The sequence below is a fragment of the Manis javanica genome, chromosome 4, assembly GCF_040802235.1.
Source record: "Manis javanica isolate MJ-LG chromosome 4, MJ_LKY, whole genome shotgun sequence".
NCBI classification, from domain to species: domain Eukaryota; kingdom Metazoa; phylum Chordata; class Mammalia; order Pholidota; family Manidae; genus Manis; species Manis javanica.
This window is the reverse complement of record NC_133159.1, coordinates 132,076,786-132,319,964: the sequence shown is the minus strand read 5'-3', so window position 1 is coordinate 132,319,964 and position 243,179 is coordinate 132,076,786. Positions and strand designations below refer to the sequence as shown.

At 41.7% G+C, this 243,179-nt stretch overlaps 3 protein-coding genes across 7 annotated transcripts; 1 reads left to right on the top strand and 2 right to left on the bottom strand.

Moving 5' to 3' along the window:
- Positions 1-4,017: 4,017 nt before the first annotated feature.
- Positions 4,018-141,578, bottom strand: ZZEF1 (zinc finger ZZ-type and EF-hand domain containing 1). 3 transcript variants are annotated; one of them, XM_073234989.1, is made up of 55 exons: positions 141,077-141,578; positions 126,338-126,482; positions 123,617-123,811; positions 121,924-122,095; positions 120,060-120,259; positions 118,444-118,654; positions 115,844-115,960; positions 114,784-114,962; positions 113,160-113,258; positions 98,150-98,241; positions 97,628-97,776; positions 77,254-77,368; positions 76,233-76,451; positions 75,043-75,143; positions 74,353-74,522; positions 73,605-73,738; positions 69,740-69,810; positions 68,657-68,771; positions 65,035-65,194; positions 63,989-64,110; positions 63,760-63,882; positions 62,765-62,931; positions 62,602-62,683; positions 61,605-61,806; positions 58,424-58,572; positions 56,484-56,724; positions 54,048-54,127; positions 50,681-50,774; positions 49,467-49,935; positions 48,632-48,796; positions 45,592-45,711; positions 44,713-44,874; positions 43,096-43,225; positions 41,280-41,418; positions 39,489-39,654; positions 38,654-38,916; positions 37,570-37,739; positions 34,748-34,898; positions 33,214-33,353; positions 30,718-30,995; positions 29,878-30,052; positions 29,162-29,294; positions 24,977-25,176; positions 23,369-23,488; positions 21,842-22,033; positions 20,888-20,988; positions 19,465-19,600; positions 18,995-19,354; positions 17,669-17,812; positions 15,963-16,131; positions 15,686-15,784; positions 15,103-15,268; positions 9,283-9,436; positions 8,591-8,662; positions 4,018-6,799 (listed from the first exon to the last, which is right to left on the bottom strand). In XM_073234989.1, exons 1-55 carry the CDS (start codon positions 141,428-141,430, stop codon positions 6,719-6,721), a joined length of 8,913 nt encoding a protein of 2,970 aa, XP_073091090.1. In that variant the 5' UTR covers positions 141,431-141,578; the 3' UTR covers positions 4,018-6,718. The 3 variants fall into 3 exon arrangements, 2 of the variants coding, with proteins under 2 accessions (XP_073091090.1, XP_073091091.1); XM_073234990.1 differs by having other exon boundaries at positions 69,740-69,807; XR_012130534.1 differs by lacking the exons at positions 4,018-6,799; positions 8,591-8,662; positions 9,283-9,436 and having other exon boundaries at positions 15,206-15,268; positions 15,686-15,852.
- A 25-nt stretch (positions 141,579-141,603) lies between these two features.
- CYB5D2 (cytochrome b5 domain containing 2) lies at positions 141,604-151,631 on the top strand. The gene is given in 6 exon segments (XM_037022721.2): positions 141,604-141,637; positions 141,895-142,305; positions 146,041-146,181; positions 147,850-147,966; positions 149,401-149,587; positions 151,371-151,631. Coding segments are annotated over 3 exon segments (456 nt in total). The 5' UTR covers positions 141,604-141,637; positions 141,895-142,034; the 3' UTR covers positions 147,894-147,966; positions 149,401-149,587; positions 151,371-151,631.
- Positions 151,632-155,939: 4,308 nt separating this feature from the next.
- On the bottom strand, positions 155,940-242,667 carry ANKFY1 (ankyrin repeat and FYVE domain containing 1). 3 transcript variants are annotated; one of them, XR_012130535.1, is made up of 26 exons: positions 242,586-242,667; positions 217,509-217,701; positions 213,785-213,903; positions 202,249-202,384; positions 195,803-195,926; positions 194,576-194,725; positions 193,106-193,271; positions 184,607-184,811; positions 183,106-183,174; positions 182,687-182,886; positions 179,612-179,709; positions 176,367-176,595; positions 175,312-175,410; positions 174,906-175,059; positions 174,001-174,169; positions 173,067-173,185; positions 172,214-172,370; positions 171,317-171,517; positions 169,391-169,567; positions 165,147-165,294; positions 164,615-164,705; positions 164,198-164,322; positions 162,097-162,243; positions 160,650-160,740; positions 159,808-160,072; positions 155,940-156,940 (listed from the first exon to the last, which is right to left on the bottom strand). XR_012130535.1 is itself a non-coding variant. In XM_073234992.1 (25 exons), exons 1-25 carry the CDS (start codon positions 242,593-242,595, stop codon positions 159,940-159,942), a joined length of 3,510 nt encoding a protein of 1,169 aa, XP_073091093.1. In that variant the 5' UTR covers positions 242,596-242,667; the 3' UTR covers positions 155,940-159,939. The 3 variants fall into 3 exon arrangements, 2 of the variants coding, with proteins under 2 accessions (XP_073091093.1, XP_073091094.1); XM_073234992.1 differs by having other exon boundaries at positions 155,940-160,072; XM_073234993.1 differs by lacking the exons at positions 213,785-213,903; positions 217,509-217,701; positions 242,586-242,667 and having other exon boundaries at positions 155,940-160,072; positions 202,157-202,326.
- Between the last annotated feature and the right edge of the window lie 512 nt (positions 242,668-243,179).

Here is a 243,179-nt window from a genome sequence, read left to right as displayed (position 1 = left end):
TTCGTCTTGCATTCATTTCTTTGATCACTCATGGAGGTGAACATCCGTCATTTGCTGATTGGTCACTTGGGTTTTTTCTCTGGGGAATGGTCAGTTCGTGCCCATTTTTTATTGGCAGGTTGGTCTTTATTTTTACTGGGTTGTGAGGGCCCCTTTCAACAGATTATGGGAGACCACCCTTTGTTGTGGCTGTTTTCCCGCTTGCCATTGGTCTGTATGCTGTCTTTACGCTGGTATCACACGGCCTGAAGTTCTGTTGCTTCGTACGAAGTTTTGAGGTGAGAGTGTGGGTGCTTCGGTGGAAGGGATAAACGTCCTCGCCTTTGGCGAAACCCAGCCAGATTGTCCTCCATAAATGTTGCCCAGTTTGCACACTCATCATCACTGTGGGAGAGAAGATCTGGGTATGGTGCATTTTCTAGTTTTTGCTGAGTTCATGGATAAAACAACTGTTTTGAGTTACATTTCAATTACAGATGAAACGGCACATCTTTTCAGTTGTTACCGGCCAGCTGTATTTCTTTCTCTGAAATTTACATTGACAGACAGGTTGAAGTGGGAGGCAACATTTATTATTTTGTTTTTCGAATATGATCCAACATGCTTATAAGCTTTCCTCCCCTTTGCAATGGTTCTAACTTTTGTGAGGCAAAGTCGTCCCTCACCTCCCATCTTAGCCCCTGTCCTCCGAGCTCTTTCTGCCTGGCTACCCGTGGGCCTCCCTTGGTCAGGGGCTCACTCACGTCCTTATCAGGCCCCCCCCTTGTTTTAAGGAGCGGCCCAGCACTGGCTCCCTCAGCAGAGAGACAGGGACAGGATGGTATTTATGGGAAGGATGGAAACTGTCAGCATTGTGACCCATGTGTCAAGGATGTCTGCCTTCTTTTTTTAAAATTATTTTTCTTTACTTTTCCTTTTCTCTAATTCACTATTTTTGATCTTCATTCATTCCGGTTATCTTGCCTCGGTGTGTTTTGTGTTTTGATTTCTAGTTTTTGACATGAATACTTGGTTCATTTAATTTTCCTTTCTTTATATTAATAAATATGTACTCAGTTACGGTTTTCCTTGGATAAAACTTTGACCACCCCCCACCACACACAATTTTTATATTTTTGCACTACCATTAACTTCAAAATAGTAACTGCAGCTTGGATTCTCTTCTTTTCACCCAACCGTAAGCTAGGACAGTTTCCCTCCCTTCTTTTCCTTGTTCTGATGCTTGGATTTCTGACTCTTTTGTTAATAACATCTGGTTTTATGGTTGTAATTTCTGCTTTAAATTCTTTATTGTGATATAATTTATGTAACATAAAATCCACCATTTAAAAGTGAAGCTCAATTCAGTAGTTTTTTGTGTAATCGCCGTGTTGTGCAACCATTCCCACTACCGAATTTCAGAATATTTCTATCACCCAATTTCTGCTTTAAAAATATTTGAGAAACCCACTCACATGAACTCAAGTATAAAGGGGAACTCTCACAGAAATGAAGTACAGGAACAACAGTTGAACTTCAACGGAAAGAGAGAGTCCCAGGAGGCTCCTGTAGGGGTGAGACGCTCTTGGACCTCTTTTCATCTACTCCAGTATCTACTCTGTTGAGCAGCTTCCTTTGCTTGAGCATGGCTCAACGTGACCACCGGCCCCAATTTTATGTATCTATTAAGATCTAGGATTTGCCACGGTACTTGTGTCCTAAAATCCCAGTTTCTAGAAGGATCTGATAGCCAGCCATAGTTTGGGCCAGGGGTTCCTTCCTGGTCCCATCACCTCTGTGGCTATATAAGGATGGTTATTTGCTCGCCCTTCCAACTGTGCTAGGAATGGGGTCAGGTTCCCTTAAGGAGATGCTCTGGCAATATTTGCAAAGGCTGGCATATCTAATACAACGGCCTGAAATAGGATCCATTTTTAGAAATCTTCCATGGCCCCTGGAAAAGAAGGCCATCTCTGTGGGTACAGCATATACATCATACACACCCACAAGCACAGACACACACCCACACTTAGAAACAGATCAGCATAATTATTGTTGCAGGACTCGCTTGTACAGATGGATGGCGGGTGACAGTGCTGTGGTTTGGTGCCATGAACTGTGGAGGGTGTCCCTGTAAGAAATGGACATTCCCACTGCCCATTCAGCCTGGGAAGAATCAGATCTGGGAGAGAAAGTGAGAACTCGCAACAGGGACTGGTGGGAGATGCTTTAGACGATGGGAAAGACAATTCCTTCCCCTTTTGAATCCTGAAGGTCCCCCCTGTGCTAGAGGGTACTTCTCCCAGGTGGAGCCCTGTGATGGACGACAGAGCCAGCTAGTACCCTGCAGCAGACGGGGCTGTGCTGTGCCCTTCCCTGCTCTGCTTTGACCTTCTACGAGCCTTACCAGGCTTCCCAGCCCGGACTTGGCTGTGCTGTGCGGAGTAGGGAAAAGTCCATGGCCAAGCCCAGCCCAAAGACAGAGGCACACGGGGCCCCTGGGCCAGCAGGACGTGGCCTTCTTACCAGGGAGGGGACCTTCAGGGTCAGAAGGCAGCCTGAGAGGGTCAGTCGCCCCTCTTGTCAGGAGATTTTCCCTCCACAGCCAGCCTCAGAGAAGAAGAGCTTTGTCATGGAGGCTTCCTTATAATTCTGCTGCTCATTTTTTCAAATAATCTGCTTAGTAATTGAGAAAGATGTTGCTGCTCATCACAACTGAGCTTGCCCAATTCTCCACACACTTCTAGTGATTTTTGCCTTTTGCAACTTCTTGTGGGAACTGGTGCAGGAAAGGTGTTATTTTTAAACTGCAAGTTACTCTTTATCCACAGAAAATAATGACACATAAAAAGACTTTGGTCCTGTTTCTTTTTGGTCTTGACTCCCACTGCCCAGCAGTAAATCACCCTGGTTTTCTGACTGCATCTGCTTGATATACTTGGGCTCATGTTTTTCTGTCTGGCCCGTCTTTACATCAGTTGTTTGTGGATAGTTGTTTACTGTATGATAAATGTTGACACTCAGTGAGGGCGAAGCTGCCCACCACGTTCTGGGCATCTCACCTGGCACAGTGGTTGAGAAGCAGAGATGTGTGGGTGACTGACAGCAGTAGGTGGGGCTCTCCCAGGCACATCTGCCGCCCAGCTGTCACAGATGGCATGTTGCTCAGCAGTTCTGGGATGACAACCTGCAAACTCATGGGTCTCTGTGGGGAAAATTGAAGTTCCCATGGCCAGGATCCTCACCTGACCCTAAACTACTTGATGATGAAATTGGCCTGCTGCTAGGCTACTGCTTCCACACCCGTAGGTAGGCAATAAGCTATTACTGACTGAGTCACTCTACAAAGAGCTCTGCCCAGGGCTCTGGGTGGAGGCAGAGACAGAGGATTACAGACCTGCAGACTGTTGGATGCATACGTGATTCTAGTGCTCTACCCACCCCACTGGGAGAACAAGCCAGATAATAAACCCTTTTGCCCCAAGAACATTCCATCCATTGGCAAGACAAGGCCCGACGTCAGGTACATGGTAGCTCTGTGTTTAGCAGCGGGGCCCAGAGGCAGGCAAAGGGCCAGTCCCCAGAAGCAGCAGGCACCGTGACTGGACCCGCCTTCCTCCTCTCCGCAGGCTGCCCATGGTGTTGGGTGAGCGACCAGAGGTACAGCATGGGCAGGGTGGGGCCTGGAGAGGAGCCGAGTCGGCAGGGTCAGGGGGACAGGATGCGTGTGTGCAAACCTCCGAGCAGCCGTGTGTGGAGGGGGCAGCTGAGCTGAGCTCTCTGGAGGCCCAGGAAGCCGGGGTGAATGGGAGCCCTGGGACTGCCCGAGGGGAGGTGCATCTCCTGCAGGGCTGTGGTCCAGGCTCCAGCAGATGCGGAAGAAGATGTCGCGGGGCCTGGGAGCTAAAAACCCTTCTGATTCCTTTTATCCCAGAAGCCCTGAGATTCCAGAAATTCCATCCATTTGGGCTTGGTAGAAATTCCAAGTATAATCTTCACAAGAGAGACAGGAGGAGGGGGAAAAAAGCCAGCACACAATTTTAACTTTTTATATATAATTTGTACAATATATTTCTCTTCATCTGCATATTTTACCCACAACTTAACATTCTTTTTACAGGCTGAACTCACTCAGCTGATATAATCAAAATTCTTTCCTTCAACCAAATAAGAAAAATTCAAAATTGTAAACCCGTAAGAAAACAAATTAAAAACGATGATGAAAATAAGTCACTCCTCTCATTAGGAACAGTGTATCATATATATGTTTTGGAACAGAATTGCTTTATAATTAGGCACATGTTTCCACAATACTTCTATTCTGACGGTTTTATCTCACTGCAGGCAGTCCCGCCTCCTAAGAGGGATCAGACAGATGTTGGTCTGGATGGAAATCCATTCTGTTGGGCACTGATGGTTTCGGCTGGGGACCAGGAGCTGTGGGAGCCTCTGGCCTTGCTCAGGGTTGCTCTAGGGCCAGGGGAGTGGGGCCTGGCTTGGCAGTGCCACCCAGCAGTTGGAAGAGAGGGGGTGGGGTGCAAGGATGCCAGGCTGGCAGTGCCAGGTGCTGCCACGAGAAAGCAGCAGTTGTGTGAAGGAAAAACTTAGGCTTGTTCTATGCAAAGTGAAGTACAGAGAGACCAGAATAGCAAGGGCCACGGACAGGGAGAAGCTATCAAGAGTCCAGCGTTTATTTACAATTTATCTTCCTGATGGGAGGATGGGAAGCAAAGCTGGTGGCAACTGCCACAGGGGCAACTGCCCTGCCCGTCCCAGCTGTACTGAGTCAATCCGAGGTATGGAGGGGCGTGGGTGGCATGGTGAGGTTAAGCAGTGAATCGCACAGTCTTGTCTCCTTGCCCATCTTCTGGGCAGTCCTTCAGCAAGTCTGCCCCATGGTGGGGTCCTTGTCTCCCAAACCCCAACAGTTGTCCTCTGGGATCCTCTCACCACCAGCCCTACTTGGGTCAGGTGGAAAGGAACATGGGGCCTTCTCTGAGGGTGCTGGCAGAGTAAACTATGACAAGGGGTTTCTACCAAGCTGACAGTGCCTGTCTACTCGCATCCCAACACCACAGGAGATCAGGCCAGGCCCAGGGCCGTGGGCCTTGTTGACGTCAGGGCGTTGGGCGTTAGGTCACCAGATTTCAGAATCCATCCCATCTGTTTCCATCTCCTCCGACATCTCCCTTCCATGACAGCTGTACGTGCAGCTTGAGGCTTGGCTGGGAATCTCACTGTAGGGCTACAGGTCTCTGCGCCTCAGCCTCCTGACCCAGAGGCAGAAGTGCTCCTGCAGTAAAGTCCTCCCTGAGCCTGCAGGCTTGGGCTCCTCCAGCCCAGACCCTGCAGACTCTGCACGGGGGGCTCCCGAGGCCAGGGGGGTGCTGACCTGCTCAACTCGGCCCCGGCTAAGAGGAGCCTTTCTTGAGTTTAGCTCCATGGGATGTGCTTGGGCCCAGAACCCACTCTTACATGGTGGCTGCCTCAGGCATTCTTCACACCACAAGCCCTGTGGAGGTTTGGACATGGCCTGTGTGCCACACCAGCATTGCACTCCAAAGTGCGGCTTTGGACAGAGAATAATAATCAGCACTTCAGGGCAAGACTACAGCCATGTAAGAGAAATGGAAAGCAGCATCCATTAGAATGGACGCAGTTATTGCTAGACAAGTGACAGCCAAATGCCCATGTGGAGCCCCAGAGCTGGATGGGATGGGTTTCTGTGACTGTGAAGCAGAAATAAAGTCAGAGAGAGAGAGAGAGAGAGAGAGAGAGAGAGAGAGAGAGAGAGAGAGAGAGAGAGAGAGAGAGAGAGAGTGAGTGTGTGTGTGTGTGTTTTCTTACTTCTAAAATAAGATCTCTTCTGCTAACACTTGAAGCCTTTCGGACCAGAAGCTAGAGCATTCCTCAAGTTCTCCTTTCACACACACCAGCTGGTCCCCAGATGACCTTACCTCTGCTCATTCCTTTGAGGCCTTCTCAAGGAAGTCAGTGTGGTTCTGTTCTAAAGGGCGAGGTGGAAACTGAAATGTGTTACAACTGAATAAACGCAGATGTGCCGGGAGCCGGTACACAAGCGAACGCCCTGGGCGGCCTGCTGGCTGTTCCCAAGGGCACGTGTTCTCACCAGGGGTTCCTTGGGGACAACCGCGGCTGCACAGGGAAGCTAGCATGGCACCCAGTCCTTGCTGACTGCCTGGGGACCAGGTGGTAGCCAGGAGAGGCCCACACTGGTTTGGTCTGGATCACCTGGTCTCAAGAAACAAAAGCAAAAGAAGAGCTCCCAGGCTGTTGCTGCCACTGGGGTCCTGGCTGAAAAAAGAGGCACTGGGGGGACTGTCTTCACCTGAAAGGCAAGGGCAGGCAGTTCCAGCTCAACTGGGACAGAACGCTTTCCGCAGGGACTGCTTCCAGGTCCTCCCGGGGCTGTGGTTTCCACGGGGGCAGACCCTGGAGAAGGCTGCCTCTGCACAAGCTTGTCAAGGACCTGCCGCCTGCCCTCTGAGTAACTACACTGCTCTGTCCATTCTCACATGCTACCGTACATGCGGGCGGCCAGCTCGTGACACGGGGAAGTTCTGGAGACACGGCTGCTTGGCATTCTAATCGGAGTGGAAGTGGGAGCTCAGGGAGAGCCGGGTGCTGATGTCACAGGAATCTTCCTGAATGAGTTTAGATATCTGCTCTAAAATTCCTGTGGACAGATTAGCCGGTTCCATGCATGCCATACCAAGGGCTAACACTCGACATTCCAGAGGTGGGTTGCCTTGTTTGGGTAGTTGATGGCCAGGCTGATAGCAGCAATGTTCTGCAGAGCCTGTGGAGGAAGAAAGAGTCATGGCCAATGTCAAGAACCATTCACTTGCTCATTCATTAAGTGCTGCTGAACAAGACCCCCAGCTGAGTACTTAAGGAGGCAAAGGGGGAGGCAGATACCAGCAGAGGTGGCTCCCCTCATCTGGAGGCCCAGTCTACTTAGAGAGACAAAAGCTACTGAGACCACATGAAAACTCCAAATGTAAGGAAGAAATCCTCACTGCACCGAGAGAAGGGATGGTGAAATGCTGGGGTTCAGTGGAGACAGAAGACACCATCTTTGAGGGCTGTGGGAAAGCTCTTGAGGGAGAAAGAAGAGCAGCAACGTGCAGACGGAACAAACAGCCAGTGCTGGGGACCACGAGGTCCCGCTGGGAAGGTGCCTGGAAGGCAGATGGCCTGCACCTGCCTTTGAGTCTGGGGCAGCAGGAGTGGAGGGTGATTGGGGGAGGAAGAGGTGGTAGACAACCCGTCCAGCAAAATGGACAAGACCCCAGTGCCAAATGGTCAAATCTCAACATTTTGTGGTAGGTCATGAAATCAGGGGTGGTGGTGGTGGTGCTGGTAGGTATCTGCTAGGAGGGGAGGGACTTTTTATTCTGCCTCTAGGTCTCAGGAGAGTTTGCACTATCTTCTGCAGTAGATGAGGGTCTTCCCGCTCCTAAGCAGGCCCTCTGACCCTTTCTTGCTGGAGAGCCGTGTGTTCACTGAGACAACTTGCCAGGAATGGAGAGCAGGGCACTGGGCAGGGGGCCCAGCTGGATGCCCACACAAGTGCGACCCTGGACAAAGGCCTCCCTTCCCTGAGCCCCAGTGCCCCCATCTGTCGGCTGCAGGGGTTGGGACACATGCTGTATGATATTCAAGGAGTCTGTGGTTCTCAGAATGTAGTCTGGGATCTGGGGCTTTACAAGACCCCTTCAGGGGTTCTGCATGGTAAAAAAAACATTTTCACAGTAACACTAAGACACAAAATTGGCCTTTTTCACTTTGATACTCTCCTGAGTATACAGTGGAGTCTTCCAGAGGCTAAGGTGTAATAATAACAACAACTGAATGAAGAAGCAGACACGCAAATCCTGGTGTCTTCCATTAAGGCAGGCATTAAAGAGATCTGCAAACACGGAACACAATGCCACCCTTCTCAAGAACTGATTTGTTTAGAAAATTTCAACTGTTTTTCTCAAAACATGTTACTCATATTAACATGGAATGGGTCTATTATTTTAAAAAATGAATTGATACATGTTTAAAGTTTTTGTCTAACTTAATTTCTAAATTCAAAATCGAATCTAATTTCTAATGGTATATATCAATACACACAACACACACATAACACAAGGTTTTGGAATCCTCAATAATTTAAAAGTATAAAAGCATCCTAAGGCCAAACAGCTGTCAGAAGAGGAAAGAAAGTTCAGAAAGTCAGAACTTTCTCCTACCAGGGAAGAAAGTTATATCCAAAAATATCTGAAATCTAACTCTATGGAAACTTCAGGGTTCTGCCAAACTGCAAATTTAAGGCATTGGTTGTTTTGGTTTAAAAGACACAAATTCTTGTGAGTGTCTTCTGTCCTCACAATTTAGTGTGAATGTCACAGAGAAATGGAGGTTGACTGCTCTCCCTGACAGCACCAGGAAGTAACTGAATTGGAACAGAGCTCCAGGTCAATGCAGGGTGGATCCCGTGCTTGAGCCCCAAGCACAGAAGCTCTGTCCTGCCATGGTGATGGGGGGTGGCCTGCCACAGGGAGGCAGCCGCAGCAGGCTGGCACTGCGTCGGGGGGAGTACCTGGGCCGCACAGCGGAGCAGGTGGTCATCAGTGGTTAAGGCCAGCAGGTAATCCTGCAGCAAACCAAGCTCCTGTGGAGAGAGCAGGGGTACAGCTTGAACACACCACCCCAGAGGGGACACCTGCCCACGACTGCAGAACTCTGAGTGGGTGATTGGTGCTCACTCTGCTAGGCAGCTCACAGCACCTCACTCAGGAGCCACAGAAGGAGCTGCAATGACAGAACCAGGTGCCTGGTTCCAGGGGGCTCTGCCTTGACCTACCCATAGGCTGACTGGGCAGGGGACACCCCTGGTTGGGTCAGCTTCCTCATGCATAAAATGAGGAGGATAAGCTGGAGGACTCTGAAAGGTCCTTTTATCTCTCACGTTCAATGAATCTATTGTGCTCAGGGGAGGAAAGAAAGGAGGATGAAGAAAGAACCCAGCTGGTTTATTTTCCAAAACTAACTCTTGTCAGGGCTGATCCAAGGCAGCTCTTCCCCGCTTTGGCTTTAAGCCTGACAAAATAGGCCATGTTGGGGCTGAGCCGAGGGCTTCCCAGGGCTGGGGAGAGGGAGGACCTCAGATTCAGGGCCACGCCTGCCTCCTGGTGCAGGTCTGCTGAGACCCCAAGGACACCCCAGGGCTCCGGACGAGGCTGCGATCCGAGTCCTGCCCTCCTGCCCAGAACCCCAGGGCTGGGCCCTCACCTGGGCACGGTTCTCGGTGACGAAGAAGAGCTCGGTGAGGGCACGGTGCAGTGGCAGGAGGATGCCAGGTTGTGTCACATCCTCAAACAGGCTGTACTCCATGTGGATGAAGAGCTGCCACAGGGGCTTTAACAGCGCAAGGTCACAGAGGTCACTGCGGGAGGGGGAGTGGGGTGGGGTGGTTCACCAAGGACCACGCCATGTCAGATGTCACACAGATGGCAGCTGAGGGGGACTGCAGCTCCGGCTCCCCCTCCCCCACATCTAGGAAAGTCATTATGAAATAGACCCACTCAAAATAGCCAAAAATATTCACCAACAGCAAATAAGGAAAGGGGGCAGAATCTGAATTTTAAAACAGGACTCCAAGGAAACAGGAGATCCTGAAGCACATTCATGAAATCAGCTGCACATCTTTAAAAACAGTTGTAAGGAACTTCCAGTGGCCGTGGAAAACTCCCAAGATAAATATTAAGCAGAAAAAGGCAAGATACGAAACTCCATATACAAAAGAAAATTAAAAAATTAAAAAAATGTATATATAGTATTATGTAACCATATTAAAACAACGGTAAACAAATACACCAAAAAACGTTATCAGTAGTTGTCCCTCTCAGTTTTCTAGATTTTCCACAACACTCACTGCTTTAATAATGAGGAAAAAGAATGATTTAAAAGACAACCACAATTATTATGATCCTAGGGCTCATAAAATACAAGAAATATGCTTATAAGGTTGCCCAGGCCAGAAATCTCTCTCAGTAAAGCAGGATCCCTTTTAGTTGGACAGACCAGTGAGACAATGAGAGGCTGCATGGGTATTTTTTTGCTCAGAGGGAGATTATGCTTTGATTCTAGTTCAACAGCCTTCAGAGGAGAAAAACTATGAAGTAAACAATATTCTGGGACTTACTACATGATTTTATACATTTACAATCTTAAATTTTGTTTTTTCTCATATTGTATGACTTTAGAAAGAATTCTGTAGATTTAAGTGTAATCTTGGAGCCAGTCGCCTTCTCCCAGAGGAATGTCTTCATATGGGAAAATGTGGTTTGAGTTTAAAAGATAGCTTTACAGCTGCGTTCTCAGGAAATCACTGTAGAGTATGGAGTAAAGTGCACTGCCAGGCTCATGCCTGTGGCAGAACTTGCCTGCCACCCTTCCCCTGCAGGCTGCCTTTCCCTCAGCCCCCTGGGACAGAGGGGTACGGGAGTGTCCTTACTGGAAGGAAGGTCAGCGATGGTCAGCAAACCACAGGAAAGCACTCACGGTGCGCAAGGAAAGGCATTCCCGTCTACAGACACTAGAGGTGTGACATGATTCATACACACCACTTGGCCAGATAGTTCTCATGGAAGCCACTCTCCAACAGAACAGAACTAAGCCCCTGGGCAGAGTGACCCCTGATGCTTGCATAGGAGGGTATACGGTGGTACCAGCAATCTTGCCCAGCTCTCTCCCTACCTACCTTCTGCCAGCCTATGCACAGACTACACATGCCATCAATTTTTCTTCCCCAACTTGGAGAGTCCTTTATTTTTAAAACAACAGCTCCATATTACACAAGAAGACAACCCTTACTTTGAATATCATCACTCCACTCTGACTAGCATTCTGTATGTAGCCTTAAAAATGCTGCGAAGTGGGGCACTGAACTGCTAACAGGTGAGGGTCTGAGGACTGAGTATAATGATGCAAGTGGCACAATCACCAACACCCTCCCTTTGAGATGGGGAACAAGACAATTACATCTTCAATCCCCATATTTGTGTTTCGCACTCATGGAGGTCCTGGCTAGTGCAAAAAGGCAAAAACAAACAGTTTCTCAGGACTGAAAGAAAGAAATAAAACTCATTATTTGCAGAAAACATATGCTGAATAATCTACAAATATATTGCAAGGTCACTGGACAGAAGGGCAATGCACAAAAATTATATATCAGCAGAAGAAACAAACATAAAATATTTAAAATGCCAATTATAATAGCATGAAAAACCTTAAATATGTAGGAATAAATCTAGCAAAATTTTGTGCAAGTTCTCTAGATAGAAAACTAAAAAACATTATTAAAACCTAAATGATGGAGGATTGTAGATCATAGAATTCAATGTTCTAAAGACCTTGATTCTTCCCAAATTGATCTAGAGTCGGTCAAAATCCCATCAGGTGAGAGGGGTATGTGTGCGTATACACGTTTGTGTGTACAGAAATAAACTAATCAGGAAGAAGATAAGGATGCCGACTCTTGCTACCTCTCTTCAACAAACTGTACTGGAAGTCCTAGCCAGAACAATTTGGCAAGAAAAAGAAATGACATCTAAATTGGAAAGGAAGGAGTAAAATTGTCTCTATAAATGACACACTATATATAGAAAACACTAAAGACTCCACTGAAAAAACCTGTTAGAAATAAATTAATTCAGTAAAGTTACAGGATACAGCATCAATACAGAAAAATCAGTTGCATTTCCATATACTAACAATGAACTATCAGAAAGATAAGTCAAGAAAACAATCCCCTATACAGTAGGATCAAAAAGAATAAAATACGAACAAAGGAGGTGAGGTGAAAGATCTGTACACTGAAAACTTCAAAACACTGACAAGAAAAACTGAAGAAGGCACAAATAAATGGAAGGATATTCAGTGTTCATGGATTGGAAAAATTAATATTGTTAAAATGTTCATACTATTCAAAGCAATCTACATATTCCATGCAATCCCTATCAAAATTCCAATGCTACTCTTCACAGAAACGGTAAAAACAATCCTAAAATTCATAGGAACTACAAAAGACACATTATTTACAAAGCAATCTTGAAAACAAAGAACAAAGCTGGAGGCATTATACTTCCTGATTTTAAGTTATATTACAAAACTACAGTAATCAAAACAGTATTGTCATTGGCATAAAAATGACATACAAATCAATGGAACAGAATAGAAAGCCCAAAAATGAATCCATGCACACACACAAGGCACCAAGACTATTCAATGAGGAAAGGATAGTCTCTTCAAAAAATGGTGATGGCAAAGCTGGGTACCTGCATACAGAAGAATGAAACTGGACTCTATCTTACATACACAAACTCAAGTCAAAATGGACCAACAACATGAATGTAAGACTTGAAACTGTGAAACTCCCCATTGGTCTTGGCAATAATTTTTTAGATTTGACACAAAAATCAAAAATAAACAGGTGGGACTACATCAAACTAAAAAGCTTCTGCACAGCAAAAGAAACCAGCAACAAAATGAAAAGGCAACTTATGGAACAGGACAAAATATATGCAAACCACATATATGATAAGAGGTTAATATCCAAAACATACAAAGAACTCATATAACTCATAGTAAAAACATAAAACAAAAAACAAGACACAATTAAAAAATGGGCAAAGGACTTGAATAGACATTTCTCCAAAAAAGACATACAAATGGCCAACAGGTACATGAAAAGGTGCTCAACATCACTAATTATCAGGGAAATGCAAATCAAAACCACAGTGAGGTATCCTGCACATGTGTTAGGATGGCTATTATAAAAAAGATAGTAACAAATGCTGGCAAGGATGTGGATAAAGAGAACCCTTGTACGCTGTTGGCGGAAATGTAAACTGGTGCAGCCACTGTGGAAAACAGTATGAAGGTTCCTCAAGAAATTAAAACTAGACAAACAAATGTTGGTGAGGTTATGGAGAAAGGTGAACCTTTTCCTACACTGCTGGTGGGCATGTAAATTAGTTCAACCATTGTGGAAAGCTGTATGAAGGTTCCTCCGAAAGCTCAAAATAGAAATACCATTTGACCCAGGAATTCCACTCCTAGGAATTTACCCTAAGAATGCAGCATCCCAGTTTGAAAAAGACAGATGTACCCCTATGTTTATCACAGCACTATTTACAATAGCAAAGAATTGGAAGCAACCTAAGTGTCCATCAGTAGATGAATGGATAAAGAAGATGTGATACATATACACAATGGAATATTATTCAGCCATAAGAAGAAAACAAATTTGCAACAACATGGATGGAGCTAGAGGGTATTATGCTCAGAAAAATAAGCCAGGCGGAAAAAGACAAGTATCAAATGATTTCACTCATATGTGGACTATAAGAACAAAGAAAAAACTGAAGAAGCAAAACAGCAGCAGAACCACAGAACCCAAGAATGGACTAACAGTTACCAAAGGGAAAGGGACTGGGGAGGATGGGTGGGAAGGGAGGGATGGGGGGGAAAAGAAAGAGGGCATTATGATTAGCATGTATATGAGGGGGGGGCACAGGGAGTGCTGTACAACACAGAGAAGAAAGTAGTTACTCTATAGCATCTCACTACGCTGATGGACAGAGACTAATGGGGTATGTGGGGGGGACTTGGTGATGGGGGTAGTCTAGTAAACATAATGTTCCTCATGTAATTGTAGATTAATGATACCAAAAAAAAAAAGAAATTAAAACTAGAACTATCATATGATCCAGGAATTCCACTTCTGGGGACATATCCAAAGGAAATGAAATCATAATCTCAAAGAGATATCCATACTTCCATGTTTGCTACAGCATTATTCATAATAGTCAAGGTATGGAAACAGCCTAAGTGTCTGTCAATGGATAAATGAATAAAGAAGATGTGATGTGTAGAATATTATTTAGGCATGAGAAATAAGAAAATCCTGTCATTTCTGACAACATGGATGAACCTGGAGGGCATTATGCTAAGTGAAATAAGCTGGAGAGACAGAGAAAGAAAAATATTGCATGGTATCAGAAACATGTGGAATCTAAAAGCAAAAGTCAAACTCACAGAAACAGAGAGTAGAATGGTAGTTGCTGGGGTTGGGAAATGAGGGAAATAGAGGTTGGTTTTTAAAAGGGTACAAACTTTCAGCTGTTAGATGAATAAGTTCTGAGCATCTAATATGTAATAAGGTGATGATATTTGGTAAGAGTATACAAGACTGTACTGCATAACAGCAATATTCTGAAAAGCAAATTTCAGCAAGAGAGTGGAATTAAGTGTTGCCACACTCACCAAAAAGGTAAATAAGTGAGGTGGTGGATGTATTAACTCAACTGTGGGAATCCCTTCACATACCAAATGTATACACGTATCAAATCGGCACTTCCTATACTTTAAATATATTATAATTTTGTCAGTTAAACCTTAATAAAGCTGGGAAAAAATAGAAACACATTAATTCTAAAATTTATATGGACATTCTTTATATAATAATTTATATTAAAATAGCCAAGAAAACCTGAAGAATTTATACTACCAGATACATAAATTTGCGATAAATCTACAATATTTAAGACAGTGTGATACTGGCACAAGTGCAAGCGAAAATACCAATGGAACCAAAGAGATCAGAAATAGACCCAAGCATATATGACCCTCTCTGGGACAAAAATGATGGTGGAGTGGGTGAGGGAAAGGCGGTCTTTGAAGACACTTGGAGATCCATGTCAGAGGAAGCCAATCTGGACCCCCACACTTCATGTCATGCACGGAAGTTCATTCCATGTGGACTATAGATCCAAGACTATACATCCAAAATGTGAAAGGAAAAATAATCTAGAAGCTAACGTAGGAAATACCTTCATGCCCCCAAGGTCAAGTAAGGGAAAGATTCCCTGCCCAGGACAACAAAAGCAGTGCCACAGAGGCCACAGAAAATTCACTGGAAGCCATGACAGCTAGAACTTTCTTTTCATCCAGGACACCACTGAACGAGTGAAGCGGGAAGCCCCAAAGCGGGAGGGGCACTGGCAGTACAAACACTTGGCAAAGGAGTCACACCCGGGGGCAGCTTACTTGCGGGCACAGCATCGCACGATCCTCAGAAGTAGGTGGATGGCCTTTAATCGCTGATGACCAGTCTGGCGACAGGCCACGCCCACCAGCCATTCCCAAATTTTGGCCAATGGGAGGTGCGGCACGACTCTTTCTTCTGACAACATCTGCTTCAAAATCTCGAATCCTGGTCAACCCCCAAAAAACACAGATGTTTTAAAAATATAAACCACTCAGCTTTAATAAAGAGGATGCAACAACTGAGGCCATTTAAATTTTGTCTGAAATGGAGCCTTTTGTAAAAGCAACATAGGAACAACATTTTCAGTTGCCCCTTTGTGCAAAATGCCCTGGCAAATTCCAAGAGAACAAGTGTCTTTTTTTAGTCCCGATAGATGGCTCTTGTATCTGGCCCTTCAAGTTTACAACTGGCTAACTACAGCACATTCAAGAGTGCTACGTGTGGGGCTGGAGTCAGATTTGTGGAAGTCTTGTGGAAAAGAACCTGCTTTGATTTTAACAAAGATCAGTGACATAAAGACACCTCCCCCCACAGAGTATCCCTGGCAGGCAGATCATGCAGATGGAAGACTAGAGCACACACCTGTCTGGAATCGCCCCAGGTGTCCAGCTGTGACAGTGAATCTGTAGCCCCACTCAGTGTTGCTCATGTCAGAGGTGAAGCGGTAATACAGAGTGTCTCCTGGGTCACACAAGAATCAGAAACAGGTCAGGACACTGCAGCAGCAGGGAATGGCAAGTGAGGTGTTTCTGATGAAATATATTAGACCTGGGTTTAAATCCTCCAACCATTTCCCTTCTTGGTATTATGTTTAAACACTTAATGTTAGAGTCTATATAACCAAGTACTGATTTACTACCTGGAAGCTCAAAATCTTTCCATTTCTGTTGAGACCCACTGAAATTGTGTCGATCCTGCTGAAAGTCGCTACTGCTGGACATGGCTAATTCGTCACAGCCTTCTTCCGTATTGCACTGAGAATCAAATTTGATGGAGAGGTAGATTGCACCAGGAATGTGAACTTTATCCTAGGGAAGGGAAACAAGAATGCTTCTGTAAATACTGGTCACTGTATAAGCAAGTTCTGGAGGGCTTGCTTCCTGCCAAGTCCTGCAAAGGAAACTGGGGATGCAAGAAGGATAAGTCACAGCCCCTGTCCTCCAGGAGCTACTGGACTAACCGGGACATGGAGTGTGACCCGGGGCTGCAAACTTGGTAGGAAGCACACTAGTGTAGACTGACTGGGGCACAGTGGGGCAGGCTTCACCTGGAGGAGGAGGGGAGGGTAGAAAAGGTCCCACCAAAGGGATGCTCGGGTTGTCGTAAAGCATGAAAAGGACAGGAGGTGCCAGTCAGGGAGGAAGAGCGGCAGTGGGCAAGGTGAGAGGGGGATGGGAGTGCATGTGAGCACATTTCAGGCAACGCAAACAGCGCCAGAAAGTCTGATGTGTTCAGGGAACGGCAAAGAGCTTGATGTGTCTGGGGTAGAAGGTGAACTTTGTGGGCACATACGGTTGGGAGGTGGGGACAAGGGTGACCTGTGATGGACAGGTTATCAGGGATAGACAGTGATGGCTTCAAGTGTTAAAATGAGGCATTTACACATTGTCTGGACAGTAGGGAGAGCCCGGAAAGGCTGTACGCAGGAGGAAGCCCAGGCTGGGTCTGTGTGGTGCCAGGATCATTCTGACGGTTTCTGTTGCAGCAAGGCCCAGGCTGGGGCAAGGCCAGCAGTGAGAGGTCAGAAAGGAGCCGCCGGAGGGACCCACGGAGGGGAGGAGAGTCCGGGCAGTGGGAAAGACAAAGTAATTGCCTTGGAGGTAGAACTCTGTGGCTCACTGGATGTGTCTGCATGGGGCTGGGGGAATGGGGATGGAGCCCGGAAACACCAGAAGAGAGGAGGCTTCAAAGGAAGAGAGTGAGGAGGTTTGCACTGCTGTAAAACAACACCTCAGCCAAGCCACAACCACATTCGAGATTAGTTCCTCTATCAACCACCACTGTTGCTATAGGGTGCCATCTACTCGGAAGCTCAAGCCTGGCCAGCTCCAGCACTCTGAAAAGGGCTAAGGAAATGCAAGCGGCATTAAGTCAACAAGAATAATTGAGGCCACCACACTCCTACCTCATCCCAACTCACTCCTGCCTCTCTCCATCCAGGTACAAAGTTAAGTTTGGAAAAGATGAGGCTTTTCAGTTCTCATAATTAAACAAAGGGGCCGGACTCTCCATGGTGTGGCCAGGTCATTAGGAGATGGATAGATTGCTGACCCTAGACCCACACAGTCACTGCCAGGAGATGCCAAGGAGCAAGTCTGAGGAGCTTGCTGCAAGAAAGGTAAAGTCTCCTCCAGGGCCAGGCTGTGCTCTACCGGAACAAGCTCAGGAGAAGAGACCCGGCCGTACAGGACCCCTGGCTTCGGCAAGGCAAACTGAAGCTAGATTAAAGCAGCGCTTTGTCAGCCAGCACTGTCAAGAGGGCATAAGCTGCTGTGGGCCCTGATGTGATTCCTGCTGCTCAGCAGCCCTCCACGCTCCCTGAGGCCAGGCCACCCAGGATCATACCTCAAAGTTGGTGTTGTTGTTATATGGGTGTTTCGATTCCCTCACTTGCACCTCCATTCCTGGCTCCTCCATGAACTGGCAGGCAGCCAGGGCCATGCTCCCCAGCATGTTCTCTTGGCAGCCTTGGAGCACCTTCTGCAGGATCTGGTGGGACACAGCACAGGAATGTGAGGGCCAGCAGCTGGGCCACGGAGCTGCCCCTCAGGGAGAAGGGAGAGACTAAGTCTCTATCAGCCCAAGGCCCACCCACGGGCTGGCTTCATCCTGGACATCTCCACGGCTCTGAGGCTTGGAAAGGATCTAGGGCACTTAGCCAGGCAAATTAAGGATAAGAGGATAGATTCAGCTCCTGATGAATCCTCACGTACTGCATACGTGTGGGTGAGGGTGGGAGGTTAGAGTGTGCCAGGGCGGCAAGGGGATAAGGATGAGGCAGCAAATGTGACTCCAGATTTTTACACTTGGAAACTGGGAAGATGGAGGCAAACTTTTTAGTTCAGTTAGAGATAGGGCCCTGGGCTCCTGAAGTGTGGTCTGGCCAGAGAGAGCCCAGGTGGCTGTCCGCTGCATGGCTCCTCCAGTTCTATCCAGCAGGAAGAGGAAGAGATGTTTCTAGCCCTGGGAAGGTCTCCTAATGCAGCACTACTTTAAAAGACTATATTAAAGATTTGATTTAAAAACAAAAAATGGCCTCCACCTGTCAACCTGAAACTTAAAATTAGAGCACTGGACTGCAGAGAATGCACAGACCTGGGAGAGACCCCACGCTACCACCCAGAAGCTGAGTGCCTTGGACAAGCCGCGTGCATTTGATTTCTTCACTGATAAACTCTCCTGGTCACAATGAAAAACAGGGGTAAGTGCTGGCAGAGTGTCTCACTTGGGGTGGACATTCTAGAAACAATGTTTTAAAACAGAAGACAGAAACCTTTCTGGACGGCTTCCTGTGCTGTGGGAACAGGCTATGAACGTCATAATGAACCCTGTCTCCGGGACTTGTACTACCTGAGAACCTAAAGGGCCATGGGAAGAGAGGCTAGCAAGGTGATTTAGACCTGCACGTGTGAGAACAAAAAGGAAAACCACAGTGCAGGCTTTGGGGGTCGTCACCTTAAACACTCTGTGGACACCACGTCTGTCCTGGGCTGACAGTGACCCTACCCTGCCTTTGTTGCCTTCACACCTGTCAGGGAGCCATACAGCCACACAGGTAACCTTACTCCAGGGACGCATTCACTAGAGGAAGCCTGTTCCAACACCTGGTGGTGGGGAGGACAGAGTAGGAGCGAGATGGGTGAGTGCCCAGTGTGCCTGCTTAACAACTACCTTTTCCCACTGATGCTTTTCTTCCAGCTGCATGAACATATCCAAAATGTAGGTCATATGGGCAGGTCCACTTAGCTCCAGGATGTCCTCGCTCACTGGAACATGGCCTGGCCACTCGGCGAGCAGGGACGCGAGCACATGGCGGGCATACAGGACAGCTGTGGCCTCATTCACTCGGAAAAGGTAGTCCCGCACCGCCCTCTTGTTCTTGCAGTTCAGCTCCTTGTGCAGGAGGGCAGCGCTCTTGCTACGCCGCTGCTTAGCGTAGCTCTGCTGCAGTTCACTCTCTGTGCTGGAGATCAACTTCTGGGTCACAGGGTTTGACTCGGCTGTGGCCTGGTTGCAGCGTGCGGGCCTGGACTGCAGATCCAAAGACCACTGTTACAGAGACCCGCCCTTCTCACAATGGTGGGATGTGGGTGGTGGGGGGTCAGGGGCAGACATTTGTTTCCCAGGCAGAGGCAACATACCAAGCAGGGTAAGATAATCATGTCTGTATCCACAGCTTTGGCACTCTGCTCGTCCAACCTCAGACTCCTGCTGGGCTGCCACTTCTGAGCCAGCGTCCGTATCCTTTCATCCGTGGTGAGCTCATCTCCATCAAACCTGAACAGAAAGAGCACAGTTTGAAACACACGTTATAGAAAGGCAAGAGTTTAACTGAGAATGAAACTTGTTAGAAATGTTGATCAGTTATTTTCCTGTAATTTTGCAACTACATTAATATTTTCCATATTTCGCAAACTATATTCACAGCATTCACTCACTCACACACACAGATGTACACGTACGTATGCCCCTGTGGCATGCAAACTGTCCCTCAGGGTCCATTCTCCCTTTCTATTAGAAACAAAGTTCCCTGAAGTTTTAGCAAGATACACAACCACCATCTAGAGACACGGTTCCCAGCCCTTGCTGCAACTGGGTTCTTGCCAACAAGAGGCCAGTGAGGTAATGTGTGCCCCTTCTGGAGCCCACCCTCAGAGTGGATTAAAGATGCGCTCCTTTCTCTGCCTTCCCCCTTTCCTCTGGGCTGGAACAGAGAGCTGGTGTGGGCAAGGCAGCTTTGACTACACAGACGAGAGCAGCACCCTTGGGTGTAGGATCACTCTGTGGAGCAGAGCTGCCCACCCACCTTAGACTACTGCCTATGTCGGGACTGTGTCTGACAGGAAAACTGATTGTATCAGCCTTGACCCATGGTATTTCTGGGTTTCTCAGTCACAGCAGCATAGACTGTGCCCTCACTGAGGCAAGCCTGCTTTATTTCACAAAGGATTTGAGGCTTTATATAGAAGAAATACACATGGAAAAACAGAAATTTGAAATAAAAACAAAAATTAAATTGGAATTGGATCTAAATTGGAATAGATGTGGGGGGTGGAGATGTTGCAAATAGGTAAAGTTTTACACAAAGTTAAGAGCTCGGCCCAAGAACTAGCTCTGAACTTCCCAGCCAAGAGAAAAGGAATATTACTAATTTTATAATAATCCTTGAGGAAAAAACATGAAAACAATATGCAGCAGTGAAAAAACAAACAAAACAATACTTTGGACCAGAAGGCCCTGCTTGGCGGTATCTGCTCCCTGGGATGACATATGGGAGAACCTTGGTGTCTGTCTCAGTTTCTGCATCCACAATGAGTTTACTCTAAGAGGCAGACTGCAAATGTCAAGTTTTTCCAAAAGGGACATACAGCACAACTCAAAGAAGATCTGTGCAATGCTGCACAGTCAGCTTTCATGTCACTTTATGAAGAACGAAAAAACAGTTCCACATCTGCGTCCTGGCTGTTCAGGGGTTTTTACCCAGGTCTCATCAGCAGGAGGTAAGCACAGCCTGCCCTCGCTTGTTCTCTCACTGCACTGCAGCTGCATCTAAACGCCCCGTACCTCTTCTGAACCTCCAGGAAGAAAGAATCGGTCCTTTTCATCTGCAGTTCGTATATGGCCCGAAGAATGTGCAGAGGGGCGTTGAGGGCATCATGAGCCATCTGAAGGCCATGGGGAGCAAGTAGAAGAGGGACAGTTTAAAGTGCTTCAACATTTTATTGATAATCTGAACCCAAAAGTGATAAAACAATGAATTTCTAAAGTTACTACAGGATATAACTGAAGAACATCATATTGGTACTTAAAGCATATGAAATTACAAGCCCTAAAACACAGATTGTAAAATCTGCATTACTGTTATAAATTCAAAGGAATATATGAAACAGGAAACAAAAAAACATTATGCCAACAAAATGCAATGCTTTTCGCACTAGTCAGACATTATGCACCACATGTGCCCATGGCTAGCTAGCTGTGTGCTCTTGCACTCAAGCTCGACAAGTGGCACGTAAATTATATACTTTCAATTTCTTAAAAAACTGTACTTGCTTTTTTGACACCCACCCCATATTCTCTGTTTACTGTTCATATAGTTAGGCCCTTTGAAGTCTAAGCCCTCACCATTTTCACATCATCCTGAGGAAGAGGATTGTCCAGGGAAAGTAAGAGAGTGAGTCTGAGAACTCTAGGGAAGGAGTCTCATGTGGGGGCTTATGTACGGGCCTGGAAATTACATGCAAAATTTTACATGCGTGCTTGAATGTGTTACTGAATGCAGGTAACAATCTAAAGCATTTGGGTCTGTGACCCCAGAAACATTAAGAACTCCTGTTGATAGGGCTTTTCCATTCTTCTGGCCCAGTTCTGCACAATACAGATTGAGCTGTCAGGAAGCAAATTCCCAGTACATCAGATTGAAGCATTTTCATGTGGACGCTAACACACAGGCCAAGCCAAAGAGAATCCATCCCTTGGAGGCCCTTTCTCCACTCACACCATGGCCCCAGAACATACCAAGAAACAAATTCTGGTGGGCTCATCCAGGCTTTCAAGAGGGTCTGACTTTCTCTGCTCTGGTTCACTAGGGCTGCGGACCGGCCGTCCCACCTCCTCCTCCAGAGCCCCTCGTTCATCCAGCTCCAGGTCGCCCTGCTCTGCCAAAGCGCTGATCTCCTTCTTTGAGGAGTACAGCATGATTGACAAAATCTACACAGAAAGAACATCAGGCAGGGCAAGAATATGAGTGTTTGGTGGGTGAGGAGATTACACAGGTCTTATATCCTCAAAGGGTAGAAAATATTTGATTTAACTTTTTAAAAGATATCAGAATTCACAAAAAGAAGTAAAATGAGTAAAGAAACATGAAAACGTGTTCAAAGAAATGTTAACTAAAACTATGAGTGGTCTTTGTGATTATTAACTTTCCACTGATAGCATCCTTTTAGAATGAATTTTGGTGAAATGTGAAGAACTATGAAAATGTTCATAACCTTTAGCTCAGTAACTCATCTTTTTAGGAATAATGTAAAAAAGGTAAAAAGTTATATTCACGATATGGTTGATAAAGTAATAATGGCAAAAAATTGAAATCCACCTTCATGTACCATATATAGCCATTAAAAATGGTGATTATGCAAATGAGCAACTTAGAAAAATGGCCATTATATGATTTCAATTTATTTGAACACCATTCTTACTGTGCAACCTAAATCTATATATGTAATACAGACACAGAACGAAAAAATTAGAATAAGGAAATAAATGAAACGAATGGTAGCTGCGCTGCAGGGGATGAAATATGGAGTTTTTCTTTATTTTCTATTTTCCAATTTTTCTGCAATGTAGTTCTATTATTTGAATAACAAAAGCAATTGAATTTGAAATATTACCTCAGAACAAGAGCTCAAATGCTCCCCCTTTTTATGTTTCATACCCATTAGTATGTTTCAGTATATTTTCCTAAAACCTAACCAAATCCTCTTATGGCAACAGAGAGCTATTTCTTCATGGCCAGGCCTCTGTGTGTGTGACTGTGAATGGCTGGATGCCTACCCCCCACATATCAGCAGCGTTTCCTGGACCTGAGGGTGGCACCTGGTACAGAAACCCTACAGGGAAACACAGTAATTTCATTAAGGAAAATCTAAAGCCTACAGGGAATAAAATAAAATGAAAATTACTGACTTAAGTCCTACATGAAATTATTATTAAGTGAGGACAAATTCTGAAACTCATTTTAGTTCAAAGAACTTTAAAGGGAAATAATTGTTCAAGGGCACACTTCATTATATGATATAATAGTCAACCATGTGTTTCCATAAACTACTTTTTTCTTCCAATGTTCTTTGAACAATCATCAAATTCATTTTCCCTGACAGGGGAGGACAGCTATTATAATCTCTATTTCCAAAAGGGGAGACACATTTAAGGCACAGTTTTAATGACTGTGCAGAATGGCAGTGCACAGGGCAGAACCAGTCATAGGAGCTGCTGAGTCTGACTCCCCAGGCAGCAGGAGCAGGAGACGCCCTCATCCCTTACTTCCAGGTCCCGGAGGAGCCATGTTTTACTGAAGCCCGTCCCTTTGCTGCACTTTTTCACCAGCAGTTTCAGCAAATCAGTCTGAAGGAAGGTAGCATGGGTCTCCTCAAAACCATGAGCCTGCCAAAGAGAAAAAGAACGATTTGCAACTGCTGTAGAGTGAAGAAGGTAAGGGTCACTTGGGGAGAAGCAAGCCTCTTTCAGAGTCCAGCTTACCTTCTGGTGAAAATTCCAGAGTCCGCAGGAAGGATGAAACTCTGAACCTTAGCTATAACCTAAGTCCGTTCATTCACGAATTCATTCATTCAACAGATATTTCTGAAGCCTAATATATTCTATGTGCTAAATCCTATGTTAAGAACAGAAGTTTTATGTCCCTCTCCTGATCTCTATGTTTCAACAGCTTCCCGCTGCTCTTTAGGCTAAACTCAAAGTCCCTGACCATGGCTGAGAGGGCCTGGGCTCCGCCTGCTCCTGCGGTCTCATCTCCCTCTTTTGCACTGTCTGGAAGCCCTGGAGTTTGTTCCTTTTGCTCCCTGACCCCATGCCTGTTCCTGGGCCTGGAGTTTGCTACCCTCCTGGTATGTGATGCTCTGCCCAGAGTCCTTATCTATCACCTTAAATTTCACCTTCTCAGAAAGGCTTTTTCTGACTCACGGCTCTTTGTTGTCTCTTGCAATTTATAGACTTGTAAGCCCCATGAAAGCAGGGACCTTCTTTCTAGATCAATGACATACTCAGTCCATCTGGTACTTGGTGCTCAACAAATATTTCTGAAATGAAGGATTCAAAGACAAAAATGGTCTCTGCCCTCAGGGAGATTATTTTCTCCTTCCTACTATAATGCAAACAACTAAAATGACAGCACATTGTATTAAATTTCATGAAATCAACAAACAGCAGATATATGGTCTTAATCCTAAAATTACAGACTCGCAGGGCTGGACCAGAGCTGAAATGTCAGCTAGTCCAATCACCCCGTGGTGCTTGAGTCCTTCTGTGGCGTTCTCACCAGTGCTGCCAAAGTCAAGGAGCTTATAAACCTTTCACATGAAGTCCTTCTTTCATGGCTAGTGCTGTTGGGAAGAGCATCTTAAAAGTGGTCCCTTCCTCCCCATCAAAGCCCCTCAGGGAGCAGAAGAACCACGTGCCTCTCAAGTCAAGGCTTCTCATCTCCATGCCAATTATCACCCAGCTCTTGTCTGCTTCTTCCTACCCCCAGCTGTCAAACCTATTCCTCAAAGATCCCATAAGATGCCAGCCCCCTTTATTCTTCCTTTCATCTTATCCTACGATGAACCAGAAGGAGCTGTGGTTCAAAGTGTTCAGTCTATTTTTCTTCTCATCTTCCAAGGTTATGTGCCCATTAGGCAGTAGTACCTGGTTCCATGAAACAGTACTGAAAAAATACACAAAACCAACTATTGAGAAAATTCTGGTTTTTCCTTAAAGTTACTCTAGTGCAAGACCCCAACCATTTCTAAAAATAATCAAGAACCTATTGTTAACCAGCCATTGAAATTAGATGGCATTTCCTCCTAGTTAATGCCCTGCATGTGTTAAAACCGCAGCTAAATTTATTAGCAAATGGAAGATACCCAACATTACCTTTAGAGTTTTATATAATCCTTTGAGGGCCAGGGACAGGACCCAAGTTGCTTCCACTGCCTCAGAACACTGGCTGTCCATACTGGTTTTCAGGAGGTGACTGGCAATAAAGGCAAAGTGCTGGGAGTACTGACTCAGCTGGGCTTGAGAGTCACTGCATTCCTGCCCTCCTCCTTTCTGGATCAGCTGGTAGTCCTTCACTGCAGGGTGATGTCAAGCAGGAAAAGAAAGGCACAAAAAGTACAGTTAATTCTTCCTGCAGTTAAATTTCTTCCCTAGTAATGTGCCTTACGGAAGCAAACACTGCAGACCTAAAACACAAATCTCCCTGGCTTCAAATAGCCATTATATTTAAGGCCAGCTTGCAGGTGAGCACAAAAATGGTACTGGATGGAACATCTATCCACTAAACAACTGTGAGAGGTAATTAATTTTCCTACTACTATGTACAAACAGGCTGTCTCCAGAGTTGTTAAAGGAAGCTGTTAGATATAACACACAGGAGAGACTTCCGCTTCCAAACAAAACTGAGTAAGAGGGATTGGATTTACCCTTGCCTACTTTAAACAAGTAAAACACTGAAAAAATATGTGAGACAATGGTTTTCAGACAATGGGTAATAGGTGGTACAGGACCTCTGCTCCCTGAGAGAAAGGCCATAGCCATGGGACTCCTCCAATGGACCTGGCCAGCCTGGACATTTCCAAGCTGCAGAGCAGGGAGTGGAAATGGTTGAGCAGAGTCCCGCAATTTCAATGAACTGAGAAGGCAGAGGCCAGAGTTCAGGAAAGTCAAGGCAACTGGAATTTATGGAGCAGAATATCACTGAGAAGGGAGATGCATGGAGAAAGAGAGGGTGTGGGAGACCTTTCAAGATATCCACAGAGGCTTCTCATGAGTGTTTGGCTGAGGATTGATCTGTATAAACATGAAAGGAAACTATCTAGATAGGAAACCACCTATTTCTGGGAGAGAACTACCAAAAAAACAGCAGGCAGAACAATTCTTGGAGCTCACACAGTGCTGGAAATATTTTGTCTTCTTGCCAGTTAGAGTGCAAGTTTCTCAGTGGGGAGCAAAAAAACTATATGAAGACACGACGGTCAAAATTTTTCCAAATTTGATGAAAACTATAAACCCACAGATGCAGGAGCTCAATAAATCCCCAAGAAGACACATAAAGAAAATCATGCCAAGGGACATCATTACCAAAATGCTAAAAACCAGTGATTATGAGAACAATCTTAAAAACAGCCAGAGAAAAAAGACATTATGAAGAGTAACAGAAAATGACAGCAGACTTCATGGCAGAAACTATGCAAGCCAAAGGAAAATGCATCAGTATCTTTAAACTATTCAAAGAAAAAACTCTTTTAACCTACTCAGAATTTTTTACTCAGAAAAATTACCTCTCAAAGAGATAGTCAAAATAAATATTTCTTTGCTTTGTTAGGACAAACCAAAATGGAGATTTTGTAGCAGCAAAGCTGTACTACAAGAAAAGTTAAGGGAAGTTTTTCAGGCCAAAGAAAAATTATACTAGACAGAGATCTGAACATTCACAAAGGAATGAAGAGCCATAGAAATGTATTGGTACATGTGTGGCCAAACATAAAAGGTATCGTTTTCTCTTTTTTAAGTTTCTTTTAAAATATATGACTCTTTAAAACAATCATGAAATAATGTATTATGTGGTTCATATTATATAACAGTAAAATGTATGACAACAAGAGCACAAAGGATGTGGGAATAGAAATACAAAACTATAATGTTTTTTCACTATATGTGAAGTGGTATAATATTATTTGAGGATAGACTGTGATACATTGAAGGTGTCTATTATAAACCCTAAGGCAACCACTAAAAAATTATTTGAAGGTAAACTATTGTTAACCCTAGAGCAACCACTAAAAAATCAAAGAGATACAGTTTAAATGCCAATAGTGGAGATAAAATGGAATCATTAAAAACAAAATCAAAAAACAATTCAATCTAAAACAAGGCAGGGGAAGAAGGGGGAAAAAAAAAGAACAGATGAGATAGGTAAAAAACAAGCAAGAAGACAGTAGATGTAAATTCAACCACTGTATTAAATGTAAATTGCCTAAACACCTCAATTAAAAGGCAGGGATTGTCAGATTGGATTTAAAAGAAGACTTTACTATGTGCTTTTATATGAAATCCACTTTAAATGTAAAAGCACATGCAGGTTAAAGTGTTTTCAGGGGAAAACACATACCATGCAAATGTGAGTAATAAAAAAAGAAAGAGCTAGAGAGGCTACATAAATATTAGAGTAGATTTTAGAACAAGGATATTGCCAGATATATAGAAAGGGACATTTCCTAATGAAATGAGAAACAGACATACACAATTACAGTTGGAGATCTCAACATTCCTCCCTTAGTAATTGTTAGAACAAATAGAAAATCAGCAAGAGCATAAAAGACTTGAACAACACTTGACCTAAATGATACCTACAGGACACTTTAACACCACAGTGTAGCATCCTCTTCGAGTGCACATGGAACTGTATTCAAAACAGACCAAATTTTGGAAAAAAACAAGTTGCCATAACCTTAATAGGATTGAAGCCATCCAAAGTATGTTCTCTACCACAAGGATAAACTTAAAATCAGTAACAGGAAGATATCTGGAATACCCTCAAATATTTGGAATTAAACTATAAAACTTTAAAATAATCTACAGAACAATGAAAAAATATCAGAAGATAAATAGAAAATATTCTGACCTGAATAAAAACAATAATGTAACATATAAAAAAATTATAGATGTAGTTAAAGTCAAACCTAGGGAGAAATTCATAGTATTAAAATGCTTCTATCAACAAAGATGATCTCAAATCAGTGATTTAGACTTCCACCTTAAACTAGAAAAAGAAAAAAGATGAAATCAAACCCAAAGCAAGAAGAAATAAGAAGTTAATAATGATAAAGATATCAACCAATGGAGCAGAAAACAGAAATAACAGAAAAAAATCAATGAAACCAAAAGCTAGTCCTTCAAAAAGATAAGTAAATTGATAAATCTCTGGCTAGACAGTCTAGGAACCAAAAAAGGAAAGTGACAAATTACCAAAATCAGGAATGAGAGAAGGCAGCTAATACCCCATTAAAGACCTAAATTTTATAAGACCTAAATTTATTCCCTACATAAATGGAGAGATATACCATGCTCATGGGTCAAAAGACTCAATACGGTAAGATGTCAGTTCTCCCTAAATACATCCATATATTCAATGTGATGCCAATGAAAACCCCAGCAGGTTCTTTAATAGAAACTGACAAGCTTATCCTAAAATTTATACAGGAAGGCAAAAGAACTAGACTAGCCAAAATAATTCTGGCAAAGAGTAACAAAGTCGGAGGATCTGATTTCAAGACTTAGTATAAATCTATAATAGTCAAGACAATGTGGTATTTGAATAAGGACAGATACATAGCTTAATGGAACATAACGGAATCCATACAAGACACACATATACATGGGTGAAGTAATTTTCAACAAAGGTGCCAAGATAATTTAATGGAGGAAAAATGGTCTGTTCAACAAATAGTCCTGGAACAACTGGATATTCATATGAATAAAAAAGAACCTGACTTTTACCTCACACCATATATAAAAATAGCACAATGTCTAATGCTGAAGTGAATGACAGAGCAAATTATTTCAGGAGCAGAACTGGGCACATAATTGTTAGGTACTACAGATTGTTTGGGATTGAGCAAATCAAGTCAAAAGGGCACTTACGATGGACTTTTTCACTGTTTTATTTGATTAAACAAAATGGAAAGTGACATGAACGCCAATGCAATTATTCAAAGTTATTTTACATTCACGTAGCCATCTGACTCCATAATATGTCATTCTAATTACCCATTAGAAAACAAATGATACTGGCAAATTGAAAAATTAAATGTTCAAAAACTAAACATCTGGCCAACCAAAAACCAAGACATTTATAAAGTAACAGCATGGAAAGGGCCTTCAAATTTATCCCAATTCAACCACACCATTTCAGAGATTAGGGTAAAGAACCTATGACTTGTTTTTTTAAAAAAATCACATGCAGGGGCAAGAACCAAGTTATCTTCATTGATTCTAGGGTAACAGAGATTAAGACAACTTTTTTCCATTTTTAGAAAAAATAACTATGCTTGGGACCTGTTTTCCTTTTCCGGGTTTTAACATCGACGATCACAGCCCTGTTCTTCTCAGTGAAGTGCTTCAAGATGATCACATTATGTGGTTCGTTGGCATTATCCATATAAACACAGCGGGTGCCCACACAGAGGACCTAGAACATGATTAGGAGAGACAGAAAAGGCCACTCAACAGTACATAGAGACAGGAAAGCGCTCTTAATTAGACACAAGCCCAGTCCCTTTTGCTCATGCCCCTGACTGCAAAGAGCACTCAAAGATAAGGATCTTCTCATCTCTTAAGTTCAACGCTTGGGAGAGGCCTGGTGCAGAACGAGCTAAAGGGCTTGATGGTTGAAGCCATGTTTTTACAGTTCTCTTTGTCCCAACCAGCGGAGAGAAATGAAGATTACAAAAGAGATGAAGAGGAATGCCAAAGTGAAAAAAAAATTGGGTTTTGAAGTTCCTTGTAATTTTATATATTATAGTTATCAATTATTCAAAGCCAATTAAAAAAATGAATCAAATTTTATTAGTAATAAATAAGATGAATTAAATGGCTATATTATTGAAAATGCAAGTTGAAACAAAGCATCTCATAATCTTGAAAATACACAAATACTATAAATACAAATTACATAAGCAAAGAAAAAAAACCTTCCAGAGACATATGCTATTAACACTTTGACATGTGTGATAAGAATCAGAAGAGGTGGCCAGGCCTTGAAAGTGAGGTACCTGGGGGAAGCCGACCAGCACGAGTAGGGTGAAAATGTTGGTGTGCTTCAGCTGGAAAGGCAACTGCTTGATGCAGTGGTCTGTGAAGGAAGCCATGACATCACGCCACAGGGGGGCACTATTGAGGGACCGCAGGATCTCCGCCATGGAGCACGCCCAGTCCAGGCCCACGCGGCTGGAAGGCAAGAGCTCCATTAGTGCAGTACACAGGCTCCAAACTCAGTTCATCAGAGCAGACCCAAGGCACACCCAAAAGCATGCCCAAAAGCCATTCATTTATGAGTTTACAAGCTACTAGGATGCTTTCCATATAATGGTAAGTGGGAAAACAAAATCAAGATCTGTTACTTACATACTCTCTCTACAGCTGTTTTTAAAAATCTCTATAAAAAGTCACATATGGGTGTGCATTGTGCATACTCACATTCACACACAGAAAAAAAGCTTAGAAGTAAATATATTAAGATAGCACTCAACACATTAATACAGTATAAGCCAGGGTGACTTTTTCCTTCATTTCTGTTTTCTAAATTTGTTATTGTGATGATGTTACTTTAATAATAAAAGTGGATCTATTTTCTTCAACCCCAAAGCCTACACTTACTGCTCTCAGGAAAAAACAAACCAGAATATACATCATCAGAAAGATGAATCAACAGACAGCACCTAGACTACACAGCTGTTTTAAGCACATGTCAGTTGACAGTATTGCTAATGAAACTAATTCTAGTCTCACAAAAGATTCCTCAACAACAGCACTGAAGCACACTGATACTAATCAACAGACAGACCACTGACTAAAGAAAAGAACACCAAGGCAGGGTAGGGCAGAATGGCTACCTGTCCAGACACACAGCTCCCAGGCTAAAGAGCAGATGGGTGGTCTTCCAGCCATCTGGCACAACGGAGCTGTCCCCTGCCGCAAACAGGTTGTGTTTGGCTGAGAGGACCTTGATCACTGCAGCATCTACCTCTGCTGGTAAAAGGCGGACGATTAACTGGCCGAGAAGACCCAGGGTGAGGTGGTAGGTTTCATTCAGGTGGCCTGCGTTTGAGATGACAACCTGAAACATGAGTGGGAGGACATGCTCCTGGTCTATCAGGGGAACTGTGGGATCCTGCCAAGAGAGGGAGAAAAATCTATTCAATATAAATCCATGTACTCAGACCAACTCTACACTCCAGTTCCTCCATAAATTATTTACAACTGACCTGGAGTCAAAGGAATTATGCAGTGCCTTTCATAAATGGCTTATGTGTGATCAACTGTAAAATAAACATTTTCAGGTATCATTTTATAATCCTACTTGTAATTTATAATCCTGTCCTCAAAGACATACAGATGACTGCTACTAATAGTTGTTTTCAGTATATGGCTTTCCCAAATTTTTTTCTATGCATACCATCATCCCTCTTTCAATTTTTTATATTTTTTCAATAAATTTTGTTCAACCTGCATGAAGCATATTGTCATAATTCGTAATGATGCTGTACTTGAGCTCTTCTGAAAAAAAGGGCTTGCCCTTAAAGAATTTATGTTATTGAAGTATAATTGACATACAATATTACACTGGTTTCAGGTGTACAACATAGTGATTCAACAACTTATGCCTTACAAAATGCTTACCATCCCAGTGTAGCTACCATCTGTCACCATACAAAGGTACTAAAGAATTAATGACTATATTCCCTATGCTGTACTTTTCATCCCTGTGACTTACTTATTTTATAACTGGAAGTACCTCTTTATCCCCTTCAACTATTTTACTCATCCCCAACCTATTTTACTTCCCCAATGGCAACCACCAGTTCTCTGTATTTATGAATCTTCATCTGTTTATTTGTTCATTTATTTTGTTTTTTTAGATTCCACATGTAAGTGGAATCATGGTATTTGGCTTTCTGTGTGACTTATTTCATTTAGCATAATACCCTCTAAGTCCATCCATGTTGTTGCAAATGGCAAGACTTCATTCTTTTTTTATGTCTAAGTAATATTCCACTGTGTGTGTATATATATACATATGTGTATATACATATACACACACATACACATATATATATATACCATGTCTTCTTTATCCATTCATCTATCAATGGACACTTAGGTTGCTTCCATATTTTGGCAATTGTAAATAATGCTGCAGTGAATGTAGGGGTGCATATATCTTTTTGAATTAATATTTTCATTTTCTTTGAGTAAATATTCAGAATAGAATTACTAGGTCCTATCATTATTTCTGTTTTTTATTTTTGAAAAACCTCCATTCTGCTTTCCATAGTGGCTATACCAATTTACATTTCTTACAGTAGTGCCTGAAGGTTCCCTGTTCTCCACATCCTCACTAACACTTGTCATTTTTGTCTTTTTGATACTAGTCATTTTGACTGGGATGAGGTGGTATCTCACTGTGGTTTTGATTTGCATTTTACTGATGATAAGTGATGTTGACCCTTTTCATGTGCCTGTTGGCCATCTGTACGTCTTTGGAAAAATATTCAGTTTCTCTGCCTATTTTTAAACAGGATTTTTTTTGGTGTTGAGTTATATAAGTCTATATATATTTTGGATATTAGCCCCTTATCAAATATATCATTTGCAGATATATTCTCCCATTCAGAACGTTGCCTTTTCATTTTGTTGATGGTTTCTTCACGGTGCAGAAGCATTTAAGTCTGATGTACTCCCACTTTTTATTTTGCGTTTCTTTCCCTAGCATGGGGAGACATATCCCCCAAAAAACTATAAATGCTGATGTTCAAGAGTTAACTGTTTAAAAGATTATATAGCAAAACCCATACTTCAAAAAAATATTAAAAATAGAATATTTGCATCTGCAAAAAAATTAATCATGTTGGTATATTCACAATGAATACTATCCTAATAAAATTTGTAAAAATTGAAAAAAAGTGAGTTTACTGCTTATGTTTTTTTTCAGGAGTTTTATGGTTTCAAATTCTGAGTTTATTTTTGGGTATGATATAATAAAGAGATCAATTTTTCCCAGCACCATTTATTAAAGAGACTGTCCTTTCTACATTGTGTGAGCTTGCCTTCTTTGTCATAGATAAACTGACCATATGTGCATGGGTTTACTTCTGGGCTCTCTGTTCTGTTCCATCAATTGATGTGTTCTATTTTTTGTGCCAGTACCATACTGTTTTGATCACTATAACTTTGTAGTATAGTTTTAAATCAGGGTGTGTGATACTGCCAGCTTTGTTCTTCTCAAAGTTGCTTGGCTATTCAGTTTTTTGGGTCCCTGCAAATTTTAGGATTATTCATTCTAGTAACATCATCCCTCTTTAAAAAAGAAAATGACATTTGTCTCTTACCGACATTAAGGGAGGTAGCATGGCTGCTAGTAATCCCAAAATCCTCTTTTGGGAGCACTCAGCAAACACTTGCTCAGGGCTTGGAATAACTGCTTTTTCCTCAATGGGCTTCTGAGATGATGCTTTTGAACTCTCAGCATCTGAGTTGTAAAACACCAAATTTTCAGATTTTACCAGGTTCTACATATGTACAAAGAAACAAGTAAAACACTGTACTGTCCCTGTGCCACTACAGAATAATCCTATGACTTTAAAAGCCTATTGCTGAACACACCTTGCTCAAGGGGCCTACCCTAATTACCTATTTAAATGTACGGCCTGCCCTCCCATCTCTCCCACTCCCTCTGCACTCCCCAATCCCCTGACCCTGCTCTTTTGTACTCATGACATTTAGTGACCTTCTATCATTGTTATTTATTGTTTATTGTCTGTCTTCCCTTCTACATTTTTGTTTTTTTCAGTGATATATCACAAGCACCTAGAAATGTTTCTGGAGCATAATTGGGTAACCAATATACACTTGATGAATGAGTAAACTGTATGTTAACCAGGATGCTGATCCTCAGTGCAGACAGACCAGAGTGGATTTTGGTGATCTGGACTGACACAGACTGTCGGACTGTTTTCTGGAACTTAGAATTATATGCATTGCAGAGATGGTCATCAAACCCTTCGGAGAGCTGGCTCCACAGCACAGGGTGCCCAATGCTTACCCTAACCTCCACCACAGAGTGGACACATGGGAAAGAGCCTGCCTTCCTGGGCTGCCTAAGGAAGAGGCTGAGATTTGCTCCAGTCTCTTCAGCCCATAGTACCTCCATCTCCTGGCCCACCAATCTTCCTAAACCCAGCTCTGACCTTGGCTGCTGCTATCCCCAAGCGGGCATCTGGGCCCTCCACAGCAGTGCCAGAGCACCCCTCCAGTTCTACCATCCAGCACTCCATGCCATGCCTACACACCCACCAAAGGGACTTCTTCCTGTATTCACCTGGGGGTTTCCCACTCTGGGGCCTCTGCTCATGTTGTTTTGTCTTGAATGCCCTTCTCCACAGCAGGCCCTAACACCTACAAGGTCCCCTGCAGCGCTTCCTTTATAAGGCTTTCTGTAGATACAATCTATTCTAGTTAGACACTAATCACTTTTAACCCCTTCTTACACCTCTCTTCTGGACAGAATCACTTTCCACCTCAAATTAGTTACCTGTACCTTTGTCTTAAATCCTCCCAGACTGTAAGCTCCATGAAAGTGGGATCTTTGGGTCTGTCTATCTGATGTGGTCCCTGTTTCATCTGCAGACTCTAGCACAGTGCTTGGCACATAGAAGGCACTCAGTAAATTAGGGAATAAGCAAGGCAGGAAAGCACGCAAAGTGAAGGGAAGATGACTTTCAAAGTGTTATCAACACCATCTGCTACAGAACTGAGAAACCATGCACCCTTGGCAGGCAGCTGACTTCAGTGTGCAACAGACATCTCAAGATGGGTAGGTGTGCATTTAAAAATGCAAGACACCAACAGTCAGTCAGTTTTTACCTGGAAGTCCTGTAGGTGTGCTAGCATCTGCAGGTGAGTCTGAAATCTGAGTCTGACATAAAGGATCCTTCATTAATGATACACCTTCAGCTGCCTTATTTCTCTGCTTGCAATCAAAAGTTCTGACTTCCTTATGAACATCTCTCTTTCCCTGAAAACAAAGTGGTGAGTGTGAAGGAATTAAGGTTTCTTATAACAAAAGTTTACTCATTAATACTATCATTTTTTAAATTAGCCAGTCTTCACAGATTAAAATACTTCTGAATTCCATTAGAAAATGTCCCTCATTTCTGATCAATATATCCTCTAATTAAGGCAGTAATAATTGCATCACATTCCCCAAACATCTTCCAGATCCCTGGCAGAGCCTGCAGTCACATAAGCAATGGCTCCATTACAAACCTCTAGTACATTCTACATAGTGTTCAGAAGCCAAGCATGGAAAGCTCTTCTCATGGAAAAAATTAAAAAAGTGTGCATTTCCTTCTAGCACACTAAGCTGATCTTTTTGAGAATTCCATTTTGGCATGGAGACTTGGTAAAGGGGTTCCCACTGGAACTAGGAGGGTTTTCTGGGCTCAGGAGTCCGGTGAACTGCCCAGACTGGCAAGGGGACAGACCTCAGCCTGAGTTTCCCTAGGAGTTACTCAAAAACCTGCACTGTTGTCACAGAGGAGCCACAGAAACTTTGGAAGTCACGTTGGAAGTCTTCTGTGCATGGTGGAGGCACCCCAGCTCCAGGAAGTCTGGGAAAGCCAGGACACCCTGCAGCCAAGGTGGAATACCATACAACCTCACATACTCACAAGGAGATCCCAGGGGCAACTGACTCACCCTCCCCTGCCTGGATACTATAACATCAACAACAATCCTACCTCATCGTTTCCCAAGGAAGGGACCTGGACTGGGAGAGCTACTTACCTTGTTAGAAATGCAGCCTCTGAAAACACCTCTGATACCATACTCTCTGACCATGAGGCCCTTAGTGGAAACAATGTAATTCCAAAGTTCTGGCTAATAACTTTAGTCTTGGTCTTCTTCCCTGTTAGCACAGGGCTCCAGAGGGCCATTGCGGTTGCACTGCAGGGCACCCAAGGGGGTCTCATTACTGGCCTGAGGCTGCTGTAGACAGAAGCCCCTGGATGGGGCTTCTGGTTGGAGGTTGTTTCTTGGTTGTTTAAAATAAAAGGTATCTCTAGTCACTAGAGGGAGGGAAGGAGGGAAGATACCCTTAATAGGGCCTGGGATTGACTAGAAACATGTGGGAGTTAAAAAAACAAGTGATTTTCACTCAGGGTCCAAATGGGATATGGTCCTCAGGGCCAGCACAGTGGGGACATTCACGTTCTGTTCTGGGGACAGTGCTGGAAACTGCAGCTTTGTTAGATGAAGTGACTGAGCCAGAGGTAGGAAGCCCTGGGTGCATCCAGCTGCTGAAGGAAAAGAAACCCAAAAAGTGGGAACACCTCAGGAATTAACATAGTGCCCTGGGAGCCCCTGGGAAAAAGGCTCAGTCTTGTCCCTAGGCAGGGAAGGCCTAAGATAAGCCTGAAGTATCTTTCTAAGCCAAAAATTAAGGAAGTGCTCAAAAAACAGTGGACACATACCAAAAGGACCCAAAAGTCAGCTAGAAGAAACTTTCACAGGCCAAACATAGGACAATTTGAGCATCAAAATAAGGAATGAAACATAATAGATTTCAATCCACTGAATAAAAAAAAATCATCAGGTCCATTCTGATAAAAATAAATGAATAATAAATGACTAAGTAGTACCATCCACAGTGCTTATAGATGGCATAGTATAATGTGCTGGAAACTCACAGGAAGATAACAATTATTCCCAGACTCAAAGCTGGAGACTGCTGATTTATCCTGCCTCTGGTGATAACGTTCTGTCTCACCATAATCTGTGGTGGTTAAGATGCTTGCGAGAGAAGGGGTTTTGTGGTAAAAAATGTCAGCACTTCAGAGAGAGGCTTGAAGATTATGTCGCCTGCCTTGTGCTGGCTCTCTGGGTGAATGAAACTAACAGAATTTCCAAGTTTCTGCCAGCCATCTTTGCTTTTGTCTTCCTCTAAATGACAATTTAAAAAAGGTGTAACCACCAAATGGGATCCTTGAACTAGTTAACATGACAGAGACAGAGGACAGAAACATCAGCAGTTCCTGAGGCAAAGTCAGGGGCAACTTCAGCATCAACTCAAGGTTTGGAGGCGGCGTCACAGAAGCTATGTTGCACTCTTCCACAAAACCATCTTTAATTACTTAATATTGCTATCACAGCTTATGACTGGATCCAGAAAAACTTCTCTTCTACTTCTAAAAGTATATGTAAACTACTGTGTCTACTTGCTAAATAATAAGCCCTTAGTGTCACCTATTTGTTGGCTGAATATAAAAACAGCTTCACATAGACAGTATTCACCATGGGCCAGGAACTAATCTCTGAAGGTACATCATCTTGTTCAGTCCTTAGAAAAATCACCAGAAGGCAGGTCACAGGAGTAGTTAACACTGATATGGAACTTACTATGAACACTGTTTTAAGCCTTTACATACATTAACTTAATATGCACAATGTATGTAAATCCTCACAGCAACCCTATGGAATAGGCATTATTATTATCACCCCATTTTACAGATGAGAAAAGTGAAGTGAAGAGGCTGTGATAAGGCGCCCAAGTCTGAGAGAGCAGGGGTCTGAACCCAGGCACTCTGGGTCAAGAGTCTGTACCCTTAACCTCTTGGCTCTTCTCCCTGGCGTGGATGGCTCTCTCTGAGTTCAACCTGTGATGGGCATTGTAAAGAACTGTTATTTACATTGCAGTGCACAAAAGGGCTGGTGTCTGCTGGCTCCTCAGCAACCTGGACAGTTTTCTTCTCTTGCTGCTCCTCTGATGGTCTGGTCGGTACAGTAACTGGTGGGGCCTGATTTTCTGAAGTAGAGTCACCATCTGGCAACATACCAAGAAGAGCTAGAGCTTTAAGACCTACATGGGAAGCAAATAAGAGAATGGTTAATAGTTTTATAACAAAGGTTCTTTCCTACAAATGCCATAAATCACTTTTCTACTGAATGGAAACAGATGGCTGAATTCTCTCCAAACCAAACCAAAGAGTACTCAGTACAAACCTCCCTGGCTAACCAAATCTATTGAACTCTTGATTGCAGACACCAAAGTTTGGATAGTGAGGGATACCTGTACTGTATTAAAACAGAAGACAAAAGAAACAGTACCATTGTCTAGAAAATCATGAACATTAACATTTTATAGTAGCCCACAGAACTATATTTCTAAATCTGACTGGCAAATAGATAACCAAAGAGCTCTGAAACACTGCTATTACCTGCCTGCTACCTAATAGCAGTCTGATTTCCCTAATGTTTACTAGAATGGAGAGTCCACTATTCTGAAAGGAATTTAAATGTCTCAGAAGTTTAACATTCATGTTTTTTTCTCCACAGCACCCCTCAGTAAAGTTAAAATCATTTAGATATTTATTAGTCAAACTACTTTAGTTATAAAAAGCTCTCATCTAGAACACTGTTGCGTGGAAGCAGATTTGTACTCTAGGTTAAAAAATGACTGTACCACTTTGGCAAAGTTAAGACTGATAGATTCAAATAGTAAAATACTTCATTCCACAGAATTCAAGAGTTTAAATTATTTTTTTTTTACACCTTCATAAACTTATTTTAGAGAAATTATATGATACTTTAATGCCACCATTTCTTTCAAATGCATTGGGAATTTACAATGAAGCTCCATACCATACATGGGTAGCACCCCTTATGGACACCTGGATGTTGTTGTACGCAAACTGAACACAGTCGCGGACTTCTGCTGGGGCTTTTCCTTCACACATAGCTGGGGGTTGGGTTTCACTCATGAGGAACAATTACCTTTTCCCTGGTGAGCCTGCATCAGACAGTCCCCCACAAGTTGCATGCACTGGCTTCGCAGAGTGATGGCACTGCCACAGGCCTGGGCATCCAGCTTTTCGCCATCCACATCCTCTGCGCTGGCCAGGTGGGCGCTATAGAGAGCCAGGGCAGCAAAGAGCAGCCAGGCGTAGTTGTGGATGTAGGGCTGGATGAGCCTCTGCCGGTCACTGATCCGGATGGTCACCATTGGATGGGCTGTGATACTGTGGGTAGGCAAATGGCTGCAAAGGCAAGACATTTTTAAGGACTACAAGCCTTTGAGGGGCTCCCAAAAGGAGACCAGGGCCTTAGGGGAGTGAGTGCAAGGTCACAACTAGGCATTAGTTACTCCTCAGGCTGTGGTTGTTAAAAACTTAAAGACAGGTATGGGCCCTCTCCCCAGAAATATGAACATACCAATTCAGGACTTCACAACCCACACCCCCAACAGAAGTCTATCCAGGTGAAACAAAAAACCCTTACTGTGAAATTTTGCAGGGTGTGGTAATGGCAATTTTGATAATGCAAGAAAATGCCCATAATTTTTAGAGATGGATATGACATATGTAGGAAGGAAATGATTTAAGGCCTGTAATTTGCTTTAAAATACTTTAACAAAGAAGAAAAAAAGGAATAAGCTAACAGCACATAGCAAAATCTTCCCAATTGCTGAACCTGGGTATGTGGGGATTCACTGCACTAGTCTCTTTACTGTGTTTGAAATTTCTTTATAATGAAAAGCATTTTATTATTTTAGAATATCAAAAGACTACAGGAAGAAAACATTGTAAGTGAGAGGTCATCTGAGACATACCCATAGGAATATTTCTTTGCCGCATAACATCCATAGCAAAGATCAAAGTCATCACACACATTGCAATTCATCCTCCGGCCTATGATCAAACCCTGGCAGTGGTCACAGGTAAACTCCATGTTGACCATTTCATGGTCATCTCCGTGGCCCTCCGGCTTTACCCCACCTGGGGAAAAACAGCCGCATGAAGTGAATTGGGCAAAGGGCTCTTAGAGGGCAGGTTTCCAAACCCAGACCAACCAACCCTAGGAGCTGGGCTGTTTCCAATTTATTGCTCAGGACATCAGGGGCCGCAGGCATCTTCTGGACACCAAGCTATTCTGCCCAGAGGCTCTGAGCACATAAACGACCCTCTTGGCACAGGACTTCTCAGTGATGGTTTTGTGGATCGCAGCACCCCCTACCCCCCACTCCACCAGCCCAGCCTTTTCAAGCAAAGTCTGATCATATTCTCATTAAGACCAATGTATGGCAGCAACAACTCCACCTGCCAATTTGTGAGCTGCCTCCTGTGACCCCTCCTCTGTCAACTATAAACCATCTATTGTGTGTTCCTGTTAAGAAGCACCGAGGAGTGATCATGTTTTTGCTCTTATTTCTTTATTCCAGGATCACAGATGAAAACAGACCACAAGCCCAGCCCCAGTGAGTGAGAAAGGATGTTAGTTCTGAAAAAGACTTACTGCTCTGGTTTGCTTCCCACTAAAGACCAGTGGGTCTCCTGTCATATACCCTGCTCATTACTCCTCCCCTCGGACCCACTCTGCTCCCACTGCTACAAACCCAGTGCAAGCACTAATCCCCTTGTCACTGCTGTGAACAATTTCCTAAGGAAAGTCATACCAACAGAACCACCTTCCTCTAGCCTGGCTCTGATCATGTTGATACACTGCTTGAAAAACCTTTCCCATCATCTGTAGGCTCATTTAAATTCCTTAGCCTAGTAGCTCAGGGTCCCAAAGCCTGGGGCCCACCTGTCTCAATCCACCATTGAGCTGGACGAACACTTACGAGCATCCATCTAAACATACTATAGACTCTTGCTCCTCTGTCCCTGGATTTTGCTCTGCTTCGATGGGTGATGCATTCTCCAATATTAACGTCACATTATCCAATTCTCACTTTATTCAAATACCAAATCACACCCTACCTCCTCCATAAGCCTTGCCTGCAACAGTGATTGCTACTACTTCTGCACTGTTCCAGAATGATCTGAACCGCTCATCTATAACTCAGCCTCAACACTCTTGTCCTGAAACACACATTTTTGTGGTTTTGTCAAGTCTCCTGCTGAGACTATAAAGGCACCTGGGGCAGGCGTTGTGTCTTCTTCTACTGGGCTATGCACAGAAAGAGCACTTAACTGCTCACTACCATTGATCTGCTTCACTTCAGCCCCTACAAGTTAAGAATATTATTTAAGAATTTTTTGAAGTCTGCTTTTGTGTGCGTGTGTGTATGTGTGTATTTTATTACTTGGAAACATGGCATGAATCAGAGGGAAAAATTATTTCCTGGAAACTCAACAGAATGTACACTCATTGATCCTGAGTGTTTATCAAGAGCATACACCCAGCATGATGAAAGGTAAAAGCATGTCAGATAACAGAGCTCTAGGGGTTATCATTTGGTTGGGGAGATAAGTCGCATATCTGCTAACAAGTCAGAGACTACCACTGGCTGGTATTTTTTTTTTTAGTACAATGGGAATTTTAAGAATGATGAGGTCACAGAAAATAGAAAAAAATGATTATGACTTTTGGAATGGCATACTAAGGCCCAGAACTTTACCTAGGAAGCAAGTTTTGCAGAGATCCATATCACTGCACTGCAGACACCGGTAGCGGTGCCAGGGGGCAATCTCATCACACCCATCACAGGAGATGTCCACATTTAACAGGTCACAATAGCGAGCAATAAACATGTGCATCTGTAAGGTGAAATAGATGCAATTAACCAACAGACTTTCTGGTATGGCCACAATTCATTAATCTATCCATCCTTCAATAGCTACTTAAGATAGATCAGGCATTGTACCAAGTGCTAAGATTAGAAAATGAAGGAGCTTAGTGTTTACTTGGAAATTCCCTCATGACAAGTCTTTGATAGGCAAATTCAGAAGGCTTACAGAACACAGAGAGGGATATCAATGGGTGTTAGGAAGGTCATTAATTTTTTGAATGAGATAATTCCTTAGCTGAGATCTGAGGGGCACATAGGTATTAGTTAGGTGGGAGTAAGGGCTGTGGATGTGCCAGATAAAAGCAATAGCAAGTTCTACAGAAGGCAAAGAGAGACCAAGATGATGGCATGAAACCGGCAATAATTCAATATGTAGAATACAGTACAGAAGAGGGGTAACCAGATAAAGTTAGAAAGGTTATACCACAAAAGCATCTCAAATGCTAGCTTAAGGAGTCATGGACAGTTTTTAACTAAAAGAGTAATGGGATTAGATTTGAGCATTCTAAAAGTTCTTCTGGTTATTGAGTGAAGAATGGATGAAGGAGGGCAAGATTAGAGTCGGGAGAATGACAGTGACAGAAGCTGTAGAGGTTACCCCCTGGCAGATGATAAGGGCTGGACTGAGCAGTAATCACCATGGAGAAAGGTGGGCAGATCTGAGAGGTCTCGAGGAGACAGAGCAAGGAACCCCGGGGACTGACTTCCAGATTTCTGGCCTGCATACTTGGACAAGGGTAGTGTCACAGATACAGGAAACCCTGCCAAACATGCAGTGGTTGCTGGCACTTAAAAATACTTTCTGGGGAGATAGTTAGGGCACCATTTTATGAGCAAACAAATTGTTTTACTGGATAGTACCTGCAGGCTACAGTACAGTTTATTTTTACAGCCTGGAAATAAGGGAAATAATTCACTAAGTCAACATATAGTGGTAGATTCAAGCAAGGATGCCAAGTCACCTTAGAACTACAGAATGGCTCCCAGGAAGGTATTAACACATGAGAGAAAAATCACAAAGGCCAAGTCGGTGTGCTCCATCCAAGCACCACGAAAGTGCTATAGGAGAGTAACTGGCACATAGTAGGCACACAGTACTAAGAACATTAATGAACCTGAGGCTGCAGGTGCCTGGCACAATGTGATGGTGACAGAGATACAACATGAAGATGGACACAGCAGGCCATCTAAGCCTGATGCCTTTACACAGTTGAATCACGTAACTCTGATTCCGAGTATACAGCTGCTTCCATCTCACCAGGCAACCTTCTGAAAGAAACATGGCTTCCCACACTGCTTGCCTACAGGAAGAGAATGTGCTATACCCAAGACACTGGGCCCAGGGCCTGCAGCAATTCCATTTCTCACTGTAAATTAATAAACTGGCACCTTTCATTATACTTCAGCCTCATGAGCAAATTTTCTGTGAGTCTAGTTCTCTGGGCGGGAGCCACTCTCTGAGTGTGGTCAAGGAAGCACTCGGGGCCCTTCGTGTTAAGGACCAGATTCAGTGGCAGCCCACTCGCTAGGTACTGCTGCCAGCCAGGGCCCTCTCAGGACACAGCCTGCTGGCATGCCACCAGGTGGACTCTCCTCTCCAAACTCTACCAAATCACTTCAGATTACTCTAGTTGAGAGGTCTTACTTTCCTCTGCTTCTCTGGATCTTCCTGGGCTATTTTTTCATACCAGGCCTCAAACATGCCGTCCTGACACTCATCCATCCATTCTGAATTTTGCTTGGCATCAGCAAGCTCATCTTCTTCACTCCATTGGCTGAAAGAAGGACAAAAAGAGAGAAAAGCATGCCTCTCCCAATAATCAAGGGAAGTGCTTGTTAGCAGACTCTGTGCCCTATGGGTCTACTAAATGGGGCATATTTAACTTAAGAGGAAGAAGTTGATTTGGTTTCCAAAGCCCCAGATGCTTGATAGATATATACCAATAAAAAGGCAAATGCAGGGTAGACTACAATGGGTGAGGAGTTCAGAGTTTGAAAGGCTGTACCTACACAGCATAATTCCACTCAAAAACCATTTGTGGTGAACCTACTATGTGTTAGGCATTGGAGCCAAATAAAAGGAATTTTTTAAATGTCTGATTTGGACACACTCAGCACACCCTAATGGTATCGACATGAGAAGGTAGTTGGGCGACCCTGGGGCTTCGGCTCTCCCACTGGCTGCTGCAGACCTTGACACAGCACTCAGCCTGGTCCTCAGTTTTCTCATTTCAAATAAAGCATTTCATTTAGCTAATCTCACTAGCTCCTTATAGATGTAAAATTACAATTTCCATAATTTCAGTTTACAGTTTGCCTTAGCAACCACAAATTTAAATACAAAAGGATTTTCTCAATAGCAGATGTAAAATATTTATCAACCAACAAATACACTTTTGTTTATTCATGCATTCCAGCAAATTGGCTTTGGGCCACTCATCCTCAGTTGTGGACTAGGTGCTTGGAGGGACCGGCAGTTCTACCCCCGGGACTCTACCAGCAGGCAAAGCCTGGAACGACAGGCGTGCTCCTTGCTTTGTCCCCTCTCCCCGCCAAGAGTGCCCACTGACAGCAGGGCAATGGCTGAGGCCTGGTCAACAAGTTGACACTTTTAGTTCTCTCTCCTTTTCCCAGAATCTCTCTTTTGAGGGAAAGTTGTCATTTATTTATTTCCTCTTAATTCTCTCCTCTTGCTTTTCTTCTCCCTCTTTTCTCTTTTCCACAAACATGAGTGGTTAATAGGAAAGTGGACTTGATCAGGGTGAAGAGACACTCATTAAAAGTGGAAAGAAAAAAAAAGCTTCCCATACTACTTTTTTCTCATACCTTAAATCCTTATAATGTACAAGAGGTTATAGAGGCTAAAATCACACACACATATAACAAAAAATATAGAAGAGGATTCATCAATTCAACAAGGTATATCAGGATCTCCCAAAATGCAGAAGACACAATATCACAACGACCAACTTTCACACACTACCATGCACCAGACACTGTTCTAAACATTGAGTAGAATTCACTTAGTCTTCACTACAATCCTATGATGTAGGTACCACTATTACCTCCAGCTCTAAAGATGAGGAAATGAGGCACAGAGGGGCTAAATAAATTGTCTAAGGCCATTCAGCTAGTAAGTGGCAAAGCCAGGACACTGCACAGAGAGTGTAGCTCCAGAGTCTGTGTTCTGAACCCCTACGCTATGATCCCTGTATTCCCTAATCTACTTTAGGAACTGCAGAATGCAGGACTGTGTCCTCACCTGATCACACTGTCATGGACACTTATATTTTCTTGCGACATTTTCATGAGGAGGTCTGGTAACTGAATGTCGACAAAGAAGGCAAGGTCACTGGGTTCCCAGCCCATATCCAAAAGGTGGAGCAGGGCTGTCTGAACACAGGACAGGGCTGGCAGAAAGGACCTGAAAGAGACCATGAAGGGGTAAGTGATTAGAGCTGCTCGCCACTAGAGGGGACAACAGAAACGATGTAAGTCAGAGACCTGGTTTGCTTGTCGGTGGACAGCAGAGGGGAGCTCCAGGTGACAGTTCTTATAATCTCTGGTCAAATTTCTTATACTCTATACAAACCCTCTTTAAAGGACAACTTAAGTAAAAGACTTCTGAAAGCATAAATGTTTCCACCCGGCTAGGACTACCTAGGGGACATTTTATGGTAAAGGATTGAGTAGTAAAAAAAATCTCCTCCTGATAAACAGCAAAATAAGGGCTTACCCCAAGTTAACCAAGGGTATGCGATTTAGATGTAGAGAAGAACCACCTGATGTGAGGGTTATATCTAAACCACTTTCTCTGGAGGAGACCAGGGAATGGCTTTACACTCAAGTTTTAAAACTGCACATAGTACATCAAAAACTGGAAATAACAGGTTACGAATTCTTAGATAAACTAAGACAAATCCCCTTTTAAAAGCTGTACACACTATATAGAAAAAAGGCTGGGAGAAAATATGCTAGTAAGTTAACATTAGCGATTAGCTCTAGATGGTAAGATTAGAGGTTATTTTTATTTTACTTTGTGCTTGTCTATATTTTCAAACATTTGAACATGTATTTCTTTTAAAATCAGAAAAAAACAGAAATAATTTTGTTCCCTAGAAATTATGAAGTTATCCAGTACCTGTCATTTATGCTATTATATCCTTTAATTGCTTTGACCAAAAACAGAACAAATTGATAGTAAGTATCTCGAATTTCTTTGTGTAGATCTGCACCACAGCCCTCCAAGTGTCCGAAATAACTGGAAACAGAGGAAATCACTGATCATTTAATTGCTATAATGTCATTTACTTAATAATCATTTTTCTTTACATGAAAAAAAGCCAAACAGCAGCAAGCTAAACGAAGTGGTGCATGAAGTTAAAACCACCATAATAACTCCAGAAAGTAACAGACAAAATAGTAAGTGAATCCATCCACCTGGCAGAAGTGGGGAGATTGATTATTTATCTTTGTTAATATAAAAACCACCCCTCCCACCACTACGTGAGTGCCAGATACCATGTAAGGTATTTTTCACAAATCACCACCTTATTTAATCCTCTCCACCCAGCCATGCCTCCACCCCCACCGCCTCCCTTCCTTGATGGCTTTGGCACCACACTCGTTTTTTTCTACCTTGATCCTCACCACCTTAGAGACTTCAAACCCTGTGGGAATGATGCCCCAGTCCCTCTGTCTGTCCCTGGACTCTCTTCCATCCCTGCAGCCATCCCAGTCTGAGGGTCACTGCTTTGACCTTGTCACCCTAGGAACAGCATTATATCTGAAATCCTGACTTCTGAGCATCCTACTCTGACCACACCTCTCATGCTGCTCGCCTGTGACTCCCACCTGGCCTTTTCGATCCCAAAGAGCCCTGACCCACAACGCTGCCTCCTGCTCCCGATCTACTCCCGCTGCCATGCTTTCACTCTCTGCACTCAGCTTAAGATTCCATGGCCCATCACCATAATCACACCTCAGCAATCACTAATTCCTCTGATGTTTTCTCCCTCCACATACTAGCCTGCGAAATCTTATACCTATCAAAACAGCAATGAGTTGCTGGAGGAAACACCATACAATCACGCTGACTAGTATTATTTTAAATTAAAAACCATCACCCTCTCAAATAAGTACTCAAAATTGTCAGGGAATCAGACTGGCTTTCTTAATTTTCATTACTATTTCAAAACTTTCTGCCTCTCCTTAAACTGCCACTACCTCCTCCAAACCTTCATTTTTAGCTGACAACTCTCCTCGTATCTGACTTTTTAAAAACAGAAGTGATCACAGAAACTCCCCCATCTTTGCACCCCAAAACCTACCAACCAGCTTGCATCTCGATCCTGCTCCCACTGATAGAGTCCCCCTGGCTGTCAGAGGCTGACTTCTCTGCTTTTACAACTGCCACCTCTCTTCTTGCATCAAGTTCTCATAGCTGACTCATTCCCACCAGGAGACAAATGTACTCTTAACAGCTCTCAATAACCCTCAGCTGATCCCACATGTACTCCAATCACTGCCCTATTCCTCTGCTCCCCGGTAAGGCCAGATTTCTTAAATTACTTGTCTATAGTCTCTCTCTCCATTTTATCACTCCACCCTACCCTGACCTCCATTCTCTTCTCAACCCAGTTCAAGTAGGCTCCAGCAAGACTGTGGTCAGATCTGGGGTGTTACTGCTCAAAACCTCTCACATCAGCTTTGACAAAACTAACCATTCCTGTCTCTTGAGATACATTCTGCTTGTCATGGTCGCCCCCTGGTTTTCACTCCTGATGGCCACTCCTTCTGATCTCCTTAGCTGACTCTACTTCCTCTGCCTGACTTCTAAAGAGAAGTGCCCCTAAAGCCCAGTCCTGAGCCCCCTTCTGTGCACCTCTGCCCTTTTCCCAGGGGTCTCATCTGGTCTGGCTTTAAATACCATCTCTCTATGCTGACAGCATCCAAATTCCATCCCTAGCTCTGGTTTTCTTTCCAGTATTTCAGACTCATCTCTATTTTCTTTGTCCTTACTTGGATATGAAAGAAGCAGCTCAAACTTAATGTGGCCAGAACGAAACTTTTGATTTCACCCCAATCTGTTTTTTCTATATTCTTTCCCTCAGTGAAATGCATCACATCCACCCAACTGCTCAAGCCAAAACCCTACGACTGTCTTTCCCCATGACTCCTTCCACTCACCCTGTACATCTGACTCATCAATAAGCCCTGACAATTCTGTCACCAAAATACCCCCTGAACCTCACTCTTTCTCCCCATCTCTAGTACTATTCTTGGTCCAAACCACCACCATCTCTTGCCTGGCCTACTGTGACAGTCTCCTAACTGCTTTTCTTACTTCCACTATTTTTCACATAGTAGCCAGAAGTATCTTTTATAAATATAAGTCACAGTATGCTCCTCCTGTGCTTAAAATTCTCCAGGGGTTTCCCATCTACAACTCAGCATAAAACCAAACACCTAAAATCATATCCTACAAAGCTTTATGTGATGTGGTCCCTGACTAATTTTTCTGTCTTACCTCTTCCCATTTCTCCTACCTCACTCAGGCCCAAAGGCTTTCTTTCTGTTCTCTGGGCCAATCCCCGGCCCTACGAACCTTTGCCCTGTTCCTTCTGCCTTTAGTTCTCTTTGCTCAATCTCATCTAGACGTTCATCTGTTTTACATATCAGCTCCTCAGCCTGCCTTTCCTGACCATCTAAACTAGGTCACTCGGTATGAAATCACCACATCTGAGATATATATGTATATATATACACACATATATGTATATGCAACACCTAGTACAGTATATAGTCAATACTCAGAAAATATTTATTGAATGACTGTTAGAATAACCTTGTGAGGTACTTTGATTATATCATTACTGTAAATGAGCATTAAATTTAGCTCACAGCTTCCAGGAGCAAATGATGAATATAGGTTATATGGGGAATATAATTCTTGCCATAAAATAAAGCTGTAAACACATCAGGAGGAAAAAAACATATTCATGGTATTTACTTACAAAAAGGATAGAACCCATTTTTCCCTAGGGTGGGAGAATGAATTGACCAAAATCATAGATTTGCATCCTACATGGGAATGATGGTTATTGACTAGAGCTGACAATTAGGATTTCTTTAAAATGACCCTGGCCTGCTTTCCTTGCAGACTTGCAATTTGCACTTACTTGGTAAACTCTTTCTGGCAGGTCAGAAGTTCCAACAGGAAAAGTATATAAGGTGGATGGAAGCAATGGGGCTGCCCGAGGGATTCTGCACAATACTGAATTATCCTCAGGACTTCGAGGATGCTCTGGGCTTGGGCTTTCCTCAAGGAAAGAACCTTTATAACACTGGAGACAGAACTCAAGTCAGTAACACCAAGAAAACCCTTGGGTTGGGGCAGAAAGAAAACTCACAACCACCCAAGTTCTGATGCCACATTAATAAAAAGAAAATACTATCATGAGGGATCAGAAATATCACTCCAGAAGGACAGTAATTCCAGTTTGCTCCTTTTAGTCATTACTCAGTAGCATTACAAATCAGTTCACACCAATTGTCTGGAAACCCAGCAACCCATATTAAAAAATTAACTGATCAGAAAGGAACTTAGGTAGCTTTACATCCCCCCACTGAGACAAAGCCTTAATTCTTAGGAAAGGAAATTTAACATGCATTACTTGCAGAGATGTAGGCCACAAATAATTTTTTTTCAGAGATGTAGGCCACAGAAAATATCAAAGCCTAAACTCCCAGGGTTAAAATAAGATAAATTTATAAATGGCAGGTACTGAAAGAAATGTTTCTTTTTTTATCCTAACAGTACATTGAGATAGAATAATGTACAATAATGTACAAATCTAAGTGAAAAAATACTTCTTTAAAAGAAAAAAAAATCATCAAATTTTTCTAAAACAAATCTTTATCTATCTTTCAACTATTATTTGCTAATTTTTAGCATGAACTTGCCTTTGACTAGACTGGTTGTCTATAGCTTGAAAAAAGCCAGTGCCGGCTCACCTCTCATGGGAGAGTGACTGATCTTTGATGAAGTCCAGGACGTCCTTCAGTACAGGGTATTTCTCTTTCACCGTGGGAATTGGCCTAGCTTCCTCCATTGATCGGAAGGAGAGCAGCCGGAGTCGCCCTCGGGTGAAGGGAGGCCGCCGGGTGGGAGTGCAAGGGGACGAGGGCTCTTCGGCTGTAGCAGAGGGCATTTCTGAGGCAGCAGGGCCACCGCTGGGCGGCAGCTTTGGCTGGACGTCCGAGCTGGGACTCCTGTCTCCCACAGCAGGAAGAGCTGCGTCAGTGGGAGATGCTGAGGCTTGGAAATACTCTTCCACCACGGAGCTCGTCCTCTGGCGCTTGTCAAGGGGTTGCAGATGATCAGTCTCAGCTCCAGTCACCAACCTGTCACAGCTTCCTTTCAAACTTACACCCACGGGCAAGAATTTTAGTAAGAGAAGACTCTTCTGAATACACTCTTTTGCTAAATGCAAAAGCCAAGACAGATAATGAAAAAAAAGTCAAAGTTGGGCTTATCGTCTACTATTCTATTTAAGCTCAAAAATTTGGGACAAGAAATATCTCCATTAATACAGTGATATACACATCTACTGACAGAAGAGAATTATTTTAACCTCATTATGCAAATCAAAATCTCCTTAGCATTTACCAGCACACTTAGAAACAGGTTTTACTGTGGATACTTGCAAACATACAGAGAAAAGACAGGATCAGGACTCCTTCGTGTCGCCCTCACCCAGCTCCGGGAGTCACCAATCCATGGCTAGTTCTGCCTCACCTCCCCTCACCCCCATTCCCCTGATGACTGCCATGCAGATCCCAGACATCATACTATTTCAACTATAAAGACTTCAGGATATGTCTCTAAAAAAATATAACGTAATCATGATTATCATTAAAAAAGTAACTAATTCCTTAATTTCACTGAAAAAAGTGGAGTACGCTTTAAAAACATAACAAGGGGTAGCTCCAAAAGCACCTGATGCCTCCTTGGAGAAGAAATTAGGAAGATACTCCTATTTGGATCAATTACTCCTCTCTGAGATTTTTCTATTTGTGATACATCCTTGGAAATTACACTTAGCAGCTGTGTTACTTTCCCTGGGTCAACACAGCTTCAACTGAAATATTTCCTCAGGTGGGTCACTGGCTTTCTAAATAATGGAAACAGAAGACCCAGTAAGGAGAGTGGGAGTCAGCGCACTCACCCAGGCTCTCAGGGTTGGCCTCAGCAGCCTCTGACCCGCGCTTGTCTTCGGCCTCGTTCCCCAGGCTCATCAGGGACTTCTGCTTCACCTCTAACTAGGGGAGGATTTGAGCCACATGATCATACTATCCAGGCAGGGCAGCAAACCAGCCCTAGCACACTGCTTCCAAAGCACACAGCACTGAGGTCATGAAGAGCATTATAGTTGTTGCTCAGCTGTTGAGTTCACAGGGCTGAGCTGTTTCTGTCTGTCCAAAAAGTAACTCAGGCTTTGAAGATGTCTAAAGATATATCTGCAAAACTACCTTCTTTTCACTATACATTATTTGGGAAGGGTTTGTACCCATGCATCTATTGTTTTAAAAATTCTAGAACACTGGAGCTGCAGGGGCCCTTATCTGAAGCCGACCTCCTACACATGCAGAAGTGATCTAGAGAAGTGAAGGGTCATGATAGGGCAACATACCCAGTTTGTTGCAGAGGTTGTAAAGACTTGATCTCTACTGTACCATGAGTTCGGAGATACCTCTAAGTGATGCTAAGCCTGCTAGGCAGAGAAGGGTGCTCCTGTACCAGCACAGGCAAGGTCACAGTGTGGGCCACAGTGCTGACAGTCCAGGCAGAAGGCCATGTGTGGTAAATGAGAGGTCATAAGTCTTGGAAAGAAGGCTGGCATCTGTCTGTTGGCAATATGTCCTATGCTAAACCAGAAGCATAATTTACAATGTGTCTTGTCAATCACCAAGTCCTTTTTACTTGAACTGTCTGTGTTAACTGCCTTTATCAGACACACATTTTTTTTCTTTTTTCTTTCTATTTTGATATCATTAATATACAATCACATGAGCAACATTGTGGTTACTAGATTTCCCCCCATTATTAAGTCCCCCTCCCCATATCCCATTACAGTCACTGTCCATCAGCGTAGTAAGATACTACAGAATCACTACTTGTCTTCTCTGTGCTATACTTCCTTCCCCATGCCCCCGCTTACATTATGTGTGCTAATGGTAATGCCCCTTATTTCCCTTCTCCCTCCCTTCCCACCCACCCTCCATAGTCCCTTTCCCTTTAGTAACTGTTAGTTCATTCTTGTGTTCTGTGAGTCTGCTGCTGTTTTGTTCCTTCAGTTTTTGCTTTGTTCTTATACTTCACAGATGAGCGAAATCATTTGGTACTTGTCTATCTCCACCTGGCTTATTTCACTGAGCATAATACCCTCTAGCTCCATCTATGTTGTTGCAAATGATAGGATTTGTTTTCTTCTTATGGCTGAATAATATTCCATTGTGTATATGTACCACATCTTCTTTATCCATTCATCTACTGATGAACACTAGGCTGCTTCCATTTCTTGGCCATTGTAAATAGTGCTGTGATAAAATAGGGGTGCATATGTCTTTTTCAAACTGGGCTCCTGCACTCTTAGGGTAAATTCCTAGGAGTGGAATTCCTGGGTCAAATGGTATTTCTATTTTGAGATTTTTGAGGAACCTCCATACTGCCTTCCACAATGGTTGAACTAGCTTACATTCCCACCAGCAGTGTGGGAGGGTTCCCCTTTCTCCACATCCTCATCAGCATTTGTTGTTCCTACTCTTTTCTATGTTGGCCATCCTAACTTGTGTGAGGTGATATCTCATTGTGGTTTTAATTTGCATTAATCTATATGTGGTTTTAAATTGCATCGCTGATAATTGGTGATATGGAGCATTTTTTCATGTGCCTTTTGGCCATCTGAATTTCTTCTTTGGAGAAGTGCCTGTTTATATCCTCCGCCCATTTTTTAATAGGGTTATTTGCTTTTTGGGTGTTGAGGTATGTGAGTTCTTTATATATTTTGGATGTTAACCCCTTGTCGAATATGTCATTTGCAAATATATTCTCCCATAATGTAGGATGCCTTTTTGTTCTGCTGATGGTCAGACACTCCTTTCCTTAAACTGTCTCTTCTACTGACTTGGTTTCTATGTCAACACACTTCTGATTCTCCTCCTACTATTCTGATGATGATACCTGTTAGTATCTTTTGAGAGATCTTGTTCTATTTACCTCCATCTATTTACGCAATATATGCTGGGTACCAACTATGTTTTAATCATTGTGGATTCTGTCCAAGGCTATATGTTCCTGGATAAATGCATACACTTAAAAAAAAAGTATTACCAATGATTTGAAGTTAACTTTTACTTTGCTTTGACATTTCTATGAAGCAATCGCCATTTAGATTCTTTCACATTTACTAAATTCTCCTGCTAGATGTCTTAATAACCTAGGTGTCCTCCTACTTGACATGTCTTAAAATGAACCTACCTGCCCACTGCTAGATCCAAAACCATTTCTCCTGCTCTGGTCAGTGCCCCTACCATCTGCCAGGTCACCCAAACCAGGATCATGGGGATAGTCCTCAATTCCATTCTTCTGTGCACCACTCATGCCAATCACAAAGTCTAAGTATTTCATCTCCTAAGTAGCAGAAGACATACTCATCTAATTACCACAATTAGTCTCCTGCTTTTGATCTCATTATCCATCCTCCATTCAGTTATTTAAAGATGTTTTTCCCTAATTACCATATATTTAATTATTGTAAATATATTTAAAAATATATATATATATATCTCATCTCCATGCCTAAGAGATAAAAAACAATCTTCTGAATTCAGTGTTATGATTTCCATTCATTTGTATAATTTTACTAACATTTATGTTCATAACATATAGATTTGGTTTGTATTTAAATTATATAAGGAATATCTTAGGCATTCTTGTACAACTTGTTTTTGCTTTTTTTTGCTCATCATCATGGTTATGAGCGCCATCCATGCTGACACATGTAGCTCTATTTAATTCACTTTCATTGTAGTATAATACTATATTATTATTTCACATTGTAATACAGTATTATAAAGTGACATAATTCTTTTGTCCATTCTACAAATGACCTTTTGTTCTTCCAGTTTATTGCTATCACAAACAATGCTGCAGAAACACTTTTCTAAAACACAGAAATCCCTCTCCTTTGAGAGTGGCCTCTATCCTGCATAGAACTGTCATTGGGTTTCCTGTATCTAAAGCAATGCTCTTCCTCTTGGTCTGAGAGGTTCCACAGAGTGGCCTTCAGGGTTACTGAAGGATGTACAGGGGGGCTCTACTGAAACCTGTTTACTCTGAACATTCTCAACACTCACCAAATTGATTCCAAGGGTTCTACATTATTTTATATCCATTCATGTCACTGTACTTCAGTTTTTTTTTTTAATTCCTAAAGTTATATTCTTTAGAAGAGAGTTACTTACCTTAATTCCATGATAGCATGGTGGGAAAACTCGAAATACATAAAAATCGTAAGCAAAGGAAAATCTTACCATCCATATTCGAATCCCATCTGCCAGGGAATACACCTGTGCAAACTCCTCGCTCAGGGCTACCTTGCCCCCACTGTTTACTGGGGAAAGGAGAGATGACGAGATGATACTCAGTTAACACAATCCACTACAACAACAGTAATTAAGCACCAAGTAGCTTCTAAATCTCCTAACATATAGAGAAAGTCCTGTCCCTGACACTTACACATTGAGTGTGGTAAGAAAGGCTTAAGGAAAAAATGACAACAAATACCTGCAGTGGGTTCTGTGTTACTTCAAACTAACTTTTTTCAAATGAACAACATCTGAAGTGGGCACACTATTCAAGTGAGTAAAATATTAAAAGTAAAAATATAAAAGTAAGATATAAAAAAATAATAAAAGTAAAATTTTAAAAATTAAAAGTAAGTAAAAAATAATTGACACAGAAAAAAGTTCATGATATATATATATATATGTATTAAGTATAAAGGCCGGTTATGAAACAGTATAAACAAATTATCTTACTTAAAAAGTATACATATTAAAAACATAATGTATATGTATATACATATATACACATATAAATATATCCAGATAAAAGGCCAGGTATACATATACAAAAATGTTACTAGAGCTGTTTTCAAAGTGGTGAGATTATAGTTGAGAATTCTTCCAACATTTTCTTTACTTTGTAAGTTTCTACATGAATGTATATTATTTTTATGGTTAGAAAAAGAACAAAAAGAAACACTGATAAGGCCCGCCCCCTCTCTTTATCTAATAACCAAAGAATAATATACTAGAACAGTATGCTCTCTGTTGAACCAATGAATTCAATGAATATTTTTTGAATCTAGAATGTGCTAGACCCTACACCAGGCACTGGGAACATAATGCTGAGAAAACCAGACATGGTCCTTCAGCTCATAGTGTAGTTGAAAAACTTCTCCCATACATTTCTAACCCAAAAGGGTGACCAATTTTTAGACAAAGATGAGCAAATCTGCTAGAGAAGGACCACTCTCAAAGCAGCTGAGTCTTGAAGAATCCATGGATAGTCCTTATAGGCAGGGACAGACAGAACCAAGACCAACTGGGTCTCCTTCAAAGCAACAGTGGTAGGTATTCTAGAAACAGCCTGTATTCAGCAGAGTATTTCTAGTTCCTACATTTGAGTGTGTTTCTTTACTGCAAATAGATACGTGATATCTGAACATGGTTTGAAAAGTTGCTGGGGGAACACTTCTGCTGGAAGCCTTCTGTTTCTCAGCTTTTAACTTTCACAAGGCTTTTATCCCTCTATGGAAAGTTCCCGTAGGCAACAAAGACTGTCCAGCTCTCTTACTACAATTTCATATGGAAACTGTACACTGAATTTTTTTTTCTCAAAATCATACAGGTCAACTCCATCCCCACCCCCCAGAAGAGATATACTCTTCCATATGAAAGTTGTTTACATAAATCATTCATGCCTCAAGGTAGTTTTATTTATTTGAGCAGCTTCTTAAAGGAAATGTTAGGATTTGAGAGTATAATTAAGATGTTTTAGAAATTAGGAAATAAACTCTGTAATGTGAGATCCAAAGGACTCAGCAATAAAGGCAGCCAGGGATAATAATACCAATGATAACAGTAATAGTAATATGAGTAGCAGTCAATTACCCATGCTGATGGAAGGAAGCATTTGTTCCTGCTTATTTCATCTGCACATGGGAAGACACAGACCCTGTCACAGTGCTTAAGAACACGCATTCCTCATCTTTAGGTGGGGTCTGAAATGTTCTCCCCCTGAAAGATTATGATTAGAGAGAGACTCTCCCTCCTTGTGGGTCCCGCAGGCTATAGGCATGGTAAATTAACAGAGATGGTATCCCTGGGGAACATGAGGAAAAGAAATGGTGAGCAGCAGGCTATCAGCAAATGAAGCCATGGGGGGATGATGCTACAAAGAAGCTGCGAGTCTAAATAAGAGTTAATACCTACATTTCCTCCTTGTTTGTTAACATATTTGAGTGCCTGAACACCTCTGGTTTTAACTGGCATTTCTTAGAATGTCAGAGTTAATCAACTCTGAACTTTTACAGATAAGGATTCCAAGGTACAGAAACGTTGTCTGATTAGACTGAAGCTGCACAACTTCTGGTTTTGAGGCTGGGACTACAACCCAAGTTAAAGTTTCTTTCTATTAAACTTCTTCACAGTTTTCCATAAGAGTTTTGGATAAAGACAAATTATGTGCAAATTAGGAAACTCAAGGCTACTTGCCATATATTATAATCTGCTCACTATAAATTGGTCACAGATCTTTTGACTGGCAAAGTAGGACTAACGAGATAAAGTCTAGAGTTGTAGAAGTATGTTTATATTTCAAATATTTAAAATTTTTCACTTAAGCTTTCTTAAAACTTAATGATTGGCCGTCAGATCAAAAATATTCCCTGTAATATAAGTTACCATATTTTTGCAGCTTCTCATATAAATCTGGAGTGCGATACACCAGAGCAGCAAAGGTGGCGTTCACAGCTTGATCAATAGTGGAACCAGCAACTATATCTGTCTTTGGGGCCTGTTTTCTACATGCCTGTATGAATCCTTTGATAAGTTCTGAATATGGCCCACAGAAGTTCTGGGCAGGATCTGACTGTGCAAAATCAAGAAGAAAATGGTGGCAAGGATCATCAGGGATGTTCTTAACCTGGGAACAAAAAGAAAAGAAAAGAAAAAGAAGAAAGAAACCCATAATGTTTAACACAGTCATTCAAAAATGAAAGTTTACTGAACACCTATTAAGTCAAAGCAGAAGAATAAAACACAGTATCTACTCTCAGCAAGTTTACATCTATTTGGGGAGAAACCAGACAGATATATGGGTTAAAAAAAAAAAGGGTAAATGTAAATAAAACATCAAAAGCATTAAAACTAGCACTACCATAAAGCAAAACATTATCAAGTGCTAAATGCCTAGAAGGGACATGCAGTGCTGAGAATTCACAGGAGAGAACTCCCGGCAGGTTAAAGTAATTAAGAAAAGCCTCCTGGAGGTATGGGCTTTGGACTGGACCCTGAAGACTGGGCCTTCCTTAGGTCTGGCCCTGGGGAACATAACCGTCATAAGAAATTAAGAGTCAGTGGGGAGACTAACCTGGCCTGAAGTCTCAGCGGGGGAGTGGTGGGAACTAGAGTCAGATAGGTAAGGTGAAAGGAGACTGTAGAGAGCCTTGACTGTCACACTGAGGAGCTTAGACTTCACCCTGTGGGCAATGGGGAGCCATTAATGGGGCTTGGCAGTGGAATGACAAGATAATGCAGTGTTTAAAAATCTTGGTAGGCACCAATGTAACAATGCAAGTGCAAGGTGAGGGCCTGGATAAAGATGGAGACAGAGGAAATGGAAGGAAGTGACCATCACTGAGAAGAACCCACAGGGCTTGCCACTGGCTGGATAGGAAAGGTGAGGACAAGGTGGGGATAAAGGTGATGCTAGGGAGCAGGGGCTCAATGCCCAGGAAAACAAAAAGGACGCAATGAGAAGTCAGGGAGACACCTGGTTTTATACCTCTGAGTTAGAGGGAGTCAGAACCATGAAATGGAAACACCTAACCGGAAGCTGGAGATACATGACTAGAGAAGAACCAGGGCTGGAAATTGGAAATACTCAGGAATTATTCACACAGATGTGGGGAGAGAAGAGAGGATAAAGTCTTGGTGGGTTGTGGGTAAGAGGAGAAAGCCTGAATAAAGCCTACTCTTTAGAGGAGGAGGATAAGAGAGGTCAACGTAGGAGGCAGATGGGTGGTTAGATGTAAGAGAAGACAGTGGACTATCATGGAATCAAAAGAGAGCATCTGAAGGAACCAAATTTAATGGACATAAAGGAGAAGACAAGCTGAGAAAGAGCTCTTGGATTCAGCAATTACTAGTGAATAAGGTGGGGGAGAGGAGAGGAGGGAAGGAAGAAGAAGGAGGAGGAGGAAAAGTACAGCAGAAATAAAGGGAAGGAGAGGTGAAAAAGTGACAGCAAGCAAAGCCTAAATCATGTGTTACCCATCCCACAGAGAACAAAAAGTACAGATTAATCATTCACTCTGAAGTCTGACTCAGTGGGCACTGGAAATAGACTCGACTTGTTTAATAACTTCATCAGGAGACATTTACTGAGTACCTACTATGTCTCCCTGAAGAGTCATTCATTCAGTATTGTTGAACACCCATTACACACTGGATCCTGTGGTACACAGTGGGGACACTAAATGAACAGGAGATAGTTTCTGCTCTCAAACAGCTAACAGCTTAGTGGGGGTGATAAGATATAAACACAGATGTTTATAATTTAAAGTAATAAATATTAGTAAACATTTTCCATTCCAAATAAAAAGTATTAGAAACATAAATACCTCTTTACTATCCTGGTGTGGGTGAGTGGGCCAGCTTGCTTCTTCTCCCAACTCTGGGCACATTTGATGTCTGAAGACAGGTTTCCACAGGGGAGAGTTTAGGACCAATGCCATCTTTGCCTGAGGTAATGCCATGTTACCTCCTAATTCTGGAAAGAGAAGACAGCTTAGGAGGGTTCCATTTTTTCCTTAATACACTAAGAATCTTCAAAACAGATGAAGAAAAGTCTTAAAAAAAAACCCCATTATTAAGATTAGCATGCATGGGGGGGAGGGAGAAAGGGGAGGGTGGGCTGCACAACACAGAGAGGACAAGTAGTGACTCTACAACATTTTGCTAAGCTGATGGACAGTAATCGTAATGTGGTTGTTAGGGGGGACCTGATATAGGGGAGAGCATAGTAAACATAGTATTCTTCATGTAGGTATAGATTAAAAATTTAAAAAAAGAGAGAAAGAAAGAAAGAAAAGGGGGATTACTCCTTGATAGGATAAAACTATTGGTAAATCAAAGATCAATGCATGCTTTAAATATCCTTAATGTTGATCACTTAAAAGGTGTCAGATGATCAGCTATGGAGGTACTCTTTTCTGATAATATTCCTTTCTCTTAAAAAAAAAAAAAAGCAGTTACTGTGTGCTGACCTCCAACGAGGGCATGTCAAAGTGTGGGCAAAGGGTCTGTTTGTTTCTACGCAGAAGATCAAGGCCTAGCTTGGATACCCAGAAAATGAACTAAGATACGATATGAGGAGGAGCTTCCGGCATCAGCACTCTCTGGAGGACTTGTGCCAGGGGATGATCATCAAAAAGCCTCCACAGGGATCCGGACGATGCTACGGTTATGGCTGCATCCAGCCCACCGTCTCCTGGACTTGCCATAGGAATGAGGAGGGAGATGTCTAGGCTGGCATGTGCATACAGTGAGACAACGAATTTGACCGGATCTGTACTGTTGGAACTCAACCAGGAGTTGGGAGGGGTGCAAGGTGTAGCACTCCAAAATCTTATGACTATAGACTATCTACGGTTAAAAGAACATATGGGATGTGAAAAGATCCCAGAAATGGGCTGCTTTAATTTGTCTGATTTCTCTCAGACGGTTCAAGTACAGTTGGACAATATCCATCATATCATAGACAAATTTTCACAAATGCCTAGGGTGCCTAAATGGTTTTCTTGGCTTCACTGGAGATGGATGGTAATTATAGATTTGCTTTGTTTATGTCACTGTATTTCTATTATGTTAATATGTGTGTGCAAATTAGTTAGTAGTTTAAAACCTATACATACTTAAGGTACTCTACAAGAAGATATGTCAAAGAAATAATCAATCCTCCCATGTTTCCTTCCATATGCTACATCTGTAGCTTTTCTTCTTTCTTCCTAATTACAACCCTTAAATAGAATTCGTGCCTCATATCGAATTTACCGAGTATCATAATTCCTCCAGGTGGTAAAGATACCTTGAGACAAGTGCTGGGCATAGAACCCACAGGGCATAAATCTGCAAAGAAGTAAAAAGCTAACCTTTTCAAACAATGTGGCTTCTCTCTCACTTACCAACTTTACATTTCCCTGTATGGCCCCGGAAGAGGACTGGTTAGCCAGAGACAGGTAAGATTCCTCAAGGGAGGAACAACCTAAGACAGGCACAGTCGCAGGGGGGCCATCAGGTGAGAATTTGGGGATCAACAGAGGTGAGGCTCAGAACCTCACCCCCCCTGCTTTGAGAGAAATCTTCTGCATCCGTGGATGTCTTGCTGCCCTTGTCTAGCCTGGATTAATACTTAGTCCATAGGCACACACCTGATCATCTGATCATGTACATTTGCCCTCTTACAGCACTAAACTATGTTTTCTACCTTTATCCTGCATCTACCTACCACTTCAGCATTTTACTAAAAATAAAAATAATAATAATAATAAAGGGAGAAATGTGGGATCAACATATAAATCAAGTACAAAAATCAAACGAATATTCATATTTGACCTGATTGTTTATAGGTCATAATGAGTGATCAAAATGAAAGTTTCTGTGATGAATGCCCTTGTACTGTTCACCATGTAAGAATTTATTCACTATGTAAGAATTCGTTCACCATGTTAGAACTTGTTCGTTATGCTTCAGAAGATTGGAGACTGACGAGAATTAGACTTGAGATGGATTAATGATTGTACATTGAGCATTGACCCCCCTATACTGAATTTTATTGTTGTTAACAACCATTTGATCAATAAATATGAGAGATGCCCTCTCAAAAAAAAAAAAAAAAACCCAAAATTTGGGCGTTATTAAGAGGTGGAGGAAATTCACCCACATTGACCAGAATGTAATTCTGCCACTTCATAAACACATACCGCAGATGAACCCAAACCATAAGAAGTCCTGAAATGCTTTCTGATGAACAGCTTCAGTTATAAAGTACCTCTGAAATGATTCTTCTCTAGGGTATAACGGGAGAGCCTTTAAGAATGCTTAATAATGGGGAAAGGTTCATAATTTGTAAATTTTAAGTTTGTAAAAAATTAATAATTAAATAACCATGATATTTGTGTTTATGACTAGACATAGGAAAAAGACTAGGGGGAAATAAATTAAAATGTTAATAACATTTATCTGGGTGTGAGGATTAAAGATGGCTTTTCTCCATTATGCAATTTTTCTATGATATTTTACTTCTCTAATCAGAAAAACTCAAGAAATGATGTAGAAATAAAATATACTACGAAGTTCCATTTAAAAATTTTTATTTCTTGGATGAATTTAATAACTAAGTTGAAGAAATTACTTCAAGACAGGATCCACATTCATATATTTACATAAATATTCACAAAGTTAAAGGATATACAACTGGTTTATTCTGAATCTCTGTCTTCTTGTTGGAATGTACCAAAATTCACTTACAAAAAAAGATGGCTCTTCCCTGACCTGTCCTCTATCGACAGGGGAGTCCACGGCACCCTTTGTGAGGTACACTAAAGTCTGAGTACAGAAACTTCATGAAGTGCTGGCAGGTGGACATTTTATTCTGATTTGGTTGGAAGGAGACTGAAAGGGGATTTTATCAACACCGTTGCTCTACTGTTATGTGGAGACAGCTTGGATGAGAGAGAGAGAACCACCTTGCTCTTCAACACGGCTGTAGTAAGAAGGAAAGGGACGGGCACGTGGACTTACGGTGCACAGACTTGAGCGCCATGCACTGGGAAGCAAGGCGTCCCATCAGTCGGGAAACAAGGAGCTGCAAATCCAACCCCCAAGACACAGCCACATCAGGCAGGCCATAGGCAGTGACAGTGAACTTGTAGCCCCACTCGTTGTTACTGCTGTCAGAGTGAAAGAGAAACTGCAGCCGAGGACCAGCCTTAAAGGTCACTTTCTAGAGACAAACAAAAAAGTCTATGGTCAAACAGATTTGAGAAGGCAGTATTTCAGTAATAATCATGTTCTTCATGACTCAAAAAATCTCAGTTTAAAACTGGTTATTCTTACCATTAGATCTCATTACCCCCACCAAAGCTACTAAGGGAGGAATCTATGCCATTGTGAGTTAAACAAAATTCACAACCGCACCTCAAGAAGAAATTAAGCTGGCAGGAAATTGCTGGTCAGTTTCCCAAACCTCAGATGCCTATCTGCCCACTGCCTATTCAACCAGCGATCATGCTCATCCATTCCTTCACTCCCAACCAAGAGCCACGATGGCAGAAAGGCAGTCACAGCCTGAAACAGTACTTAACCTTCCCGCCCCAGGGATCACGCAGACCTCACTGTGAGGTGGACTCCTGGCTTCCACTACCACGGTCTGGGCCCTCCTGGGCCCATCAGCCCCTTCTTGCCAAGGATTACAACTCCCCATTTACTCTGAACAATGTGGTATAAAGGAGGGGTTGGCAAACTTTTCCTATGAAGAACCAGGTAGTGAATTATTAGACTTCCTGGGCCAAGCGCTGTCACTGCAGTGCCCAGGCAGCTACGCATGACGCATGACAAAGGGGCGCCACTGTGCTCTGGAGCCCCTTTCCTCATGGAACAGGAAATGAGTTTAGTTTGTTGGACTTTGACACAAACTCTTCCTTCCCTTAAAGACCACACCCCGTTCCCCCCGAGGGCCGATAAAAGAGAAGCTGGTGCCTTGGCAGGCATTTCATCTCCTTCTGGGAATGCCACTCACCTTGGGCCATTTGTCAGTGCCAACTTTTGTGTCATAGCGCGTTTTTCCACCTCTAGCATCAGTAAATTCCAGATAATCATACCTGTGAAAGGATAATCTCTATCACTTTCCTTCTCTCATTTTTGATCCATTATTGCTTGGGAAAAGAACACGTGCATCTTACCTTTTTTCAGTTTCACACCGCTCATCAAATTCCACCTCAAAATATGTTGCCCCTGGGCTAACAAAGACAGACACCTCATGGCAGTTGTTTTCATAGTTGTGGGCAGACTCCTTAGTCCATGTATGTAACACCACAGGACGTTCCTGTTGCCAAGTCTCAACGTCCATCTGTGCAAACAAACAAGTCAAGAAAGGTTTTCATTAGCCTACAACCAGCCACATGTAGCGAACAGTGTTTCTACATCCAAACAGGAGAGTTTTTGACATCCCTACACAAATTACCACAGGCTAAAACATGCCCACCCTTCCCAGCTGTCTATACAGAGGAACATACCTGTATCACTCAGCAGAGTAGACATGAGGCTTCTGTTGCACTCTAGTAATCTTGCGATTATCTCTTATTTTCTAACTATGGAAGAACTGTCTCTTACAAATTGCTACTAGCATGAATTTCCAGCAGAAAAAACACTAACTTTGGGACTCTGGCAAACCTGAGCGCATCCTCTTTTCTCCTTCCCCATTTTTTAGTCTTTGCTTTGTTAGGTTTAAAAAAGACTGTTTAATATGTGCTCTTTCTACTTCCACAAACGTGTTGTGAGGTTCAAACAAGAGAGTGAAAAAACTGTGTCCTGTAACGTTCAGTAAGGGAGAAAATTCTTTGAAATACCAAATCTCCTAATTTGTCTTTCACATACATTTTCTCTTCTAGACTTTAATCTGGTTATTCACTTACATGGTTTTTATATAACTTCATGTGTTATAAAATTAAATTAAATCTATGTACAGTTGCCTGTGTATCTCCTTTCTAAAGTGACTACGCCAAATCAACTCGGACTGGCATTTATCCTTATTGGCAAAACCAGTGATAAAATACAGGGGGGTCTTCTAGAGGCAATTTGTTTGTGTAGATCTGTCTTAATGGCATATTTCATTAAGTATGGTCACATCACTCCTGAGAGGGGACAGCAAGCAGGTTCAAATGCCAGCTGGAGTTACCTTATTCAGTCCTCCCTCGGGATCGCTGCAGAGCTTCTTGAGAAGCTCTGTGAGGGCACTGAACTCTCTTAGGAGTGTGCAGTGGGAAATGTCTAACGCGCAGAAGTCCAGTAGGAAGACTACCTAAAGGGAGACAAATGAAGCACTTTGAGTCCACCTCAGACTCTGCTTGCAGGTGCAGGTCATCAGCCCCTCCCGCCCTTTACCAGTGGCTGCCGCTTGGTCTTACCAGTTGACGAGCTGCCATGGAAAACACTGAATTACATAATTTTTCTACTATGGTTTTTCCACTATACTGAGACAAAAGGGATTCCAAAATCACTCTCATGCTGGCCAGAAACTGTCCCACATCTACCAAAACACAAAGAAAATAATTACTGTTTTATATGGTGGAAATATCACTTGCCTGGTCATCATCAAAGAAAAAGCTGGAGAGGGTGCAGAAGCGGTGGAGGGAATTTCACATCAGAAGAACCACGAGACCATTAAGTATCATATGGATGTTTTCCTCTGAGAGCGAAAAGCAGTGCAAATCTCAAAGTGAGGGATTTTTTTTCCTTGCTACTTTTCGATGAGGTGGAGATGCCCTTTTATAAAGTGAAGTCACCTGGCTGACCACCTGAGTAGCAAGGTGGCCTTTCCCTTTGTTGACAACAGATCCACCGCCAGGCGCACCATCCAATGGCCAAGCTCCAGGGGCCAGGACACAGCTCTGCAGGCATTTTTGTCAGAACTGCTGAAACCAAGTCCAATGGAACTGAATTTTCCCCAGACAAATTCTCAGAACCTGTTGAATTTCATTTTATTTTCTCTGGGCTTCTGGGACATGAACCTGAGCATTTTCAGCATCATGAGCATTTTCAGCATCAGCAAAGGTCACTGCAAGTGCTCTCAGATGCTCCTTAAGATTTTTTAAAGTTCAGGGCTTTCTTTTTTGGGTGACTTAACAGGCATGACAGACTCTACTAAAGAGTGTGACACATCTAAGAGAGCTGTCTGACTGCAGAGGCAATGTGTAGGTTGTGAAATGACCAAACCTCACACCAGAAATACTCAGGCATCCTACCATGGTCAGACAGGAAACTCTGGGCAAAAAGACATGCTACAGAATTCTATTTTAAGAAGGAAAAACAACCCAAAGACAGATCTTATTTGTAATAAAGAAAAGAAAATCATACATATACTCTGTGCATGAGGTACTGAAGATGAAAACACACACACAGAGTTAAAAGCCAAACACTCAGCTGTTTTCAGGGATTTTGCACTGAAACTCACATTTTTCAATAAGGTCAACGGCAAGATCTTTGGCTGCAGAGTCCATGCTCTTCAGCTGCAGGTAGCACCAGGAAAGCAGGCTGCCTTGGACGGACCAGAACAGGGAGAAGAGCACAGAGCCAACCTCCCCTTGGGCCCCATTGAGCATCAACAGCTCACACTACAAGGGAGGAGACAAATGGAAAGTGTTTACAAGGCCATTCACAGAACACAGCCAAGGACATTCTCTAAGGGAGCAGCTGTCACTGACAAGAACATTCTAGGGTAAAGGGGAAATGTTATGAAAGAGCTTTCAATCCAAAAGTGATCAAGGAAGACGATATTATGAAAACTCCTCTCTTGCCCTCCTGCTCCTCAGAACTCTTGTGAATGGTCTTTACTCTGTGTGTCATCTCCGGCCCCTCAGGATCCTGACCTACCAGCTATCTCTTCTCTCTCACATCTTCAAGTCCCTTTTGTCTCTGGCTTCTTCCCCTGAACCTTCAATCAAATATCTCTCACCATAAACAGTTCTTCATCTCTCTATGGCTCTTTAGCCATCATCTTTTCTCTTCAGAGTGTCTTTGAAGAGTCACCTGACCTTTAGGGATAAAAGTCCTGCATGTTAAGAACCACAAGGTAGGCTCACATCACAATTTGTTTCATTGCCCCAAACAGCAAACAATGTAACTACTCCTCCAAAGTAAAATACATAAATAAATGTGGCAGATTCATATGGAAACTTTGAGCACCAGTGAAAACAACTACAGCACATACATCAACACGGATAATCCCCAAAATGCTGCTGAGTGAAAAAACATGTCCCGAAAGATTGTACACTATATGATGGCATTAAAGATCTAAACCAGGCAAAACAAACCTGTTGTGTAGGGATAACTAGAAAGAAAAACAAAGCAATGATGAATATAAACTTCAGAATGGTGGTTACCTATGGTGAGGAAGGAGGAAGGGGAGCTGTGGAAGGGTAGGTGTGGGGACTTCAAAAATACGGGTAATGTTCTAGTTCTTAAAACAGACAGCTGTTTATTTAACTGTCCATCAACACATACTCTTTTGTATGTGTATTTCATTTTTAAAAGCTGCCTACACATGCTCTGTTTCTGCCTTTCTCCTCCCTGCCGTTCTACTACTTCTGTTTCCACCACTCACTGACACCATTCCCCAAAGGCATCAGTTACCACCTAGAGGGCAGAGCCTCTCACTTGACCTTAACCTTACTGGCTTTACTGATCACTGCCCTTCTTGAAACTCTCTCCTCCCTCAGCTCCTGTCTCCCCTGAATTTCTTCCTGCCACTCCTTCTTACTCTCCTGGCTGCCCTTTCTGTGTAGCTATTCCTTAAGATGCCCTTAAGTGATGAGAGCACACCTACAGTCATGGCTTCAACTATCACCTGTTTGTTAATGATTGCAGAATCTCTATTTCTAGCACTCAGCTTCTGAGTGTCCAACCAGGTCACATCACCGAAGTCCTACCAGAACCATAAGTGCAAAATGTTCAGTCTACCCCTTATCATTCTCCTCTTCAAATACCTGCTCCTTCCTGTCTTGTCACTGGCTCTTCCCGAACACCCCCTTCCTCTTTGCTTGGTTAGACTCTATTGGTGGTTTCACAATGACCTCCAGGTCTACCTGCTCCAGAAAGTCTTTTGCAAGCTCCACTACCTACCTCCACCTGACATGCTTAGGTGTCCTCGTCTGTACCTCCCAAGACCCTATGCTTTTATGACCCTCAGTGTACTGCTATAACTGTCCAAGTACAAGTTTGTCTGCTCCTCAAGAACTGCTTTTTCAAGTTGTAGCCCCTATGCCTAGCACAGGACCTGGCACACAGCAGGCATTCAGTAGATATTGAAATAATAAATATATAAGAAAAATTAAAGACTAGATACATTTTTAATGAGTATAAAAATATTTTTTTGATCTAACTCTTCCTTTTTAGCAAAACAGTAAATGTTTTTTACTGTAAGATAATTCATTGAAATGTCTCAAGAGCTGCAGTGATCCCCAGTCTGGGAGGTTCAATGAAGCCTCTAAGTTCCTTTGTATCCCAGGCAAGTGAACAGAAAGAAAGGACAAATATTTAATTTCCAAGTGGCAAAAATTATGGGGAATTCCCTTGGACCAAGGTTACCTCATTTCTCTACCTATATCTTACAGTATGTCTGCTCTAACGGAAAGAGGACAAGACTAAGAGTCGCATGGCCTGGGCTTCAGTCCTGGTGCCAGCACACAGGAGGCAGGATTAACACCTAGAAAACCAGGAGAGAGCAGTAGAGTCTTCTGCCCAATGGCACTGATGACGTGACTGCAGAACTTGAATAAGACGTTAGGGGTCTGAGAAACAGGCAGAATTTAGATAAGTTCCAGGTGAAAGAGCAGGTGTGGGAAGTGGCAGAAATAAGGACAGCGCTTAAGAGTGAGGCATGGCTACAGGGGCAGAGAGCAAATACTGGTAAGCAGTAGGCTGAAAGTTTTTAAGAGATGGGCCAGAGAGCCTGGAAATGAGACAGAAAACAGAGAGTAACCAAAGAGAACATTAATGTGACAGCAGAAAATAGAGCACTGATTAAAAATAGTTAAGGCTTATAAAGTCAATACGTTACCTTAAAGAACATAGGCATCACAGTGAAATAAAACAACCCTGGATTTAAAGTAGTACTAGGTCCACACAAGGGCAGGCCTCAGTGTGACCTCGGCAAATAACGTAGCACACTGCAGGCTCTCTATGGTCCCTACGAGCAAATGGGGGGACCTCTGCTAACTGGCCTATTACTGCATACAGCTGAGAAGGAAGGAAATCATGGCTCCAGCAGCAACCTGAAAACAGCAAAGTACTAACAAGAATGTAAGAGACTCAAAGACCCTGAGTTCAGCCACATAATATGTGTTAGCCTGAAGTCCATGTCATTAAATACTCCAATGTAACATCCCCTCTAATTCCCTCATTCCCATATTTAGTCTAACGAGGCTGCTCTTGTCTCCCAGTTACAGGGATTCCATCACTGCAGACTTTCTGGGGAGCCTGATGCAAGGAGATTCTTAGCTTGGGTTGGGACCTAGAAATCCAAATTTCTGTCAGAATATATCCAGTAATTCCGATCTAGTTGATGTAGGGACTACATTCTGAGAAACAAAATGCTTCATATTAAAAAATAAATAAATAAAGCAAAAATGATAAAATATCATTAGCACAGAAAAAAGAGACTATCTTTTCTGATTTGATTAGTCTATGGATTTGCTAAGTAATCTGAAATTTTAAAAAAGTAAAAGCAGTTTTCCATAGAATTCATGGCACAAATGTGACTATTTGCTAGGCTCACTGACTGACACTTCAAGGGAACTGGGTAAAAATCCATTCCTCTTTTTTCAAAGGAAGTGTTAGTGAGCACTTTCATGTATTAATTGCTCGTTGTCTACCAAGGGACAGGTGAGTGTCCCCTCATTTGCAGGACTGGCTGTTGCAAGGCAGGCTGGGGAAGCTTTGTGCTCATCTGTACTGGTCACAGAAACAAAGTTACATTCATGCCACCAATGGTGGCTAAAGAGGAAGGAAAAGTGACTGCCATACCACGTGCTCCCAAAGGCATGAGGCAAAGAGAACAGGGAGTGGCCATCAGTTACCTCTCGAGCAGCAACGGTGACGAGAGTGCTCATGACTCCAAGTACTTCGCTGATGTTCATGTCGGCCAGCTCGCCTTTCTCAGGTAACAGCAGGAGGCCGCCTGGATCCTTATCACTAAAAGGAAAAAGTTAGTCATGACATCTTTTTTTCAGCAAGGGTGTTTTCATACTTTCTATCATAAAAGGTCTCAAAACAGAACCTAGCAAGATTTCATCATCAGTTCCACAGGATGTGAGCAGTTTGCTCAGGAAAGAGGCCATGGTCCGTCCCAGCTGGATCTGTGCCATTGTCTGTTCACATATCCTCATGTTAGCACAGGCCTGTAACTTCTCAAGTCCTTAAAGGAGATTCTGAAGAATAAATCTGATAAATAAACCATCTTGACCACCAGTCAGAAATGCACCTCATCTCATGACTGCTAACTTGATGATCTAAGCACTCCCAGTGTCTTCAAATGTTCTTCATGTGACAGCTCCAGGCTCTTTCATCATCCTTATAGTCGATTCTGAGCACATTTTATACAGCCCTCTAAGACGAGCATCTATACCAGGTATCGGCTGACATAAGACAACAGCTCAGGCTACGAGTTCCCTCCCTCCTTCAAGACTCTATGCATCCAATAAAGTGACCTCTGGGCCCATTAGCTTCCTTGGTAGTCAAAGCCGGTTAAAATCTCCAAGTCAGCCCCTCCTAGCACACTTCTTTTGCTAAACAACCATTCTGGGCTTCTGCCGTTGAGTTCTAACGCAACTGTTTTTAGACTTGAGTACAGGACCCCAAATTCCTTTGGCTTCAGTTTTTGTTCAAAAGTCACTTAGAGACTTAGGTGCTCAAAAGATCTTCAAAGGGTTCAACTCTAAATTTCCTTACAGTGACTGGGACTTGGATTGTGCTCTTGACGAGAGGATTATTCTACCATTATTTTAGTCAATCCTGTGATTGGTGACATCTCCCTCTAGAAACCTGGCTGAGCAGAGGGAAGTACCTCGTTACTCTGAAAGTACATGATAGGAGAAGACAGCTAAAAACACAACTTTGCAAAGATATAAAATGTCGGCAACTGAGAAGAATTATAAGCGTACCTAAAATATGTGCACAGTGAGCGGAAAGTGAGCTGCAGGGACTGCTTGTGTTCCTGCTCGGTGACATTCTTCTAGAAAACAAGAAAGCACTCATTTAGAAAATTCTACAACATTCCAGAGACATAGAGCAGCATGTAATGCCACTGCCCACTGCTCCCAAGACTGAGGAAAACTAGGGTCGGCACACCACCTCATGGTGCCCAACTAAGACCTGGGCTAGCGTGAAGGAGCAGAACCACCTGCCTAAATGAAAGATGGCAGGTTTACTTGCGTTCACTGCTGAGTGAAGCTGCTGTTTTCAAGCTTTCCTGCAGGGAAACTTGACACAAATGCTTAGGAAGATAACCTCCAAAAGGTGCATACTTTTCATCACTGGCCATACCACCACAAGAGAAAAGGGTAGGGACAGAGAACACTTCTTGTGAGCACTCTATTTTTAAACAAGGTCTCAGCCTTCTCTATATAAGCCAGAACCACCCACAGAGACAGCTATAGGAATCACACCTCCTGAAAAGGCTACTGGGCTACTTCAGGGGCACTTTTTCCCCCTTAGTTCAATAAATGTATTGAACACCTACTGCTATGCAAGGCACCAAGGGAGATTTCCAGAGGATTTAGGACCCAGAGCCCTGCCTGGTACAGGCAGGGGGAGATAAGATATGATCACAACAGACAACAGTGCTGTTTAATTCATCCACATGAGGAAGGAAAGTAAAATCCTTCCCACTGCCATCAGACAAGATGGGTAAAGAAAGGGAAGGTGACTGGGCTGCTCTGCTAATAGTCAGTAATGTCATTCCAGAGGTCACATGTTCTCTTTATTTTTCTGTGCAGAACACATACTAGCAAAAAACCCATTTCCTTAGCCACCTGGTAAACGCTTCTGGCAAACAAGTACGATGAAGCCTCACCGGACAGTCCTTAGTCCCTTGGGTCAGGTCAGCTGAGGAGGTCAAAGGTTATAACTCACAAAATGAAAACTGATCCCTCTAGCTGATACACAAATTTTTCAGACAGCTGGAAATAATCAAAGATCCTTCCTCCTCTCTGACACCTTCCTCGTTCACTTGGCATCTCCTTTGAACACCTATTGTATATGGTATCAGTTCTTCCTACGGCAGGTGTCCCCAACTGGACTGCAGTCCTTTGTCATTAGGGACCACACTTTTGTTCCTTCCTTGATTTTAATGGAGCTTTACCCATCCCACAGAGCACTTTTATTACATTTGCTAATTAGTTGTTTCATACAGAAATGCCTTTTTATGCTGTCTAGTTTTCTTTGTTGAATCTTATTAGTAGTTACTTGTCTACACAGACAGTAAATAATAATCTATAACCATATCATCTAAAAATAATTATTATTTGCTTTTCTTTCCAATGGGTATCTTTAAATATTCTTTTCCTGGTCTTACAGCACTGGTTAGGCCCTGTAATACAATATAAATGAGAAGCAGGGACAGTAAGCATCCTTGTCTTATTCCTCAATTTGAAAGCAAAGCTTACAATGACTCCAGCATACTGTCTATTATAGGTTTTAAATACATGCTCTCCATCAGATTAAGGGAGTTCCCTACCATTTCAAGTTTGTTAATGGTTTTGTTGTTTTAATCATAATCAGAATTTAGTCTGCATTTACCGATTTTTTTTCTCTAATTTCATTTACTGTTTTTTTTTGTTGTTGTTGTTAAGCCATCCTTCTATTCCAGAGTATATCTAACTCAGTTATAATTTTGTTTATATTTTGTTCGACTGGTTTACTAACATTTTGTTAAGATTTTTTCTGTGTTAAGATTGGTCTATAATTTTACTTTCTTGTACACCGTTAGTTTACTTTTGTTTTCCTGAATTTTACCATCACTACAACACTGGAAACTTTGAAGTTCCCTTTACCAAGATGTTCTTAGTATGGCTTAGAGAACTTTTTTATGTATCATTAATATTTTTTTCATGTATCACACTCATTTTCATGTAGAAATACTTACTTCAGAATTAAAAACCTGGATCTTTGTATAGGATATTCCATCTGGTAACATAATGCTTGTTAAATACTGAAAGCATTTTTTCACCCCCAGTACTAATGTCTGAGTAACAAGGAGTCTGGGAAGGTTAGAACAACCAGCTGAGGATTAAAACTGGGTTACATTTGCTTTACAGATACAAACTGAAATATTTATAAGTAAAATATGTTAGGGATTTACTTTGAAGTAATATCAGAGGGGGGTAGAGTGGGTGAGGTATATTATAGATGAAATAAGATTAGCTGATGAAATAAATCAGATGAGTTTATAATTGTTGAATCTAGGTGATGGGTACATTTGGGGGCTGGAGAGATTCATCATACTATTTCATCCAATTCTGTACTTATTTTAGATTTTCCCATAATAAAAAGTTAAAATGTAAAAAGACCACCTGGTTGTAGGCAAGTCATAAAGATGAAGCCGACTCTACTCTCCCTTGTGAGACCTCAGGTTATGAAATGGAGGTGAGGATGACCTCACCTCCACCTTGAGTACAGTTACTATGTCCTTGTGAAGCAGGGTAGGGCCATGGGACAAGCATCATGATTAATTTTTCCTGCCTATGATGAAAAATGCCAAGATATAAATAGCATAGTAAGAAGAGGAGGGACCCCACCTTAAGGCTAAGATTTCATTTTAAAAACCAGGGAGTGAGGAGGTCAGATTCCTAACATACCTTACGGTAATCAGCTAACAAACACCCCAACCTAAGGCAGGGCGAGCAGTCCTAAATGATACATTCCCAGCACTCAAAAGCCACCAATGAGAGCGCTTGGAGAACAGGATCAAGAAATTCCTTGTGTTAAGTTTGTCTGACTGAATACCTAGAGGACTGACTATGGATGGTGGCATAATGTTTCTCACTACAGACAGACATTGTGAGACCACGTGTCAGGCCAAGTCTAGACCTCCCAACCCCCGCCCTTTGCCCCATTCTTGAAAGCCTTAAAAGACAGAATCCTAAGCTCTTAAGTGCGCCTCCTCTCTGAGGTTGCCTGCACTCCCCTTTCTTCGTGTGTGTACTTTTTGCTTTAAATAAAAGACTTCTCACTGCTCAACTTACTGCATTTTGTCTCTGTGCTCTTCCAGTGGTAAGCATCTGTTACTTTGCTATTTCACTCAGTTTTCTAGACTTAAGCACAAGTCTTCACTCTCTCTGTTCTACTTCAGACTAAGGTCTCTGATTTGGGCTTGCAAGTTCCCATCACCTGGGTGACCTGGACAGGACTGCAGCTGTACAATCGTGTTCTTTAGTAACCTGCCCAAAAATCTCCTTTCTTTGCCTTTGGGAAGTTCTCACTTCCCATAATCTCACTCCATCTTGTGCTCTGCGGCTCCCCTGAGTCCTGGGGTGGTGGGGGCTTAGTTCCCACGCTGTGCAGATTCAAGTGGAGACTGGATGCCAGGTGATTCTGGCTTCAGGAGTTGGCAAGGGATTTGCCCTATGCTGAGCAGGGGTTCAGTGAAATTCTCTTTTCTCCCTCTGCTCTTCCTTGCTCTCTGCTGTCTGCATGGTTATTGCCATTTGCTGCTACTCTCACTTTAATGAATTCCTTCCTTACTTAACGCTCATCTGACCTGTTCGAGAATTCTTTCTTATTCAGGGTCAAGAAACCTCTGCCATCCAGTTTGAGGTTTCTCCTAGTGGGCATGGAGAGACTTCCCTGGATGCAGCTGCCCGACAACACTTGGATGTCTGTGTCCCAAGCAAACCTATGCATATAGTAAGTATTAAATACAATTTGGGCAATTGAAATTGAGAAGATATTCGTAGAAAACAAAGACTAATAAATTTCATCTCAACAGACTTCAGGGATGGGATACATGCTTTTAATATAAGTAATTACCATCATGGTGAAGAGCTGGTTCCTCCGGGTCTGTCGATCAGGAAAGAAGATGGCAGCCCCATTAAGAAGAGTATTCCTGACTTCTTGTTTTAATATTTCCACAGGCACAGAGTTTCCATCCACCCTATCCACCACTGATAAAAATAAATAATGGAACTGACTTTAATATACTTTATCTACTTGCTTCCTATATATATATATATGTATCTGTTTTAACTAGCTTATAAACTCACGATTTCCACTTTGTAGTTAATAGCAGAGCAAGGAAATACTCTGTACAGGTTAGGTAGTATAAGAAAATCATTTTTTTGTTTACACTTAACTAAAATAATGATAATATGTACCAGTTTTTACCTCATTATTTCCCTGTCCTTTTGAGACACAACTTGGCAAAGGCTTAAAAATAACTTCAGATGGTTACATGTGTTTTATTCTCAATTTATCATTATTGTCTCTTGCCCTCAATCTGTCAGCCTCATCACAGTGTCTTAGCTGAAGTAAAGACTGAATAGTTTGGTAATAATTACTCTTAATATAACATAACTGTGTACCAGAAACCAAAAGGAAGTCAATGATGAGGCAATAAATCCTGAACTCAAAATAATGATTAAGAAGAGAATCAAAGAAATATTCATTTTCCAAAGCTTTTTCCTGGGCTTGTATGATCACAGGACCCCCATAGCCTAAAGTAAGAGGCCCTGCATGCTACCAGCTCAGGGTCACATTAAAGAAAAACCCCAATCCCTACCATCACATAAGTGTGTGTAGAGCTCCTTGGCAGCCTCCACCCCTCTAGGGCTCTGTCTTAGAGCCTTTGACTCCTTGGGGGCAGCTGGTGTGTCTCCCCGCAGCACCCAGAAGCAGCTTTGCAGGAGCTGTAGAAGCAGGGTCTGGGCGCAGATGCATTCTTCCCTTGGGCTACAGAAGGACAAACATCGTCAGAGAGCAAAGAAGCAAGGTGCTTTTACACTCCAAAGCCAAACAGCTGTCTACAAAGGACTCTTCTCTGGGCATCAGGCTGGTAAAAAGAATGCCAGCCAACCAAGAGGAAGAACAGTGGAACAGGAAGAACACTGTACTGGGCAGAGCCTGAAAATGCAGACCTTATCTGACCCTGCCCATTGTGTGGTGAGGAAATGCATTTCTGATCTTGTTTCTTCATCTGTAAAATGAGGATACTATTATAATGCCTGACCTGTTTATCCCATAAGGTTGTAATGATAATCAAGTGATAAAATGTTGGCAAAAACATTGTCCAATTATTTTATAGAAATGTGAGGTTTTAGTTTCAATAAAAACCAAATCTTTCAAATTAGAACAAGATGAACTAGTGGGAAATAAAAAATCTCAAAAGAAAAAAATTGTCCATTTAGGACAGCCAGACAGTGTTTTCAGTTGTGTTTGTGTGATTATCACTTTATAACAATTTCTGACCTACTTTTGCTTTAATTTATTGTAAAAATTCCAGAAGATCTCCAGATCAAGACCAGCAAAGTCCAGAAAAGATCTATATTTCAAGCCACTTTCCTTCTGCTGTACCTGAAAAATTATAAAGACCAGAAAAAATAAAATTGAAAAATACATTTAGAAAAATATTATAATGGCCCATTTATTCTTCATTGTTAAGGGATGAGGTAGCTCCACATGGGTAAAATTCCCATGCAACTGATGCTTATTCTTAACTACTAAAATGTCTGTGAACAACTGTTTCTGGTGCAAGACTTTCTAAAATGTGTGCATGTATATATGCAAATGTATGTATACTCATCTCTCTCTCTCTCTCACACACACACTGATGAAGGCTCGCTGACTCCATGAACACCACACTAGAATGTAAGCAATACTTCACTTGACAGTGATTACTATCCAGGAGTATACTGCAGGGTGCTTTGGCCCTTCCCTGTGTGTAGGCTGAAAGATCAATCTTGCTGTAAAGGCTTCTGCTACGCCTAAGCATCTCCCTCTCACGTGTTATTTTCTGCTATGATAGAAGAGCCTGAATAACAAAGACCAAACAAACCAGACAGAAACTGAATCACCGGCCTCTGAGCGTGCCCTAAAGCTGAATGAGGATCAAGAGTGGACACTGCTGCACACCACATGGGAGAAGGCTCCGCGGGATTCCCCAGATAAGCCTCGTTCTGTGGTGATGGCTTCAAGAATCTTCCTCAGAGTTGCCACTGCGTTTTCATTAATGACTGTAGAGTCAGTATCAAAACACAAATGATTTGAAACCCTGACATTATTTTGATACTTTTAGTAAACAAGCAGAATTCACTTGCACTTCAGGAATAATTCTCTTATGACCTAAAGAAGACATAAACTCCATAACCATGCTCTGTCTCCCTAGTTTACTTCCGGCAACAACTGTTAGGGGCTCTTTAAGATTCGTCTGTAGGTCTATTTCAGGAAGTGGTTCCTACACCACTTAGTCTTCACTGACTGATGCCATCGACGCCCATGTCACCCCCTTGGCCTTCCAGTGTCCCCACAGCAGCAGGACGCTGCCATACTCATTCACACTACACGGCTCCATCAGGGCTGGGTTACACTGGTGTGTTCATTGGCCCAAACACTGTCACTTATTTTTCCCAAAGGAACAAGGCTTCACAACTGAGGAAACACTACCAGGTCATGGGCGAGCTGCTGAATGAACTGCAGGGTCCTGAGGAGCAGTGCGGCCCCGCAGACACTCTCCTCCGTGTCCTTTCTGCAGTGAGCACAGACGATGCTCTGTTGTTGCGCTTCTGCTCTCGCAGGTCGGAGGTACCCACTGATGCTCAAGCCTTGAACTCCCAAGCGCTCTGCTGACTCCTGACGGGGGCAGAGGAACTTCACCATCAAATACTAGAAAGGACAAGAGAGATTTAAGGAGAGGGACTCAGAAGCCCTGCATGGAGAAAGCAGTCAATGAATGCCCTAAAGAATCACCTCAAAGCCCCCAATGGATATATGCAACCCATGTGCCAGAAGCCCAGGACACAGCCTTGTCTGCTCAAAGCTAAAGCCATTTTCAAAGCCCAACTTCTGTGCAAGTTATATGCTTCTCACAGTGGAAGCTCCTTTGTGGAGGGCCTTTCAGAATCCACTGCTTGACTGCATAAATATTTACTAAGCACCTACTATGCATAGCCCTAAAGATAGTTCCTCCTTCTCTGAAGCTTCCTACTAAGATTTACATGAGATGTCAAAAAAAATTAAGTAACCAGATAACCACTGTTTCTTTCATAGCTGTGGACACACTTTTCTTTTGCATTTATGCCTCAGTACTTTTCTCTCAGCCTGAAACGACCTTCTCTATACATCTTAGCCTGACTAAAGATAACAGCTTAATCAACTTCCAACACTTAGCATCATACCACCTTTCCTGGGGCACCTTCCCTACTGAGTTCTTGGCTGGGTTAAATACTTCTCCTCTGGGCTGCCCAAGCCCCCTGCATACTACTTTATCACACCCCACATCACACTGTCTCATATATCTGTGCCTCCTGCCAAACTATGAACTCCTTAAGGGTCAATCTTGTCTGATTTGCCTCCAGGGTTTCAGAGCTGGCATGGGGCTGGTACAGAATAACTACTCAGTAAACACTTACAGACTAAAAGGAGAGGAGAGGGCAAATACAGGAAGGCCACACTCACTAATGCTTACTTTGGCAACTCTGCACTGTTGCAATTTGACATCTGCTTCATCCCACTCTTCTTCCAGCTCAAACCAGCCAATAGGATCATCCTCTCCCAGGTCATCAGATGAACGACCAATCCTCCTGTAAACACAAGCATAATCACAAACATTTTCCTATTCCCAAACTTCTCCCGGGTCTAATGAATAAGGCACCAGCTAAGTGGTATTGAACTTGTAGATATGCTCTATCAATTAACAGAGCACTGGGAGTGGCACTTGGTCTCTTCGAACACATGAGGCAGTTGGTGGTAATTTCCTTCCCAAATCTTAGCCTGCTCATCTGTGAATAAGAACCATTACCAGTCCTAAATATAAGCTGGGAACTGAGGAGAAAATCTGTTTCTCTAGATAATTGGCTTATCTGATGAATGAGACATGAAGTCAAGGCATCTCGGAACTGCTACTCGGGAGTAAGGTACAAGGCAACAGCTGCTCTACACTCTCCGTAGAGACTCCAAAGAAGAGTCAGGTTGTTTTCTTCCCCTAGGCCTGGCCAATGTACGTACAACCAGACTGCGGTTTGGACCACTTGCAACAACTGAAAGGTAAAAGCCAAGGAGCTTTCAGATCCTGGAGCTCCAACAAAGGAAAACTTCACAGGTCTTGGTGTTTTTTTCCTATTCTGTAAGAAGTCCTTTCAGGAAAGCTCTATGGCCTTGAGGGCCAATAAGCTCAACCATGTGCCACTTCTTTTAAAAAGCTGGATACTTCAATCTTCAGTGGTACTCCCTTTTCAGGAGTTCGGTAACTAAGAAGGAGAAAAAGCAGTCTTTTCAAGTAACAGTCCTAAAGCCTTATACTATTTAGTCCATGATTCAGCTGACAAGCTAGTAACACATGAGTATTCTGTATGGATAAGATAAGCAGGCAGGGATTTACGGTGAGAAGAGGAAGGTAAGACCCAAAGTAGGTTCTGTGAGAGGAAAAAAAAAATGTTCTCTTCTAACATAAGTCTGCCTTTACATAAACCTTTCATGATGTAGTTAACCCTAAAAGTAATGAACACGTAGTATTCTGCCTCAGCCTAAAACTGTGTCAATGAGTTTCATCAGCATGGTGTATTTGAGGATTTTTAATTCATTCTTCAGAAGTCATCAAACAAATCTTTGAGCTATAGAGAGCTGGCAGGTGTCAGCAGAGAGGAGAAACCTCATTCATTATACCACACAGCAGGCAGGGTGGAGTAAAGAAAGCTGAGTACGAGACCTCCTAAGTATGCACAGTGACCAAACAGCTGGCCCCAGAGCTGGCTGATTTGACCAATGTCTGACCAGAGGGACAGAAAAAGAAAAAGGCAAGAAGATAGATGCATATATATTAACATTTTAATTTCCAAACTGGAGAGGGACTGATAACATGTAGGCCAAGCAAATGGTCCCAGAGTAGTTCAGGCTGGAACCAGAAGCTAAATTCAGCAAGGGAGTAGTGAATAGGCCTGCAATTAGGTTAAAAAAAAAAATCATCCTGGCAGAGCCAGGATGGCGGCGTGAGTAGAGCAGTGGAAATCTCCTCCCAAAACACATAGAGCTATGAAAATATACCAAAGAAAAATCTTCCTAAAATTGAGACCACAGGACACAGGACAACATCCAGACCACATCCACACCTGCAAGAACCCAGCGCCTTGCGAAGGGGGTAAGATACAAGCCCCGGCCCGGCGGGACCCGAGCGCCCCTCCCCCCGGCTCCCAGCGGGTGGAAAGAAACCGGAGCGGTTTTTTTTTGGCAAGTGCTTTTTGGAAGCCTTAAAGGGACGGGCCCCCGTTGCTAGGGAGGCAGGGTGGCAGGACCCGTGAGCAGGTGCCTGGGACCGGCGCCTGAGGACAAAGAATATCCCACGTTTCTCCCTGCGGGACCGGCGGGCAGGTGCCTGAGACCGGCGCTTGAGGACGGAGGAAATCGCGCGTTTTTCCCCCTTTTTTTTCCTCTTTTTGGAGAGCGCTTTTTGGAAGCCTAAAAGGGACAGGGACCCCGGTGCTAGGGAGGCAGGGCGGCGGGACTGGTGAGCGGGTGCCTGGGACCGGTGCCTGAGGACAAAGAATATCGCGCGTTTTTCCCTGTGGGACTGGTGGGCGGGTGCCTGAGACCGGCACCTGAGGACAGAGGAAATCACGCGTTTTTCCCCTTTTTTTCTCTCTTTTTGGTGAGTGCTTTTTGGAAGCCTTAAAGGGACAGGGACCCCGGTGCTAGGGAGGCAGGGCGGCGGGACTGGTGAGCGGGTGCCTGGGACCAGCGCCTGAGGACAAAGAATATCGAGCGTTCCTTCCCTGCGGGACCGGTGGGTGGGTGCTTTTTGGAAGCCTTGAAAGGACAGGGACCCTGGTGCTAGGGAGACAGGGCTGCAGGACCAGTGAGCGGGTGCCAGGGACCGGCACCTGAGGACAAAAAAAAAAAAAAAAAAATCACGTGTTTTTTCCTTTTTTTTTCCCTTTCTGTTCCCTCTCTCATTGCTGCTGTTGTTGTTTTGGTTTGGAGAGTGCTTTTTGGAAGTCTTAAAGGGGCAGGACAGGTCACTTAGACCAGAGGCAGGGAATCTGGGGATCTCTGGGCACTCTAACCCCCTGGGCAGCAGGGAGCACAGAGGCCCCTTATGGAGATAAATAGCCTCCCGGCCGCTCCCCGTCCAACGGGGCTCCACCATTTTGGAGGAACAGCCCCAGCCAGGCCAAGCCCACAGCAACAGCGGAGATAAACCCCAAAGCAACTGGGCAGGAAGCAGAAGCCCTGTCTGCGCACAGCTGCCCAGCACAAGCCACTAGAGGTCGCTATTCTCCCAGGAGAAGGCCACAAACCAACAAGAAGGGAAGCTCTTCCAGCGGTCACTTGTACCAGGTCTGCAAACTATCTCTATCACCATGAAAAGGCAAAACTACAGGCAGACAAAGATCACAGAGACAACACCTGAGAGGGAGACAGACCTAAATAGTCCTCCTGAAAAAGAATTCAAAATAAAAGTCATGAACATGCTGACGGAGATGCAGAGAAAAATGCAAGAGCAATGGGATGAGATGCAGAGAAAAATGCAAGAGCAGTGGGATGAGATGCAGAGAAAAATGCAAGAGCAGTGGGATGAAGTCTGGAAGGAGATCACAGATGTCAAGAAGGAGATCACAGAAGTGAAACAATCCCTGGAAGGATTTATAAGCAGAATGGATAAGATGCAAGAGGCCATGGAAGGAATAGAAGCCAGAGAACAGGAACGTATAGAAGCTGACATAGAGAGAGATAAAAGGATCTCCAGGAATGAAACAACACTAAGAGAAATATGTGACCAATACAAAAGGAATAATATTTGTATTATAGGGATACCAGAAGAAGAAGAAAGAGGAAAAGGGATAGAAAGTCTCTTTGAAGAAATAATTGCTGAAAACTTCCCCAAACTGGGGGAGGAAATAATCGAACAGACCATGGAATTACACAGAACTCCCAACAGAAAGGATCCAAGGAGGACAACACCAAGACACATAGTAATTAAAATGGCAAGGATCAAGGATAAGGAAAGAGTTTTAAAGGCAGCTAGAGAGAAAAAGGTCACCTATAAAGGAAAACCCGTCAGGCTAACATCAGACTTCTAAACAGAAACCCTACAGGCCAGAAGAGAATGGCATGATATACTTAATGCAATGAAACAGAAGGGCCTTGAACCAAGGATACTGTATCCAGCACGACTATCATTTACATATGATGGCGGGATTAAACAATTCCCAGACAAGCAAAAGCTGAGGGAATTTGCTTCCCACAAACCACCTCTACAGGGCATCCTACAGGGACTGCTCTAGATGGGAGCACCCCTAAAAAGAGCACAGAACAAAACACACAACATATGAAGAATGGAGGAGGAGGAATAAGAAGGGAGACAAGAAAAGAATCTCCAGACAGTGTATATAACAGCTCAATAAGCGAGCTAAGTTAGGCAGTAAGATACTAAAGAAGCTAACCTTGAACCTTTGGTAACCAGGAATCTAAAGCCTGCAATGGCAATAAGTACATATCTCTCAATAGTCACCCTAAATGTAAATGGACTTAATGCACCAATCAAAAGACATAGAGTAATAGAATGGATAAAAAAGCAAGACCCATCTATATGCTGCTTACAAGAAACTCACCTTAAACCCAAAGATAAGCATAGACTAAAAGTCAAGGGATGGAAAAACATATTTCAGGCAAACAACAGTGAGAAGAAAGCAGGGGTTGCAGTACTAATATCAGACAAAATAGACTTCAAAACAAGGAAAGTAACAAGAGATAAAGAAGGATACTGCATAATGATAAAGGGCTCAGTCCAACAAGAGGATATAACCATTCTAAATATATATGCACCCAATACAGGAGCACCAGCATATGTGAAGCAAATACTAACAGAACTAAAGACGGAAATAGACTGCAATGCATTCATTGTAGGAGACTTCAACACACCACTCACCCCAAAGGATAGATCCACCGGGCAGAAAATAAGTAAAGACACACAGGCACTGAACAACACACTAGAACAGATGGACCTAATAGACATCTATAGAACTCTACATCCAAAAGCAACAGGATATACATTCTTCTCAAGTGCACATGGAACATTCTCCAGAATAGACCACATACTAGCTCACAAAAAGAGCCTCAGTAAATTCCAAAATATTGAAATTCTACCAACCAATTTTTCAGACCACAAACGTATGAAAGTAGAAATAAATTCTACAAAGAAAACAAAAAGGCTCACAAACACATGGAGGCTTAACAACATGCTACTAAATAATCAATGGATCAATGAACAAATCAAAATAGAGATCAAGGAATATATAGAAACAAATGACAACAACAACACTAAGCCCCAACTTCTGTGGGATGCAGCGAAAGCAGTCTTAAGAGGAAAGTATATAGCAATCCAGGCACACTTGAAGAAGGAAGAACAATCCCAAATGAATAGTCTAACATCACAATTATCAAAACTGGAAAAAGAAGAACAAATGAGGCCTAACGTCAGCAGAAGGAGGGACATAATAAAGATCAGAGAAGAAATAAACAAAATTGAGAAGAATAAAACAATAGCAAAAATCAACGAAACCAAGAGCTGGTTCTTTGAGAAAATAAACAAAATAGATAAGCCTCTAGCCCAACTTATTAAGAGAAAAAGAGAGTCAACACAAATCAAAACAATCAGAAATGAGAATGGAAAAATCACGATAGACTCCACAGAAATACAAAGAATTATTAAAGACTACTATGAAAACCTATATGCCAACAAGCTGGAAAACCTAGAAGAAATGGACAACTTCCTAGAAAAATACAACCTCCCAAGACTGACCAAGGAATAAACACAAAAGTTAAACAAACCAATTACAAGCAAAGAAATTGAAATGGTAATCAAAAAACTACCCAAGAACAAAACCCCGGGGCCGGACAGATTTACCTCGGAATTTTATCAGACACACAGAGAAGACATAATACCCATTCTCCTTAAAGTGTTCCACAAAATAGAAGAAGAGGGAATACTCCCAAACTCATTCTATGAGGCCAACATCACCCTAATACCAAAACCAGGCAAAGACCCCACCAAAAAAGAAAATTACAGACCAATATCCCTGATGAATGTAGATGCAAAAATACTCAATAAAATATTAGCAAACAGAATTCAACAGTATATCAAAAGGATCATACACCATGACCAAGTGGGGTTCATCCCAGGGATGCAAGGATGGTACAACATTCGAAAATCCATCAATATCATCCACCACATCAACAAAAAGAAAGACAAAAACCACATGATCATCTCCATAGATGCTGAAAAAGCATTTGACAAAATTCAACATCCATTCATGATAAAACTCTCAGCAAAATGGGAATAGAGGGCAAGTACCTCAACATAATAAAGGCCATATATGATAAACCCACAGCCAGCATTATACTGAACAGCGAGAAGCTGAAAGCATTTCCTCTGAGATCGGGAACAAGACAGGGATGCCCACTCTCCCCACTGTTATTTAACATAGTACTGGAGGTCCTAGCCACGGCAATCAGACAAAACAAAGAAATACAAGGAATCCAGATTGGTAAAGAAGAAGTTAAACTGTCACTATTTGCAGATGATATGATACTGTACATAAAAAACCCTAAAGACTCCACTCCAAAACTACTAGAACTGATATTGGAATACAGCAAAGTTGCAGGATACAAAATTAACACACAGAAATCTGTAGCTTTCCTATACACTAACAACGAATCAATAGAAAGAGAAATCAGGAAAACAATTCCATTCACCATTGCATCAAAAAGAATAAAATACCTAGGAATAAACCTAACCAAAGAAGTGAAAGACTTATACTCTGAAAACTACAAGTCACTCTTAAGAGAAATTAAAGGGGACACTAATAAATGGAAACTCATCCCATGCTCATGGCTAGGAAGAATTAATATCGTCAAAATGGCCATCCTGCCCAAAGCAATATACAGATTTGATGCAATCCCTCTCAAATTACCAGCAACATTCTTCAATGAATTGGAACAAATAATTCAAAAATTCATATGGAAACACCAAAGACCCCAAATAGCCAAAGCAATCCTGAAAAAGAAGAATAAAGTAGGGGGGATCTCACTCCCCAACTTCAAGCTCTACTACAAAGCCATAGTAATCAAGACAATTTGGTACTGGCACAAGAACAGAGCCACAGACCAGTGGAACAGATTAGAGACCCCAGACATTAACCCAAACATATATGGTCAGTTAGTATTTGATAAAGGAGCCATGGACATACAATGGGGAAATGACAGTCTCTTCAACAGATGGTGCTGGCAAAACTGGACAGCTACATGTAGGAGAATGAAACTGGACCACTGTCTAACCCCATACACAAAAGTAAATTCAAAATGGGTCAAAGACCTGAATGTAAGTCATGAAACCATTAAACTCTTGGAAAAAAACATAGGCAAAAACCTCTTAGACATAAACATGAGTGATCTCTTCTTGAACATATCTCCCCGGGCAAGGAAAACAACAGCAAAAATGAGCAAGTGGGACTACATTAAGCTGAAAAGCTTCTGTACAGCGAAAGACACCATCAATAGAACAAAAAGGAACCCTACAGTATGGGAGAATATATTTGAAAATGACAGATCCGATAAAGGCTTGACGTCCAGAATATATAAAGAGCTCACACGCCTCAACAAACAAAAAACAAATAACCCAATTAAAAAATGGGCAGAGGAACTGAACAGACAGTTCTCCAAAAAAGAAATACAGATGGCCAACAGACACATGAAAAGATGCTCCACATCACTAATTATCAGAGAAATGCAAATTAAAACTACAATGAGGTATCACCTCACACCAGTAAGGATAGCTGCCATCCAAAAGACAAACAACAACAAATGTTGGCGAGGCTGTGGAGAAAGGGGAACCCTCCTACACTGCTGGTGGGAATGTAAATTAGTTCAACCATTGTGGAAAGCAGTATGGAGGTGCGTCAAAATGCTCAAAACAGACCTACCATTTGACCCAGGAATTCCACTCCTAGGAATTTACCCTAAGAACGCAGCAATCAAGTTTGAGAAAGACAGATGCACTCCTATGTTTATCGCAGCACTATTTACAATAGCCAAGAATTGGAAGCAACCTAAATGTCCATCGGTAGATGAATGGATAAAGAAGATGTGGTACATATACACAATGGAATACTACTCAGCCATAAGAAGTGGAAAAATCCAACCATTTGCAGCAACATGGATGGAGCTGGAGAGTATTATGCTCAGTGAAATAAGCCAAGCGGAGAAAGAGAAATACCAAATGATTTCACTCATCTGAGGAGTATAAGAACAAAGGGAAAACTGAAGGAACAAAACAGCAGTGGAATTACAGAACCCAAAAATGGACTAACAGGTACCAAAGGGAAAGGAACTGGGGAGGATGGGTGGGCAGGGAGGGATAAGAGGGGGGAAGAAGAAGAGGGGTATTAAGATTAGCATGCATGGGGGGGAGGGAGAAAGGGGAGGGTGGGCTGCACAACACAGAGAGGACAAGTAGTGACTCTACAACATTTTGCTAAGCTGATGGACAGTAACCGTAATGTGGTTGTTAGGGGGGACCTGATATAGGGGAGAGCATAGTAAACATAGTATTCTTCATGTAAGTGTAGATTAAAAATTAAAAAAAAAAAAAAAAAGAAAGAAAGAAAGAAAGAAAAGGGGGATTACTCCTTAACAGGATAAAACTATTGGTAAATCAAAGATCAACGCATGCTTTAAATATCCTTAATGTTGATCACTTAAAGGGTGTCAGATGATCAGCTATGGAGGTACTTTTTTCTGATAATATTCCTTTCTCTTAATTAAAAAAAAAAAAAAAAAAGCAGTTATTGTGTGCTGACCTCCAATGAGTTCTGCACAGTGGTATAGAGGGCATGTCAAAGTGTGGGCAAAGGGTCTGTTTGTTTCTATGCAGAAGATCAAGGCCTAGCTTGGATACCCAGAAAATGAACTAAGATACGATATGAGGAGGAGTTTCCGGCATCAGCACTCTCTGGAGGACTTGTGCCAGGGGATGATCATCAAAAAGCCTCCACAGGGATCCGGACGATGCTGCGGTTGTGGCTGCATCCAGCCCACCGTCTCCTGGACTTGCCATAGGAATGAGGAGGGAGATGTCTAGGCTGGCATATGCATACAGTGAGACAACGAATTTGACCGGATCTGTACTGTTGGAACTCAACCAGGAGTTGGGAGGGGTGCAAGTTGTAGCATTTCAAAATCTCATGACTATAGACTATCTATGGTTAAAAGAACATATGGGGAGGAGGGCGGAGCCAAGATGGCGGCGTGAGTAGAGCAGTGGAAATCTCCTCCCAAAAACACATAGAGCTATGAAAATATAACAAAGAAAAATCTTCCTAAAATAGAGACCACAGGACACAGGACAACATCCAGACCACATCCACACCTGCAAGAACCCAGCGCCTTGTGAAGGGGGTAAGATACAAGCCCCAGCCCGGCGGGACCCGAGCGCCCCTCCCCCCGGCTCCCGGCGGGTGGAGAGAAACCTGAGCGGTTTTTTTTTTGGCGAGCACTTTTTGGAAGCCTTAGAGGGACGGGCCCCCGTTGCTGGGGAGGCAGGGTGGCGGGACCGGTGAGGAGGTGCCTGGGAACGGCGCCGGAGGACAAAGAATATCGCGCGTTTCTCCCTGCGAGACCTGGGGGCGGGTGCCTGAGACCGGTGCCTGAGGACGGAGGAGGTCGCGCGTTTTTCCCCTTTTTTTTTTTTTCTCTTTTGGGCGAGCGCTTTTTGGAAGCCTTGAAGGGACGGGGACCCCAGTGCTAGGGAGGCACGGTGGCGGGACTGGTGAGCGGGTGGCTGGGACCGGCGCCTGAGGACAAAGAATATCCCCCGTTTTTCCCTGCGGGACCGGGGGGCGGGTGCCTGAGACCGGCACTTGAGGACAGAGGAAATCGCGCGTTTTTCCCCTTTTTTTTTCTCTTTTCTGCGAGTGCTTTTTGGAAGCCTAAAAGGGACAGGGACCCCGGTGCTAGGGAGGCAGGGCGGCGGGACTGGTGAGCGGGTGCCTGGGACCGGCACCTGAGGACAAAGAATATCCCGCATTTTTCCCTGTGGGACCGGTGGGTGGGTGCCTGAGACCAGCACCTGAGGACGGAAGAAATCGCGCGTTTTTCCCCTTTTTTTTCTCTCTTTTTGCCGAGTGCTTTTTGGAAGCCTTGAAGGGACAGGGACCCCGGTGCTAGGGAGGCAGGGCGGCGGGACTGGTGAGCGGGTGCGTGGGACCAGTGCCTGAGGACAAAGAATATTGAGCATTCCTTCCCTGCGGGACCGGTGGGTGGGTGCTTTTTGGAAGCCTTGAAAGGACAGGGACCCTGGTGCTAGGGAGACAGGGCAGCAGGACCAGTGAGCGGGTGCCTGGGACCGGCACCTGAGGACAAAAAAAAAAAAAAAAAAAAAAACAATCGCTTGTTTTTTCCTTTTTTTTTTTTCTCTTTCTTTCTGTTCCCTCTCTCATTGTTGCTGTTGTTGTTTTGGTTTGGAGAGTGCTTTTTGGAAATCTTAAAGGGGCAGGACAGGTCACTTAGACCAGAAGCAGGAAATCTGGGGATCTCTGAGCACTCTAACCCCCTGGGCAGCAGGGAGCACAGAGGCCCCTTACGGAGATAAATAGTCTCCTGGCTGCTCCCCCTCCAACGGGGCTTCACCATTTTGGAGGAACAGCCCCAGCCAGGCCAAGCCCACAGCAACAGCGGAGATAAACCCCAAAGCAACTGGGCAGGAAGCAGAAGCCCTGTCTGCGCACAGCTGCCCAGCACAAGCCACTAGAGGTCGCTATTCTCCCAGAAAAAGGCTACAAACCAACAAGAAGGGAAGCTCTTCCAGCGGTCACTTGTACCAGCTCTGCAAACTATCTCTATCACCATGAAAAGGCAAAACTACAGGCAGACAAAGATCACAGAGACAACACCTGAGAAGGAGACAGACCTAACTAGTCCTCCTGAAAAAGAATTCAAAATAAAAATCATGAACATGCTGACAGAGATGCAGAAAAAAATGCAAGAGCAATGGGATGAGATGCAGAGAAAAATGCAAGAGCAGTGGGATGAGATGCAGAGAAAAATGCAAGAGCAGTGGGATGAAGTCCGGAAGGAGATCACAGATGTCAGGAAAGAGATCACAGAAGTGAAACAATCCCTGGAAGGATTTATAAGCAGAATGGATAAGATGCAAGAGGCCATGGAAGGAATAGAAGCCAGAGAACAGGAACGTATAGAAGCTGACAGAGAGAGAGATAAAAGGATCTCCAGGAATGAAACAACACTAAGAGAAATATGTGACCAATACAAAAGGAAAAACATTCGTATTATAGGGATACCAGAAGAGGAAGAAAGAGGAAAAGGGATAGAAAGTGTCTTTGAAGAAATAATTGCTGAAAACTTCCCCAAACTGGGGGAGGAAATAATCGAACAGAGCATGGAATTATACAGAACCCCCAACAGAAAGGATCCAAGGAGGACAACACCAAGACACATAATAATTAAAATGGCAAGGATCAAGGACAAGGAAAGAGTTTTAAAGGCAGCTAGAGAGAAAAAGGTCACCTATAAAGGAAAACCAATCAGGCTAACATCAGACTTCTCAACAGAAACCCTACAGGCCAGAAGAGAATGGCATGATATACTTAATGCAATGAAACAGAAGGGCCTTGAACCAAGGATACTGTATCCAGCACGACTATCATTTAAATATGATGGTGGGATCAAACAATTCCCAGACAAGCAAAAGCTGAGGGAATTTGCTTCCCACAAACCACCTCTACAGGGCATCCTACAGGGACTGCTCTAGATGGGAGCACCCCTAAAAAGAGCACAGAACAAAACACACAACATATGGAGAATGGAGGAGGAGGAATAAGAAGGGAGAGAAGAAAAGACTCTCCAGACAGTGTATATAACAGCTCAATAAGCGAGCTAAGTTAGGCAGTAAGATACTAAAGAAGCTAACCTTGAACCTTTGGTAACCACGAATCTAAAGCCTGCAATGGCAATAAGTACATATCTTTCAATAGTCACCCTAAATGTAAATGGACTTAATGCACCAATCAAAAGACATAGAGTAATAGAATGGATAAAAAAGCAAGACCCATCTATATGCTGCTTACAAGAAACTCACCTTAAACCCAAAGATAAGCATAGACTAAAAGTCAAGGGATGGAAAAACATATTTCAGGCAAACAACAGTGAGAAGAAAGCAGGGGTTGCAGTACTAATATCAGACAAAATAGACTTCAAAACAAAGAAAGTAACAAGAGATAAAGAAGGCCACTACATAATGATAAAGGGCTTAGTCCAACAAGAGGATATAACCATTCTAAATATATATGCACCCAATACAGGAGCACCAGCATATGTGAAGCAAATACTAACAGAACTAAAGAGGGAAATAGACTGCAATGCATTCATTGTAGGAGACTTCAACACACCACTCACCCCAAAGGATAGATCCACCGGGCAGAAAATAAGTAAAGACACACAGGCACTGAACAACACACTAGAACAGATGGACCTAATAGACATCTATAGAACTTTACATCCAAAAGCAACAGGATATACATTCTTCTCAAGTGCACATGGAACATTCTCCAGAATAGACCACATACTAGCTCACAAAAAGAGCCTCAGTAAATTCCACAATATTGAAATTCTACCAACCAATTTTTCAGACCACAAAGGTATGAAAGTAGAAATAAATTCTACAAAGAAAACAAAAAGGCTCACAAACACATGGAGGCTTAACAACATGCTACTAAATAATCAATGGATCAATGAACAAATCAAAATAGAGATCAAGGAATATATAGAAACAAATGACAACAACAACACTAAGCCCCAACTTCTGTGGGATGCAGCGAAAGCAGTCTTAAGAGGAAAGTATATAGCAATCCAGGCACACTTGAAGAAGGAAGAACAATCCCAAATGAATAGTCTAACATCACAATTATTAAAACTGGAAAAAGAAGAACAAATGAGGCCTAAAGTCAGCAGAAGGAGGGACATAATAAAGATCAGAGAAGAAATAAACAAAATTGAGAAGAATAAAACAATAGCAAAAATCAACGAAACCAAGAGCTGGTTCTTTGAGAAAATAAACAAAATAGATAAGCCTCTAGCCCAACTTATTAAGAGAAAAAGAGAGTCAACACAAATCAACATAATCAGAAATGAGAATGGAAAAATCACGACAGACTCCACAGAAATACAAAGAATTATTAAAGACTACTATGAAAACCTATATGCCAACAAGCTGGAAAACCTAGAAGAAATGGACAACTTCCTAGAAAAATACAACCTCCCAAGACTGACCAAGGAAGAAACACAAAAGTTCAACAAACCAATTACGAGCAAAGAAATTGAAACAGTAATCAAAAAACTACCCAAGAACAAAACCCCGGGGCCGGACGGATTTACCTCGGAATTTTATCAGACACACAGAGAAGACATAATACCCATTCTCCTTAAAGTGTTCCACAAAATAGAAGAAGAGGGAATACTCCCAAACTCATTCTATGAAGCCAACATCACCCTAATACCAAAACCAGGAAAAGACCCCACCAAAAAAGAAAATTACAGACCAATATCCCTGATGAATGTAGATGCAAAAATACTCAATAAAATATTAGCAAACAGAATTCAACAGTATATCAAAAGGATCATACACCATGACCAAGTGGGGTTCATCCCAGGGATGCAAGGATGGTACAACATTCGAAAATCCATCAACATCATCCACCACATCAACAAAAAGAAAGACAAAAACCACATGATCATCTCCATAGATGCTGAAAAAGCATTTGACAAAATTCAACATCCATTCATGATAAAAACTCTCCGCAAAATGGGAATAGAGGGCAAGTACCTCAACATAATAAAGGCCATATATGATAAACCCACAGCCAGCATTATACTGAACAGCGAGAAGCTGAAAGCATTTCCACTGAGATCGGGAACCAGACAGGGATGCCCACTCTCCCCACTGTTATTCAACATAGTACTGGAGGTCCTAGCCACGGCAATCAGACAAAACAAAGAAATACAAGGAATCCAGATTGGTAAAGAAGAAGTTAAACTGTCACTATTTGCAGATGATATGATACTGTACATAAAAAACCCTAAAGACTCCACTCCAAAACTACTAGAACTGATATCGGAATACAGCAAAGTTGCAGGATACAAAATCAACACACAGAAATCTGTAGCTTTCCTATACACTAACAACGAATCAATAGAAAGAGAAATCAGGAAAACAATTCCATTCACCATTGCATCAAAAAGAATAAAATACCTAGGAATAAACCTAACCAAGGAAGTGAAAGACTTATACTCTGAAAACTACAAGTCACTCTTAAGAGAAATTAAAGGGGACACTAATAAATGGAAACTCATCCCATGCTCATGGCTAGGAAGAATTAATATCGTCAAAATGGCCATCCTGCCGAAAGCAATATACAAATTTGATGCAATCCCTCTCAAATTACCAGCAACATTCTTCAATGAATTGGAACAAATAATTCAAAAATTCATATGGAAACACCAAAGACCCCGAATAGCCAAAGCAATCCTGAAAAAGAAGAATAAAGTAGGGGGGATCTCACTCCCCAACTTCAAGCTCTACTACAAAGCCATAGTAATCAAGACAATTTGGTACTGGCACAAGAACAGAGCCACAGACCAGTGGAACAGATTAGAGACCCCAGACATTAACCCAAACATATATGGTCAGTTAGTATTTGATAAAGGAGCCATGGACATACAATGGGGAAATGACAGTCTCTTCAACAGATGGTGCTGGCAAAACTGGACAGCTACATGTAGGAGAATGAAACTGGACCATTGTCTAACCCCATATACAAAGGTAAACTCAAAATGGATCAAAGACCTGAATGTAAGTCACGAAACCATTAAACTCTTGGAAAAAAACATAGGCAAAAACCTCTTAGACATAAACATGAGTGATCTCTTCTTGAACATATCTCCCCGGGCAAGGAAAACAACAGCAAAAATGAGCAAGTGGGACTACATTAAGCTGAAAAGCTTCTGTACAGCGAAAGACACCATCAATAGAACAAAAAGGAACCCTACAGTATGGGAGAATATATTTGAAAATGACAGATCTGATAAAGGCTTGACGTCCAGAATATATAAAGAGCTCACACGCCTCAACAAACAAAAAACAAATAACCCAATTAAAAAATGGGCAGAGGAACTGAACAGACAGTTCTCCAAAAAAGAAATACAGATGGCCAACAGACACATGAAAAGATGCTCCACATCGCTAATTATCAGAGAAATGCAAATTAAAACTACAATGAGGTATCACCTCACACCAGTAAGGATAGCTGCCATCCAAAAGACAAACAACAACAAATGTTGGCGAGGCTGTGGAGAAAGGGGAACCCTCCTACACTGCTGGTGGGAATGTAAATTAGTTCAACCATTGTGGAAAGCAGTATGGAGGTGCATCAAAATGCTCAAAACAGACCTACCATTTGACCCAGGAATTCCACTCCTAGGAATTTACCCTAAGAACGCAGCAATCAAGTTTGAGAAAGACAGATGCACTCCTATGTTTATCGCAGCACTATTTACAATAGCCAAGAATTGGAAGCAACCTAAATGTCCATCTGTAGATGAATGGATAAAGAAGATGTGGTACATATACACAATGGAATACTACTCAGCCATAAGAAGTGGAAAAATCCAACCATTTGCAGCAACATGGATGGAGCTGGAGAGTATTATGCTCAGTGAAATAAGCCAAGCAGAGAAAGAGAAATACCAAATGATTTCACTCATCTGAGGAGTATAGGAACAAAGGAAAAACTGAAGGAACAAAACAGCAGCAGAATTACAGAACCCAAAAATGGACTAACAGGTACCAAAGGGAAAGGAACTGGGGAGGATGGGTGGGCAGGGAGGGAAAAGGGGGGGGAAGAAGAAGGGGGGTATTAAGATTAGCATGCATGCGGGGAGGGAGAAAGGGGAGGGTGGGCTGCACAACACAGAGAGGACAAGTAGTGACTCTACCACATTTTGCTAAGCTGATGGACAGTAACCGTAATGGGGTTGTTAGGGGGGACCTGATATAGGGGAGAGCATAGTAAACATAGTATTCTTCATGTAAGGGTAGATTAAAAATTAAATAAAAAAAAAAAAAAAGAAAGAAAGAAAGAAAGAAAAGGGGATTACTCGTTAACAGGATAAAACTATTGGTAAATCAAAGATCAACGCATGCTTTAAATATCCTTAATGTTGATCACTTAAAGGGTGTCAGATGATCAGCTATGGAGGTACTCTTTTCTGATAATATTCCTTTCTCTTAATTAAAAAAAAAAAAAAAAAAAAAGCAGTTACTGTGTGCTGACCTCCAATGAGTTCTGCACAGTGGTATAGAGGGCATGTCAAAGTGTGGGCAAAGGGTCTGTTTGTTTCTACGCAGAAGATCAAGGCCTAGCTTGGATACACAGAAAATGAAATAAGATACGATATGAGGAGGAGCTTCCGGCATCAGCACTCTCTGGAGGACTCGTGCCGGGGGATGATCATCAAAAAGCCTCCCCAGGGATCCGGACGATGCTGCGGTTGTGGCTGCATCCAGCCCACCGTCTCCTGGACTTGCCATAAGAAGGAGGAGGGAGATGTCTAGGCTGGCATGTGCATACAGTGAGACAACGAATTTGACTGGATCTGTACTGTTGGAACTCAACCAGGAGTTGGGAGGGGTGCAAGTTGTAGCACCCCAAAATCTCATGACTATAGACTATCTATGGTTAAAAGAACATATGGGATGTGAACAGATCCCAGAAATGGGCTGCTTTAATTTGTCTGATGGTTCAAGTACAGTTGGAAAATATCCATCATATTATAGATAAATTTTCACAAATGCCTAGGGTGCCTAAATGGTTTTCTTGGCTTCACTGGAGATGGCTGGTAATTATAGATTTGCTTTGTTTATGTCACCGTATTCCTATAATGTTAATATGTGTGTGCAAATTAGTTAGTAGTTTAAAACCTATACATACTTAAGGTACTATACAAGAAGATATGTCAAAGAAATAATCAATCCTCCCAAGTTTCCTTCATATGCTACATCTATAGCTTTTCTTCTTCCTTCCTAATTACAAACCTTAAATAGAATTCGTGCCTCATATCGAATTTACCGAGTATCATAATTCCTCCAGGTGGTAAAGATACCTCGAGACAAGTGCTGGGCATAGAAGCCAGAGGGCATAAATCTGCAAAGAAGTAAAAAGCTAACCTTTGCAAACAATATGGCTTCTCTCTCACTTACCAACTTTACATTTCCCTGTATGGCCCCGGAAGATGACTGGTTAGCCAGAGACGGGTAAGATTCCTCAAGGGAGGAACAACCTAAGACAGGCACAGTCGCAGGGGGGCCATCAGGTGAGAATTTGGGGATCAACAGAGGTGAGGCTCAGAACCTCACCCCCCTTGCTTTGAGAGAAATCTTCTGCATCCGTGGATGTCTTGCTGCCCTTGTCTAGCCTGGATTAATACTTAGTCCATAGGCACACACCTGATCATCTGATCATCTACATTTGCCTTCTTACAGCACTAAACTATGTTTTCTACCTTTATCTTGCATCTACCTACCATTTCAGCATTTTATTAAAAATAAAAATAATAATAATAATAGGAGAAATGTGGGATCAACATATAAATCAAGTACAAAAATCAAATGAATATTCATATTTGACCTGATGGTTTATAGGTCATATTGCATGATCAAAACCGAAAGTTTCTGTGATGAATGCCCTTGTACTGTTCACCATGTAAGAATTTATTCACTCTGTAAGAATTCGTTCACCATGTAAGAACTTGTTCGTTATGCTTCAGAAGATTGGAGACTGACGAGAATTAGGCTTGAGATGGATTAATGATTGTACATTGAGCATTGACCCCCCTATACTGAATTTTATTGTTGTTAACAACCATTTGATCAATAAATATGAGAGATGCCCTCTCAAAAAAAAAAAAAAAAAAAAAAAAAGAACATATGGGATGTGAACAGATCCCAGAAATGGGCTGCTTTAATTTGTCTGATGGGTCAAGTACAGTTGGACAATATCCATCATATCATAGATAAATTTTCACAAATGCCTAGGGTGCCTAAATGGTTTTCTTGGCTTCACTGGAGATGGATGGTAATTATAGATTTGCTTTGTTTATGTCACCGTATTCCTATTATGTTAATATGTGTGTGCAAATTAGTTAGTAGTTTAAAACCTATACATACTTAAGGTACTCTACAAGAAGATATGTCAAATAAATAATCAATCCTCCCATGTTTCCTTCATATGCTACATCTATAGCTTTTCTTCTTCCTTCCTAATTACAACCCTTAAATAGAATTCATGCCTCATATCGAATTTACCGAGTATCATAATTCCTCCAGGTGGTAAAGATACCTCGAGACAAGTGCTGGGCATAGAAGCCACAGGGCATAAATCTGCAAAGAAGTAAAAAGCTAACCTTTGCAAACAATATGGCTTCTCTCTCACTTACCAACTTTACATTTCCCTGTATGGCCCCGGAAGATGACTGGTTAGCCAGAGACGGGTAAGATTCCTCAAGGGAGGAACAACCTAAGACAGGCACAGTCGCAGGGGGGCCATCAGGTGAGAATTTGGGGATCAACAGAGGTGAGGCTCAGAACCTCACACCCCCCTGCTTTGAGAGAAATCTTCTGCATCCGTGGATGTCTTGCTGCCCTTGTCTAGCCTGGATTAATACTTGGTCCATAGGCACACACCTGATCATCTGATTATGTACATTTGCCCTCTTACAGCACTAAACTATGTTTTCTACCTTTATCTTGCATCTACCTACCACTTCAGCATTTTACTAAAAATAAAAATAATAATAATAATAGGAGAAATGTGGGATCAACATATAAATCAAGTACAAAAATCAAACGAATATTCATATTTGACCTGATTGTTTATAGGTCATAATGCACGATCAAAACCGAAAGTTTCTGTGATGAATGCCCTTGTACTGTTCACCATGTAAGAATTTATTCACTGTGCAAGAATTCGTTCACCATGTAAGAACTTGTTTGTTATGCTTCAGAAGATTGGAGACTGACGAGAATTAGGCTTGAGATGGATTAATGATTGTACATTGAGCATTGACCCCCCTATACTGAATTTTATTGTTGTTAACAACCATTTGATCAATAAATATGAGAGATGCCCTCTCAAAAAAAAAAAAATCATCCTATATAAGATGTGAAAGACTTTGAAAGAAGATTTAGGGAAAAAGACCTATTTTATTTTAATGTGTCCCAAGGGTGTGACATAACTGCTAAAAAACAAGTATAATCTCAAGTTTTTATTAAGAAAGAAAAGCCTTTTAAAAAGGCACGTAGGTGTAATGGGAGGGAGATTTTAGGAGGGAGATCTGTTCCAATTCATATTGAAGGTTGGAATGAAGACCACTGAGTTGAAATTACAAAAGCAAATTTCAACTGAACATATTCTAATTATTGAAGTGCAGTATATTCTTCATCATTAAGAGTATTCTAGGAAGAATTGAATGAACATTTGTCAGGAATGCTACTAAAGGAAGTCCAGCAAAGAGAGGGAATTATTCTAGATCCTTGCTATTCAAACAGGGAGCATCAGAGTCACCTGTGAGCTCATTAGAATGTTAAAGTCTCAGGCCCCACTCAAAACTACCAAGTTAGAATACTCATTTTTAACACAATCCTGGGTGATTCATCCTTTGTACTACATTAAGGCTTAGTAGTACAGTACTAATGATAGTGGAAGGCTTCTGTTAACTCCGGCACCCCATGACCTGTGAAATACAGCAGCAAAAATAGCAAGCCTAGGGTTCAGCCTCATTCGTTTTAACTTGAAACTAGTAAGGGAGACAACAGTGTCCAAGGGGTCACCAATGACCTCTGTGGCTAAATCCAACAAATCCACGTCTACACTTTATCTTACTGACTCCTGGATAACTCATGACACTGCCGCCCACCCCCCTACTTCTTTAAACATGATTTTCCCTTGGCTTCAGGATGACACACCCCTGGCTTTCCTGCTACTTCTCTGGCCATTTTTTGCCACCTCCTTTTCTCTGCTGCCCTTAATGCTGGTGCCTCTCAGTATGCTGACCTAAGTCCTCTTCTTTTCCCAACTCACACACTCTTCCAGAATGATCTCTTCTAATTCATTTCAAATTATCACTTAAATGTCTGTCATATCTGTACTCTTCTTGGACATGTTGATCCAAACTAGCTCTCGGATGTCTCAAAGGCTTCCTGGAACCTTAAATTCAACAGGATTAAAACTGAGCCCCCATCACCTTCCCCAAAAACCTGTTTTACCCAAGGTAGTTTCTGTCTCAGACAAAGGCAGTAGAGCATACTACCCCTGACCCTGAGCCCAAGCCAAAAACCAGTGCCTAGCATCAGGCCTAGCACATAGTAGGTGCTTAATAAATATTTCCAAAGAAAGCATAAGTAGAAGGAGGGAGGTTGGGATGGGTAACTTTCCCAGCGGTGAGGTAAGACTGAGTCCCTAGGCTGTCCACAATTGAGGCATGTATCATTACCCAGCCATTCTAAAGATGTGCATGACTGGTCATAGAAGGGGCCAAGTAAGGGTCTATGAACAGATTAAAATACATGTCTTCACATTTGCTGCTAGAAAGCAGTGAATGCTCATGGCCTCGGAGGATGGGGCAGTGGCCCCTTTTCTATAAAGACAAGAAAGCATATTCTACCAATTAGAGAATGTATAAAATCTTATTAAAAATAGAAAGATTTTTATTCTGTTCCTTACCTGCTTTTTACAAATTGTCTGAATTCCTGAAGCTTCCATTTGTCATATTTTTCAAACCTTTTGAAGTGTTCTTCTGCATTAAATTTATCAGAAGATGAGTTATAGGCAAACACCAGCCCACACTGGGCACCAATACCACCACGCCGAACCTGGAAACAGACATCTAGATAAAGTCCACCAAAGGGCCAAAAGTGCTGTGGCTGTTTTATTTCTAAATGATATGGCTACATTCAAGAAGCTGAAATCAAAATCAAACCAAAAACTTATATTTCAAATACATTAGGTCTTGCAAAAGAAGGCTGCTTCCCAAGAAAAGATTCCTTATCCTTATCAATCCTTACATTCACACCATTCACAGACATAATAATCTTTTCATCCCTGTGTCTCTGCCCTCTCCTGGAGGCCTGACAAAGAATCATCATTAAATATTCAATGAAAAACCAATGACATAGACCTCTCAAATGTAATCCTCTTTTTAAAAACAGCAGTAATATTGCTTAAAGAAAGTAGCATGAGAGGTACCATAATCCGGATCAGTGTAACTTGGAAGGCAGATTCAGTTCCTGTAGAAAAAATTGTACTTGCTCTGGTTTTTCCAGTCTCTGTAAGAAAACCTGCAGAAGAAAAAGTTGAAGTCAGGATGAATGATTCATTGTTATAATCCTAAGAACTAAAACCAGTGAAAACAAGCTGTATGTTTTGAGGCAGGGGGAACTAGTTTCTCTGGTACTCTCATGAAAATCAGAGTAAGTTCTTCCTCTGGACAGTTGCAACCCCACTGAAAAGCCCCTGGGTGACAGAACACTGGCCAGGCACAACTGCCTCAGGGCACAGTCTTCTCAACCACACAGCAGCCCTGCTCTGAGATAACAAAGGATTAAAAGTGTATAAAGACTGTGATTTTAATTCAGTGGACAAAAGATAGGATAATCAATCACCTTTCTGAGCCATTCCTAAAACCATGACTGATGTTTGACTGGGCTGATAAAGGTCAGCAAATTTAAAGAGGCTGAGAGAGGAATTAGATAGCTTCTAGAATACTCTTTCAGGAAAGACTGTGAAAAACTTTGGAAGGGTTAAAAAAAGATTGCTGGATGTTCTGCTGAGCACACTCTTTGGGTTATCTCCATCTTTCATTGTCTCTCAGCTATTTTACAACTCTACAAATTGTAGAGTAATGACAGTAATTACAATGATTCTTGTCGACAGAGACAAAAACTGTGTTCTCTGGAAAAGTAGCTGATGATTTCTTATGCATACTGACCAATTTTATATCTATCTGTAGATTCATGTCAGCATTCTTACTGGTCTATGTGTGTTCTATGAATTCTCCTTTGAACTGTTTCTAATATCTTACTGGCTCCCTCACTAATTAATGAAATAGATAAAACATGTATTCATTTTATATTTGTCTTAGAGCCATGGTTTACCTTTTGTGTTGCTGTTAATTATTCTTTAATAATTCACAAAAAGGTCTGGGGCTAGGCCCAAGTCTGCCTTTCTCTTTCATACCTCTGTGAATGATGTAATTCACACATCTGCTTGTGTCAACACTAAGGAACCATCCTTCCTGGGACTATGATTTGCTCCCAACCATCCTGCCTTATCAAATTTCATGCTTATTTCATTACACTGGGTTAAAAAAAAACAAAAATTTGTGGAGCTGACTCTACCTAAGGCAACATGCAAAATTTGTCACCAAAACCAAGAAAATCAAATTCAAAGGATCCTTTACTAGTTCAGGGAGACGCTAATATATGATCCAGTTCTATCAAACAGTAATTCTGCAGAAAATTATAAGGAACCATACAGCCAGAAATTCATATAATTCCACTAGTACTAATGCTTAAAAAATGTCTTAATTACTGAATTGTTACCTTCTCCCAGAGGTCTGGATGCCTCTATCTAGTCAAATCTATTGCAAAGGCTGAAATACTACCAAGAAGCTAACTAATTAGTCAGCACTTTTAAATTAATCTCAAAGTAGCTGAAGCAATAATTTAAGTCAAAACAATCAGATTCTTTTTAAATAACATTGCCACCAAATACAAATTTAAGGATTTTTTAAAGGCCAAAATTAATTATTTAATTAAATTAAGGCTTAAAAAGCAACTAAATAAAACCATCATGCTTCCTTTTCTTAGTAAAAAAAAAAAACCTAACATGTCTAATTGCTAAAATTAGTGCTTTGTCTGTTTTGACACAATGCCGTCCTGGCCCAATTTATTCTCTTAAAACAACATGAAAAAAGTAAATAGTCCCAGATTTGAAGAATGTGATAAATCTGCCCCTTCAGTACTATTGGGAGCATCCCATGCTCCTTTAGGACAGCAGAGCAGTGGCCACAGCCCGCAGGAAGGTTGGCCCTCCGCAGTGCCCGAGTTCAGTTCTCTGGGAGCTCTGTGCAGCAAGTGGCCCTTGTCCAGACCGGTGCCTCCCTGCCGTCGGGGAGCCTGAAGTGTGCCAGTGAAAAGAGCCTTTCCCCTGTACAGAAGGAAGCAAACCACTTCTCAGAAACTGCCAGTTCTGGCTCTGAGGACTTTCCCCTGCCCTACCTATCTCCTCAGGCTCATTTTTGTAGTGGAGCAAGAGACCAAAACCTAACCTGAGCTACAAGGCACAGACAGCGATGGTTGTGGAGGGAGCGACAGGAGAAACCAAGTCTCCTCCCTACACTCACTCACATGCCACAATGTGCTTATCAGAAACACAGAATAACTTTTAAAATCCACAAACTACAACTAGCTTACAAAATCCATCCATCCAATGGAGGTGGAAGGCAGGGAGGAAAGGGAGGTAGATAAGACACAAGAAGAATAACAAAGTATTCCAAGCAGACCAGGCATAGGAGCTGGCAAATTCTTCCAATAGCTACAGAAAAATCTGTCATCCCTTCAGACTTAGAATAGTGTTAAAAAACCATAAACTGATGTTTAAGACAGTGAAAATATTCTGTGTGATATTATAATGATGGGCAGATGTCATGATAACTTGTTCAAATCCATAGAAAGTACCCTATGAGTGATCCCTACAGCAAACTGTGGGCTTCAGGCAGTTATGTCTCTCTAGGTTCATCCTTTGGTCACAGATATACCACCCCAGGGAGTGATGTGGATAATGGGGTGGCTATGCATGTGTGAGGGCGGGAGGTGGAGGGGTGATCTCTGTGCCTTCCTCCCATTTTGTTGTAAGTGTAAGACTGCTCTAAAAAACCGACTTTAAAAAAAAAGAATAGATGGAGACATGAATTGAAATGGCTATAAAAGTGAAAAAGATAAGGGTGGAGCCAAGATGGTGGCGTGAGTAGAGCAGCAGAAATCTCCTCCCAAAACCACATATATTTATGAAAATATAACAAAGACAACTCTTCCTAGAATAGAGACCAGAGGACACAGGACAACATCCAGACCACATCCACACCTGCGAGAACCCAGTGCCTCGCGAAGGGGGTAAGATAAAAGCCCCAACCTGGCGGGACCCGAGCGCCCCTCACCCCAGCTCCCGGTGGGAGGAGAGGAGTTGGAGCCCGGAGGGAGAGGGAGCCCAGGACTGCTAAACAACCAGCCCCAGGCATCTGGACCAGAGCACAGTCACGGTGCATGCGTGGGGCCCTGGATACTAGGGAAACAGGGCAGCAAGAACGGTGAGCGGGTCCCTGAGGCTGGCGTCCAGGACAAAGAAGAGCGAGTGGCTTTTTTTTTTTTTTTTGCGAGTGCTTTTTGGAAGTCTTAAAGGGACAGGGACCCAAAAACCGGACGGAAGCGTCCTGGGACACTTAGTCCAGCAGCAGGGAATCTGGGGATCTATGGGCACTCTAACCCCCTGGGCAGCAGGGAGCATGGAGGCCCCTCACGGAGATAAATAGCCTCCCGGCCGCTCCCCCTCAAACATGGCACCACCATATTGGAGCAGCAGCCCAAGGCAAGCACGCGCACAGCTACAGTGGAGATAAACTCCACAGCAGCCAGGCAGGAATCAGAAGCCCCATCTGCGCGCAGCTGCCCAGCACAAGCCACTAGAGGTCGCTGTTCTCCCAGGAGAGGGAGGCCACAAACCAACAAGAAGGAAACTTCTTCCAGCCGTCACTCGTGCAGGCTCTGCAAACTATCTCTATCACCATGAAAAGGCAAAATTACAGGCAGACAAAGATCACAGAGTCAACACCTGAGAAGGAGAAAGACCTAACCAGTCTTCCTGAAAAAGAATTCAAAGTAAAAATCATAAACATGCTGACGGAGATGCAGAGAAATATACAAGAGCTAAGGGATGAAGTCCAGAGGGAGATTACAGATGCCCGGAAGGAGATCACAGAAGTGAAACAAACTCTGGAAGGATTTATGAGCAGAATGGATAAGATGCAAGAGGCCATTGAAGGAATAGAAACCAGAGAACAGGAATGCATAGAAGCTGACAGAGAGAGAGATAAAAGGATCTCCAGGATCAGAGAACTGTGTGACAAATCCAAAAGGAACAATATCCGTATTATAGGGGTACCAGAAGAAGAAGAGAGAGAAAAAGGGATAGAAAGTGTCTTTGAAGAAATAATAGCTGAAAACTTCCCCAAACTGGGGGAGGAAATAATTGAACAGACCACGGAAATACACAGAACTCCCAACAGAAAGGACCCAAGCAGGACAACACCAAGACACATAATAATTAAAATGGCAAAGATCAAGGACAAGGAAAGAGTTTTAAAGGCAGCTAGAGAGAAAAAGGTCACCTATAAAGGAAAACCCATGAGGCTATCATCAGACTTCTCAACAGAAACCTTACAGGCCAGAAGAGAATGGCATGATATATTTACTGCAATGAAACAGAAGGGCTTTGAACCAAGGATACTGTATCCAGCACGATTATCATTTAAATATGATGGAGGGATTAACCAATTCCCAGAGAAGCAAAAGTTGAGGGAATTTGCCTTCCACAAACCACCTCTGCAGGGTATTTTACAGGGACTGTTCTAGACGGGAGCACTCCTAAAACTAAACAGATGTCACCAGAGAAAATAAAATCACAGCAAAGAAAGCAGACCAACCAAATACTAACTAAAGGCAAAAAAATAAAATCAACTACCCACTAAAAGCAGTTAAAGGAAACATGAAAGAGCACAGAATAAAACAACCAATATGTAAAGAATGGAGGAGGAGGAATAAGAAGGGTGAGAAGAAAAGAATCTCCAGACACTGTATATAACAGCTCAATAAGCAAGCTAAGTTAGGCAGTAAGATACTAAAGAGGCTAACCTTGAACCTTTGGTAACCATGAATCTAAAGCCTGCAGTGGCAATAAGTACATATGTTTCAATAGTCACCCTAAATGTAAATGGACTGAATGCACCAATCAAAAGACACAGAGTAACAGAATAGATAAAAAAGCAAGACCACCTATATGCTACTTGTAAGAAACTCACCTCAAACCCAAAGACATGCACAGACTAAAAGTCAAGGGATGGAAAAACATATTTCAGGCAAACAAAAGAGAGAAGAAAGCAGAGGTTGCAGTACTAATATCAGACAAAATAGACTTCAAAACAAAGGAAGTAACAAGAGATAAAGAAGGACACTACATAATGATAAAGGGCTCAGTTCAACAAGAGGATATAACCATTCTAAATATATATGCACCCAACACAGGAGCACCAGCATATGTGAAACAAAACAAATACTAACAGAACTAAAGAGGGAAATAGAATGCAATGCATTCATTTTAGGAGACTTCAACATGCCACTCACCCCAAAGGACAGATCCACTGGGCAGAAAATAAGTAAGGACACGGAGGCACTGAACAACACAGTAGAACAGAAGGACCTAATAGACATCTATAGAACTCTACATCGAAAAGCAACAGGATATACATTATTCTCAACTGCACATGGAACATTCTCCAGAATAGACCACATATTAGCTCACAAAAAGAGCCTCAGTAAATTCCAAAATATTGAAATTCTACCAACCAACTTTTCAGACCACAAAGGTATAAAACTAGAAATAAATTCTACAAAGAAAACAAAAAGGCTCACAAACACATGGAGGCTTAACAACATGCTACTAAATAATCAATGGCTCAATGAACAAATTAAAATAGAGATCAAGGAATATATGGAAAGAAATGACAAAAACAACACAAAGCCCCAAATTCTGTGGGACGCAGTGAAAGCAGTCCTAAGAGGAAAGTATATAGTGATCCAGGCACACTTGAAGACGGAAGAACAATCCCAAATGAATAGTCTAATATCACAATTATCGAAACTGGAAAAAGAAGAACAAATGAGGCCTAAAGTCAGCAGAAGGAGGGACATAATAAAGATCAGAGAAGAAATAAACAAAATTGAGAAGAATAAAACAATAGCAAAAATCAATGAAACCAGGAGCTGGTTCTTTGAGAAAATAAACAAAATAGATAAGCCTCTAGCCAAACATATTAAGAGAAAAAGAGAATCAACACAAATCAACAGAATCAGAAATGAGAATGGAAAAATCATGACAGGCTCCACAGAAATACAAAGAATTATTAAAGACTACTATGAAAACCTATATGCCAAAAAGCTGGAAAACCTAGAAGAAATGGACAACTTCCTAGAAAAATACAACCTTCCAAGACTGACCAAGGGAGAAACACAAAAGTTAAACAAACCAATTATGAGCAAAGAAATTGAAACGGTAATAAAAAAACTACCCAGGAACAAAACCCCCGGGCCGGATGGATTTACCTCGAAATTTTATCAGACACACAGAGAAGACATAATACCCATTCTCCTTAAAGTTTACCAAAAAATAGAAGAGGAGGGAATACTCCCAAACTCATTCTATGAAGCCAACATCACCCTAATACCAAAACCAGGCAAAGACCCCACCAAAAAAGAAAATTACAGACCGATATCCCTGATGAGTGTAGATGCAAAAATACTCAATAAAATATTAGCAAACAGAATTCAAAAATATATCAACAGGATCATACACCATGACCAAGTGGGATTCATCCCAGGGATGCAAAGATGGTACAACATTCGAAAAGCCATCAACATCATCCACCACATCAACAAAAAGAAAGACAAAAACCACATGATCATCTCCATAGATACTGAAAAAGCATTTGACAAAATTCAACATCCATTCATGATAAAAACTCTCAGCAAAATGGGTATAGAGGGCAAGTACCTCAACATAATAAAGGCCATATATGATAAACCCACAGCCAACATTATACTGAACAGCGAGAAGCTGAAAGCATTTCCTCTGAGATCGGGAACCAGACAGGGATGCCCACTCTCCCCACTGTTATTTAACATAGTACTGGAGGTCCTAGCCACGGCAATCAGACAAAACAAAGAAATACAAGGAATCCAGATTGGTAAAGAAGAAGTTAAACTGTCACTATTTGCAGATGATATGATACTGTACATAAAAAATCCTAAAGACTCCACTCCAAAACTACTAGAACTGATATCGGAATACAGCAAAGTTGCAGGACACAAAATTAACACACAGAAGTCTGTGACTTTCCTATACACTAACAATGAACCAATAGAAAGAGAAATCAGGAGAACAACTCCATTCACAATTGCATCAAAAAGAATAAAATACCTAGGAATAAACCTAACCAAAGAAGTGAAACCTATACCCTGAAAACTACAAGTCACTCTTAAGAGAAATTAAAGGGGACACTAACAAATGGAAACTCATCCCATGCTCTTGGCTAGGAAGAATTAATATTGTCAAAATGGCCATCCTGCCCAAAGCAATATACAGATTTGATGCAACCCCTATCAAATTACCAGCAACGTTCTTCAACGAACTGGAACAAATAGTTCAAAAATTCATATGGAAACACCAAAGACCCCGAATAGCCAAAGCAATCCTGAGAAAGAAGAATAAAGTAGGGGGGATCTCACTCCCCAACTTCAAGCTCTACTACAAAGCCATAGTAATCAAGACAATTTGGTACTGGCACAAGAACAGAGCCACAGACCAGTGGAACAGATTAGAGACTCCAGACATTAACCCAAACATATATGGTCATTAGTATTTGATAAAGGAGCCATGGACATACAATGGGGAAATGACAGTCTCTTCAACAGATGGTGCTGGCAAAACTGGACAGCTACATGTAGGAGAATGAAACTGGACCACTGTCTAACCCCATACACAAAAGTAAATTCAAAATGGGTCAAAGACCTGAATGTAAGTCATGAAACCATAAAACTCTTAGAAAAAAACATAGGCAAAAATCTCTTAGACATAAACATGAGTGACCTCTTCTTGAACATATCTCCCCGGGCAAGGAAAACAATAGCAAAAATGAACAAGTGGGACTATATTAAGCTGAAAAGCTTCTGTACAGCAAAAGAAACCATCAGTACAACAAAAAGGTACCCTACAGTATGGGAGAATATATTTTTAAATGACAGATCCGATAAAGGCTTGACGTCCAAAATATATAAAGTGCTCACCCACCTCAACAAACAAAAACCAAATAATCCAATTAAAAAATTGGCAGGGGAACTGAACAGACGGTTCTCCAAAGAAGAAATACAGATGGCCAACAGACACATGAAAAGATGCTCCACATCACTAATTATCAGAGAAATGCAAATTAAAACCACAATGAGGTATCACCTCACACCAGTAAGGATGGCTACCATCCAAAAGACAAACAACAACAAATGTTGGCAAGGTTGTGGAGAAAGGGGAACCCTCCTACACTGCTGGTGGGAATGTAAGCTAGTTCAACCATTGTGGAAAGTAGTATGGAGGTTCCTCAAAATGCTCAAAATAGACTTACCATTTGACCCAGGAATTCCACTCCTAGGAATTTACCCTAAGAATGTAGCACTCAAGTTTGAAAAAGACATATGCACCCCTATATTTATCACAGCACAATTTACAATAGCCAGGAATTGGAAGCAACCTAAGTGTCCATCAGTAGATGAATGAATAAGGAAGAGGTGGTACATATATACAATGGAATATTATTCAGCCATAAGAAGAAAACAAATCCTACCATTTGCAACAACATGGATGGAGCTAGAGGGTATTATGCTCAGTGAAATAAGCCAAGCGGAGAAAGAAAAATACCAAATGATTTCGCTCATCTATGGAGTATAAGAACAAAGGAAAAACTGAAGGAACAAAACAGCAGCAGAATCACAGAACCCAAGAATGGACTAACAGGTACCAAAGGGAAAGGGACTGGGGAGAATGGGTGGGAAGGGAGGGACAAGAGGGGTGAAGAAGAAAGGGGGTATTATGATTAGCATGCATAATGGGTGGGGTGGGAGAAAAGGAAGGGCTGTAAACACAGAGAAGACAAGTAGTGATTCTACAACATTTTGCTATGCTTATGGACAGTGACTGTAAAGGGTTTGTGGTTGGGACCTGGTATAAGGGAGAGCCTAATAAACATAATATTCTTCATGTAATTGTAGATTAATGATAACAAAAAAAAAAAAGAAAAGAAAGAAAAGGGGGATTACTCCCTGATAGGATAAAACTAACTGCAAATCACTGATTAATGCATGCTTTAAATATCCTTAATTTTGACCATTTAAAGGGTGTCAGATGATCAGCTATGGAAGTACATTTTTCTGATAATATTCCTTTCTCTTAAAAAAAAAAAAAAAAGAAGCAGTTCTTGTGTGGTGATCTCCAATAAGTTCTTCACAATGGTATAAAGGACATATCAAAGGGTGGGAAAAGGGTTTGTTTGTGTTTATACAGAGGATCAAAGCCTAATTTGGCTACCCAGAAAATGAATTAAGATATGATATGAAGAACTTCCAACATCATCATTCTCTGGAAGAGTCATTCCAGAAGATGATCATCAAAAAACTTCAACAAAGATCCTGGTGCTGTTGCAGTTGTAGCTGCATTCATCCCACCGGTTCCTGGACTTGCCATTGGAATGAAGAAGGAGATATCTAAGCTGGCCTGTGCATACAGTAAAACAACAAATTTGACTGGATCTATACTGTCGGAACTCAACCAAGAATTAGGAGAAGTGCAAGTTGCAGCGTTCTAAAATCTTGCGACTATAGACTATCTACTGTTAAAAGAACATATGGGATGTGAACAGTTCCCTGGAATGTGTTGTTTTAATATGTCTGATTTTTCTCAAACTATTCAAATTCAGTTAGACAATATCCATCATATCACTGATAAGTTTTCACAAATGCCTAGGGTGCCTAACTGGTTTTCTTGGTTTCACTGGATATGGCTGGTAATTGTAGGTCTGCTTTGGTTATGTAGCTGTATTCCTATTATGTTAATGTGTGCACACAATTTAATTAGTAGTTTAAAGCCTATACATGCTTATGTTACACTACAAGAAGATATGTCAAAAAATAATCCATCTTCCCATGTTTTCTTCCATCTCCTACTTCTATAGCTTTTCTTCTTCCTTCCTAATTACTGCCCTTAAGTAGAATTCGTGCCTCATATCGAAATTATCGAGTATCATAATTCTTCCAAGTGGTAAAGATACCTCAAGACAAATGCTGGGTATAGAAGCCCCAGGGCATAAATCTGCAAAGAAGTAAAAAGCTAACCCTTTCAAACAATAATGCTTGTCTCTCACTTACCAACTTTACATTTCCCTGTATGGCCCCGGAAGATGACTGGTTAGCCAGAGACGGGTAAGATTCCTCAAGGGAGGAACAACCTAAGACAGGCACAGTCGCAGGGGGGCCATCAGGTGAGAAATTGGGGATCAACAGAGGTGAGGCTTAGAACCTCACCCCCCCTGTTTTGAGAGAAATCTTCTGCATCCATGGATGTTTTGTTGCCCTTGTCTAGCTTGGATTAATACTTAGTCTATAGGCACACACCTGATCATCTACATTTGCCCTCTTACAGCACTAAACTATGTTTCCTACCTTTATCTTGCATCTACCTACCACTTCAGCATTTGATTAAAATAATAATAATAATAATAATAAGGGAGAAATGTGGGATTCACATATAAATCAAGTATAAAAATCAAATGAATAATCATATTTGACCTGATCGTTTATAGTTCATGATGCGTGATCAAAACCAAAAGTTTCTGTGATGCTGCCTTGCACTGTTCACCATGTAAGAACTTATTCACTATGTAAGAACTTGTTCACCATGTAAGAATTTGTTTGTTATGCTTCAGAAGATTGGAGACTGTTGAGAATTAGGCTTGGGGTTGATTAATGATTGTGCATTGAGTCCCCTATACAGAATTTTATTGTTGTTAACAACCATATGATCAATAAATATGAGAGATGCCCTCTCAAAAAATAAAAGTAAAAAAGATAAAATAAAAAAGAGGCCTTTCAGTAGATGATGATACAAGTATAAGAAAAAATCCATTTATTGGTTTCAGGAAGATTCTGCTTTACAGGTTCAAAGATAAAAATCCCAATTCTTCAGAGAGTGAAGGAGGATGCAGAGAGCCTGGCAGAGTGGCCTGCCTTTCCTGGGTCGGGGGAGGGGAAAAGGGCAAAGAGTTGCCACCACCTCTTCCCAACCCCACTTTGGATGCAGGTGACTCAGCAGCCAGTGGTGGCCTTCAGTGTGGCAGGGATGATGGATACAGTGAAGGAAACGCCTCTGCAGAGGCTGAGCTACTCAGGGAGGACTGCAGGAAGCCTGTCTTGTGCAAGAGCCTACTGCTTATGAAGACCTCCAAGGACAGGAGATGCAACTGAGAAAAGCACACTTTCCAGAGGTCTTCACTACGCTGGTGCTAAGAACGAACATAGGAAACAGGATAGAGGAAAGTGACACTGAGAATGCGTGAGGCCTGCAGTGCTGAGAAGCAAGTTAAAGGGAAACTAAATCCAAAGCAGTAAGGCCAGTTCCTTCCAATGTTAGTAATTGCTGGAACATTCCAATTTCCTCAGTGAGTTGGCAACATCTAAAGCAGTACAGTGAGCAGAGAGGGATGTATGCCAGAGACTAACTGGCTGGCCAGCACGACAGATGAGAAAGAGACTCACAAGCACTCCCCTGGATGAGGAAAACAGCCCACCCGCCATACTGCTGAAGAATACAGCAACAAGTATCACACTGACACTAGAAAAGGTGTGAGGCTTCCAGACACTTCCAATGCCAGATCAGCCATACTGAGAAATACCCTTCTTAAATTATGTTTTCAGCAGTACAGTGCTACTGATCCACTGAGATTTTTTTAAAATTTTGGTATCATAAGTATACAATCACATGAGCAACATTGTGGTTACTAGATTCCCCCCATTATCAAGTCCCCACCACATACCCCATTACAGTCACTGTCTATCAGCGTAGTAAGATGCTACAGAGTCACTACTTGTCTTCTCGGTGCTATATCACCTTCCCTATACCACCCCTCCCCCAGTTTTGTGTGCCTATCATAATGCCCCTTATTCCCCTTCTCTCTTCCTTCCCACCCACCATCCCCAGTCCCTTTCCCTTTGGTAACTCTTAATCCATTCGTTCTGTGAGTATGCTGCTATTTTGTTCCTTCAGTTTTTGCTTTGTTCTTTTGCACCACAGATGAGTGAAATCATTTGGTACTTGTCTTTCTCCACTTGGCTTATTTCACTGAGCTCCATCCATGCTGTTGCAAATGACAGGATTTGTTTTCTTCTTATGGCTGAATAATATTCCATTGTGTATATGTACCACCTCTTCTTTATCCATTCATCAACTGATGGACACTTAGGTTGCTTCCATTTCTTGGCTATTGCAAATAGTGCTGCAGTAAACATAGGGGTGCATATATCTTTTTCAAACTGGGCTGTTGCATTCTTAGGGTAAATCCCTAGGAGTGGAATTCCTGGGTCAAATAGTATTTCTATTTTGAGATTTTTGAGGAACCTCCGTAATGCTTCCCACAATGGTTGAACTAGTTTACATTCTCACCAGCAGTGTAGGAGGGTTCCCCTTTCTCCACATCCTCACCAGCTTTTGCTATTCCTAGTCTTTTCTATGTTGGCCATCCTAACTGGTGTGAGGTGATATCTCATTGTGGTTTTAGTTTGTATTTCTGTGATAATTAGTGATGTTGAGCATCTTTTCATGTGCCTGTTTGCCATGTGAATTTCTTCTTTGGAGACATGTCTGTTCATATCCTCTGCCCATTTTTTAATAGGGTTATTAGCTTTTTGGGTGTTGAGGTGTGTGAGTTCTGTATATATTTTGGATGTTAACCCCTTGTCAGATATGTCATTTACAAATATATTCCCCCATACTGTAGGATGCCTTTTTGTTCTGCTGATGGTGTCCTTTGCTGTACTGAAGCTTTTTAGCATGATGTAGTCCCACTTGTTCAATTTTTTATTTTGTTTCCCTTGCCCAAGGAGATGCATTCAGGAAAAAGTTGCTCATGCTTATATTCAAGAGATTTTTGCCTATGTTTTCTTCTAAGAGTTTTATGGTTTCATGACTTACATTCAAGTCTTTGATTCTGAGTTTACTTTTGTGTATGGGGCTAGACAATAATCCAGTTTCATTCTTTTACATGTAGCTGTCCAGTTTTGCCAACACCAGTTGTTGAAGAGGCTGTCATTTCTTCATTGTATATCCATGACTCCTTTATTGTATATTAATTGACCATATATGGTTGGGTTTATATCTGGGCTCTCTAGTCTGCTCCATTGGTCTATGGGTCTATTCTTGTGCCAGTACCAAATTGTCTTGATTACTATGGCTTTGCTGTAGAGCTTGAAGTTGGGGAGTGTAATCCCCCTGCTTTATTCTTCCTTCTCAGGATTGCTTTGGCTATTCGGGGTCTTTTGTGGTTTCATATGAATTTTAGAACTATTTGCTCTAGTTCATTGAAGAATGTTGTTGGTATTTTGATATGAATTGCATTGAATTTGTAGATTGCTTTAGGCAGGATGGCCATTTTGACAATATTAATTCTTACTATCCATTAGCATTGGATGTGTTTTCATTTATCAGTATCTTCTTTAATTTCTCTCATGAGTGTCTTGTAGTTTTCAGGGTATAGGTCTTTCACTTCCTTGTTTAGCTTTATTCCTAGGTATTTTATTCTTTTTGATGTAATTGTGAATGGAATTATTTATCTGATTTCTCTTTCTGCTAGTTCATCATTAGTGTATAGGAATGCAACAGATTTCTGTGTATTAATTTTGTATCCTGCAACTTTACTGAATTCAGATATTAGGTCCAGTAGTTTTGGAGTGGATTCTTTAGGGTTTTTTTATGTACAATATCATGTCATCTGCAAACAGGGACAGTTTAACTTCTTCCTTGCCAATGTGGATGTCTTTTATTTCTTTGTGTTGTCTGATTGCCATGGCTAGGACCTCCAGAACTATGTTGAATAAAGTGGGGAGAGTGGGCATCCTTGTCTTGTTCCTGATCTTAAAGGAAAAGCTTTCAGCTTCTCCCTTTAAGTATGATGTTGGATGTGGGTTTGTCATATATGGCCTTTATTATGTTGAGGTACTTGCCCTCTATGCCCATTTTGTTGAGAGTTTTTATCATGAATGGATGTTGAATTTTGTCAAATGCTTTTTCAGCATCTACGGAGATGATCATGTGGTTTTTGCCCTTCTTTTTGTTCATGTGGTGGATGATGCTGATGGATTTTTGAATGTTGTACCATCCTTGCATCCCTGGGATGAATCCTACTTGATCATGATAGATGATGATCTTTTTGATGGATTTTTGAATTCTGTTCACTAATACTTTGTTGAGTATTTTTGCATCTATGTTCATCAGGGATATTGGTCTGTAATTTTCTTTTTTTGTGGTGTCTTTGCCTGGTTTTGGTATTAAAGTGATGCTGGCCTCGTATGATGAGTGTGGGAGTATTCCCTTCTCTTCTACTTTTTGGAAAACTTTAAGGAGGATGGGTGTTAGGTCTTCACTAAATGTTTGATAAAATTCAGCAGTGAAACCATCTGGTCAAGGACTTTTGTTCTTAGTTTTTTGATTACCAATTCAATTTCCTTGCTGGTAATTGGTCTATTCAGATTTTCTGTTTCTTCCTGGGTCAGTCTTGGAAGGTCGATTTTTCTAGACAGTTGTCCATTTCTTTAAGGTTATCCAGTTTGTTAGCGTATAATTTTTCATAGTGTTCTCTCATAATTCTTTGTATTTCTGTGGTGTCCGCAGTGATTTGTCCTCTCTCATTTCTGATTCTGTTTATGTATGTAGATTCTCTTTTTTTTCTTGGTAAGTCTGGCTAGGGGTTTATCTATTTTTTTTATTTTCTCACAGAGCCAGTTCCTGCTTTCATCACTGAGATTCTTAATATGTTAAGATGACACCCAGTTAGTCAATCTGAACTTAAAAAACAGTAACCTTTCATATTCCAAGGAGTTGTCCTTGCTTTTCAAAACTGAAGGCTCTTAAAGACTTTTACATTATTACAGGTCACTGACACTTTGCAGATTACAAGGCTATAATAAAGAAACCACACTGTCAACCAAAAGACAGCCTGAAGGGAAGACTGCATATCCTGAAAATTTCAAAGACCAGCATGTGATTGCACACAGCTGCCTGGTGAGCACACTGTGTTCCCCATTCCCTAAAAACACACAGGTCCACCACTCACCATCCCTTGTCCATGGTTCAACAAGGAGGTTTTCAGGTCCTGACTTCTCTTCTTTTCCTTTGACATCACAGGCCTGAAGAGTCAACTGGAGAGGTTTACCTGATCACAGAAGAGAGAGAGAGAGCACCTTAAGCTAGTGGTGATAAAATGAAAACCAGCCTGCACATCACTAGAAAAGGAGTGCCTATGGCCATCCAGATTGTTGACTAAAAATTTACCCACTCAAAAGCTAAAACAGAGACATAGTATTAGACCAAAGCTGACATCAAAGAGATAAAGTATAGCTTAAGCTCTTAAGTGTCTCCAAGAAGTGTCCAGAATAACCACTATTCAGAAAGAAAGCATATTATGCAATACAGATTAATACCACAGATTCAGCATATTTCAGGGAGAGATTCCTAAAATACTGTTTTGGAGCCAATAATTAATCTTACTGTATATAAATAACAGCTTCAGGTTTGGCGTACTGTTTCTTTAAAACACCTTTTGGCAAATTTTGAGTTTTAAGAACTATAAAAATCAACTTTGTTATGATGATCTGAAAACTTTTCTTTTTTCTTTTGTTTTAATTAATACTATAATGAAGACCCATTTACCTATAACCCAACCCTGAACTAGAACATTAACAAAAACAACATTTCCCCTATGCATTCTTCCACTATCCAGTGCTCCCTGTTTAAAAAACTGCTAATTTAATTGAGAACTTCTGTGAAGAATATTTTGCAGACACTATGTATCCCTCCCATCCAGCCATGACTGCTATAGGACCCCCACCCCTCAAAAAATGATCTTCACTAATTTATAAGGGAAACTGGATTTATAAGACACCAATTGCCTGACTTTAAAAATTAAACATAAAATAAATTAAGCCATTATCAAATCAAAGGTACAAATATCATGACAGGAATATCACAGTAATGCCTCTATTACTAATGAGGAAGGGATCCAATACTGTACTGTTTGGACAGAAACTTCAACACTAGAGGCTGGGATGGCAAATAATTTGTTTTTCACACGCCAACTGCAGTCATCTGGGAGTAACTGTATAGGCTCCCACACAGAGAAGGATTAGGGCCCTAGGTATCTAGATAAGTTCTACTTCTAGGTCAGAAGAGAAGTATTAAGAAGGATTGCTGTTGGGCACACAATGGGAAAGAGGTGGGTGGCAGGCATGTAGGTACATCCACGTATGTCCTTCCAACCAGCTCTCATGGGGATGCAGAGCGATGCATTCTAAGATAAGGATCCTCTGCGCTGTGTCTAGGCTAGTTCCCACCCCTCTCCAGATGAGTGATACTCCAACTTCCCAACCTTTTAGGAAGAAGACATTCCTGTATTTCACCAAAGATGGCTGTGATCAAATAGCCACCAAACCTAAATAATTAGGCCAGTGAGTCCTGGTTGTACAGCCTAGTGGACACTCAGGACCTGTTCTGTTGATGCTGCCATAAATGAAGTGACAGCCGCTTCTCCCTCACCAGCCCTAGTCAAGGACATGGTCCATCCAGGAATCACAGTGTAGCTACAACAATGCAGTCCACAAACTACATGAAAAGATAAGAAGTCAGAAAGTTGCATGCTGACGATGGTTTTATGGCTTGTCCATCAAACCTAGGTCATTTACCATATCTAAGGAGAAGGTTCTGCCTGACTGAGGCCATGGATGAGATGAGGGATGAGGCATCATAGAGTGTGTCCAGGTGGTCAGTGACGGTACACAGAGAGCTCAGCACTTTGGCAACACTTCCTCTCGCTAGCGCAAAAGCCAGAAGAGTCAGCTCCACCTCTGGAGTGGAACAGCAGCTGCAAAGAGCAAAAAACTTTTTTACTTCTCAAAAACATGAGAAAACCCAGGGAGCTCAAACCCATGTAAATTGATCACCATTAGTAAAATCCACCTGTCATATGATTTCTGTATGTTTACCAGGAACATAATCTAAAGAAAAACTAAGTAATTTCAGAGGACCAGGAAATGAAATCCTCATTTCCATAAGCTTGGTCTGTAAGTATTATACAATGCTGATAATATCAATTTTAATTAAGTCAAACTTTACAAACCCCAAATAAATCAGCTGTTGCAGTAAGGCTCTGCTATGAAAAAGGTAGTTTCTCGGTCAGAGAGTTATGGGTTTATTCCTTTAAGTACTGAAAATGTGTTTTAGATTGACTCCACATCACACATCTCTGCATCTTTAAACACACTGCACAGAAAGTTTTAAAACCATGTGGACGGCTCAGGGCGTTTTGTACAATACGGTAACGTCCTCAGGGCTGTGCTGGCAGTATTCCCACATTACTCAACACCTCTATCAAGCTATCGAAGTGCCCTTTCCCGGTTCTAGGGACAATCAGGCTTGTTAGACTTAGGTGTAGAGGTAAGCAGGTGCTGAGTAAGGCCACGGGCTGGGGATATCAGTGAACTGGGAGGTTTTGCATTTTGGACTTTGAGACATCTATTCTAGCTGAATCAGAGGCCAACACCCACTGGCCCCCAATTTCCAAGGTCAGGTGATATTGTGAGATAATGGAGCTCAGAGGCAAACTATCATTTCACTTTGTCTCTAGTCTTTAAAAATGAACTATTTTTAGTGGTGATCGTTAAAAGATTAAAACATTTTTAAAATACTTAACAGCATATATACCCTCTATTCCCACAAACCCCACCTCATCAACCTTGATTCTACCTAGTTATCCTTAAGAGGAAGCTGTCCACTTCTTCCAGAACATTAGGGGACAGGAAAGTTGAGAAATCAGTAGATCCTGGTGAGAGGGAGAGTGGGGGCATGTGCCGCAGGGCCTTCCTAGAAATGTAAAATGCAAGATCAGAACAAGTCCAGGCAAAAAACAGATTTAATAATATAATATTCAACAACAAATTGCTAGAAGCTTGTCTTGATGAATCCCTTATAAACAGTGTTCCTACAGAGACTCCAGTATGCAATATAAACCAGCCTTTTTTCCCAGGAATCATGGTGCAAAGTGTTTTAGTGGGGTTTCTTTCTTTTTTTCCCCTTTCTTTTAAAATTCCATTTTCCTCTGTAAAAGCTTATTCAAATTCCTAGAATCAAGTATTCATTTTAAGTTGTGTGACTAAAAGACATATATACTCTAAGGAAAATCCCTGCAATTCTTAGAAAATTTGACCCCAGAGGCAGGGCAGTTTGTGGCACAGTAAAAAAAACTATCCTTATACATAAGATCTTAGGATGTATCTAGAGATACATCATGCATTTTATTTTCTCCAAATATATCAGCACCTATCACCTTCTATATTCCTGCCTGTGTTTCTTGGCTTTTCTACCTTAACGTCTGCAAAATGTTTCTCTTTTCTCATCTCATCTTAGGTTTATCTTTCTGAATCCCTCAATAGCTTTACCTCCTTGGTCTAGCAGTCATCTAACAAATTTATGCAACTAGAAGTTACTGAGTCCATCTAACAAATTTATGCAACTAGAAGCAACTGTGCTAGGTGAGTGAGTGTACCATGAACCTGAAGGTATGTAAAAATAACTAGAAATTCTACAATTAATAGTCACTTTATATAATAACTGTAATAAGTTCCCTAAACCAATTTTATTTCTACATTTTAAAATAGAGACAATATAGCAAGACTAACACCATGTCAGCTTCCACTCTGCTCTCATTTCTTCCCCCCTCTATACTGAGCTGCAACAGTATGGCACTTAACACTAAAATGCAATTGATCAGTGAGGTCTCATGTACATGAATGGCATGCAAGGATTTATTGAATTTATTTCCACTAATACAACTAAACACTTTTGTTTCATAACATTCTTTTTGTTACTTATTTTTCCTCATTGATCTTTTTTTCAATAATTAAAAATTTTTTTAATGTTTTGGACCACTGATATTTAAAGTTAGGAGTGAAAATACCACTGCAGATTAACTATTACAACTGCTTAGGGATATAAAGGGAAAATAATTTTTATGGTGGAAAAGTCTGGCAGACACCACTTTCATCAATGTATCAAAGTTAACATCACTAGTACCAGTAATAGGACAATGTGAAGTTGTGTGTGTCACCTGATGGGACACACATCATTGCTTCTATGATATTCCTGCTAAAGATAGAAGTTTAATCATGATGAAACATAAACCAAAATTGAAGGACACTCCTCAAAATAATTGACCTACAAGTTGCAAAAGTGTCAAAGTCATCAAAGTCTAGGAAAGACTGAGGAACTGCTCCATACTGAAGGAAACTGAAGAGACACGACAATAAAATGCACTGTATGATTCTGGGTTGCATCTTTTTGCTACACCAGACATTACTGGGACAACTTGCAAAACTTGAATGGGATCTGAGCACTAGATGATACCAATGTACATCAGTGTTAATTTTCTGACTTTGATGGTTGCAGTGAAACCTTCTTGTTAGCAGGAAATATACACTGAAGCACTCAGGGTTAGTGGGGCAGCATGTTGACAAATTATCCTAAAATGGCTCAGAAAGAAATAAAAGTTCTTTGTTCTGTACTCACAATATTTCTCTAAGTTTGAAATCATTTTTTTTTTTAAACAGGAAGGAAGAAAGAAGTATGGCCAAGTACTACCCTTCAGATCTAGTACTGCCAGCAGTGCTATCTGCTGATAAGTTTTATTTAATAGCAATAACAAATCTCAAAAGATATCTAGGAAACAAAATATTCACAATCTCTTTTTATGTGATACCTTGACAGCCTATACTAATAATGCCTATTGTCAGTGAAATTAGATGTAACATTAATACTTAATGGCTACTGAAGCTGGTTGCTTTTGCCTCAAATGGTACTACTGGGTCTTATTGCCTCACCAAGTTTTTAAAAGAGAATTTTCAAAGATGCTCTACATTTAAAAATAATTAGTATCCTTGAGGCAATATCACTCAATTGTAAAAAAGCCCTCAACTTAGATTCAAAGACCTAGATCAAACTGATCCATCACTGTCTGATCACATACCTCAGGGAAGGTCACAATATCCTCATCTATAAAAAGGGGATAGTTTTTAATAGGTACATTTCACAGTATATGTAGGTAAACAGATTACTGCACGTGAAAGCACTTTATCCGATATAAAGTGCTATATAAAGGCAAGCAATGGTTCCCCAACAGATAAGGAACAGAAAATGTGTGACTCATTCACAAGACTACAGCTGAAGATGCAAACAGGAAACAACAGGGTACCTGGGGCTGAGCTGCTGATTGAGTCTGGAAGACTGAAGGCTGCCGAGTGACATGCCCTGAAGGTCACATTAACAGGACTGGAAAGCAGAGAGGGACTTACTGTGTATTGTGTAGCACTGTCTGGACAAAGGCGGGATTTGTCTCCATGGAAGCTGTCACCAGAGATGTCAGCAGAGACCAATACCATATTGCAGAGGCATCTGAGACTGAGACCCCAGACTTCTTAATTCTCTGAAAGCCAACAGCCCTCAGACCATGAATTCTAGTGTCACATCCATCGCTAAGACAACGCTTTATGTTAATCTGGACATCTGTCAAGCATAAACAACAAATTCAGTATTGGATTAACTTCTCCAGTTCAGCAAATGCTAGGCTCCCAATTAAATACAAAATAGTAATTCATATTTTGAAAAGAAAATTCTGAAGATATACTTTGATACCAGAAATAAATAACTTTAGCAATGGAGCTCATATATAATAAACGTGTCCAAAAAAGCAATGACAAATCTAAGGAGTTATAAGAATAACGTGTAAAGTTAGGGGTAGCATAAATCTTTATATCACAAGTCTTCTTGGGAATTTATGAGTCTTGAAAATTAACACAAAGGAAGTTCTTAAAATTCTGATTAAATATACAGTAAGACAATTTCTAGAATTCTTCCCAGAGTTCTGAAATTGGGATTTAATTATAAAATGGTAGCTGGCTCATAGCGGTTGTGAGAATTTCTTTTTAATAATCAAGTCCAAATAGATGACATAGGCATGACTCCTAAGAGCTGTCATCATTTCTTATTTGGGAGGTGAAAAGTTACAAAGGACAGAACTTAGAGAAAAAACCACCCCAGGGTAAGACAGGAAGCTTCTGCTCTACAATCTTAACTACTTCTTTGCCTAAGGGTAAGACACAAAGACTCTACCTCCCTAGGCCTCAGTTCCTTTGACCAAAGTAAGAACACTTCTTTTGGCCCAGGAGAGCATTAGAAGAAATGAGACAAAACATGAAGCATTCTGGCTCCCTGAATGAAATAAGCCTGGAAAGAAATCACAGAATTGTGATTATTTCCAAAATGCTGTGGGTGAAGCAAGGTTATAATAGTATAAAAATGGAAAAAACCTAAATGTCCAAGAATAGAGAGCTGGTTGAAATTAAGGCATATTCTTACAACACTAAATAAAGGTGTGCATGAATATATGACATGATAACATGCTAAAATTACAAAATAACATGTACAGAATATCATTTTTGTAAACAGATATGTATAGATGTATGTAAATATAATATCTACAAACTTATTTTTTATTTAAAAAATGTATATATGTGTGTGTGTATGTGTGTATGTGTGTGTGTAAGCCACACACACATACACACATACACAAACACAAAAAAAGGTCTGGAAGAATCCACAGCAATGTATTCATAATCCTTAGGTAGTAGGATTTAGGGTAATTTTTGTTCATATTTTTCTGATTTTCCAATAAAAAAACCATAACATATTTTTAATTAAAGACAGCTTTCTTGCTTTTCTCTAACTTTTAAAACACTGAATAGATGAAATAATGACCACTCTCACATGCCTCAGGAGAAGCAATTCAAATTTCCAAAGAAAAACTAAAAGCTTCTCCACTGCAGAGGTCGTCCTGCTAAAAAGTATTATTTCCTTCCTCCCCTTCCGATCCATTTAGTAAGAAGCGTAAGATGCATCTTGGTTGACTCACAGAGCTGACTGATGTTGGCATTTTCCAGCAGTGTCACGTAGCCAGTCACATTGCTGGGAATGTGCACATCGCGGACTTCCTGAAGATCGCTGGCAGTCCTCCCTACAGCTACGGTCACCTGCTGTGGCATGTAGCTCTGGTCAGCAGCAGCCACTGCAATGGACAGGTGCCTAAGCACAACGTCTGGCTTCATTTTTAAACTGAAAAACACACAAAGCAGAAATTACAAATGTTTACATATGTTGGAAACTGGCAGGATTCACAAGTTCCATCTCTAAGATCTTATATTTCATATACCCAAAGACTGATTTCCTCTAAAAGCAAGTAATTTGGCAATTCTGGCTAATAGTTTCAAAGTTGTTATGACTTTCCGAAGTCTCCAACATTCCTTTCAGTTCAAGATGAATCTTGTATTTCCTTTTAAGCAATTACTACAGTGAAGTACAATATGAATTTCAAACAAAATCTTTACTTCTTTACCTGGCAAGAAGCAAATTCCAACCTGCATCTAAAGAACTGAATTATTCATCAGGGAAATGCAAATTAAAACCACAATAAGATATCACCTCACACCAGTAAGGATGGCCAGCATCGAAAAGACTAAGAACAACAAATGCTGGCAAGGATGTGGAGAAAGAGGAACCCTCCTACACTGCTGGTGGGAATGTAACTAGTCCAACCATTGTGGAAAGCAATATGGAGGTTCCTCAAAAAACTAAAAATAGAAATACCATTTGACCCAGGAATCCCACTCCTTGGAATTTACCCAAAGAATACAACTTTTCAAATTCAAAAAGACATATGCATCCCTACGTTTACTGCAGCGCTATTTACCATAGCCAAAAATGGAAGCAACCTAAGTGTCCATCAGTAGATGAATGGATAAAGAAGAGGTGGTTCATAGATACAATGGAATACTATTCAGCCATAAGAAAGAAACAAATCCTACCATTTGCAACAACATGGATGGAGGTGGAAGACATTATGCTCAGTGAAATAAGCCAGGCAGAGAAAGACAAGTGCCAAATGATTTCCCTCATTTGCAGAGTATAACAACAAAGCAAAACTGAAGGAACAAAACAGCAGCAGACTTACAGACTCCAAGAAGGGACTAGCAGTTACCAAAGGGGGTGTGTGTGTGGGAAGGTGGGTGGGGAGGGAGGGAGAAGGGGGCTGGGGGGCATTATGTTTAGTACACATGGTGTGGGGGGGCGTCATGGGGAAGACAGTGTAGCACAGAGAAGGCAAATAGTGAATCTGTGGCATCTTACTACATAAGAGTGTATATCAATAATATCTTAATAAATAAATAAAATATAAAATAAAGAACTGAGTATCTTCCTCATCTATAAATTAGATGGCTAAAGGTTGTTATACCCTTTATGATGAAACAAAACAATTCTTTCTATTTCCACCAACTGAATTAGCCCATTCTCTAAAGGAATAATGAAAATTTAAATATCCACTCCAGGATTCTGATCATCTCATTCCTTCTTCTTCTCAGCTGGCCAACTTAATTAAATAAAGATTTTTTTAATGCACAGAAAGTATCTTAAAAAGTAAAACTGGATCTAATATAAGAACTTGCTCCTTGGATACTAATTTTCCTGAGAAACTAGTGAAAAAGATTTGAAATCAGTATAAAATACTAGTCAAATGCGATTTTCTCCCTTAAAATACCAAAAGAAAGTCTCCATGTTTACGAATCTATGAACACAGTTACAATAAGAAAAAAAGCTAGGCAGTTAAGTAGAAAATATCCTAAAATTAAAAAAATAAATTTTTAAAACACCGATGGGATAAGAGGAAGAAAGCAGGTTATTTTCTTGGGCTTTCACTCACAAATTGGCACTACACCACCCACCGGATCCAGTGTGAGCGGGCGCTGCCATCTGACTGCCAGTAGGATGACGCTTCTCCATTGGTCATCTTGTCAATGTCTGCAGGGTTGGAGGAAGTTTCTATATAAGCATAGCACTTTGCTACTGACTGGAATTTATCCATCTCTGGGCTTCTGGTTAGATCTCCAGGGCTTTCTGCAGGGAAAACCAGATTTTATAATATGATATGTCATGCACAAAGAGGAAAAAAAAGGGTTATTTAAACTATCTAACAGAAATATGCTTGGCACTTTGGTCCTAGAAAATTAAACATTCCTTAAAATCTCCTTCCAAAGAACCCACATGCAGAAATTGGCCAAGGATTGTTCCATGAGCTCATTATAATACTTAAATCACTGATATATTTGCAAACCATGCCAAGAGAAGAAAATGGTGTCTCACAGTTTAATTTTACATTTCTTTAATTATGAGTGAGACTTTTTAAGCCACTATTTGTAAGCAACTTGAGTTTCTGAGTATGGCCTGGTCCCAACCCTCATCTATTTTCTACTGGGTCTTCTTGTCAATTTATGCATTCTATATACATTATATAATACACACAGACACACACGGCAATATTTACTGAATGTTTACTGTAAGCCAGCCACTTTTCTATACATTTTCTGTGTATTAATTCATTTTAGAGATGAGGTAACAAAGGCACAGAGAGTTAAGTAACTGCCTAAAGTCAGAGTTAATAAAAAACTGAGTCTTTCAGTTACATAATTCGATATATTTTTGTTCCCTAGAATGTCATTTGTCTTTTGAAACTCTGTTTATGATACTTTTTGCTGTAAAGTTTGTGTACAGTCTAATTTATTAATCTTTTCTTTTGTAGTTCTGAGTTACATGTCTTGCTTAGAAAGGTTTTCCCATGTCAAGACTTATAAAGTAGAACTATTTTCTTCTAGCGCTCTTAAGTTTTCTTTTTAGTTGACAACACTTTTGGATCTACCTAAAATTTACTTTAGTGAATGAAATGGGCTAAGAATCTACTTTTATTTTTTTCTCCAAATGGCTAACCAGTTACCCTAACCCCACTTGCTGACTAATTCACCTTTCCCTCCTGATTTGTAATGCTGAACTATATATGGCACTATGCTCCCACATGTACTTAGGTCTATTTCTGAACTCTATTATGTTCCACGGACCTTTGTCTATTCACATTATCAACTTCTATTTTCATCACTGCGTGAATCTGTAGTGGCTTCCCTCATTTACTCAAAAAGAGAGTATCTACTATGTGCCAGGCACAGTTCCAGGTGCTAAGCATAATGAAGCCAACAGGACAGAGTGCAAGTAAATACTACTACTACAACTGCAGATCATGGTACTGTGCACCATTAAACCTGCAAAGGTGATAGTGACCAGAAGGTGGGGAATGGGGGGTGGGTGTTAATTACAGAGTAATGAGGAAAGGCCTCCCTGAAGTCAGACCTGGGCAGAGACCTGAATGATGAGAAACCAGTTGTGTTAAAAAGGAAGGGAAAGAAGGATGAAGGAAGGAAGGGAAAACATATCACACTGTTGTGCTAGGAACTTGTTACTATTATATTTTCAGAAATAAAGGCAGGGAGAAGGGCTGGCTCACCCTACTAATAAACATTTTGGAAGAAGTGGTAAAGGAGCATTCTCGGGAAGCCCTCCCCACGCCAACCTGTCTCCACGCACACGTACCCTTTTCTTTCTGTATCATTTGATCCAGAGACTCCTTCAGAACAGAAGCCCTCATGGTGCACATGTTGTTGCAGTGGTCCAGCAGGGGGTAAGGGATGGCTGTGCTAGAGAGCCGATTGCGATGCAGGAAGCGCAGGATCATTGACGAGTGAGTACCCAGGCCCTCCTTGGACTCTGAAAATATATCTATGAAACCTAAACACACAAAATCCATTTTTGGTGTTTTAGGGAATCCACCAAAATAATTCCCACATCCCCTGTTGGTGGCCTGTCTGAACTGGCTCAATAAAACAGCCATTAAGAATCTTCACTGATATTTTCAGCTTTAATTATTAAAAAATCTAAGCAAGTTTTTAAGAAATGAACCAGTGTTAATCTTAATTTTAAAATTTCACTTTAGTTTAATAGAATTTTAGAAGATTTAGAATAATGATTATTTGCTTCAACCCAAGCTTAAAAAATTTATAAGCACTTAAATACTAACTCGAAGTTTCTAAAGAAGTTTTGCACATAGAATATGGGCTAGGAATAAAACTGTTTTATACTAAAGCTACATAAGGTGATAATGGTAACACCACCACCACCCTGACCACAATTTCTGATGCCGTTCTACAGCTTATATGGTACTTCCACATTTCACCTCAGATGGTCCTCACAGTAAGGGTGAAGGGGTGGAAGCACCAAAGGTACTAGCATGTTTGTTTTGCAACAGAGGAAAATGAGGCTCGGTGGCCAAGCACCAAGTAACAGAAAGGGGGGGGGACTGGAACTGCCCCCTCGCACTGCCTCCAAGGGCTCCTTCCACCATTCCAGTTTTTTCTGCCTAGTGTAACCCTCCAGAGTCTTCCTCGTCTGGCCACTGCCCACGCTCTGGCCTCAGCATCTCCCATTCATACACCTACCCAGATTCCCTAAGTGGCTCCCTCAGCTCTTTGTCTACCATCAACCTGAATAATCTTACAAAAACATGAAACAGACCATGCTTACCCATTTAAAATCCTTCATGGTTCTTCCTCATAACCTACAATAATATACTTTGAACTGAGGTGCCCCCTGCCAGACTGCGAGGGCTAAGTTGAGACAGGATAAACACGACAGCTTTTCTTGGAGCTCAGGCATACTTGTAGATTTGGAGGGATTTTTGTTTAGCTTTCTAATGAATCATAACATACAGAACAACAAGTACCTATGTTATAATTGATGACCTCTCACCAACTGCGCACACCATGAAAGCAGTGCCCAGAGCAAGACCCCAGAAATCTGTGGGAGTTGCTTGTGAGGGTGAAGCAAACAGATTACTATCAAGCACAATGAAACTTCACATTAATTTTCAAGATAAAACATAAGGCTGAGAAATTCTGCACTCAAAGCAGCCCATTTTGATTCTGCTCCCTACACAAACTCTGGAGACACTAGTTTGATTTTTCTAAGACTCAAAATCCTATGCCATCTCTTGCCATCCTTTTACAGTTTTTCTTTTCTTAGCTGACTCCCACAATAGTACCCAAGCTGCACTGATCTGCTCAGAACTCATGTGAAAAAAGAGAATGATGCTTGTAACAGGAAAGCTGTTCCCACTGCTGAAACAAGCAGTACATGGGGTCAGGGTGCGGTCTCCCTTTTAAACACTAGGCCCCAGTACAAAAGATACAAACAGAACATCTTTCAGTCTGGGTTAGAAAGAGGACCTGGGAAACAAATCTCACCAGACAGGCAAGCTCGGCTTACCAGGATTCATACTAAGACTGTGAGAAAACAATTCTTTTAAGTTGGCTGTTGACAGAAAATTTTGAGTAGAAAGTCCTAAGTCATGACCCTCTGTGTCAGCACCTTGGGGTCTAGACCCTGAATTCTTCTCACCTAATCTCCCCCTCTCCCCATAATCACCCAGAGTAAGAGTACATTAAGTATTATCTATTGGTGGATTTCCTGGTCTCCACCCTTTCCTCTCCTCCCAAAACATTTGAGGTATCCAAATAAAGCTCCTGATGCTATCCATATGTTGGTAAGCAAAAGTGGGAGTGATATGTAAATGCCGAGACATGAGCTAGCTAAACATAATTCAAAGCATAATTTTTAATTGCCACGAGAGTAGGAAAAAAGTTAACATGCACAGGTTACTTTAAAGCTCTATAAAAATTACATATTCATTAATATACAGAAACCAACATTTGCTAGCTTGATACATCCCCAGCAGTAAGCCAGAGAAGATGTGGGCACACAGATTTACATTTATGCATCTATCAAATCTATTTTGCCTCTCCTGCTTCCCTAGTCAGCCTCTATGCTAAGCACACAGAACAGGAAAAGTTGTTGGATAAGATAAACTGAGATTAAAAGGATGATGTGCAAAGTTTTTTTCCTTTCAAACCCAATTGTTTTCTTGCTGGGGAAAAAAAGAGGGTAATTTAATTTTGATTCAGTCTTCTGAGCTCCCAAAAGAAACCATACGACACTACAGATGAAGTTTTTTCACATGCATAATTTAGAAGTATTGCTTAATTTTAAACTTTTTTTATTCTTAGTTAAGTTTCAGAGTAAAAGTTACCTAAAAAAAAAAGAAAAAAAACACTGGGTGCCTCCCATGTGCCAAAATGTGTGCTAAATGTGGGGACACACCAGAAATGAAAGAGAAGGTCCCTGCACCCATGGACCATCACAGGATGGTCTTGGCTTGAAGACAACGCTCTGCAGCCTTCCGCACTCAGATAAGAGCCTTACCCGGAACAAGAGAACAGGCTTGCAGTTGTCTGATGATGTGGCTCAGCTCCCCCTGCAGATTAGCTCCACTGGAATTCTTGAGGGCTTCCAACATGTTCTCAGCATCAACTGTACCATCACCCTCAGCATCAAACTGGGCAAAGGCCTACCAGGTGAGAGATGAAAGACAGTCAGGTCTGTTCCAAACCTGGAGCCACTTTGTTGTCATTGCAGGAAGAGTATCTATGTACATCATTCAAAGAACAAATAAATCCAGGACAGTAATTCACTGTGCTTTTGCAAAGGTATATGTATATATATAAGTATTACATGTATATGCAATTTTATCATTTCTTTCAAGAGAGTAATCTCCCTTGCCCCAAATAATTTCAGAAGGAAACAACCACAAAGAATTTTTTCACTAGTTACAAAATGCCAAATACAAAGCCATTATTAGAAAGAACTGGCTTAGAGTAGTGCCTCAGGTTTAGCTGGGTTTTACCTTTTACACGCTCTTCAGACACAAGAGCTAACTTGATTTACCTACTTTACAGCCCTGTTTTCACTAACCTTTAACCATAATCTCACTTGTTCCCTGCCCATGTTAGGCCATCTGGGGATCCACATACAACCTGGGATTTGATTTGACTCCTGCTCTGTCACTAACCAGCTATGAGAGTTGACACACATTTCTTTACCTCCATAAGCCTCAGCTTCTTGATCTGAAAGATGGAGCAAATCATACCAAACTCACAGGCTGCTAACTGGATTAAGTGACACTCAAAGAGTGAATACAGTGAAAGCACATTAGCAATGCAATGTATTCCCCTTTTCCTTTCTAACCTGCATTGTTACCTCTTGTGTACCTGACACCATTCTCTGGCATCCTATAATACTCTCTCCACTTACAAACTGTCCCCTCTCCCCAAATCTCAGTCCCTCCATCTTCGGTGGCTTCTTCCTACCTGCTGATACACTCACTCACAAATATCCCTCACCATGAAATATGTCAGGAGTCTTCTACTCTCTTTTCTGAGTGATCCTCCATTTTCCTTGGAATGCCAGCCCCTTTCCTTATAGCCCTCCTTCACGGAATATGGAAATGTCTCACTGAAGTTCATGACTGACACAAATGCCCCTATTTCATCACAGACCTCTGGAACAGTGCAGTATTTAATAGGAACCTATGCAAATTCCTGGGTTTGGGTCCAAAAACATGGATATAAATGCAAGGGTGGGAGACATAGTTTAAAAGCAACATGTGAAAGATCATAGCATACTTTTTTGCCTCTACTCAAGCTGACAAGATTAGCCACAGAAGTTAATAGGATCAAAGGCTACATTAATCAAGGTATAATGTTCAAAAGGAGAGAAAATATCATCCTGTTCTTTTCTGATTACACCCATCAGGAAACCTGAGTTTTGTTTGTAAACTCCATACCAAAAGGAAATGAGACGGAAGAGAACACAGGGGAAAAGCCATGATGGAGAGAAGACTAGAGCCTGCTCTCTGAGAACAGTTGGAGAACCATGGGATCTTTGGTGGGCAGAAAAGATGACTGGGAATAAGAGAATCCTTCTTTTCAAATATCTGATGGGCTGTCATGGAAGAAGCAGTTAGATTAAGGTCATCAGATGGAAGTTAGAGGGAAAAGCTCATCGCAATGACAGACGTGTCTGCTGTCGAGGTGGGGGAATGGGTTCATATAGATGGATTGGGGGTGTCTGCTGTTGGGGGGCATGCAGAGGAATTAGAGGGTGTCTGCTGTGAGTGGGGTACACAGATGGATTAGGAGGTGTCTGCTGTGGTGGGGCACAGATGGATTAGGAGGTGTATGCTGTTGGTGGGCATGCAGATGGATTAAGGGGTATCAGTATGGATGAGGGGGTGTCTGCAGTCAGTGGGGCATACAGATGGATTAGGAGGCTCTGGGAAGGAATGCCTGCCCCAGCCCTCAAGGCTTCACAGCAAGAGCTGAACAACCAGACATCAGGAGTGTTCAAAGAAGTCATACTGAACAAATGCATTTACCTCTGCTTTCCCCGAAATCCCTCTAAGACAATACTATAAAGGGGATTTTTTTTGTTAAAGCACAAAGAGAACAGGAGACGATGCAATAGAAATTTTGGAAGCTGGGAAGCAGAGGGATTAGGACTGCTGACTCAAGAAAGTGGAATCAAATCCTAAACTAGGACTAGGAAGAAAAAAAAAAGTGGAGAGGCAAGCTGCCTTACGCTGCAGGGCTCCAAGACTCAGGAGTTGGTAGCAGCAGATACTGCTGAAAGTGAAGGTAACTGGTGGAAAGCCTACTTTAGAAAGAAGTCAGAACTGACTGATTAAACGCTGATCTTAAAGAATCACTGGCTTTTTTGAGAGGAAAAGGTCAATACTGATATTGTGTTTCTTTTAAAGTGTTCTTATCTCTTAGAGATAACGAAATATTTATGGATGAAATGAAATATTTGTGGATGAAAAGGATCTGCTTCAAAATTTGGAGGAGAAAGTAGGTGGAATTTAGATGGAATAAAATTGGCCTTGAGTTAGCAATTGTTGACTAATAGACATGTGGCAGTTCATTCTACTCTTATCTCTACTTTCTTATGTTTAAAATTTTCCATTAAAAAACAACAGATCCCCAGGCCCCCAGTTCTCCCCCAATCTTGGCAGAAGTCTAGGGGGTTGACTCTCTGGAGACACTAGTACAGAGAATCTCTGGACCAAGAAATAGCAGACACAGATGAAAGTTTGAGTGCTACACAGAAAATGTTTACATACTAAAAGTTTAAGACTCAGCGTTCCCCTAGGGTTCTGGGAACACTGGCATCCAGTCTCTTACCCTCCAGGCAAGACTGGAAGAGTCTTCCCTGGGCCACCTGACCAGCCCAGGAGGACTGACCCAGAGATACCTGTACTGGAGAACTCCCATTGAAAGGGCCAGCCAGTTCATCTCACCGTGAGGCTCACCAGTCGGCAGGCCAGATGCACAGAGCATCTGCCTTTTTTAGTGCCCCTTCTCTAATGTGAGTGGACAGTCAGGATCTTTAGACCTTTGAGGAAGGGCTTAACGTGAAATACAGAAAATGCATCTTGGAGAAAAGGAAGGACTATGCAAGGAGAAGAAAATCTCAAAAGGATTATCATTAATACCTTCAAAGAAATATTCTAAAAGATGCTTTCAATTCTAGCTTTACTGAGGTATAATTCATAAAAATACCATAAAAACACCCTTTACAATTCAGTGGGTTTTAGTATACTTGGAGCTGTGTAGCCACCATTACCAGTAATCTAATAAAAAAGGATATTGTAATCATAAAAGAAGAACAGGATACTATTATTAAAACAGGCTATTCAGAAAATTTTGACAAGCTCTTGAAAATTAAAATATCATGGCAAAATGAAAACCTTAATATATTTTGGAGGATAAATCTCAACAGGTAGGAAGAGAAAGTTGGCTAAAATGCCCAGAAAGCAGAGCAAAAAGATATAATCTGATAGAACCTGGCAAAGAAAAGAGATGGACAATCAGAAGACCAGTGCAGAAGATCCAGTATTCAAATAACATGAGCTTCAGAAAAAGGAAACAGAAAATAGAGGGAAGGAAATCACAATCATTACGATTCAAGATAATTTCCCCACACTGAAGGACATGAGTTTTGGGGCTGAAGAAGCTGAATTTCCTACACAATGGATGAAAGCACACCATATGAAATTTACCACACTGAGAAGAAAGAGAAGTTCCTACTTTCAGTGAGAAAACAGTTTCCAGGTAAACGGTCAAGAATCAGAATGGAACTGATTTGACAGTTACATAGGAAATAAGCAATGGGAGCAGTGTCCTCAACATCTGGGGGTGCTGGAGGCAGGGATGGGGAAGTCTTTCTAACCCAGAACTCAATACTCAGCTGAACACCATCAACTGTTACACAGCAGAATAAAGACATTTGTACGCAAGCAAGGTTCTCAAAAAATGAACTACTTAACACTCCCTTTTGGAAAGCTATTAGATGTGATCACCAGGATGAAGGTACATGCCAAGAAAGAGTTGGAATGTGATCCAACCAAGAGAGCAAATGAATCCCAGGATGACGGAGATTCTAAGATGGCATCTGCACAGGAGACCCAGAGAAAATATCAAGCCCAGACTGCAGCAGGCCAGAAGGGCCTGGGAAACAGAACTTTGAGGGAAGGAAATGGATAGAATACCCATGTGAACATACTGAATGTCTGTGTTAGAAGAGAGTTAGACAACTGTCAGTGATATTAGTGATAAAAGACAAAAATATTAAGCAAAAGTACCGATTCAATTGTTAACTTTTTATAAAAAGTAAAATTTTATAAAAAATAAAAAGATGTATCAGGAAAAGTAACAGAATTTACATAATAATAATGATGTAAGCATCAAGAATGATCCAGACAAAACTGAGACAAGTCTGCTGAGAGGACAGAAGATGAGCAGGTCTGGGCAGGAACAGGAAGTTGAAAGAACTAGAGTCTTATCTTCTTTGGTGGGAATAAAATGGACACAGCCTAAAATGGAAAACTCATAATGAAGTAATATGAACATGCTATTTGGTGATAAATACTGAATTTATCATTGATAAATTGGAGATAAATACTGAAGAACCAGCTAAAGAGTTGAAAAGTGATTATTCTTGCGGGTGAGACATTGGGGTGGGAAGCAAGCGATCCTTGCTTTTTGTATAAGTCTCATGGACTCTATACTGTGAGTGATTAATAAAAATTAAAAAAAAATTTTTTAAGTGTCTACTTCAAGCATGGGATGGACTGGATGAGTAGTTTCAAAACTTTTTTCTTTTTAAACAGTTGTAATACTTCCTCCTCTCTAGATAAAATTTTATACACACTGAATATGTCAACCTTAAAAGGAGATTTCTGGGGTAGTTAGATAAATTTGAATATGGACTGGGTATTAGATTAAACAGAAATGAATTGACATGGAAAGGTGAAGACCTTTAGCTAAAAAAGTAGACTACAAAGGAATATTAGAGAATGACCTCATGAGAGTTTGAAAAAAAAAACAGCAAATATGCACTTACCACATTGGCATAAAAAAACATACATTTACATATATATGAATGTGCATGAAAATGATATGAAAGAGTAAATATCAAGATATTAGTAGCAATAATAGAGCAATCTACAGATGTTGCTTTTGTAATAATAAAGGGAATTCTTAAGTATTAAGAAATTTTAAGCACACCCTAATATACAGTAGAGCCGATGGGTGTGGAGGGAGGTAAAACAGAAGCAGAGCCAGTCTGCAAAGGCCCCACAGTGTGAAAACTACGGTAGCAGATAATACCTACTTCCCAACCTTTTCACATTATGGCACAGTGAGAAAAGAATAACATTCATAAGACTCAGGGTCTGAGGGGATTAGTACAGCTGTAACCTATTTAGTTGGGAATGCTGTACAATTTGAGAAACTCTGAATTAATATTTGAGCACTCACTAAATTCCAAGCTCTGTGCATTGTATCATGTATTCCTCATAACAAAAATAGTGCATATGATTAACCTCCCATTTTATAGCTGTACAGAGGTCAGACAGCTTGCCTGAGGTCACACAGCTAATATCTGATACAAGGCTCCAGAGCTCATGTTCTTCACCATGACACCATTCCTTCGTTTGACTAGATAACCCCTGTGGTTCCTTGAAGTCTGCAGACCAAGTGCTTAAACATCTCTGTTAGCACCATCTCTTTCTTCCATCTATAAAACTTGCCAGCAGCACCGTTTGCCCATGTTAATTCAGTGTCAACCTTAAAACCAAGACTTGCTCTTTCTAAATCCCAAAGTAGCACTCCAGTCTTACTCCCACCAAAACTTCCCCACTTCAAGCGCTACCTGCATCTCAAGTACTTCTGGTTCCCAACTTCCTACACAGCTCCTGCCACTTACTGCTGATAAAAATTCTATATAAGCAAGCAAATACATGTCTTACATATTTAAAAATTTTACTTTATATATAAAAATGGTGACATTTTTGCTATTTTTAACAGGCTCTAATAATCTATCAATAGTTAATGAATACGATAAAAAGAATTTTCAAACAAAAAACAGACACTTTGGGTGAAGAAGAAAAAATCAGAGCATTTCTAACAGCTTCATCTAATAAATATGTAATTTCCTAACACTCAGAAATTGTCCTTAAAGAAATGTACAGGTTTTAAAAATCTAAAACTTAACATCAGGTTTGGTTCACAGGACTTCACAGAACCCACTACACACTCATGCAACAGTAGCTGATAAGCAGCCATTACAGACCTGACCCCATGCTGGGCTCTGTGCACACTAAGATGAACAGGGCACAGTCACAGCCTTGTAGAAGACAGATCTGTAAACCAACAGCAGCAATGTGATAGGTGTAATATTTATAACAACGGAAGTAAAAGCATAAACAACTATAACAGCTAATATTTACTGAGCATATACTGGCACCAGGCAGATAGTTCTAAGCACCTCACCTGGATGGATCAATTCATATTTTCTACAACAACCCTAAAGGTATGCACTTCCCTTTTACTAGTGAGGGACAGAGAGGTTAAGTATTTTGTTCAAGGCCATATGGGTAAATGATGGAGCTTGGTTTTGAATCCTGGTATGATCTGGGACCTGACACTATCTACCACTAGGCCATGAGCTAACAGACACCGCAGAGGCCAGAAGCCAAGGAGGGAGGGGAAGGGGCATTTGGAGAAAATGTCCCTGGGAAAAAAACCTTGAACTGAGCATTAAATGAGTAACTAGGAATTCACAAGCATATGAAGACGGGAGGCCATCCTGGGTGAAGGGACAAGGTGTGAGCATAGATGGAGTGCATGGCAGACTGTGAGAACTATAACCTGCTTGGTATGGCTGGAAAGGAGGCAGACGCTGGAGACAAAGAGATGGACAGAGGTCAGAATAGAGTGGGCTTAGCCAATGAGGCTGGGGAGCTCGATCTGACAGTAAGGGTACCACGAAGCCACTGAAGCATATTAAGGCTGCAGGGGGCAGATCATCCCAGAGCTATGTGAGCTCTCATACTGGAATGGACCTACAAATCTCTTAAAATACGTGCCTTTGTACTGCCCTTCTCCAGAGTCTCTGTGACACATGTGATGGAGAGCTCACATCTTCTCACCAGTTCTGACAGCAACAACTCTCCTTAAATAATGAATGGAAATCTGCCTCCCTGATGTTACCACCCTGTGGGGCCTTTCAGAACACATGGCTCCCTCTGCCCCAAAACAGCGTGTAACTCACTGAAAACAGTGATCAAGTCCTCTGAGTTTCCCCAAACTCTCCATTCTGCCAACCAGTTCTCCATCTGGTATGGTTTTAATCTCAGTCTCCACCTGGTTGTCCCCTCTGGGATCCCTCCAGTTTGACAATAAATATCAGAGCAGTGCTTCTAAAGTTTCACTGGCTAAGCTCTTAGAAGAAATGCATTTTGTATCAGGACCCAGTACACACTTAAGTGATATAAGTTTTTTGAAACAATGTAGCACTTTTTCTTAACAGATAAGTGTACTCTAATGTTTTCTGTTCTATTCTACTTGGTTCCATTTTCTAATAAATTTCCAACCAACTAAAGGGACAGTTTGAAACTCATTGCCCTGGAATGTGGGGCTAAAAACTCAACTCAACACACTCGATCTAGTCTGAGTGCACAGTAAAGCACATCTATCCTCACCTCCCTACAAAGAGCGATGCCCCGTCTCCAAGGAGCCCCCATCATCTCCCTGTAGCAGCAACCTGATCAGTGTACTCTTCCTCCTCCTCTCTTACTCAGTCCATCCTAGCATACCCACTGCACGCCCCGCCATCCACATAGTAAGCATTCAGGCAGCACCCAAGTGCTGGCACTTTTTAGGCAGCGAGCCGGAGATAAGAAGAATAACACTGTCAAACTAAAAGTAAGTCTGGATTAGAGTGTGGTGCCAGACTGACCACCTACTCTCTGTGAGATCTGGGATAAGAGTCTTGGCCTCTCTAAATCTCAACTCCTTTGTCTGCCCGATTTTCATTTGCAGCTTGTGGTGAGGATCCAAAGGTTTCACAAACAAGGCTATACCTAGTAACCTGCAAAGAACTATTATTCCAATCTACTTAGAAGGCCATTATTGATCCACCTTGCAGACAAAAGATAGAAAAGAAGGCTGCTGACTGCAGATTTCATCCATTTGCCTTGCCAAGGGCAGATGGGACGGGGCTCAGACCCTTTCTGTTGAACCTCCTTACCCACTACTGCGATCAAGACCACAGTACGTATGTAAGAACGTGCCAAATCATCACAGACCAGAACTGTGGGCACAGACCAGCAGAATGCAATGCATCTGGCTTATATATAAAGGCTGCAAGCTGGCCCAACGTGGGAGAAACATGCTCTACTGGAATTCAAAAGATCTGGATCTGGTTCCAGTTCTGCCTCTTGTTGGCTAAAAGGGTCACCTAGACATTTAAGGCCTCAGTTTACTCATCTGTGAGACGGTCTTACAGTAGGCTGACTCCAGGCCCCAATTCTCAAGCTCAGCCTATAGAACAGTGGAATGGGTTGACTTATAAAGCAGCAAACTCACTGATACCATCAACAGGCTAAGTACCTGTCCACGATGTTACACAGAGGACCCCTTTGTGGGTGAAGGGAGGGATACAGGGTTCATGCAGTGGCTACGGAGGTCCAAGCTAACTCAGACTTTAGGCTAGGTGCCAAAGAAGAATCATTCCCCAAACTTGCCAAGCTCTCATCTACCTCACTGTCCTTTTCAACTGGAATATCTCTACTTTCTTTGCCTTGCAAATTTTTCCAGCCTCTCAAGTTTGGTGAAGGCTTTCCCAAACTCCATGCTACTGTTAGCTGCTTCTCTGCAGTCCTTGGAAGTGGAGAGGGCTTGGGATGGAGCAAAGGACTGAAGGGGGGAGAAAGGGGACAAAGAACAAAATGCCCACATATAATGGGAAAACTGGCTAGCTAACAAGCCCTGAGAAATAAGAGTGGAAAGGTACAGAGACCTGTCAGTTTACAATTTGATTCTAAAGGCAATGGAGAGCCAGTGAAGTTTCTAAAGCAATGTAGTACATGAAATTCAAGTGCTATTTTGTAAATTGGGAAAGGCAAAACAAGAGCTGTAACCTTGCCTCCACATCTCTTGGATGAAAATTTCTTCAAAAGGAGCCCATATCATCAGACCCCTCAATGGAGCAAAGCACACAGGGCCAAAATAACCTCCAGTTTACCCAGGCTCTTTCTCTTCTACATTGCCTCACCACCATCAACAGCCATCACTTAGTGTGCGGGAGTAGCGCAGGCAGGAGGCTGTGGGGGCCTTACAACCTAGTTGCAGAACAAGAGCAGACAGTGTGTCCTAAGTGCCAAACAACATCTACAAAACAGGAAACAAAGCCTCAAGGGTGGGGCTGAAAACACTAGTATACAGAAGCCATTTGAATCATGCCACAAGAAAGGCTTAGCCCTGACCAGGTGTCAGTGCCATGGCAGGGAATCTTGAAGAATTGAGAGAAGCAAGGTCCATGTGAAAGATGAGGCAGGGGTCCCAAAGGCTATGGCACAGGGCTTGCACAGGGGGACAGAGGTAAATGATGTCAGATAGTGAGACAGGCCAGCCTGGAGGCTCCAATCCATTCAGAGGAATCTGAATTTGATCCCTCAAGCATTGAGGAGCCCCAGCACGCTCCAAGCTGAGGGTAAGCAATGCTTGTAGTCTGTGCCATCTTTATGGTACACACACACATCTCTCATATTCTGTTTCTTGAAAGAGTAGAGAATTATATATGCATTATTTTATTTGCATAGTTCTTGGGCTCAGAGTCATTCTAAATCAGTTGATTAATACTTCTAACATGATAATGCCAAGATGCTATTATTTCTCCAAATTTCCTCTAAACCTAACAGTGATTAAGAGCCTTTTTAAGTTTTCACTAAAAGTATATTTTACTGTTTCTGCCAATGTCAAGAAATACCTTATTATTAAAAGGTTACAAAGTGAATGTAAAATATGGGGTTGGGGAATGAAGACTGCACCATTTTCCACCTGCTAAATCAAACTGAGGGCACTGCAGGGAAGAACATTCCCTGAGCACTGGCTCTGGGCCAGGACTGGGCCAAGACAATGAATAAATGGGTAAGAATGAGCCTCCCCTCAAGAGTTTACAACCCAATGAATTTCACAAAGTAGACACCAAAGCTCACATGGCAAATTAATAAAATAAGACCTTTTTATATTACATTCTCACCCTAACGCCATTGGCTACCATCCTCTGTTCAGCACTTTTGTTCTGCCCTTGAATCTACGTGATTTTCTGGAAGCACATCATATTAAGAGCACAAATATCAACCTCTTATCTCTGATGTCAAATAAGAATTTAATTTTAACTCTATTCCTCTCCTACATAGGAGTCAATTAAATATTATTCCCTGGGAACAAACCTAAAGAGTCCTTCTTCCTGGACCACACCCACTGTGAGAAAAGGTGTGCTGGACTATAAAATGATAATGTTTCAGACCTGGGTCCAAGGTACAACTCCAAGAACTTCTTTAGGACTCCACCTAAATCAACTAAGGTCACAGGATGGTGAAAGCATGATACCCGGGTGGACACGGATGGCAATGCAAATTAGGAACCCAAAGAATGGACACATAAAAGTTGGAAACTCTTGGCATCATAGTAGTAAATAATATATATACTAATGATAACCTGCTCTACTGTGCTGGTTCTCAAAAAACTAATGAAGGGAAATAACTCATCACTTTACATGCTACTATAAAGACATTTTATTACTTCACAAAAGCCCTTAAGCTTATATTACAATACCACAATACATTTTTCAGAAGCTTAGATGTACAATTAACTAAGAGAAATGTATACTTAATTCAAGTCAAAGGGCACACTTATTTTTAAAGTCTGCAGAATCAGCAAGTCAAAGGGCAGACTTATTTTTTAAAGTCTGCAGAATCAGACTTTAAAATCGACTTTAAAATTACAGAATTGAATGCATGGCTGATACTTTTTCCTAAGATAATGTTAATATAATTAACCCTTACTTATAAGGCAAGACAACCACAGTGAGATTAGCCCAATCATATTTTTAACCTTCGCTAAGCCTTCACTTTGAACCAGAACTGCTTTCTTCAAATATCCAGTGCTAGCCAGTAGAGATCATCAGATTTGAGTGCCAGCCCAAGCCCCAACAGCCCCCTCCCAAATCTAAATAAAAGTAAATAGGCTTCAAGAAAAATAAATGATGCTTTTTCTCCAGTTTGGATTACCCACACCAGGCTTTCCTTAGCATGAAGGGAAAAATTAAAGACCCACATTTGAGTTGTAGTGCCAAAACTTAATTTCCCATCTTACTTAAGTGAGCCCCTGAACCCTGCAGAGTCCTGGGGTTCCCTCAGTTTGGGGGCTGTTGATCCCAAGTGTGGTCGGTCTATGTTATCAGACACCATGTGTTTGAACACATTGTAGACAGTGAAGTGAGGTAATTACACAGCTGTGGAAGAATAATTCACGCACACCTCATGTGAGTTCTGTGTATGGACACTTCATACTCTGTGACACAGCTCTACACAGTCCCCGGGATTTTTATACAAATAGGAACTCACAACATTTTACAGACCACCAAGTCTTATTGCTGTGCTAATGAGGTCTTCATGTTTACTTTGCTTCCATAGCAGGAAGGTACAACCGTCACAGCTTTTACTTCCCATGTATTTGTTTAGTTACAGTGGCGGAATGACCTCCGATTTGACTATGCTAGACAGTCCATGGACTACCCCTAAGGAATTTAAGCTCTTAAAGAGTACCTTTTTCACTCTTGGGAAAAGAAGAAACAACTTATCAATGTGCAATAAGATGACTTTATCTCACGCAGTCTTCTCTCCTAAGCTCCAGACTCACATAACCAACTGTCTAAGAGATATCTCCACTTAGCTGCCTCAAGGACCCAATAAACTCAACATGGCCAAATCAAACTCATCTTCACCCTCTCTCTCCACATCTTCCCGAAAATGCTTCCTTTCTCAATAAATGGCACTATCATCTTTCCAATTGCTCAAGTCAGTATGTTGGAGTCAACCTTGATCCCATTCTCCTTCTAATCCTCTACCCACACCTAAGTCTCAAGATTTATTTATTCTACTTCCTACATAGCTCTTGAAATTGTCCACTTCATACCATTTTAGCTGTCACCACCCTAGCCTAAACCACCCTCTTACCTGGATAACATAATAGACTCCTAACTTATCTGCTTGGATCCACTCTGGCCCTTCCCCAATTGGTTCTTCAAAGGCAGCCATAACCATCACATCACAGCACCATGCTCTACTCTTTCCAGATTCCTATTTAACAGAAGCTACAAAGGACTGCCATGATCTGGTCCCTATTTATCTAGCCTGTTCTCCTCTTCCTGCATATTATGATCTAGCCACATGAGACAAAGACTGCTAATTGTAACTCAGTATCTATTCTCCTTTTCCTCAGTAATTAAATCCTGATTCTTAGTCCAGTACATGACTATGAAATAAGGATTTTTCTCCCAGCCTCCCTTGCAGCTAAGTGTGGCTATGTGACTGGGTTTTGGCCAATGGAGTGTGAGCCACGCCCTTCAGAAAGAAGGCATGGCTTTCTCCCTCCCTTTCTGCTTCCAGCTAGTTGGAATGTGGACAGTGCTGGCTGAAAGAATCATCTGGTTCACTAAGTCGAAGGTGCCTGTGGAGGATGACAACACAAGACAGATGAAGCCAGGTCCCTAACAGCTCTAAGACTGTCATATCAACCCTAGACTGCCTACCTGGACATTTATGTAAGAAGCTTCTTTATCGTTTAAACCTCTGATGCACTGGATTTTCTGTCCCTTGAAGTAGTTTTGCCTAACCCCACTATATCATACCATTCTTTCAGAATATCCATTCTCTGGACTTTGGACTTGTGCAAGTGATTCTCTCTGCCTGAAACACTGCTAACACCTGCTCCTCACCTGCTTTCATCCTTCAAATCTGAGCTGAAATGTTACTTTCTCACATAATTCTTCCTTGACTCCCTAGATAAGGTTAAATACTCTTGCTGTTTTTTACCTTACACTTTCCCTTGGGTAACACTCACCACACCCATAATTGCTGGGTTACTATGAATCTCTTTCAGTACTACATACTCTTTAAGAGCAAGTTTCAGTTTCATCTACTGTCCTCCAAGTACTTGGCTCTCAGTATATGCTCAACAAATATTTGCTCAATGAATGAATGAATGAATGCCACAGCCCTTGAGTGATTTCTGGGTCATGCCTCAAGATTTCTTGCCCTTACATTACAGGACTCCTGTAAACTCGACCTGTAGCCCCATTCCTGTCAGAGACTCTCACAATGAGAACACTATTGCTCTCCATTGTCTTTTGGACAATTCTGAAATGTGTCAACTCCTTCAAGAGATCAGCACCACTTTTTGGCACCATTTCATTTTCTCATAATGCACTTAGGACTAGAGTGGAGTATTAGGTGTAGTCTTGGAATTTAAAAAAAAAATGGAGGCCCTTCATTGACTAATATGACCACATTTTCCAGAGTTGGGATGCCTTACAGGTTATTTTTTAAAGGAAAAGATAAGAAACATACAAACCAATTATCTGAATTCTGGTCATGTACAAGAGAATATTCTTAGAATATCTGAAAAGCCTTTGGTTTTCAGTGTATATCACTTTTTAATAGCATTACAGGTATGTGTCAACTCATTGCTTTATGTACTCATCCTTCATTGACACTGAAGATTCTGCACAGCTTCACCGTTTTCAAAAATTAAGCATCTTTTTGTTATAACATGGAAGAGTTAAAGAAATAGGGTTCCAAGAAGGAGGTAGTGGGACATAAAACAAACAAAATCAAGAGATCCAAATGACAGTTTCAGTTTTTCCAATGACTCACTGGGTAACCCTGAATCAGTTCTCTTCTTAACTCTAAAATGAAGTGTACAGTATAGGTAATTCCTAAGAGACCTTCCAAGGAAAATATTTTGTTGCTCTATCAATTTGCTGTTAATGATTTAACAAAGATGTTAGTGATTATGCCAAAAACTGTATAATTAAAATATTCACAGGAAGCCTGGCATCTGTATACCAGTTTTAGATACTATGGAGGTTTAAATGAGTCTAAATTATGGATCTTAGAGTCAAGGATCTAAAAACAAACATGTATTTTGGAAAAGCTAGCTTTGCGTGATAACACTGGCTTTTAGTTTGTGAGTTTTTCCAGTATATGTTATTCTCCTCCCACATTTATTAGGCGCTCACGCTTGATTTAGAAGGTGCTCTGCAAAAACCCACTGGTCAATAAAAGAGAACGGATTTCCCGGCCACTCCCTTGATCCCTACACCTCCTTTCTCTTCAACAGTTCCAGAGGTTGATAAGAAAGCTCCAGAGCTCAGCTGATCCAGCCCTGCACAGGCAACTGCACAAATATCTGTACTACAGCATGCAAAGACAGCTGAGTGTCCAGTTCTTCAGAGCAAAGACGGCCTAGTCTAGTCTCTCAATACCTCTAAGATAGGTTAAAGAGATCGTAGGAGTCTCCCGGAAGGAAGAGGCTGGAAACGCCCCCACGTGGGTCGGCACCTCCATGCTCCCATTCTCAGAACCTGCGGACCCGATGTGTTCCTCCCCCGGCTCTCCAAAGCCACCACCCACCTCTTCACGCCCTTGGGGGCGACCGCCCTTCCCCCGCCCCGCAGTCGCCAGCCAGCCCTGACCTCCTCGAACTGCTCGCCGGAGCAGCCAGCGCCGCGAGCCTCCAGCAGCTCCCGGAACTGCTCCAGGGTGACGGATTCTTCGCCGCGGCCCAGCCGCTCTTCCAGCCAGCGCAAGAGCGCTCCGTGGTGCCTGGACACCAGAGACTCGCAGGGCGGCGCGGGCCGCAACGCAGCCGCTGCCTCTCGCAGCCGGGCCGGCTCCAGAAGCGCCGCGGCGGGCGGCAGCGCCGCGGCCGCCTGGCCCGGGCCGGGGGTCGTTCCCGAGTCCGCAGTCCAGTCCTGGTGCGGGCCCCAGCACTCGCCACCAGCGGCTGCCGCTTCGTCTTCACTGCTGTGACTCGGAGCGTTCCCCATGGGTTCTCCGTCCTGGGCGCCCGGCTCTGCCCCCGCCGCCGCCGCCTCCCCGCCACGACCTGTCAACCTCCGACGGTACCCGGCGGGCGGGGACGGGGAGAGGACGACGGCGGCGGTGGCTGAAGCTTCCGGCTTCCTCGCCGTCAAGCGAGGACTGCTGTCGCAAAGGGCGTCGTGGAGCGGACTCTACCAGCTGTCGTGAGACAGGTAGTCGAGGACAGCCTCAGCCAAAGGCGAGACCTGAGTTCCAAGAGGGCGAGTCTTTCCTAATGTCTGCATCATCCCGTAACTTTTTTTGCCACCATCTTTTTTGGGGCGAGCAACCTGCAAGTCAAGAAAGTCAGAAAGTCTCTTGCTGTTCTCTTTGTCGGTATCCTTCCACGTTCACTAGCTATGGTGGAAAAAGTACGGAAAGAGTCGGAGCGAGGGAGGGAACTTTCCAACGAAGACTTCTTTTCTTTCAGCCCTTCGTTGTCTTCTCAGTGCCGGGCGGACGAGGAAGAGAGAACGTCGCGCCAGTGACGTAGCGGCCTGTATCTCCGCCATTTTAGCTGTGGAAGGAGAGGCGGCAACTTCGGAAAAGCGGAGGGGTTGCGACCGTGTAATGCTGAGGCTGGGAGGGCGTGGGCTCTGGCTGGGCCTGATCGCGGCGGCGGCGGCGGCGGCGGCGGCGACGGCGATGGCGATGGCTGCACAGCTGTTGGGCTGGTGGCAACCTCGCGCTGGCTTTCGCCTTTTCATACCCGAGGAGCTGGCCCGCTACCGCGGCGGCCCTGGGGATCCGGGCCTCTACCTGGTTTTGCTGGGCCGCGTCTACGATGTGCCCTATGGCCGGAAGCACTACGAGCCTGGGTCCCACTATAGCGGCTTCGCAGGTATTCCAGGCAACTCACGCCTTTTCCCACTCTGACGCGGGCCTGTAGCCGCTGGAGAGTAGTTCGTTCTTTCATCTATTCATCTGCTTTTTTTCTCCGTGCATTTATGAGTCAGACCAGCGTGGGGGCCGGGCCCTGCTGCATGGTGCTTCTGATGTGTTTGATGCGGTCGGGACCCTGACCAACTGTTACCGGCCTCTACGGTCCCTACCGTTTCCCACTGCTCTTAACTTAGGCCTCCTGTCTCTTGTTAGTTACCCGTTACCCACTGGCAGAAACCCCTGGAGACCTGCTTTGTGCCACACTGAGTGGCTGTTAGGGCACAGAGATGAATGAGACCCTGTCCCTGATCAGAAACAGAAGCACTGTCAGAGAATGAATTTAGTTCAGTTGGTGTTGGTGTTGCCAAGCTCCAACAGTCCAGCAGTGGAAGGGGCTTATCCAGGGCTACACTGTTGAGTTTGAGCTGAGACTGGAATCAAGGATTTTATTTACCTGTCAGTTGAGGGCATTTTTGATGCAATATTCTGCCACACTCTGATGCAGCTGTCATGGCACAAATGTGAGCATAAAACCCTCCATTTCTGGGGTGATTTTCTTTTGCAGCATGCTCTACTCTCTGCTGAGTGCCTTTGTGCCCAGGATTCATTCAGTATCTATATTGACCACTACCATGTGGCCTGCCTTGTACCAGGTGCTGAGGAATCCGGAGATTATAACATGCTTCCCACCTCACAGTCTAGAAGGGAAACAGATAATTTTCATTTACTTGTTAGTCAATATTTTTATTATTTTAAGATATAATTCACTTAAAATCCACCCTTATAAAGTGTACAATTCAGTGTTTTTTGATATAGTCAGTTGTGCAAATATCACCACTAATTCCCAAACATTTTTATCATCCCAAAAAAGAAACCCCATGTCCATTAGCGGTCACTCCCCATTCCCTCCTCCTTTCCAACCCCTATCTGTCTTTCTGTCTCAAAAGATTTGCCTATTCTGGGCATTTCATCCAAATGTAATCATGCATGTGGCTTTTTGTGCCTGGATTCTTTCACTTAGCATAACGTTTTCAAGGTTCTTCCATGGTGTATCAGCATGTTTCAGTAGTCCATTCCTTTTTATGTCCAACTAATAGCTCCACTGTAAAGATCCACCACATGCACATTTTGATCATTTATCGTTTGTTAGACATTTGGGTTTACACTTGTTGCCTATTATGAATAATGACACTGTGAACATAGGTATGCGGCTCTTTGGGTACACAAGCATTTTCAGTTCTCTTGGGTATATACTTTAGGAATGAAATTGCTGGGTTATATGGTAAGTCTGTGTTTAGTTTTTTGAGAAACTGCCAGATTGTTTCCTAAAGTGGTGCCCCACTGTACATTCCCATCATCAATATAGTAGAGTTCCAGTTTCTCCACATCCTCACCAAATTTGTTATGGTCTCTCTTTTCTTCTTTTTTTTCACAGCCATTTTAGTGGTTTTGATTATTTGTATTTCCCCATAACTAACGATGTTGAGCACCTTTTCATGTGCTTGTTGACCATTTGTACATCTTCCTTTAAGAAATGTCTAGTCAGATCATTTGTCCATTTTTAGATTAGGTTGTTTGTCTTTATAGTTGAGTTGTGACAGCTTCTTCTAGATACTGGACTCATACTAGATATATGATTTGCAAATATTTTCTCTTGTAAGTTGGCTTTTCACTTTCTTGATGGTGTCCTGCAATGCACAAAATTTTTACGTTTTGATAAGTCCAGTTTATTTTTTCCTTGGTTGCTTGTGCTTTTGTCTTAGTCTAAGAAGCCATTGTGTAATCCAACGTCACAAAGATTTATACTGATGTTTTCTTCAAGAGTTTATAGTTTTGGCTCATTACTCAGGCCATTGATCTATTTTGAGTTAATTTTATGTATGGTATGAGATGGGGGTCCCATTTCATTCTTCTGCACGGGGCTATTCAGTTATCTAAGCACCATTTGTTGAAAAGACTATTCTTTTCCTCATTGAATTGTCTTGGCACCCCTATCGAAAATCAAGTGGCTGTAAATGTGTGGGTTTCATTTCATTCAGTTTTTACTGAGAATATACTAAAGATCAGGCACTACCAGACACTGGGAAATCAATCCTAAAGGAGTTTGGTGTGCTCTTTTCCCCTCTCTACAGACTCATAGAAAAGACAGACATTAAGTAGTTGTCACATAAACAGGGAATTATTTTTGTGACAAGTGTTAAAAGGACAACATTTGGTGTTACCAAATGCCCTAACCTAGTGGGGGAGGAGGAAGGAGAGGATGGGAGCCCAGTAGCAAGGCAAGGTTGATGGTGGCTGGTACAGCTCCCTGAATGGCCTTTTAAGGGATTTGGAGGTTATCATAGAGCAAAAGGAAGCCACTAAGGATTTTTAATCAATAGAATGACATCAGTTTGTATTTAAATGATCAGTTGAAGTGTTGTATAGAAAACAGGTTAGTGGGGAAAGAGTGTATGTAGGGATACCTACTGGGGGTTTACCGTATGATGGCAACCTAGGCTTGCTTTAGTGGTCGATGGAGAAATGTAGACTGATACAGAAAGTATTTATTAGGAAGAAACTTTAGGACTTTAGGGACTGATTGGATGCAAGGGATGAAAGGAGGTGTCAAGGACTGCCTTTCGGGATTGAGCGACTGGTTGATATTTACCGAAATAGGGAATACTAGGAGAGATGCAGGTGTTCTGGGGCCAGGAGGCTGCTTACCATTTGTTCAGTGTGGACTGTGAGAAGTATACTCACTGGTCCAGACTCAGTAAGTGGACATGGAGACAAGGAGAACAGCGGAGCGAGGCTTTAATGGTGATCTTGCAACATCAGGTGCTTGGTTAGGAGGCACACCGAGGCAGTTGGGACAAGTAATTTATTCCCTAGCAGGCGAGTCCCTCCTCTGGTTCCTCATTGGCTGAGTAGTACAGGGTTTACATTCTTTCCCGGATGTCATCTAAGCAAGTTATATGGCTTTCCCTTACATTTGTCTTAATTTTACTGGCTGGTTTAAAATTTCTTTCTTTTCCAAAATAGGCTCAGCTTTGTTCCTTATCAGTTTCCACTCTCCCACCCCCAACCCCCATCCCCACCGCAGCCTGAGCAACTTCCTGGCATGCGTTTCAACAAGTGGCTCTTTGTCAGTACCTTAATATTAAAATGTTTAAACCTCCTGGTGGGAATAAATCACATTTAGGTTTTATGCTTTTTCTAACTTGGACTTTATGAAATTGTGACGTCTTTAATTACAACTAAGTGATGCTGAGCAGAGAATTGGATATAGAGGTGTGGGGCTAAAGAGAAGTCTGAGCTAAAGGTACAAATTTAGCCATCTTTGGCATAGAGGTGGTATTTGAAACCACAGAGGTGGATGAAATTGTCACGTGGAGGGTGTGGATAGTACAGAGGAGGAAGTGGACAAAGAGCTGATCCCTGAGGTTTGTAGAAGTGAACTAGAGAGAGGAGATAAACCAGGAGGGTAGTGTCACAGAAGCAAAGGGAAGTGATTAGCTGTTAAATGTTGCTGAAAGTAAGTGAAAGAATGTTGTAAATGCCAAAATGTGTGTCCAACATCCAGGAGCATCTGTTACAGAGGATGGGGGATTTGTTTTGCTTGGGATTGGGAAGTAGGGCATTTTCCAGACTCTTGAAGTGGTAGACTGCCAGTGATTCATAAGTGAACCTACTGGAGCCATCTCTCCTGCAGGCTGAGTCGCCTCCAGAGCGTTTGTGACTGGGGACTACTCTGAAGCAGGCCTTGTGGATGATGTATGTGACCTGTCATTTTCTGAGATGCTGACACTTCAAAATTGGCTTTCATTCTATGAGAAGAATTATGAATTTGTTGGTAGGTATTCCACAGGTCACTTCCATTGATTTCATTTAGTTGTAATTTTTTTTAAAGAGCTCGAATTCTTTGGAGATTGAATGAATCCATGGATATTTGGGGAGCAAATGAGTGAGCTAGTCTTGTTTGAACAGTGTGTGTGCGTGCGTGCGTGCACGCATGAGGGGATGTGGAAGTTCTTCAGAAGGATTTTAGTTAAAGTCAGGATATATTTGAGTAGATCTGCTATGGATAAGCTGTAGTTCTGGTCCTCATGGGGACTAGACAGGACAACTTGGGTGCAGTTCCTGCTGTCAGTTCATTGTATGCGAGGGGGTTGTGTTAGGTTCTTTCAGGACGTGTCAGAGGATGAAGGCATATTATATGGATACACACTCAAGTGAGGGAAATCAGAAAGCCATCCTGGTCGCCACATGGCCAGGCCTCATGGGAAAATAAGATGTCTTCTGTTGTGTTCTAGACATAGCATAGGCTCAGGGACCCAGCAGTGGTGATGACTACACAGCTTCTGCAAGTCTTTTTCTCCTTTACTGCTGTTGCCCTCTCTTTGGGTCTCAGGTCTAAAGCCACCTGAACAGGCTGGTCAGCATGCAACAGAGACCCTCTACAGGAGCAAGTTTTGTGTCAGACCAACCCATAGACCGCAGGCCTGATCCCCGCCTTCTTTGTTCTAACAAGCATTCAAAAGGAATGTGCTGTACTAAGTTCTTTTAAGTGCCATGCCTTTCTGGTGGGGAGAGACATAACATAAACAAGCAGACTGATCAGACAATTCCAGAGAGGGCTGTGAACCAAACAAAACAAATGTGATACGTGTTTGGGGGGAGCTGTGGCACCCTCAGAGCAGATGGTCGGGGAGGCCTTAGAGATGATAGATTAGTGGAGACCTGAAAGGTGAGAAGGAGCCAGCCATACTGGGATCTGGGAAAGGAGTATTTAGGTGGAGGGAGCAGTGGTGCCCAAGGCGGGAGCAGCTGAGCATGGTCAGAGACGGAAAGGAAAGCCAGTGTGCTGGAGCACGCAGTAGAAGGAAGGGAGTGATGAGAGAAGAGGCCGAGGCAGCAAACAAGTCAGTGGTTATCGAGTCTTGGAGGCCGAGGTAAGAAGTTTGTATTTTATCCACATGCTTTAGGAAGCCATTGAAGGGTTTAAACCAGGCACGGAGGTGACGTGATATGATTCATGCTTTTAAAAGATCACTTCAGCCGCTTTGTGGAGAAAGAACTGTGGGAAGGCATGACCCGAAGTAGACCAGCTGGGAGCCGGTTGTTGGATGTGTGGTTTGGATTAGGTGGTAGCAGTGGACATGGCGAGGATGGACAGAGTTGGGGTGTTCATGAAATACTGGACCGACAGGATTTGCTAACGGATGAGGTGTGAACAAAGGGAAGTGTACATTTGGCTATGAAAGAGGGGTCAGGGAGATCGAAGTCTCCTAATCCAGATAACAAAGGCCAAAGTGGTATAAACGGAGTTGGGAAAGTCAGGACAGGGAGCTGGACCTGAGAGGATGCACTGACTCTGGGCCACACGGAATGTAAGTGCCACTGGCATCTAAGCTACTCTGCCCTCCGCAACGGAAGGGGCTGGGTAGGCGTGAAGGCAGGGCTACACGGCTGCCCCTTCGGCTTGCCACACCTCTCTTATGCCTCTCCTGCCCTTTTACAGCTACTACCTGTGAGGGCCGCTCGCACTTCAGAACTCAGAGATGAAAGTCCCTGCACCTTGGAGAACTGACCACTTGCTGGCTGCTGCCATCGCTTAGAGTCTTAAACATTGTGACAGGTATTTTCAGGTGAAGCCAATTTCCTCTCAGTATGTCCATGGAAGGACTGAGCCAGGAAATAATGATGGGGGGAGGGCAGAGCCTGCACTTGGGCCAGAGCCACTCACCAGATGCACAGACATGCCTGTCCTTCGGTGTCCCCGTCTGTGCTGTGAACATGGAGACACTGATTCCTCTCTCATGGGGCTGTTACGGGGGTAACAAAATACTGCTAAAGGCTCACATAGCACCTGACACTGAGTAAATGCTCAGCAAATGACTTATTTATACGGTTGACCATTGAACAACACGGGTTTGAACTGTGCGGGTCCACTTATATGTGGATTTTTTAAATAAATACGATGGAAAATTTTCCGAAGATTTGCAGGATTTGAAAAATTTTCTCCAGCTTACTTTATCGTAAGAATATAGTAGAGAACACAATGGAATATTATTCAGCCATAAAAAGAAGAAATACTGCCATTTGCAACAACACAGATGGATCTGGAGGGTATTATGCTCAGTGAAATAAGCCAGGCAGAGAAAGACAAACACCGTATGATTTCACTTATTTGTGGAATATAAAAGCAAAACAAAACAAAAGGAACAAAACAGCACTAGACCCACAGACATTGAGAAGTGACTAGTTACCATGGGGGCGGGGAGTCAGCCAGGTAGGGTTGGGGGGGACTGTTGAACCACTGTGATGTACATTTGATAATAAAAAATATATACATTTTATATGTATGTATATAATGTATATATATTTTTCAAAATATTTTGCACAGTAATAAACACTGAATAAGTAAAAAAAGAATATGGTATAGAATACATGTAACATACAAACATAACATACCTGTTAATCAGAGGTTTATCTTATCAATAAAGCTGGTCAAGAGTAGGCTGTTAGTAATTAAGTTTTGGGGAATCAAAAGTTTTAAGCGAATTTTTAACTGGGGAGGGGTGTGGCACTTATAATCCCTGTGTTGTTCAAGGGTCAGCTATAGTTTTGTAAGAAAATAATTCAATTTTGGGAAGAATGAGCCACAAAAATGTTACCTAATAAGCCGTTCATTTGTCAAACATTTATTGAACACCTCGTGTACCTTAAGCACTGGTATATTGAAAAATGAATCACACGTGGTTCCACTTTTGGGGAATCTGATGCCTGGAAGTGAGAAAGATTTTACAACTTCCGTCCTGGGGCACTCTACAATTAGAACAGGGGTGCTTCTATCTGGAGTCTTGTAAGATGCTGAGAGATGTTGGGGTGGAAGTCACCACAGGTCCCTCCAATATGGGTTCTTAATAAATAAGCACCCAGCAGGCTACTGTCAAGCCCTGAAATCAGAAACCCGGGAACTTGAGCATTACTACAACCACTTCAGAAGCCTAAGCATCTGTGCACACCCCATCCCAGTGTTACTCTGATGGTAGCTTTTCTGCTGCTGCAGGAAGGGTGATAAGAAGGTTCTACAGAGAGGATGGGCTGCCTACTCCAGAACTGATGCAGGTAGAAGCTGTGATTGCCAAAGGCTTGGAGGCAAGTAAACAGGATCTGAAAGAGAAGCAGAAGTTTCCACCATGCAATGCTGAGTGGAGCTCAACCAAGGGCAGCCGGTTCTGGTGTTCCCAAAAGAGGTAAACAGCCTTCTCTTCTGCTCCTCCCCACCTCTCCTAAATCCAACTTTTGGGTCATCCTGACTGTTACTCAGTGAAGACATAAAGTGATTAACCCCAGGGAACTATTTCAAAGTACATGTGCCCTGGCACAGTGATTCTCAACTTTGGCTACATGTAAATCTTCTGGGGAACTTTTTAAATTACCAATGGGGGATGCTACTGCAAACAACTGGATGAGGATACTAGGGTGGAGACCTGGGCATCTTTTTCCTTTTTAATCCCCTGAAGAGCCCCTGGCCTTGGAATGGAAGGCCCAAGTACTATTTCTTGCTTGCTTTGGCCCATTCATCCACCCAGGGGCCTCAGTTTCCTGTCTGGCAGCACCGCGCATCCCTGCCTGCAGGAGGTAAGGATGCCAGAGCAGGGACAGCCACTTGTGGTGATGCCAACATTCTGGCTTAAAAGCAGCACAAATTTTGAGCAGTTCCAGGAAGTACAGACTAGACAGGGAAGTCCTTTCCTGTAGGAATAAAGCAAGGTGAGCTGGATTAGGATAGATACCACAGGGATGATTCCAGGTTCATTTGGGGAAGTTGGAGAAAAAACTTTTTTCCTACTTCAGTCATCAGGCCAACTTGGAATTAAATGCAATTTGAGTCCCTCTGATTTCATTTAACTCTGGGAGGGGAAAAAGGAACCCCACCCCCACCCCTGCCCCAAGGCTCAAAGGCCTCAAAGAGCCGGCTCTCAGTAGGAGGGGCAGGGAAACCCTTCGCGCTTTCTTGACTGAGTTGCTCAGGCTCTGCCTTCCCTGCAGAGCTCTTCCAGACCCACCCAGTGAGTGTGGCCCTGTCCCTGTGCCTCAGCCCACTTACGTGGATGGACTCGCTTTAGACTGAGAAACGAGTCCTGAAGGCAGGGCCTGGGTGTGGAGTGAGGATCCCTGATGATGGGATGCACGGCTGGAAGGAATGGAGGCGTCCCAGCGCCCTGAGAGCCTTGCTCTTGGGGATGCTTCAAGGGGGACGGTTTCTGACTGGGTGGCAGTTTCTCTGACAGCACTGATCCTGGTCCCAGGCACTGGAACTATGTGGGGCATCAATTTCGAGAATCTCTTTTTCCTCTTACAAAGTTTTGGGTCCCTGGGAGACCAAATTCAGGACCCTAAGATGAGGTAGGCTCTGCCCAGGATAGGAGGTTGTTCAGGTTGTGTTGGGCCAGAGCTTGATCCTCCGTCTGTGAAGCGTGGTGACACCAGGAACAGGGCCTGTGCCAGGGGCTGGACAGCGTGCACCTGCTCCCTCGGCCTCGGGCCTCCCAGAGAAGGCTGGCCCATCAGAACTTGGATTGTTGCCTCAGTTGCCCACCCTCACCCAAGTGCCCCAGACCCTAAGATCAAGACATAGCCCTGCACTGGGATGTGGTGGGCAAGGGAGAGAGATTCCATGCCAGACACTGCTTTTGAAAAGCTCACAGACCACTGGGGGCAGGCCTTTCGCAGGGGCTAGCACCGGTGCAGGGAAGTGGCCTGACCCCCCAGCTTCCTGCGCAGGGCAGGGGCACAGTGAAAGCTCGGCGGACTCTGCCCTCAGCTGAGGATGCTGGAGGAAGTTCAGAGAGAGCATGAGGGTTCAGGGGCTGAGGACTGCACAGCACAGCCTTGGGAGACCACCAAGGTGGGAGTCTCCCATCTTGTAGAATGGCTTTTACTTTTCACAAGGTCTGGCTCATTGCTCCCTCCTCCCCTTCTCAGATTTGTTAGGTCATGTTTTTAAGGAGTCCTCTTACCTTTTGTCCTTAGTGGAGGAGTAAGCAGAGACTGGATCGGCGTCCCCAGAAAGCTGTATAAACCTGGTGCCAAGGAGCCCCCACTGCGTGTGTGTGAGAACAGCTGGTTCCCCTAGTGACCAGATGCTGGACAACCCTACACACAGAAATCGTGGGGACTTGGACCGCCCCAACTTGGAGTTTGTAGGCTGCCCATGCCTAGCCACCACATGCTCCTTCCCACTCTCAGCTGGTGCCCTTTATGCTGATGACCTACAGAGAACCCTGCCTAGAACCTGATGCCTCTGAACAAAGCAGTGACTTAAAGTAAGGATATTGTTCCTCTTTTAAATGCTTAGAATTAAGTGTGGTGCGTTTTCAAAGGCAGAAGTCTGCATTTTGAAAAGAAGGTGGTTTCACAGTTCTAATGAGTAGCTGGTTAGCACATCAACAAAGTTTGGACAAGCCTGTAAATGCCAAACAAAGAGCCTCACCTCTGGTGGTCCAGCTTGCAGTGCCTCCAGTGGGTTGTGTGTCCAAGATCATCTGTGACCCACACTTGGCCAATTTCCCACCCATGGCCTCTTGCATTCTTAGCTTGTTAAGCAGATGGGGGCAGGGAATGTTCCTACTTTCCAGATAAGGAAGTGGTGAAGCCTGGTGCTAAGGCTCGTGGTCTCTCATCTGAGCCTTTGCCTCGCCTCCTTTCCCCAGTGGCCTCAATTCTTATTCTAAACATTCTCTTTTTCTCCTGTGCCATTAATCTCACGAAATAGCTTTGCAGATTCACTGACTAGAAGAGGCCGCCCTCTTGGCTCACTGCCCTCGTGGTCGCAGCTCTGCCTCACAAGTGGACTCTGCTCTGGGCTCCTTTTGCCACACCAGGGGCTTTCTTACCTGCCCCTCCTGTCCCGTTAGCCTCTCCCCACCTCCTGGCTTCTCCCTCTCAGTGCGCATTCAACAGCTCACGGACCTCCCATCATAAATGAAACACTCCCTAACGCCATATTCTCTCACCCCAGACCTGCTTCTCATGACAGTTAAGCTTTTTGGAAAAGCTACCTGTCCTCACCATCTTTGCTCCTCAGCTTCCATTTGCTGTGTGACAGTTGCCCTTCTCTGCCCAAAGGCAGGATAAATTCTGTAACGGCAAACGCCATGGCCACATTCCATTCTTAACTTTCCTGCACCCATCACATTTGAGGGCCTCCGTGAAGCCTCCCTTGGCTTTTCCCTGATTTCCCTGCCTCCGCTTCTCCATGAGTCCTTCCCACCAGCTCTTCTCACTCTTACTTCAGCTGCCAGTTCTCCTGCCAGCTCCGTATCCAGGCCAGGCTTTCCTGAGCATTTCTGTAGCACCTCAGACTCCACTTTGCCGCCATTCAGTGATTTCCCTCGTGATCCTTCCCGTTCCATCACCATCTGCACCCAGTTATGCCAAGTACGAATCCTGGCAGTCACCCACAGCACCTTTCCCTCCTCCCTGCCCATCTCTGAGGGCAGTTCTTCCTCCTTGCTTCGCTGCCTCCCTATCCCGTCTCTTCTCCCAGCTCCCCTCCTCTGGCTGAGGCTGTCCTCCTCTGATGACTACAGGAGCCTGAGTTGCCCTCCCTGCAGCCCTTCCTCCACACCACTGTGGTTTTCCTGATAGGAGGGCCTTCCCCCGTTATACCACCTCAGTGACTCTGTAAGTGCTGAACTTCTCAGCAGCATAGCACTCAAGGACCACAAGGCCCGTCAGTGGCCCGTCTCCTCTCAGCCTGTCCACTGCCACCTTCCTCGCGCACTGCTCCCTGCAGCCTCCAGTGCACTGCACTCTGCCCACAGTGCCTCCCCTGAGGCTGCCCTGTCCACTGAATGACACCTCTCCTTCTGTTCAATTCGTCCACCTCTGATCTCTTCAAAACCTGGCTCAACCAGCCCCTCTTGCCAGTCTCCATTAACGTGATACATGTTCCCCGAGGTTCCTGTGTGTGCATTTCTGCTGTGACACAAATGCCAGTGTCCTGTACCCACAGATTTTCTATCAGCCTCTTGCACTGAACTGTGGACTTTGACAGGGACCAGCTTGGCTGTGTACCCCACACGCATAGTACCCAGCATTGCTAAGTATGCAGTTAGTTCTCCTATTTTGGACACAAAGCAGCCAAGGCCCAAAGAACTTTAGGCCCCAGAGCAATGTAGCTGAGTCTAGAACTCAAGGTTCCCTTCCCGATTTGGTGGTATTTGCACTCCTCCATAGTTCAGGGTGTCTCTGCCCTTGCCGGGGCAGGAGCAAACAGGAGGAGAGCTGAGACCGGGGCCTTGTCCCGAATGCCACAGCCTTCTTGGTGCCTGGAGTGCCCCTGGCAACTGGATGCAGCCCTCAACTCCAGGCTTGATTCTCCTTAGTCACCCAGCAAGGACTTAGCAAGCACCTTTGTGCCATGGGGCTAGGGATGGGAGGGGGTGAGGCTCCTGACCGCAAGGAGCTGACAGAATAGAGAGTAACCCCCTGGTTAAAGTGCCCAGAGGCAACTCCTGGGGAAGGACTGCAGGGACAGTGTGGAGCCAGGCCCAGAGATAGACCCTTCCAAAACCAGCTGGAGAGAAGGCACGCTCAGTCTTCGCTGCCAAGGATGGCCTGGGGGGCACTCAGAGGTGCCTAACCTCTGACCCAGGCAAGACCGCTGAGCCTAGACTGCAGCATGCTCGGCCAGCCTCAGTAGGCTGCCCACCACTACCTTGCTCAGTGACTGCCTTTTGGACGCCAACCACCTACTTTACAGTAAAGAGCCTCCTCACATCAGGGCACTGGGTGAATCTTCAGGGGATTCCACAGGAGTCAATTGTCATTTTAATGGTCCAAAGGGCTCAGCCATGAAAAGCTAGTGGTTACTGGAGAAATACCTCTCTTTCCTCTCCAGTAGAGGTGGCCATGGGCAAAATGATGCCCAGGAGGTAAGCAGGCAGGCCCAGTCCCTCCCTGATGGGAGCCACGGAAAGTCTACTCAGGCAGTTAAGACTTGCTGGTAGCGGGCAATGGAGAAAATTAATACATGTTGGGCAGCTATGTAGTCAGACCCTGTACTGCTGAATAGGGAGCTTTCTATCTGTTCTCTTTCATGGTCCAGAAGAGAGGCATGAATATCTGCCTACACACGTCTAGTGGCCAAAGGGGCCATTGCATGGCAGACTGAGCTGCTCACTTACAACAGGCTAAGGGCAACTGTATCTGGCCTTTTAATCCTGCCATTCCAGTTTTCTATAAATAGAAAATTTCTAGAACTAAGAGTAAAGAGCCGGAGATTTGGGGTCACAGCTCAGCTACTGCACTGACTGTACAGCAGAGGGAGCTCTGTCAAACTGTCACCCCATCCCTTGTTTGCTTAACTCCAATCTGATCTGAAAGACAAGACCCCGTGGACAGGTTGGGGCTATGGCTCTTCAGAAATAGCCCCTCAGAGAAGAGGATGGTCCTGGGAAGAACCCCCACCTTCCAGAGCACTTCCTACTGCCAGAGCCCCCAGATTTCTGCAAGTAGGCAGCAGACATTGCTCCTGCCAGCCCTCACGGAGGGGGCTCGGCATGCACGCCAGGATCTGCACTTGCACCAGAAGACACCTTACTCATCACCTTCCTCAAGGCAACCCTGGGAGCGAGGGAGGCCCACAGCTACTTCCAGTTTACATGTAGAGAAGCCAAGGCTCGGGTTCTCTGAAAACCCCAATATCATCAGCTCATCAGTGACAAAGCAGAACCAAAACCCAGTGCTCTTCTCTGGCTGGGCAAGAATGTGTGGACTTGTGTGTGCACCTGGTTCCTGTTTACACATGTATTGTGACATAATATGGCCAGTATTCACCCTAAGGACAGCTATTAGGATTACTCGGGATTGTTATGTGGAAGCACTAGACAGTGGCTATTATATGAGAGATGCCACCAGAGAATGAGATCTATCACCACAGCCAGTCTGAACTATGGGTAATGAAGGTGGAAAACAAGAGGAACGTGTTAGCTCAATGTAGTGTGAGGGCCCAGTGAGTTGCTGGGTTGGTGTGGTTTGTACAGGGCCCTTATGGAGCACTAGACTGTCATTCACAGGTCCCTAAACCTCCCTTAGCATGACACCCACAGCACCAGTCTTCCCTTCAGACGGCAGTCAGCAGAAATCTCACTGGGGGGGACCCTCTGGAGCTGCTCCTAAGTAAGAGTCTTAGGGAATTTCCAGGGTCCTTTGGAGAGCTCTTCAGTGGGGCGCCATGAGCTCAAGTCTGGGCCAAGAGCACAGTAAATCCAGGCAGCTGCCATTTTGCCTAAAATAGCTACTTTCTGACTGCTGTCAACAAAGTGTTCCTGAAGTGTTGGGAACTCAAACTTTTGTAGAGCATAGCTGTTGAAGAAATCTATTCACATGTCAGCAGTTTTAAAAACTGTTTGCACAAACAAAATAAAAATGGATTGACAAAACACAGGGAATAGAATGGTGGTTGCCATAGGGAGGAGAGTTGGAGGGTGGTGAAATTGGGGAAGGGGAAGAAATTTAGTATATTAGATTTAGATACCTTGATCTGGGTCATGACTGCATGAGAGTATACACATGTCAAAATTCATCAAGCAGTACACAGATCTGAGCATTTTATTATACCTCAAAAAAATTGTTTTTAATACTTATTGGTACTTCTGCATTAAAAGTAACTATAAAAGTCTTATTAAAGTTTCCATTTTAAATGCACAATTTTACATTTTATTATAAGGAATTGTTACAGAAAATGAAAATGCCAATATTTGAAAACTACTTTCCATTACACAGACTCCAAAGAAACAATGCTGCTACGTAAGCACGCGTCATGGTCCTATTTGATGCCGTCATCCCACAGTGAGCACCAGCTGCACAGCCTGGAAGCCAAGGTGATCAACCCAAATGTGTGCCTGCAGTTTCTGCCCAGCTTCTGCCCTCCCCCTTGGTTCACAGGCATCTCCACATACACCTATCTCCACATACCTGCCAAGGACAGGTCTTTAACTCGACTCCCTAGCTACAGAAAGCCAGTGTTGTCAGTTGTAACCCACTGATACATTATTTATGCCACACAAAAAAAGGAACTGTACAGGCAATGATCTTCCAAAGAAAGTCTTTAAGGCATCTATGATAACTTCTGGGAATTCAGTAAGTGTTTAGTTTGTATATTGTCAAACAATCAGCTGCTCACTAAATTACTTCCACAGAATGAGAATGTGGTTTCAAACCCCTACAGAAAGCTCCTCTGCTTTCTCCTCTCCCCAGGTGGGTGTGGGGAGCTTTGACGCTTCACATTAGGGGTGGCTGTGCTTGCCAGTCCCATGCCTCGTTCTTCTGTGGCTTGTCCAGAGGGAAGCAATCCCAGGTCCAGGAAGCAAGCTTTTTTCAGGTGCAACTTCACAGTCTCAACCTGCCAAGCTCCAAGCGGGTCTGTCGTGGGAGCGGTACATTTACTTACCCACGCTCGTGTCACCTGGGGAGTAGTTTGCCTTTCAGGTCGAAGCACTTACACAGTTCAGCAGTGTTCTTTTTCTCCAGATAAAAGAAGCCTAGGTGGAGATCAAGGCTCTCCTGCCTCCCAAGACTTTCCCTTCACTTCGTGCCTACAAAGAAGATTAGCACAATACTGTTCAAGACACCAGGGGGGACATGAACTAGGAGTGGTAGTGGGCCCACCGCATGTTGACCCCCATGCAGGGACCCACTCAGGGAGAAGAGTGAGGAAGCTGAACAGGGTGGTCAGAAGTGACTCAGGGCTCTGAGGTAGAGGACTAACAGTCACACAGACCCCACTCCTGGAGAGAATACGGCAGGCGAACTGAGCCGTCGGATCCAGCCTCAACTAAACTGGTAACTGGGGGTTGACTGCACAGGCAATAAGCTCCAAGTGGAACATACATCTTCTAATGCATCATTCAGTGAGACATCACTAAAATGAAAACTGAAAATCAAAACTCCTAAGTGTAGGCACTTAAGTTTGTGGGAAATTCCTGTGTTAGAGATAATAGTAAGTTCGTTTTAGCCATTTGATTTATATATAACACATGGTTTGTACCTTTGTCTTAAAAAAAAAAGACTTAGGAATACACTGTATAATAAATCCGATGAGAAGAGGCAGTTTAAAAGCTAATCAGCATAACAATGACTGATACAGCAAATTATATTTTGTAAGTTTATTCTTCCTGTCCTATTCATTCACAGTTGGCAACTTTCTAAATGAGTAAAATTTCAGTTTTTGCTATTAGTATTTAAGCTATGGATTAAAATTTAACAAGAACAGCTAGACAGTTCTGTAGTCAAGTCTCGACAGCCTGGGGAGTAAGAGCATGTAAAATCCCAGCCAGGGCAGTAGAGGGAGTCTCAGCAGGGAGCCTCCGTTCAGGGAGTCTGCTGGGTGCAGCCCAGCGCACGCAGCATGCTAAGGGGCCTAAGACTGTGGACGGTGTTTTTTCTAGATCTACAAGAGGGCACTCTGAAGCCAATGTAGAAATGTTGCCCCAATCCATGGTTGCTCAGTACCATAACCATCCCTGGACTGTGCTGAGAAAAAGCTTAACATGTTTTAAGGGTCTTAAAACATGATTTTAAGAGTTTGAGTGCAATTAGAGGTAAGACTGTCACTGCAGTTGGAATGGACGGGCAGGGGCAGAACAATGAGCCAAACCTGACTGAACTCCTGCCCTCCTTTCTAAATCATGAAAGCAGAAAAACAGGTAGAAAGTACCGATCACCTTGATTCGCAATAATTACCTTAGTTTCCAGTTAAAGAATCAAGCCACCTAATAACTAAGCCCTACTTCCTCATGGCCCCGTTCAGGCCACCAAAACTGGAAACTGACCACGTGCCTCACATGGTTAAGTGTCCACCAAGACTAGTTGTTTTTCTATAAAAATTCTGTATGAAATGTGCCATAGTCTTTAGGGGATAGGGGAACTCTTCTAGTTAACTGTTTTAAACATTGTGCACAAGCTCATATTAACATAAAAAGCATATATATCTTATAAATCACAGAAATATTTTAAAAAACACTGATTTATAAGCTTATTTTACATACATATTAGACAACAGAATGTATAAATCTATAGCAACACTGAGGACATACGATATCCAAAGAAACAAAAAAACCAGCTGTTGCAAAAAAACATGTAGTCCCTTTTACACATATACCCACACTTCATTAATGCAAAAAAAAATGTAGTGGTTATTAAATGTCTAAAAAAAATCCATATGATTGAGATTATTAATGTCTGAGTATAACTACACACACATACTGTTCATCTCAAGAGTTCTGGGTTTTTTTTAAAGCAGTGGTAGAAGTTTTTCTTTAAATGTGCATTTTGTAAAAACTGGCCAAACCTTCGAAAGAAAAAAAGTTTAACACCTCAGGGTTAATATATGTACTAGCAGCGATGAGGCCCAATGAGCTCTGGGGCCTTGTGCAGCATACAAGCCAGAGCCTTCCGAAAACAGGCACATGCACTCGGCCAGGGCCTTCAGCTGTTGGCTCTTACGGGGCAGGCAGGTTACACAGAATTGGGACCTGGGACCAACAGTGTTCACTGTAACTGGGGAAGGTGTCCGTAAGAAGCATTCATGTCAAGCAGGGGACCTGCCAAACTGAAGCTGGAGACTCCCCTTCTCATTACTTGGCCTGTGTGACTCTCTTGGTCCACTCTGTGGGAGTTTTCCCTTTAAGACAGTGTGAGCTGAGGTCCAGTCAACTGATCATTCAAATCACTGATGCATGGGTGTGTGAGGGCATTTTCGAATACGGAACTTAAAACTGGAATCACCAATAATGCAGCTATAGAAAAAGTGCAGCACAAGGCAAGTGAACTCTCCCACCAGGCCCTGGGCAGCAGAGTGGCTGAGGACTCCACAGGCAGGACATGGCAAGATGAGAATATGACAGCTGCCAGATGTCAGGCTGCCAAATGGCACTCCTGACACCTGAGTAGCATGATTACTGGTAAAGCTTTCACTTGTTAAGGCCACGATTTTCAGCTCTCACCTTTGAACCCTGTTTAAAAAGATTTCATTCACCTTTTTCAAAGGGGTAGCTCACTAAAAATACAGCTTAGCTTTTCAAATAAAACAAAAAAACTTCAGGGCAAGAGGATCCTATAATCTTTATGAAAACACTGTGCAGAAAAGTCCACAGCCACTTTCCCTAGAGTAAAGCCAGCTCTCATGAAGTAGTCAGATGCCAACTTCCTACTGTCAGGATCTGCCTAATAAGTCCACCCAGTCAGAAACACTGCATGAATGCTGAGATGGACACTCAGCTACTAGAAGAGAAAATGGTTTCTGAAGTGTCCTTGTACATTGTTAGCAGATTGGGGTCTAATTCCTACCACATTAACCACTTAGGCTAAATAGCCGGGTCAAATGGTGAGACATCTAGTGAACCTGCTCACATTCTGACACACCAACAATCATACAGAAAATGTGAAATGGGATCTATCACACCATGGTGCTTAGCTGTTCCAGTCTGTTGCCACAGGAAGACGACTGCCAGCTCCCGCTCTGGGGGTGTCAGGCTGGTGAGCAGAGCAGCTGCTGGGGAGGTGACTGGGAACATGGCCTGGCCCCTCCTGGGGGCTAAGAGACCCCACCCAAAGTCAGGACATCAAAGCAAATGTTGCAAACTCGCACGGGCTTGTTCAGATCAAACTTTATAATGGGAATCTCCTTGGTCGAGCACTTATGGCAAAGAAGACGTCCGCAATGACGACTGTGGAAGCAAAGAAACAAGTGTGAGGGGCACAAAAGAGCAGGTTCCCAGCATGTGAACATGGCCACAGCAGCGCCCTTGGTGGACAACAAGCCTACAACCGACCACGTTCCACCAACATGTGTGTAATCTGTAATCCACACACACAGCAGTCACATCAGTAAGTTGATTAGAGTGACACTGGAGAAGGTTCTTTTAAGGCTCAAGAGCGGCTCAGCAATAGTCAAAAGAACTGTCTTTTTGTATGGGGAGCAGCTCCTGGCAGAGCAGCCTGTGGTTGGGTGAGCAAGCACACTTCCTGTGAGGGCAGCAGGACCGCTCAGCCTCACCACAAGCCGACCACCTGGGACCCATGAACCCTAGCATTCAGCAGGGAAGCCTCAGTCTGTGTGCCCCTGCCCTCCCCACATCATGACAGCTGCGAACAGTCCTGGCATCTCATCACCCTGTGGGCTCAGCTTTTGCCCAGGACAGTGCAGGGCCCTGGCAAGTTCATGGCTCTGCTTGGACAAGGCAGAAGCAATGACATCAACAGGAGTCCCCTTGCTCTCCAGGCCAGTGGTGTGGGAGCTCTTACCAGTGATGTTTGCGAGTTGTGACCCCGAACCTGGCAGTGCACTCGTAGCAGTTGGAGCCGTCACACCACGGGGGCTCCTTGGACAGCATGTCTGTAATACAGGCAGAAGACTAGTTCCCGTCAGTGTCTGTGCCAGGCAAGCCTTGGCGCTTCAAAGAACAGACCAGTAAATAAAGCAACACATTGCAGTAACACAAGGGATGAAGGAGCAATGTATTCTCAGTGGGTCGGGAGAGCGTCACAGAGGATATAGAGAACCTGCACTGGCAGGAGGGGAAGAAGGAAACGCTGTTCAAGGCTGTGAAACAGCACGTGTCAGGGTGGGGCAGGGGGCTCCACGCAGTGGAGGATGGCCGGAACATAAGACGCAGGGGGCAGAGAGCACAGGCCAGTAGCTAGAAAGACTGGCAGGGACCTAATGAGAAGGCGTACAGGGAGGAGGGGACCAAGACGAGAGAACTTGAGGGGGCAGAATCTGTATGATCTGGTGACTGAGTAGAAGCGGGGGTTGTGAGAGGGAGGCAGGAAACAGGTGTGATTCCCAGGTTTCTGGATTGAGTGACTGAGTCTGGTGGGAACACATGCAAAGAGGAAGCAGAAGAGAAAGAACCAGAGCAGATGAGGAACTCAGTGCTGAGTCTGCAAAGCTGTAGGAACGGAGTTGGGGAGTTGTCAGTGTAGATAACAGAACAATACTGAATGCTAACTACCTGCCAGGCCCTGTTCTGAGTGCTCCACACACCAGCAGGCTGGGCCCCAGGGAGGAAGCAGCACATGGACCAGTCACCACTGAGCCACAGGCCAGCATTGTCTGAGCTCTCAGAAGGCCAGCCACGTGCATAGCAAAGAGCAAACTAGGTTTCTATATGACACTGCTCCAGCGCCGGCTCTGCTACAAACCAGCTTTGTGACCCTGGGCATGTCACCTACATCATGGTCTCTGGCTACTAGTTATTTATGAGCATGTTTCCCACACAGCAGGGCTAATAACCCATTCTACCTCCACTGTGGGTAATGCACCCAAGGCATTCTGACACTGCCACCTCAGTGACGAATAAAGACTTGCAAATATGAGATGAAGCAGAAGGCCACTCTGAAGGATGCAGAGAATCTGAATCAGCTGAAGGATGGAGGGTGTACAAATAAGCGGCCAGGAACCATGGTAAGGATGACCAGCCCGGAACTCAAGGCTTTCAGGACCAGGGGAAGTGGGAAACCAACAGTGGCCCCAAAGCAGAGCACTCTGGGAAGAGACTACTAACAGTGACCCTCCCATCACTGCTAAAGGCCCTTCGTAGCATTTGTAGAGTAGGTCCTATGTGATATCTGGAAAACTACTAGTTCAGATTTTGGAGCAAATCATTATGAGATTTAAATCACCAATACATCCAGATAATCACCACTGTAACAGGGCTTACATTCAAAGAGCAAAAAGTAGGCCACTCACCTAACAGTCTAAACAGAAGTTGCTTGGTGGCAACCTGGTAGTTGAAAATGTTGACTCCTTGGTTATTATTCACCCCAAGGCGAGCCCCAGATCTGACGACAGCACGGCACAAGTTGGCATTCCCTTTCATGTATGCTAAGAGCAGCACTGCAAAACAAACCACAGGCAGGGCTACTTCCCACTGGGCCCAGGCTGGCCCTGCCAAAGAGGGCAGAACAGAACCCTGGCGGCCTCTGTTAGGAAAGTCCCCATGGACACATAGGGGCCCTGCAGCTCTGGTGAGATACCCCAGAGGATCAGCAGCAGCTTCCAGTCAAGGACCTGGAACAGCCAAAGAACTCCAGGGCAACCTCAGCTCGAGACGTACTCTTGTATGTTTGGGGCTTCAGTTACAAGGAGCTGAGGACAGCTCAGGCACTGAAGGAAGTGGTCAGACCGCCACTGCAGCTGCCTTCCTCAACACAAAGCACTGGGAGGACAAGGCTCTTTCACACTATGTAACTAATCTAAAGACCTGTAAGGTGCGTACAGAGGGAGAAGAAAAACCTGCACAGGGAACACGCTCCAGAAAGTTCTTCCACCCCATGGAGCCTGCCCTCTGTGCAGATGCAGGCCATCCTGCTGGCCCTCCCTGCTGACAATGACAGCTAACAGCAGCCCCTCTTGCCTACCTTTGCCAGACACTTCAAATTATCTTTTTCTTTAAGGTATCATTGATATATAACCTTACACAGGTTTCACATGAGCAACACTGTGGTTACAACATTCACCCACATTATCAAGTCTCCTCCTAATCCCCCATGGCAGTCACTGTCCATCAGCATAGTAAGATGCTATAGAGTCACTACTTGTCTTCTCCGTGCTTATACCACCTTCCCTGTGACCCCCCCCTACATTATGTGTGCTAATCATAATGCCCTTTCGTCCCCTTCTCCCTCCCTCCCCACCCACTCTCCCTAACCCCTTCCCTTTGGTAACTCCTAGATACTTCAAATTCTTTCATTTAATTATCTAAATCAATTCAGTAAGGTAAGGATTATTCTTTCAAATAGGAAACAGGTACAGAGAGGTTATAAAACTTAGCAAATGTCACCCCACTAGAATGTGACAGAGCTAGGTATCTGCAACCAGTTCTGTGTAATTCAGAAGCCTGGCCATGAAGTGCCTGCCTGCCTGCCTGCCTGCCTACCTGCTCCTGGACAGTGGTGCCGCGTGGAGTGTGTGCTGTATCCAGCAGCTCACTCCCAGCGCTGACTGCTCTGCAGCTCAGGCCCATCGCTGCTGGCTGAAAAAACATGTTCAAATATCAAGGCCAAGAGCTGATGACAAAACATCTAGTCCTGTGCTAAGGTTCAGGATGGGACTAAACCTTTGTGGCTACATTTCTGCCAAAGGCCGTGGAGGCTCTGCCTGGCATGAGGGCAAATGCACGGGAACACCGCAGCAGCAAAGCAAGTACTGAGACAGCCCTGGGCTAGGAAGAAAAAGATTTGGGTTTTATCTGATTCCCTCACTGGGAAGACGAGGACACACTACACAAACTACTTACCTTATAGGGTGGTTGTAAGTACTCAACAAGAAAATAAATGCAAAAGTACATTTAAAAAAATGCTGAACAAATTAACCTAGCTAATTGGAGCAAGACAGTGAGAGGCCTACTTTATTAACACCTCAATGACGCCAACCCATCTGTATAGAACCTGCCACTTTCTCAAAGCTTGTCATCACAGACTGCAGAACACTTCCTCCTTCTGGAGCATCTGGAAGGTGGTTCTGTTTTCTCTCTCCTGGAGTTTGGGAGCTTGGGCAGGGCCCTAGCTGACTGGGTAAAGGCAGAAGAGTGCAATAAAAACAGGCAGGCAGCCCCGTGTGGGCACGGGTATGGCTTTGGAGCACTGGCTATACGGTAGATATACTTGTGCCTAAAATCAGGCCCTGCCAAACTCCATGGCAGAGCTTTGTGACAGATGCACACAGAGCCCAGCCACAACACACTGGGCTGAAAAGAGCCTTAAATAATGCCATGGGTGCCAGCACTCCTATTTTTCCAGGAAGCAAAGAAAGCAAGTGAGACAGGACATACAAATATCTTATTACATACCTGTGTTTCCTTCCACATCTGGTTTATCCAGAGGATACTCAGGCATGCACTCCAAGAAGAGATCAAAGATGGCTGCTGCATTCTCTTTGCCATATTGTCCCAAAATGTGCAGTGGTGACTGGCCTCTGATGAAGTAAGTTGGAAAACTTAGGTAAATACCTGCCATGGCCCTCAGGCTCAAAAGAAATGAAATTTTCTGAACTCTGTGACACTGGATAAATCTAAAGGACACCTAATGGGCCACATAAGTTCTTCTAACAAGCATTTTCAAAAAGAAAAATGCCAGGCAGATCAAGTATCCTGGTGGTGCATTCCACAGCATGCACCTGGGGCCAGTGGAAGACGCGAGTGACTGGCAGCTCCGAGGGGCAGCCAGGTGACAGGAGCCCAGCCTCTGCCAGGACCACGCACACTCACCTTAGATTAAAGGCTTCGGCATCCACAGTGCACTCTGTCAGGAGGACCCGGATGTTGTTGAGCCGACCATGCATGACAGCGAGATGAAGAGCTAGGAAGCAAATCCTCTTACTGTGCAAGCCCAGAAGCACATGCAGAACCTCCCTCTAAGTGGGGCTCAGCTAGAACAGCCACTATCCACTCACAGAGCCATCCTTTCCAGTCTTCACCCCACCAAGAATGAGTCATAAATGAAATCTCCTAAGACTCTGCTTTCTGTTTCTGTAGTTATCCAAAGATGAGATTTAATGGTTTCATAAGAAGCTACTTTTAGGTTTCTAGAGTTACCATTCAGATTGGGAGGCTGTCCAGGGCCCAGTCAATGGCAGGTTAGATGCCCAGCTCAGATCATTTCTTGTTACAGCTCTGCTTCTATAAAAGCCAACCTCCCTGAGAGGGAGCACACCCAGGGGTGCAGCGCACCTCCACCCCTAGAAGGGAGGGACTGCTTAAGGCTCTCAGCACTGGACACAGGGGAGTAACTAGGAATTACCATTATTTCCATTCTCATCCACGGCAGCAAAATCCACTCCATTCTCCAAGAGGACTGAGCAGATGGTGGGCAGGTCCTGCTGGGCAGCGAGGTGGAGAGCAGTCTGGCGGTGCTTGGTTAATTCATTCACTTTGGCTCCTGCAAGAAGCTGTTGAAGTTCATTACATGAGCAGCCTCTTCACCACAACCAACCAAGGTCTCACTGAATGGGGCCAACCCTGCCTATCTTCTGACATCCACAGAATCCACGCTGCTGATGAAGCTGGGAGTATTAAGGGCCTCACACACAATCCTGGGAAGGCGTAAGCCAGCAAAACCTGCCCTGAGAGCAAACTAGCAATTACCAAAATGCTATAAAAGCCATTCCTTAGGACACAGAAATTCTACTTTCTGAGACTGCAGTATATAAAACTACACAAGGACTGAAGAGATGTTCACTGCACTATGTATGTAAGGATGTCCACTGGTTGTAATAGTAAAACCAGATTATAAAAGGGATTGTTATGAAAATTGTAATATATACAAACAAAAGAATAAGTAGCCATTAAGATGATAAACATTTATGGCTTAACATGGAAGGATATTTACGATATGGTAAGTTTTAAAAAGGGCAAATTAGAAGACAGTATGATAGTATGATTCCATTTGAGAAAGAAAGAGGAGAAATGTTTACACATATACACATATTCTGTAAAAGCCTATCCACCAACCTCAGAGGAGAACTGGGGGTGAAATGGAGACACTATCTGCTTGACATCCTCATATGCTTCAGTTTTTCCAAATTAAACATGTATTATTTTCATTTTTTGAAATATTTTAACAAGAAAATAAACAATTACAGAAGGCAGGAGGGACCTTTAAATAATATTTTGTCTATTCATTTAGTATTTGAAGTTCATTCATCCATACACTTCCTGACAAAGTTTCAAAAACAGTTGGTGTTAATGAAAAAGAATCTGCAGTTTGCAGTCAGAACCCAATTTTGCCTCTCATGATGTCTTAGGCCACCCGGGGTTCCTTTGTCTGTGTGGGCAGGTGCTCTGCCTCTGGGGAAATCTAGGCACTCGTTAGCTGCTCTGCTTCTGACCCTGAGTTCCAAGTCCCAGCCTCCCAAACCTCTGGATGCCCAATCAAATCATGTATAGGTCCAGACAGCACATTCAGAGGGGTAGTCAGGGCCACTTGTGCTGTGCGAGGGAGCATAGCTAACTCCAAGGCTGGTTAACTGTGGGGAGGAGAAAGGTACTGTTTCAATGTGAAGATGTTTCAACACTAAGTTGTACCAATTCACAGTGGAAGGCCTGCATGACCACTGTTTAGAACACCAGCAGTTTCTAGGGACTCCTATCACCTGCAAGGTCGGGTCTTAGCAAAGCAGAGGTGTGACCTTGGTGAAGGGGCCATGATCCTCAAACCCCTTTGGGCTCTCAGGGTGGCAGCACACTGACGAACACGTGGTCTGCTACCCTATTACAATGAGACCCACCTCTGCCTTCTCAGCTGTTTCCCCTGCATCCAGTCCATGCCTGGCATCCATCAGGTCCACCTCCTCAATCATTCTTCACCCATCCCTCACTGCCACTGCCTCCCCTAGGCCTCTTCACTGCTGGCCCTGCCTCCACACCCTCATGTCCCACCCCCAAAGTATATGTCTTCAGCTCAAATACATGTCAAGTCATGGAGATTTTGCTAAAATGTAGTTTTCAAACAAACAAAACGCAAGGCACCAAAGGCTCGTCAAGTATCCAGAGGCCAGTTCTGCAGCACGCACCTGGGGATGGGAGGCACCAGCACCTGCTAGCTCCTGGGAACTGGTCAGGCCACAGGGAGCTCTGCTCTTAGCTGTGGATTATGCTCTGAGCTCAAACGTAACTGTTTCAAACATGACACCTCACAATCTGGTCTCTACGTACCTCTAACCACATCTCCTCCTACTTCCTACTAAAATTTCAACCAAACTTTTCCACTTAAAACACACCACATGTACTTTCTAGTCCCCACATCTTTGCTCAGACCCTTCCCCTGCCTGGGTGGCATTATGTTGTACTGGAAAATGCAGGTTTTGGAGGAAAATAGAAATGGCTAAATATCCTGCTAAACTACTGAGTAGCTAATAATCTAGGGGAAACAAAAACTCTTTCTGAGCCTAAATCTTCTCCTTTGTAAAATGTAAAAGATTTCCTACACCCCTCTGGGTGGTTTTGAGTATTAAGAGGTATATATACTTTCAATGTCCATCTTGGTGATGATTTTTGGATCTGACTCCAAAAGCAAAGGCAACAAAACAAAAATAAACAAGTGGGGCTACAAACTACAGAGCTTCTGCCCAGCAAAGGGATTCATCAACAAAACGAAAAGGCGGTTTGAACCTACTGAATAGGAGAAAATACTTGCAACTCATATATCTAATGAGGTATTTATGCGCAAAATATATAAGGAACTCATACAACTCAATAGCCAAAAAAAAAGATTAAAAAATGGAGAGGGCCTGAATACCCATTTTTCCAAGACATACAGATACAGACATACAGATGACCAAGAGGCACATGAAAAGATGCCCAACATTTTTCATCACCAGGAAAATACAAATCAAAACCATAATGAGGAATCATGTCATGTCTGTCAGAATGGCTATTATCAAAAGATAAGAAATAACAGACACTAGTTGGAATAAAAGGAACTCTCGTGCACTGTTGGTAAGAATGTAAATTAGTACAGCCAATATGGAAAAATAGCATGGAGATTCTTCAAAATGTTAGAAATAGAACTACATTTGATCCAGCAATCCCACTTCTGGGTGCTTATCAAACAAAAACATTAATTCAAAAAGATATCTGTACCCCAATGTTCAATGCAACATTATTTATAGTAGCCAAGATAATGGGAGCAACCTAATGTCCACTGAACGGATGAGTGGATACAGAAGATGGGGTATATATACAGTGTACTTCAGTTTATCATGCTTCACTTTACTATGCTTGGCAAACATTGCATTTCTTACAAATTGAAGTTTGTTGCAACCCTGCATTGGGAAGTCTTTCAGGGCTATTTTTCCAACATTTGCTCACTTCTTGTCTCTGCGTTACATTTTGGTAATTCTCAGAGTATTTCAAACCTTTTCACTATTATATTTGTTACTGTGATCAGTGATTACACCTCCCTAAAACCTCAGATTATAGTTAGTATTTTTAGCAATAAAGTATTTTTAAATTAAGATTGTATACATTGTGTTTTAGACATAATGCTACTGCTCACTTAATGGACTAAAGTATAATGTAAACATAACTTTTATATGCACTGGGAAACCAAAAAATTCATCTAACTCACTTTATTGTAAAATTTGCCTTACTGCAGTGGTCTAGAACCAAACTCACAATATCTCTGAGGGATGCCAGTATATTATGGAATATTATACAGCCATAAAAAAGAATGAAATCTTGTCACCTCCAACAACATGGATGTATCTGGAGGGCATTATGCTAAGTGAAGTAAATTAGAGAAAGATAAATACTGTATGATCTCACTTATATATGAAACTTAAAAAATAAACACACACCAAGTTCACTGATACAGAGAACAGACTGGTAGTTGCCAGAGGCAGGGATTAAGGGGTGGGCAAAATGGGTGAAGGGGGTCAAAAGGTACCAACTTCCAGTTAGAAAATAAGTAAATTCATGGGGATATAATGACATGGTGACTATAGTGAATAATATACTGTTTATTTGAAAGTTGCCAAAAGAGTAAATTTGAAAAATCCTCACAAGAAAAAAGAATTATTAACTGTGTATGGTGATGGATGTTAATTAAACTTATGGCGATCATTTCACAGTACATACAAATACAAAGTAGTATGTTGTACACCAAAACTAGTATTTTATTATACCCCAACAAAGAAAAAAGTCAGAGAGAGAGACAGGTCACTGGAAAGCACCACTGAATGTCTGACAGAGTAGGCAGACCACAGATGTGGATCTCCTTCCCATCAAGGCCCCCACCCTTCCTCTGCCATCCAAACTGCTTTCCCTCAAGACCTCACCCCAGCATCTGCCTGCCCAAGTGGCCCCTGGGCACTGAGGACACGCTGCCCAGTGACATACCTGCTTCCCCAAGTGTACTGACTTAGCTCCCCAAATGTGCACTGGCCTTTCTCAATACATGGGAAACATCTGTGATGAGAGGTTTCACACACAATTTACAACATGCTTTTGTCCACGTTACAAGCAATACATTTCTGCAACACTTACCAAATTGCGGACAATAATCTCTGAGCCTGCTTGGACAGCAAGGTGCAAAGGGGTCAACTTAGAAGCATCCTGGACTCTAGAATTCACATTAGCGTGGACACTAATCAGGAAAAGGACACTTTCAATGTCAGAGTTCTGAACTGCCACGTGAAGAAAATTCCGGCCCTTGTTGTCCACCTACAGCAACAAGAACCAAAACATTAGTGAGCTCTCCCTTACAAGAGCAACTGCAAGCTGTGCTGCCCACCGGAGAGGCTGTGGTGCTGTTCTTCCCTTGGTTCCACAAAGCTCCCTCCCAAGAGCCAGCACTAAGCACGCATCCCCACATACACACACAGCACACCCACTCTACATATCTGTGCCCAGTCACATCCCTGTGGTCAGGGAAGGGAGCACTGGTCCAAGGTGCCCTGGCATCCTCCTGCAGCAGGAGCTGGACTTGGAAACCAAGAAAGAGAACTTGAAGGAGAGAAAAAGGAAGGCATCAAAATACTGGGATGCTAGGGAAAAGGCAGAGCAAGGCAGAGGAGATGAGCTTTGGGAGCCAACTGCTGTGGCTGAAAAAAGCACCCAGCATCCTGACACCACACCTCCAATGGCACCTCCAATGGCAGCCTGACCCCTGAGCAGCCAAACAAACCAGCAGGAATTTTTAGGAAGTTTCCTCTTTTACTGAGCTTCCACACTGGGGAAGGTAGCCAACAGTATGTTACAGACTTTGCTCCACTGACATAAAGCAGGCAAAAGGTCACTCAAATCAAACCACGGAGGACACTGTAGTTATGTGAACTGTCATACCAGTATGAGGGCTCAGTGAGAAGTGGGGGAAACACCAACACATTACACACCCCACACTCACTCAAATGCCCACAGCATGTGCTGGTGTCACAAGCAATGGGTCTATAAAGGCGTTCGATCAAAAGTATCAGTTTCACACTAAACAGAGAGGAGATGTGAGATGACTACCTCCATTCATGAACACGTTACCCTATCTGAGCGAGGGTGAGGTTAAGACCTACATAATTCAGTCCTACTTAAGCAAATGCTGAAGAAAAGCGATGTATAGAAGCCTGAAACACCAAGCAATAGTTTTCGACTGTTAGGATTTCATTTTGTTCAGGTCTCAGGTTTCCAATTTGCCTTCATAAATGGCCACTCATAAATCTTGGCAGTACTCTAAGTGCTGGATGGAATTCAAGGGGCAAACATGATGGGTGATAACTTCTAAATCAAATTTGGTTCTGAGAATCAATACTGCTGCCCTGTGTTTGCAATTGGCTTTTAAAGAGGCCAAACACAGAGATGACTGACAGCCACTCCCGTTACCCCATGTGCCAGTGACCAGGGCACAAACACATTTGGTTTAGAGTCTGGACTGACTGTGTGACTCCCCCCAGTCCCCGCCTCAGATCCGCTGGGGTCACTGCCAACCCCGCCTGGTCGACAGGGCACCGACCAGATTTAGCAGCTGGTAAAGAATCACAAAGAACAAGGATGACTGAGCCTGCTAGGCTGAATGGTAGCGGCTCTACAGCACTCAGAAACCTGTCCCATCAGGCCAAAAGCTCAAGTGTAATTTATATCTTTCTAGGACACTCACTACTAGGGCAATTAAACAACCAGAAAGGGCAAAGGGTGGCCTCAGCTGCATGTGCCACAGAATTCCTAGAATGGGCCTGGCCACCTCAGCTTCGTTCTCATTTGGCACCATCAGGTGGCTGACATACAGGGCAGAGCAGTCAAATCTTATCCAGTGCTGTCAGCACATCTGAATGGCCAAATTTTAAGAAAGGGGAGTATAATTTCAAATCAAATGTCTTTATATACAAGACCCCTGTTTAGCTGGTGGTGTTTGTTTAGTGTCCGCGTAATAGGTTTCTGCAGTGCACAGGGCACTGTGGAGGATGCTGGGTGCTGCCCACTCACCTGCTCAGCAGCCCCAGACTCCCGCTTTAGGATGGCCTCGGCTGCCTTGTTGTTCTTGTAAGTCATGGCGCAGGCAAAAGGGGTCAGCCCTTGTCTGTCTCGTACATTCAAGTGGATGTCAGGGTGGGAGATCAGTAACTGAATGATGACACTGTGCTGGTTGCTGATGGCCACATGGACAGGCGTTCTTCCTTCTGCATCCTATGGGGCCAAGGCACATTCAATGCTCAAACGGAAGTAAAACTCGGGAAAAACATGATGGGTGATAACTTCTAAATCAAATTTGGTTCTGAGAATCAATACTGCTGCCCCGTGTTTGCAATCAGCTTTTAAAGAGGCCAAACACAGAGATGACTGACAGCCACTCCCGTTACCCCATGTGCCAGTGACCAGGGCACAAACACATTTGGTTTAGAAGATCTGTAGTCAACCTCACCTCTTTAAGTTATACCACTCCTTGCTGGCTACAGGGCAGCACACATAAATCTTCCTAGGCAAGAACACTGAAAAGCATCAAGGAACAAACTCAGGGATGCTCAAATGAGCTACCAGAACATGCTCCTAATCACAGTACTCAACTGGGAACTAGAACAAAGTCTCAATGGAAATCTGTAACTAACAGGGATAGAAGGCAATGAAAAATTGATTGAACAATCCTCCTCAACCTGTAAAAAGGGCAAAGGCACAAAGAAGAAAAGTCTTAACCTGAAATCATTAAAATTACAAGGCAGGCCATATGACCCAGAGAAAAGTCACTTCATCTGTCTGTACGTTAGCCCCATTCATGGTACATCAGAGGCCTTGGACCAGAGATCTGCAAGGTCTCTTGCCATAAGAGGAGATTTCTCTAATTCTGGGGTTACCACTTATCTTCTGGAAAAGAGAAACTCTCTATACCTGTGCGTTTACATTGGCACCGAACTCCAGAAGACACTGTACCGTCTCTTCCAGCCCCCAGGAGGCTGCCAAATGCAAGGGGGTCTGACCATCTCTGGCCTCTTCCTCTCCTTCTCCATTAGCACCGGGTTGTCTGGGACTATTCACATCACAGCCACTGCAAGGAAGGGGAGCAGAAAGAGGAAGGCTTTGAGAGCCATGTTTCCACCTCACTAAAAGGCATGCTGATAAATGGATAGCAGCTGCCTCATCCAGCCCAACAGAAAAGCTGGGGCTGCCACGGACTGCTGTCCTTGGTCCTTGGCCTCAAACACTGGTGTCCGTCCCACTCCCATAGATTCTTCTGCAATTCGTCTTGGTGGTAGCCTGGGCATCCGAACTCTTAAATGCTCTCCAGGAGATTTGCATGCACATACAGTTTTTTTTTTAGAGAACCGCTGCTCTACAGGTTTCCTGAACCCTGTCTCCTGCACATGGTGTACTCTGTGAGGCCACGAAGCCTGATACAGTCCCTACATCTTGGGGTTCTGCAGAGGCCATGTGGTCTCATCCACCTCAGCCTCCTCGCTTCACTCTGTGAACCAATCTGACTTCAGGAGCCTATGCAGCTCCCAGAGTAGGAAACTGGCTACCTTTTAGATCTTTTGATCTGGGCATACAAGCCCCTCTCCTCACAAGAGAATTAAGTACCTTAGCTGACTTCATCTGAAAGAACAGTGACCCTCTGATAGCCTCAATTATGAAAGTCAAGCCAGCTCCAGACATATCAAGACTGTAGTTGGATTAAACGAGAAAAGAGCCAGTTTGCAATAAGCGTGAATAAGATCTGAAGAGATACTTAGGCTTCTCAGACCTGCGAATAAGAAAGCAGGCGGTGGACTCATTGTTTTCATCAATGGCTCTGTGCAGGAGTGTTTGAAGGCACCCGCTAGGGCCTGGACCCCAGTATGTGGCATCACAACCATGTCTGACCTGCAGGAAAACACAGGTTACTCACCAACACTGCCTAGCAAAGGCAAAAACTTTTATCACCGTCTCTGAACTCTACACATACCATCAGATCCCTTTTTCAGCCAAGAGAGGATGATAATTAACTACTAATTATTTCAAATCTGTATCATTCATTAGTTTTATAAACATTGATTAAAATCTGCCCTGTGCAAGTTCTTGCACTAGGTTCTGTGGGATAGGTTTGGGAAATACAAAAAAGACGTGTATAATCAGTGCCCTCTAAAGTTGTGTTCTAGAAAGGACAGAAAACACACAAGCACACGCATACAAACAAGCACACTCCTAAGTCCCCAGTAACACATACCTGCAACTAACAGGTCATCTCAATATCAACTGTGTAAAAACCCCAGGTGTAAAATGCCTTAAGGTCACACTTCAGGCCCTTCAGAAAGCTAAATGAGAACTTCCAGGGTTACCTCCACTTTGGGGGCCTGTCTTCTGAACAAGGGAGACAAACCTGAGATGGGGGGATTTATCACTATGGAGATAGCAAGGGTGGCCCACATCAAATTAACCCTCCTCAAGAGAAGACTCCTGGGGAAATGCCTCTGCTCTCTTGCTTCTGGCAGCTTTTCTGATAAGAAGGCCTTTGAAAAAGTGTTAGCCAAGATTACGTCGAACTGCAAGTTTTTTTTACTGTGACATTCAACTGCTTGTCCTTGATCCAATTTGTTGCTTGACAGACTTCTCGCTCCTCGCGATTGCTATGTATGCACCAAATCTATCTCGGACACAAAATATCCCATGTAAACAGGCTAAAGCTGAGCGTGTCTTACCAGAGTGGATGCAATGTCTTCCAGATTATTTGCCAATGCCAACCACAGTGGGGGGTTCCCCTTCTCATCGGGCACAGACATGTCAGCTCCTCGGGTGCATATGGCATCCACTACAAGTGGAAGCTGATTTCTGATGGCCAGCTGAAGGGCAGTCTCCCCGTCCTGAGTCCTATTAGGACATGCACACCAAAGCCAACATTTGTAGCTGGAGCCGAATGATAAAAGGCTCTCTTTTGGGCATCCCAGAGGCCAGAATCCACTGTTACCCTGCAACACACTTCACTCACATTCATTAGTATTTTTTCAGAGAAATCAAGAGCATCTGTCCTTTCTGCCTTTGTAAAAAATATAGCCATGCCATCCTCCTGCACCCAGAAGATAACTGACCAAAATCCCAGGATACCGAAATCTTACTGGCATCGAGCTGCTTCTATAATAATAATAATAAAACGCCACCCCAACTACCTCCTTGACAAAACACTTCTTTCAGTCATTCAGGGTATCTGGACATTGTCAGTAAAAATAAATTCCTTTGAAAATACAAAAACAATAAAAATATAACTGTGTTTTTCTCCCTTGAGCCTTTTTGATAGCTCATTTGTTGGAATGTCCTTTGTAATCCCTACTTCAGCAATTGGTTTTGGATTGTGCCTTTTCATGAGATTTGTGCACTACTGTGCACTGGTCCTAAAAGGTTCAACACGAGCTAAATACAATCATCTTTGCCATCCCACTGTCATCATCTGTTCAATTACAACACTGCATTTGTACTTTTCCAGAGTCATTCTTTCCCTTCCTTTATTTAACAAGGAACAAAAACATTTTCTATAAGCAATGCTGTGCTTCTGAGCCACTACAACTAAATGTAACCTGGTATAGTGGTGGAGAGCGCTGGGCCGGCCCACCTGACGTTTATATCTGCCTGGTGCTCCAGCAGGAACAGCGCACTCTTGCTGTCCTGCCGCTGCATGGCCATGTGCAGCAGGGTCTGCCCGTCGGACATGGTGTCATTAATGCAAGCTCCGGAGCCCAGCAGCTGGGCTGCAATTGGGTGCATGCCTGGGAAACAAACAAGCCCTGATTAACATGTGCTCAGCTTTTCCCACCTCCTCAGCACCTTACTACAACAAACACACCCTCTCAACTTCTCAAGGCTAGCCATTTTCCACTGGATATAACAGGCTTAATCCCAACAGCGAGGTTATTTAGCAACTAGACAATTAGCTCCAGCCCCTCCATACCTCCCTCTCTCTCACCCACCCTCTGACAAACATCTGTCTACAGACATCAACAGCCTCTGGCATGCCTTACCTGTCCACAATGCCAGGCCCAGCACAGTCTGGTCTCGGGAATCTTTGAGGCTGAAGTCCGGAATAATTTGCAAGTTGTTGGTGGCATGAAGAGCATTAGCTGTATTTTTTAAAAGGAAAAGAACACTTGATTTCACCATCCCATGAATCACATTTAAAGTATTCAAGAGAGTAAGAGCTCAGTTGCAAACTGACTGGCTACAATACGATTATTTCTACACAAAGAGAATTGATAAATCTTCTTATGGGGAGTGGAAGCTCAGAATCTGGTATTTTGGAGCAAAGTTTATGGGGAAATGAGTATTTTTAAAGTTTAAAACATTAAATCTTCACAAAAGGAAAACAGACTCCATTACAGAAACACACATTAATGACTTAATTCCTAAAAAGAGGATCAAAACAGCGAATGCCCTGGCATTGTTTTCGTAATACACAATTCCAACCCTCTTATAGCTCCTGTGAGGATCAAGCAAAAGGCATATTCTACTAAAATCCCACTTTCTTCCACAAGCCCCAGGCCAAAAACTGCTCGCCTTACGAGGATGCCGGAGCGAGCAGAACAAATTGCAAGCCAGGCAAGGGGAACCTGAGGGTGACTTGCTGTGGGAAATGGGCCTCCCCCTCACAGTGGCTTCCCTGGCCCCTCTTTCCAGCTCCTCTCTCATGGTGCACATGCCAGACAGGCCCAGAGACAGATGAGAGGACTGACCAGATGGCAGAAGACCTGCCACAGCAGAATTCTCAAAGACAGTGATCGCAGCAAGGCAAAGCTGTGCTTGACCGGCACTGCAGCCATCTGGGAAACACCCCCAAGTGAGAGCGTAATCAAAGGTTCTAACACCTCAGCCCAGGGGGGAAGTGGGCAGGCACCATCCCAAAAGTGCACACAGGGAAACACAGCAGCTGGGAGCCAGACTCTCTGCTTACCTAGTTGGACATGAAAGGATTTTTTGGCTAAGAAAACACACCAATGGAAGAAACATCAACTCTGTAATTAACTACTCAAAAACACTGTTCAAAGGTCAAAGTGATGGGCAGTAATTCCCAACTACCTACCTTTTTGCTCCAGGATGACAGACACCACATCTGGATGATTATAGGCAATCGCCATGTGCAGCGGTGTCTGCAGATAGACGTTGTCCACTGAGCCGGTCAGGGATGCAGCCTCCTTTGGCACAGGCAGAGCTTCCTCCGTCTGTAGGTTTGGGTTGGCACCCTGCTGCAGGAGCTCTGCAGTGAGGTTGGCCAGGCCATGCCGACAGGCTGTGTGCAGTGGAGTTTCTCCCTGAATAGAAACAAATGGCCCAAAGCAGAACACTTTCAGGCAGGGCCTTCCCTTCACAGAGAGCACAAGGGAGCCTAAGTGCTGGGACTCAGGTCTCCAGCAGCCGTCACAGCCGGCTCTTCCTGTCCCCAGCTGACCTCCATGACTTCTCCACTCCTCCAGGTCTCTGCTCCTGCCCCTTCCCCCGTGCCACCCTTGGTACCTTCAATGCATTCCCAAGCACCCGGGCTCATCACCTGCATTTCCAATGACCTTAACTACTCTTCACTTTGTTTTTATGATAATTTCGCTAATTATAAAACTAACATCCTGAAACAACAGCAGACAACCTCCAAGTGTCACTAAAATCAGCCCTTTAGAAACTGCAAGAGTGTCACAATCCCAGCCCTGGGGACGAGCAGTACTACTGGCCCACCACTTTTTAGCCAGCCCTTGCCAGCCACCAAGGCCGTTTCTTTGACCTGCTCCTATCAGCCTCATCTTTAACTCTAAGGATTAAGACCTCCTTCCCCCACTTTTTAAAATTAAAAACATTTTAAATTGGTATTACAGGTACTTGAGTCAATATTCAAAAGGTACAAGATCATACAGTAGAAAAAAGTTTCCTCGCATGTCGAGCTTCCACCACTCAACCATTCTCCCCTCAAGGAACCATTATCAGCAATTCCATGTTTCCTTCAGTGGCAGAATATTCAGACATACACATATGTGAATGTAAGTTTGAGTACATGTATATACACAGCGGATCTTTTCACCTAAACAAATGGAAACCAACTCAACACACTGTTCTACACTTAGCTCTTACCAAAGTTACACATCACCATTATTTAGTCAAAGAACTCTACAAGCCCTGTGAAAAACAGCAAGAATCTTCCTCCTTTTCCTAAAATTAAATTTTCTTTTCCCAAAAGAAACTACTATGGACTCTTTCAGCTGGGTTTTTGTAATCTCCATATTTCCTATTAACCTGTTTTTATTGTTGCCTCTTGATTTTCCAGGTTCAGGCCTTCTCTGTGGGACCTGTCAGGTGGTATCACTGAGTGTAAGGATTCAGGATTCAGCTCTTCTGTTCCTTCCCATGTGCACCCTTCCCAGAGAGCTGTACATAACTGTAGAGAGAGACCTCACAAGGCTCCCTGCTCCTTGGGCCTATCTTCTGCTCTAGTCCTTCTCCCTAACACAGTCACATCCTCCCTGGGTATGCTTATCCACTCCCAGGACCTCTACCAGTCTTCTGCATCCCATTTTTCCACTGCCTGCTAGATGTCCCTGCCTGAGTGTTGGAAAAGGAGTTCAATAATCACAAAATTGAATTCATTCTCTCCATGGCGATGCTTCCTCCTGGCCAACTCTCTCTCTCTTCAGGAGTTTTAACACCTCTCTTGCCAAACTTCTGAGAGTCATCAGCAGAAATGTCCACTGATTTCTGCAATTGTAATTCTGCAATTCCTCTGAAACCTGTCCCTTTGGATTCAAATCCAACATCAAGAGGGCACGATAAGTCACTGTTTGTTTAGATGATTCTCACCAGCTGCAACCTGGCCCTCAGTGGTATACCTATGACACCAGTCATCCCAGAAGCTTTCTCAACTCAAAAATGATCACACTGCTTTGTCTACCTAAAACCCATCTACAGACCTTCTCTTTCCATGGGATTAAGTCCAAAGACCTTAAACAAGCATTCCAGACCTTTCTCCAACATCACTCTTATATACTTTCAAGTTAGGTCTTCTCTACCCCTCTACATCTTAGGTTTCACCCAGTTTTGCTATATGAGAGAACAGCTAATGGACAATGTGGGCTAAATGGAGGATTTTTTAGAGTTGGGGGATAGTAGAGCATGTCTGTATGATATTAGAAATAAATAGTGGGCAAAACTGATGATACAGGAGAGACAGAGAGAGGCACACACACACAATGGTAGGAACAAAGTCAAGAAACCAGCCACTCAGTGCAGACAGAGACAGGCCATCATTCTAGCTGGAGAGCAGGCCACGGTATGTTTAGGTATAGACAAATTAGTAGATTTAATGATGGAGAAGAACTGCATTGCCCTCTCCCATGTGCTTCTAAGACAGTTTGATATACCTCACAAACCAAGCTTGTTGTTTAGTGCCCTGCTCTGAGCTACTGAGAGCATGTGCACCCATGCATTCTAGTACCTGAGTCTTAATACTGACCGTTACTTACGAGTCACTTAACATCTCGGAAGCTCAATGTTCTTTACCCTGAAATGAGGGATTTATACATAAAATGTCTCTAATACTTACTATTTACAGATCCATTGTGAGAATTAAAAGGGATAATATCCTTAAAGCTCCTAGCATAAAGTAACTGTAAAATAAATGTGATTTTAAAAATAAGCACATCCTCCCTGTCTGAAAATAATACAGTAAAAATACCTATCATTTAGTATCTAATGTCCCAGATATTAGGCTAATAAGCACTTAAATATATCATTTATTTTTATCTTAACCACACCCGATGAAACCAATATTAACCCCATTTTACAGATGAGGAAAACTGAAACTCAGAGAGGCCAAGTACCTTGCCTGAGATCACACAGGATGAGACTGGAAATGGGAAATCTGGTAAACCCACGAGTGTCCAACCCTAAAGGCAGGGCTCTCCCCCGACATTCTACAGTCTGCATTGCTAGTTCAGATATAGACTAAATAAGCATTTACAGAGGAAAAACTCAGCAAATGGATGTGTCATAAAGAGGCTATTTGGTAGATTTTTGTGTACATTTGCCAATCTCTTTTAGATCATGAAGTCCCCAGTACCTAGTTTAGGACCTGATGCACTATGAATGCTTAGGAAATGATTGCTGAATGAATCAATCAACCAATATTTGAGGATAAAAGGATCTGTTTCACTCTGGTTTTTTAACTATGTGCATCTGTTATTTTGACATAAATTGAAAAAAGAATCTGTTCTATTTTTTCCCACACTTTCAGTACTGCCATTTCTTCCCAACCAAAACTGCTTCCCCTGGCTGCCCTGTCACACTTACCCACTTGTTTCTGTGGTTGACGTGGGCACCATTGGTTGCCAGGAAAAGAGCTGCTGCCTCATTTCCTGCTTCTGCTGCCCGCTGTAGTAAGCAATTTCCTAGGAGAAAATGGGCATTTTCATTCTCAATTTACTAACAATGAGGGCAGGTTCCACCACACTGCACCACACCCTGCCCTTCCCCACCACCTTCCACACTAACAAGCCCACACCAGAAGCAGGTACCATGCACATTCCCACAGGCAGTCTGCATTTGGACGCAGAGACCAGGATGAGTCTAGGCACAGCAGAACTTGGCCGGGAAGTCTGCAGACATTCATTCTTCCCTGGGTTTACCACTAGCCACCACCAAGGACCAGTGGTAAGTTATGTCTCTTTACTGAGGTTGCATTAAAACATGTTTTTCAACAGCAGTGCCACCAACATCTTGGGCCAGATAATTCTTTGGTGTGAGGGGCTGTCCTGTTACCCTATATATTTAGCAGTATCATTGGCTTCTGCCCACTAGATGCCAGTAGTACCCCCAACCTTGTTGTGACCATTAAAAATGTCTATATGCCAAATATCCCTGGGAGGGAAGGTGGTGGTGGGGCCATCCCTGTCTGAGAACCTCAGGGCCAGAGGACCACTTTGAAGCCACTGTGAGCTCAAGTTCTACCAGAAGCTGCCATTAAATATTTCAGTTTTAGTCCTAGGGCCCTAAAATATGTTTGTTCTTGGCTTAAAAATGTTTTGCTTAACACTAACACCCTTTCCTAAATAAAAACCTTAGAAAAAATTTTTTTCTTCCTTTCCTCTTGAAATGGGTTTTATCCCTGAAGCAGTGTTTCTCTTTCTAATAATACCCATTTCCTTTTTTGGATAAACATAAAATTTCATGTTCTACAGCTATGGTATTCGAAAACTTAAAACACCAGGACTAAAAACAAGATAAAGCAATGGGACAAAGCACTAAAGCACTGTATTGTTTTCATACTGTTTTTTTCTTTTCCCTCAGAGAAAGTGATTTCACTCCTGGTTGAGAGTCATTCTCATTTGGAAACTCCTAATGAGAGTCCCATTTCTACTTCTGTAGTCATTTGGGTATACACAAAGACCTAAACCTTGTAAATCTTACAGAGCAAAGATAACCTGCTAAAGTGACTGCTAAAACATTACTGAAATGTTGAGAAACAGTGGACTAAGGTTATTATGTCTATAATGAAAAATGGAACAAGGAAAAAGTAATGATCCTGAACTGAATAATCAAATATATAAAGTAAAATGAACAAAACTAGCAAGAAAAATGGACAAATTCGTAGTCAGAGTGAAAAACTTAATATACCTCCCAGAAATCAATAGATCAAGCAGTCTAAGAGTTAATAAGTTAACAAATAAGATTTGAAAGCATAATGAACAAGATTGATTTAATGGACAGAAAAAGAGAATGCTACATCCTACAATTAAAGAATGTATACTCTTTTAAAGTACACGTCAAATTTATATAAAAATTGATCTGCACAAGTCTAACATTCAAGTCCTACATATCCAAGAACCAGTCTCTTACATGCCACACTCCTACATAATATGATAAAATTAGGAATCGGTAAAATCATGGCCAGTAACCAACATACATTTGTAAATTAAAAGCAATTTAGCAACATCTCACTCCCAGAGGGTCTTTTGCCTACAATACAGTTCTTCCTGTCCTGTAGCACCACTGCTTTTACTTTTATGTCACACAGAGAGTCACTTCATTTGACCTTTTAAGTAAATTATTAACTTCCTTTAGGGAAAAGAGCTGTTTAATATCCTTCCTTTTCTGGCCAATTCCCCTCATCATAGGCACCTACCCATTGCTAGTGGATTATATGGAGTCCTTCTCCTTAAAATGCCCCATGTTTTATTTAGTCAGAAGAAGGAAATAGTCACATTAAAATAGTGGTTCTCAAAGTGTGGTCTATGGACTCCTGGGGGTTCCTGAGGGCCTTTCAGGGGGCCCATGAGGTCAAAACTATTCTCATAGTACTACTACTTGATGTTACATGCTTTTCCCCTGTGCTGACATTTGCACTGATGGTACAAAAGCAATGGTGGATCAAACTGGGGAGCCTTAACAGAAATCAAGGAAGAGGCCCCAAAACGTACTTGTAGTCTTTTACCTGCAACTGTAAGTTTGACAGCTTCTCAATAATGACTTTTCTGATGAGATCAGTAGTAATATTAGTAAATGTGATTCTAAAGTAAATGAACATTTGGAAGATCTGCATGACTCAGTAAACCAGTGTTTTCCAAATGACTAGGGCATGTTGTTACAAAATCATGCACGGAGAAAAGATCCATCCACTCAAAGCATAAATGGACCTTAGGTTTTTCATATAACAGAGTATAAAAAATTCATTGATAGGGTTTCAGATTCCACATTGCAACTGTCCTTAAATAAACTATCACTTGGTGAATTTTGCTTGCTCTAGTATCAAAGAAACACATCTCAAAATTATCCGAAAAAGCTCTTTAAATACCCCTCCCTTTTCCAACTACATAACTGTGTGGGGGTGTGCTTTCTCCATATGCTTTAACCAAAACAATGGTATCTCAAAAACTGAAAACAGATGCAGGTTTAAGAAACCAGTCACTCTTCCAACTAAATTTTGTTTTGGAAGTTAGTCTTCATAGTGTATGTTAACATGTGATAGTTTGTTGCTACTAGTATTAGATCAATTAATACATCATTTAAAATTTCTCTGTTTTAATTTCTTCTGATAAATATCAAAGATATAAGCCATCTAAACATAAGCACTTTGAGATATAATTTTTAAGAAGGTAAAAGGAGTTTTGAGTCTAAAAAGTGAAATTCACTGCTTTAAAGAAGTGAAAATGTTTTGGCTTGAAGGACTTAACTTGGAGTCTGACTAAATTTTCTGAAGCGAAAGAAGTTTTAAAAAAACTGACTTCCTTGCTATAGCTAATTTTTAAGTACAAAATAGTTCTCATGACAGTGTGCCATTTCGTTTCTAAATTTTTGGTAAAAACACTGACATAGTATTTCATGGAGCCTCCAGACCTGAGCATCAGCACCTGGAGACCTGAGCTTTACCTGTCACCACATCAGGGGCGCTGGTGTGGCTGCCTCGCTGAATGAGTCTGGCCGCAAAGCTGTTTTCATCAAATGAAGTCCCATTTACCACCGGGAGGTCTTCGAAGGGGTTCACAGAGTGGTCGGAAGACACAGTGATATACTGTACTGCCAGCCACAGAGCTGTGCTGCCCTCATGGTCTTTCAGTTCCAAATCTAATCTGAAATAAAGAAGCAATGTGAACAGCAAACATGATCTTCTTCACACGCTCTGTACTGCCAATGCTTCATCCTCTTTGTACTTTTTGAATGACAATTTTTATTTTGTTTTAACCTATTAAGACTGGTAACACTGAAAGACATTTATTAAAAGAATCATTTTTCACAAACAATCCCACCCTCACAATTGCTTTTTCATTTCTCCGTGTCTCTCTACGTACTGTTTACACTGCAGCAACTGACTGAACACATATTCATTCCTGGCCATGATGGACAAGTGTAAGGGAGTCCTACAAGATGAAAAAGAAGAGGTGTCAGTCCAAGACAGGCCCATTCAGGACTACTCATAACAGAAGGTGACTAGAATTCTAGGTAGAACCACCATGCACAAGATATTCCACATTTCTACTATAGTGTCTTTCTCCATCCTGACAAACAGTTTTCCAAAACTGTGACCAAGCTGCAAAGAATGAAAATGCATTTGCTTATATGTTACCATTTATTCAGTGGCCAAAAAGACAAGAATCATTAAAAGGAAGAGATATAAAATACTCTCCAGTTATAAACTGACCTTTACGGAATATACTCTTTGTTTTTAAAACAGTAGCTTCTTCCACAGGTATGCACTGATCCTGTACCTATCCTCCCTCCACAATGCTGAAAAGAAGTTTCTTTCTTCCCATAGTTCTGTTATACTCAAACACATTCAAAGTGGCAATGGGTAGGGAATGACTGGAATGGCATTTAACTGTTCTTCACAGCTTTTATTTAGTGCCTTGAGGGAGACTGCCAATGCAGATCACAGGGACCCCCAGGCTGGCATCTATCTCAGAGGTCCAGACTGCCAGAGTTTATTACAGTTGGTGGGAAAAATGAAAGAATTAACAGAAGAAAAGAAAGAATGCCATTATTTTGGGAGATACATGATATTGAGAGTTCCTGGAGATCCACCTTATTTGAGTACTTTATCCATCATATAAATCTGTCTTCCTCTTCTGACAGGTTCGTAGAACTCTGTTGTTCTTTTGAGGGGGTTTTCAGAGGTATAAAATGCTAAGCTACTATGATGAAAAGTGGGTGGCACTTGTTGGTGATTCAGGTGACTTAACACCCCTTTGGTGCCTCCCACGCTGCTGTCCCAAAGACAAGAAGCCCTTCCTTAGATTCTAAACCACAAGGAATCCTCAACTACTGTTTCTGGGAAGGGGCAAAGGGGACATGACAACTACTGTCAAATATGAAAGGGCTGTGCTGTGGAAGGAGATGGCAAACTGCAGACAGCTGTCTAAAGTGGGATTATTTACAAGAAGGCAGAATTGGGTTTAGAACAGAGAATTTCCCAACAATTAGACCTCAAAGAACCAAAACAGATTGCCCTGAGACAGTGCACTCCTCTTCTTCAAAGTGTCCACGGAACTCTAAGAAAGATGCTGGAAGAATGCTCCTTTGGAGGAACTGGACTAGATGACCACTCTGAAAGTGATAGGAATCGCTAAAAATTCAAGGTCCTCAGTTAGCCTGGATGGAAATGGCTTTCCCAAATGCCTCTGGCCTTAATTGCGCTTCACATTTGCCTAACAAATCAGTATTTGCGACTTCAATCAAAATCAGACTGAATAATGCCAACTAAAGAACATGAAGTCCCAGTTTGCCAGTTACATGCCACCCTAAAGTAACATTCTGGGGCCAGCACTAAGAGGAGCCCATCTGTGCCCACCTTACCTGCCCTTGCTGTCCTGCATGTTGGGGTTGGCACCAGCCTGAAGGAGGGCTTCTGCGATCTGTGCCATCTCAGACATCACATCTGCTGGGTGCTTCTTTGAACTGTACAATGCCACAAGGTGCAATGGTGTCTCCTGGGCACCCAATGTAGCAGCATTGACATGGGCCCCACTCTTAATGAGGAAGGTGGCAGCAAAGAGATCTCCTTAAAAAGAAACAATACGAGAAATGGTCACAGATGACAATATCCTGGGCAAGCTATTTGGGAGAATGCTTCCTCCAGAAGGCACCAGTCAGTAACTGCAAAGAGGAGCAACAAGGTGTGTCTGGACTGGAACCTCTTGGGATACCTGTAAAGGGGACCCCACAAGTTCATGGAGTGACATACCCGAATTAAAAATGCTGCAATTTCTGAAAACCTGTTGTCATCTGTCCTGCCACTTCGCCTCAGCATCACTTCACTATTTAGGTCTACTGGGCCTCTCTCCTTCTAAAGGCCTCTTGCGGTCATCAACTCTCAAAAGGGTTCCAAGATTCCTTCCCAACACAATTTATAGCCATCTCTCATTTCATGACCACTGTCTGTACCTAAGCAATGCTCACCCCCAACTGCTGTATACAGGTTTCTGTTCAGAGTAAGACTATGTGTGATTGCTTTATTACTATTACACATTTAAATTTTTTTCTCTACCTCATTATATATAAACATTAAGTCTTAAGAAGTTTACAATTGATTATTTGAACAAAGAATCTGTACACATTACTGCTTACAAAAAATTCATATCGTAAAGGAACTTGTAAAAACAGAAATTCTTTCTAAGTCCCCTCCATTGCCCTCTGGAGCATTACAGGCAGAAGAGTCTTTCTGCAACTGTTTACAAATACAAAATTAAGACTCAATAACTTACATAAAATCCAATAATGTCAACAGCTCAAACAATCCATCTTTGACTAGCCAAGGCTCTGTATGAGGACAAAAACCTATCCTGACATTTTGACAAAGGCCAAGAATTAAGTTTACGTAAAAATATTAAAGGCATACAATTCTGAAAATACTGTCAGCAAAGAAAAACTAACTCTAGACTGGCTCTATGAATATACGGTTCAATTTAGAACCAAGCAATCTGACGAGTGGCAATTTAATGGTAAAAGCATTTGTGAAAACCAGTTAAAGTGTACTTGTCAAGCTAACTTGGTGGATGGTAGGGATTAAGCCAATTAAGTCTGTTGTAAGATTAAAGTTCAATCTTCCTGGGATATAGTTCCATTTACAATTTAAAACATGCCAAAACACTCACTATAGAAAAGTTAACGTTTCTCAAGAGAATAATAATAATAATGCTTCCTAAAAATATGATTTATTAAAGAAATATCCAGTTATAAATGTATAATGCTTACTTTGAGGCTTCCACCTAGCTGGGAGAAGCAACTGTTTCTGTCAGTGGCCTCCAGGTGGCACCAATTAGCTCACAGCTGGGATTTCTCAAACTCACCCTCCCCTTGACAGTCCACCTGGTTGACAGGTGTGCCAGAATGTGTGCCTACATCACCCCAAGAGCTCCTGTGGGACTCAGAGGTATTTTCTATAGGTTCTGGCTTCATTTCACTAAGGTCGACAGGATGATTTCTTGCAAATCACATCCTTCTTCAGCCGGAAGTTCCCCCAAATGCACAGCAGGAACCCCCCTGATTTCTCTGGTCCCATGACCACTGACTGCACTTTTCTTAAATTTGTTGGAGGTCTTGGGGACAGATGCCAAGTTGTTGGAGGTGCCTCAGAACTTCTTTGTGATATAGATCATAGGTAGGCAGTGGTGTTATCTCTAGCTGATCTGTCTTTGCATCAGGACACTTTGATTTGTTTCTAATTCTGTTCATGTAGGTGCACACTCTTTCGAATTGCAACTTCCAGATGATGAATTTCTCTTACAAAGTCACTTATGAGAAGTTTTCTTTTATATCTTGTAACATCATTTCACCTTCTTCAACAATGCTTCTGCAGTGTGAACATCCAGAGTGGGGTTAAGGATTTCAGGAGTAGCAAAGCTCTTGTCTCTGAGTTGTATTCCTATACTCGTTTTCATCTGAATATATAGGTTTCATGTGGTCTTCAGTGGACATGGAATTTCAAAATCATCTGGTTGTTACCACTTCCCATCTGCTCTGTATTTTCTACCAAAGCACCATCTTGCTGGAGAATGTGAGCTCTGGCACTGAAGTGGCTAGGCCATGACAGGAGCCTCAGATGCTGTTTAGAACATGTCTGATTTATTTTTGTACCCACCACTGTCTTATATAAAACCGGCACCAGGTAAATGTTAAGAAAGAAAGAAAATGGATTGGCTGGTTGAGGCCACTGTTAGGTTCCATTTTAACAGACTGGCTCTAAGTCCAATCAATTATGAACTGAGGTAATTTAAGGCTTCCCTATGCAGCCCCTGCTGAAATATTTTCATTCTTCTGATCCCAATTTTTTCTTGGGAGGTAGGGAACGGCACAGTCTTTATCAACATTATATGCCAAGAACCAAAGCTTAGATTTCTTTACAACTGGATGCCAGTAGAGCACTGAAATGCCTATCAGGGGACTGGGATGGGTCAGATCTTTGCTATCCATATAGACATAACAGTAGGGTTCTTAGTAGGGCCATATGTGTAGTATGAACAAACCCCACAGATTCAGTCTTGGAGAGAACATGTAAAAACAACATACTATCAATATGATAAAATATCCTAGAGAAAGCCACTTACATTCTGGAAGTGGAAAGAGAATTGAGAATGATTAGGACAGAGAGCCTTAAGATGAAAAGTCCAATATATAAGATACTGGGGAAGAGGTTTGGCATCTCTTCCATATCAAGAGAGAAACAAACAGTAAACCTAAAACAAGAAAGGTTGGATGAAAAACTAATACACTATATATATGGAAGATAAACTGGACAACACTGCACATTAGGAGTAAGGGTAAACCTATCAATGGTTGGATTGAGATGGAAGGCAAAAAAAATTTTTATATCTTAAGCCCTCTTAAAAGAATTATAGCATTTAGATTAGATTTACTTTAGTAATAAGAGTCAAAGTTTTTTTCTTTTAACTTATACATATATGCACTCCCACAGAAAGTTATTTAGGAATTATTGAAAACTGATGATGTTTTACATTAAAAGAAAGTCAGCCTGTGGGCATACAACCTAGAGGAAAAAGACAACTGACATCAAAAGAGCAGAAAAAGGGAGGAAACAGAAAACACCACACGGGCAGTTACAAATATTCTGTCAATAAAACTTCTAATACATTTTAGAAATATTTCCATAAAAAACAGCTAAAATTAGTAAACATAATGTTCCTCATGTAATTGTAGATTAATGATACAAAAAAAACCCCAGCTAAAACAAAAAGTGATGCTTGCAAGTTTCAGTTACTTGGCCACCTCATTATTCACTGACACTGCCAGGTAAACAAGGCATGACTAAAATGACCAGCCCACATAAAAATATTTATTCCCTGATGAACACAGATGCAAAAATATTCAACAAAATATTAGCAAACCAAATTAAAAAATACATCAAAAAGATCATCCATCATGATCAAGTAGGATTTATTCCAGGGATGCAAGTATGGTACAACATTCGAAAATCCATCAGCATCATCCACCACATCAACAAAAAGGACAAAAACCAACCACATGATCATCTCCATAGATGCTGAAAAAGCATTTGACAAAATTCAACATCCATTCATGATAAAAATTCTCAACAAATGGGTATAGAGGGCAAGTGCCTCAACATAATAAAGGCTATATGACAAACCCACAGCCAACATCATACTTAACAGCGAGAAGCTGAAAGCGTTTCACCTAAGATTGGGAACAAGACAAGGATGCCCACTCTCCCCACTTCTATTCAACACAGTTCTGGAGGTCGTTGCACGGCAATCAGACAACATCAAGAAATAAAAAGCATCCAGATTGGCAAGGCAGAAGTTAAACTGTCCCTGTTTGCAGATGACATGATATTATACATAAAAAAAACCCTAAAGAATCCACTCCAAAACTACTAGATCTAATATCTGAATTCAGCAAAGTTGCAGGATACAAAATTAATACACAGAAATCTGTGCCATTCCTATACTCTAACAATGAACTAGCAGAGAGAGAAATCAGGAAAACAACTCCATTCAGTTGCATCAAAAAGAATAAAATACCTAGGAATAAACCTAACCAAGGAAGTCAAAGACCTACACTTTGAAAACTACAAGACACTCATGAGAGAAATTAAAGAAGATACCAATAGATGGAAACACATCCTGTGCTCATGGATAGGAAGAATAATACTGTCAAAATGGCCATCCTGCCTAAAGCAATCTACAGATTCAAAGCAATTCCTATCAAAATACCAACAGCATTCTTCAATGAACTAGAGCAAATAGTTCTAAAATTTATATGGAACCACAAAAGACCCTGAATAGCCAAAGCAATCCTGAGAAGGAAGAATAAAGTGGGGGAATTATGCTCCCCAACTTCAAGCTCTAATACAAAGCCACAATAATCAAGACAATTTGGTACTGGCACAAGAACAGACCCATAGACCAATGGAACAGACTAGAGAGCCCAGATATGAACCCAAGCATATATGGTCAATGGAGCCATGGATATACAATGGGGAAATTGACAGCCTCTTCAATAGCTGGTGTTGGCAAAACTGAACAGCTGCATGCAAGAGAATGAAACTGGATTATTGTTTAACCCCAGACACAAAAGTAAACTCAAAATGGATCAAAGACCTGAATGTAAGTCATGAAACCATAAAACTCTTAGAAGACAACATAGGCAAAAATTGCATGAGCAACTTCTTCCTGAACGCATCTCCTTGAGAAAGGGAAACAAAAGCAAAAATGAACTCATGGGACTATATCAAACTAAGTTTCTGTATGGCAAAGGACATCATCAACAGAACAAAAAGGCATCCTACAGTATGGGAGAATATATTTATAAATGACATATCTGACAAGGGGTTAACATCCAAAATATATAAAGAACTTACATGCCTCATCACCCAAAAGGCAAATAACCTGATTAACAAATGGGCAGAGGATATGAAGAGACAGTTCTCCAAAGAAGAAATTCAGATGGCCAACAAACACATGAAAAGATGCTCCACATCACTAATCATCAGAGAAATGTAAATTAAAACCACAATGAGATATCACTCACACCATTAAGGATGGCCAGCATTGAAAAGACTAAGAACAACAAATGCTGGCAAGGCTGTGGAAAAAGGGGAACCCTCCTATACTGCTGGTGGGAATGTAAGCTAGTTCAACCATTGTGGAAAGCAGTATGGAGGTTCCTCAAAAAACTAAAAATAGAAATACCATTTGATCCAGAAATCCCACTCCTTGGAATTTACCCAAAGAATACAACTTCTCAGATTCAAAAAGACATATGCACCCCTATGTTTATCACAGCACTTCAATAGCCAAGATATAGAAGGAACCTAAGTGTCCATCAGTAGATGAATGGATAAAGAAGATGTGGTACATATATATAATGGAATACTATGCACCCATAAGAAAGAAACAAATCCTATCATTTGCAACAACATGGATAGAGCTGGAGGACATTATGCTCAGTGAAATAAGCCAGGTGGAGAAAGACAAGTGCCAAATGATTTCCCTCATTTGTGGAGTATAACAATGAAGCAAAACTGAAGGAACAAAATAGCAGCAGACTCAGAGACTCCAAGAAGGAACTAGCAGTTACCAAAAGGGAGGGGTGAGGGAGGGCGGGTTGGGGGGAGGGAGAAGGGGATTGAAGGGTATTATGTTTAGTACACATGGTGTGGGGGGTCACGGGGAAAGCAGTGTAGCACAGAGAAGGCAAATAGTGAATCTGTGGCATCTTACTACACTGATGGACAGTGACTGCATTGGGGTATGGGTGGGGACTTCATAATATGGGTGAATGTAGTAACCAAATTGTTTTTTCATGTGAAACCTTTGTAAAAGTGTATATCAATAATACCTTAATAAAAAATTAAAAATATTCCTAACAACACAGTTAACATTTTTTAAAAGTCCACATACAATTTTTCTTTCAATGCAGCTTTCCGACAGAAGTTTTGTTCAGGGAACAGCCAGTAACTTTCATTATTTAATTAACACAAACTGTATTTCATGCTGCTCCAGTTGGTAGCATCATAATTAGAAAAGGCATCCGATTTAAGAGACCCATTATTCGTATTGATTATAAGGAAAATAAGCACAAGAAGAACGAGACTTTGAAAAGCAAGGATTTGTCTTCTCGCCCAGATCTGGCTAATCAGGGGAGAGAGCATCCCTCTGCCATATGTAGACTCCTGTGGACTCATCCAGACACTAGCTGCTTATTCCCTTCTCATATAAACTGATCTGTATGCTTGGTCATTAGGATGATTACTGACTATTTTCATTATAGATTCTAACGTGTCCAGAACCAGACCAAAACCTCCTGTTAAAAATCTTCACTCTTACTGTAATTTTATAAATTTATATTTATAACTATAATATTATAGTTAATTAGTTAATTATATTAACTATAATATAATTGTAGTTAAATTTAAGTATATTACTCAATTTAACCATTTGGGTATGTCAGCAGGCTGACTGCTCCAACTGAAGAGGGAAGAGCGAAGAAGTTCCTGCAGAACTGGAGCTGGTTACGGCACCGTGACTCGGGCCAGGCAGGAGCCCCCGGCCGACCCTACACATGGTGGTCACCGTGATAGGCGCACTACAAACAGTCTCTCGTTCCCCCAACAACCAGGAGAGCAAATGTGATTCCCACTTTATAGATGAGGGAAAGGAGACTCCAGAGCGGTTAAGTGGCTTGTCCAGGGCCACAGAGTGAATGGATGAGCCAGGACACAAGCTTGGGTCCATCCAAGCCCCGACATCAGTGCTCTGTCCACAACACCATGTCATACCGCAAAGTTAGCAACGACTGAGTTTATCACACCCACATGGTAGTCCACAGGTTTGCAGCAACTGATAAATTCAGATTGGAAGATTAAATTATCTGAAAATAAGCATCAGAAATGTATCACCAATTCTTGGCATTCTTGTAACTAAGCAATCACCAAAATATTTAATAACTCGTCAAAGATGTTTTTTCATCCCACATAAGAATTTAACTCCCTAAGAGGAAAGAAACAATTCTAAGACCTTTTTTTTAGCAACAAGTGTATTTGTTTCCAAAATAAACATCTTAGACACTAACCAGTATGGGAAGAATAATTCCCTACGTGGTGGAAACTTTCCCCACTGAACAGACAACCCAGTGCTAAGCACCCAGAGGCTTTGCATGGCACACAGTGGTGCTTGGGAAAACACATCTGCTCTTGACACTGACATACTCTGAGGATTTCCTTCCCAGTGATGAATAAAATTTTCCTCTCCATCAGCCAACAAGCTCAACACTCTAACACATGGCTTAGAGGGATATTTATATTAAAACATTTGCCCAAAAAGGACAAAGTCACGGCTACAAGACCATATTTGAAGTAACTACATTCCACCACCTAGAAGCAACCTGTGAATGGCAGATGTGTAGCAGAGACAATAATAGTATAAGAATGCAGAATTGGAAGGGCAAATAAACATGATTAAGATGTAGGGAAACCAGTATACTCTGTCTTTGATAGTCACATGTAAACAAAAAAGTGGCCATGGCCAAGGACATCAATCAAGTCATCTATCCCCCTACAAAATTATGGCTTTGACATTTTGAAAGCATCATTCCATACTGGAACTCTACTTCTGCATAGCTTCTATGCAGGCACTCTATCAAAGAAGACCACAACCCAGCCGGCAGGCAGGATACATTTGAGACTTAAGAATTAATAAGGCCATGGGAAAAACAAAAGATGAGTATGTTTTTCCCCTGAGAAATAAATTCACTAAGATTAAAATGTTATAATTTTTTCTATCACTTCCACATCTCCCCACTACTAATGACAATGTACTCAAAACATAGCTACAATTTCAAGTGACTTTCCTAGAACAAAATGAAACTTCATCACTTTGCCATGATAGAAGTCTAGCCTGTAGAAGTGAAAACTCTGAATCCAAGAATATGTTTAAACATTCGTGGTTTGGATACTTTCCCTGTCTTATAGTGACCTATACAAGTAAAGTCTTCCTAGCACAACTCCTGGAGAAAGTGATAGAATGAATACACAAACATATCAACTACTTACAAGTAAAAGGTACTCCTGAAAGTCCATCTTTCTAGCCTTTCTCCTGGGGTCCTGTTAACACTACAAATAGCCTAACCAACAAGGTATATAGGCAACAGCTCTTCAGTCCTGCCACTGACCAACTCATCACAGATTCTGAATCATGCCTCCTGCAAGGAGAGACTCAAGAAGTCTTTAAGAATCTGTGAAACTGGGTCAATCTTCAAAATTAATTGGATTAAAGTAAAATTGCCCACAAAGAATATATAAAATACACTTGTTCCTACCTCTTTGGATTCCTTTATGTAACAAGCTCCAGCCATTCTTGTCTACCATATCCACATCAGCTTTGTGAGTAACCAGTGTGGTGGCAATACTTTCTAGTTGTCGTGAAAGGGCCAGATCTAAAGCAAGATCTCCATTCTGGTCCACTTCATTCAGCTTCCCAGGGAGCTGCAGAGATGAATTTATAAATTAGTACCCAGCCATTTGAGAATACAACAGATTTTAATTTCCCCACCTTGACTCTTAAATATCATCTGTTATATAAATGTTAAATTTTGGTCAAACCCTGCTTACTCCCCAAATTCAACTGAATGCACAAACTTCTCTCAAACCTCCTCAGGGCACATGTCTTTCAGGGACACGGAATTAATTACTGGGGATCACAGAGCAGATGCAAACAGTGGAAGACAACACAAGGACCAAGGGGGAAATGCAGACGATGCCGCAGGAACACAAATGCCAGGCAGAGGTTCAGAGAGCCAGATCGGTAACAGCTAACAATTTCTTGAATGACTGTGGTTAACTATCTAATTCTCCTAGCAGATTCACATCTCCCCAACACACTGTATAAATCATACTGCACTCACATCTGCCAGGACCCACTGTGCTTCTTCTAAGGCAGGGCAGCAGGCAAAGACATAGCCCCCAAAGATGTCCACGTCCTAATCCCTGGAACCTGTGAACATGTCACCTTATATGATGAAAGGCAATTTGCAGATATAATTAAGGCTTGAGACAGCATATGCTGGATTACCCAGGAGGGTCCAATCTATGAAATCATGAGTCCTTAAATGTGAAACAGGGAAGCAGAAGAGCAGGTCAGAGAAGGTTTAGGTCAGAATAGGTCCTTCATGAGGACGAACCTGCCATCATCAGCTTTGAAGATTGAAGAAGGGGACATTCAGCTAAGGAATGTGGTTGCCTCTAGAATCTGAGAATGGCCTTCAACTTACAGCAAGAAAATGGGTCACTGGTCTGATAACCACAAGGAACTGAATTCTGCCAACAACCCAAACAAGTGGGAGAGGACCCTCCCCTAGAGCCTCAAGAAAGGAACACAGTCTGCAGACAACTTGGTCTTAGACAGATTTTGCCTGTACTGGACTCCCAACCTACAAAACTGTAAGATAATACATGTGTGGTGATTTAAGCCACTAGGTGTGCAATAATTTCTTATAGCAGCAAAAGAAAACTAAAACCGATCTTGGTAGCTAGAAGTTGGGTACTACTGTGACAACCACCTTAAAATGTGGAAGCAGCTTTGGAATTGGGCAATGGGAAGGGGCTGGAAGAATTTGAGGAGCATGACAGAAAAAGCTCAGACTGCCTTGAACAAGCTACTAGTATAAATATGTACCTTACAGACTGTGCCAGTGATGGCTCGGAAGGAAAGGAGAGAAGCATTATAGAGAAAAACAAGCCAAGTACATTTTTGGAAAAAGTATGAAAAATGGAAAAAACAGCTACAGTACCTGTGAATCCATTTCAATTAGATAAAGGAAGACCACATCTTCTCTCTCCACTCTGATAGCTTTATGTAAGGGGTACTCGGTCTTGGACTTGATCATTTTGTATAACAACTGGGCACTCATGCTGCTGAAGTCTTCCTTCCGCAAGTCATCCTGAGAATTAAAAAGACAGTGAAAAGCAGAATGGATTCAACATATCAACAATAACAACTGACATTTATTAAGAAGCCCTTATAATGTCTCTGGCCCTACTGTAAAGAGTTTAACATTTCCCAACTCATTAAGGTCTCACAAAACCCCTATGAGATAGGTACTATCATCACCCCCATTTTACAGATGAAAATAAAGTATAAAGGGCTAAACAGCTTGCCCAAGTTCGCATAGTGAGTAAACAGCCATGCTGAGATGGGCAGCCAAAAGGCCCACCTCCCCAGGTAGTGCCCTGGGCTGCAGCACTACTGTGCCTCTTGGTGAGGGTAAAGCCCAGCAACACCGAATCCCAACAGGATGCAGCTGTGAGGAGCCCTCCGCATGGGGAGAGTCCCATCCCCCCAAACACACAGAGATGGCAACTATAGAACCAATGGGGACTTCCGCAAAGTCACTCTGCTGAATGACAGTTCATTTCTATTGTTGTAGGCAGATCTCTGAATTTCTACCTATTTTAACAGAAAGATTACCATTCCTGTTCGAGTTCTTTAAAATCCAGTTCTTTCATAGACACTTTTTCTCACAATGTTATTGAGTAATAACTCACAAAAACTAGGTCATAAAATAGCACTTGCCATGATTTTCTTTAAAATGTAAAGGAGACAACATTAAAAAATGCAAACGCTGTTGTCTATGATGAAAAAGCCCTGAGAAGGGCTGACGGAAATTTAACAGTATTCTTTAGGGAGGAGAAAGCAGGAAGGCTCTGAGGTGGTATACCTGCCCTCCAGGCTCAGTGCAGCTTTGCAGTTGGCAGGTGAAGGCAGGTGGCTCTTCATTCCAAGTCTACTCTTGACTTGATGGATCTTGTGCCCCCTACTCCAAAATCAGAACTATAAGAACTGGAGAGCCAAAACAATCTCACAGATCACTATCTAATGCAACTTTCTAGCCTACAACTTTTTATTAAGAGAAAACTAGGGACCACACAGGTAACTTTCCACAGAACTGGGTCCCAAGCCCAGCTCTTCAGATTTCCAGTGAGGGTGCTCTGTCCACATCCCTTCATTGCTCACTCACCCAATGACTTGCAATAATTTCTGCACAGTAGTTCATCAGCGTGTTGGCATTCAGTTCCTCTGCGGTCTGGTAGAAGCGAATACAGTTTCTGACATTCACGAGAGACATAACACCCTTCTCACATCTACAAAAGAATATTAATGATGAATACTATTAGGACAACTATATTCATAAATTAGCAAACAAAAGCAGTCATCTGTGTACTAGCTAGCTATATCCAATAACACTAAAGCGTAAGGTTAAGCAAAGCAGTTACCTTATTTTAAAAGTACCAGAATTTCATTAAGATATTATATTGCTCTTTCAGGTCAGAATAAAAATGACCTATAAACAAACATGTTAACTTCCAACTGCCTTAAAAGCAATCATATCAAACTCACTGATCATGTACATAGGCATCTGTAAAATCAAACACACAATGGATTGAATTTGGTCCTTTAATATTTAATTGTACAGGGCCCATTTGAATTCCCACTAGCACAACTCCATTATGCAACCAGTGTGACTTACAGATAGCTTCAAATACAAGGCTCAATGCCTCAACAAATTAACACCTCCTTAAAAGCCCTCCCCAAAGGTGAACTGTATAGTATGTGAATTGTAACTCAGTAAAGCTGTTTTAATTTAAAAGCCCACTTAAAAAACATATCGTGTATAGAAAGGATTAAGTTAAGGCTCAAACCACAGTCCACCAACAGAGAGAGAAACTGGCTACACTGGCAACCAGAGTTACAGCAGCAAGACTCTCACAAGCACTGGTAAGAGCACCAACTCACTCAGGGAAGAGCAGGCTGCACCTAGGCAAGCAGACCTCTGGCAGCATACACCCCAGCCTAGAAGACGCAGCGCTGGAAGACCCAGGTTTCTGCCTGCCCAGAACTCCTCGGAACCTCCAAAGAACCGGGCTTGAGGAGGAGGCCAGCGGCGTGGCCCTTCCATCTCCCTGCAAATCAGGCTCATGGTCAAGGGCAGCACAGAGGCCTACTGTGGTGTCGGCAGTAGTCCCTGATGGCCTGCGCTGCTTCTTCTGTCCCAAAGTCCCATGAAAACCCTTTTCTGATCACAAGGGTACAATGTAGTGATGAGAGCAAAATGAACTGTGAGGTAAGACAGATCTGAGTTGAGATTCCCTGAATTTTAGAGGCCAGATTATATGAGCTCTCTGTGCCTGTATCTCCTCTTCTGTAAAATGGGGATAATACTCAATTTCAGAGGTATAGAGAATCTCTGTGTTTTTCAAGACAAAGGAAAACTAAACTTTGCAGGGTATGAGGTACATAACAGGTATGCAAGGAAGCTTGAGGTCTTCCTCAAGGAAGTTGCATAATTTAACAGCTAATATAAATGGGTTTCAGTACTGTTATACATAAGAACATAACTGACTGGCTAACAGATAATTCCCATTTTTAACAGGTGAAGTTTAGTTAACAGAAGGGGAAAAAGACCATGGGAGTGGCAGAAGGGGGAAGAAAGGAGGAAGGTCATGAGAAAGACCTGGGAAGAATGAAGAACAAACTTTCAAACCTCCCAAATAAGTCCATAGGCTAAGAGCAAGAATAATCTTGGAGTCATCTCTCCATCTAGTAGTAAATGCAGGCACCCATTTTATTCCAAGACCTATACTTAAGGGCCTTTTTTTTTTGTATCATTAACATTCAATTATATGAGCAACATTGTGGTTACTACATTCCCAAGTCCCCACCACATACCCCATTACAGTCATTGTCCATCTGCGCAGTAAGATGCTATAGAGAACACTACTTGTCCTCTCTGTGCTACACTGCCTTCCCCATGCCCCCACCCCTACATTATGTGTGCTAATCATAATGCCCCTTTTCCCCTTCTCCCTCCCTTCCTACTACCCTCCCCGCAGTCCCTTTCTGGCAACTGTTAGTCCATTCTTGGGTTCTGTGAATCTGCTGCTGTTTTGTTCCTTCAGTTTTTGCTTTATTCTGATGCTCTACAGATGAGTGAAATCAGTTGGTACTTCTCTTTCTCCACCTGGCTTATTTCACTGAGCATACCCTCTAGCACCATCTATGTTGTTACAAATGGTAGGATTTGTTTTCTTCTTATGGCTGAATACTATTCCATTGTGTATATGTACCACTTCTTCTTTATCCATTCATCTACTGATGGACACTTAGGTTGCTTCCATTTCTTGGCTATCGTACAAAGTGCTGCAATAAACATAGGGGTGCATATGTCTTTTTGAAACTGGGCTCCTGCATTCTTAGGGTAAATTCCTAGGAGTGGAATTCCTGGGTCAAATGGTATTTCTATTTTTAGTTTTTTGAGGAACCTCCATACTGCCTTCCACAATGGTTGAACTAGTTTACACTCCCACCAGCAGTGTAGGAGGGTTCCCCTTTCTCTGCATCCTTGCCAGCATTTGTTGTTCCTATTCTTTTCCATGTTGGTCATTCTAACTGGTGTGAGGTGATATCTCATTGTGGTTTTAATTTGCATTTCTGTGATAATTAGTGATGTGGAGCATCTTTTCATGTGTCTGTTGGCCATCTGAATTTCTTCTCTGGAGAAGTGTCTGTTCATATCCTCTGCCCATTTTTTAGTAGGGTTATTTGCTTTTTGGGTGTTGAGGCGTGTGAGTTCTTTATATATTTTGGATGTTAATCCCTTGTCAGATATGTCATTTAAAAATATATTCTCCCATACTGTAGGATGCCTTTTTGTTCTGCTGATGGTGTCCTTTGCTGTACTGAAGCTTTTTAGCATGATGTAGTCCCATTTGCTCATTTTTTATTTTGTTTCCCTTGCCAGAGGAGATGTGTTCAGGAAAAAGTTGCTCATGTTTATATTCAAGAGATTTTTGCCTATGTTTTCTTCTAAGAGTTTTATGGTTTCATGACTTAAATTCAGGTCTTTGATCCATTTTGAGTTTATTTTTGTGTATGGGGTTAGACAATAATCCAGTTTCATTCTCTTACATGCAGCTGTCCAGTTTTGCCAACATGAGTTGTTGAAGAGGCTGTCATTTCCTCATTGTATACCCATGGCTCCTTTATCATATATTAATTGACCATATATGCTTGGGTTTATATTTGCACTCTCTAGTCTGTTCCATTGGTCTATGGGTCTGTTCTTGTGCCAGTACCAAATTGTGTTGATTACTGTGGCTTTGTAGTAGAGTTTGAAGTCGGGGAGCGTAATCCCCCTGCTTTATTCTTCCTTCTCAGGATTGCTCTGGCTATTCATATGTGGTTCCATATGAATTTTAGAACTACTTACTCTAGTTCATTGAAGAATGCTGTTGGTATTTTGATAGGGATTGCACTGAATCTGCAGACTGCTTTAGGCAGGATGGCCATTTTGACAATATTAATTCTTCCTTCCATGAGCACAGGTTATGTTTCCATTTATTGGTATCTTCTTTAATTTCTCTCATGAGCATCTTGCAGTTTTCAGAGTATAGGTCTTTGACTTCCTTGGTTAGGTTTATTCCTAGGTATTTTATTCTTTTTGATGCAATTGTGAATGGAATTGTTCCCCTGATTTCTCTTTCTGCTAGTTCATTGTTAGTGTACAGGAATGCAACAGATTTATGTGTATTAATTTTGTATCCTGCAACTTTGCTGAATTCAGATATTAGATCTAGTAGTTTTGGAGTGGATTCTTTAGGGTTTTTTATGTACAATAACATGTTATCTGCAAACAGGGACAGTTACCTTCTTCCTTGGCAATCTGGATACCTTTTATTTCTTTGTGTTGTCTGATTGCAGTGGCTAGGACCTCCAGTACTATGTTGAATAAAAGTGGGGAGAGTGGGCATTCTTGTGTTGTTCCCGATCTTAAAGGAAAAGCTTTCAGCTTCTCGCTGTTAAGTATAATGTTGGTTGTGGGAAAGTGCTTTTTTTTAAGTAAACCAGCTGATGTAGTGTAAAAAAAGTATCTTTTTAACAAGTTAAATCAAATTGTTATAACATCTAAATGTCAGTACCAGGATGAGTAACAATGATATATTTCTGAGCCTCCCTGTCTGTACCACTAGTTTCCCCAAACTTGTACCACACCACAGCAATGTCTGACAAAATCATTCTGACCTCAGCTACAAAATCAGAGCATTCCAGGAGAAAGGTCCTCTTTTCAGATATGTGAAGCTTCTTTCACAGTGACAAATACCCATGGTTTTTTCATCCTAAGGTCCTAATACACAGTATGATCTCAGGGAGCATTTTACAAAGCACTTTTACTGACAAATGCTGAGAGCCTGAAAATTCCATAGTACCCCATTCTATTGCCAAGTGACACTGCACCAAGATACTCAACTGTGTTTCATGGAGACAGATGTTTTGCTACAGTTGGCAGACACTTCATCTTCACTAAACTCTGGGATCCCCAGGGTGCCATTCACTATTTGGATCACTGGCTGTAAATAGTAACTTAAATGACACAACTGAAGAACATGAATCTTATTTAAAACTAGAGATTCTCAATTCATATCTTATCTTTGAAACTTAGGAAAGACTAACTTTCCTCTGAAAGGGATTTTATTGTTGTTAATACATGTTTTAAATATTAGAACAGATATGCAAAATCAATAAACCTAAGTTTTAAGTATAAAATCAAGCATATATTTAAGGGTCTCAAAAAACTCTTGTCTAGTTTTGGTATCAGTTCCATGTGTCTGAATGTCAGAGACACAGAAAAATTGCTGAAGGGATAAAAAAACAAAAGGTTATCAGTGGTTGAATTACAGGTTACTTAAGTTTTTTCTTTAAGATACCATTCTCTATTTTCCAAATACCATACACTAAACATGTACTTTATAATCAGGAAAAGAATTAGTATATTAACTGCCAATTTTTAGTGTACACTAATTCTGTTCTAAGAGAGAGTACCTTTGTGATAATACTTATCTACAAAACTTCCTTTTCATCAAATTGGTGACAGCATTGCCAAACCACCAAGATCCCAACATTACAAAAATGAGGGACACTTGGTTTACATTTAAATGCACACATTTGTGTTGGAGCCCTTTCACTATCTCAAATGTGTAATTTCTCCTGCAGACAGCAGTGGGCACTCTGTCACCTTTTAAAAGCCAACATTTGAATCTACTGGGTCTCTAGCATCCTAGCTCTTTTAACAAACCCATGACAGATAACAACTTAATACCCACATCCAACAATACAAAACTGAGCATCTGGTAATGTTGACAGTTATGAAGCCTAATCAGTCAATTAACAATAAACATTTTTATTAAAGAATCCATTACACAGATTACAATTACCTAACTACTCCAACCCCAGGGCATTTTTATCAAAGCAATTTAATTTATAAGCAAGTTAGATAAACTCAGGAAATCTGAAAAAAAAGATATAAATCGCTTTCAATCTAATTAAAATCATTCTCATTTCACTCGCAGGTGAAAGCTCACCAAAAAAATGAGTTAACTGCAAGGCCTTGACAGTAAAGTTAGCTTTGCTAACCTAATACTATATACACACATATGCCTACAAATCTGGTGGGTTTTTGTTTTGTTACTGGATTTAGCTATTAAAATGCATGCAAGCCCACATCAGTCATAGATAATTCGCAGTAACCTGTGTACTGACTCATGGGGCACAGCTGGCCATCCCATGGGAAACATCAGCCCCACAGGAAAAAACAAGAGCAAGCAGCTCTAGACAGCAGTCTGTCTTGACTCTCTGAGGGGACACAATGTCTCTTGACCGCTGAAACTATCCCTCACCCACCCAGGAGAACAGCCATTCCTTTGGCACCAGAAGAATATAAAAGATTACTGAATCATGTAAAAAGACACTCCCATCAACCAAACTGACTTCCAAAGGCCACATCTCCAGCATAAACTAAAGGGCAATTTGCCTGATATCATTTGGTGAATGTTTTCTATTGTTCTAAAAGGCCAATTTGGGAGAGAAACAGAAAATGCAATATAAAAAAACATAGGTAACTCCATGGTAACCTAAAAAGCTTTAACAAATGAAGTGAGATCTCAGAAACACTGGCTGTGAAGCTTACTGAACCATAATCTCTAGTTTCATGTATTACTGTGGCATTAGGCATAGCGTGCTTCCAACAGAGAAAATATGCCCAAGAACTACATCCAGGTACATATATCAAAAAGTAGAATGGAATGTCAAAGGAAATGGTATGAGAGGGAAAGCTGAGGGTTTGGACATTGGATTATATTATTTCACATTTAGTTTATCAGTTCACACAATTACATAATCTCAGTTAATAAACCAGTGAATTGAAAGAGCATGTACCTAAAAACTTTGGCAAAATTAGCTTACAGGATAACAAAGCAAGGGAGAGAAAATTCTCTCCCTACTATCACCTTTAAAAGAACACCTTGCAAAAGTTATTTACATTAGCAGAAGAAGCTGTTTTCCCAGAGCTTGGAATAATTAAAGCTCAGCCACCACCATCTGAGGTGCTTGAATATATCTGCTGTGACTTGCCTCTCCCTAAGGAGCTGTAGCTGAAACCGATTAGCAAGTTTCATCAACTCAGTCAGGAACACATCATCTTCTCTGAACTCCAACTCATCTGTGTAGATCCAGCGAAGCATAGTCATTGTCACCTCAGGGTTAGCATCTGGTTAAAGAAAGAGAGAAGAAACTGAAAACAGCACCGGTGACACATTTAGGCCTTCTTAAGGACCCCTGAAATTTGCGGCTAACAAAGTAAATGTGCTATATCAACTTAAAGAATATCACACAGCCATTAAAAAGGGTGGTTAAACATTCTGGGCAGCATCTGACTCCAGAAAAGTGTTGTTTTGCAAGGGGCAGTAGGTGGGAGCAACGATCCTACTAAAGATGTAAGTCAAACTGAAGAAAATATTTTAAACATAGGACAAAGATTTTATATTCTAATAAAAAAATCTTACAAGATGGATATTCAATGGAAAAATGGGCAATGGATTATAAAAATAGGTAATTCACAAGATAAATAAAGATGGCCAAAAAACCTCATCAATAGCTAAATGCAAATTTAAGCTGGAATACATTTTTTTTGTCTCTCAGACTAGCAAAGATTCTTAAAAGTATATATAACCTTTTACACAACAATTAAAAATGTAGATTATCCAAAGAAAAATAACTGAGCATACAGAGAAATACATGTACCAAGAAAGTCAGCACAGTATTAATTTTTAAGAATGAAAAACTGGAACAAAAATCTTATGAGAGAATTAAATTATAGGATATACAAATACCAGGAAATTTTGTACCAATTAAAACGATTTAGATCTATATTCAACATAAGATATTCACTACGTTGCAGGTTAAAAAAAAGTAAGCTAAAAATACATATATTAAATTATCTCATTTTTTGTTAGATATATTTCTGTGTGTGTACATACATATTTATGAGCATGTATATACATACACACATATCACACACACACACACAATTTTGTGTCTGGTTCCCATCTCAATACACCTGAAACGAATATAATATGATGACAAATATACTTCAATTAAAAAACTTTTTTTAAGATTATAAATATATTTAAAGTAAAAACAAAAAAAACAAAAAAAGACGCTAAAGGTAGCTCTTCAGGCTGAAGGGAAATGACACCAAAGGGAAATCTGATCTCTAAGAATGAAGGAAGGGTGAAGAACAGAAATAGAAATACCTGAATAAATATAAATAACATTTCATTCTCTTAAGTTTGCTAAAGTATGTATGACTATTAAGAGCAAAATCTGTAACACTGGAATTTTCAACGTACGTATATGTAATACATATGAAAACCAGAACATAAAGGTCAGTGGTGGAAGTGTTAAAGGGACCTATATAGTTGCAAGATTTTACATTTTACTTGACGTAATACAAATAGACTATAAATAGGTTATAAATATACTATAAAAGGTTAATGGTAGACAGAGAGAGAGGAGAGCAGTGGTTCTCAACCAGGGCTGATTCTGCAACACCAAGGGACATGTGGCAATGTCTGAAAATATTTTCAGCTGTCAAAACTGGGGGACTGCTCCTGGCATCCACTAGGCAGAAGCCAGGGACACTGCTGTGTACTCTATAATGTCCAGGACAGTTCCCACAACCAAGAACTACTTAGCCCAAAATATTAATAGTACTGAGGATACGGAACTTTGCTCTAAATCACTACTACATACAAAGAGTTATAATAAAACACCAAGAGATAAATGGAATACTAAACATTCAACTATCCATAAGGAGGTAAGAAAATGAGAATACAGGAGGAAAAAAAAGGGGAAAAAACCAAAATGGTAACCTTCATTATAAAAATAGTCACATTAAATATTACCGGTCTAAACACACCAGTTGAAGAGATAAAAAATCAAAACCTCATTATCTGCTGCCTGCAAGCACACACTTTAAATATAAAAACATAGAGAAGTTGAAAGTAGACAAATAGAAAAAGATATACCATGCAAATAGTAAGCATAAGAAGGCTGGAGTGACTATTTAATATCAGATAAAACAGACTTAAAGCCAAAGAGTATTACCAGATATAAAAGTCATCACTTCAAAATGATAAAAGTCACAATTCACCAGGAAGTATAATAACTATAAATATGTATGTGTATAATGCAAAGGTCCAAAATAAATGAAGCAAAAACTGATAAAATTAAATGGAGAACTTTTAACAATTCCAAGATTATAGGAAAAGCTAATACCTACCTTTAAGGAACTGGTAGAGCTAGATATAAAAGAAAATATAAAAGAACAAAGCTGGGGGGGATTATGCTCCCTGACTTCAAGCTCTACTACAAAGCTACAGTAATCAAGACAATTGGTACTGGCACAAGAATAGACTCACAGATCAATGGAACAGAATAGAGAACCCAGATACAAACCCACACATACATGGTCAATTAATACATGATAAAAGAGCCATGAATATACAACGGAGAAAAGACAGCCTCTTCAACAACCTCTTTGGTGTTAGCAAAACTGGACAGCTACATGTAAGAGAATGAAATTGGATTATTGTCTAACTCCACAGACAAAAGTAAACTCAAAATGGATCAAAGACATGAATGTTCAGTCATAAGACCATAAATCTCTTAGAAAAAAACAAAAATCTCTTGAATATAGGCATTAGCAACTTTTCTTGAACACATCTCCTCAAGCAAGGGAAACAAAATAAAAAATGAATAAGTATAACTACATCAAACTAAAGAGCTTCTGTACTTTAAGGACACAATCAGCAGAACAAAAGGCATCCTACAGTATGGGAGAATATATTCATAAATGACTCATCTGATAAGGGGCTTACATCCAAATTATATATAAAGAAATCATATGCCTCAACACCCAAAAAATAACCTGACTAAAAAATGGGTGGAGGACCTGAACAGACACTTCTCTAAAGAAAGACAAATGGAGCATGAAAAGATGCTCCACACTGCTAATCATCAAATGAAAACCACAATGAGATATCACCTCACACCTCACCCCTTGTCCAAAAGACAAGAACTAACAAATGCTGGTGAGGATGCAGAGAAGTGGGAACCCTACTACACTGTTGGTGGGAATGCAATTGGTGCCACCTTGTGGAAAGCTGTATGGAGGTTCCTCAAAAAGCTAAAAATACAAATACCATTTGACCCAGGAATTCCAATCCTAGGAATTTACCCTAGTAAAGTAAGCCAGGCAGATAAAGACAAATACCAAATAAGATTTCACTTATTTGTGGAACATAAAAACAAAGCAGAACAGAAGGAACAAAACAGCAATAGACTCACAGACACTGAGAAGTGACTAGTGGTTACCACTGAGAAGGGGAGTGGGTGGAGGCGGGCTGGGAAGAGGTGGGAACTGTTGAACCACTGTGATGTACATTTGGTAAAAAACAAAACAAAACAAAACAAAAACTCTAAAAGTAGAAGTATCATTTGACCCAGCAGTTCCACTCCTAAGAATTTACCCGAAGAAAAAAATCCCTGATTCAAAAAAATATATGCGACCCTATGTGTACTGCTGTAGTATTTGTAGATATGGAAGCAGTCTAAGTGTCCATCAACAGATGAATGGATAAGATGTGGTAAATATACAAAATGGAATATTATTCAGCCATAAAGAGAAAAGAGATCCTGCCATTTGCAACAACATGAATGGATCTAAAGGATATTATGTTCAGTGAAATAACCCAGGCAGAGAAAGACAAGTACCATGTGATTTCATTTATTTGTGTAATATAAAAACAAAGCAAAAGAGAAAGAACAAAAGAGCAGTGGACTCACAGACAGAGAAGTGTCCAGTGGTTACCAAAGGTTGGGGTGGATGCAGTGGGGAGGGGGGGAGAGAAGAGAAATAAAAGAGCACAATTTGCAATCACAATATGTTGATCAGGGGGACTGTTGAACTACTGTGATGTACATTTGAAACCAACATAAAATTGTATATAAACAACACTTTAATAAATAAATAAAATTAAAAAAAAAAAATACAGATATAGAAGATCAGAACAATATTATCTAACTTGATCTGACATTTAAAGAACACTACTTCCAACAACTGAAAAACACACTTTCAAGTGCACATATATTCACCAAGAAAGACCATATGCTGAGACATAAAACAAGTCCCAATAAATTTAAAAGGATCAAAATCATATAAAATATCTTCTCTGACAATGAAAGAATTAAGTTAGAAATCAATAACAATAAAGTACCTAGAAAAACTTCAAATATCTGCAAATTAAGCGACAAACTTCTAAGTAATTCATGGATCAAAGAAAAAATCACAAGGAAAATTAGAACATATTCTAAACTAAATGAAAATACAATATATCAAAACTCACAGGATGCAGCTACAGCAGTGCTGAAACTCAGAGCTTTAAATCTTTATATTAGAAAAGAATAAATCTAAAATAAATGATCTAAGGTTCTACTTTAAGAAAGTAGGGGAAAAAAGGTAAATCCAAAGTAATTAGAAGAAAGGAAAAGGCAGAAGTCAGTAATATAGAAAATGAACAACAGAGAAAACTAACAAAGCCAAAAGTTGATTCTTTGGAAAAGTTTCAAACTTCTAACTAGACTGATCAGGAAAAAGAAAGAACATAAATCACCAATACTAGGAATGAAAATGGGAGTTACTGCTACAGACATTAAAAGAATAAAAAAGCTACAGTACTGCTACAGACATTAAAAGAATAAAAAAGCTACAGACAACTTTATACTAGCAAATTCAACAACTTAGATAAAATGAACAAATTTCTGAAAACACAACTTTCCAAAACTGACACACAAGAAAAAAAAATTAAACATCTCTATATACATTAATTTATTGAAATTCCTTCCCCAAAAGGCAACTCCACAGACTCAGATGATTTCAGCAGTGAATTCTATCAAACATTCAAGAAAAAAACAGTAACACCAATCTTATAAAATTTTTCAGAAAACAGAAAATGTGGGATCACTACAAATCTCATTATGAGGCCTATGTAATCTAACAGCAAAATTTGACAAAGACATTACAAACCAGTAACCTTCATAATTACTGATATAATAGTCCTTAACAAAATATTAGCAAACAGGATCCAACAACGTATATAAAAACAATAATATATAATGACCACAGAGGGTTTATCCCAGGAATGCAAGGTTAGTTTAACATTTGAAAAATCAATGTAATTCACTACATTAGCATCAGAAAAGAGAAAAACTATATCATCACTTCAATAGATACAAGAGAAAGTGCTTGCAAAATTCAAAATCAATTCATATGTCTCAAAGAACTAGGAATATTCAAATTGATAAACCATGTCTACAAAAAAAACTAAAATTCACATTCATATATAACAAAGTTGTCATTGTTTCTCCCGGAGATCAGGACCAAGGCAAGAATGCTTTTTTTCAGACAAATGACTTGTGTCCACATTATATACAGAACTCTTAAAATTTAAAACTGAGAAGACAGACAAACCAATTTTTAAAAGGGCAAAAGATGTGAAGACACGTCACAAAAGAAGATATAAAAATGATCAGTAACACATGAAACAATACTCAACATTATCATTACCAGAGGAATATAAAATGAAACAATGCATTCCACAACCATTAGAATGCTAAAATTATAAACAAAAAACAGCATGACTATATACCAATGTTAGTGAGGATGGGAGCCTCTTACATCCACTGCTGGTGGAAATGTAAAATGGTACATCTATTTTGGCACAGTTTGGTAGTTTCTTAATATGAAATAGTCAATCCTAAATATTTACCCAAGAAAAATAAAAACATATGTCTACACAAAGACATATACACAACTGAGCATAGTAATTTTATTTGCAATAGCCAAAAACCAGAAACAACACAACCATGCATCAATAGGTAAACAAAAAAACCAAACTGTGGTATATTAATATGTGGAATACTATTTAGCAATAACTAGGAATGAACAACTGAAACAACATACTGAGACTTTGGATGAATCTCAAAATCTTTTTGCGGAGTGAATGAAGCCAGAAAAAAAAAAAAAAAGTATATGCCCTGTGATTCCATTTTCTTAAGTCTAGAAAACACAAACTAATCTACCATGAGTGAAAGCAGATCAGTGGTTGCTTGGGGATGAATGGAAAAAGGGATGGATTAAAAGGAGACATGAAGAAAACCTTCAGAGAAATTTAAATGTTTGTTATTTCATGTGGTGGTGGTTTCAGTTATGTCAAAATTAATCAAACTGTGTACTTTTAATGTAGTTTATTTTACTTCCTTTTAATCTCAATAAAGTTGGGAGGAGAAAAAACCAAAAGTGAAAAGTAGCACAGCATTGTGATTAATGGCATGGATTCTGCAGCCAAATGCACTGGGTTCAAATCCCATTTCAGACACTTAGTACTGTGTGACCGGCAATGAAGATTTAGTATTACTGTGCTTCAGTTTCTCACCTATAAAACAGGAATAAATAACAGTACTTACCTCAAAGTGTTGTTCTAAAGATGAATGTATACATGTAAAGCTCTCAGAACACTACCACATAGTAATTGCCATACAAAAATTTGCTATTATTACTATTAAAACAGACTATTTTAAACCAACACACAAACATAGCATAACCAAAGATTACAGAGAAAAACAAAAGCAGTATTAGGATTGGGTAAGGGATTATAACCACAGATAAAACAGATCTTTTAAAGCTCTAAGAGAATCTCTGGGAAGCAGTCTTAGCTGTTAGCAGGAGGCTACAAGGCCATTTGAGTGTCCTCATGATGTAGTCACTAACTTCTCCCCACATGAACAATCCAAAAGACACAGCAAAAAGAAGTCTTCTACATCTTCTATGAATGTAGCCCTAAAGCAACATGTTACTTCTACCACCATCTATTCATTAGAACTCAGTCAGTTTATACATATAAGGAGGGGAATTAGGACCCACCTTTGAAAGGAGGAATATCAAGTAATTATGGATGTATTTTAAAACTACCATGGATATCATCAAAAAGAATGCAACATGCTCTAATACTGAACCTGAATAACCTTGAGCTAGTAATTCACATGGTATCCAACAGATGTCTAGCATATTTCTCTTGAAAACTTAAAAATCATGCAGATCCCCTGTGAGTTTGCTATAGCATCTAGTGTATCTCAGAACAGAGTTTGGGAACCTATGCTCTCTTCACTGCACAGCGCAATCTATCAAGTGGTGCATAGCTCTCCTAACCAGACTGAAAATGAGAGAAAGAGGATGCTTTCTTTTCTTTGGAATAGCTTGACAGGACCCAGGACACATTCCAGGAAAGTTGAATGACTCACTATAAAATCTTATGCCAGTGAATCACAAGATCTTTGCTGGAGAAAGCAGGCAAGAAACTCTAGCTTCAAAACAGCCACTTATATCCACTGGAACATCTCAAGAGTGTTGTTAGTTGCTATTGCTAAAGTGCTACAGAGAGGCTAACACAAATCATTTTGAGTGAAGCAAGCTGCTTCACTTTACACGTAAGTTAATATAGTGCTCTCCTCTTAGCCTCAAAATTTGTTATACTGTTATATAGTTAGTTATATAGAGCTAATAGTTGTATTTCTCTTTCCAGTTATCAATCAGTATCTTTAAAAACTTCTTTCTATATGCTAAAGTAATAAGAAATACAAAGCAAGTATGTACCTTTTTTACTTATTTGGAAACAATTTCAGACTTACAGAAAAGTTGTAGAGTTCCCATATACCCTTCAGACATCTGCCCCTAATATTAACATCTTACATAACCACAGTACAATTATCAAAACAAGACAATTAGGACCGATACAATACTATTTACTAATTATAGACCTTTACAAATTTTGCCAATTTTCCCAAACCAAATGAGGATTCCACACTACATTTAGCTGTCATGTCTCCTCTAATCTCTAACAGTTCCCAGGTCTTACCTTTCATTACCTTAACACATCTGAGTAACAACGGCCAGTTATTTTGTGGAATGTTCCTCCATGTGGGTTTGTCTGATACTTTCTCATTAGATTGAGGTTATACATCAGTGGCAAGAACCCTACAGATGTGACTGTGCCTTTGTTCACTGCATCATACCAGACACAAAACATTTCACTTTTTTTTACAAGGTATAATTTAAGGAAATTTTCATATATCTAAATAAATTTAAATACTTGGCATATATAATGCCTATTTTATCTTTCTGAACATGTGCTAAAATTCTTATAATAATAGAATTGAAGTTGTGCTTGTTTTGAATTTTTAAAAATACCAATTACATGAGAACTTTAAAAATGTGGAGCTTAGAAAGTAAATCTAAGAATGTAGATGCAACATAAATAGGAATTTTGTTCACTTCTATATCTCTAGCACCTTGAAAAATGCCTGCCACTCAGTATCTGTGACACGAATAGAATAATTTTGAAGAAACAAAACCCAATAAATTCATAAAATGATTCTATTAAGTCCAATCAGTATAGAAAAACTTCAACCATTTAAAGCATAGCATTTATGCTATTTATACACTTGTTTATGAGAGCCTATTTCTAATCTTCAAATTGCTGGCCAGTCCAGCAGCGTTAGTGCTTCCAGGTATTGTGTAACACACAGGCTCCTTTAGGCAGTCTCACCTGGTGCCACCCCAGATCTAGACAATCACACCTCGGCCCACCCTGGCAATTCAGCAGAACTGCTGGGCAAAACACACAATTGAACATACAGAGGTCCACATAGGTCACACCTCCTTGAAACCGCTTGAAACACTTCCAAGATAAATTCTATAAAAAATGTAAAGATGCAATACTCTCTGTTGGCTCTACTGTTGGCTATCATAGTAGATGCCTAACCTACCAAAGACACAAAAAACATTTGCTCTGCAGCAGATGACTCCTGAAAGCAAACCCTGTAACAGGGATCAAACTATGTTTATTGTTTACAATGAGAGGTAAGTCCAGAGACCTTTATAGGCATTAACACTATACTCCTCTAAACTCTGGGAAATAATCCTGATTCACAGTGATGCAATCTTGTGGTCAGACTGTCATGGAGTTAAAGCTACTCTTTAAATGTTTATGGTATACCAAAAACGTAACAGCAAAATTTCACATTAGTCTTTTCATACCCTTAATGCAATTTACTGTATTTGTATGTAATTTTGTTTGTTTCAGGGAACAATCACATTTCATTATTCCCACTCTTACTCATTTTGGTTGTATGCATTCAATATTTCACAATTACACAAAGAACTATGATGAACATCTATGCTGTCTGAATTACCTATGACAGAACCCATGTGACAGAGTCAGATGAGGTAAAAAAAAAAGTAATGCTATTTTATAGCTCAGCTGCCTAACGGCTTTCTAAAACTGTCACTCTCATTTATAATGTGACTGGTGATGCACAGGAATATCAATTTCATGAGCCTCACAACTACTAGGATCATCAATTTTTGATAATGAAGATATCAAAAGATGGTAACAATCTAAACTTTTTTCTAACAAAGTTGAATATTTTACATTTTTAATGATCTCTTCTAGTCATCATAAAACTCTCTTCACGTAATGAAGATCCTATCATGCATTTTGTGAAGAAAACCTCTTGAACTAATGGATTTTAGAAGTTATCCATAGTTCTGTTATATAAGGGGCCAAAAATATACAGCTTCAAAAGATAAAGAAAATCTCTGCTCAGAGATTTTAATCCTGGTACCCTTCCATTAAAGATTATTTCCCAAGTAAATGTTTTAGTTATTGGCAGGAATGTATATGCACATGTATGTATATTTGTATGTTTATAATTCTGAAGTAAGGATCTCAGGTTAAACCCTGGAAATGATCACAAAGAGACAGAGCTCACTCTCAGTGGCAAAGCATTAGGTATCTGCTCCCCTCAATCCCTGAGATGAGCCTACTGAACCATTGCAACACCACTCAGTATATGTTAGCCACCTGACACACCTTCCTTATTGGCCCAAGTTAGTCTCTTCTGTACCTTAGACATAAAGCAATTATATTACTGTTTATATAGTACTGGCCTGAAATGATTTGTTATTAGTCTACTTCCTCCAACAGAATATGAGCTCTGTACAGCAAGGACTGTGTTATAATCATCTCAGTGCCCCTGGCACTGCATATGAAAAACAGTACTTTCTGAACTGGCAAACCTACTGAACAAAGGCATAACTCAGCAGAATTTTCACGGCCTATCACTTCTGCCTGGGTATTCTTATCATATGTTATAATTCTCTAGACTATTAATAGCAGTTTTTTTAGAATCAGCTTTTAGGCAAGTACCTAATGCAATTCGGACGTTAGAATTGTTAGAAAAAACTTTTGACTCAAATTCTATACCACATAACATGGCATAAACAATTAAATAACAAACAGTTCAATGCACGTATTCAATTCTCAAGACTGACAGTCATCTTTGGATGTTAAAGAAAGAATATTCTTGCTCTTTGGAGTAACTATTACCTCTAAATTCAGTTCTTGTTGACCAGGAAAAGTACTCTGGTGGCTATGATTAGATTTTAAGCAAATGAATAGCAGGACCTTAAATTTTTTTTCTACACAGGCTCCCATATTTATAACATACCATTATATGCAAAAAGTTTCTGGATAGTATGGAGTCTCCTCACAAAACTAAAAACAGAAGTGCCATTTGATCCAGTAATTCCACTCCTAGGAATTAACCTGAAGAAAACAAAATCCCTGATTCAAAAAGACATATGTACCCCTATGTTATTACAGCACTATTTACAATAGCCAAGATATGGAAGCAACCTAAGTGTCCATCAGTAGACGAATGGATAAAGATGTGTTACATATACAAAAATGGAATAGTATTCAGCCAAAAGAAGAAAACAAATTCTACCATTTGCAACAACATGGGTGGAGCTAGAGGGTATTATGCGCAGTGAAATAAGCCAGGTGGAGAAAGATAAGTATCAAATGATTTAATTCATCTGTGGAGTATAAGAACAAAGAAAACTGAAGGAACAAAACAGCAGAAGACACAGACTCCAAGAAGGGACTAGTGGTTACCAAAGGGAACGGGTTGGGGAGGGAGGGAGAAGGGGATTAAGGGGCATTATAATTAGCACACACAATATAGGTAGGTCACAGGGAAGGCAGTACAGCACGGAGAAGACAAGTAATGGCTCTATCACATCTTATTATGCTGCTGCAATGGGGTATGTGTGGGGGGCGGGTACCTGATAATATGGGTGAATGTTGAAACCACAATGTTGCTCATGTGAAATGTTCTTAAGATTGTATATTAATAATACCTTAATTTTAAAAAAAAGTTTCTGGACAGATATTGTACTTTATAAAATATAAGAATATTGTAGACACTCAAATATTTATAATTTATTAGTCAAGTATTAAACAGAAGTGTCCACAAAGTTCAACCTAATGATTCCCTAATTATTTAACTAGTTCATGGCAACCAACAATTGATAAGAAAGATAACCTACTTTCATTAAACCACAAATATTTCAATATGACCTGCCATGAACTTCTGCCAAGAGTTCTTGTGCTGGAAGGTTTGAGTCCCCAGCTGGTCAGAGGCTTACCTGACAGGTCCAGCTCCTCAGTGGAAGACAAACTGGCCAGACTCCAACTGTCACTGCGGGCCGCCAGGACAAACTTGTGAGCACTGATATGTCTGCCCCCAACCTTTATCTTCAGATCACTGATAAAGAAAAATATCCACAGATTTAAATAGTAAAATGTTACAACTAGATATAGCTAGGATTCACTGCTGATAATTATATGAGTACTGACCGATTAACACGCATCTGTAAAAGGAAAAATAAAATAAAAGCAAAATTATTTTTCTATACTAACACTGAATTCTGATGGGTCATGTTTATAATATGTTGCTAGATGTGTTTTCTATTTCAACTTCCAGCTTTAGTTCACATGGAAGGTTCTGTTTTCAAAGACACCCCTGATAGGATTCGTATGGTGGTGAACCATCGAGTTAAATAGGATGATTAATATTCATATAAAAAGTATAAGAAGTTTCACAGAGAATAAACCATGACAAATCATCAGGGAAAGACAGACAGAAAGCATAAAGATAATGAGACAGCTCTGCAACTACAGAGCTGTTGCATGTCACACCATATTAAGGTTAATGCTCAAGAAAGGTTAACCAGCAAACCATGAACAAATTAGCTTTGACAAAGCAGGCGAAAATATGAAACCCAATATCTAGAGTCCTGTTCTCACCGAAAATATTTAGACTTATTACTGTCCATTTTTTACTCGACCTCATTTATAAAGAAATGGTGGAAAAGAAATCTTTTTTCAAAAATGTTTCCTATTTATGACATACCATTATATGAAAAGAGCTTTCCAATAGTTATTTTTGTTAAACTCTGAAATGTCAAGTGCTAAAGGAGGAAAGCATATGGGCATTTAGCAAAAACCTAAGGATGACCCACTGGGCTGACACAAGCTTGTGCCACATGGCTATGTTGGCAGCAGTCCAAAGTCATTAATTATCATCATCCTACTCATATTCACATATATTTTACTGTCAAACTCCCCTTCAACAATTTGTTAGGTTGGAAAGCCTTTAAAAGGTAAATACACAAAAAACTATTACATAGGGGAAAAAAAAGAAAGGAACTATTATGTGAATTAACTCATCCCCTTCAAAGGAGAGCCAGAAGATACTGTTTCTATATAATGTCTGATGCAGACACATTTTAACCCGGAAAAGCACTGTCTAGAACATTATGATCATGTAAGCATATCAACAATTCCAGTTTTATAAAAAAAGATTGCAGTCTGCAACTAATTATGTTAGCTAAGAAGAGTATGAGTACTATTTCAAATTAATTACAAACTACTGTCAACACAGAACATCATTAATAAAGAACAGAATTGATATTCTATTTAAAACATAACACTATCTCAAATTATATACTATGATAAAGTCTAAAAAATTAAAACAAGAAACTGGTTATTCACATGGCATAAATAACTTTTATACTCTAAATTTATCACAAAGTATTAAATTCTAATAATCTAAATGAATATTCACTGTTTCCTTTTTCAGTTATAAGTCTTTTAGTCACAAAATTATAAATATGAATGTTTCCATAAAATTTCTACTACTACTCATGAATTTTTTCTCTTTTGTAGCCTAACATTATTTCCCCAAAGGGAAATAAAGATAAGGACGCCACTACTAATTTCTAATAATTTTAAAAAATACAACTCAAATTGAAAATTGAACCAGTCTGAGGACTTTGTATAGAAACAATTAGAAGGCTAATAATTTCTTTTAAATTTCATTCTAGTAAAAGGCATTTCCTTAAAACATAGATACTAGGAAGTTGTTACTGAAGAGGAGGCATAAACAAAGAATTTCTTGCTAAAGTTTCTCAAATACTTTAAAGAGAAAAATTATAAGCTTGATTGCTAAAAGAATGTGGTAAATAAGTACATACAACCGTTTTTTTTAATTGAAGTATAGTCGATATACATTTAACCATCATTTCTAATTATCTTACAGCACAAAAGCCTTCTCCTGAACTTAAGTAAAAACAAATGTACCAATTTCTTCCACATTTCTCAATTAAAAAATATTAACATCAACTTTTCAGTTACTCCAGTTACTGATATGCACATAAAAATACTATTTAAATTTTTCAACAAAATGCATGTTTACGGAACAAAGGTTTTTTTTCCCCCCTATCTTGGTAAAAGAGTATCTGCTTTAGAAACTTATTTTCCAATTTTAGTTGCTCCATCTCAAAGAGCTCAGTCCCCGCTGAAAGCTGCATTCCCCACCTGATACTCAATTGTACATAACAAAGGTATTCAACCTTCTTTAGATAAAGAACAGGTTTTAGAAGCTGGAGAAAGATTCACCAGAACCATGAGATCATATCACAGCTGAGTAGGTAAAAAGTGGCTAGAAGAGGAAATTGCCCAGTCTCATTTCCATTGTCTCCCAAAAGGACTACAGTATAATAAATGTAATCAGTTAATAAGTAAGAAAGAAAGGAAATGATGGGAGTTCTATTGGGGAAGAACCTTGAAGACTGGGTGAGATCTGTCTGTAATAGAAATAAGTCTACATCTATCCATTTAAAGGGTTGTCCTTTATCTCAGAGTACATAATTCCTATTTCTTGATATTAAACTTTGCTTTCCTTTAAAAGTGATTAAGATGATAGATGGCAGTTCTAGATTTTGATGTTTTTAAATGTTACAATTATTTTAAATTTTTTCTAAGTCTTACCTAATCCAAACATCCATCTCCTTAGTAGCCAAATCCTTTCGTCTATGCATTTTCACATTCACATTTTTCATATCCACTGCCATCATGCCAATTCAATCCTTCATCATTTCTGTTCTGGGCTATTTACAACACATCTCAGCTGCTCTCCTGCTCTCTTCACTTATAAAATTCTGCCTATATATTACCAGGTTAATGTTCCCAGAACACAACTTTGATTATGACAGTCCTACAACTCAAAAATACTCTACTCCATATGTCCTAAAGTTCAAGTCCTAATTTCTCACCTTGGCATTCACCCTAACCTTTCCACTTCTCCCAGTACTCCCCGACATGGGCATGTACCCTAAATGGCCCCTTAACCATCCTCTAAATACTCAGCATGTTCCCATGTTTGAGCTTATGCTCAGCTACTCCCCCTACTAGTAATACACTGTCTTTATTAAATCCTTCCCAGCCTTTATCATTTACCTCAAAACTCATTAATAACAACAGCAAACAACTGAGCACTTCCTATGTGCCAGACACTGCTCTAAGAACTCAAAACACATATTTATTAATTTAACCCTCACAACCCTAAAGTAAATAGTAGTAGTATCCCCATGTTACAAATGAGGAACCTGAGGCATGACATATAAGCCCAGGTCACATGGCCAGAGTTGGGCAGCTGAGCTTCTAGTACAGGCTGTGCGGCTCCAGAGCCTACCTCAACCAGCATCCTACACTGCCCACTCATTCCAGGACTCCTTGTTTGACCGTTGCAAAAGAAAAGTGACCTCTCCCCTCTGAATCCTTGGACATATAAGCTAATTTCTGTCTGCTATCACCATGACTCCTATGCTCTGCTGAAAATAAGCCAGAAACAGACAAAATCCTGCCTCAAGGAGCTTACATTCTAGAAACTGAAGGCTTGCTAATATCTTGATTAGAGAGAAATAAACTTGGGAAGAAGACAGCAAGAGAGGAAGACTTGTAACATGTCCTGAGAATAAAGCAAAAGGGTTTGCTTCCCCCAGCACTGGTCCTGTGCCCAGGACTCACCTATACTGCTCCTGCTCATAGAGGTCTGCCACGATCGTCAGCAGGCGGCTGATGAAGGACTCATTGCTGCTTTCCTTCTTTGCCTGCGCTGCCAAAAGAGTGCATCTCTTCTCTGTCTCAGCCAATTTCTTCTGCAGCTTGACATACTCTTGTCGGAGAAGCATCAAGTGCTTCTCCAACTTGGCCACCTCCTCTGCAAGGGAAAGAAATGAATCAAGCTCACTACGGCAAGTGTAAAGTAGACAGCATTCACTAATCCCTCAGGCCACTGATAGGATGGCTACCAGAATGACTAGTCACATGACATTTCTACAATTTCCTAGTGATACTCCTACAGGACCAAGAATGGTTTTGTTTCAGGGTACCATTGGGTCCCTGAGCCAAAAGGGCCATCATGGTCCAGGGATTTCTCTTCCCAGTTTCCCCGAAGATCAATAATATTCAATATGTGACAAAGAACCAGTAGATGTAGGATGCTAACTACTGATAACTGCCCTGAAAATCCTTTATCATAAAGCCAGGGTCTCAAGTAAAAACGATTATCAGAAGAACCTAGGAGGCTTTTTCAAACCACTAGTAGTAGTAATTAATTTTTACATGTCACATGCTGTTCTAAAAGCTTTGTGTGAATTCTCTCATGCAAGCTTCATGGCAACTCCATGAGGTAGGTACTATTCCCTACCTGCCACACTTTACAGATGAGAACACACAAAGATTAAGAATGGGCCCAGGGTCACAAAGCTGCTAAGAGGTAGGGCTGGAATATGAGCTCAGGCATTCTCATTCTAGGGCCTGTGACCTTTTAACCGCTACCCTACACTACCTCACACCTACTTCCTTCTGGAAAGAATCAGGGCAGTCAACAGTGGTTCCAATGGAAACAAGTCATATTCTACAGGTGTGCTGGAGCTGAATAAAAAGTTGAGAACCACTGTATTTGATTCATTAAACCCCACAAACATTTACTGAGTGTCCACAAGGTGCCAGACACTGCACAATGGTAAGCAAAATCAGGTGCATCTTTCCTCAGAGCTTTTAGTTACAGGGGAAGGTAAACTTTTATAATTATAAATTGCAAAAATCAAATGCAAAACCACAATTCTAATGAGTACTAGAGGGAATGAACAGAGCTATGAAAAACTAATAAATTTAACTTAGGATGTCAGGTAAGGCCTCCCTGGGAAGTAAACAGCCAAGAATCTTCCTCCTTTACCTGGGCTCTAGAGTCTTGGTGGGGATTCACACAGTCATGCAAATCAGTATCTCTATAAATCAAGGTCTCTAACTGAACGACAGTGCTGCTATGGTTCCTTCGCTGGGCCTCAGCATTTCATCCCTCTACTGCCTACCACAGATAGTACAAATCTTGACACTGCCTTCAAGCTCAACTCCCATCCAATCTGCCTCATTGCCAGCCAATGTCTTAAGAAAACTGAGCTACTGCCACCAACTGCTCCCACGTAGCCCAGGCTTTCTCAGAGAGGTATCTCTCTCCTACCCAACTTTAATTCCACCACCTATGCTCCAAACCCATCACTCTCCTCAGGTCCTTTGATTTATCAACCACCCCTTCTCCAGAAACTTCCATCCCTTTCAACTGGGTCCTTCTTAGCAGGTCAATCTGTCAAGTCTCTATTAATAAACAAAACCCTCCTTCCACACCACACCAGACAACATCTGCTTTTCCATTTCTAGCTACCCCACACCATTTTTTCTCCTGCTATTCCCCAGCCATTCTCTCCTCTGCCCCACTAGTCCCTTGAAAACTCATCTTATCAATGGCCTTCTAACAGCCAAATCCAATAAACACTTCCCAGCGGTTCTCCTCCTGGGCCTCTACTACACAATGTGTGACACTGCGGTCCACCCCTCTTTTTTTCTCTTCTTTCAGCAACCACACCACCATTCTCTCTCCAATTCTGGGTCTCCCTCTTTCACAGGCTTCTCTGCATTCCTCACGATCTTTGTCTTCTCAACTGCATGCTCCACCAGATCTTTGGACTGTGGTTGATACCACAATCTAGATGTTAGATGTGGACTCACATGACCCACAGATACATCTCTGTAGTCCAGATCTCTCTTCCTAGCTTCATCTATCCATCTGCCCAATAGACATTTCTCCCTAGTGGCCCAGAGGCACCTCAAATTCAGTATGCCCAAAACAAACTTCAAGTAAAGTTACTCTTCCGTTGTATGGTCCCTATACTAATAAGTGACACCACCATCAATCCCAGTTACTTGAAGAAGTGTGGGAGAAATCTTAGATATCATAGATCATTGCAAATACTCCAACTCAAAAACTGACTTTTCTACTTACATGCCTCTGGGAATCCTTCCTATTTTCTGGATCCCCATCTCCACTATGACTTTAATTCAGACCTTCACTCATCATATCTGATCTCCAATAAGGATTCACATCTGCATCTCAGAGCCCATCACAGGGCCTGACACACAGAAGCTCACTAAATATCTGATAGGTTCACCTGAACAAGTAACATCCAGTTTCAGAGGATTCCTTTCCTCTCAGCTTCATCCCTCCACCATCTGCTGTCCAACAGCTAATTCTTTATAAACATGGAAACAATACAAACCTGGCTCAAAAACATGGGAATGGTTAAATAAACTAGTGGTACATGATTTTGAAGTTATTATGCAACTATTATTATTTTCAAAGAAATAGGTAATACTAAATACACACATGTAAAAATAATACATTAACAGAAAAAAGCAAACTGTGAAAATGAATATATTTAAAAATTCCAATTTCATTATAAATATTCACACACAGGAAAAGTAAAAAGACAAATTAAACACCACAAAAATATCAGCAGGTCTCATTGAGAGGGGGATATTTTTCTTCTTTGCACCTTTCTGCAATTGAGGTATTCTATAACAAATGTGCTCTGCTTTCATAATTAGAAAAGAATATTTTAAGAGAAATTTTTTCAACTACTAATAGACTCTTCTTCATAAAAATAGTAAGGCACTTTTTTCTCCTAGACAGCCATGTTAAACAAATGCCTAGAGTCAAAAAACTGGATGTCTCAGGTATAAATCAGTATTCCAGGATAAAGTAAAAGACACTTAGAAGATGAAAATTTGCTTACAGCTGCTAAACTGATCACTATGCTCATGAAATCCCTGTTAACTTTTTTTTTAATACTGCAATTATTTGGCCTATGAATATTTAAACCAAATATGGCTTTATAAGTCATTGGCAAAAGGAAAACAGTATTTGCAATGATCTATGATATTATTTTTTAAATCTCAGCAAGTGGCATTTCTAATTACACAATACTCCTCAGGTAGGACTCATGGTACACTTTTACTCTGGTCTGAGAAATTTACAGAGGTCACTGGTTTTGAAGATTTCTTTACAGTGACTCAGACTAAAGAGCTAAGAAATTGCAATTCACCTCAAAGGGGGAAACATTTAACACAACACAGTAAGTTCATGTGATTGTACAAAATGTATACTCTTCTTTTTCTGTAGAAAAAGAAATGGAGGTAACTAGCTTCTTTAAAGAAAAACTGGCACTGCATTTCTAGGTGTGGTGATAGAAAATGTAAAAGGACATATACACTTAATAGTAACATCCAATTTTGCTCAAAAACTTACCACTTGTGGCAAACTGAATCTACAGTGTCAGAAGTCATAATGGTTATCTTTGGAGGAATGGCAGGAGACTAGTAACTGGGAGACAACATCAGGGTGGGCTCTGGGGTGCTGGTAACACCCTTTTTTGTTTTTTTAGTTTAACTTAGTAGTGGTTACATGCACATCTCATTTTGATAACTCACTGAGCTCTACATTTATGATTTGCTCTTTTCTGCATGTATCTTATGCTTCAATTAAAAAGTTTAAAAAAACTGACATACACCATCAGTGGCTTCTAGAGTCAAACATGAGAATTCAAAAACTGGCTATGGGAACCATGGGTAAGTTCATCCCTCTGAGCTAGTTTCTTTATCTGCAAAACAGGGGGAAATCTACTTCTCAGTGTTGTTATGAGAATTAAATGACAACTACAATGACTGGTACATGCACTCAAAACTGTCAGCATTTCCTTCACCCTCTCTGCATTCCACAACTACATAATTATTAAATAGTTTTAACTACTACAACAGTATACACACATTTTTTTGGGGGGTCATGAAAAGTAGAATGGAATTCAAATGTTTTCCTGACCTAGGAACTAAGATTGATTAATTAAAGTTATGGTAAATCAACAGGACATTATCAGAAGTATAAGGTGATGAACAGACTTAACAATGGAAACGGAAACACTGCTAAATCCTGAACGAATTACTTTTAAATACTGTGTCACCTCATATCTCAATTCTGCCTTGACAACTCCAAAACCAAAAAGCAAAGCCTAACATGCTTTACATCTCACTGCTGTTCTTCACCTGGAAGAGGCCCAAGTTAGGCTGTCCTTTAAAAAAAGCTCTCAAAGAGGCAACTCCTCACCTACCATAGTAAAAAGTCAGTCGATGTCCACAATTGATCGATCTAGAAATGTCAGCATAAGCATCATTTAGATCTAAATACAGAAGAGTTGTCTAGGGAGTGGGACTAAGGAGTGACAACATTTATTTTTTGTTATAAACCTTGTAATATTATTTGAATTTTAAATCTATGTGCACTTATAAAGCAAGTATTTCATATAAATTTTAAAGATTATGGAAAACAATTATAAATATAAGGAAAAATAAATAACTTTCTAATCCCCAACCTGACAGTACTCTGACAGGATACAAACAGCGCGCACAGCCAGACCTAGCTTAAGTGAGCACAAAGAGGTCCTAGAAAAGTGCTGCTCTACTTCGAAAGATTTAAATAGAGCCTGTGTTGTAGCACATGGAGCCCAGAAAATATTAGAAAAAGACTTCAGTCTTTTACTTTCTTGGTCATATTCTCCTCTAAACTAATTATCAGTCAACAGATTTGTGGAACACAGTACTTGGCTCAAAGAGAAAAAGAAATAATGGGAAGGGGAGATCCAGCCCTGTCCTCCAAGAGCTCACTAGCCAAAATGCCTGCCACTGACGCCCCTGCCTAGGTCAACTGAAAAGGATGCCCAGAGGACACCTAATCTTATTGACCCTGGTGGTTACAGTAACATCCCACCTGCCTGAGAGCCAGCCTCCAAGTTTCCACAGGGGCAGCTACAGATTGCAGACTTTTCTCCCATGAAAGTAAACTGAACCCTTTAACCTTCGTCTCTATCACAACAGATTCCAGCCAACCTAGGTATTTTGCTCCTCAAGAGCTCCAACCCATCAAGACTATTGCATCATTGAGTAACTCTGCATTTCCATTTTCACTTAAACAATCTGCACGTGTTTATGAAGTACCTACTATGCATTAAATATTATAATAGGAATTGATTCTTTGAGAGTTTTTTAATAGAGCAAGTCTATTTGTGCCTCTTCCAAACAAATAATGGAGCAAAGAAATAGTGTTTTGTGTAGAACCAAAGTAGTTATCCACAAGGAACCCACAAAAAGGAGAGCTTAGAACAAAAACAGAGAATCTGGATACTGATGTATGTAGGAGAACCATGAGGTCATTTATATTCAAGAGTAGAAAGTTGCTAATTCTTTTATTTAATCCTTAAAATGATGAGACTGTAGAAGTTCTGTTTCAATCATCTTCTCAAGGAATCCCTGTAAATGTCTTTGGGTATCAGTTATACACATATAATTCCAAAAACCACAGCAATAGCCCTAGTCTCTCTACAGAATTCCTGACACAAATTTCTAACTGCAGCCTGAACACTAACACAAGACATAAACTGCAAAGATTATGATCAGAGAAGAGGCTAGATAAAAGGGCTTTAGGATGACTTAGGGCTTTTACTCCCAGATCCACAGATGCTCCCCTGTCCAGCATCCTCTGTAGGGGGAAACTCAGATCACAGTAAGTTCACATGCCAGTGGCACTGCAACAGCCACACCATTTCACAGATTAATAGAGAGAGCACCCATGACTGAGATGTTATTCTGTGGAGAATATTGTTAGCTTGCGAACAGCAGTGCAAATGTGTCCTTCAAGTGTCATCAAGCTGTAGAATTCTCATAGGAAAAAGTATAAAATTACCATTCTGAGCAATAATGGAGAGAGAATCTACAGCACAATGCAGTGGGGAAGGGAACACTGTGGAGCTAGATGGAAGGGGACCAAATCTCCACCACACTACTTTCTAGTGTTAACACCTCAGGCAAGCACCTCATTCTCATCAGGAAGTATGTTGCAAACATTAATGTGCTAGCAGAAATAATGACCTTAAAAAGCACCTGCCCCATTATGATTAGCATGTACAATGCGGGAGGAGGCACGGGGAGGGCTGTGCAACACAGAGAAGACAAGTAGTAATTCTATAGCATCTTACTATGCTGATGGACAGTGGCTGTAATGGGGTTTGTGGGGGGGACTTGGTGAAGGGAGAAGCCTAGTAAACATAATGTTCCTCATGTAATTGTAGATTAATGATACCAAAATAAAATTTAAAAAAAAAAGCACCTACCCTGCAGTAAGTGGTCAATAAATGTTAACAATTATTTTGATTCTTAGAAAGGCAACAACACATAGTCCTACAGGCACCTACTCTGGAGCCTCACTTGACTGGGCTGGAATCTCAGCTTGCCCATTCACTAGCTGTGTGACCTTGGCCAAGTTATTTACTCCTCTCTGCTTCAGTTTTCTCATGTGGAAAATGGGAATAGTAATAGTATCTCAGAGAGTGTGACAGAGTAATTGCATTAATATACGTTAAATCATTTAGAACAGTGTCTGGCTTAAAGGTTTACTACTACGTCTAATTTACCACGTGGCTAGTTTTCAGCTGTAGTTTCTTCTTGCTCTTCTTCCAACTTTCTCTTTGAAAAATTAGCCTAGGAATTTAAATAACAGTTTCACTACAAGAGCTATGCTAAATTTCAGAGAAGCATGTCAGCAGCCAACATTAAAATCTTACTATGTTTCTTTCTAAGTAATAGCCATCTGCTCCTCACCACTACAGTCTGAGGTCAGACATTTTGATGAGCTTTCTTTATCAGTCTTAATTTAACCAAAAATGCTTGAGACAGAAAATCTGTATTCACTATAATAGCTGAAATAGATCAAGATCTACCATGGAAAAAAGAAAGAGAGAGAGAGAGAGAAAAGAGAAAAGAAAAAGAAAAAATTAACCAGCAAGTCACGAAACAGTCAGAAAAGGAACCAACAGTGATCCTTACGAGACTCCTCCTTCTAGGCCAGGAGTTGGCAAACTTTTTCTGTCAAAGACCAGTCAGTAAATATTTGAGGCTTTGAGGCTTTGTGAGCCATACAGGCAACTACTCAACTCTACCACTGCAATGCAAAAGCATAAATAATGAGCATGACTCTTCCCCCAAAAAATTTATTTATAGACACTGAGAATTTCATACAATTTTCACATGCCATGATATAGTCTTCCTTGAATTTTCTTCAACCATCAAAATATATATATATACATACATACACACACACACACACACATATATATGAAATTCTTGGTCCATATTGAGCTGACAGGCCATAGTTTAAGCCCTGTTCTAAGTGATTTTTAAAGAATTAGTTACCAAAATGACATCCAGAGCCAAATGAAAAGGAAAGCAGCTAGCCTGTTCGAAATGCCTGGAAGTCCATTATCCTCTCACTTCACCTTACCAGATCCTGTGCCACTAAGACAGCCTTGCATCTTTAAGGTATCCTTCTCCAGGCTCACCTCCTTACCCTAATAAACATGCTCTCAGTAGCCATCCCAAATAAAGTTTTCCACACTGTTACACTCTTGACTGCTGAGTCTATCCCACTCTTTTCCTCTCCACCACTTTCTGAGGTCATTACTCAATGCTTCCTTCCTTCCTTCCCTAATCTTTTGAAACTTGGTTTCTCTCCACATCACTCTAAATGATCTCAGTCAAAATGATAAAATCACCCCTCAATCACCTTTCCTTATCCTTCCAAGTCCTCAACCTCTCTGCAGTATCTCTCAATCATCCCCTTCTTCTTGAAATTCTCTTGTTTTTGGCTTCCTAACTCTGTACTCCAGGCTTTTTTCCTATCTTTCTTACAGATAACTTTCTTACAGTCTACTATGATAACCTACTTTCTGAAAGGAAAGAGTCCCACAAGGCTGGGACCTAGAACTGAATTTTTTCTAAACTTATGTTCTTAAAAAAATTAAAAAATAAACTTACGTTCTTGAGTGGTTGCATGCACATTCATACTTTACTGTCATCTCTATGTAAATGGCTCCAATGCTCTCTCAATAGCTCCAGCCAGGAGGATAACCCACTGATACTACAAACTCAACAAGCCCAAAATCAAAGTTAGTATTTTCCTCAAATTTCTCTTCCTACTTTCAATTGTAATCCAGATTTTTAAATATTACTGTATAGGGCGGAGGGAGCCAAGATGGCAGCGTGAGTAGAGCAGCAGAAATATCCTCCCAAAACCACATATATTTTTGAAAATACAGCAAATACAACTATTCCTAAAAGAGAGACCAGAAGACACAGGACAACAGCCAGACTACATCCACACCTGTGAGAACCCAGGGCCTCGTGAAGGGGGGAAGATACAAGCCGCGGCCCGGCGGGACCCAAGCGCCCCCTCACTCCAGCTCTGGGCGGGGCGAGAGGAGTCGGAGCGGGGAAGGAGAGGGAGCCCAGGACTGCTAAACACCCAGCCCTAGCCATCCGCACCAGAGTGCAGACACAGTGCGTGGGGTACTGGATACTAGGGAAACAGGACAGTAAGACCTGTGAGCGGGTCCCCACAGCTGGTGCCCCTGGGACAAAGAAAAGGCAGTGCTTTTTGAAAGTCTTAAAGGGACAGGGACCCCACAGCTGGACGGAAGCATCCTGGGACACTTAGCCCAGCAACTGGGAATCCCGGGGAACTCTGGGAACCCTAGCCCCTGGGCAGCAGGGCAGCTCGAAGGTCCTTCATGGGGGTAAACAGCCTCCCGGCCGTTTCCCCTCCCACGTGGCTCTGCCACATTGCAGCAGCAGCCTGAGGCAGGTCACGCCCATAGCAACCACAGAGCTTAACTCCACAGCAACCACTGAGCTAAACTCCATAGTGGCAGGGCAAGAATCAGAAGCCCCGTCTGTGTGCAGCTAGAGGTCGCTGTTCTCCCAGGAGAGGAAGGCCACAAACCAACAAGGGACGTTCTCCCAGCCATCACTTGCGCCAGCTCCACAAACTATCTCTATCGCCATGAAAAGGCAGAAGAATTTGACACAGACCAAAATCACAACCCCTGAGGAGATAGACCTAATCAGTCTTTCTGAAAAAGAATTCAAAATAAAAATCATAAACATGCTGACAGAGCAGCAGAGAAATATACAAGAGTTAAGAGATGACGTCCGGAGGGAGATTACAGAAGTGAAACAATCTCTGGAAGGATTTATAAGCAGAATGGATAAGATGCAAGAGGCCATTGATGGAATAGAAACGAGAGAACAGGAACGCATAGAAGCTGACGCAGAGAGAGATAAAAGGATCTCCAGGAATGAAACAGTATTACGAGAACTGTGTGACCAATTCAAAAGGAACAATATCCGCATTATATGGGTAACAGAAGAAGAAGAGAGAGAAAAAGGGATAGAAACTGTTCTTGAAGAAATAATTGCTGAGAACTTCCCCAAACTGGGGGAGGAAATAGTTGCTCAGACTATGGAAGCACACAGAACTCCCAAAAGAAGGGACCCAAAGAGGACAACACCAAGATACATAATAATTTAAATGGCAAAGATGAAGGACAAGAACAGAGTATTAAAGGCAGTCAGAGAGAAAAAAAAGATCACCTACAAAGGAAAACCCATCAGGCTATCATCAGACTTCTCAACAGAAACCTTACAGGCCAGAAGAGAATGGCATGATATATTTAATGCAATGAAACAGAAGGGCCTTGAACCAAGGATACTGTATCCAGCATGATTATCATTTAAATATGAAGGATGGATTAAACAATTCCCAGATAAGCAAAAGTTGAGGGAATTTGCCTCCGACAAACCACCTCCACAGGGTATTTTAGAGGGACTGCTCTAGACGGGACCACTCCTAAAAAGAGCACAGAACAAAACACCCAACACATGAAGAATGGAAGAGGAAGAATAAAAAGGGAGAGAAATAATCATCAGACTGTGTTTATAATAGCTCAATAAATGAGTTAAGTTAGACAGGTAGTAAAGAAGCTAACCTTGAACCTTTGGTAACCACGAATTTAAAGCCTGCAATGGCAATAAGTACATATCTTTCAATAATCACCCTAAATGTAAATGGACTGAATGCACCAATCAAAAGACACAGAGTAATAGAATGGATAAAAAAGCAAGCCCCATCTATATGCTGCTTACAAGAGACTCACTTCAAACCCAAAGACATACACAGATTAAAAGTCAAGGGATGGAAAAAGATATTTCAGGCAAACAACAGAGAGAAAAAAGCGGGTGTTGCAATACGAGTATCAGACAAAATAGACTTCAAAACAAAGAAAGTAACAAGAGATAAAGGACACTACATAATGATAAAGGGCTCAATCCAACAAGAGGATATAACCATTATAAACATATATGCACCCAATATAGGAGAACCAATATATGTGAAACAAATACTAACAGAATTAAAGGAGGAAATATAATGCAATGCATTCATTTTGGGAGACTTAAACACACTACTCACTCCAAAGGACAGTTCCACCAGACAGAAAATAAGGACACAGAGGCACTGAACAACACAGTAGAACAGATGGACCTAATAGACATCTATAGAACTCTAAGTCCAAAAGCAACAGGATATACATTCTTCTCAACTGCACATGGAACATTCTCCAGAATAGACCACATACTAGGCCACAAAAAGAGCCTCACTAAATTAAAAAAGATTGAAATTCTACCAACCAACTTTTCAGACCACAAAGGTATAAAACTAGAAATAACCTGTACAAAGAATGCAAAAAAGGCTCACAAACACATGGAGGCTTAACAACACGCTCCTAAATAATCAATGGATCAACGAACAAATTAAAATGGAGATCAAGCAATATATGGAAACAAATGAAAACAACAACACAAAGCCCCAATTTCTGTGGGATGCAGCAAAAGCAGTCTTAAGAGGAAAGTATAAAGCAATCCAGGCATATTTAAAGAAGGAAGAACAATCCCAAATGAATAGTCTAATCTCACAATTATCGAAATTGGAAAAAGAAGAACAAATGAGGCCTAAGGTCAGCAGACAGAGGGACATAAAAAAGATCAGAGAATAAATAAATAAAATTGAGAAGAATAAAACAATAGAAAAAAATCAATGAAACCAAGAGCTGGTTCTTTGAGAAAATAAACAAAATAGATAAGCCTCTAGCCAGACTTATTAAGAGAAAAAGAGAGTCAACACACATCAACAGAATCAGAAACGAGAAAGGAAAAATCACTATGGACCCCACAGAAATACAAAGAATTATTAGAGAATACTATGAAAACCTATATGCTAACAAGCTGGAAAACCCAGGAGGAATGGACAACTTGCTAGAAAAATACAACCTTCCAAGACTGACCCAGAAAGAAACAAAAAATCTAAACACACCAATTACCAGCAACGAAACTGAAGTGGTAATCAAAAAACTACCCAAGAACAAAACCCCCCGGCCAGATGGATTTACCTCAGAATTTTATCAGACATACAGAGAAGACATAATACCCATTCTCTTTAAAGTTTTCCAAAAAATAGAAGAGGAGAGAATACTCCCAAACTCATCCTATGAAGCCAACATCACCCTAATACCAAAACCAGGCAAAGACCCCACCAAAAAAGACAACTACAGACCAATATCCCTGATGAACGTAGATGCAAAAATACTCAACAAAATATTAGCAAACTGAATTCAAAAATACATCAAGAGGATCATACACCATGACCAAGTGAGTGGGATTCATCCCAGGGATGCAAGGATGATACAACAATCGAAAATCCATCAACATCATCCACATCAACAAAAAGAAGAACAAAAACCACATGATCATCTCCATAGATGCTGAAAAAGAATTCGACAAAATTCAACATCCATTCATGATAAAAACTCTCAACAAAATGGGCATAGAGGACAAGTACCTCAACATAATAAAGGCCATATATGATAAACCCACAGCTAACATCATACTGAACAGCGAGAGGCTGAAAGCTTTTCCTCTGAGATCGGGAACAAGACAGGGATGCCCACTTTCCCCACTGTTATTTAACATAGTACTGGAGGTCCTAGCCACGGCAATCAGACAAAACAAAGAAATAAAAGGAATCCAGATTGGTAAAGAAGAAGTTAAACTGTCACTATTTGCAGATGACATGATATTATACATAAAAAACCCTAAAGACTCCACTCCAAAACTACTAGAATTGATATCAGAATTCAGCAAAGTTGCAGGATACAAAATTAACACACAGAAATCTGTGGCTTTCCTATACATTAACAATGAACTAATAGAAAGAGAAATCAGGAAAACAATTCCATTCACAATGGCATCAAAAAGAATAAAATACCTAGGAATAAAACTAACAAAGGAAGTGAAAGACCTATACCCTGAAAACTACAAGACTCTCTTAAGAGAAATTAAAGAGGACACTAGCAAATGGAAACTCATCCCATGCTCCTGGCAAGGAAGAATTAATATCGTCAAAATGGCCACCCTGCCCAAAGCAATATACAGATTTGATGCAATCCCTATCAAATTACCACCAGCATTCTTCAATGAACTGGAACAAATAGTTAAAAAAAAATTCATATGGAACCACCAAAGACCCCGAATAGCCAAAGCAATCCTGAGAAGGAAGATTAAAGTGGGGGGATCTCGCTCCCCAACTTCAAGCTCTACTACAAAGCCACAGTAATCAAGACAATTTGGTACTGGCACAAGAACAGAGCCACAGACCAGTGGAACAGAATAGAGACTCCGAACATTAACGCAAACATATATGGCCAATTAATATATGATAAAGGAGCCATGGACATACAACGGGGAAATGACAGTCTCTTCAACAGATGGTGCTGGCAAAACTGGATAGCTACATGTAAGAGAATGAAACTGGATCACTGTCTAACCCCATACACAAAAGTAAATTCGAAATGGATCAAAGACGTGAATGTAAGTCATGAAACCATAAAACTCAGAAAAAGACATAGGCAAAAATCTCACGGACATAAACATGAGTGAATTCTTCATGAACATATCTCGCCGGGCAAGGGAAACAAAGGCAAAAATGAACAAGTGGGACTATATCAAGCTAAAAAGCTTCTGTACAGCAAAGGACACCATCAATAGAACAAAAAGGTATCCTAGAGTATGGGAGAATAGATTCATAAATGACAGATCCGATAAAGGATTGACATCCAAAATATATAAAGAGCTCACCTACCTCAAAAAACAAAAAGCAAATAATCCAATTAAAAAATGGGCACAGGATCTGAGCAGACACTTCTCCAAAGAAGAAATTCAGATGGCCAACAGACACATGAAAAGATGCTCCACATCGCTAGTCATCAGAGAAATGCAAATTAAAACCACAATGAGAGATATCACCTCACACCAGTAAGGATTGCCACCATCCAAAAGACAAACAACAACACATGTTGGCAAGGTTGTGGAGAAAGGGGAACCCTCCTACACTGCTGGTGGGAATGTAAATTAGTTCAACCATTGTAGAAAGCAGTATGGAGGTTCCTCAAAACCTCAAAATAGAAATACCATTTGACCCAGGAATTCCACTCCTAGGAATTTACCCTAAGAATAGAGCAGCCCAGTTTGAAAAAGACAGATGCACCCCTATGTTTATCACAGCACTATTTACTACAACCACGAAATGGAAGCAACCTAAGTGTACATCAGTAGATGAATGGATAAAGAAGATGTGGTACATATACACAATGGAATATTATTCAGCCTTAAGAAGAAAACAAATCCTACCATTTGCAACAACATGGATGGAGCTGGAGGGTATTATGCTCAGTGAAATAAGCCAGGTGGAGAAAGACAAGTACCAAATGATTTCACTCATATGTGGAGTACCAGAACAAAGAAAAACTGAAGAAACAAAACAGCAGCAGAAACACAGAACCCAAGAATGGACTAACAGTTACCAAAGGGAAAGGGACTGGGGAGGATGGGTGGGAAGGGAGGGATAAGGGGGGTGGGGGAAGAAAGGGGTCATTAAAATTAGCATGTATAATGTGGGAGGAGGCACGAGGAGGGCTGTGCAACACAGAGAAGACAAGTAGTGATTCTATAGCATTTACTATGCTGATGGGCAGTGACTGTAATGGGGTTGTGGGGGGAACTGGGTGAAGGGGAGAGTCTAGTAAACATAATGTTCCTCATTTAATTGTAGATTAATGACACCAAAAAAATATATATATATATATTAATGTATAGTTGAGAAACAATATCATACTAGCTTCAGGTTTACATGTTTTGACAATTATATACATTAAAAAAATACTCCGCAATAAGTGTAGTTACCATGTGTGGCCACACAAAGTTATTACAGTATTACTGGACATAGTCCTTAATTGTTATCCAGATTGAAAGCTCTGGTTGTCTATGTATAGGCTGTCATAATCCACTTAAATAGTATAGTAAATATATAAAATACTTAGGGATAAATTTAACAAAAAATGTGCAAAACCTGCACACTGAAAACTATAAAACACTGCTGACAAAAATTAAAGACAACCTACATAAATGGAGATTTATACTATGTTCATGGATTAGAAGGCTCAATGTTGTACAATGTCAATTCTCTCCAAATTGATCTATGATTCAACACTATCCCAATAAAAATTTTAGCAGATATTTTTGTAGAACTTAATAAAATAGTTCTAAAACTTGTATGAAATTGCAAAGCACCTAGAATAGCCAAAATAATTTGGGGAAAAAGAGTAAGGAAGGTGTACCACTTAGATGACTTGATTGCAAGACTTGTTATAAAGTTACAGTAATTGGGACAATAACACATTGGCATCAAGATAAACATTCTGAGCAGTCAGAGTATATAATCTAAAGTAAACCTACAGGTATACTGCCAGCCAGTCTGACAACAGTGTCAAGGCTCTTCAATGAGGAAAGAATAATGGAACTGGAACAATTGAGTATCCATAGAGCAAAAAGTGAACCCCAACTCTTACCCCACTGTACACAAAAGTTAAGTCAAAATGGATCATAGATTTAAATGTAAGGGTTAAAACTATAAAAATTCTAGACCAAAACAGAAAAAAATCTGAGTGGCCTCAGATGAGGAAAAGATTTCTTAATCTGTAAAAATAATTTATTACAGAAGAATGTAAAAAAAAAGATGAATTATATTAGGAAAAAAATGGTTAAATTGGACACTTTCAGATTTTTTTTAATCTTCTTCAAAACACACAAAATGAATAGGCAAGCCACAGACAAAAAGATAGTATTTGCAAAACATATATCCAACATGAATATATGTAGAATTTATATACAGACTATATTACAAACTTACAACCCAATAAGACAACCCAAGAAAAAAGGGCAAAAAATTTGAACACTTCGTCAAAGAAGATAAATGCAAGGCAAACAAACATATAAAAAAATGCACATCATTAGTCACTGAGGAAATGCAAATTCAAATGACAATGAGATATCACTACACACCTACTAGAATGACTAAAATATTTTATTAAAGTGTTAGCAAAGATGTGGAGAACTGGAATCCTTGTACATTGCTAGTGGGGATGCAAAATGGCATAAATACTTTAGAAAACAGGTTAACAGTTTCTTATAAAGCTAAACATACAGTTGCCTTATAACCCAACAATTTTACTCCTAGGTATTTACCCAAGTTAAATGAAAACACATACCCTTAAAAACTGGAAACAACCCAAATGTCCAGTTGATAAGTGGGCACAAATTGTAGTATATAGGTAAGACTACTGATACATGCAACATAGTATCTCAAAAGCAAGATGCTAATGAAGCCAGACACAAAGACCACATGCTGCCTGATTCCCTATGAAATTTACAGAGAAAGCAAAACTACAGTGATAGAAAGCGGATGAGTAGTAGTTGGGGAATGGGATTAAATGCAAAGGAGTTCAAAGGAAAATTTTAAGATTACAGAAATATTCTACATCTTGATTGTGGTGGTGGTTATACTACTGTAAATATTTGCCAACTGACAAGTTAAAATTGGTGATTTTTTTTGTTTGTCATGTCACTATGCCTCAATAAAGCTAACAATTCCTTCTGAGATGCACCTTAACATCTTTCTCTTGGAAACCACCATCATACCAACACTTCCTTGAGTGCTTAGCTTCATTCACAAACATAACCAGTCACTCTTCTCATCTTTCTCCTCTTCACTCTATTCTATACACACCATTATTAATCTTCCTAAAACACAGCTCAACTAACAACTTCAGCTGGTTCCCCACTATCTATAAAAGTATATGTTTCCTACTACAGCATTCGATTCCTCTAGAAGTTTCTTGGGGGCAGTAAATGTCTTATTTATGTTTGTATTTCATCAGTAGTACTTTAGACTGTGTGGCATGGTCTCTGAGCACTCAGAAACTGCACACAAATAGAGGAACTTGAGAAATCTTAAGATTTAATAGGTTGAATTACATGACAATGCCTAGCGTAGTAGGCTGAAAAATGTCCCCCAAAATATCCATGCCCTAGTCTTTGGAACCTGTGAATGGTACCTTATATGGTAAAAAATGGGGGAGGGATCTTACAGATGTGATTAAATTAAGAAGATTGAGATGAGATGTTATCCTGGATCATAGGAGTAGAACCTAGAGTGCAATTGCATGTATTCTTATAAGAAGGAGATTTCATACACAGGGGAAAATGCTGTATGAATACAAAACAGAGAGATTTGAATATGCTGGCCTTGAAGAGTGGGGTGATGTGGCCACAAGCCAAGGAATGCCAGCAGCCACCAGAAGACAGCAGCAAGGAACAGATTTTGTCTTAGAGGGAGATAATGGCCCCAAAGACACCTTAATTTCAGCCCAGTGATACTAATAATTTTAGATGTCTGGCCTCCAAAATCATGGAAGAATACATTTCTGTTGTTTTAACCCAGCCAGTTTGTGGAAATCTGTTACAGCAGGCATAGGAAACTAATACTCCTATCCATGCTGTAAACACAAAATTCTGTACAATAGAAGATTTTAGGGCTTTAGCATCTTCTTGCTGGATTAGTGTCAACAACAAAGTTCCACAGAGTAAATAAAATATATAGTCTTTTGTAATATTTTGCAACAAAAGAAACAAGGATTATCTTTTTAATATCTCCTATAGAAGTTAATTCTTCATTATCTAAAATTCTAACCAACATATTTAAAGTAATACAGCACTTAACAAATAAGATTTCACTTAGGATAAATGGATTCCCTAAAATTACACAATTAGCAGAATGACTCAAATTTTAAGATCTTAAGCCAAAGCCCATGCTCAACCCACTGCACCATGCTGCCTAATTTCAGCTCTAATGTCTAATGTAAGGACATCAAAGAAATGTTTATTAATTAGTTAATTCAGGAATCCAGGAATTGAATGTGTTCTTTCCATTCCCCACCTTAAATGCAATTTCTAATTCCCTCTGCTTACTCTAATTCTAACCCATACTGTATTCATTGTCTTTGTAGATGAACAAACCCTGATGTCTTGTTTCTCTACACTTCTATAGTTCTTGCATTCTAGTCCCAATTTTAGCAGTGAATTAGTGCTTTGTGTAATTCTTTGATGATTAACTGACTTTATCTCTATGTATCCTGCTTTAACTGTGTATAATTAAATAAAAGAAAAATTATTGTAAAAGCTATGATAACATCCTATTTTGAAAAATAAGTTTTGTTTCAAGCATATATTAGTCTTTCACATAACAGTATTTCATCAAAGTATCTTCTTCCCAGAAAATACTTCCTTGTTCACATCAGAATACATAAGCTCCTCACTGGTGATGAATCACCACTACTACTACTTTTCTAAACATGTCATAGTGCAGATGGAATTCTTCTTTCCCTGGGGTCACTGAATATTCATTAATCAAGAATACTAAATATAGGAAAATTATTTAATGGAGAGTAAGAAAGAAGTGGATATAATCACTGTTGAGAACTCAGGTTCACAACACACCCTAATGAAAAGGGGAAAGGAAGCGGGAAGCAGACAGCAACCCCATCTGGGGGAGAGTACAAAGGAATAGTAAGGGTCACAGATGCCCTTGCCAGTCAGCACATCCTCCTGCTCCTCTCTCTTCTTCTCTCCCCAACCACCTCACTCACTCACTCACTCACTCACTCACTCACACTCTCACACTCTCTCTCTCTCTCTCTCTCACACACACACACACACACACAGATTTTGGGTGTTACTGAAGATAACGACAGTGCTAAGATGTATTCTGACTTTTCACCCTTTTACAACATCTAGTAACTGTTGTAACTTGAATGCTTTGACAAAGTCCAAAAGCCATTATTTAACCAAAGTTAGCTTTAAAAAATCTTCTCCCTCCAGTTACAGATAAAACTTACTACCCAGGACTCTTAAGTAGAAAAGATTACCTTACTATATATATGTACAAACTGTTCTATTTGTTTAAAAACCTGATTCACTAAAACTGCATTTTATTACTGACTCCATTTGAAAAAATTATTTTGTAGGATATGTTGATTCAATGAAGACTGAAGCTGAGTGATGTGTAAATCTGGGTTTGTAAAAGCTTCCCAGGTGATTCTAATGTGCAAGGCTCTCCAAGTTGAAAACCACTAGTCTAAATGAATGGAATTACTGGCAGACAGAAAAGAATATGTGAGAGATTGATTGATTGATTGATTCATTCATTTATTTATTTATTGAGAGCTTTATAGGATCCACAGGATTTGGTGACTGACTGCAGAGTTTGGGGGAAGTCAGGGATGACTTTCAGGTTACTGATATGACAGTATGGCTGGACAGTGGTGCCATTAACCACTGATGCAAAAGAGAAAGTATAACTATGAAGCACACAATATGAATGCTTTTCTGAGAAACTCTGCCCTCCCCTCTGTATTCCACAAGTTCTATCAAGGCTGAGAGTGTGTCTTGCTCACTTCATCATCCCTAGCATAGTAGCTTACACCTCATAGAAATATTTTCCTCAATGCAATTCAACTCTGTTAAGTCTTGCTTCAAATCAGTGATGTGACTTACACATCTTTCAACTTCACTTTGTACAGCACTGATCCTAGGACTGACTCCATAGGAGTTATGAAAAAAATATTAGCTAACTAGCTTATTTTCACCCAAACACCAGTCTGACTGGAAATGCTTCCAACTGCCCAAAGATAACCACCTTTAGGTACACCAGGCATGGTAAAGTATGTCCAAAACTGAGGTCAGGATATTTGTTCTCAAATCTGGTCCTCCTCTTCTGTTAACAGCCCAGCCATTTTCTGAGTCATCAGACCTAAAACCCTTGAGTCCTCTTTGACATCTTGTCAACATGCAAACAGGTTTCCAAAGTCCTTGACCCTTATACCTTCTATAGTTTCTCTCACATCAGTCCTCACCAGGCCCAATGCCCCCGACCAAGGGACTCATCACCAATTACTAAAGCCTCCTCTCCAGTCTCCCTTCCTCCCAAATTCATAATAACTGTATGGTTGCCATACTGTAGCCATTTCCACATGCCTCAGACAATTCTGTTATGTTACTACCCTCGCTGACACCTCTTGATAGCCTCACTCAATGGCCCACCGAATAAAATCCAAATGCTTAACCAATCCCTTCATAATCGGGCCCTTAACGTACTTTTCCAACCTCATATCCCACTATTCCTTCCACTGAGTAGAGTGACCTCTTCCCATTTCCATCTTCCCACGCTCAAAAGAGGACTGTTTTCCAAAGCCCAGCTCACAGCAAAGGCATTTTTCCCTAACCACCCAAAACATACTCCACACCACTTCCCTAAAAAATCTCTTTCTATTCTGAATTTTTAAGGTAAATCCTAAGCATTTTTCACCTTCCACCTTACAATACAGCTTCTTATACACATGCTTTTCATCTCACATCCTGGACTGTGGCATGTCCTGTTAATAGGCTTAGGTCTGGCTATTCTTTTTAAACCAGCCACCACTTCTCTCTCCACCTCTACTCCATGCTCATCCCATGCTCCACCCTATAGTGCCTTACTAGGTGGAGTTCAATAAATACCACAGGTCCTTGGCCTCTCAGATTCAGGACACACAGCAATTCCTCATTTTGTTGGGCATGAAGGTAAATTATGATGTCTCAACTACAGCAACTTGATGCCAGTGGCTGAATCCTCATATCTTGGCCTGATTCAGTAACTCTCCTCTGGCATACCCACAGTCACTGCAGTGAATGGATAAACCAGATGATATTTAATTATCAATGGCCTGGGACAGAGATTGGTTGAATGAGTAAAATAATAAATGAAGAAATAAATTTCAAAACTGGAAAAAAAGGCAGGTTTCTTCCTTCCCTATTTCTACCAGCCTATACTGATTAAGCATTTCCTGGGACAGTGCTGTCCAAGAGCACTTTCTGGAATGATGCAAGTTTCCTATTTATCTGTGCTGTCTGCTAGTATGGGAGTCACCAAGCATACAGCTATTAAGCACTTGGAATTGGGCTAGTGTGACTAAGGGACTAAATTTTTAATTTTACCTAATTTTAATTAAATGTAAGTAGCCATGTGTGGCTACTGGCTATTGTACTGGCCAGTGATTGTCCAGAATATGGACCGTCTTCCCCTTATTACTTGAGTTGTTGTCAAAAGTATTTTCCTGACCAAATTCCAGTAAGCTAAAAAAGGCCATGATCAATTTTGTTTAATAAACCATTTACATTTTTTCTAATTTTCTCTTTAATTTTACTTTGGAAGGGAAGGGGAGAGTGGTTTAAGAGGAGGCTAAGAGAAAGAGTGTATGCCAGGGTCAAAACATCAGGCACTATGCTAAAAGCCTTTGTGCACAATTCCTTTGGTCCTCAAAGCCACCTTTGAGATAGAGATTATCGTCTTTTAAACCTGAGGAAACTGAGACTGAGAACAATTAATTGGCTTGCTATTGATCACAGCTTAAGTAAAACTAGGATTCAAATCCACATCAGACTGCAGAGACTGAGCTCTTAAAGCATTACACTTTAATCGCTCAGGCTAAAAAGGGGCTGGTTGAAAAGTAGGTTAGGTAGCTCCCAACAGACTGATATTATTCTGGGCACATTAAAAGCTAGAACAGCCCGCTTACTTGACAAGAGACTAAGAATGTATCCAGGCAACTTCTTTTAATGTCTGAAATGATGCTCAATAAATTCACCCATTCCTTCAACAACAGTCATGATTCTAAGTTGGGAGATACAGCAGTGAAAGTCTCTGACCTCATGAGGTTTATATTCCAGCAAGGAAATTAAAAATAAAAAATTAGAGAAGGTCTCAAAAGAGGTGAGAACTGACCAGACACCTGAATAAAAGTCAGCTGTGCACAGAGAAGACTAGAAGTGATTCTATAGCATATTACTACACTGATGGACAGTGACTGTAATGGGGTATGTGGTGGGGACTTGATAATGGGGGGAATCTAAGTAACCACAATGTTGCTCATGTAAGTGTATATTAATGATACCAAAATAAATTTTTTAAAAAGTCAGCTGTGCAGCCCAGTTTGAAAAAGAACAGATGCACCCCTATGTTTATCGCAGCACTATTTACAATAGCCAAGAAATGGGAGCAACCTAAGTGTCCATCAATAGATGAATGGATAAAGAAGAGGTGGTACATATACACAATGGAATATTATTCAGCCATAAGAAGAAAACAAATCCTACCACTTGCAACAACATGGATGGAGCTAGAGGGTATTATGCTCAGTGAAATAAGCCAGGTGGAGAAAGACGAGTACCAAATGATTTCACTCATATGTGGAGTATAAGAACAAAGGAAAAACTGAAGGAACAAAAAAACAGTAGCAGAACCACTGAACCCAAGAATGGACTAACAGTTACCAAAGGGAAAGGGTCTGGGAAGGATGGGTGGGAAGGAAGGGATAAGGGCGGGGAAGAAGAAAGGGGGCCTTACGATTAGCAGGTATAATTTGTGTGTGGCGGGCACGGGGAGGGCTGTGCAACAGAGAAGACAAATAGTGATTTTACAGCATCTTACTATACTGATGGACAGTGACTAACGGGGTATGTTGGGGGAACTTGGTGAAGGGGGGAGTCTAGTACACACAATGTTCCTCATGTAATTATAGATTAATGATACCAAAATTACAAAAAAAAAAGTAAGCTGTGCAGAGAAATGGAGGAAGATTATTCCAGGCCAAGGAAACTGCAAGGACAAAGAAGTAGAGGGAGAAGAATGCTGGGAATGTACAAAGAACAGTAAGGAAGTTAGTGTGATAACAGCTGAGTGAATGAGAAGTAGGAAATAAGATTGTGTAGTTAACCAGGGGCCGGACCCTGTTGGCACTTGAAGGTCATTGGAAGGCTTTGGAATATACTTTAAGATCACAGAGAGTCATGGCAGTGTAAAGGAGGTGTAGAGGTGTATTGAAAAGACTAGGAAAGACATGATCTATGTTTTAAAGGGAACACTGGAAGCTATAAAAATAGGGCTGTAGGGAAGTAAAGTCAAGGAGAAAAAGTAAAAGCAGGAAAACCATGAAGCAGGAACATTTTTGAGTTGATGAAGGAAGCTTAGATTAGTAAGCAGCTGCAAAAAGGTAGAGTGGAAATGGAAACTAATTTTAGGACAGACTTTAGCTAAATACCCATGGATGGGTGGAAGAAAATGTTGGTTTTTAAACAAATCACATTAAGAAACTACTGTACACTAAGTCTCTCTAGGTTCTATTTACTATTCCTCGGTGCTATATCCCACATGCTTATACTCATTACCAGCAAATAAAAATGATTATCAGGAAGTTCCCATACAGAGTACTTACAGATAATCCAACTGCTACATGACACAAATGTTTGCTATTTGTTTATATTTAAATAAGTATCTCAGAACAAGTATTCCAGCTCTGACAAATTCTGATTAAAGTACAAGCAGCATTAAATTAACACCCCACAGTTTTCTGGCTAATCGTGCCTTCCTTTGCATAACAACCATCTTCAATTTAAGGAGGTCACAGGGGCTGAACGAACCACTCAATTCTTCCTAGTCAAAGTTCACATTATCTCCAAAAAGCTTAAATTAGAACACAGATCAGGAAATTGGACATATAAAAAAGGTTAAAAAATGAAAACAAAAACTGTCAAGCCATAACCTCATGCCTGTGCTTACCTATCTACCCTTCCTTGCCAATTTAACCCTGAAGGTATGTCTTGTTTGTTTAATATGCATGCTCCACTGGCTAAATGTCTCTTAAGGCAATCCTAATACATATTTCAAGGCAGGTGACGGATCAGTATACTCAGCCTGTATGAGCTCCTCATGGTGGGACCTGACTGCAGAGCACAGCAGATACTCAGTAAAACTGCAGAAATGAATATCTAGCTGCCCTCTACAACTTCAACCTTGGTAATATATTCCCCAAACATCCCTCAACTTCTCTTCCTCCTAGTGAAAAAGAGCTGGACTACCCGACGACCACACATACGGCCTTCCTGAACATTTCCTACCCAACCTCACGGCTCCGAGCAACAAGATCATTTCACGGGCTGCAGGCTATGCTCAACAATATTAAACGACATTCTTTGATTTACCCAAAAATTAGCTTCATAAGATGCCTTAGCTTTCTTTCCGTTCCTTTTATTCCTCCTTGCTTTCATTCAATATTCATCTGATGTTCTCCCCTCCAGGGGAGTGTAACACGGTTAAAAAAAAAAAAAAACAAAGGAGGCAAAGACAAAAACTGGATGCCAGTCCCAGCTATCTCTGTAACTTTGGCCTCAATCCCTTTACCTATAAAGTGCAAATAATGCACATGACAGGAGTTCTTCACAATGCTGCTCCGAAATCTAATCTAAATGAGAAAAGCCTGCAAATTGTCACAGGCCGCCCAAATTTATGATCCAAGTAAATATAGGTTCAGACAAACCTCAGCTCAAAACCAATAGGGCAGGTCATAACCAGCACACTGCAGTCACTCAATAAACATTAAGTCAAATAAGGAGTATTTTCCTGCAAAAACGGAATGACTAGGAGAAGCACATTGGCCAGGTCTGGCAGGTAATTCTCCACCTCCGGGTCTACTTTCCCCACAGTTGTACAATAAGGCTTTAACGATGACGGACTCTAATATTGCTACATTAACAGAGGCAGAACCTGAGATGCCAAATTGCTTTTACCTGCAGTATCAGAAAGGGCACACCAAAGAAGAGGGTACGGACTGGACTGAGAGGCAAAGGAGCAGAGAGAGGTCTGGTTTAGCACATCTCCTACGAGCAGTGTGACCTTGGCCAACTCCCTTACCAGGCAAACCCCCCTCCTTCTGACATATCTTTAAAACCTGGGGAAAGACTCCCAGCCGGCCCAAATCCCGGGACTGCTGGGGGGCCAGGGTCACAGCTTGAGGCCGTTTGGCGCGTTGGCCCTGTTACAGCCAGTTACAGCCCTGGCCTCCCCCAATCCCTCACGCGGAGGAGTCCCCAGCTCTTCCGCAGGCGAGGGATGTACCCCTTCCGGATGCGGGACGAGGCCGGACAGCAGTTTCGATTTCCTAAGAAGGGTTACTTCCCCTGCCGTCCTGGCACCGCCGGGTGTCAATGGAGCCTCCCCGGCCGCCCTCGGGATCCCTGTGGCTGCACCGAGTCCCCGCACGGGACCTCCCGACCCGGCTCCGCCACCAGCCCAGGTCCCAGGGGGTCGGGGACGCCAGAGGGGCGTTGCCATAGGAATAGCGCTCCAGACCCTCGACCGAGGCGCCCGGGAGGGGCTGCAGCAGAAGGCTCGCGAGACCCGCTGTGCCCAGGGGACCACGCCCGGCCGTTCCTTCTCAGGGTTACTTCGCCCAGCCAGCAGCGCCCCCACAGCTCCGAGCCTTCCCGCGCGGTTCGACCAAAACCTACCTTCCGCCATGTCGGACCCGTCCCTGCCTTCAGCCTCGCGAGAAGTGCGCCGCTCAGCGGGGGGTGCCGTATAACAAGAGCCCCCAAATCTCGCGAGAGTCATGGGAGACCTGGCAAAGGGAGGAGTTCAGACTAGGAAAGAGCAGTGAATGAAAGTGGAGGGAGAAGCTGGGTGGCCAGACGAGGAATGGAGAGCCTGTCTCTCTTCACCTAGTGCTTTCAAGGCTCGGGACTTACCAAGCACTGACTGGGAGCTGTCATATTCCATGCCCTAGGGAGGGCACCGAAAAGGCTGGACACAGAGTGCCAAGACTATTCCTTGGAAAAACTTGGCCGTGAGAGGGTCCAGAAATGGGTTTTGTTGGTCTTTAGGTTTGTTTGTAAAGATGTAAGAGAGAAAAGAGCCAAAGACTAACGAAGGTTCAGGGTCCCTGGGGAAATGGGATGCCCTGCAAGCGAATTTAAAAGGATTTCAGGAGAAAGGATTAACCTTAGACTGGAGGCAGGTCACTGGTTACTAAAATAATAGGGAACAAGAAAATGCATACAGGCAGATGTGAAGGGACAAAGAGATACCAGGGAGGTCACTTGAAG

Excerpts from the sequence above, each read along its gene's own strand:
- ANKFY1 (XM_073234992.1), bottom strand. Across the intron at positions 195,927-202,248 it reads CTACAGCTCCTTAGGGAGAG|ATGTGAGAAGGGTGTTATGT; the intron begins GCAAGTCACAGC and ends ATTCTTTTGTAG. Across the intron at positions 174,170-174,905 it reads CAGGCAGATATAAACGTCAG|GACTCAGGACGGGGAGACTG; the intron begins GTGGGCCGGCCC and ends ATGTCCTAATAG.
- ZZEF1 (XM_073234989.1), bottom strand. The coding sequence starts at position 141,430 with ATGGGGAACGCTCCGAGTCACAGCAGTGAAGACGAAGCGGCAGCCGCT. Across the intron at positions 118,655-120,059 it reads TGCCAACATCAGTCAGCTCT|ATGTCCAGATTAACATAAAG; the intron begins GTGAGTCAACCA and ends TATGCTTGACAG. Across the intron at positions 44,875-45,591 it reads TATAATAGCATAAATGACAG|GTCCTTTCTGCCAGCCCTGT; the intron begins GTACTGGATAAC and ends GGTCTCTTTCAG.